The 288,358-nt window shown below is 35.9% G+C and overlaps 2 protein-coding genes across 3 annotated transcripts; one reads left to right on the forward strand and one right to left on the reverse strand.

The window, feature by feature from the left end:
• Positions 1–32,774: 32,774 nt before the first annotated feature.
• Positions 32,775–184,034, reverse strand: Sp1 (transcription factor Sp8). 2 transcript variants are annotated; one of them, XM_067785849.1, is made up of 4 exons: positions 183,843–184,034; positions 182,335–182,530; positions 36,579–36,889; positions 32,775–36,468 (listed from the first exon to the last, which is right to left on the reverse strand). In XM_067785849.1, exons 2-4 carry the CDS (start codon positions 182,446–182,448, stop codon positions 35,058–35,060), a joined length of 1,836 nt encoding a protein of 611 aa, XP_067641950.1. In that variant the 5' UTR covers positions 182,449–182,530; positions 183,843–184,034; the 3' UTR covers positions 32,775–35,057. The 2 variants fall into 2 exon arrangements, with proteins under 2 accessions (XP_067641950.1, XP_067641951.1); XM_067785850.1 differs by having other exon boundaries at positions 32,775–36,453; positions 182,335–184,034.
• A 45,231-nt stretch (positions 184,035–229,265) lies between these two features.
• On the forward strand, positions 229,266–260,031 carry kl-2 (dynein heavy chain 2, axonemal kl-2). Its single transcript, XM_067785846.1, has 16 exons — positions 229,266–229,329; positions 229,395–230,102; positions 231,481–232,240; positions 234,487–235,576; positions 236,904–237,074; positions 239,192–239,702; positions 240,150–240,534; positions 240,666–241,109; positions 243,940–247,119; positions 249,235–249,433; positions 249,502–252,023; positions 253,295–254,655; positions 254,725–254,829; positions 256,754–257,696; positions 257,761–258,251; positions 259,445–260,031. Exons 1-16 carry the CDS (start codon positions 229,266–229,268, stop codon positions 259,990–259,992), a joined length of 13,482 nt encoding a protein of 4,493 aa, XP_067641947.1. The 3' UTR covers positions 259,993–260,031.
• The last annotated feature ends 28,327 nt before the right edge of the window (positions 260,032–288,358 follow it).

A 288,358-nucleotide genomic window follows, 5' to 3' on the forward strand; every position in this document is an offset into this window, starting at 1 on the left:
TTCGAATCGAGCTCAAGGCCTAACAATAATTTTTTATCACTATTATTGTTATGATAAATTTTTTCTTAATTGAAAAATTGAAAATTTTTTTCTTTCTTCCATTCTAATTTAAAAATTTTTTCAATTAAGAAAAAATTTATCATAACAATAATAGTGATAAAAAATTATTGTTAGACCTTGAGCTCGATTCGAACCCGCGATCTTAAAATCAGTAGGCCGATATAACAACAAAAATTGTTATTTAAAGTTTCGTTAAAGCATTGTTTTTTATGATAACTGTTTTTGTTTGAAGCAGAGTAAAAACGACTGAGCCCATGCCCACTTTTATACCCAACCATCCGTCTGTTCTTCCGACTGTTCGGTCCTCCACAAACTTGTCCAAAAATTAAAATATCTTCAAAAAACTAAGTCAAGCGAGCTTATCTGAACTTACAGTAAATCGGTTTGAAAATAGGCGAAACCAGACTAAAACCACACCCAGTTTTTTGATATCTAAAATTTGAAAAAATAGGCAAAGGACGATAATTCAATATCAATTACTGATATAGTGATAAAACTTGGTAAGCGGATTAATTTAATCATGCAAAATAAAAGTTTTGTTAAATGTTGGAAAATAGGCGTGGTAGTTGTCCACATTTAGTATCGTCCTCGCCCGAACTTCAGACTTTCTTGCATGTATAATATCGTCCTAGATCATGATGCAATAAACCAGAAAAGTGAAGTCAATATTACAAAATGGACTCGCATTTGACAAAATGCGCCCTCATAAATTTAAATTTTGCTTCTTGACTTATCTGCAGCATTAGGGAGGGGTGCTATCACCTCTGCTGTGGACGCTGGACATCAACCAACTGCTCAGGCGATTTGATGAGAGACCCTTAAAACTTACGGCTTACGCGGATGACGTCGCAATTGTCATAAGTGGAAAGTGCCTTCCAACGATTAGCTCATTGATGGATCGGGCGCTTCGGGATATTCATACCTGGGCATCAAATGTCGTGTTGAAAGTCAACGCGGATAAGACGGATATGGTCATCAGGAGAAACTAGGAATCATCTTAGACAGTAAGCTGTCATGGAAGCTCAACGTGGAGGAGAGGGTGAAGAAGGCTTCAACGGCACTTTATGCATGTAAAAGAATGCTAGGGTGTACGTGGGGCTTATCGCCCTCTCTTTCTCATTGGGTTTTTACAGCGATTGTAAGCCCTATCCTATACTATGGAGTTCTTGTTTGGTGGAAAGCCACACAAAAAGCAACCTACCTCAAATTTTTAGAGGGAGTATGCTGACTATCAATGCTTAGCATTACGGAAGCTCTGAAAATAACCCCGACAGCTACACTGTATGCCATTCTGCACATTCCACCTGTAGACCTAGTAGCAACGAACATAGCGTTAACAACTGCATTCGGGGCAGCTTGAGCGCCGACCATAATGCTATAGTAGTATAGCGTCATCAATCCCAAGACAAACAGACTACCTGATTCCCTATCTGCGCTTCGAGGGCGATCTTAAGGCCACAATAGAGGTGGACGGTTGGCGCAAGGGTGCTCAAATGGCGGACGAGGCGATACATGTGTACACAGATAGTTCCAAAGAAGTGGAAGGAGTAGGGTCTGTGGTATATATGCTGATCCGGAAATAAACAGATCCTACAGGCTGCCGGATTACTGTAGCGTTTTCCAAGCGGAAATAGTAGCCGTAACCAAAGCAGTAGAAACCCTGGAAGAAAATAGCCGAAGCGGCAATCGTGTTAACTTTTATATTGACAGTAGAGCAGCAATTAAGGCAATAATCTCACATACCACATCATCAAAATGCGTGTTAGAGTGTAAGCAGCCCTTGGAGAGAATCGGGACAGGGAGAAGCACACATCTATATAGGATCAGAGGGCATATGGGAATAGATGGGAATGAAAAAGCGAATGAATTACCTAAAAAGTGCGCATCCCTTGAAGCTTGCTCCGTAGACGTCCCAATTAGACTGGGCCAAATTAAGCGAAGGCGAGAGGTGCACATGATCGACCAAGCAGGAAAGGCGTGGGTTCAAGCGCGGGGCTGTAAAATGTCGAAGATTATGTGCAGGTATTACAACCTTAGATTAACAAAGTTGCTTCTATCATGAAAAAGAGAGGACTGTAGACTCATGACGAGTATTCTGACTGGACACTGCCTTCTGGCGTCACATGCCTTTAAATTAGGCTTGGTCAGTGATAACAAATGTAGGAAGTGCGGGCTGAAGGAGGAAACGATCGAGCACGTTCTCTGCTCTTGCCCTTCGCTTGCCAGGCTAATACTCCAGCTATTAGGAATGATACAGCTGTCAGACCTAGAAGCAGCATGTGCCTTAAGTCCTAGGAAGCTTCTAGTATTTGCCAAGAGGACGGAGTTATTTTATAACATAGGTCCTGGTTTTTGATAGGGTTTTTTCAGTTTGGTCGTTAAAACAAACTTCTGGTAACACTACGGACTTATTCAGTCTATGTGAGGTCCTCATGGACCGGCCAGTTCAACCTAACCTAACCTACCTATCTACCTGCCTCTTCTCTGTCTAACCCACTTCCTCTCGGCTCAGCATTTCTTAGTTTACCTTAATCGGCTCATTCAATTTCCTTATCCCTTCCCTTCTTCCGTAAATCTTCCCGTTTTTCCTTTTACGATTATCCGAGTGTAACTCTCTTTATTAGACTTAATATTATCCGCATTATTAATCTTCCCGTTAACCTCTTTTTACTTCTTTGTCTCAAACCATCGCCCTTATTTTTACTTTTACCCTCACTCTCCATCTTCCTCTTGTTCTCTTTAGTTTTCCAACTTTCCTCCAACTGCCTTTACTTTTCTATCCATTTCCTTGGTTTTCTCTTCTCTTCTCTTTTCTTTCATTGCCACGTTTCCAATGTGGAGATTTATCGAGTTTGCAAAAACTTTCCCTCCCTACTTATGGGAGGGAATCAAATTTTTGTTGTTGTTCTATTGACTTCATCTGTCGGTTGCAATGCATTATGATGCTGGATGTATGCGTTCCGAGGAACTCGGTCAATGATATATGAAATTCCATTAATGAAATATTCCAAGTAAACAATCGTTTTGCCGTTGATACGTTGTCAAAATTGTTAAAAGTCGGTGGACGCCACGATTTTGTAGCAGAAAATTGAAGAATAACACCACAAACTGCGAAAAACCTTGAACTGCTACTTATCAGAGTAAACTTACCTCTCCCGACACTTCAATTATCAACCTAGTTGCTCATATTATCATCTAAATTAGTTGCTTAAAAATTGCAATGCGCCATTTACATCTTCTTTTTTGTCAAATCGAAAACTTGCTTAATTAAATCGAAATACGAAGCGGTAAAGATTTGACACTCACTAAATGCTTCAATAGCAACGCAAAAGTTTGACCGAAACCAAGTGTCAAATGAAGCTGGACACCCGTTGAGTGGACCCAAGTGTAAAGAAGAAATCATAAATGAGGACTCTCGTTCATACTTCGTACATAAATATGTATGTATGTATCTGTATATTAATTTACACCACGAGTGTGAGTGACATTGTACCCCGAGCTAAAGAATGCCGCCATATATGAATATGAGTACACCAGACTCCTGCTGTTCGGTGCGCTCTTACAAAGGGGAGAAATTTCAGTATGGATGGATGTGAATACGAGTATGCTACATAAGTATTCATATTTCAAAGAAGCTGTACGACTGCACTATTGACAACAATTTATCAGTCGTAGCAAGAATATTGACAACAAAACAAGTTGTAAATTAAAATAAAATAAATGTGAGTAGAGAAAGTGTCGAATCCACAGTGGCGGTTTATTTAATGGCTCTAACGAGCATACGCGTATAAACTTACGCATTCAATAGTATTTTTATATGGGGCGTTTCGCGCCGATTCGGTAGTTTGCCTCACGAATAAACCACTTTAAAGCCAATTTGCATAAAAGAAAGAGAATTGTGAGGCCGAAGGGGCCAAGAGAGATTATTACTGCATAAAGGTGAAACATGTAGTATCCATAGAACATTTTGCCTTTTCGAAACGTTGAATTGAGCCGAAAACCCGTTTCAAAGTGCTACTTTGATGAATCAATCCAAATATGCAAAAACGGTTTGAACCGCTGAAGCGAACATCACATTCAGTGCCGAAAAAATCAAAGAAAAAAAACACATTGATTACTCTTTTGAAAGTAAGTACATCCAAAACAAGACAATTTTTCCTCACAATCACACAACACGACTGCACGGGTTAGGGGGTCAGAATATACCCGCGGTAGGTATGCCTGTCCTAAGAGGCGGCTAAAATACCAGATTCAAGGGGCTGTGTAGCGCAACCCTGCAGGTTGCCAGCGCAATATATAGCTTCTCCAAACCCAATTGTCAACCTCACCTATCCGCGGCGAATACTGTTTCACTAACAGACGAGGCTCTGGCGACCCTAAGCTCCTCATGGAACTTGGGGTTGGGGAGGGAGGGGATGGCCTGAAGGTTTAATGTGGCCACATAAATCGTTCCCGAGATGGTCGGGCCAGCGGTTTTTCAGTAGTTGGTTAAGCTAAACCGCATCCGACCCCCCCGTGTCCATATTGCCCCGCAAGCGAACTAAGTTTTCTTAAACTCTACTGAGCAGTTTTTCAGTCACAGTTTAAGTGGTCGCATTGGCCTTTTTGTACGGCAACATTGGATTTTTATTATCTAGATAATTTGTAGATCCGGCAACAGCGGGATTTGGTTTACCCAACAAACATGGAACAAAAATTTCTCCAGCGAAATATATCTATACAGTTCCGCAGGTAACATCCAACATCATTATTTAATTATTCTCAAATCAGATAGCTCTCTAGTTGATATCCAACTGTCTAAGCTTTGGTGATTCGGCGGGCGAATAGTTTTTTTTTATAATTATATTATTTGTTATTATAGTATACTGTAAGTTATTTTATATGTTTATTTTATTTGTTTGTTCTTGTAGAAGAACAGAAATCGCTATGCACTTGTGACACCTTTGTATGTAGGGTATTAGCTGCGGATTGAGCCACCTTATTTTGCTTTGAAAACCCCCGCTTTGGGATAAAAATTTTAAGCTAGGCCCTTAGAATATTTCACTGACCCGTTGAGAATTACAAGCCCACTCAATGGCTTATAAAACAATCGTAAGGAAAATGGAAAATTTAAGTCACTTAAACACCAACTTCATTCTCCAATCACTGTCCAACCTTTGACCTTTGAGAAACTTTGTAAAATATATAGTTCTCGAATCGTCAACGTCGAAACCTTCCTTTAGATGACATTCTCAAATTAATTTCTCAAATGAATATTCAACACATTTCTCCAGTTGATATCCTACATTTGATACCGAGTTGAGATGGAGTTGAAAACAAATTCTCCAAGGAGGTGCCATCAAAACCAACAGCTGTTTATTGTGAGAAATAAACACCTGGTTGATAGCAGTAATGGAGCGTAATTATATATATTTTATTTTATTTTCGTGAAAATACTGTGCCATGAAATCTTAAATTCGAGTCCAGTTAGAGAACCACAAGTTGGGAATTAAATTTTTTCAACTTAGGTAATTAAGTATTTTTTGTTCTATAAAAAATTCCCTCTTTTGCTGAGTACGCTATGATTATCGAGTTGAGCCACTATTTCGTAACAACTCTTGAGACTTTAGAAGTAAGCCTAGTTATCAACATGAGCTCTAATGGTACTCAAGCCCAAATGCTTGTTGGGTATATTCGACGGCATTGCGAACGAACGTAACTAACTGATAGGGTAACTAGAGTTTAAATCTGCCCGATCGGCCACTTAAGCTCAAATTAAACTTAAGTTAAAGTAGACCGAAAAACTGCAGAATAAGGTTAAGCGTAGTTTAACTGACAAACTGAGTTGAACTTGTACTGAAAAACCGGGCTTTGGAGCAAAGCCGAATTGTTCTCTATTTTGTGGCGAATGCCCCATAAAAATACCCATATGTGTATGTATATGTGCATGGGAATTAATATATTTTAATTCTGATAAAAATATGAAGTTAAAGCGAGAAATCAAATTTCAAAAAGAATCGCGTACATATTTTACCATATGAATAAAACATATATACCAATATGAATGCTTGTAAGGAAATAAACTATGTACGTACATGTGTATGTTATGCACAGCAGGATAACACGACTTGCAGCGCGAGTGTCATCAGGATGTGGCAAGGACATGTTTTTGATTAATGAATGTAGCATCATTTAATTTTCATATTTTTTAACGATTAATAATTTACATATTTCTTCAATTTTCTTGTGCTTGAGCAGTTTTTTATCCAAAAAAAAAACAAAAAAACACCCAAAATTATCAACCTTCAATTACCAAATGACGACAGCCACGACTTTTACGCGGAGGCGGTTAAGCGCAAATGTTGGCGCCACAAATTAAATAATTAACAAACCATCGCGACAAGACAACTAATGAAGCTATCGGTGCTGAATATAACAGGCTAACAATTGAGGAATGAGCTAAATTGTCGGTGGAGCAGAGCAACAAAAGTGTCAACAGCAGTGTTTGTGTCTGAATATAAGGATGTCCTGAAAATGATTAAGTACTTTATGACTATGTCCGGACGAACTAAGCATCCCTTAGTATTTAAAATTAAACGAATTTTGTAAGTAGATTTATTCTGAACACATACATAGATATAGATGAATATGTATGTAAATATGTTTAGCTGCATCTTAATCTGTGCAATGATGTGCCTTGGTTTCGACTGGTCGCACTTCAACACTTTTGTGGAATTTTCGTTTTTGGAATTTTTTAATGGGGATTTGCTGGTATTTTCATGTTCACACATTGCTTTCATTAACAAAATCTTTTATAATTTCACATATGCATACTCACACAAGTACCTCGCAAAAAATTATGTTAGTAATTATATGAATTTCCAAATTAAGCTGGAGAAGGAACGTTGAGATGAAATCAAAGAAAGCAAAAGGGCTTTTGGGCGGAACTGGGGACTGACACCACATGCCAGTCATGGCATGTACAGCACAGTCATTCGACCTATACTAACATATGGAGCTCTGGTCTGGTGGAAGGCGCTAGACAAAAAGGGTAATCAACAGAGGATCGGGAAGGTACAAAGGCTAACATGCATGGGAATGTCAGGCATCGTCAGCAGCGTACCTCAGGAAGCGCTAAATGTAAACTTTCACTTGACGCCTCTACAAATCTTCGTGCAGTGATTAGCCGCTAGAGGAGCTCTAAGACTAAGAGAATCTAGCTCGAAAATGGAAAAGGGAACTGGAGTTGGGATGTACTCAACACATCTACAGTTAAGCCAATCATTCCGACTACCTGACGCATATAGTGTATTCCAAGCCGAGGTCTATGCCATAGACAGATGAGCAAAGCTGATTCAAGATTGTGCGGTCGCCGACACCGACGTAACAATCTTTGTTGACAGCCAAGCCGGGGAGAAAAGAGGAATATGAGAACAGGGCAACGGACTTGCTATCGACCAAATGGGTTGACTGCGAAGTCTGAAGTTCCTTATGGTCATGCATGAATAGGAAAGGCACCGGCTTAGTGCTCAAACTAAATAAATCTGCGGTGAGGATACTTAAGGGTGCCATCACAGGTCATTGTACTATAGCACCAATGCTCCGCCGGGGGCGAATACCAAGAAGATCCCTCTGCAAAAGCTGCCAGGACGAAGAGAAAGAGGAATCGATCAACCACTTCCTCTGCCGATGCCCGGCGCTTCAAAGAAGAAGGCTCAGATTTCCGGCCTCATGGTTCTTCGACAACCTGGCAGAGGTTGCGAAGGTGGACGTCTCGCTTCTTCTTGGACTCATCAGGGAAAGCAAGTGGGTCGTTGCGGACCACTAGGAGGTAATGGGGTTATACGAATGTGCCGCCACCCTGCACTTACTGAGGGCACTCACAATGGACAAAAATAATACCCACGCACGCCCTCTTAACCTAACCTAACCTAATTATATGAATTGGCCTAACCCGATAACAGACAAAGCTTAGAACATTCGAGTTGTGGTTCACTGTGTAGATTCTAATCACTACGAAGAAACAATACAGCCGTATTAAACATGAGTGCTAAAGGTGACGTCATACGCCCATCACTTAATTTCTACATATGAAAGCTTGCTTCTCCATCGGAAAGGCACATTTTACAAACAATAATAGCCCCTGCATCAAAAAACAGGTCTCACAATTAGATATCCACGTCAAAGGTACTACTGTACTATTTAAATACCATCCTGGATATTAATAATGACGTTGTGCTCATCTCCCCACCAAAGTACGAGGCCAAAAAATACTTAAGTAATTTACACGCAATACCAAATACAGTGGGAAAAGTTCCAGTGCCGCTAGACTTTTTCAAGCTAAAGGTTAGAAAGTTACAATTCAAGTTCAGAAAAATACAAACCGATTTCGAATCTCTAATTGAAACTGAGATTATTTCAATTCAAACTCACAAATCCCTACTTAACTTCAGAAAAATACAATCAAAGCACAAAACATTAAAATACTAATTTATAATCTCAAATTAATGTTCAGAAAATTGCGATTCCGGTTCAGATAATTACAACTCATGTTCAGGGAATTAAAATTCAAGTTCAAAAAAATTACAATTCATGTTCAAGACTTCCAATTTAAATTCCAAAAAAATGCAATTTTAATTCAGAAAATTATAATTCAAGTTCATAATATCGAATATAAGTTCAGAAAATCGAAACTGAAGCTCCGAAGTTGCAACTTAAATTCAGAAATATATAATAAGCGTTCAGAATTCACCATTTAAGCTCAGAAATTTGCAAAACTATATTTCAGAAAATCAAATCTTAAATTCGAAAAAGATACACTTCAAGTTCATAAAGTAACAATTCAAGGTCAAGTGTGGGAAGACTTGACTTCGTATGCAGTTGTTGGCGAGACTTGTTACGAGACGGACATAATAGCTCAGGGCCGCAAAATACATTCAGTAACTTACAGGAAAAGTCTTTAAAAAGAAGGGCAGCCTACAATCATAAAAAAAAAAACCATTGACAATTTTTCTTATAGCCCCAGAACACCAGCTTCATAGCATGGCTCAAATTAAAAAACACGTGTGATGCTGAACTGTTTCGGAGTTCTAAAATCTGGCTATCTGAGCGGAATGCGAAAATTTTGTTACACCTAAAAAATCGACGATGCATCTAAGCGTTTTCAGCGGGATTTCGTATAAGCAAATGAACTCGGTAAAGGAAGCCATCTTTCATATATTCGCTACCTAATGCTTATTTATCTCGTCAACTCCCATTCAACAAAGTTTTTGTTTTTATCCAGCACAAGTTTGATCTTAACTACTTATCTGTCAAGACAAGATCTCACTTATCAAGAGTAACCTCATGGGTACTGCTCCCTCACGATAAGAATCATTTCTTTACGGGTACCGTAAAACCAACACCTTCATTGATAACACTGCACGGCATCGTTTTTGGACGCAGTAATTCCAACTTTAAATGGATAGACCAAAACCCATATTGCTTAATTTCAAAATCTTTTCTATTAAGTATTGAACCAGATTTCATTTCTATGGGCACTTTAATTTTAAAACATTCTGCAAGGTTATCTATAGTGAAATTTTACCCGGAATCAATTTGTAGAATACTTAAAACCTATTACCTCTCTAACAGTCCTTTTTTGAAAAGTTCGTATAAAGCGGTATTTTTCAAAGTATCTCCAGCGTTAGAAAGTTTTAGTAAAATATTTTCCGGAAAATTTTACTAGGAGCTGTTTAGGAGAGAATTATATAAAGAAGATACAAGACCGCGGCTAATAAAAGAGGAAATTTGCCGTTTTGAAGTATGCAACAATTTTTCATGCTTTATTTAATTATGAATATGTTGCATAATTCAAGGCGCAAATAACGTTTTAATTATACTCAGTTGAGCAGAGCTCACAGAGTATATTAACTTTGATTGGGTAACGGTTGGTTGTACAGGTATAAAGGAATCGAAATAGATATAGACTTCAATATATCAAAATCATCAGGATCGAAAAAGAATTTGATTGAGCCATGTCCGTCCGTCAGTCCCTCTGTCCGTTAACACGATAACTTGAGTAAATTTTGAGGTATCTTGATGAAATTTGGTACGTAGGTTCCTGAGCACTCATCTCAGATCGCTATTTAAAATGAACGATATCGAACTATAACGACGCCCCCTTTTTCGATATCGAAAATTTCGAAAAATAGAAAAAGTGCGATAATTCATTACCAAAGATGGATAAAGCAATGAAACTTGGTAAGTGAGTTGAACTTATGACGCAGAATAGAAAATTAGAAAAAGTTTTTACAATGGGCGTGGCACCGCCCACATTTAAACGAAGGTAATTTAAAAATTTTGCAAGCTGTAATTTGGCAGTCGTTGAAGATATCATGATAAAATTTGGCAAGAACGTTACTCCTGTTACTATGTGTATGCTTAGTAAAAATTAGCAAAATCGGAGTACGACCACGCCCACTTTTAAACAAAATTTTTTCTAAAGTAAAATTTTAACAAAAAATGTAATATCTTTACAGCATGTAAGTAAATTATGTCAACATTCAACTCCAGTAATGATATGGTGCAACAAAATACACAAATAAAAGAAAATTTCAAAATGAGCGTTGCTCCGCCCTTTTTCATTTAATTTGTCTAGGATACTTTTAATGCCATAAGTCTAACAAAAATTTACCAATCCTTGTGAAATAGGTAGGTGCTTAGATTCTAGGACGATAACTTATTTCTGTGAAAAAGGGCGAAATCGGTTGAAGCCACGCCCAGTTTTTATACACAGTCGACCGACTGTCCTTCCGCTCGGCCGTTAACACGATAACTTGAGCAAAAATCGATATATCTTTACTAAACTCAGTTCACGTAATTACCCGACCTTACTTTGAATTGGTATAAAAAATGGCCGAAATCCGACTATGACAACGCATACTTTTTCGATATCGGAAATTACGAAAAATAAAAAAAAATTCCATAATTATATACCAAATACGAAAAAATGGATGAAACCTGGCAATTGGATTGGTTTATGACGCAAAATATAACTTTAGAAAAAAACTTTGTAAAATGGGTGTGACAGCTACCATATTAAGTAGAAGAAAATAAAGAATTTCTGCAGGGCGAAATAAAAACCGCTTGAAATCTTGGCAGGAATACTGTTCGTAGTATTATATATATAAATAAATTAGCGGTATCCAACAGATGGTATTCTGGGTCACCCTGGTCCACATTTTGGTCGATATCTGGAAAACGCCTTCACATATAAAACTACCACCACTCCCTTTTAAAACCCTCATTAATACCTTTCATTTGATACCCATATCGTACAAACAAATTCTAGAGTCAACCCTGAACCACCCTTATGGCGAGATCCCTAAATGGCGTCCACCTATAGAACTATGGCCCACTCCCTCATAAAATACTCTTTAATGCCTTTCATTTGAAACACATGTCATACAAACACATTCCGGGGTTACCCTCGGTTCATTTTCCTACATGGTTATTTTCCCTTATGTTTTCACCATGGCTCTCAACTGAGTATGTAATATTCGTTTACACCCGAACTTAACTTTCCTTACTTGTTTTCAATGCTTTTTCCTGTTCTTTGGACAAGGAATTCGTCCGAGCGAAATTTTCCAGTACATATTCTTGTAGAACATTTCAGTCAACTTTTCAGTGACTACTAGCCGCATGTAAATTGCACATTTTTTTGTTGGGCACTTTTAGGCATATGCGCGTATTTATGCGCCACTTAAGCCGTGAAATGGATTTGTTTGTCTCATATGGTTTGCATTGTTGTATATTTCGTCGATTTTATTTATCACTTGTTCTCACTTCTTTTTTTTATGACTTTAGAGTTTGTTTGACATGATTATTTATGTTTATCGCGCGTTAAATACACCATTATCGCCGTAATAATCGTAATTAAAAGCAACTAATTTATTGTCGTGATTTATGCACATATTTTCTTGTTTGTTGCCTACTCAGCGAATGCAATAATTAATTGTGAGAAATCAGAAGGAACATCAGTTTTTGAAACACACATACATACATATGCACCTACAAATATTTTTGAAGTAAAACATCAGAAAAATAAGAAGCAAAAATTAAAGTTGCATGCAATCCAAAAAAGAAAAGCTTATATGCAAATAAAATTATCTGAGATTCTTTGACATTCCATGCATTCATTGAACTGCAACCTCAACATTTATTAAATCATTTATGGACGGTAAACTACAAATAACCAAAAATCTGTCAATAGTTTTTATTAGATCATGCGTTGGAAACTACTCAGATCTTGGCAATTTTCATTAATAATCAATTATTAACTAACTAGCAAACACGGAAGACGAGGTCCTGCCCTTGGTTTTCTAGCACACTGAAGAACAATCTGGTAAAAGTAATTTACGGGTCAAATCAACCATAAGGACTGTCAATTTTTATCTGTCGCCCTTGAATCAACTTTGTACATCTTGTTGATTCTGAATTCACCGTTTCAAAAGTCAACTAAACAAAGCTCAATTAACTTAGCAATTATTACCGCTATCATCCAGGCTCGAGATCTCAAGTTTAAACTACAGCTGAAGTTGATTAGAGTTCAAAACCTTGCCACTTAAGCCGCCTGACCTAGCTTGAGCAGTGAAATTTGTCGATATCGACCGAATTGGCAAAGTTAAACTCTAGTCAATTTTATCTGAATTTTAAACTCGCATTGAAAATCCGAGCTTAAGAATATCAATTAAAACGGTTAAAATGACAAGATTTCTTCAACATCAAAGTAACCGTGAAGACTGTTCGTAAGACAGATATTTCTGCGGCAACATGTTTATAAGAACGAAGTAGTGGGCGACGTGAACGTAAGTTTCCTTTTAGAATGAGCTGAAGTATTGACAAAATATTAACAGTACTTCGATGTTGAAATCACTAATGAAATCAGTTCTTTTAACAGAAAATTTGTTAGATTGAGTGTGAATCTGTAATTTCTACAGAATGTTGTTAACTTTAGACCAAGAATATCTCATTGTTGAAATAACTAAACAAAATTTTTCTCGTGGCAAAAAACTCTATTGACTCAACCAAAATACATTCAATTTAACCCAGTTTTTGTTATTAAAAAAATAACAAACACGTTTTTAAGCTTACTAGCATAATTTTTTTAGTACATGTTCATATAGTTCTTCTATTGCATTTCCCAGCATCTGCCTTTCAACGGTTTATATCTCTCGATCGCCCTCTCCTTTTAAATAACATTTGCCTGAAATTATCGATCACTGATTTATTTCGGGGTCTGCACTCCATAGAAAAAGTATGCTCTCTTTGCATATACGAAATGTCATCCGCTTTCAATTAATGTAGACCAATATACTAACCTAGACTAGACAATGTTCTGGCCGAACCTCGATTCACTTACTTAATTTTAATATAATTTAGAAGCTTCAATCAAATTCCATGACTCTCACTCATTCAATTCTGAACTAACACTAAACTATAGCCGATTTCTTGAGGAGATGGCTCAGCAGAATCGTGTACACCTCACATCAGTCTCGGGGCGCAGGCACATTGAGGGAACTGTATTGTAGATAAACTTTCTAGGCAGAGCACGACCAAGCAGATTCTTCCGGACAAATAACGCTTAGGTATACCTTTGTCACATACAAGCTAATGCTTAAGAAGTACAGCTACCGGCAGATCGGAATGTCTGTGAGTTTTCTCTATTGATAATGTACCCTAGATCGTAGGGTATGACATCAAACAATTGGTAGTATTTATCAGATCTTCAAAATTATTCGTTGAGTAGAGGTAAGAGTATTTTAATGTGGTATCAATGTAGATGATTTATCAGTTTATGGTATTTTAACAAAAAATAATAATTGTGTAACGTTTATTTCTCAGTCTAATGGCCTAGCCACAATCAAGCTTTTCATATAGATGCGTTCAACGCAACCTTATGCATGGTGAGTAGATTGCATAAATTTTTTATGGAGAACGGCAGATCGAGCGACATCAGCACCATCTGATCAACGGATATTGGCCATCTTCAACTTTTGCCACATGTAAAGCATAAGAAGAAGAATTCGACATTCGTGCTTACACACTTTGCAAGTGAAATTATATTTCCCACTATTTAGTAATTTTCCAACGTTTTCCATAATTAAAAGCTGCATTTTAAATTTCGTCAATTAAATTCTTCTTTTTTATTACCGATATATTTTAAGCAAAAACTTATATAAATTTCTACCTCAAACCAATTTCATAAATGTGTTCGAAAACATTCGAAAATTCAAAAAAATTTTAAGATTTTTTACTCGGTTTTCTCTGAATTTTTTTCAGTTCCCAATTTTGTAGCTCAAGGTTGTCTAAAAAGGTACAAGTTGTAGTTATATCTCTCAAAACTCGCACCGCTTTTTGATTCGTTTTTCGAAGGAAGTTTTAGATTTTCCTCTATACAAAGTGTGAAATTTGTTTTTATACCGAAGAATATTTGAAACACCCTTCGAAAAGGATTTTTGAGTTTTGGGAGTTTGATGGGGCTACAAGACTGCATGCTCAAACAAATTCAGAAAACGAAAATTTCGAAAAGTTCATTAAATTTTCCCCCATTTTCGAATTTTTTCGAAAACGTTTGAGAGTAGTTTCCATAACTTCAGTTATAAAATTCATAAAATTTATGTAATTGACGAAATTCAAAAAAAAATTTCACTGCTTTTTTCTGTTCGATGCTGTATGTGTATTAGGCCGGGTCGATTTGTGGGGAGGCAAAAAAATCGCCCATTGCTCTCTGAAAATCAAATTCTAGGGATCAAAATAAGAAACTTTGCCGAAGGAACCATACCTCTAAAACGAATTCTGATGTCCTCCACCCCTTTGGGTCGTAGGGGCAAATTTTTAAAAATCCCACTTTGAAATGCCTATGTTTTTTCTTTTTGGAGTTTATTTTTCTCTTTAGAAATTTATTTATTCAGAACATATGTAAATGAAAAAATGAATTTAACTTAGTAATAGAAAAGAAATTAAAAAAAATTATTAGAAATTAGTGTTTTTACAACCCTTTTAAAACCAAGGCATCACTGTGATGCATTTGCATGTCGTAAACATAGTTGTGTGGGCTTTTTATTCAACCGTTTTAAAAAATGAAGGTATCACTGTGACACAATTGCAGATCGTAAAATTGCTTGTGTTGTTTTTTTTAAGCCACCACAAGACACAGCAGGTAGAATTGAAATTGCCCCTACCCAAAAGTTCGATCCAAAGGGGGGTGGGGGGGGGGGGGGGGGGGGGGGGGGGGGGGACATCAGGATTCGTTTTAGAGGTATGGTTCCTTCGGCAAAGTTTCTTATTTTGATCCCTAGAATATGATTTTCACAGAGAAATGAACGATTTTTAAATCGACCCGCCCTAATGTGTATATATAAATACGTACATTTCAGAAGCAAAAACAATTTTTTTTACACTCATTGCTTGCTGTTTAGTATACTCCCTGCTAAGCATGCTGTGCGCTATAATTTCGCGCTTTACTTCTGCATTTGCTTGGCATATTTTATTCGTAACAATTTCATTGACACCCCGTGGTGTCTTTTAATCTCATTAATCGTTTCACTGTCGTTATCAATTGTTTGTTTCTTTATTTTTATTGCAATTGTAAATTTATTTATTTAAGTATTATGCAGTTACCACAGTTATTGATACTTTTGCTAGTGCTTTTGGTAGTGTGAGTATCGTGCCAAAATTATCAACCATTTGTGCTTTTCTATACAAATAACTGTGTTTTTGACATATTAAAATGATCAGATTTCTATCAGGAACATATTCGTATTTTACAAGTTGAAAGGCTATAGAAGTTTTAATGTAGGCAGCATCAGTTGAAAATTTGAGCCTGAATTTTGGATCATTCCTCTCTTTAAACAAGGATTTAAAAATAGTTTACTCAGTTGGGAACCTTTCATTTCCTACTGAGTTTTTAAATTTTATTCGGTTTAAGAGCTTTGTAACGCGTATTTTCAATAGGGGGACTCATGCAACCATATAAATGCCTTATAAAGTGTGTAAACGTATAAATTTATCTAGTGCGTAAACGAGCTGTCAAATTTTGTATGAAAAATCATTTGCACAATTTGTATAAATTTACGCGCACATTTCATTGTGTAAACGCGGTAAACTCAAAGGAATGCAACCTTGCAGACATTACAGCAGGCATTTTCATTAGAAATCTCCAACATCAGCAAGTAAAGGTGTTTTAGTTTTGATTTTTCACTTAATCTTGGCATTTTTTAATTTGTATAACAATCAAAAAAATTTTGTTTGGCAATAATACATCTGATAAACAATCAAGTTTATCAAAGGTATTGCTAGGTGCGTTCATATAACAGCGTGTGTAAATGGATATAATTTTACACCTTATAAGTTTATATGCTTTCATGAGTCACCCCTAATATTTTCGACTGGGATAAATTATGAGAGATATTTCGAATTAAAAAATATTTTAATTTCTCTTAAAAATCTTAAAATATTAATTTATCCAAAAGTCTGCAGAATTTCATTGTAGTTTGAAATTGAGGCTGTGAGGCTAGAGGCTAAATAAATAATTAAACGCAATGAAATTTGCAAGTGAAGTTTAAACGCAACCACAATTATATGAGCATAATTCACGAAAATATGCAGATAAAGCCACTTTATGTAGATAACATTGCTTGTCTGTAGCCCGTGTTAAGCTGGAGACATTGGTGCTTTATCGGTAACCGTATCGGTAACCGTAACGGTAACCTTTTAACAGCTGATTCGACCAACCTTATGAGAATCAATGCAATCGATTATTGGTGCCGCTAAGGTCGTAACCGTATCGTAGCCAAACAATTGGGTTTTGGTTTACCGTCGTAACGATAAACAGCTGATTACGTTAGGGATACGGATACAGCGATACGACATACGGCACCAATGACTCCGGCTTTAAGCTGCAGATATTGGTGCTTTATCGGTAACCGTATCGGTAGCTGATTCGATCAACCTTATGGGAATCAATGCAATCGATTATTGGTGCCGCTAAGGTCGTAACCGTATCGTAGCCAACCAATTGGTTTTTGGTTTTCTGCCGTAACGATAAACAGCTGATTACGTTAGGGATACGACTACAGCGATACGACATACGGCACCAATGACTACAGCTTTAGCCAGCGCGAGTCAAGTGAATGTGCTGCTACAGCAACAACCACTAAGCCATTGCGTCAGCTATGCAATTCAAAATTTTAATTTGAGTTGCAAAGCATGCTGTGATAATTTATAGCGATATTCTAGTGAAATCTATTTTTTTGTTAAAGCTAAACCAATTCAAAGTGTAATTGCGGGTCGTAGAGAGTCATTGTGTTGCGATTTATTTGTACTGCGAAAATTAATTATTTAGGAACAATTCCTGTAAACAGAAGACACTGTAATGGTAAGTATAGCTTTTCGTATAAACAAAATTTTTTCGAATATTCGCCGATATCTAATTCTGTGAATTTTGGCAATTGATTAAAATAATACGTAATTGATACTTCCCATTTATGTTACTGAGGAAGTTTAACAATTTCCCTAGAGAAAATGAAAAGTGTTTAGTGCAAAAGCGCAGTTTGAACGGAAAGTGCTTCATAATTTTGAGAATATTTATTTTTCTTAAGAAAACTAAAATAGTTTAAACTTATGCCAGAGATTAGTTGGGCAAAGCAGCTGAAAAAAAACATAAACTTACAAGTTATAGTTTGAAATTCCATTTCCAAATGACATTCCCATTAAAATTTCCAATCATAAGAGCTTTATAAACCTATTTTTTTTTTTATGAATAAGGGGTTTAATCTGTGAAGAGGAGTAAGAATATTGTTAGTGCTTTGCCCACGCTTTGGCTGCAACAATTTATAAACTGTTCTTGAAAAGCTGTGGAATCCTCGAATGAAGTTCTTATTTAAGTATATACATTAGGGCGGGTCGATTTGTGGGGAGGTAAAAAAATCGCCCATTGCTCTGTGAAAATCATATTCTAGGGATCAAAATAAGAAACTTTGCCGAAGGAACCATACCTCTAAAACGAATTCTGATTCCCCCCCCCCCCCTTAATTTGGGTCGAACTTTTAGGTAGGGGCAAATTTTGAAAAATCCCACTTTGACCCATTTAGAGTGATCCAATCGAGTCCAAATGTATGACAGACCCCCACTAACCCCCTGGAACCCCCTGGGGGTTCACCATAAATGTTTGTATGGTTTGTAGAGGTACGGTTCCTTCGGCAACGTTTCTTATTTTGATCCCTAGAATACGGTTTTCACAGAGCAATGAGAGATTTTTAAATCGACCCGCCCTAATATACATGCTTTGCAGACAGACCGCCAGAAGTCCATTTTGTCGTACTTTCCAACTGCAAAAAAGAATAAGAAAGATGCCGATAACTCAAATGCTCAACCCGAATTGATGTCCCATGAGAAACCCGCAAGTTCTGTCACTGAAGCAGACAATTCTAGATGTGAAATGGAGAGTTCGCACGCTAGCATACCATCTACCTCAAAAGCTGCACAACTTCAGCAAATCCTTTATGATCCAGTAAAAGTTTCGAACGACGTAGGTGATTATATAAGACAAAGAATTGACGATTACACAAAGAAATCTTTGCTTGAAAATCTTTGGGTTCCTCCAGAAAATTATACTTTTTCATTGTCAACGATAATGGTTTCTGGTAAAGATATTAAAAATTATATCACCCATAAACATTTAAATGCTTACAAAGAATGGCTTGTAATATCCAATGTAAAAAAGGGCCTCTTCTGTAAATATTGCCCATGGTTCACGCCACTAGATGGTTGCAAAATTTCTTTGGGAGCTCTCGTAGCTAAATCATTAACAAATTTCAAGAACTTAGTTGGAACTAGAAGCGATTTAGAAGTACACGCACAAAATATTTACCACAAAAATGCAATGGCTGCGGGAAAGGACTTCTTGAGAAACCATCATAACCCTCAAAATGAAGAATCTCGACAATAATTATCTCAGAGCGAACAAAAGAATAGAGAAAAACGTGTAGGAATTACGAAGGCTATTATTTTTTTAGGAAGGCAGAACATTGCACTCCGTGGTCACAGAGATTATGGGCCATTGCTATTGGATCAAACTTATAAGCATAATTAGGGAAACTTTAGGGCAGTGCAGGTTGATGGTTGATTCAGGTGACAAACTTCCGGAATCTCATCTCAATAGCACGTCTTCGAGAGCAACATATATAAGCAAAGACACGCAAAATCCGCTAATTGAGTGTTGCAGGGCTGAAATATTACAGATAATTTTGATGAGAGTGACTTGAGCTGAATACAAATCGCTAGTTTTTGATGAATCTCCAGATCTTTCAGGAAAAGCTCAGGTAATACATATTTTGAAGTTATAATTAGAGAAAACCAGTGTCGTAATTTTGAAAAATAATTTGAGGGAATGTATTTTTTAAATGAGTAATCGTTTTGCATACATTGCGGTCTATTCAAAACGCTTTTCAAATCAATAAATTTACGTTTTCATTAATTCGTTTCATATAGAGTTATTAGGAAGAAATATCCATACCAATTTCACACTACATTTTCCGTGATAATTTGAATAGTAGCATGATTTGTTTCAGCTCAATTTTTGATATTCCGAGTGTCCAGTTTAATTTTCTTTTTGAATTTAAAAAAATACTTAATACTTATAATATAATTTTTTTGGTTTGAGTTGATACAGGTTAGTATAGTACTTCGATATGTTGATATTTCTGAAGAAGGACCCAGCATTAGAGAGGACTTCTGCACGTTTTTGGATGCTTTTGATCAGCTATCCAAGAATACTATTGCAGATGCTGATGACTCTGAAGTGGAAGATGAAAATTCATCGCCTACGGCTGCTAAAGAAGACAACTAAACTGAGAGAGAATTATCTTTAACGGGAGTCGGTATCGGGCAAATGGTTTTGAAGGAAATGAAGAAAATGGGACTTAACATTAAATTGTGTGCATCAATAGGAACCGTTGCGTGTGCCGTCTTGCTGTCAGATTGCGGAGCCGTCAATGAAATCCGAAAAGAAGCAGAAAATGCTGTAGTAAGTCCCTGTTTCTCTCATAAACTCAACAGCAGCACAACCAAATCTGTAAAAGTACGAGTAATCGAGATGGTTTGCAGTACCATACGAGAGGTCGAAAAGTTCTTTAAAAAGTCGTATCCTAAGCGTGCCACAGCGTTATATAATTTACTTGGGGAACAACTTCTTCAATTATGTGTATCACGATGGGTGCAACGTTATGATGCAGTCATTCAGTTTGCTACGAAAATGCCACTGATTGTGGATGCTTTGACAAAAATAAGTGAGTGGAGGAATATAAAAACAGCTGGTAAAGCAACGGTTCTTATTGCAGCTGTGTGCAAATTTGAATTCATTGTCGGGCTCTTCTGTCTGTGTGATGTATTGTCGCTCACTCATTCACTCAGCGTCATACTCCAAAAAGAGGATATCGATTTGGCTAAAGCATCGACGAAGATTGATATGCTGCTCGTGTCGTTTCAAAATCGTAGAAAGATAGCAGATCAAACCTTCAAGATTATTTATTCAAATGCAAAAAAATTGGCGGAAGAACTAGATGTCAACGAGGGAAACCCAAGAATATCTATGAGACAAACAGGACGCTACAATTACAGCATGCCAACTTTGGACGATTACTACAGGGTCTCCGTGTATATTCCTCTGTTGCACAGTATCAGTGAAGATCTGAAGATTCGTTTTTCAAAAGAAGTTTTGGATGGATTCCAGTTATGTTCGCTGCTTCCTGAGAAAGTGTGAAATTGAAAATCTGATCAGCTGCTTGATTACTAGATTCAACGGTCTTCTCAATTATGACAACGTCGTTCAACGTTTAAGGCTTAAGAGCGAGTTGAATCAGTGGCAAATTCATTGGCAGCTCCAGCAAAATTTGAAAACAAAAAACTTGCCGGCCTCTGCATTGGAAACGTTAAAGCAATGCGATGTCGACATATACCCAATAATTCACGATTTTCTTCGCATATTCTGCACATTTCCTGTGACAAACGCGAGCTCTGGACGCTCTTTTTCCACCATTCGCCGTTTGAAAACATGGCTCAGAACTAATATGCTACAAGAAAGATTGATCGGTTTGGCACTAATACATACGCATTTCGACACTGAAGTCACACTTGAGAATGTCATTGACAGATTTGCGAAAATAGGACCACATCGTCTTGTTTTATGATTTTATTTTTTTCAACAATTGTATCATGTACAGGGTAAATATTGACTGTAATGAAATATTGATCTACATAGTAGTTTCTTTTCACAAAACGGATTTTTACTAATTTCTAATTGTTCTTGCTTGGTCTACTATTTTACGTTATCACTATATATATTTAAAAAAAAAAATCCCCCTAGAAGTGCTTCTGGAACCGCGCCTGGTTTAACCTTGCCACTTTGTTCGATAACATAAAATTTTTCTACTTATCTCAGCTTAAGCGGCCGAAGTGGCGGGGTCAAACTCTAGTCAACTTTAACTGGAGTTTAAACTCGCATTGAAAACCCCAGCGTAAGTCATAGATTTCTAAACAGGCCCATCTCAGCATCTTTATAGAGCTTTCTATCCGGCCAGAATATGTAATAAATCAGGGAAGGTTTGACGGGCTTATACTGTAGTTATTAGAGTAACACATATAACTAAATATCAAGGACCTCTATATATTTCGTGGGATAAAGTCGGTAATTGTCCAAATATACGTATTCAATACTGAAGCCCGTTTAGGGCACAGACAGAATTATCTATTATGGAGCATAATTAGACAGGGTCTGGGTTATGTATAGATTGCCCCAGATTATTTCTAGCCGGTAAGTTATTCTGAAATAAACCCAAGTCGAAATATAGTTACATTTCAAAGTCAACTTATCTGAGGGCTTTGACGTTTGCCTGCAACATTTTCAAAGAATTAAGAGTCATCTTTTCCACCTTAGGGGTAACCCGAATTCAGATTCCCTGGAATGCCCTTTTCCATCAGAGAATTAATAGCAAGCAAGCTTTTATCACTTTAGATGACCGAAACGTCATCTGCATGTGCCATGAGTTTCACGGGGCCTGTATCGAACCGCCCAACATGTGGTTGATGACCAGCGTCTTGCAGGAATATTATTTCAAAATGTGGTCCATGTGAGGTAAGAACATGCTGCTGGGCACCATAAATAGGATTTTCGGGAATACGTCGGTTTCTTGACTACTTTCCGGAAAAAAGTTAACTATCTACCAAGTTTTAAGCAAATACATTATATTATATTTGTCGTTTTGCACATTTGTTAGTTCTTTGCGAGTGCAACAGAAAATGAATTCAGCTTTATGAAGCAAAGCAAAAGCCGAAAGTCAGCAGCCGATAAAAATTGACAAAAATTCACTTCTTACTCTGAATTCTTTTGGTTAGATGCTATCTAACAACGATCTCTTGAATGAAAATGGCCTAGTTAGCACATTGAGCATAAATAGCAGGAGATTAGGGAGCAATATGCCGTTTGTTTATTTTCTCTAAGAATAAACCCCTGCTTGATAAGCAATCTAGCAACGGGTGAAATTAAAGACAAATTAGTACTTTGATTATCCAGGGATGTTCTAAAATTTTTATATTGAAGTTGTTTATATTGTTGTCAATATGTTAGTGTAAATTTGAATCTCATACCTTGAAAATTTTAATATCGTGCCTTGCTTTTTCTTTGCACTTTGAATTCAGGCCTTTTCAGATATGAAATGCAGGCCTTTTCATATAAGTCGGGGCATATTGGCGTGCTAACAACATTTTTTTTTATGGCAAAAAAAAAAAAACAAAAGTGCTATAGGTGCTTAGAGGTTGAGCAGCTCTGAATATTTCATTCATTGTAAAACTAAAATAAGAAAAATCGGCCTTGTAGATCCACAGTTTTGCTCAAACAATTACAGATTCTTTTATTTACTTTCACTTGGCTGTTTTCTGTAATCAAATTTTGCAAGTTAAATTTGATACATTTCCCGGTGTCCGATTGAGCTGAAATTTCGCACACATGTATAACTCCGATGACAATGCAATACTACTTTGCGAGAATTCGATAAATTAATCGATAACAGAGTTATAGGTAAAGATTTGTGTTCACAAGGGAATAAAAGCCTAATTCCTCAAGTACGCAGGTAACTTCGCTATGTTTGTGTATGCAACAAACGTAGAAGTTAGGCTGTTATCGCTAAATGTTGCATACTTTCCTGCGCATTTGATTTTGTTTCACAGATTTTTGGCGATGGAACAGAGCAGAGATCTGCAATGAGTAGTTGTAAACTTAACGCGACATAGGCAAAGTCACAATAAAATATGATTTTAAGTTCGTTAACACGCGAATAGAAGAACTTGACTGTTCAAAGTTGACTTCGAAGAAACCTTGTAATGTTGATGCATTAACAGAAATGGATAGGATGAGAAACATTACAAATAACTATGTAAAGATTATATAACTAATTTAAACAATATTTTATCCCACTAAAACTTAAAGAAATTCATATTTAAATTAAATTTAAGTAAAAAGCTTTTCTAGGAACAAGCTTCTATTACTTATTAATAAAACGAACTAAAAAGTAAAATATAAAATTAAAGGAAAAAAACTTTTTTAAAAATAAGCTTTTATTATTGGTTAATAAAATTAACTAACAAGTAAAAAATTAAATGAACGGTAAAGAAATATAACACTTTATAAGTTCATTGTACCCTTTAACGATAATTAGGCTTTTTCGTCTGCGACAAAAAAATTGCATATTGTACATAATTATATATTTTTAACATTAAAACTTTACACCTAAATTATTAAATCTTACAGTTTATATCACAGTACTAATTGTTCTAATAAAAGCGTGGTAAATTTTTATGGTATAATTAAGAGCATTTAGGACTATATCTTTGATAATACAACTATATATTTTTTAAAATTTTATTTAATTTTTATTTTAAAATATTAATATTAACATTGAAACACTTACACTAAAATTTTCTTTTTGAAATGATATTCAAAAATAAAGTAATTCAAAAATAATTTACAAAAATAAAGTATATTTAAATAAAGTAGATAACTCCACAAGGACTTCCTTTTCTTGCTATCACAATGTAACACGCTTTTATTACAACAATTAGGACTGTGATATAAGCTGTAAGATTTAATAATTTAGGTGCAATGTTTTAATGTTAAAAATATATAATTATGTACAATAAAGTTTTTTTTTGTCGCAGACAAAAAAGCCTAATTATCGCTAAAGGTTACAATGAACTTATAAAGTATTATATTTCTTTACAGTCAATTTATTTTTTACTTTTTAGTAAATTTTATTAACCAATAATAAAAGCTAAATAAGGCGGCCACCGTGGTGTGATGGTAGCGTGCTCCGCCTATCACACCGTATGCCCTGGGTTCGCACCCCGGACAAAGCAACATCAAAATTTTAGAAATAAGATTTTTCAATTAGAAGAAAATTTTTCTAAGCGGGGTTGCCCCTCGGCAGTGTTTGGCAAGCGCTCCGGGTGTATTTCTGCCATGTAAAGCTCTCAGTGAAAACTCATCTGCCTTACAGATGCCGTTCGGAGTCGGCATAAAACATGTAGGTCCCGTCCGGCCAATTTGTAGGGGAAATCAAGAGGAGCACGACGCAAATTGGAAGAGAAGCTCGGCCTTAGATCTCTTCGGAGGTTATCGCGCCTTACATTTATTTTATTTTTTTTTTTTAAACAAAAGCTTTTTTAAAAAATTTGTTTTCTTTAATTTTATTACTTTTTATGTATTACAGATGTATCCCAGCCATCATTTTTTTTAAATTTTGATCAAAAATATTCAAATATCATACCCCAAGATGATTAAAAACTTTCAAATTTAAAAGCATTTTCTGTTCGAAAATTAACGTATCGTCGGGAGAAAAAGGTACCATAAATGTGATTATTCTTGATTTTATAATTCATATTTCGAAACGCTTTTTGAGCTTTAATTGTTTTAGAGTAATATTTGAATGATTTTCACAGTCATTTTCTAATCATATTCGTGAACATATTTCAATCGTTTTCGATGAGATTTTTGAATCATTTTTGAATGCGATTACGATGCATTTATTCTTCATATCTCATTCAAAATGAGATACTACATAATAATCTTATTTCATCAGGGGAAGAAAGGGTGCGGAAGTGAGCTATTTGAACCAAAAACTTGACCGATATACACCTCGACTACAACATCCAGCATCAACTATGATCGTCAACATCTTGAAATACGATATGGTACGGTATGTTGTAGCCATATCCAGGTACATACATATGTCAAGAGAGTTTCACTTACCTGGGGTTCACAACCTTTGTATTGTCTAATTTGTATTATCTGGGAAGCCGAAGATGGAGAAATGGTTGGGGACATCTTTTCTTAGGAGCAGCATTTACATTATTTCTTGTCTTGGAGAATAAAGTTTTAATATATTTTTTCTGAACTTCAATGAAAAGTAATTTTAGCAAGTATAAAATTGATTATTGAGTCAACCAAGATAGTCAGAAAAGATTCAGAAAGCTGAATGAAAAAGATTAAAAATTTTTTTATCACCTAAAGTAAATACGTTTGATTCAAATATGATTCCAAAATTTGATTGAAAGCTATATTGAGTTTTTGATCATCAAAAGTATTCATATTCGATTATTTCCTTTGTTCAATTGTATGATAACTCATTATTTAGTCAGAAAGAGTAATCAAATTCAAAACTTAATCACCTAAATGCTGAGTGTAATTCCACAAAATGCCTGTCATATATGTACACATCATTCGTTTCGCCACTAAACTCCAATGAATAAATATATTCTTTACCCAATTATCCATTCATCCATACAAGTGAAACATATTCAATTTTCAATCTGTTCAACATTTGCACTACAAATCCCCAATAAATGCACAACAAATACGTGTTAATAAAATTTAAATCACTTCCTCCCACAACCAGTAAAGCATTATCTAAAAAGCAACATCAGCATTCATCTATGAATCCTTGTTTATTACTGAACCAGCTTTATTAAAGCGGCTGAAAAAATCATTAAATAAACTGCCACAATCACCAAACAACAGCAATGCTCCCTCACTACCAAAAGCAATGTTAACAATTTGACTCATTTCGAATTCACCCTCAAATCTTAAACATCCTGCATGACAACAACCTTCCTATCCTTCTTGGTACTCCAGATAACACGAAACAGCAGTCAACATACAGCCGAATTGGGGAGAGAAAGTTTTTCAAAACGATTAGAGGTCGTTTAATGCGGCTTGAACCAAAACATATTTTATGGTTATGAACCGTTGTAATTCTGCAAAAGCAAAAAAACGCACTCCTAGCAAAATAACAAAGCACATCACTCGATTTGATGTTTTATTTCTCTGTGAAATTTCGATGGAGGCATACAATTTTCAAGTGCAATTTCAACGTTATCCTGGTTATCCTGTCATAGTCTAGCCATAACGTTTTGTTAATGCTGTTTTACTTGTTAGCTGTGTTTATATTTTGTTGGTTTTGTTTTTGTCAAATTTCATTTACCACCCATATTTCCAAATATTTAGACGTGATTTCTCGCGTAAGGGGATTTACGAATTTATATTTATTTGTCCTTTTTTATTTTATTGAGTAATAGTGGGTGGCAAATGGGTGGTTCGCTTAAGCTTTTGCAATGTTTGAATTTTCTTCATGCATCTTACGACTAAAATCTTCCCCCCACTTAAGTGTCTGTACATTTAAATGCCGTTAATGGCGGGCAAAACTGCCTTTTGGGTTGGACCAACATTTAAACGGCATTTATTGCTTTCGCTGAGGGTCAATTGCCACGAAGGGCAGAACATCATTGAGCAGTTATTGAAATTAATTGGAAATTATTATTTTTTTTTTTTTCAACTTTGTAATGAGTTCAAATCAATTAAAATAATTGCTTTTAGTTAAAACTATTAAATTGAAATTTACTCTTAAAAGATTTACGTGCAATTTTTTTTGTTTCGAAAACTTTTTGAAACTATATTTTGGGGTTATATAATCTACTATATATTTGTGAAAGTATGTCTGTATGTATGTTTGGACTTGCAGCCTAAACCGCAGAATAGAATCGAACGAAATTTTGCCGTGACATACCCTGAGTGCGTCAATCTATGGTAGGCTATATAAAAAAAAGTTTTCGACAAAGGGACATGGCACCCCCCATACAACTGGAATTCTTCGTAGTCAATATATCTGAAAGTATTAAGGATTGACGACTGAAATTAGGTGAGTGGTTATATGAGACCAACCCCTACCCCTCCAGAAAAACTGGGTATAACGAAAAAGGTGAAATTAGGTGAGGAAGTATATAAGACTAATCCCTACCCCCTCGGGAAAAATTTGGGATAGCGAAAAAGGGGCGCTGCATCTCCCATACAAATGGGGGTTGGAATTAGTCTAATATATTAGTCTATATAGTACTGCTTTTATTTATACCCGAACGACGTCGGGTACTCTGCTAGTAGTTCATAAAAGTAATATGATTTATTGTTGCTAATAGTAATTTATAACATAAATTTCATGTACAATTTACTGCTGAATTTAAACCTTCTACATTTAAACCTACCCAATCGATACGCGTTTTATAAAATAATCATCAAGACCTTCAGCTGTAGTTCCAGGGAACATGCTGTTTCCACAATGTATAATCAGAGTCAAGTCTATATTTGGATGAGTTAGTTTAACCGCATATATATTTAGAGCTAGCTCATGCTGTGCGGAGACGGGCCACATGCAGATAGTTGACATACGTTGAATATGTTCCCGAATTAGTCGAGATACTTGAGTGTGATGTATATTGAAACGATTTACAGCCATCCTTATCGTTCAAACGAAATGAGAACGAAAAATGACACTGAAGATGGCACAACGTCCGTACGAACGTTTCCGAACAAAATTAGCAAGGGACGAGAACTTTCAGTGATCAGCGGTATAACCTCAATGTTGTGATCATTGCACTTAGATGCCCTACACGAACTCTGACTGAGATATGCCTACTTACCCGTTATGAAGGACATGTTATCCAACAATGCTTTAATTCTGGAGCAGCAAAACAACAACAACTAAATTGTTTGCTTCGAAACGATAACATCAAGTCTCCTAAAAAAGAATTCTATATAAAAATTCTTTAAATTTGTGCAGCAGCCTGCTTATGATGCAGCCGACGTTAATAAGGACTCCTTCTATGAGAGTCGTGAAAAGGCATACCAAAACTGCCCTCGTCTTGGCATAAAAATCGTGCTTGGCAACTTAATATCAGGGTGGATCAATAAGGGGTTTTTGATTTTGGAGTCGGAAATGTCAGACTCCACAATATATCTAACATCACCCAATGGGTTGAGATTCATCTGCAGTACAAGGTTTCAGTATACAAATATACCCCAGGTTACTTGGCTGCCCCAATGTAGGAAACATGTACACATGCATCGAGGTCCATATATGAGTGGGACAGCTTATTTAGGGCGGACAAGATACGCAAACGCCTCTGTAAGGAGAAGGATGTACATACATGCAGGGACCAAAGGATAGTTTGCCATAACACTGTGCAACATCCGGCTGGGTATTGGACCAAACCCAATTTTTTGTAGAGATTGAGGCTTAAGTAGACAAGGTACTATCTCCGTTTTTCGAAGTTAGCCTCCAAAAAATAGATATCGGCGATCGAAGTTCGAAATTTTACATTTCGAAATTTTATTTATTTTTTTTTTTTGTTAACGCGTTCAACAAATTTAAAAAGTAAAAATTTGGTCATGGTGCGCTCTTTTCCCTTATTTGAAGCCCTGAATTCTTTTTTTGAGAAATTTAGTATAACAGCTGTTATACAAGGTGAAAAGTCAGATAGTCCCATGACAGTGGCTACTACTTTCATGTCTGCGCATACTCTCCACTGGAATTGCTCGTACGGTAATTTTTCAAAAAAAAAACAATTCAGCCATTCAAATAAAAGAAAAAGGCGGACCACGACTACATTTTTACATTTTTTAATTTGCTGAACGCGTTAACAAAAAAAATTAAATTTCGAAATGTAGAATTTCGAACTTCGAAAGTCGATATCTATTTTTTGGAGGCTAACTTCGAAAAACGGAGATAGTACCTTGTCTACGTAAGCCTCAATCTCTACAAAAAAGTGTGTTTGGTCCAATACCCAGAAAAAAAGTTGATTTTGTCGCATAGTGTAATTAAACAAGCTTTGGTGTACCACCTCTGTGGAGACTAAATGTTTCCAACGAGCTCGGAAAAGCAACTTTTACATCTAGGTTCACGCAGTATACGAGCAAAACAAAGCATCGTCCATAGAAGTATTATCGGGACGCGAAGAGGAACGCCTACTTTGAAGAAGGAAACGTGTGTTGGGTGGCCTGAGTACGAGGAGCTTCCTATTGTATACTGAGTTGAATAATGACCGAAAACTCAAATAGAAAATTCTGCTGACAGCGAAAAAAAGAGTCTAATTCCTTCAGGAAGAATAACGGTGACCGGTCACCGACGTAGAGGGTTTGCTTAAGTTATAGAGGAACCGTTTTTGCTCATTGCTTTCAGGAGGTGGCTAACGCGATATATGTACCTATCGCCGATGACGGAATGGTAATATCCCGCCTAAAGAATAAACGGTTAAAAGCATGCACTTACTCCCATGCAAAATATGATAGGATGACAGCATGCCGCCATACTGGAATTTAAATGTGCTTTGGTCAATCTACAAGAAAAACGTTGACGCCAATCAGGGAATAAGCCAACTTTATATCACATATAACATGCTGCCTATCGTATTGTGCTTAAGACTAAAGCCTAAAATCAAAGAACTGATTGGAACTATTTTCGACCGGCTGATTGTCGACTCCAAAGCAATTATTGACAGTGCAAAAAAAAGCTCCCTGCAAAACATATACTGTTACTGAATAAAGCTTAGCAACGCCATCAGCTCCGTCAAAAATTGAAGACCCATGAGCCATTCAAAACCAACCGACGAAGCAATTCTCTGGTCGATTTCTTTTACCAGAAGGCACAATTACTGGCGCATGCTGCTAATACTGATAACACATAATTGGCCTTAATGTATGCACCGTAAGTTCTGCCTTTTTCTGGCTTGGCGAAAGAGGTCAAAATAATGGGGAAAGAGGTCAAAATAATGGGATTTCAAGTGACTTGTACTTGCCTTCTTTGACTTGGGCGGAGAGACGAAAATAATGGGTTCTCTTTTCGACAGCCAAATTTGCTGACTGGACAAGAGATACTGAACTCCTTGTACGCGTATAGTGTTGCTGACCATGCTATCGTCTGGATGATTATATCGAAATGTCTGTGACCTTATTCACTGCCTTGAGTTTGTTACAAAGTAACTAAAAACACACAATCTACTTAAAATGTTGATTTACACATTTATTTATAATAATTATAATTATATTAATATTTTTATTTGCAATATTTAAAAGTAATTTACAAGTGTCCCAAATACTATGAAATGTGAAAAGCATTGAGCTTATGGTTATAAGGAAGGGGAAAGCCAAACACTATTTATTTTTTAAATTATGTAAATTATTGGAATTGTTATTAAGTGTAAAGCGACAAATAATTGGAGTATTCACGTGGTCCTGCTCTCAACTTATCAGCTGATGTGATTATATTTTTTACACAAATAATTTTTAAGCCGATAAGCTGATAACGAGCTGACGTGAATACTACAATTGTAACCATGCATTCCAACATTCTTGAACGGATATTTAAATTAAATAGTTTTTTTAAAGTAAATCAAATCTGATCCAAACGGCTTACTTATCAAGATTTACATTGTTCATGATAAATTTTTTATAAGAGCTCACGGTTTCTACTCGAACAGAAGCGAGAAATTCAAGACATGCGATTTCCATAAACATTTTCATTATGTAGCTTTACAAAGCTTTTCTATTGGCCAAAGATTGTATTTGTTTTTATTTTAAGGCATAACAGCAAATCTTCAAAATAGAGCTTGCGAGATCTTATCGAGCACTAGCGAGAATTTCGAGACTCGAGAACTCAGCTAACTTTTCTAATATTAAAGTACTCGAAGACCTCGCAACCTTCTCGATATTCAATTTAGGCGCTGCATTTGCAGTATCACAGGGCACTCCGTTGCTTTTTACATGTGGTTTTGTGGAGATTTCTACCTGTGTTCCTTAAAAAACCGTAAGATCCGTAATACCGCAAATGCTGCAATTGAATTGAATGTGGAGTAGCTCGCGTTCTCGCTCGAGATCCCCAGCAGCAAAAAATTGTCAATCAATTGTCGCAACTGATATTCTCAGACCTCTATTACATATGAATTTGACATTTCTGAAAATATTGCGGATTTTGTGGCTCTTTGAGATACAACGATTATTCATCGTAACGCTCAGTAGGATGGCTACAGCATGATGCATCCGTGAAACTTTAGAAAATCATAAACGATATTATCGTGAAACAGTACCTGCATATTGGATCAAACCAGATTTTTTAAATATTCATCAAAAATAAATACGTCTTTTGAGAGACCTAAAGCTCGAAGTTTGTTAGATTAAATTGATTAAGCTATGAAACTGCATACTCAAAAAAACTAAATTTCAAAACTCTGAATAAACAATTCGAAGTTTTCGTAAAATTTGAAAGAATTTTCGAATTTTTTCGAAAACAGGGCCCGTATCGAAATCAAGTTTTCTGTCAAGCATTAAATCAAAATAGCTCTTAAATCGTGAGTCTGAATAACGACATATGTGAACTAGAGACTTCGCATACTAGTCGGATTTATAATTAATCATAATTTGTATAAATAGTTTGGCAGTTCCATATTTATAAATTGAGTGAAAAATGGATTCCGATACGAATTGTAACACACGATACGGGTCCAGTTCATGCCCGCATGTTTACTTCTTCAGTGTTTTAAATACAATAATTAAAAAATAATAAAAAATACTTTGCTGAATAAAATTTGGAACTTCGAACGCTCAAACCCAAATTTGAAACGTGTTTTGACTATTGTACGCAATACATTTTTGGTATGCGAGCCTGCCGAACCCTTGCATAGCCTTTTGCATCTAGTATTTAGATCCGTTTTCGCCAGCTTTAGTTAACTTAGAATTTAAATTGAATATAACGATAACGATCCTTCTGATAGCTTCATTCGACTTCTCCGTTTTCACAATCAAATTGTGAATATTTTGTAGAACAAATCGCAAGAATCTATCGTGTATACACGAAAACCAACCAAACAGCTGATCGTTGTTTACAATTTACAATTTTGCCTTAACTGAGAGTTGATGCTTCATTTGGAGAAAATGAGAAATTCGCTAACTTATAAGTGACTAACTGAAGATGATGAATACGGCCTACCGTGAATTTTTTATAAAACCGTTAACCTCAAACTTCGCTTACTGCTTCTCAAATTACACAAATATTTTGACTTTATACATTATTCATATGTTTTGCTAAACACTTTATTAAAATTTTGCATTTCTTTTCTTGCAAATATTTAACGCATTAAAACTAAAATTAAATATTTTGGTTTTTAAAAACTAGGCAAGCTATAATATATATAATATATATTTCTGTTCATTTATTTGTTAAAACAAAAATTACATTTAGTATTTATTTACTTGATCATAGTACATTAAATATTCTTTTTTTTATTTTAAAAGTTACATAAATATTTGTTTAAATTTTCGTTTAGCTAAAAATCAACAACTTTTTTAATTTAGTTTTTAGTTTAATCAAAAAATAACTATTTATATACTAAAACTAATATATTTTTGTTTTGCGTTTTTGATTATCATATCAATAGTATCTGTTATATATAATTTACATTTGTAGATTAATTGTTTTTTTGTTTCATATTTTCAAATTTCTAAATTACTCATTAGTAAAAAATGGGTAGCACACACTAACAAAAAAGGTGGCAAGGCTTAAAGGCTTAAGAATTAGAAGCTTAGCATTTCCACAAGCGAATTTAAGCTGCTTTTAATAGTTGCTTATTTCTGCTTATTTTCTCTTTTTCATTTTCAATTAGACTAGAAATTTTATTTTTATTAATCGCTGCTATTTTATTATTTTCTTCGAAAATTAAAAATTTTTTTTTTAGAGAAATAGTTTTTAGTAATTATATTTTTATGGTTGATTTTCATTAAACACCATATTTTAAGAATTTGCTCCCACTTTAGTGTTTCATAGGATTTACATTTTCAGGAAATTTATTTTTGTTTCACAATTGAGTGCTTTCTTTAGTTTGTTTATTCTACTTTTTGCATAAAATCGGTTTATTTGTGTTGTATTTTACTGAAGCTCCTTGCGGCGCCTGAGTGGAATATCACAAAATCTCGACTGCCAGTTCTAAAAGTTCATATCTCAGAATTTGTTTTTAACGTAGCGTTACAACAGTGTTCCCCTCGACGTAACTTCACATACGCTTAAAAAATACTATAATTCAGCACCAAAAAAAAATTACGTTTCTCTATCGCATATTGACTTTATGATCATTCCGGAAGAGCAGGATGGCCATAATGCCAGTATTGTTGATATTGTGACCATTTGAAATTTGATGTTGTTACCATTTCATATGATTATAACTTCACTTGACTTTGTAACATTTGAAGTGATAATAAGTTCAATTGACGTTATGATCGTTGAACTTAAGTCACACCTGCGGCATTTCAGTACTCGCAAGTGCGGCAGCGTGAGGTAATAACATCAAAGCATAACACTTATCCTACTAGCTAAATGAGCGGGAGGGTTGTTTTTATGGTAGAGGTCAGTTTTCACCCGTCGCGCTAGTTAAAGGACAGAATGCTTGCTGGCTTGTGAATACAAAATATCTACGCCCAGCTAGAAGTGGGTCAAGGTGTAAACATGAGGAAACCACTGCGCCTATTGCATGAAAGCCCCTAAGCCCACTGACAAGTGTACGAAGAGGCATTCGTTACAACATTGCCTTAAATTTTGGTTCCATTTTTATAGTGTACAACTATAGTGTTAGTGGTTTTTAGGAGGTGAGCCAGTACCATCTTCAGCTCACAGGGCTGATGCATTCAATGCACAACACCCGCCACTTCGTCGTTCCGTTAAATAACGGGCTCATACGTCAGTATGACTACACGACCCTTCCCACCAGTTCTGTAGCCGACAGTTGACCGATGTGTGCCCCTAAAGCGCTACCGCCGTTCCTTTAGGGTGCATTTTCCCTCAGATCACACTACGAAGTTCTGTCACTTTTAAAACGATCCCCTAGCAAATGATCTACCCCTACTAAAACGTCCCGCTGGAACCCCTCCGTCATGACCAATGCTCCCATTAGTCCGACTCCGCTACAGGTATACGGTTGTCCCCTTGTTTTTCACCCCGCTACCCATTTGGTGTCACACGGTGCCATACCGCTGTCCAGCTGTTGCCTTCCGATACTCTTCGCTGCTCCGCCGTTCTTTGACCGTCCCCTATCAGTTGGGTGGCCGACCCAACTCCCACAGCTCACTCGCCGCCCACCCTCTTTCTATGGAAAACTGCTGCAATCCTAGTACTGCATGGGACCTATGTTTGACTCTGACAAAAATCACCTAATATGTTGCAAAAACAAAGGGCCTGAAACGAGTTGAATTCATGATGACATATGCCATTCATGAACTCAATTTCGAAATAGTGCAGTGTTCTATATAATTCTGGAATAAGTTATTTTTGAAAGAAAAGCTGAGATGGGCCGGTCTTCAAACAAGCTTTGAAATAGGAACAGAGGTTGACATTTCACTCATGCCATTCAGCTTTTTTGATTGCCTAACATTTACAACAACACATTGTTATTTACATACATTTTGTATATCAATATCTTTACATACAAACATCTCTTCAACTTCGTTCGCCATAATTTTTGACATTTTCTGACTTATTCAAGTATCCAAGTGTTTCGCCGTAGGACCCATTCTCGCTAGCACCTCAGTTGGTGAATAGAAAGGGTCCCAACGATCCTCAAACCATTGGTGGCTTAATATCTACTAACGCACTGTGATGATCTAAGCCTGGGCTAGGCGCCGAATTACCCACCAAATGATGGTGGTGATGATGATGTAAATGTGCATGCGCATGCGCTTGCTGTTGTTGTTGATGATGTTGCAGCTGCGCCTGCGCATGCGCTTGAGCCTGGGCGTGGGCTTGTGCTTGTGCTTGCGCCTGCGCTTGTTGCTGCTGCTGTTGCTGATGATGTTGTTGTTGGGCATGCAACATCACTGGTGAACCACCGGACATATTATGCGATGATGCGAGGTGCAATCCGCTGGACAAAAGTCCCCCTGTTGGTGTTGTATTACCACCACCACCGGATTGATGCGAATTAGGCGTACCTGGATGACTACCACTACCGCTTTGCTGTCCATTACCACTTGTAAGACCATTTGATTCACCAGACTGATTGCCAGGCTCTTCCGAATCGCTGCATGATTCTGACGAACCCTTCTTCATGCTACCACCCTGACCGGTGGCATTATGTGTTTTCACATGCTTGGCCAAATGATCGCTGCGCATGAAACGTTTATTGCAAATGGGGCACGCAAAACGCTTCTCTCCCGTATGTGTGCGTAGATGACGTTGCAGTTCATCGGAACGTGTAAACCGTTTGCCGCAGAAGAGCCAGTTGCATACAAATGGGCGCTCGCCTGTATGCCAACGTAAATGCGCCTTCAAATGTGACGTTTTACCGTACACTTTACCACAGCCAGGTATGTGACACGAGTGTATGTTCTTCTTGCGCAAATGCACGCCAGCAGGTCCGAGACGTTCAGCTTCTTGACAGTTGGGACAATCGCATGTAGCACGTCCGGCATAGCGGCGTTGTGAACGCGGCGAAGGAGTGGTTGGTGTAGATGCTTGTGGTGAGGCGCCAGTAGAACCAGCCGATGGTGAACTATGTGGTAGTGAAAAGCCACCCACACCCTGACCAGGTAACATACTCTTGTAGGTATCTTGTAATAAATGTTGACCCGATCCCAAGAGGTGTGCTGTATTTGAGAGGGAATGCGAAAGCGCCGATGAGTAATCAGAACCAGTGGCATAATTAGCCATGGTCGAATGCATGCCAGCGCCACCCATATCTAGCCAACTACCTGCGCTATGCATATCCCACCAACCTGAATTCACGCTTGCTGCCTCGGCGGCTTTATGTGTTACAGCATTGAACGGCCAATCGTACGGATGACGTGAATAAACTGAACCAAATGTAGCGCCCTCAACTTTGCCCAATAAACCTTGGTGCATATGATGATTGTCGGCGACCATGCTGCCGCTACCACTACCTGTATTCGGAAAATATAGATCACCACCATAAGCCGAAGGATTGCTTACTGCAGCGCAGGATGACGTAATCGGACGACTGTAAGGATAAATGCTGAAATTAATTACAGTTATAAGATTTGTTACACAATGAATAGGTGGGGTGTGTGCAATAAGGCTTAGAAGCAGTACGGAGTAAAAAAAATCATAAAAGAAATGGCTTACCTAGCAGTTATGTTGACCATTGTATTGATGCCGGATGAAGGCAGACTGCGCGAGGATGTAGCAGATGATGCACCGCCTAAGCCCAAACTGTTAGCTGACGAGCCCGAACCAGAAGATGACGAAGCGGAAGATATAGTGCATGGAGAGTGCTGACCACCGCCAGCGCTTGACGGTGATGTGGGACTTTTCTTCCAGGGATGAAATCCTTTGCCTACAGCGGCATCGGCCAGCGGAGGTGGAGATTTACTAGATAATTTGTTACATTGCGCTGCCAACATTGCAAGCGGAGTGCCACGCAGGCTGGGATGGTCCTGGAAAGAGAAGAGCAAACAGTTATTACTAAATTGAAAAACGCAAGATAATAAAAATAATTATGTGTTAAATATGTATATTATAGGAAGATTGAAAATAACTGTAATTGGTAAAAATTTAAACCTAACAAGTAAGGAAGGCTAAGTTCGGGTGTAACCGAACATTACATACTCAGCTGAGAGCATAGCCTCAAAATTATTCTAGAACAATTAAATTAAAAAGGACGGAGCCACGCCCATTTTAAAATTTTCTTTTATTTTTGTAGTTTGTTGCACCATATTATTACTGGAGTTGAATGTTGGCATAATTTACTTATATACTATAAAGATTTTAAATTTTTTGTTAAAATTTGACTTAAAAAAATTTTTTTTAAAAGTGGGCGTGTTCGTCATCCGATTTTCCTAATTTGTATTTAGCACACATATAGTAATAGGAGTAACGCGCGTGCCAAATTTCATCATCATATCTTCAACGACTGGCAAATTATAGCTTGCAAAACTTTTAAATTACTTTCTTTTAAAAGTGGGCGGTGCCACACCCATTGTCCAAATATTTACTAATTTTCTATTTTGCGTCATAAGGTCAACGCACCAACCAAGTTTCATCGCTTTATCCGTCTTTGGTAATGAATTATCGCACTTTTTCGGGTTTTCGAAATTTTCGATATCGAAAAAGTGGGCGTGGTTGTAGTCCGATTTCATTCATTTTAAATAGCGATCTGAGATGAGCGCCCAGGAACCTACATACCAAATTTCATCAAGATATCTCAAAATTTACTCAAGTTATCGTGTTAACGGACGGACGGACAGACGGACGGACGGACATGGCTAAATGAATTCTTTTTTCATCCAGATCATTTTGATATATAGAAGTCTATATCTATCTCGATTAGTTTATGCCGTTACGGATTACCGTTATGCGAACAAATTACCGTTATGTGACCTCTGCTCAGCTGAGTATAAAAACCATTATGACACCTACATAAAAAGTACACCCATACGTTCCGTACTTCCAGATTTGAGGGCTACTATAAAAACTATTATTATCTTCCAATTTTTTTTTTATTTCGCTCGGAAAATAACAGTTTTTGTTTGAATTTTTTATTTGACTCACCAAATAATAGTTACTTTTTGATCTTTATCTCAGAAAATTACAGTTATCTTTTCTTGTTTTATATTTTGCGCGAAGAGATATAGTCATTTTTAGATATTCTTATCTTGGATCAGATACTTTTTTTTTTTGGAAGTATCTTTATAGGTCTTAAACTTGTATATGGATATCCATTAGTTTATCTTATCAATTATCCTATTTGTGGAAGGATTTTGTTAAGGGAAATGGTGTGAGTAAAAGAGAAGATATAAAACTGAAGGGCAAGAGATAGACAATGAAGAGTAACTAGGAAGTGTAATAGGAACATAGAGAGAAAGAGAGAAATATGTAGAGAGAGTGCGGGAAAAATGAAAAAAGTCTTAAAAATACAGAGGCTGAGGTTGTGGACTAGAATGTGTAAGAAGAGACGAAGAGAACGAAAGGGAGAGAGAAGAAGAAAACTGAGCAATTGAGTCTTCTGGAAATTTATTCCAAAAACGCAGGTGCACGGTGGAAATTCACTCCAATATTTGTCGAGTAACTAAATGATGAAACAAATTCGATTAGCACGGAAGATCATCCAAGTAACACCTCGAGGATGGAGTTAAAGAAAGGACCTCAATAGAGCCGCAAGATAGAGGTTGGGAATGACCTAAAATAGAACAATAAGTCAATTTGAGGTATTCCTCAAAAAATGCCAAGCGCGTTTGTAATGTCGAATAACTTCTTAATATTTTTTGCATTGCAGAGTACAAGCAGTTCAGAAAATTAAAAGACTCTACGTCATCGCTTAAGCCTATACTGCAGCGACAACGATGCGGCCCCTCCAGACAGTGTGAAGCAATTGGTGGACTGTTGTAGAAGGTCTCAAGTAAGCTTAGTCATCGACTGTGATACCAATGCTCACGACGACCTATTTGATTGAACAGACACAAAAACAAAGGATAAAAGTCTCCATGTATTTATTTATTGTAACGACTTGAGTTTATACAGAATTGGAAGTTCACGCATCTTTACCACTTAACTCAGAGAGTAAGTCCTACATAACATTCTTGGTAGCAGTCTAGCTAAATACGTGGTCTCGCGATGAGAGGTCGCATTGGAATCGTCCTGTCAGACCATCTTATCAGCCAGTGTGTTCACGGATCTGTTTTAATAGAAGCACCCCTCATAGAGCACAAACTTTGGAATATTTGGGAACATAGTTAAGGAAAGGCTCACTGTCATGAGAGGACAGAGTTTAAAGGTTTAACCAACCAAGCTATTGGCACGCAACTGTAAGTAGTACGCGGCAAAAGTCGCGGAGCTTTAGTACATTTTTAGAGCACAGAAATAAATAGCAAACACAGAGCTTCCAACTTACTTCTCAAAGGAAATGTCAGGCATAAGGTATGTTGTGCCTATGGCAGTAAGACCGACATTCACAAAGTAGGACCTTATAAACGATAATCTCAATTGGCTAATTTGAGAGCTATAAATCTTCGAAAGTGACAGCAATAGTAAAAAAATAATAATTGCCTCGCGCTGGGCTATATTCTGATGGTTCTGAGAATATTAAATGGTGTTCATACCCATGGTGGAAAAGAGTCCTTCCGAACGAATAGATTACCATATTCTGCTCTAAAACCAATGGAGACAATCATAGACCACTAGATCAGATCTTATCTAGGTCAGCACGCGTATAGAATAAGCAGTTCGACAGGCACTATCCCATTTCAACTAGCCACAGAAATAAAAAGTTCGCTCGAGTGCGGAAAAATTAGAGGCTTATTTGAGAGCATCTTATGTGACATAGTGCAAATGGAATTTACGAGAGGATGGTACACAGAGCTAGAGTTTAGAAGAAGCGAATTTCCTGGTAGTCTCGTTTGATTTCATGGTGTTATGGTGAAGCATGTTGGAAACAACATATATAAAGCTACAAGGGTAAGAAAAGTGACCCATTGCAGCAACGTTCAGGGGATGTTGGATTCAGAGATCGGTTTAAATAGCATTGGTATACTACCAGAGTCAAAGAGCTCCACCAGGGCTACACACTCATATGTTGCTCGGACGTATCGAAGACACCAGAGGCTGTGGGGTCCTTGACCCAAGTTCACCATGACCATACTACTAGGCTACATCGCAATAATTTTTTAGGTAGAAACTTTTGCTATATGCCTGTGTGTAGATTTCAGCCTACAACAAGCCTATTCGAATAAGGGCTTCTTAACGCTTAGCGACAATAAGGCCTACACAAGGCCATACCTTCAGTAAAGAAATTTTCGTTTTCATATCACAGTAATGTAAAAACTACTTTAGCCGACTACTATCATATTCCATGTTGATACGAAAATATTTCAGAGGCCTTAAAGAAGACTGCTGGGTGGTAAAAGAACTTACACCGCTATCAAACACCAAAGAAGAGCAAAGCACTCATAAGACTATCACAATTGCCAAAAAAAAAATAAATATTCCCACAAAAACTAATCAAAACTTAAATAAATTTACTAGGAAAGCGTGAGAATATTCCACGAAATTAAAGGCAATTTAAAACTAATCTAAATACAAATTGGTTGCGCGTTCGAGAGAGAAAAAAATTGAAAATCTATGCACAAACTAAAATCGATCTCACACAGTGCTTTCTAACAAAAGTTCATTAAATAAACGCAAATAAATTTGATTTGTGTACAAAAACTCATTTGACCGCTCCTCTAACTCAATTTCCTCTCTGAAAGAGAAAAAGAAAAAAAAAAACTATAAACGCAGTAGTAACAACTCCTCACCACACATCTGCCCAACCAATTATCCATTCATACTTCAATCTAAGCCGAAATTTGATTTATCCTATTTCGAGTCGCCGTCGTATGTGCAACAACAACAAGTTCTGTGACTTTCTCACCAAGCAACTTCTCAATATTGCCTTGAGAGGAAGTCATTAAGATCCCAAATAGCGTTCAATTCAAAAACAAAAGAAGAAAGGCAAACGCCAAAAAGGAAATAAAAATTCTGAATTCTTTGCTTAGCCACACTTTGCGAAGCGTAACGAACGATCGTAAATCCTGACACTTGTTTCGGTTTCTTGGTAAAAATCATACTTAATTCATTCATTGGCGCCGAAATGTGTTGATTTATCTGCATCTGTTTTATATGCTATTCTTTACTTCTTCTACTAAAAAGTTAAAGATAAGAGATTTTAGAATAATTTAGGTCTATTAATTTGTAACTCAAATTTCTAATCTGACTTTCTTGTTTTTCTACATCTTTTCATTTCTCTATTTATGTAGATCAATAAGGCTGCTGATCAATGAAACCAAGAATATAATAATGACTTCAAAAATCTCGATGTCATAATGATCTTGAAGAACCAAATCAAACCACCAGGTTTTTGAGATCATTTAAAAAATTTTCATAAAATTTTTATATGTCATTTACCGAGATTTTATCATTAGATAACTAAGTTGGTATAATAAAATATAATTACAGACACAAAACCGTCAACATCTAAACGTAAACGGTACATTTTCGTAGTTTTTAAATATTACAAGAAAAAATATTCCATAATTGAAGCCATGAAGTTTACGTAAAGGAATTGAAAGTTGTTTAGCAGATGGATTCAATACATATTTCTGCATTTGTACGTTAAGGTGGATCGATAAGAAATGATAATTTTTTTTTTATAATAACAAACCTACGAAACGTTGCCTTCTATGAAATGTCAAAGAGCACCACATATCAGATAATAGGAGAAGGTTTTAAGGTCCCATGACTTTCTAAAAATGCCATAAGCATAGTAAAATTATGTTAATAGAATTAAGGATAGCACATAGAATTAAAATCTTTTAAATAAGCGTATTTGCGTGAGACAAAGAAATAACTTATTCCTTTGACTTTTTCAGAAAGGGTGCCCGGAATCGTCCACTTCTAAAAAAATTAGATTAGACTAGATTAGATTTTTTCATTTTCTTTCAAATCAAAATATTTTTTACATGTTTACATATATAAAATATCCATTTAAATTAATACATTGAAATTGAAAGAAAAGTAAGGCATTCTATAAAGTTATCTAAAACTTAATTTTAAATGCCATCTCATCCTGGCAATCAACATAAATTCTTAAAAATTTGAACTTTACATATGAAATAATCTTTCCACTTCATTGCTTTACAAGACAGCGGGTCAGAACCGGCCAGAAAAGGAGGTAAGAAAAAAAAGAGCCTAACGCCCCGAGCGTTACCGGTAAAATAGTACCCAGAAAATTATGTAACCGAATATCGTTACCAGTTCTTTTATCCGCGATTCTGGCGCAAGTGGTAACGCTGTCATCACCGAAAAACTCACCAGTGTCTGTGGAGAAATTGGAAAGGTAGTTTTCTTCGCTTTCACGGTTGCCACTTTGGTCCATCTGGACCAAAAATGGTCCCTTTCAACCCCATTTGGTCCGCTAGTCCCTTATCTTCAATTTTAGTCCGTTTTAGGCAGTAGCCACGATTGTTACTTTTCTTTCTTTTTCACTCAGGTAAAAATTCCCAATATTGCCCAAAAATTCGCCACACTTTCGTTAGCCCCCATATAACTTTGAATTTACTTCAATGGAACTCTCACCGTAAAAAATTGCTCAGTCAATAAAATGTGCCTGAACAATAAAATTTAACCTAGGATATAATTTATGGCAGGCATTAAAAAGAAAAGTGTTGGCAAACACATTGTCGTTAATTGGTGATGAAGTAACCGACTAATCAAAAAAAAAAAACTCTTGTTTTTAATAATATTAATAACGGCTAGATATTTCGATCCGTTATACAACACTATGTAAAATATATGAAAATAAAAATTACTTCTCGCCTAGCATAGCTTATAGCGAGCACTCTACCGTGAGCCTAACACTTTCAAAACTCATACAAAGAAATTCTATGCATTACTTCTCGTTTGGCACGTTGATATTTAAATCTTTCTCACCCAGCTCAATGAGTTTAAGGAATTCCAAGACTATTGTGGTGTTAAGCCACGCAAGATAATTGAAAACTAAGTATCTTGGAAGGAAGCAAATGCAAAAGAGATTTGATTTCGGAAGAAATGTTTTGTGTAAAATTATTCCCGTAGGTGCTAGCAGAACCCCTGAAGCCTGAGATCAAAACTTACACTTACTGAATCTAGGCTCTGATATGAAGTTTAAACGTTAAGGGAGAAAGTAAGCATCTATAAAAATATCACTAACAAAATTGCCTAGTTTCATTGATTTACTGAGTTTTCTACATACATAGTTCGGCAACACCAGAACGCAAACTTTGAACCGTTTCTTACTAAAACCTAACTGCATTATACATTTTATTTCATTGCAATGAACAACATAATGGTAGAACCAAGTGCTTTGTGACCAAAACTAGGTTCGCAACATTTGCTTGGTGAAAGACATAGACTTATCCTATGTCAAAATATAGTACCATTTTTGGTTGCATGCACATATATTTGTTTGTTCAGCTTGAATTAAAGGAAAGTCTTCACTATGTTAAGTAAAATTTTATATGGAAACATTCAAACATTTTTATTTTATACTAATAAAATAAAACAAAAATTTGGTCCTTTTTTTCGATGAATTTTGGTCCCAAATGAAAACATGGTGTGGCAACCGTGTTCGCTTTACCGAAAATGTCTCACTTGTAGATACGAGGTTAACGAATAAACGAGACGATGTGTATTTGCATATTATGCATGATAATTTTCTACATAGGTATATTGTAATATATATTGTGAAAGTACATGGAAACAAATAAGTATAGCAAGAGGCAACATTTTTTTACTATTATCTTTACTTATTTGCGCTTACAACTCTTAATTTTTCAGTTTTGCCTTTTTCCAAACAACAGCTGTTGTGTGGTTATTTCGATGTAACCACCTACTTTTGTGGGTAAAAAATTATCCGGCTACTTTCGCGGGTAGAATACCAAAAGGGTGTAAAAGTTGCCACATGATTTCGTTACCGTGGTGAAGAATATTGCTACCACACTAGAATCAGGGCGTTAGAGGGAAGTTTAACTGGCCGGTCAATAAAAACCAGCCTGATAAGAAAAGGAAGAAGGGGATGGAAAGGACGAAGGGAAGGTAGGTGTAGGGGAATGAAAATATATAAAAAGGGAAAGGGAAATAAGAATAAAGTTAGAAAAGGAAAGGAAAACCGAGAAAGTGAGGAGGGAAGAGGTAGTGGGAGAGGAAGAAAATTATTTTCAATCATGGTTGCAAATCCAAGTTAGAGCAATACATATAAATAGATTTTTTATGGTTTAAAATGAACTTTGGTTCGAGAGAGAGAGGGAGCTTACTAAAGTGTCAAATACAGTGTCGATGATTTAGTAAAGCGCGACCATAATATAGTGGAACAATAGCCGTCCTTGGTAGAACGAATAAGCTGCTTATATGACATAATGACTAAACTAACATATATGGCTACTTTACTGCAAAAGTAAAATAAATACGACGTATCAGATTTTTCCATCTCTGGAGATCACAGTATTAACCAAAACTTTCTATGGTGTTAATTTTTCTTAGAACTTAAATGCAGTTCTACGTATTGAACGAATAAACTTGAAAAAAAAATAAAAAATTATAAAAATACTTGGCGTGATTTATCTTCGGGGAACGATACCTACATGTCTCCGAACGGCAGCTGAAATGCAGATGAATTTTCACTGAGAAGATTTTCATGGCAGAAATACACACGCGACGTTTGCCAAACCACTCCCAAGAAGAGATCCCACTTAGAAAAACATTTTTAATTGCAAAAAAAAAAATGTTTTTATATTTCAACCCAGGACCTTCGGTGTGGTAGGCAGAGCACGCTAGCACCACACCGCGTACTTGAGGTGAAATAAAAATTCTAATACGACTATTTTGGTATGGTGTGCTCTGCCACTGGACAGTGTTGGAAACGCTAACCCCAGCAATCTAAACTCAACGATTGCCTTTTTATTTATACATATTTCATCAGCTTTATAGTAAGAAGAGAGGTTATTGACAATTTGACTATATTTTTTCCAACTCTGCAATATTCTAAATATTTTCAAAAACAAAGAAGAAAATTCAATACTATAATGCAGTGTAACAGAATGTTTAATATGCAACTAATTTTATATCGCTGTTTTACCAATCGAATCATGCCTTCAATCGACCGCAAATATTTAAAAAAAAATGTATTCGCATTACAAAAAATGTAAAATTATGTAAATAAAAATTTAGCTGCACCTTAGCATTTAGCAAGAGCGTTAAAGCAAATCCATTAAAATATGTAGATTATAAATGACAAAAATGTCTAAATAAATCAAAATCGTTGAAAAATGTGCGCAAGCAGTCATTCACTCGTTTAAATATTCAATTCGCTATTCATTCATTCATACCTACAAAATATACAAACATACGAACTATAAATTACAAATAACGACTAAATTACAATCTATCGTTGATTGCTGCCTTACATGCAACAAGGCAAAAACAACAACATTTAGTCGTTTTAAATGTACATGCGCTAACGGTCAACGGTGGCAGGCGCGAAATTGCAACTGTAATCGCATTTATTTTAATTCGGCAGCAGCAAACGGTTCAAGTTCAATTCAGTTGGAAAATTACTAACTACCGACTTTTAGCTGACTGGTCTTCTGCCGGGTGAACATTTGATTGTTGGGTAATTGCATTAATTGCAATCACTACCGCTACACCAACAAAAATACACACAAAATTGCAGCCACAGAAATACATACAGACAAGAAACAACTAAACTACAACAACAAAAGATCAGACATACAGTAGTCGCGCACTTTTCATTAGCCAAATGGTGGTTACCTTTGCCAATTGGCAATCTGGTTACCAAACTACAAACAACAAAACACGAAAAAACAGAAATCTATTTGGAAGACAGCCACATTTTCCGCTACTGCATTAAGCTCTCAAAGGTAAAAACAAAATATAAGGAAAGTATTAACTGCATTGAATTAGCTTTGAAAAGCAATTGCTCCTCATCCGCACCCACTCTTGAAGCATTTATGTGCCGAAGCTCAGCCATCTGCGGCAATTTTACATATTTATGTACTTGAAGCTATCAAATTGATTCAATAGAAGGTCGATCCCGCCATTTCGGGATATTTTTTTTATGAAAGTCTTTTATAAAAAAAATTGTATCGGCTTTTAGTGTATTTGGACAAGGAAACAGAAACAAATCTACAAAATAGGCACATACTAGAGCTCTTGATAATCAAATAATAATCGAATATTAGAATAATCGATTAGTCGATAAGAGAAAGATGTTTAGTAAAATAATCCCAACCAAATAGTTCAATTAATTCAATTAGTTGCAGGTTCGACTATTTGAATCGTTGTTATCTCTTGAGAATTGAATATTTGAACAATAATCGATATTCGAATAATCTATTGATCGATTAGATAAAGATGTTTAGTGAAATAATCGATGATCACTAACCGAGTAATTAAATACCTTCAATCAATTACAGATTCGACTATTTGAATCTTTTTTTCTCTTGATAATCGATAAGACAATATTCGAATAGTAATCGATAATCAACTATTTTAATAATCGATAAGCAAAATTTATTTAATAAACTAATCGATTATCTCTGCAAAAGTTGCTACTCGCATAACGGACTACTTAGTTCATTGCCCAAATAATCGATTGTTAACAGCAGCACTAGTGAATACATTCCAGATTTTAAAAATATTCGATTGGTAGAAAAGAGAGCAACGAAATATTTTGTGCATGTCATAATTTATAATTATACTAGGGGATCTTGCAGATGTAATTTCTACCATATCATTTGCAAACACTTAAGCTTTAACAGATGTTCTAGAAATCAGATATGTATATAAGTCATAGTTTGCCCATCTTCATCTCCACCCTCTCCATGTTTCCAATTACATTCCGTCGCTACGACTTGTCTAACCACATGTTCTTTTATAGTTCCACGCTGATAGGTTTAAAGCGGAACCTTAATCAACAGCTATCATGTGATACCCATTTCGCCAAAATGCAAATCTGCATTATATTCTTTATCTCCAAAACGGTTGGGGTATGAAAGTCTCTTTATACTAAAGCACCTTTTATCTCACAAATTTTGGATGTAATTGTGAATTCTCGCAAATAATTCATTTCAAACCATCTACCTATCTTAAAAACAAATCCCACATCTCTACCTTGAATACTTTAAGAGATATACAGCTTGAAAAATTCAGTTGATATAAGAAATGCCACGCCCCGCTCAATAACCTTAATATTTTCTAATGATCATGAAACTTATTTCATATATTGTGATGTATAACATAACGATCTTCAATAAGATATCCATCGCAGTTCAGGTCTAAGGTATGAAAAAGAGCAGTTCCTTTAAAATGAAGTTGTCATTGGCGGTAACCAAGTGTCACCGTATAGAGACTATGGGAGCGGACCTATGCGATGGGTTGGAAGAATAGATCCTTTAACAAAACCAAAGTATTAAGATTTGTAAATGGTTGAGTTCTAGATAACTACAAGAACTTATTTAGATATCTTCAAAACAATTTCAGGATCATTTCGGAATCATTTGGTTTTTTTGGTGCTTCATTTCATGGCTGTTATAAACCTATTTTATGGATTACTTATATCGTTTCAGAACAATTTTAGTACAATTTCACTATTGTTGCGGCATTTTATTTTAATAATTTCAAAACTGTTTCAAGATCAATTCGACACAATTCCGTGAACATTTTGGAATTATTTCTGGATAATTCCAGAACTATTTCGAGATCATTTCCAGATTATAATGTTGAACAATACCAGATTCCACGATAATTTCAAAATTATTTTCGAGATAATTTCCAGTAATTTCTGGACTGTTCGAGATGCAGTATCATTTCAGGACTACAGCAGAAATTTTTTTGGAACCATTTCAAAATTTGTGTGGATTATTGCGTTATTTTGCCTAGCTTCAACACCCGAGCAAAGCAACATCAAAAATTTAGAAACAAGTTTTTTCAATTAGAAGAAAGTTTTTCTAAGCGGGGTTAACCTTCGGCAGTGATTTGGCAAACACTCCCTAGTGTCATAAAAAGCTTCTCAGTTCAAACTCATCTGCCTTCTAACTGAAACTACGAAAACCAATCTCAAAAAGCTTTTTCGAAAATTACAGAAGTGCTACGAAAAGTTTCAAACTTCATTGAGAATTTTCAGAGTTTTTTTTTTGTTTTTGAGTATTCGGTGTTGTAGCCAATCCATATTGTTCTAACAAAGTAGAGGCTCTAACCCTCACAAAGTTAGCATTAGTTTTGAAATTTTTTTTCCCAAAGTCGTTTAAGATTTTCTTCCATATTAAAAAATAAAACGATGCACTTTTCGTATGGAGGAAAAGCAACCTCCACTCATGGCGCTGTCTTCATGGTACCAGCCCACGAACACTGCCAGCAACACCGAGCACCAGTTAGTTTCGTTTTTTGATCAACATAAATTCAGAGATTGAGAAATTTATGTCTTGGATACATTCGAATACAATCGAACCTATCAATGTCGGACGCAAGTCGTAATAGCGAATTAGAACTGCGACTGAATATTGAACCTCCCTATAAAAACCAAATAAAATCTTCATCCACAGTTGCAGCACTGTGTAACAAAATAGTTAAAAATTTCGGGACTCAATATCGCGTTAAGAAAACAAGAATTAAAAAAAAAAAAACAACAAATCAAACCTAATGAAATCGTAAAGTTTACGCGGAAGCCACTATTTTGATTTTAGATAATTGCAAATTGCCACAAACATAGCTACGTGAAATGCTTACAACTACAAAATTGCAAAACTGCGCGCCGCGTGCAGCTAGAAATTTCGATTTTTTTTTTACTTTCCTGAAAATTGTTGCCTTGTTTGGTCCACTTTTTCAATTTTTTTTATAGCTTCAGCTTTGACTCAAGTATAAAATTTGGCTGCTTTAACATTTGCTTTAATGTTTTTAAATTTTTTTTTTTTTTTGCATTGAACACAGCACCAAAACAAATGAAGAAAATCAGAGTTAAATTAAAAGAAATTACCCACGTTTAAACGCACAATCTTCAAGGTAATTTAACTTGTTTGGAGCTTTAACTCTTACGCTCATGCTCAGTGGGCGCAGTTACACGAGCGCACAGCACTGATTGTTAAATGCATATGTGCTGCATATGTATGTATATGTAAGTATGTTTGAATATCCATACGCGATGTTGCATTCAGCTACCCACCAGCTTAACAAACTATGTACTTGCGGATAAATCATAAAAAATTTGTACTGGCGAACAACCCAAGCACGTTACGGGCAAGGTGAACCAGAAAGGCTTGACTTGTATCGTTAACCCAGTATTCTCGCTTGAAAATTACAATGTAAGAAATTATGTGCTATAAAGTATAGAAACTGTAAGATATCGATATTTATAAGCAGCCTGAATCAGCATAATTTTAACTCTAATTGTGCGAGCAAAGCGCCCGAATAAATGAGCAAAGCAAACTGCCGATAGGCTGGATTATGTTAACTAGTCCATCAGTAAAGACCTTAAGCAGACAGAAAGTGTCCACAGAATATCTCTCTTGGAAGATACTAGAAGTTACGCAGGAGTTAGCTTATTTCCTGACTTCATATCTGATGACCCTAATAGTGGCCGGAGCTTACACTTCGAGAGCGCAGAAAACGAACAAGGCACTTGCTCAACCTGTTCCTCCTGCAGCACGCACTTCTTACATTTGCTATCACTGACGAGGCTTATTTATAAGCATGTGACGCCAGAAGACAAATCCCTGTTAGTGCGCCCAACATGAGCTTCAAGGTGATGAGCCCCTTTGGAGATGGGACCAAATTTGTTAGTCTCATATTGTCAGATAGTGATTTGGCAACCTTTTAGGATGAATCCAAGTATTTCCTGCTTTTTGATCACAGATTGAGACGTCTAGCGAATATGCATCGAGTAGTGCACCCTCCTTTGCAACCTCCTAGACATTTCCATAAAATACGAATCCGGGGAGGATAAATCCAAGTCCTTCCCTTCACATGAGAGTGATGGCTTTAATATTAGCGTCAAATTGAATGAACCATTTTTAAAATTCAGGAAAAGTTCGCTCGATGCCATTTTACTTTGTTGTAGCTTGTTGACTTCAGAAGCTCTGGGAACAATATATCTTTCATATCATTATAAATTGCTGAGCCTGCTTTTGATGCTGCAACAGGCTCAGCACGTCCTACTACTTCACCACATATGGGCGCCTTGCTTTTGAAAGTCTGGCACAACTTCCTTTAGATTTTTCATTGCGATGTGTTGGATAGTCCGGCATTTTATGACCATGACATCAATCACCTCCCATTCCACAGATATCTACCTTCCGCTAGACGTACACCTATAGGGATCTTTTAATGCCAATGCATAGGGCTGCTTTCAGCGCTAGCTTCCCTTAAAAAATCCCAGGGAGTCAGATTCTCTTTGTTATATCACTTTAACTTATAGCTCAGCAACCAATTCAAATGTTGTTAGAACACTGCAATAGCCATTCTCCTTTCGTTTACCGCTTTCGAGGTACCTAATTCCTCGCTATTACAAGTTCCTCCTTCTGTATACCTCGTACAGATTAAGAAATTATAGTGCTTTTCATAGCAACTATTTTGATACGCTACGCTGTAACTGCGCCGTTTCTCTTCTCTCGTCATCGCCTTGCCAGTAGCTTTGTCACAAAAGCCAATCGCTATTACTTATTCTCTTTGGGTGCTTTTTTCCCAGCAAACCGCTTGTGGAATCGAGAGCTTCTTTAACAAAGCTCTTTTCCTTGCGAAGCGCTCGATTTTGGGGTCGGTTGGGTCGACTACGCCTCTACGAGCTATAAAACCTTTAGCGCTGCCCAGTATTGTAAGACGGAGCCTCTTTCCTTCTCTATCTCCTTCTCTTCTCAACTCTATTCATATGTTCGCGCACGCCTACCACTCTCTTAAGAAACCCACTGACTCCAGGCTTCCCTTGCTGTCCGGAACCGAACCATCGCTTTCTTCTTTTCCACCTTATGATGTCATTCTCTCTATGCTTTCATATTTCTCGGCGTAGAAGGTTTTTGACTCAATCATTATTGTCGTATGACCACTAGCCCGACTAGGCAGGCTCAGTGGTTCATTATAAAATATGGTGTAAAATAACAGTTCATAAAAGCAGCGTTCCTTGCTGTGAGAATACTTCCATTATATTCCAAAACGGCGTGGTATCTGAAAGGCTCCATTCGAATGTAACCGAATATGCTCAGTAGCGAGAAATCAATCAATGGGCTGATTTGGGTGCGTTGGCAATTCTTGATCACTGATTTTCTGCCGTCACCCCTATAATTCGGAAGCCAACTGGCTGGAAACGCTATAAAAAATAAATGTGGGGATGTATTTATAAGGAATCCCAAAGTAAATTGCCGGAATGAACGAGTTTGAATCGGAGCTGGCACTTCTAACGCATAATACGTAACTACGATTTTACAAATGTAGTAGTGTAGTTTGTATATAGAGAGTGCAGATTTGAGTTTAACCTTCATCTGCTCTTAAAAAAAACTTACGTTTCTGACGTTCCTGCGTCGTTTTCGACGCATATGTAGTTATTCAAATTTTCTAACATATAAAATGAATTTAAGTACGCAATAATTTTGCAAAATTGTGATTTTTTTATTTATTTTACAAAAAGTAGTAATTTTTATTTTAAAGAATTATTAGGCAAGCTTATTTTCGATACATTTAATGCATATGTTCCTATTATGAACGGTCTTGCATGCCCCTTTTTTACAGAAGCAGCAAATGGTAGTCTGCATATTATTTTTGGAAGCTTCATTTTTTTCCCAGCACATCAAGCACCTTTGTCTGCCTTTTATTTGTTGTGGAACACTTTTTGCTCCAGTAGCTTGTTTAGATGTAACATGTTTAGATGAGGAAGCAATTTCAACTAAATTTGCTGCTGAACTGGTTCTCGGCTTTATAGTTCTATTTTCCATATATGGTGTGGCTAGCGATAATCCTAGTTCCTTTAGAAAATTCCTTCGAATAGTTGCTTTCTGGGTACGCTGCCAATCAGGATTAATTTCACTGAAAATTATGAATGCGTTCAAAGCAGATATGTCTATTATATTGGCAAACACAGCCATGGGCCATCGATTAGTTTTCCTCTTGTAACTATAGCACGAAAGCATTTTATCAACTGTATCGACTCCTCCTGTTTTAAAAGAAAAACAAACTTGAATCATCCAAAAAAAAAACATATAAATAAGTTTACCATACACGGACCTTTTGTTTTATTATAGTAGTTTATAATAGATGGTAGCCTTTTAGTCCCGTCTTGGACTTCGATAGAGTTGTGCAAAGTACTTTGTAAAATTGTACATTTATTTTTCCTCCCAATGTAAGAACCAAGTGCAGTATTATTTGTGAATGCGAATTTTGACTTGAACAATGGTAGGTTTTTGCATTTTAGGAGAATTGGAGGGATCCATGTCTTATATTTCTCATAGTTCCCACCATTGTAATACCTCTTGCTAATAATTCTTGGCCGAGGCCATATGAGGAAAAAAAATTATACATTGTCACGTTGTGACCTTTCAACCCAGAAACCATATCCAAAACAACTCGTTGACCCTGATTTTTTTTCGCATGTGCTCACACCGGCTGGTTTACCCAAATATGGCTGTATTTTTCTTACGTAGCAACTTTCAGAGCAGACACACAACCAAAACTTGATTCCATATTTTTCTGGTTTGGAAGGCATATACTGCCGAAACTTGCACCGGCCTCTGAAACCTAGTAGCTGCTCATCAACAGTTACACATTCGTCTGGGTTGTAATAGTCTGCTAATAGATCTGACCATTTTGCAAATACCTCTCTGGTGGGAGCAAACTTATCTGCAGACGCTTGCTGTCTGCGACTCATAGCATTATCAAAACGAAGTACTTGCGTTACATATTGGAATGTATTTTTTGACATTATAGCTCTAAAAATCGGCCGACCATACTGTGCATCGAATAAATCTACCAATGTTTCATTTTTAGATCTACAAATTGATTTGTAAATTTTGTTTATAACATTATTCAATAAAAAATTGTTAATACCTATACAAGCTAGCTAAAATCAAAATGCCAATATACGCTTGAAGTAAAGAAGAATCAATTTCCATGCAGTCTTCACCATGGTTAGCTCTAGCAAATGCATTTGTATGCTTTAGAATAATATTTTCAAGATGTGGTGGTAAAAAAAGGAGTAGCGAATCTTTTGTATTGCTAACACGAGCTTTAGCATATCGAGTAACTCCAGGTAACAGATTGATAATATTCTCATTTCTGAGTCTACCATTGTGCTGCTCTAAAGGTTCTGCCTGTCATATTGTTCCATATTTCGAAAGGTACAATGGATCACCGTTTGAAGCAGTACCAATACCATCACTTCTAGTAGATCGAGTATTATTATCTTTTTCGCATTCACTACCATCCAAATAAGTTTCACTTTCACTACCTCCTGACACATCAAGCATATAATCATCACTTATATCGGAGAGGCTGCAGCTATCTTCATCACTTTGATTGATAAGAGCTCCTATTTCCTCACTCGACAAATATTTCGGTTGACACATATTATTTATTTCGTGAGTTTCTTTTATTTTATATAAAATTTCACAAACTAATCACAAACACCTTCTTCATTTGAAAAAATGACATTTGAAACTAACTTTCCCGCCAAAAAACATATGTTTTCCCATATGCGTCGAAAACGACGCATGAGGGTTACCAACGTAACTTTTTGAATAAATCCCAAGAAAAACTAATTTTGTATCCAAAACCAATTTGAAATATGTAAAGAACTGTTATTTACAAAGTCAAGAAAAATAAATAATTTTGAGCCAATTTTTTTCACAAAAATGCAAAAAATATATTGCTTTTGCGTCGATTTCGACGAAAAGAGCAGATGAAGGTTAATTGAGATCATTGAAGTAAAGCTGTAATATGGCAAATAAAACTATAAAAGCTGGACTACATTTGTGCTTACATATGTACCTACATACACCACTACTTATACATATGCGTGAAGAGCTCGAGGTTATTGAAAAAATTACATTTCACTTCAATTGACTGTGATTCTATTTGATTAATCGATTAATTGACTTGCGGTTTGATGAACTACGTTTACATGCAAGTAGTCACATATATATATGTATATGTATGTGTGTATGAGGTAAGAGGATGTAGCGAATGTTAAGTTGCGCCATGTGCAATATGCTCACGATATATGTATGTATGTATAGCAGGTACTTGCTTATCATTACAATCGACATGATGTGCAGATATGTGCATATGGAGTTAACATCATCAACTCGCCAGGTTGCCATCAACAGGCAGTCAATTTAGATTCTTTTCGATATTATAAATAAATATGCTGCCAAGATAGAATATGAAAGAAAGCCGGGCAATGAGAAAGCAGTTTGTGGCGCTTAGCTGCGCTATTTTCTTTTTTTTTTTTAAGAATAATTCTTTATTTACATTCTTTTTGTAGGTAACATCATCTTTATACATATGAAACTTTGGCGCCACTCGGACGTTGCTAAATTGTCTACGCTACTAATTTCTTTCTATTTATTAACAACGAACCTATTGTCTAACAATTTGACACGGTTTAACTGCCTACCAAAATTATAGAAAAAAAAAATTCGATATTCCTACATAAAAACCAACATCAAATTATGCCTGAAAACAAGGTGAGCCTAACAAACCATACAAACGCATTACACTACTGTGCTGACCCTAAACGTATTGACCGCTTGCTGTGCGTTCTCGGCTCAATATACACTAACCGAACGTTTGAGTTTATCCGCCAGATTTACATCATCACACCCAAATCAAAGCGCATTAGATCAAAGATACGCTCCACACACTATGTTAACAACAACAACTAAATGCATATGTAGTACAACAACAAAAGCAGATTATCTAGCCATCATTAAAGATCTGATTGTTTGGTGCATTTTAAGTGCCACATTGAATTTAGATTTTTCACATTTTATTGCTCATTAAAATGTTCATCAACAACAATTACAACAAGTGAAGATCTTTAACTACCCTACCTGTACAACTTTCATACATATAGGCTCTCATAGCTGTCACTTTGACATTTGTTACTACACGTTTTTTGGTGCTTCGGTGTTGCTTTTGTTCATTGAACAATGCATTCTTGTTGTTGTTGTTGCGCTCTAAATCATTAGCTGTGGCACCTGCTGTGAAAATTATGACACCGCCTATTGATGTGCAACTTGTTGCCGCTATCTCTGTTGTAAGGTGGCGAACATGCCGTGCAACACTGCTAAGCATATCTGTATGTATGGCTGTATGTGTTATGTATGCATACATTTGATATACTACACATATTTTCCCTTTATTGCTTTTACAAAACAATTTCATATGCATTGGCTTTTTTTTACTGCTTTTTAAGCGTTTGTATTATGGCGTAAAGATTTGAGCTGATTATGTTTTACACTTAAATAACATAAAATATGGCCTTGTGAAGGACCACCATCAACAATTAATTCTATAAAAATACAATGGTGCTCTTTTAACTTCAAATTCGCAAATTGAATTTTCGCACATATTTTCAAGCTGCTTAAAAACGCTTTATTTTTGGTTATCCCTAAATGAGCTTAAAAAAGATTGACTAATAGATGATTTCTAATGGACTCATAAATGATGGAAGATAAGTGTTATTTAGTTTTCCTTTTCCATTAACCTATCCACTTTTGTACACACTTAAGTATTTTTATTGAGTGTTTGAAGTTATTGCTATTTCCGTTCGAAAAAAACTACCGCACGTTAATCTTTAAACTGTACAAGGCTTCATATTTGTTTGGAGCCGATATATCGCAACCCAGAATAAAAAATTCATTGCATTTGTAAGTAAAGTTGATATGGTTGCCTACCTTTATCGAATACCAACCGATCTGTATAACAAGTTCACGGGATTTTGGAGACTTCGGGACACTTATTTGAGTACGTTGACATAGAATTATCAACCGCGGAGAACTATGCAGAAGCATTATTACAAGAGATCCCGGGGTCCCGGTCCACTTTGCTGTGTAGGTACCGCTTAGTTTCGTTTTTAAGCTCATTTAATCGAAATATATTAATGGAAGTATATTTTATTTCTGTGGTAGCTGCTGTGCTCACCGTACCGAAATTCCTGGGTTCACGCCCCGGGCAAAGCAACATCAAAATTTTAGAAACAAGTTTTTTTCAATTTGAAGGAAATTTTTTCTAAGCGGAGTCGCCCCTCGGCAGTGATTTGGCTAGCGCTTCGAGCATATTTTTGCCATGAAAAACTTCACAGTGAAAACTCATCTGCCTTGCAGATGCCTTTCGGAGTCGGCATAAAACAAATAGGTCCCGTCAAGCCAATTTGTAGGAAAAATTAAAAGGAGCACGACCCAAATTGGAAGAGAAGCTTGGCCTAAAATCTGATTAATTTGAAACTTTGCATACGTATCAAGGACCGATGAAAATGTATTAATGTGATGGTGTGGTGACATAAGGTCAACGGCCATAAGGTCAATTGGCCTTATTACCACTTTGAACGGCCATAAGTTTGATTGAAATTTTGCACACGTATCACGGCTCGATGAAAATGTATTAATGTGATGGTGTGGTGACATAAGGTCAACGGCCATAAGGTCAATTGGCCTTATTACCACTTTGAACGGCCATAAGTTTGATTGAAATTTTGCACACGTATCACGGCTCGATGACAATGCATTAATGTGTTGGTGTGGTGACATAAGGTCAACGGCCATAAGGTGAATTGGCCTTATTACCACTTTGAATGGCCATAAGTTTGATTGAAACTTTGCACAATTATCAAGGCTCGATGGCAATGCATTAATGTGATGGTGTGGTGACATAAGGTCAATTGGCCTTATTACCACTTTGAATGGCCATAACATTGATTGAAACTTTGCACACGTATCAAGGCTCGATGACAATGCAATAATGTGATGGTGGGGTCACAAAAGGTTAACGGACATAAGGTCAATTGATCTTGTGACCACCCCAAATGGCCATAGATTTGAAACCTTGCACATAATACGAAAAACGCATTCCTTTATTAATGATAGAAGTGGATGCATGGCACATCTACGAAGGAGCATACTGGAGCCCTTTTTAACACGCTTTTCTTAGCTTGGCCTGTATCTATCTATGTACCTATGTAACCATGTATGTATATAACGGAATCTGGAGTGGAGCTGAGAGCCCCGGTAATGCAGAGCTCCGAACTCTGTTGCACCTTTTGAGCATTTTAAGATAGGTACTTTTAGCTAGTGCAGGCCACCAGAACAAGGCACCATAAAGAAGAATCGGGCGCACAATGGCTGTGTAAATACAGTAGGTCACCCTAGGGGAGAATCCCCAGGAGGTGCCAAATGCCCTCTTGCAGGTGAATAGCTCTGCTGCTGCCTTCTTGGATCGCTCCACTATATGGTCACTCCATAATAGCTTCCTATTCAGAATGACTCCCAAATACTTGACTTGATCGCTAAACGCTAAGAACGTACCCCCAGTTCTTGGCGGTGTAAGATTTGGTACTCGTGAAGAGAACAAGCTCGGTTTTATCCGGGTTGACTTCCAAACCTGTGGCGGGTTGTACTCCTGGAGCAGCTCCAGGATGTCAGCTGGGTCCGTTGGCGTCACTGGAACCCAGGCTCTAGCCCTTGGTCGTGAGGGGATATCACGCGCCTCCACTACCTTGAGGTGCGCGCCCGTATATACCACCCCAATCAGCGTGACGGCGGCCCTATATAGGTTGACCGACCTGGCGTCGTCACAGGCAATTAGCTTGACATTGCCGTGGAACCACCCTGCATCATTGTAAGATGGCGGTGGACCAGGGTTTAACCTTAATGGCCACCGTAGCGAGCGTGGCCTCGGTCCACTTCCACTGTTGTTTCGGGATCCTGCCATCTTCGTTGCGCTCGTCTATAATGCCAATGATCTTCCGACCCTTGGCAATTTCGGTGAATGACCGCGACCCACCCCCCCTGCGTCTTGGCCATTTTCGGTGCCGTGGGGCTGGCGTTTCGAGGTTTCATCACTCTCGACTAAAACTTTAAAATTACTTGAACTAAAAAATTAAAAATAATTTTCAATTAAAAAAGTTTATATAACAGTAGTAGAAGGTCAAACAATCGTTTATAGTTAATCACCTCAAAATCAAATTATAATAAAATTTAAGTTATTAACAGAATAATTTAATTAACAGTAAAAAGCGTGCGGTGCTTCATATTGAATGTTACAATCATTCTATTGGCAACTATCTGAGAGGAAAGATATGAAATGTAGTCAAATGCACCCCACGCTTTCTACTCTGAATTAAATTATTCTGTTAATAACTTAAATTTTATTATAATTTGATTATGAGGTGATTAACTATAAACGATTGTTTGACCTTCTACTACTGTTATATAAACTCTTTTTAATTGAAAATTATTTTCTATTTTTTAGTTCGGTTTGCTATTAAAGCGTGTTTTTTTAGTTTTTTTAGCTTTTTTAAACTATTATTTATTATATTTATAATAATATTTTTTATTATTTTCTCTTTTGCTACACAATAGTATATCAAATAGCACAGAATGTTCAGACGTTCGATTTCCCACTGTGCTATTTCAAAAGCAGAAGTTGGAAATATCATCAATTATACTCTTTGTGAACTCCCTAATTATTTTGCAGATTTTGTGTATATTATTCGAAATTAGCTATTTAGGCCCACTTGCCGAACGGCATGTTATTTTTTAGCTTTGAATCAATTACAAAACTTGTCAAAACTGTATGAGTTCAACCCCTCATGTCAAGTTAACACTGAGTTAAAAAAATAATTTGCCATTCTGCTAGTGGGCCTTAAATAAGTTCATTAAATATTTTTTCCTTTGGTAACTCTATAGTTTATATGGCTCTTTTATAATTTGTGACTTGTTAAATTACGTTGTTTCTCGAAACTTTGATACGTTTTATGCTTGATATGTTTATGCTGGAGTAAAAGCCTAACCAAAAGAAATTAAACTTCTCATTAAGCAAGAAATGTATACACTAAGGACATCACAGAGCTAATGATTTAGTTGATAATAACTTAGTTTTGTTAATTGAGCTGCCATTACTCAAATTTCAAGCGCAAAACTCCATAGCTGATGGAATATATGTATGTATGTACATTAGAGCGGGTCAAATTGTATGCATGGATTTTTTTCCATCAGGAGTCTCGCAAAAACGTAATCTACAGATGATTCTAAGAAAAATTGCTGAAGACACCATAGCTCTAAGTCCGATTTCGAGGTTCCCACTTTTGCAAAATAGATATTTTGCCTTTGAATGTAGGGTTTTGCCAAAAAGTCTTCATAGATTCTGATAGAATTGTAGGAAAAGTATCATACTGGGCTTAAAAATTTAAAAAAAAACCCATATTTTCAAGTAATAAGCAAAAATTCTTTTCTACTAAAATGAATTCGAAAAAAGAAAAACTGTCTGAATGAAAGTTGTTGGACATGTTCTGAACTTATTTTAGCTGTAAAGAAAAAAAAAATTCCATAACAAATTTGTTAAAAATTATAATATACATGCCAGTTCTGAAAAGTAAAAGGAGGCTGATTCCGAGTCAATTTATTTTTGGTGTTCTCAATTCCGATTAAGGCAAATCGATTCGAAGGCGATTTCGAATCGTTTTCATTTCGAGTCGATAATCAAGGGAAACAGCTGTTTTTATTTATTTTGGTTTTAAGATCGCGGATTCGAATCGAGCTCAAGGCCTAGCAATAATTATTTTATCATTATTATTTTTATGATCAATTTTTTCTTAATTGAAAAAATTATTAAATTAGAATAGAAGAAAGAAAAAATTTAGACAACTGCCAAAGCTCGTTGTATAGATCCATTTCGGGAACTGCTAAATTCCTTCATCGGCAGCGTTTAGGTGCCGCTGCTATAACCATTCAGCCATCACAGCGGTTTTTTGTTTGTCTTCATTAATCCTACTTCTATTCTGGTTCTTGCCAATTGATATTCACAACACTGCGACATCTGTTGCAGAATGAATGTGAAAATTGGACTTGTTTGTTGGCAATGCTGCCATAGTGTCATATTTTATTGACACTTTTTCCCCGTGCTCAGGAATGTATTAACAATTTTTGTTGTTATACCGGCCTAAACATTGCGGCGCCTAAACGTTGCAGATGAAGGAATTTAGCAGTTCCCGAAATGGATCTATACAACGAGCTTTGGCAGTTGTCTAATTTTTTCTTTCTTCTATTCTAATTTACAATTTTTTCAATTAAGAAAAAATTTATCATAACAATAATAATGATTAAATAATTATTGTTGGGCCTTGAGCTCGATTCGAACCCGCAATCTTACAACAACAAAAATTATTTTGGTTTTAGTTAAATTAAAATTGTGCAACAATTTGAACAAAATGCCACAACCATGGTTTTCGGAAATGCACAGGCAAGAAGACGTGCAATTGTGCATAAAAATCGCAAAAATCGATCGATCGAAATTGAGAACACATCCGTTTCCTTTCGACCAGAATCGCTTTATTTAGCTTGGAAAATTTTTGATAGGAATTTTCTAATTAAGATTTGTTATACTAAATATACAAATAGTCCAGCAAAAAATTGTTATAAATCTTCCAAATAAAATGAATAATTTAATAAAACTTATTTGTGGGAAAAATAATGTAATTATCTCTTCTTAATAGGCTAATTACTTTCGATTCAGATTGCTCAGAGACAAAACTTTAAAAATCGACCAATTCTGGTCGGAATCGATATTCAGAACACTAATCCATTTCGATTCCGAATAAATTGGTCGGAATCGAATAAATTGGTCGGAATCGCAATCCAGAACAGGCCCGATAGTATTTAAAAGTTCATTTTAGGCTAATTTCTCATAATTTAAGCCTGATATCTCTTCTAAAATTCAAAAATACTATAGATATTAATACAGATTCTGAAATGTACGTAAAATACCTTTAAACTAAGCCCAATATGGTATTTTTCCTATAATTCTATCAGAAGCTATGAAGATTTTTTGGCCAAACCCTACATTCATATGGCAAAATATCTATTTTGCAAAAATCGGTACCTAGAAATCGGAGAATTAGGGATATGGTGTATTCAGCAATTTTCCTTAAAATCATCTGTACGTTTTTGCTATACTCCTGATGGGGAAAAAATTTGACCCGCTCTAATATACATTTAAACTCATTAACATACCCTACAAAAAATCGTGCGATTAATCCCTAAAGAAAGTGGTCTGCGATTGATCTCCTTTGTCTACATTTTGGCAAAATTGATTACCTACAGTTGGGATTAGTCAATTTGAAGTTCAACTAGCCAGTTTTAAGAAACAATAATATACGAAATTGATAGAGTAAAAAAAATTAAATGGAATTGAAATGAATTATATGAGAAAAATTTTAAGCCCTATACCTTGTATACCTTGTATTACTTATATTTTCCTCCAATACAAATATGAAAAAAAATTGAAATAATTGTTTTAGAGTTTAAAAATAATATTAAAATCGGTAAGAAATCCCATATGGGTAGAAAGAGAATTTGTCTGACTGTAACTTAAGGCGAACAAAAAGGATATTAGCAGTAGAGATACATAGAGGATGTGTCGAACGGTACCCGTGAAGATATAGGGAAATCTTTACGGGTATAAGGAAATCTTACGGGTACCGGTGAATCTGTCCCACCGTACCCGTAGGGGATAAAGAGGGCCCGTTGCACTTACGTGTTTAGGCATAAAACGGGTTCAATCGATGTCTCCATAGGACATGCTCAAACAAAACAGATCACTTCAACTCATCTAAAGAGATAAAAACTGGATATAGGCACATATTCCTTTGCGACTCAACCCGGATTCATCCTAGACTAGCTGCATTTTTTGCAGGGTACTTACGTATATTAGAGGATGCGTTTTGGGTTATTTTTTTCAAAATATGCAGCATTGTAATACGACTAATATTATTGTTTTTGTTTGGGTTTTTGTATAAGAGGAAAACGAACCATCACACTTTTTTCGTGATTGGCCTATCACAGTTTTGCCATTAAAGCAACTCAAGTAATTAAACAGAAATATGTATTAAAATTAACAAATTTTGATTTAGTTTGATGGCGGCTTCTCAAAGCAAAAACAAACTTTAGTGCCTTAGTTGCACTATCCAAATATGGTTCACCCTAATATAAAGCTGAAGTCTTACGTGCCCTATGTATGTATTTACACATTTTGCAGTTTCATAAATTAAATACATTAACGTGGCACATAAAAGACACTTAAAACAGTCAGGCACTTGGTATCAAAGCTTATGAACTGAAAAACGATGCATAATTAACTGTTAACTTTGACGAAGATCAAATTCGCAAAACTAGTTGTTGTAAATATTTTACATTATACAATATGTATGTAATAAGTACATATGTATATGTACATACAATATAAATTTATGGACATAATCATCGCAATGGATGCCCGTCAAGAAATTGTTTAAATTAATGTGAAAATGTGTATGTCGAGATTCTGTCTTTGTAACCCTATCATGAAAGAACTGCTGAATGAATTGATTAGAAATCAGTGCACTGAGCCAACGGTACTTTGAAAAAGTAGGCAGTTTTTTGGATAATTACGTTCATATAGAAACCATTTACGGGTAATTGCGGAACTATCAACGGATTCTTTTGGATTAATTTGAAATTGTTTGCGTTACTTTGCGGTATTTTGGTATTTCTGGATAATTTTGGAGTTGTTTTCTGAACTTTTAGAGATCATATCGACGATGTGTCGGTATTATTCACCATCCTAGATTTTGTAATCATTACCACTCTAATAATTGGGTTCAGACGTTATTATACATACATGTAAATAACAACTAAAAGCGCAGAAGTTATTAATCACACATGCCTAGAAAACAAGCATGAATATGAGATACAGAAATGAGAAATAAATAAGCAACTATTCGAGAAGGCTGTTCGTGAAATATTTAGACCCTAGAAGAAATAAGCAAACGGCGCAACTGAGAGTATAAAAGCAGCGCAAGGTAAGGGATAGCTTTAGCCTATAAAAATAATTTTTAACAATGAATTTATAAGCGACTTCAGCATACCCAGAGACGCGAAGCAATTCCTAAACTTCTGATTGGGAAAAGACCCATGGAAAACAATCTGACATTTCCATATTTTTCCTACAGGCATGTGTTTTTTTTTTTTTTTTTTTTTTTTTTTTTTTTTTGTAAGTATGTTTATCACATACACACATTGTAAGTAAACTCAATAAAAGCGAATGAGGATAAACAAAAAATTAATGTTGTCCCGACGCGTAACGAATTAACGCAGAAACAACTCATATTACTCCAGTATATGTAGATAAAGCCAATTGAGGACGCAGTCAAAGCTTTCTACGAAGAACTTAACATTATGCTGCCTTCGAATTCATTAACTTCTGTTGCTTACTCAATTTTAAAATTTTTGTTGCTTAATTAAATTTTTTGCTCAGTTTTTGCCTCGGCTCAGTTCTACTTTCATATTTTGTTTTATGGTCAAAGCTGTTAAATGGCTTATACCAGCTACTGCAGTCATTGAAAACATACATATGTAAATATGTGTTTATGTATATCCTGGCCTTTTACTTTATCGATGTTGTTGCTATTTCGCGAATTTCAGGCGCACCACGCACAACTCAAGCTTAATGAGTTTATCGCATACGTCGCACCTCTCATGATCCTGAAAATCGTTCTATATCTTGTACGTGCGAACGTGTGTGTGTCCTATGTACATTTGTCAGTTAACAGCAAACACATTCACACGTTCAGCACTCAAAATTATTAAACTTAAATGCATTTTTCCAAGGAAGCCCCAAAAAAAGTAAAAAAAAAATCATAGATGTCCATGCGCTGAAACCTTCAAAATTAAAAAATCCAAAGTACCACGCATCTGTAAGGACGAGGGTCGGAAGACACTGCGCAAATACATTTCCACGTTACGTAAATGACCATTAGACCGTTTCGAAAAGGGAGGGATTTTTATTACAAAGAGTTAATTCTGCTAAACTAAAATAAACGAGAATAATATTAAAAAAATCAAGTAAAGACGGGACTGTCTTCGGCTGTGCCGAAGACTTCATACCTTTCATAAATGCGGCTGAACAATAATCTTATCTCGTTCGTAATCTCCAAGTAATGCGCTGTATAAGATAAGAAATATATAGTGAAAAGATGTACATACCTAAACGATTTTTAAGATAAATATAAAATAAAAATGGCAAAAACCCTCTTATCTGAACGATCGGTTGTATGGGATATATATTATATATAGCTCCGATCGAAATAAGTTTTACAGGAAATCTTCTATGTTATATTAGAATATATATCACCAAGTTTCACGTTTTTATATTGGAAACTAAGGGAGGAATGGCCAAAAATCTTTCTATCTGAACGATCGGTCGTATGGGATATATATTATATATAGCTCCGATCGTAATGATTTTTTCGTGAAATCTTCTATTATATATTAGAATAAATATCACCAAGTTTAACGTTTTTATATTGGAAATTGAGGGAGAAATGGCAAAAATCTTTCTATCTGAACGATCGGTTGTATGGGATATATATTATATATAGCTCCGATCAAAATGATTTTTTCAAGAAATCTTCTATTATATATTAGAATAAATATTACCAGGTTTGTCGTTTTTATATTCGAAATTGAGGGAGAAATGGCTAAAAATCTTTCTATCTGAAAGATCGGTTGTATGGGATATATACTATATAGCTCCGATCAATGTGATTTTTTCAGGATATCTTCTATGATATATTAGAATATATATCACCGAGTTTCACGGTAATACTTTCTAAATTGCGGCAGAAATCACCAAAATCGTCTTATCTGAATGATCGGTTGTATGGGAGATATATGTTATAGTGGTCCGATCCTACCGGATCCGACAAATGTTTAATATAATACCAAAATGCATCCTTGTGCCAAATTTCATTGAGATATCTCAAAATTTGAGGGACTAGTTTGCGTTCAAACAGACAGACAGACGGACGGACATACGGACATAGCTATATCAACTCAGTTCGTCGCCCTGATCAATTCAGTATACTTAGTGGTGAGTCTATCTTCTATATTTCTCAACGTTACAAACACCGGACCAAAGTTAATATACCATTTCATGTTCATGAAAGGTATAACAAATAAAATGTAATAAAGTAAAATAAAGTAAAATTAAATAAAATAATATAAAATAAAATAAACAAAAAAAAATTAAATAAAAAAGAAAACAAAATAAATAAAATAAAATAAATAACTAAAATATAATAAAATAAAGTAAAATAAAACAAAATTAATGTTTTGATACATTTAAAAAAGCAATACGGGCAATCCCCGATTAAATCATACAAACATACAAAATTGGTTAATTCGTTGTAGTTCTCTAAATAGAACAAAAAATAGCAACAAAACCAAAGTTTCTTTGAAAACCGCCGTACGAATTATGCAATGTGTAAGGGATTAAAATATGCAAAAAGAAGGCAATTGGAAAAAACTTTACAACAACTAAGGCATGACGTAGCTGAATGCGTTTATAACCATTTCAACTATCGTAGGAGTGGGGTCCGACTCCCACTCCCGGGAGAAAAAGCTTTGAAGAGATTTACAAGGTATAATCGAAACAGCTGTCGCCTTGTCCGTCCTGATGTCACGTTGCTTAAATTTTTCCCAAATTATTAAATAAATTATAAAATTAAAAAATTGCTTCAAATAAATGTTTTCATACATTAAAAAAAGCAATACGGGCAATCCCCGATTAAATCATACAAAACAAAATTAAATTAAATTGAAAAATTAAATTAAATAAAAGAAAAGAAGCGAAATCACAATAAAATTAAATTAATTAAAATGAATATAATGAAATAAACTAAAATAAAATAAAGTAAACTAAAATAAAATAAAATCAAATAAAATGAAATAAAATAAAATAAAATAAAACAAAAATAACATAAAATAAAATAAAATTAAATTAAACTAAACTAAATTAAATCGAATCAAACTTAATTAAATTAAATATTAGATAGTAAAATAAAACAAAATAAATGGCATGCAATAAGCTAAAATAGGATCAAATAAAACAAGATTATATTAAATTAAATTAAGTAAAATTAAACAAAACCAAATAAAATAAAACAAAGTAAAAAAGAAAGATATAATAAAATAAGGGAGAAAAATAGAATAATAAAAATAAAATAAAATAAAACTTAATTAAATTAAATAATATAAAATTATATAATGCAATAATAACCAAAATCATATGAAATAATTTATGGTAAAATAACTTAAAATAAAATAAAAATAAATTAAATTAAAATAAAATAGAAATAAAATTTGAGACAGAACCCGCAAGCATTGAAACGAGCATGTCTTTTATTTTTTCATTCAGGGATTTTCTGAAGTCAGATAATGGATTTTCACTTCATGTTTTCATAGAAACAAAATCGACCCTTAGATGATATATGGGCGCTGTAGAATAGCGACGCACGAAAACGGAACTGTAGAACCAAAATCGACCCTCAGATGAAATGCTCCTTTTCGTTCTCTCAAAAACCCGAAACCGGGTATTAGATTCGTTGGAACGCTTATGAAGTAAGTTCCTTTGCTGGATGGTGATACGGGCACAACCGATATATCGGGGGTTTTTGAATTAAAAGTACGGCTCTCCGACTTAATTTGATGGAGATAAAATATATTAAAATACTAAAATTGCTCAAGCAAACCACAAATTATTTCTTCTTTACGCGTACAGTTCCCAGCGGGTTTTGGGGTTAGAATATACCCGCGGTAGATATGTCTGTCGTAAGAGGCGACTAAAATTCCGGATTCAAGGGGTTGCGTAGCGCAACCCTTTCAGGTTGCCAGCGCAAAATATAGCTTCTCCAAACCCAGTTGTCAACCTCACCTATTCTTGGGGAATCCTGTTTCATTAACTGCCGAGTCTATGGCGACCCCGAACTCCTGATGGATGTAGGGGGTGGGAGGGCGGGATGATCTAGAAGGTGTAATGTGGTCGAACAAATCGTTCCCGAGATGAAACGTACCGGATCTGCATCGATAACACTTCCCAATGCCTTCGGGAAGTGTCCTTATCACTACAACAACAACAACAACGACTCGTAAAATTATTGTTGTGAATAAAGATTATGAAAATCGTCAACTTAAATTACATTTTTTAGTGCGGTCTCATTCGTCCGAAAAGTTCAAGGACTTTCAGATTTTATTTTATTTATTTTATCTGGTTTTGGATTATTCTTCAAAAGATTTTTCCAGGAGTCACACACAAACAAATGTCGATAACCAAACTGGAATCTTCACGATATATTGAGATTATCCAGATATGTGCAGGCTATTCGGTGCAACCTTTAGAAATATTTTCTCAAATTTCAATTTATCCAAAAAAGTAGTGTCAAATACTTTTGCCAAGAGACATAAAAAACTGCAACGGTCTAATATATACACTTCCACATATAGCTTTGCTTAAATGTATTTTAAATATTTTACTTTTATTTAGTTAGCATGATTTGCGAGATTATGTTGATGTTGTTGTTGTTGTTTTTATGTTGTACGAATATGCTTGTTCATATTCCATTTTTATATATTTTTAATAAACTTTCAAGTTCAAAGTGGCTCCGCGGTTGTACGTTCTGTCATGCGGCGTCTTGGCTGCATGAAAATGAATTTTTTGTTTGTAGTAAATTAAGTTTGTTCTGTCGTCATCAGCAATGGAAGCAATAACAACAGAAGGCTCTTATTGAAGCGCTGACCAGAAATATGTTGTGGCCTTAGCCACCATTGCCATCGTCATCATCAATAAATGGCGCAGATTGTTCCCACGCTTTGCTTAGTGACCAAAATGTTTTGTTGCTATACGCGTTTGTTATTATTGCATTGGCTAAATCTTTGCAACAACCGCAACTGCTCCCCAAAGTGTTAAAGCATTTGATATTTTTCAGTTTGCATCCATTAGTTTACACTTCACGTATGCTAACGTCCAACGAGTTACCGCAAAATTATTACAACTACAACAAAAATAATAAAACAACGCACAACGTAGCACTCAATGAATGGACTTGCAATGCAGGGTCGCCCCCTTACAACACTTCCACCAAATCAAAGGTTTAGTAGCTATGCCACTCAATTCCTGCGGCGAAACCCCACCATCGCTACTTCACCAGCAGCACAAAGCAGAACCCACGACTGTCTTTCAGCCTTTCAACAGTAGCCAAAGTGGCAGGAGCACTTTGCGGTTACGCTTGTGGGATTGGCTGGCATATTAAATGAACACAATAACCAATGAACTTTTTAATTGCCTTTGAATTTGCAAAGCGAACGGACAGACTAATAAACCAACCGTTTGAGGGCATATAATTGGAAGTTGGGCCAGATGCGACCTTGCGAAATTCAATGATATCCACGCATTTAAAGATAGTCTCTCCGTTTTGCAGTTTATTAGCTACTTTTTGTATACAAAAACTTTTGTATTCAAAACTTATAGCAGGATCTTTATTTGTTATTTGGCGCCATATTTTGAGGTAGGAAAATATGACCAGGAGACTAGTAGAAGCTGTCTATGCTCTACAGGCAAATGGTGGAGTTGCCCCAAAAGGAAATTTGAGCTGTTGAAGACGGACCCACTACTAGAATGGAGTTTTGTGATGCATAACTAAGAGTTGCCCCAGTAGTGGGGCGGTAGGGGTGAAATAGTTTCAAAAACAATCTATGCTGTCTCTAAATGCTTCTGAAAACAATGCCGAAACATTTCGAAACTATCACGAAAATGATTTTGAAATGATCCTAGAACCAACCCGAAACAGTATCCAAAGAAGATGTCGCAATGATTCCAAACTACTCTGAAACATTTCTGTAATTATCTTAAAAATAATCCCGAAATTATGCCGGAATAGTCCCGAAATGATCTTGAAATAGTCTCGAAACAAATTAAAATGATTCTTAAAATAGTCCCAAAACTATCCCAAATTTGTTTTTAAATAAAAGAAAATAACTCAGAGATGGTTTTGTCGGCTCGAGGTCAAATTTTGATTTTATAATAAAAACAAGTAAGGAAGGCTAAGTAAGGGTGTAACCGAACATTACATACTCAGTTGAGAGCTATGGAGACAAAATAAGGGAAAATCACCATGTAGGAAAATGAACCTAGGATAACCCTGGAATGTGTTTGTATGACATGCATATCAAATGGCAGGTATTAAAGAGTATTTTAAGAGGGAGTGGGCCATAGTTCTATAGGTGGACACCTTTTCGAGATATCGCCATAAAGGTGGACCAGGGCTGACTCTAGAATTTGTTTGTACGATATGGGTATCAAATGAAAGGTGTTAATGAGTATTTTAAAAGGGAGTGGGCCTTAGTTCTATAAGTGGAAGCCTTTTCGGGAAATCGTTATAAAGGTGGACCAGGGGTGACTCTAGAATGCGTTTGTACAATAAGGGTATCAAATGAAAGGTGTTAATAAGTGTTTTAAAAGGGAGTGGGCCTTAGTTCTATGGGTTGACGCCTTTTCGAGATATTGCCATAAAGGTGGACAAGGGATGACTCTAGAATTTGTTTGTACGATATGGGTATCAAATGAAAGGTGTTAATGAGTATTTTAAAAGGGAGTGGGCCTTAGTTCTATAGGTGGACGCCTTTTCGGGATATCGTTACAAAGGTGGACCAGGGGTGACTCTAGAATTAGTTTGTACGATATGGGTACCAAATAAAAGGTGTTAATGTGTATTTTAAAAGGGAGTGGGCCTTAGTTCTATGGGTGGACGCCTTTTCGAGATATCGCCATAAAGGTGGACCAGGGATGACTCTAGAATGCGTTTGTACAATATGGGTATCGAACGAAAGGTGTTAATGAGTATTTTAAAAGAGGGTGGGCCTTAGTTCTATAGGTGGAGGGCTTTTCGAGCTATCGCCATAAAGGTGGACCAGGGTTGATTCTAGAATGCGTTTGTACATTATGGGTATCAAACGAAAGGTGATAATGAGTATTTTAAAAGGGAGTAGGCCTTAGAGCTATAGGTGGACGCCTTTTCGATATATCGCCATAAAGGTGGATCAAGGGTGGCTCTCTAATATTTTGCGTCAATAAGCCAATCCAATTACCATGTTTCAACCCTTTTTTCGCATTTGGTATAGAATTATGGCACTTTTTTCATTTTTCGTAATTTTCGATATCGAAAAAGTGGGCGTGGTCAGAGTCAGATTTCGGCCATTTTTACACCAATACAAAGTGAGTTCAGATAATTATGTGAACTGAGTTTAGTAAAGATATATCGATTTTTGCTCAATTTAGCGTGTTAATGGCCGAGCGGAAGGACAGACGGTCGACTGTGTATAAAAACTGGGAGTGGCTTCAACCTATTTCGCCCTTTTTCACAGAAAACAGTTATCGTCTTAGAATCTAAGCCTCTACCAAATTTCAAAAGGATTGGTAATGTTTTGTTCGGCATATGGCATTAAATGTATCCTAGACAAATCAAATGAAAAAGGGCGGAGCCACGCCCATTTTGAAATTTTCTTTTATTTTTGTATTTTGTTGCACCATATCATTACTGGAGTTGAATGTTGACATAATTTACTTATATACTGTAAAGATATTAAATTTTTTGTAAAAATTTTCACTTAAAAAAATTTTTTTTTAAAAGTGGGCGTGGTCGTTCTCCGATTTTGCTAATTTTTATTAAGCATACATATAGTAATAGGAGTAACGTTCCTGCCAAATTTCATCATGATATCTTCAACGACTGCCAAATTACAGCTTGCAAAACTTCTAAATTACCTTCTTTTAAAAGTGGGCGGTGCCCCGCCCATTGTCCAAATTTTACTTATTTTCTATTCTGCGTCATAAGTTCAACCCACCTACTAAGTTTCATCGCTTTGTCCCTCTTTGGTAATGAATTATCGCAATTTTTCGATTTTTCGAAATTTTCGATATCGAAAAAGTGGGCGTGGTTATAGTCCGATATCGTTCATTTTAAATAGCGATCTGAGATGAGCGCCCAGGAATCTACATATCAAATTTCGTCATGATATCTCAAAATTTACTCAAATTATCGTGTTAACGGACAGACGGACGGACATGACTTAATCAAATTTTTTTTCGATATTGATGATTTTGATATATGGAAGTCAATATCTATCTCGATTCCTTTATACCTGTACAACCAACCGTTATCCAATCAAAGTTAATATACTCTGTGAGCTCTGCTCAACTTAGTATAACAACAAAGTTTTTAAGTATTTGGGTTACTCCGGTCAATTTGACCTATTGTGTGTTCCAGTAGGAAATAAAAAGATGGTGATTATTCCACTGTTGCGGCCCTACGTTTCGATAGCCGTCCTAGCTTCTTCAGGGGTGAAGTCTATTTATTTTCAACAATAAAATATAAGAAATAATTACATTTGTTTTGGTCACAATTTTTGAAATTTTTTACATCAACAACAATAAGGTGTCACAAAACAACAATTTTAGCTAAACTAATACTAATTAAGGTACAAAAAGGACGCACATACATATATACACGTAAACAAAAATTAACTCCACTCACACGATATTTTTTATTAACTCTAAAAATTTTTTGGTACCACTTGCAATGGGCATCATAGTCATACTAAACATAAAAATATTATAAACATAAAAGATAGCTTGCTGCAATCGCTTCTGTATGCTCCTTCTTGTTTATCGTGATTTCCCTTTTTTGCATTATTCGGAGGCTCTCTAACGTGTATCGGACTTTTCCTCTTTTGTTTTTGTCTATTATTGTGGTATTCGCGAGATCAGCTGTATGTCGCAGTGTTGTTCTTTTTCTTCTGTATGTCAGCTTCGTGTTCTCTTAGTCTTACGCTCAGATTTCGCTTTGTGGTCCCAATATATACCCGGTTGCAATTTTCGTTAACTTAGTAATAATTTTCGTTAACGGAATAATCACCATCTTTTTATTTCCTACTGGAACCCACAATAGGTCAAATAGCCTAAAAACAAAATATTAAAACAAGGTTTTTGTTTTGTGTTCCGATATATTTTCAACAACCTTCGGTAATCATCAGCAAGGGAACTATATCTATAAAAGGAAATAAGTCTTTATGGGAATAACTAGGTAAATACAAACTGCGCATAATTCAATTTTTTATATGGAAAAACACTTGGACACCCTATGGGAAAAAAATTTCAAAAACCAAAGCGAATGTTGATGAGTTTATAATAAGCACTTTCAAAGACTTAAACTGATTTGGCTACAAACTGCATGCTCACCACAGGGGTGTAGCCTGAAATTTTCCTTGGGGGGGTTCAAAAAAAATTTGTTTTTCAGTTAAATAAATAAAAAAAAATGTTGCCTTTAGCTTTAACATTAAAGTACGTGTATTTAGAATATGATATGGAAAAGGTTACATTAAAAATTCAAGCGCATGCGGCGGGTTTTCTTTGCCATTTCATCTAAAACTTCATCAACGCTAACAATTTGATCACGGTGGATTCTTAGTGATGCACAGCCATCCAATCGATTTTCTCTCATCGTGTTTCTCAAATAGTTTTTAATCAGCCTAAGAGTTGAGAAAGTTCTCTCGTTCGTTGCCCTTGTTACTGGAAGCATACACAAGATTTTCAACATGTCAACATTAGGAGAAGCCACAGAATCGCATGCCTGTAATATTAAAAAAAAAAAAATGTAAGGCGCGATAACCTCCGAAGAGATCTAAGGCCGAGCTTATCTTCCAATTTGCGTCGTGCTCCTCTTGATTTTCCCTACAAATTGGCCGGACGGGACCTACATGTTTTATGCCGACTCCGAACGGCATCTGCAAGGCAGATGAGTTTTCACTAAGAGCTTTTCATGGCAGAAATACACCCGGAGCGCTTGCTAAACACAGCCGAGGGGCGACCCCGTTTAGAAAAATGTTCTTCTAATTTAAAAACCTTATTTCTAAAATTTTTGATGTTGCTTTGCCCGTGGTGCGAACCGATGGCATAGGGTGTGGTAGGCGAAGCACGCTACCATCACACCACGGTGGTCATAGGTAAATTGATAAAAAAAAACCAAAGTACCTTCTTCAGGAATAAGTAGAATTCATGCTTTTTGAGCCTATGCATGGGATCTAACGTATACGTATATAAAATTCAAAAGAAAGAAACTGATCGAATAGAAAAAAATTTTATTTAAAAAAGTCATATCTACACCGAAAAAACACTAATGTGTTTTTTACATTTTGAAATGTGAAAAACACATTATTTTCTCATTTATTAAATAATTTGAATTTTATATTTTTGAAATGTGTTTTTGACATGAAAAAAATGTAGATATTACATTATGATAATGTGTTTTCCAGATGGAAAATAATATCAAATTTGCATTATATTTCAAAATAGGAAATGTGTACTTCAAAAAGATGCTGTAAATTTAACATTATTGAAATGTTAAAATATTTGCCTTTTCATTCCGACGAATGTAATCGCTGTTGAGGCAAACGAGGAAACGCCTGCATTGATTATATTCACGCATGCAATAAGTTGGTTGATTTTAAATCAATATCGATTATGTTCATTTAAGCAAGTTGGATCATTGAACACGATCATGTTGCCGAATGTAATCGAACGCTGTTGTGTTCGATTTTTTCTGTTCTCTGTTATGATATGGTCGTTAGGCAAATTTACAAGGAAACTTCTTTGTGAAATTATAGTAAAAGTTAACATGTACATTTGTATATTTAATAAATTGCAGAATTATTATGAAACAGAATATGATTAAAATATATAAGTGTTCACTTCGTACATACATATGCTAGCATATTAAAAATATAATATCACCAACAAAGTAAATACGTAGCAGAATTATAAAGAAATTTATTAACATAGACATAAACACATCAAATATTTGAATTGAATCAACCAAAAAAATCAAATGATCCTGTGGCAAGGCGGCGGGGGGGGGGGGGGGGGGGGGGGGGGGGGGGGGGCTTGTTTAAACCCCCCGTCGCTACGCCCCTGGCTCAAAACATTCTGACAACTCTAAATAAAAAGTTCGAAATCCTCTTAAAATTTTCTGTAATTTTTGAATATCTCGGAAACGTTTTTGAGCTTAGTATGCATAGTAACACTACTAAATTTATTGAAATTTTTTCTTAAACTGTCGAAAACAAAAAAGATTTAATCGAAGAAATTTGACACAAAATTGTGACTTTATTTAGTTGTTCGCTGCTGTTTATGTAACGCTCCGCGAGAAAAGGCCCCTATCTTGTAAACAAAAACATTTTTTTTAACATTTTATTACAAATTAAAGTTCGTTCTAGAAATTGGTAAAAATCAATATCTGATTTACTTTTATGCATGGCGTCGTGGTTTGGTTCTAGGTGTTAGTCCCGGGAAAAGCAATGTGAAAATACTTTAGAAATCTCCTTTCTATGCAAGGTCGTCCCACGGCAGTGGTTTGACAAACATTGCAATTGTATTTCTGTCATGAAATGCTTCTGAAATAAAATACATATGCTTTGCAGCTTTTTAAATAATACTAACTACCAACGGTTTTTACCCCCCAAAGCCCGCTAAACAGGTACGTGGGGCGCATTCGCATGATGCACGTATTTTTTAAGTTTGTTTACCGAGTCATTGATAGGCAGGGATTTGTCAAGCGTCGAGATCTAAAACTGTTTAGCTACAGAGAATTTTTAAACTCATCAGCTAAACTGTTTTTGGATTGATTCTGACCTATCTAAATGAACTGGAAATTCCAGATCCATCGATGCATTCTCTATTATCGGTATAACCAATATTGTAAAAAGGGTTCGTAACATTTCATGAAGGTTGAAGCCCCTAAGTCAAAAAACCCCATATAATTGATACAGGATATGCTTGTTAATCGAATAGGAGGCTGGCTGAATCCTTCCACGTGAAAAACACATGTATTTACATTTCTTTAATTCACATGATTTAAAAGGCTTCACTTCATCAGCATACATCAGAATGTTTGAGGACGCAATTGTTGTAGAGATATCATTAATGAATAGCAAGCATGGAATCGGGCCATGATGGCTACCTTGAGAAACCCTCAAAAAACCACTCTTTGGCTCCTGTTCAGAAGTTAAGAAGAGATCCAACGAGTGAGACTCGACTGAAATCCAAACTGATCAAGTTTATTTATACGAAAAATTTAAAATTAATGCAAATCTAAAGACAAGATCGTCTTAAATCTTTGCGGAGGTGATTATAATATTATTATCTTATTTTTGAATCGTGCAGCTAAAAACTTTCTGAGGCAAAGATTCGTGTTAGGATAAACTACGCCACTCAGATACTTTTAATTTAAGTAAATAATTAAATTTGTTGAACACAAACACTGTTGTACTCGTTTTAGGCTTCAATTATATGTTAAAGAAAAATAAATTGAATACAAATTTTAATGAAAATTGCCTATTCATGCTTAAAGCGCATGGAACGAAATTACTTGCAATTACCCTTTGGTTTAACAACCTTTGAAGCTATGTCGTATGAGCCACTACTACAAACCGTTTGCAGAAGTTCATAAAAAATGCTAACTAGAAATTGTATTTATTAACTACCGCTCATAAAACAATCATTCACAAAAAACTTTAACTGCAAGTCATTAAGTCGTAAAAATCTTGTTGGCACATTAGTGAAATGCAATATTTGCATTTGGAATATGGACACTGAGTGTATTTTAAACCACCAACTTAAACGTCGTATGTACACATACTTATATATTAAGTAAATGTACGTAGTATATATGTTTGAATGTTCAACGGATTATGCATTTACGTAAACACATCTTTATTTACATAAACTATAACGTCTGTAGTTACAGTAAGAAAGAGAAAGAAGGCACACGTAATGTATATGGAGTATTCCATCCCATTTCGACCAATTTTGAACACGAACCCTTAAGAACTGATTGGCTGAAAGTTTTTCTTCTTTTTCTAGCTTACGAAAGACGTTTCTCAGAATTTTTTCAAATTTTTTCATCCAACTCAAAAAAAGTTATGAATTTAAAAAAAAAACACCGTTTTTGTTTTCAAAATGCTATAACTTTTTCAAAAATTGACCGTTTGGGATCTTTTTTTTTAAATTTTTTTTTAAATGTACTTTTCGGAAAAAATACAAACAAATTTTTAAAGTTTTTTTTTTTAATTTTTCAGTTTTTCGAGATTTTTCGAATTTTGCCATTTTTTTCAATTCTGCAATCATCCCCACTAATCGCGGAGTGGGCCGATTTTTTTATATTATTTTTTATTTCATTGAAAAAAAAAATTTTCCTGGTTGTTTTAATCGTAAATTACCACAATATATAAAGAAAAGAATACTTAAAAATCATTTTCTTACATTTTTTTGTTATATAAATAAAATTGATAAAAACAAATTTTTATTTTTGAATTTTTTTTTTTTTATCAATTAAATAAAAAAAAGCTGTCCACTCCGGGATTAGTGAGGATGATTGCAGAATTGATTGAAGTTTTTTATGAAAAAAAATGGCGAAATTCGAAAAATCTCGAAAAATTGAAAAATTAAAAAAAAAAAATTTTTAATTTTTTTTTGTATTTTTTCCGAAAAGTACATTTAAAAACAAATTTAAAAAAAAAAGATCCCAAACGGTCAATTTTTGAAAAAGTTATAGCATTTTGAAAACAAAAACGGTGTTTTTTTTTAAATTCATAACTTTTTTTGAGTTGGATGAAATAATTTGAAAAAATTCTGAGAAACGTCTTTCGTAAGCTAGAAAAAGAAGAAAAACTTTCAGCCAATCAATTCTAAAGGGTTCGTGTTCAAAATTGGTCGAAATGGGATGGAATACCCCATATGTATGTACATAAGTAGCTGCCACGCCCAAAGACGTTGCCTATAACGAATAGAAGTGGCAAGTCATTAAAAAGAAATGCAAAATAAATATGGAAAATGAAATATATTTAAACAAAGAACTATCTTATAAAGGATATCTATTACTTAAATAAATGTTGTGAGTAAAGTAATAGATATGTATATACGGCACGGTATACCTCCAAAGGATACAGGTCGAGCTTCTCTTCTAATTTGCTCTGTGTTTCTTTTCATTTTTCATATAAATTGGCGGTACGTAAACTACTTGTTTCACGCCGACTCCGAGCGACATTTGCAAGGTAGATGAGTTTTCACTGAGCAGCTTCTTGATAGCAGAAATGCACTCGGAGTGTTTGCCAAATCACTGCCGAAGGGTGTCCCTGCTTAGAACAACTTTTTTCTAATTGAACAAAAAACTTGTTTCTAAAATTTTGATGTTGCTTTGTTCGAGACGTGATCTTCGGTGTGGTAGGCGAAGTACGCTACACCACACGATTTCACTCATTTATTCATTTCCTCAATATAGCTCAAATAAAAGATGTTGGTTTTGGAAGAACTTGAAGAAAAGCTGAACTTTGTCATATAGATTCATGACGTCGTCAACCATCGAGTGCTTTATCTGATGAAATATTAGAACCTTGAAAGCTGTTTTCCAAAAAAGAAAAACACTGTCACGAAAACTCATAACAAAGTAAAGGAAATCACACATAAACACACAAACCAATTCATATTGAGGGGTAAAACTCCTCAAGTATACCACCCATAATTGGGGATTGAAAATGTCTCTCCTATTGCTATAATAATCAATTTTTTTATTAAGTGATTTCCGTAGTTTGCAATGAATTTAGTGATCTTTGAAAAAGATATGTTTTTCCATCGAAAAACTTAAAATACTTTTTAAAAGTGTTTTTTTTTTAAAGAGACACCCCATTCCGTCTCTTTAAAAAAAAAAGAACTTTTAAAATTAAATTTTTTTTGATAATTATTCTAACTTTCCAATGATAAATATAACGGAAGCATTGGAAATTTGGTATACTAGTGAAACTTTACCCCATGGCCTATCTTCATCATGTTCTCAGACTAAACGTAGACACGTGAAGTTTCAAGTTTGTAGCTGTTAAGGTGAAGAAGAAATTGCGCAAATCTGAGCAATCCGTTTTATGGGATATATATTTTATGTATATTTGACGGATCTTGACGATTTTGTTATATAATCTTGTATGGTACATACATAAATATCTCAGGAACTTTCAGGTTGTAAGCTGTTAAAATGAGGAAGGAATCAGACGAAAACTTTTATCTGAACAATCGATTGTGATTCGTTGGGATCGGTCCCAACAAATGATAAATCGGACACCAAAACAACCCCACTCGCCAAATTTCATCAGGATATATCAAAAATGTAAGAACTTGTTTGCGCACAAAAGACGGTGAGACTGACGGATATTTTCTATATCAACAACAATAGTAAAAAACATTAATTAAAAAAAAAATTTATTTGATTCATGTTTTGAAGCCATCAACTTTCTCGTACAATGCTTACCTCATCTAGCAGATAACACCCAACAAAAAAGCATACTATCTAGTTTCCCTTTTCATCATCATATTTTTGAGAAAGCTGATTTCACACAGATTATTTCAGGTAAACTTACTTGTGGTGCAGCACATCCAAGTTCGTTTTCATCTACACTTAAAAATAAAGCGGTTATAAAGGTCTTAGGTCGGTTTGTATAAAAGAAATAAATACTGTACATTTACTACCTTTTGCCGGAGTTTAAGGGAGTTTGTTATAAGGTTTATCGGTTACGGGAGCAACAGGGCCGTCACCAAATTCCTCTTCTTCGTTTTAACTCTCACGCCATTTTTTTCTTTTTTTTTTTTGGTAGGTATTTATGAGTTTGCATTTTCTAACGGTAATAAGAATAATAATAACAGAAACTGTGCTATATAATGAATGTTTGCATTTTCTACATGTAAATCGTTATTTGCATATATCACACATATATATACATATATATATACATATACATACATATATACATAGATATGAATGCCTTAAGTAGATGTTACACGTTTTTATTGAGTACACGTTTTCTGCTGTAATGTTACTGTTTTATTTCAATATTGCATAACTTAATACATTTTGCCATAAATATGGCCATAAAATCAAGCCTAATAACAGTTTATTGTAATTGAATGCCCATAAACATACCTACAACCGTGAGTATTGTAATAAATATATATATAAATGTTTGCAATTATAGTTGTTATTATTATTGTTATTGACAAATGCATATTATGCAATTTAAAACCCGTATTTATAGCTTTTAAAACAAAAGAGACGATAATGTAGCATAAATGTGGAAACCATTACCATGAAATAAAAATTATCTCAAAAGTTGGGGAGGTCTTAGTTTTTAAAACAAATATATATATTTTTTTAGTATTAAATGACAAACTATGCTTTTACTCCGTACGAGACATCTAGGATTATCCAAGGTGATTTTTCTTTCTAAAACTTGAGAATTTAAAGCTTCTAGCTAATAAAATGAGGAAGAAATGACAAAATCCCTCTTATCCTAAGAATCGGTTGTATGGGAGATACATGCTTTAGTGGTCCGGCTTTGAAAATCGATTAATCGGTTACCCAAATATACCAGCTCACCGAAATTCATCGATATATCTTCAAAATTAAGGACCTAGTTTACGTTCATGGCTAAATCAACTCAGCTTATCATCCTGATCATTTCGGTATGCTTATAGGTGAGCCTATCTTTACAATTTTCAAGATTCGGACCAACCCTAATAGATGTACCATGAAATGGTATAAAAACTAAACAAAAAGGGTATAAAAACATTATGGCTATATTTGCAAGGATCAAAGAAATTTTTCCGAGACCTTTTGAGCATAAGCTTCAAACTAAGGGGCGATCTTTCCAATTTGCTTTTTCAATCAAGTTTAAAAAGCGCATATTTTTGTCGACAAGTAGACTTCCCTCACCGGGCTACCATAAAGCTGGCCTTTATAAGTATTTAAAGTTGGGGTATAATACAGAATACATAATAAATGCTTTTTTACTTTTTTTACTTTCTTTATATTAGGTCCGTTTCATGTTTGTTTGGGGAATCTTGCATTGGGTTTATAAGTAATTTACAGTAGGAATAAACTCTTTAAACTTGAAATTGACTTCAGAGCTCCATGACAATGCGATATGAGAAAAAGCTGTCGCGGATTTGTGGCGGGTTTTAAGTGATTTCCCGTAGGCTAGGGACTTAAGATTTTGTACATACCTTAAGATTACATTAGAATTAGATACTTAGTATAAGAAGTTCTTCTAGATCTTACGATCTTTGGAAAATCCCCTTTAAAGCATGTGGAATCTTGCGATCGATTTTTAAGAAACTTTTCACTACGCTAGAAACTTGGAACCTTAGAAAACTTAGATTTGTGCAACGTGGCAATGCAATAAAAGAACAAAATACGTTAGGTGGCGCACGGATCAAACTCATACGAGATAGGCACTTCGAAATCTGATTTTAATTAACTTCTCGGAGAGCCACACTTGGAACATCGGCCAAAATTCAATTCTTTTAACGTGCGTTACCAAGAATAAAAACCAGCACTAGATGGAGAATAAATTGAGACATTTAGAGATCTTTGAAAGTCCATTTAGACCGTTTGGAATCTTGCAATCGATTTTTAGCAACTTCACATTGATCCAAAAACTAGAAACCTTTCAGGTAGATCAGGGCACCGTGAGAAATATACAAGGGGAAAAAATTGCCCACGGTGCCGCACATGTCTAAATATTTAGGAAAATTGTACGAGCCTGTTGTAATCTTGTTATCGGTTTGCGACATATTTCCCATTGAGCAATAAAACATGAAAATGGACACAAATTTCAGAGGACTGAGAAATGCAACAAAGAGAAAAGATCTGGAAAATAAGGTCACTCAGCTGACGTACGGAATAACAAGAAAATTCATATTTTGGAATTTTGCGATCGATTTTTAAAGACTTCAAATTTTAAACATATTTCATAGGCCAAAGATAGTAGAATTAATGTCACAAAAAATTTCCTTTAAGAAGCGCACAGGTCGTTGTATTTAGAAAATTTATATGAGAGGATGAATCCTGCGATCAATATTCAAACTTGAAAGTTCAAACAAAAATAAATTAAAATATTACAATTTTTAACACTTCCTTCATATAAATGTACGAAAATTCATGGGAAATGTGTGCTTGCACAAGACATGGAGTTTATCAATTTTCATCTTGAAATCCATTCATATAAAGAAAGTTTTTAAAATTTTTTATCTTTTTTTTTATTTTAATGTAACATTAATAACTAAAAAACGATGTATATTTTTCTTTCATTGGGCCAGCTTTTTCGCTATAACGCCAATTTCAGAACAAATTTATAAATTTTGTTGTAGCATTTAATTGGTTGTAGAACTTCATCCACCGTTAAAGACTTTTATTGCTACAACGTCCATTAGCTTAATTGCTTTTGTGCAAGTAATAAGATTTTTAATTGAAATAGATACGACTATGTATGAATTATCATTTAAGTAGTTAAGTTTAAGTTAATCATGTAAGTACACAAATGTATGCGTGTGCCTATAAACTTATTATAAAATGCATTTCATCAAAATGTATTTGAAACTTAAACAGAGTAGACAGCCAACACTCAATTGCGGCCACACTTAAATAGAAACAAATAAAACCACATAAAAACAGCAAAGATATAACGCTTACAACATAGTATCTAAATATATAGATTAACACAGTGATGGGTATTATAATAGTACCGACTTATGTCGCCAGTTGTTCTTAGTGGACTGTGTAATATTTTATATGTTTACTAGAAGACCCGGCAGGCGTTGTACTGCCCTAAATTTGGCCTATCGGCATATATTTTAATAAGCTTTTTCCGTCTGACTCTGCCCTGCCCCCTCTTGACTTTTTCGTAATCCTTTTATTCACTCCTCCCTCCGCCTTGTTCGCTTAATCTATCTCCATCTTCGTCTCATTCTATCTCTTTCTCAATCTCTTTTTTCTCTTCCCTCAATTTCTTCTCATTCTTCTGCATCCCTTATTGCCTGTCCCAGTCACAGACAAACTCGACCGCCGCATCTCCTCAAACACCGGCGACCAACTAACACACATTTTAGCCTTTCTTTTTATATATATAGATTTTTATTTTTCACACATCACTATAATATTAAAACGAAATGCCGATTTTCGTTGCCTTTGAAATTCGGCTTAAAAATTGCGCATAGAACAATTAAAGATTCTCCTGAATTAAAAAAAATGTCATAGTACCTCTAAATCGCGGGCCGCTTCAAAAACCCCCCCCTCCCCCCCCCCCCTATCAGCGGGCCTGGTGATGTGCTATACTTCATATCATTCGCTATAATATTTTTTATTGATAAGCACGTTGCTTAATTAAACACCCACCAATTACACGGAAGAATATCCGCACCCCTGATTATGTGGGTGCCGGTGCTTATACGTAACATTTTATTATTACGTATAAACAAATAAAAAAATTTGCAATAGAATAATATTGCGACTATAAACTGAGACATAACCTATCCTATATTTCAAGTTAGATCAAACTACACACGGGGTGCAAAACAAAATCAAAATCGGTTAAGAAGTTTAGGAGTCCATTGGCGCCAAACATAGTGACACGTGATTTTTATATATTAAAATCTTATTTCTTTCTTCCTGTAGAAGAAAAGAGGTCGGAGTGCACCTGTTACACATTTGTATGTATTTATTGGGGGCGATCACTTGGGATCTAAGGTATTGGCTGCGTTTGGAGCCACCTTATTTTGCTATGGAAAACCCCCTTTGGGATAAAAATATTAAATTTAACCAGTTAAGAATTATAAGCACACTCAATGGCTAATGAACAAACGAATTAAAATATTCATAGTTTAAATCACTTAAGCACCAGTTATTCCTGGATCCTACATTGTGAAAAGTTATGTAGATCGGGCGAATGTAGGGCGATCCAGTGTCCGCCACCACAATAAATATTTTTGTTCCGTATCAATTTTAAATGCATTTGAGAACAACTTTAATTCTCAAATCCTATACATGAGCTCTCAAATAGTTATTGTGCGTTTAAATCAGGGCCATTCATTTCATAGCACAATTGTGCCCACTCAATTCACACGCATATGATTCGCTCTGTCGTCGTTGAGTTAGTCGTCGCTTGGCACTTGGCGTAGTAACATCGGTAATGGGTATCGGCAGATCGGTATCAAAATATGTATGAAAAATTATGCGCGATACATACAGTTTTTATTAGCTCGTTGCTTGCTAGTAAGCGACTAAATGAAAAATCAATTCACCAGCACGATCATCGCGACGATTGCGCTCTCACTAATACAGATGCACTTTCAGTTTTGAATGGCCCTGGTTTAAATTGAGAAATTTTATTTTCTCAAACATCACCGGAACGAAAAGGAATTGACAAAGAAATTACTGAATATGAGAACGTATTCAACGAACGAACTCAAATTTTTAAAATTGAAAATTAACGTTTGCGGAAAGTCTAACGAAAATTTTGTCTCAAATGATAAACAACGCCAAAAATTTAATTTTACATTAACATTTTCTCTAAACCAGTCCGCTGTTTTTGAAACTTCATTTCCCCAACCAAATGAAGGTCTTCCCTTTGCACTGTAACCGAATTTGGGTGTCGTTTGGAATTCTTTCCCGACCGGATAATTTTTTTTCCCCGGAGATATTAGCTTTGGAAACACAAAGAATATTTTTCCATTATCACAAAAAATTTGTGCAGTTTCCTGTTTGGTAAATACATCGTCCAAAGCTGGTATAACCTGTAAATAATTTATCAGCAATGTCAGTTTTTGTATGAGTGCAGTCACTACTGCCCTTTTTAACAATGCTACCTTTTATGAAGATATAAAAAAATGTGTAACAAATTTATAGTATAACATATATAAACAAGTAAGGAAGTCTAAGTTCGGGGTGAAACCGAATATTACATACCCAGCTGTACACTTGAAATACTGTTGTTGTTTGTTTTGTGTGCTTAATAGTGTTACAAGGCTGCGCAATAATATACATGTGGTTCTATTCTGAACTAATTTTTCTTCGAGTTATAGCTCCCGAAACATAGAAAATTGCTTAGTCATAAAAGGGGCGATGCCACGCCCATTTTTTTAAATTTGAAGTTTTCCCCATTTATTGTTATAAATCCACTTGGGAAATGAAATACCAATGATATAAAGCTCTTTTTTGCGAACATATAGCTTATTTTATTCGTCCACGACCCTTTTAAAAATCTTTTATATAAAAGTGGGCGTGATCCTTAATCGATTTCGTTAATTTTTCTTCAAAGCATTCCTTATAGTAAAGGCAAACTCTCTGCCAAATTTTCTTACGACAGGTTTAACGATTTTTGATTAATAATATTTGTAAAATTGATTTTATCACAAGTGGGTGGTGACACGCCCATTTTAAAAAAGGTTTCAAATTTTTATCAAGAGTCTCATTATCAGTCCACACGTCAAATTTCAACATTCTAGGTGTATTATTTACTAAATTATCAGGTTTATTGTGTTTTCCAAAATTTTATATATATAAAATATGGGCATGGTTATCATCCGATTTCCCTCATTTTCAATACCAATCTATTCTGGTTCCAGATAAAGTCGTGTACCAAATTTTGTGAAGATATCTCAATATTTACTCATCATATTAACGGACAGGCGGACGGGCGGACATGGCTCAATCAAATTTTTTTTTGATACTGATGACTTTGATATATGGATGATATATTCATGCAAAATCTGGAAGAAAAGTATATACAGGAGCTGAAGTCCAAATTAGGCGTGTCATTTTATGGTAGATACGTGGATGACATAATATGCGTTTTAACTACTAATAACGAAGAGCTTGTACTAGAGTATCTCAACAAGCAGCACGGAAATATAAAATTTACAATGGAAACCGAAAAAGACGGAGGAATCAACTATCTAGACCTCACGATAAATATTGATAAAGAAGCCAAAAGATTTAACTATGACATATATAGAAAGTCAACGGCCACCGACACAATAATACACAATACCTCAAATCACCCTCAACAGCATAAAAATGCAGCATTAAGGCACTTGGTACATAGACTTGAAAGAACACCTCTTACACAAGAGGCATATAAGAGAGAACTGGAGGTCATATATAATATCGCTGCAAACAACGGATATAAAAAAGCACTAGTAGATAAGCTCAGAGGGACAAATGGAGAACCAAAAAGAAATAATGGAAAGGAAAATAATAGCTGGACGACTATGACATATACTGGAAAAGCAACATATAAATTGGCAAACTTCTTTAAAAAATACAACATTAACACAGCATTCAAAACATCGAACAATCTAGGGCGAAAACTAAGAACTAACATTAACTCAGAGGATCCGTTTAGCAGCCACGGCGTATACAAGCTTACCTGCGGATGCCAGCATAGTTACATAGGACAAACGGGACGGCAAATAAGAACGAGGTTCAGAGAACATATTAGAGATTACAACAAAAAAATACGGAATCCAAACATTATACCCGAGTCTAACTTCGCGAATCACATGGTCGAGAATGAATGTTCCCCAGCAAACATCAATAAAACAGTTAGGGTTCTTCACATACAAGAAAAGGGCCGACGTCTCAATGTACTCGAAAACATGGAAATCTACAAACAGAAAACATTCGACGGTAGAATAATAAACGAACAGATAAACACAATTTCTGACACAATATTCGAGCCTTTAAAACTTGTTTACAGGAAACAACTTAATCACACAGGTACAACAGACAAACACACAACAACAAATAAACACAAAACAATTAACACACCAAAACAAAAAACCGACAAAGAAGGTCAAACGACTAAAATCACAGATTTCTACCTACGCCAGTAAAGCCACACAAATCGATTATTAAACCACCCTCGGTTCTGATGAACACACAGCACATACACATAACTAAATATACACAAGCATCAATTTGACAATACCTGCTCATATACCTACGAACTTTAAATACAGGACAAACGACAACAACAGATCAGAACGAAAATCGACACTGATGATGGCACAACGCCGAAACCGGTTTGCCTCAAAACCAAATTTGACAAGGGATAACGGAAAATCGTTCCAATATACATCATGTATGGAAGTCTATATCTATCTCGATTCCTTTATTCCTGTACAATCAACCGTTATCCAATCAAAATTATAATACCCTGTGTACAAATATAGCTGGGTTTAAAAACACTCCATATTAAGGTATATAAGTAATAGCGGAATTATAACAGTGAACAGCATTGTATGCGAATATTATTATATATAGGGAGAGAGTAGTATGACGAAGTAGTTATATTTGTATGCAGATCTTTTGTGTACGTGCAGAAAATACTGCAGCAATTTGCAAAACATTTAAATGTTGTGAGCTTACATGCGTCCATATGTAGAATTTTACATTGCTTTACACATATGTATGTATGTGCATACAAACACATGCTCGATCACATCAATGCATTTCCCGGTTATTAAGCACTCGTCAGTTTTAATTAAGCTCTAACCGCTTTTTGATAACAACATCAAACGTTCACGCGCTCAGGTATTTATTTAGATCCATTTGTACAACGACGCATTTAGATATTCCATCTATGTATACTAGACTGGGTCGATTTATTAACCGATATCGGCGCCATCGATTTTTCGATAGGATTTGGGCTTAGGAAAAAAAGTTCCACTATGCATACCCAAAAAAATAGTTTTCGAGCCTGCAAAAAAAAAATGGCGAAAGAGTACATTTTTCGACCAAAACACTCCTCAAAGCCCTAAAAATATTTCTTTTTTTTTTTTCAAAAAACTGTTATCGCCAACGTTTTTATAACAGTTTTTTGAAAAGAAAAAATATTTTTAGGGCTTTGAGGAGTGTTTTGGTCGAAAAATGTACTCTTTCGCCATTTTTTTTTTGCAGGCTCGAAAACTATTTTTTTGGGTATGCGTAGTGGAACTTTTTTTCCTAAGCCCAAATCTTATCGAAAAATTGATGGCGCGATATCGGTTAAATTTCGTTCATACAAATCGACCCAGGTTAATGTATACACTATATTATTTACATTAGACGTATTCTTTTGAGGCCGCGTTGCAAAAAGGTAAAAATTGTAAAGGTGGTATGAAAGGTATCAAGGAAGTAAAATCTCTTTTGGGTAATCGACCAAATATCATAAACAAATTTCTGCAACATTTGATAAATGTAGATTTCTAAGTGCAGGTAAAAAACCATTCTCCAATAATTTATAAACTTTGAAAAATATTTAGGTCTCATGTTGTTCCTCAACATTAATTGCCCCGCCCTTGCCGACGTTTTTAGAAATATATAGTTGTAAAACTGTATGCAAAATATTCTTCAAAACCAGGAGCAGAACTTTATATTTTTTTGGTATTGATACCAATACAGTTTGGCATCACGGCAAAAAAAAAAATAAGGCCAATGTCCCGGCTATATTTTACTTTTCAATATGATTGTCTCTAAAAAAGCACAGCAAGAGCATTGCCAGCGTTTTAATGCTTTTTCTTAATGACACGAGCTAGTGCAGTCTATCGCTCTACTCTCTTCTACGCTGACCCCAACCGAAAAAGTTTAGTTTGATCCTAAGTACGTCCATACGACCCTAGTTACAATTTGTAATCCAAACATATTGTAACGAATTTTAGGGGATTTCGATTATTTTGCACCTTCTGCTAACATTCGAATTGCTGAAGTGTCGAATAAATAACTCCAATATTCAGTATTGCAAAATGGTCTTTATTTAGACTACTTTGGGAGTAATACTTCACAAACACAATTATACTTCACTAATAGCGTGTTTAAATCAAACTGTTACTGATTCCTCAGCTTGCGCTGTTACTATACTCTCGGTTGCCTCATTCGCCCGTTTCTGTTAAGGTCTAGACGTTTCACGAACATGCCTTGTAGAACAATTGTATCTCATGCTTGGTTATTTAGCTGTATACATGTATATCTGCAGTTTATGTTTTTCTTCTAGCCATATGCGTGTGTATGTGTGAGTAATAACTTCTGCTCTTATCTGCCGACTACATATATGTAGGTATGTGAATAATCCCTCTGCTTCAAGCAGCTGGTTTTGTGTATGGAATATTCTTCGTTGCCTTGTACATAAGTGTGGCTGCTTGCTTTAATGTGCACATGTACATAAGAGTAGCTGCTTGCTATTTTCGTTGTTGTGACTATTTACTAACAGCATAGATGTTAAAATTCGCCACAATATATTGTCCGAACCATGTAATATCTACAATACTCGTGAGAAAACTGTACAGGTCCTTTTCAACACCTAGATAGAATATTATATCTTTTCAGAATATTGAATAATCTAGAAAACCCTAGACAGGTTTCCTACCGCACCTAAAGAAGACTTGCTTTCCGGCAATACTTAGAATAATGTAAATAGGTCCTCCACAAGATATAAGAGACATTGGCTTTCAATAGACATAACTCACGTTTTCTTTACTAGTGTCTCTCTAAGCCGCTGGTAGAGAATGTGTTGAAAGGCATCATACTTTTATGAAAATCGTTTTTTTCGCAACATCGCTACGAAAGATTACAGCTGGAATCAATATACTTACATAGGAATACATAAATACTTGGATTAGGGCGTGTAAAAAAAAAAATTTTTTTCCGAAAAAAAAAAAAATCAAATGCCTGTTGTTTCTCGCCTCCATAGAAATTGCCTTAATAAAAATGTTAAGGCTGTACACATTGCACTGGTCAATGTCCCACACACTTTTTAGGGAAATTTGATCGTATTTGTAATTTTTATTTTACTAGTAAAAATCTGTTGACGTACTTTCGTGGAGATTTCAACGCTTTGGAAAATAGTTTACTTATAATTTTATTTTGTGAAATTTTGTTTTGTTAGTTAGTTACTTATCTAAAAGTTATTGAAAATCTGAATTTTTCCATTGAAGCATCGAGTGTCTAATGAAAGTACAAGTTAGCTCTTTTTCTTGTTTTTATGTCTTCAGAATAGATTTGTGCGATGTGATCTACAAATTTTTACCGATAATCTATTAAACTAAAGGTTCTTGAAAACGAATATGTCATCTGATTACTATCCTGTAGTTAATTTCTCTCTTCCCTCGGAGTGACCAAATGGCGAAGAAGCGCCTGGCGCGCCTTGTTGGACGGCCATAACCGTTTAAACGGTTAAGCGCAAATTAAGTAAGTAAGTAACTTAAATTCTAACTTTACCAAATATTGCGTAATCTGCCTTTGGTGTTATGGGCTCACATTTTTGAGATATATTGGGGCATCCAAGCAAATGTTTTGAGCATGGTTCCGCGAAAATAAATTTAAATTTTTTTTTGAAACGCTCTAATGTGCACATAATCATACTTCCACATTGCACCGTGAATGTACTCACATGGGCGTTTATTACCAAGGTGCAGGTTAATTTGGCGCCACTACATAGCCTAATCAAATTGATGCATTGCCTTTCATTTTAATGATCCACACTTTCAATCAAAATTGTTATTTTCAAGTGTTAGTTTTGTTACAGTTTTATGTTGATGTTAAACATAAAAGTTTAGCCTACAGATAAAACACTTCAAAAGTTTTACAATTACTTACTTTGGGCTTTGGGCTTCGGCGTTTAGGTATAAAATTTCTAAAAATGTATTTAAGGCAAACGCCTGTGTAACCACTTATAAAGTTCACATATGCATTCGAACGCATATATATGTACATGTGTACTACATGTGTCTACCTAATACAACAATAACAACAATCTACATATGCAAACAAGGATATAAATGCATTTCTCAACTTTACGATCCTTCTGTTTAAATGGATAGATTGAGATAGGAAAGACAAATTCACCTCTTCCTATCAACCAATTTGTGTGTTTAGCGCCTAAACTTTACAGTGCTTTGTAATTTTCCACGCCACTTTGTCTTATTGTTTTTGTTATTGACTTTAAATATATGACAAGCGGACTTCATACGGTTCCTTTTATGTAACTTGAAGAGCAATTTTGCAATTGGAAGCAGTTCTGGCAAAAGTTTGGCTTTTGAAACTTGTCTATGCCTAGCGTAATTGGAAACTTTTTCTAAAGGTAACAAGAACTTTTCAATTGAAGTTAATATGATGACCACACTGTGCTTCTAATTTACTCTTCCAATCGTTATTCGGCCACCAATTGTATGCCTCGCAGATAATTCACGTTAAATTTTAAAAGAAATCAAATTAAAATCGACTTCTTTCATCGTAATTTCATCAAAATCTGATAAAAAGAGAAAGATGCAAACTTGCAGCAGCGAACAAAAAAATAACCGTCGTAACTTCAAATTTCTTCTATTAAACTCTAAAATACGTTTTAGAAAAATTCAGAAAATTTTAAGAAAATTTCGAACTTTTTATTTTGAATTATTTAGGATTTTCTTGAATATGCAGTTTTGTAGCCCAATAAATTTTCGTCTTACAAGGTGCAAGTTATGGATCTGTCAAATCCGTCTTGATTTTTGAGAATTATTTTCCAAGAAGTGTTTTCTTCCATAAAAAGAGAGCATAGCCTCAGGTTTCCTTCGGACAAAAAATTTCTCAAATCAATGAAAATTGTGAGAGGCCTACAAATTGTAAAATAAAAAAGCTAGATAAAAACTTTTATATTTTCGTAAAGTTTTCTCGAATTCCTCAACTTTTCTCGAAAATGTTTGAGATTTATTTGCATTAAGTAACAAACTTCAGTAAATTTTTTTCTTAAATTGTCGAAAATAAAAAAATCATCTATATATATAAAATTCAAATTATGTATGTATGTATGTATGTAGGTATAGATCGAGTTGCGTCCTAAACGGATCGACCCATCACAACCAAATTTTCACAACTCACTAGAAATCTTCCAGAAATGGTCATAGGCTAAAAATAATTTCGATATATAAAAGGGGCGTGGCATCTGCGATACAAATGGAATGTTTCATACAGCATAACTCTGGAAGTATTCATGCAAGAACAATGAAACAATTGAGAGGGATGAGTAAGAAGGGGCGTGGCCAAACAAAAAACTTACGTTATTTCAACACGTAAAGTTTGATTGCAGAGTTGGGTTTGGCTGTTATTCCTTTAGTATTCTTTTATGTTATCTTTAGGGTTGGTATTTTTGGATACGCCAAAAAGAGAAATAACTATGGCAGTTGTTTTCTTAGATATCGCGGATACCCTTTGTGTGGTGGACGTACACCTCCGCATTTAAATGACCACTGTCTGCAAACATCTGATACACCGATGTGCAACATAAGCAAACGGTCAGGCCAAAGTGAGGGTGTGCGTTGTGTGCACCATGACTCATAAACAGACGCTGCAAGTTTTAGACCAAACTCTTAAGAATTTAAGGTGTAATGACCATTCCAAAGGTGGTGCATTCATGTTGCTTGCTGGAACAGCCGGAGTTGAAGTAGATGCGTGCTTTTTCGTCTGTAGACGGCTTTACGCACAAAAATGTACGCTCCTTAGAAATATGAGAGGGCAATTTGGCGGAAACACTTCAGCAGCAGCTTTTGCTAAACAACTTATTGAAATTAATTATGGCCAAATTCCAATTTCTTTACTAACCAATTTGATTTCTTTTCCTGCAAGTTTTTGAGAAATTATGGCATCACCTGAAGCTTTAATAGCTATTGTTTCTTCCAAATATTGAATTTATCTTTACAAACTATAAATGGCTTTGAAAAAAGGCATTTAGGCACCTTAAAATGAGGATGTTAATTTCACTAGAACCAAGACAACTTATCACTCTATTAACACAGTCATGGAAGAGTCCCAAGCTGTGCATATCCGATTGAGTTTATTAACTCTTTTCAGCCATCAGAAATTTCTCCACATCCATTGATCCTTAGAAAATGGTCCATAATATCATAATATTTATGCTTCGTTATTTCGATTCTCCACGCTTATGTAGTGGGACAAGGCTTTTCATCACAAAACTTTTACGAATGTCATTGACGCAGCTCCTTTTATCGGAAAATTTCGAAAACAAAAAAGTTTAAAACCAAGGATTCCATTGATATCGATAGATTTGCCTTTTAAATTTTAAATTCCTCAAATTTCCTATCCCTATCAATCACGATCATTAGCCGCGATTCAAGGGATTTATCAGCGCAATACAAACCTTTATAGCTTTAGAGCTTCTGCAACCCAAGTGTCAACCTCACCTAGGCGAGGGGAATCCTGTTACAAATATAAATATATCATACAACAACAGTCATTAGCTGTAGCAGAAGTCAATCTTACCAACTCATGTTTTACCCATGGCCAGTTACGCATAGCCTGCATATTTTTATAGAAACGTGGGGTAAAACCCAGGGGCATAAGCTAGTAATTTATAAAATCTGCCAAAAATTATCACTGTTATTTTCATGTTCGCAAGTGTATATATCAATCAAATTGAATTATGTTGAAATGATATATCATTCGAAAACGCAAGTTTTTGCATTTTCGAATGCGAGTGCATTCCAAAATTATTCCAAATTTAGCCTTGCCAGAAACATCTGCATTAAAGGAAGATAATTTTTATTTTACCCGTTTGACTTGGAGTTTTTAGCGCGACCAAGAGCTCTCATTTCAGTGCAGTCCTGTTTAATTTATCTCACATTACTCAAAAAATTGCACCAATTCCTTTTTTCAGGCAACGAATTAAACTCAATCCTGGGCTTAGAGACTGGTACTAATGCTTCTACCAGATAAATATTTTCCTTCTAAGTGTACCTCTTGTGAGAGGTATTGTACTTTTATTCACCCATCACACCGTGTAGTATAATTCCTTTGTCCCCAAGTACCCTGCAACGGCAAGGTATAAGTACATTGACAGGCAAAGTCGACCTTCAAATAATAAATATCTTCCCTTCACCAGTTACCTGCCACTTATAATCTGAAGGAATGCTGCCTAATACTAGTCCATTAACCATAGGCAAAAACCGCACGAACTCGGATACCAGATGATATGTTGCCCAATAGCTGCGATACAATTAGAACGAGCATTTCAAGAGCTGTATACCTTTCAGTAATATTGACAAGCTCAAATCGACCTTGAAGTCCTTATTAAGGCATCAAAAGAGTGCACACAGGGCCGCGGAGAGGGGGGCAGCCAGGGCAATTGCCCTGGGGTCGGAAGGTTTTTGGGGGCCCGGCAAGGCAAAGCAGTATTGACAGTACTCTAACTAGGATTTCATAGATACATACATATTTTGTTGCTCTTCAAGTTATTCTGAAGAAAAAGGTTGGAAAAGGTTACACGACAAAATTCCTGAACATGAAAATGGTTAAAATCGTAAAACTTACTATATAGAGTGGCGCCAATATGAAATGAGAATTCGAAATGCAAGTTCAGTGGATTTCCTCTTAGCGGAAACCCTTAAAAATGAGGTAGATCGCTGGAGAGAGATAATTCGCAGAATACTTGATGTTGTTTTATTTCTTGGAGAAAGAGGATTGGCATTTAGAGAGGATAATTCATTGATCGGAAATCCAAAAAATGGAAACTTTCTTGGTATTTTGGAACTGAGCACCAATTATGACCCCCTATTGCATTAACATTTGTAGAAGGTGAGGGAATCTCAAACGAAAAAGAATCGTCTCCAAGCACATTATTTGTCTGATGAAATACAAAATGAGTTCATAGAAATCTGTGCAAGTCAAGTAATTAGAAAGGTAGAAAACGAGAGAAAGTCCGTCAAGTATTACACTGTAATAGTGGATGCAACCCCTGATTCGGCGCATATTGAGCAGAATGTTTTTATATTGCGTTATGTTTTATTAGACAGGGACTCCGGAAAATGGAAAATCAACGAACGCTTCTTAGAGATTGTCGATTGTAACACAAAAACAGGAGAAGCTATCACTGAGCTGATTCGCAGCACTCTAAAAAAGCACAATATTCCCCTGGATGACTGCCGTGGGGCAGGGTATGATAATGGCAGTCATATGAGCGGTCATTACAAATGAGCGCAGAGTCATATCCTGAGAGATAACTCCCTGGCCAAATTTGCACTTTGTGCTTGTCATAGTTTAAATTTATGTGGAGTGCAAGCTGCTGAATGTTGTGCAGAAGTCATCACATTTTTCGGTATTATGCAGATATTTTATAATATCTTTAGCGTAAGCGCTCAGAGATGGGAAATTCTCAAGGAAAAAACTAATTGCTCCTTGCACAGCATGTCACCAACAGGATGGTCTGCTCGTGTGGATAGTGTGAAACCTTTCGCAACTAACATTCCCCAAATATTGAAAGCTATTGATGAAATCAAGCTTTTGAAACTGAGTTCAGAAACAGTAGCGCATTTGAAAGGTATTGAAGCATATATGGGGAAATTTGAGTGTATCCTCTTAGCCTCCATTTGGCTGAAAGTGTTGACGGTAATCAACCATCAAAATCTGGTACTGCAAGCTCGAAATGCCACATTTGACGTGGAAACAGAAAATATACGTAGCCTGATTTATGAATTGAAGAAGTTCAGGGATCAATGGTCGATCATACTTCAAGAATGTAAGGTTCTGGCAGGGAGTATAGGAGTTGTGAATACCTTCGCAGAGAAAAGAAGGAAGATAAGGAAGCGCCCGTTCGATGAATTACCTGGTGAATCACCTGAGTGCATACAAGTAATACTCCTACATTGCTAATAGAAAATGCTCGCAATGTGTTTTGAATTCGAAATCAAAACAAGACAGCCTATAAAATATTTGTGATTGTAGCAGCATAAGTGTGACAAGAAAAAATTTAAATTTAGGTACATTCCATTATTGAATACAAAAACAAAAACGTATTAACAGCAATATATCGGCACTTTGATGTTTGGGAATGTACCTAGCCTTTTGTAGCAATATAGGAGTATTAGATATATGCCTGAGTGTGGTTCCGAAACTCAATTCAAACAGCAAGTTTTTTACGTTCTTTTGGACTGCTTGATTGGTAACCATGACAAGACGTTTCGAGGCCGTAAATGACGATTTACCATTGCGATTAAATTTGGTTTTTTGTGGAAGTATGAGGATCTGACCGAAGAAGAGCTCAGAGAAAAGGCAGCGGCATTCTGCACGATTTATGGTATCGATATTTCTACGGACCTAATAGAAAAATCATTCATCTCAAAGCCATCCAATCAGCAAATTTGGGATGTGATTCGCTGCTACCATATCAACTTCTGAACAAATTTCATGGCTTGAAGATGGAAGTATTATTTCCGAACATCTGCATAGCATTAAGAATATTTTGCACACTTCCAGTCAGTGTGGCTGAAGGGGAGCATTCTTTTAGTCTATTGTCCCGCGTGAAAAATTTTTTACATTCTACTATGAGCCAAAATCGCTTGACAAGCCTTGGAACATTGGCGTTAGGGTCCAGCCTTGCTTGCAGCATTAGTTTTGAATAGGTCGTTTTCATATTTGCAGACCAAAAAGCACGGAAGGTTTTCCTTGGCTAATGCAAGCTATTAAAATATACATATTTATAAAAAGTTAATGTAAGCAAAAGAAATCTAACATTTAATTTATGTAAAGTGCTCCAGTAAATCTTATTTATAAGACTCGTTGGTTGAGCGTAAGACTAATGTCTTTTAATGTCTTTTATGTTATATGAAATAAAACTGACAATGTGAATTGAAAAATTTATGTATGTTATGTTGTTTTTTTTATTGGGTTAAGTTTATTTTTTAGGGGGGGGGGGGGGGGGGGGGGGCGTAAACGCGAACTGTCCCACGGGCCCGGCTCGGCTCTCTACAGCCCTGGGTGCACAAGCATAAAAACATAGGTTGAGTAGGCGGAGCACGACACCACCACACTCCGGCGGCCGTCTGTGCCACTAAAAAACTAAAAATCGTAATCAACGAGGATTAGGCGGTGGATTCCGCAGAGTAATGTCCTATCTCCTCCTAATAATTAATTTAAAATTTAATTTTGTGCATATCCAAACTCCCTTCTCCATCAAAAGGTGTCAACCCCGTCATACTGAAATTACTTGAAATTATACCTAGAAAATATGTTCAAACTCAGCCAACGTAGTTGTTTGAAATACGCAAGTACGTTTGTTTTAAGGGGACATCCATGGCACTACTCCCAAAAAATTATATTAACAAAAAATACAGCTGCGTAAAAAAACATTTTTTGCTTCTTTAAAAGCATCATTGTTACATTTGCAAAAAAGAGCTTGCCGCCTTTTTGCTTCATCCTTCCCGCAGCGTTAATATGCCTCATTTAGTACCAACTTTGTACCGAGTACCCGATATTAATGGACTACGGAAGTGCGCCACAATCATTGCCGTTGGTTGTTGCTCTTGCCGCTCTTTCGAAACATTAATTTTGTTACAAATTCCTTTTTTTTTTTACTTTTTGTTCCAAGCATAATGCATTGTTGCATTTTAATAGCACAGTGGGGGAGGGGGTAAATAGGGTCAAAGTAGCAGAGTATGAATGAAGCTGAGCGGCGGTAACGGTGTTGGGATAAAAGCAAACAAAAAAAGAGCATTCACACTGCCACTGCTCATTTACCGCCTGCCAGGCTAGTAAACTATTAGCTTGTAGCTCTTAATGTACTTGTTATTGTAATGCATAATTTGTTATTTTGGTGTTTGATGATTTCTTTTGCTATACTTCGCTACTATAAACCAGCGCTGTGGTGTTTTTGGAGTGAATGAATAATGATGATTTGTTGATTTTTTTTTTTTTTTTTTTTTTTTTGTTACCCGCGTACCTTTGGGAGCCTATCCCATTTGGGTTTGCTTGGCAATCATTAGTATTTGTGAACCTTGATTTTTTGAAAATTGGCAGCAGCATCCCTTTGCTCTTTTAGCTAACATTCGGATTGTTGGCATTTGCGCTGCCGCTGTGATCCTTGCGGCATGCAACAATTTTTAGAGATGCATCAAACAAGTAAAATTTTGCACCAAAGCGAAAGTGTCGAGGAGCTAAAGTGAATGAGCAAATGCAGTAAAATATGTTCTGTGTTCCTAAATGAGCTGCTCATACAATTATCACTGCAGGATGCATTCACAAATTGTAAGTTTTTTTCTTAGTTCTTACTCTCTTATTTATATTCAAGTATTTAGCTCTGATTCTTCAAAAAACATCACAGCTTATCCTTTTTGTTTTATTTTAATCCGCTTATTGCTGATTTTATACATTTACAAATGCGTATTTGGCTAATTCGTGATGATAGTACATATTGACAAAATTGAACATGTGGCTTAATACGCATGCAAAGAACGTAATTATATGCACCAATGATAAAAGGGACCAACAACCAGTCACTAAAATGAGTTTTTTAAAATACCGGTGGTTTCCGGCTCAATGCCAAAATAATAATCTTTTGATAAAGACTTTGCACTAAAATACATAAAAATTGTTCCGAAGGGACTTCTCGGGACTCAAGAAATAGTCTCAGAAAACCCAGATATATGAATAAAAATTCTCCATTAACCCAAATCCAATACTTGGGTATCAGAGCTTATCTCGACGTTAACTTAGCCCCAAAAGTTCAAGACTTTCACGAATCTGAAAATATATAATTAAGGTTAGGTGGCCGGCCACAGTACTCAAAGCCATTTTTCTTAACTATATAATTACCTTTCATTTAGTATCCATTTTTGAAGTGGGTGGCAACCTTGCAAACACGAGTAAGAAAGCCAAAAACGTTGGGCGTTGCTTTTTTATTTCTTTCGAAATAGGGGTCAATTGAAGGGCAACCCAAGATGGCTTACTTAAACATATTTTCATTGAAATAAGGCGCAAATTGCCTTTCGTTTCATACGAATCATTTCCGAGATAGTAATCGATATACGGAGGAAGAATATACATATATAATAAGATAAGGTTTACATCCTACGTACCGACGATTTTGTTTGACATATTCTTCGAATGCTAATCCAATGGTCATCCGCTTAAGCTCTTCGTACGCACGGCTTTCTGCTCGCACAACTCTCGCTTCATTCCATGTTATCATTTAAGCATTGTTTTTCCTTAGGTTGCAGCTCAGCATGCTTCATAACATTACTGATCACCGAAGTGCTTTAGATCAGGGGTCTGCATTCCATAGCACAATTGTACTTCATTACGTATGCGAAAGGGCAGTCACTTTTAATTTTTGCAGACCCATGATTTAAATATATGATCTCACTGCTCATTTATACCTTCGTATTGACTTCCACTCTCAGACGGGTGTGAGAGCCGAGTGGCGAAGTCATTGGCTGGTTGATGTCAGTTAGCTTTATCCGAAGATAATGCAGAGATTATTTTCGTGACCATATTTCTCACTATTTTCTTTTGGTATCTGAATCGTATCACATCGAAACTATTTGTCGATAACTTGGAGACCATTTCGTGATTATCTGGTCATATTTTCGGGACTGTATCTGAATAATTTTGGGACAGCTTTCAGAATCGTTTTAAGACTACTCTGGAATCATTTTGGAACTATTTGCTAGATAATTTAGTGACCATAACAGGTGATTTCACGATTGTTTTCGACACCATTTTCGAGATCATTAAATACTATTTCATGACTGTTTTCTTACGGTATCGAACCTTTTGTGGAGCGGCAGGAGAAGTGGTCGGCATGATCTCGTATTGAACTGTTGCTAGTCACATTGGCTCGGACAGTTTTTGCCAATCTTGCTGTTCTGCACAATAACCAACAAAAGTTCCTATCATGCCTTATACAAAACCGTCAAAAGCGTAAAAAATGCAAAACTCCTAATCTATTTCAAATAAAATCCGATCTCACCGGACGCCACGTGCGAACAAATTAAACATTCAAAAGAGCTGTCATTAAAAAATTCAAGTTAAAAATAAATAGCAAACTAAACTGAAAGAAAACAAGTAAGGAAGGCTAAGTTCGGGTGTAACCGAACATAACATACTCAGTTGAGAGCTATGGAGACAAAATAAGGAAAATCAATCTGGGGTAACCCTGGAATGTGGTTGTATAACATGTGTATCAAATGAAAGGTATTAAAGAGTATTTTAAGAGAGAATAGGCCATAGTTCTATGGATGAACGCCATTTAGGGATATCGCCATAAAGGTAGACCAGGGCTGACTCTAGAATTTGTTTGTACGATATGGGTATCAAATGAAAGGTGTTACTGAGCATTTTAAGAGGGAGTGGGCCTTAGGTCTATCGGTGGACGCCTTTTCGAGATGTCCCCATTAAGGTGGACCAGGGGTGATTCTATAATGTGTTTGTACGATATGGGTATCAAATGAAAGCTGTTAATAAGTATTTTGAAAAGGAGTGATCCTTAGTTCCATAGGTGGACGCCGTTTCGAGATATCGCCATAAAGGTGGACCAGGGGTGTCTCTAGAATGTGTTTGTACGATATGGGAATCAAATGAAAGGTGTTACTGAGCATTTTAAGAGGGAGTGGGCATTAGGTCTATAGGTGGACGCCTTTTCGAGATATCGCCATTAGGGTGGGCCAGGGGTGACTCTAGAATGTTTGTACGGTATGGGTATCAAACGAAAGGTGTTACTGAGCATTTTAAGAGGGAGTGGGCATGAGGTCTATAGGTGGACGCCTTTTCGAGATATCGTCATTAGGGTGGGCCAGGGGTGACTCTAGAATGTGTTTGTACGAGATGTGCATCAAACGAAAGGTGTTACTGAGCATTTTAAGAGGGAGTGGGCATTAGGTCTATAGGTGGACGCCCTTTCGAGATATCGCCATTAGGGTGGGCCAGGGGTGACTCTAGAATGTTTGTACGATATGGGTATCAAACGAAAGGTGTTACTAAGCATTTTAAGAGGGAGTGGGCATTAGGTCTATAGGTGGACGCCTTTTCGAGATATCGCCATTAGGGTGGGCCAGGGTGACTCTAGAATGTGTTTGTACGATATGGGTATCAAATGAAAGGTGGTAATGAGTATTTTAAAAGGGAGTAATCCTTAGTTCTATAGGTGGACGCCTTTTCGTGATGTCGCCATAAAGCTGGACCAAGGGTGACTCTAGAATGTTTGTACGGTATGGGTATCAAACGAAAGGTGTTACTGAGCATTTTAAGAGGGAGTGGGCATTAGGTCTATAGGTGGACGCCTTTTCGAGATATCGCCATTAGGGTGGGCCAGGGTGACTCTAGAATGTGTTTGTACGATATGGGTATCAAATGAAAGGTGGTAATGAGTATTTTAAAAGGGATTAATCCTTAGTTCTATAGGTGGACGCCTTTTCGAGATGTCGCCATAAAGCTGGACCAAGGGTGACTCTAGAATGTTTGTACGGTATGGGTATCAAACGAAAGGTGTTACTGAGCATTTTAAGAGGGAGTGGGCATTAGGTCTATAGGTGGACGCCTTTTCGAGATATCGCCATTAGGGTGGGCCAGGGTGACTCTAGAATGTGTTTGTACGATATGGGTATCAAATGAAAGGTGGTAATGAGTATTTTAAAAGGGAGTAATCCTTAGTTCTATAGGTGGACGCCTTTTCGAGATGTCGCCATAAAGCTGGACCAAGGGTGACTCTAGAATGTTTGTACGGTATGGGTATCAAACGAAAGGTGTTACTGAGCATTTTAAGAGGGAGTGGGCATTAGGTCTATAGGTGGACGCCTTTTCGAGATATCGCCATTAGGGTGGGCCAGGGTGACTCTAGAATGTGTTTGTACGATATGGGTATCAAATGAAAGGTGGTAATGAGTATTTTAAAAGGGAGTAATCCTTAGTTCTATAGGTGGACGCCTTTTCGAGATATCGCCATTAGGGTGGGCCAGGTGTGACTCTAGAATGTTTGTACGATATGGGTATCAAACGAAAGGTGTTACTGAGCATTTTAAGAGGGAGTGGGCATTAGGTCTATAGGTGGACGCCTTTTCGAGATATCGCCATTAGGGTGGGACAGGGGTGACTCTAGAATGTTTGTACGATATGGGTATCAAACGAAAGGTGTTACTGAGCATTTTAAGAGGGAGTGTACATTAGGTCTATAGGTGGACGCCTTTTCGAGATATCGCCATTAGGGTGGGCCAGGGGTGACTCTAGAATGTTTGTACGATATGGGTATCAAACGAAAGGTGTTACTGAGCATTTTAAGAGGGAGTGGACATTAGGTCTATAGGTGGACGCCTTTTCGAGATATCGCCATTAGGGTGGGCCAGGGTGACTCTAGAATGTGTTTGTACGATATGGGTATCAAATGAAAGGTGGTAATGAGTATTTTAAAAGGGAGTAATCCTTAGTTCTATAGGTGGACGCCTTTTCGAAATATCGCCATTAGGGTGGGCCAGGTGTGACTCTAGAATGTTTGTACGATATGGGTATCAAACGAAAGCTGTTACTGAGCATTTTAAGAGGGAGTGGGCATTAGGTCTATAGGTGGACGCCTTTTCGAGATATTGCCATTAGGGTGGGCCAGGGGTGACTCTAGAATGTTTGTACGATATGGGTATCAAACGAAAGGTGTTACTGAGCATTTTAAGAGGGAGTGGACACTAGGTCTATAGGTGGACGCCTTTTCGAGATATCGCCATTAGGGTGGGCCAGGGGTTACTCTAGAATGTTTGTACGATATGGGTATCAAACGAAAGGTGTTACTAGCATTTTAAGAGAGAGGGGGCATTAGTTCTATAGGTGGACGCCTTTTCGAGATATCGCCATTAGGGTGGGACAGGGGTGACTCTGGTATGTTTTTGTACGATATGGATATCAAATTAAAGGTATTAATGAGGGTTTTAAAAGCGAGTGGCCCTTAGATGTATATGTGAAGGCGTTCTCGTGATATCCACCAAAATGTGGACCAGGTGATCCAGAAAATCATCTGTCGGGTACTGCTAATTTATTTATATATGCAATACCACTAACAGTATTCCTGCCAAGATTCCAAGGGCTGTTGATTTCGCCTTGTAGAACTTTTTCATTTTCTTCTACTTAATATGGTAGGTGTCACACCCATTTCACAAAGATTTTTCCAAAGTTATATTTTGCGTCAACAAACCAATCCAGTTACCATGTTTCATCCCTTTTTTCGTATTTGGTATAGAATTATGGCATTTTTTTCATTTTTCGTAATTTTCGATATCGATAAAGTGGGCGTGGTTATGGTCAGATTTCGCCCATTTTTTATACCAAGAAAAAGTGAGCTCAGGTAAGTACGTGGGCTAAGTTTAGTAAAGATATATCGGATTTTGCTCAAGTTATTGTGTTAATGGCCGAGCGGAAGGACAGACGGTGGACTGTGTATAAAAACTGGGCGTGGCTTCCACCGATTTCGCCCATTTTCACAGAGAACAGTTACCGTCATAGAGTCTATGCTCCTACCAAATTTGAGAAGGATTGGTAAATTTTTGTTCGACTTATGGCAATAAAAGTATTCTAGACAAACTAAATGAAAATGGGCGGAGCCACGCCCATTTTGAAATTTTCTTTTATTTTTGTATTTTGTTGCATCATATCATTACTGGAGTTGAATTTTGACTTAATTTACTTATATACAGTAAAGATATTAAATTTTTTGTTAAAATTTGAATTAAAAAAAATTTTTTTTTAAAAAGTGGGCGTGTTCTTAATCCAATTTTGCTAATTTTTATTTAGCACATATAGAGTAATAGTAGTAACGTTCCTGCCAAATTTCATCATTATATCTTCAACGACTGCCAAATTACAGCTTGCAAAACTTTTAAATTACCTTCTTGTAAAAGTGGGCGGGGCCACGCCCATTGTCCAAAATCTTACTAATTTTCTATTCTGCGTCATAACGTCAACCCATCTACCAAGTTTCGTCGCTTTATCTGTCTTTTGTAATGAGTTATCGCACTTTTTCGGTTTTTCGAAATTTTCGATATCGAAAAAGTGGGCGTGGTTATAGTCCGATATCGTTCATTTTAAATAGCGATCTGAGATGAGTGCTCAGGAACCTACGTACCAACTTTCATCAAGATACCTCAAAATTTACTCAAGTTATCGTGTTAACGGACGGACGGACGGACGGACGGACATGGCTCAATCAAATTTTTTTTCGATCCTGATTATTTTGATATATGGAAGTCTATATCTATCTCGATTCCTTTATATATGTACAACCAACCGTTATCCAATCAAACATAATATACTCTGTGAGCTCTGCTCAACTGAGTATAAAAATTAAATTTAAATGAAAACTGAAAATGATAAAAGATTACTGTTATTTAAATCAGAAGTGAAATATAGACCTAAACGAAACTGGTGATTCAAATTTTATTTCAAAAAGAAATTGAAATAAAGGCAAAGGAGCCCAGTATTTAAAACTAAGGACAACCGGAAGACTATACCACAAATGAAGTTTAATCATTTCAACAAAATTGAAATAACAAACTGGAATTAAAATCAAGTTTATATCAAAGCGGTTAGGCTGTTTCGAACATAGTATTGCATATAAAAGTATACAAGAATTGATTGTTTAAAGTAAAAGTCTCAGAAAATTTGGATATATGTATATGAATAAAAGCATTTCAAAAAAATTGGAGCCCAACAGAAGTTACGCAGTCTTTACATATTTGCCAACGTAAAAAAAAGAGAAGTGCTAACCGACTGAAGATGTGATCGCTTGGAACAAGCCTTGACAAAATCTGTTCTTTAAATTATCGAAATTTTACATCACTACTTATTCTCTTATTAATTCTCTATTTATTTTAAATTTTCCATACATTGCTACTTAGTTTCCTTGTGGCAGTAAACAAAAAAATGCTTAGCACTATTAGGATTTTCGATTATTTGTGTTATTTTTGTTATTCATCTACTGCTTTTGGCTTACAATGCCCATTAGTTTATAATGCCCATAAGCGTGCCAACAAAACAAGCTAAAACAATGGATGCTCTTCAGAAACTAGTGCAACCAATCACGGTATGTTTTCTAAATATCGTGTCATTACTAAGTAGCCAAGCAGTCTTGCTGTTTATATAAATACCCTAAACCTTTAAGTCTTTTTATAGTTAGTACTTTAGTATTTTGCATTTTCAAATTTTCAAATTTTCGCTGGTCATTATTGCATAGAACTTATCGTTCTTATACCCAATTCTTGTGTTCTCTAACCTCAAGTACCTTTTATGTTATCCTATTGTTTTTAGCGCTGAGTTATAATCTGTCATTCATGTATTTGTAGTATTATTTGTCATTGTTTTCTTTATTCTTTTTATTCCTCTTTGCATGACTTAGTGCCTTTCTAAAAGATTTTTTCGTATATATTTGTTGTTTCTTGTCTTCCAACTTTTTGTTTTATTATTTTCGTTTGTCATTTAAATTCTTTGAGCAAATACGTGTACTTGATTTTCTTTCGCTACTGCACTTCTTTCCATAGAAGGGCTCTCATCATTCTGTTGTTCTGTAGTGTAAGCAACTTCAGTCTACAGTTCTTATGGCGCTAAGTACTTGGAACTTAAGATAATGCAAAATGTATATAACATATATATTTGTTTTGTGACTACTTGTTGACTGACTTTGTTGAAAGTCGCGGGGTTGTTCTCAAGTAATACAAGAAAGAAAATAAAAAAGGCCTTAACTTATGTAGAAGGAAATGAAGTTTTCATCATATCTGAATACTCATACTGGCTTATACAAGTATATATATGTACAAGGCCTTGTGAGGGTGGTTCTTACCTTGTCACATAGTTTGTTTTGAACTTTGTAAAGCTCACTCCTCAATTTCAACATGTTCCTAGTATTTTTTTTTTTTTTTTGTCTTCTCTACTTTGTTCATTGTCATCGACATAACTCATTAGCAGATTAGTTGTCGAAACGAAGTAAAATAAATGTGTACATATATTAACGCAATTTATCTTATGGTGCATCGCCTATTATGTTCACAGTCAAAAACAACGGTACTATTTAACAGTAGCAGTATTTTAATTTTTTTGCAAAAAGTTTGCGTGACTTTTGACATATTCATTTTTTATTTAAATAACTGAAAATGGCGTTTGGATTTAACCGACAAAATAGTTTAGCAAATATAATGTTCACCAGAAAAAATTTAAAAAAGCAAGGAGGTAACATCATAATGAACAAAATGATCAACAACAATAATATTCAATTTGATTATTTCATATATACACCTCAAAATAAAATCAACAAATCAGGTTTGTTGGTTGGTTGGACTGGAGTTAATAGTTATTCAGTAAAAATGAACGCATCATGGTTAATTCAACGGAGTTAGCTGTCAAGAGGTCAAACTGATATACCATTTAAACAGAAGAAAATCTGTTTATCTGTTAACAATATTCTGTAAGAATTACAGACTTTCAGCCAATCTAACTGGTTTTTCTGTTTAAAGAAAAATAGCCGCAACATCCACTTTTGTTGTATGGTATCGTGCTATGCCTACCACACCGAAAATCTTGGCATCACTGTCGGAAAAAGCAACATCAAAATCTTAAGAAGAAAATTTTGTAAATGTATGTTTTCTAACAAAGCTGTGGCTTAAATTTGATAAACGTTTCTTTAAATCTATTTGACTGTTAAAACGGTTAATTCACTATCAACAATTTGTGCGTGGTTGATTCATTAGCTGTGTATATGCGATGGATACAAATTGACAGAAATATGGGTTGAATTGATCTGTGGTTCGAATGATTTTACCAGTTTTTTTTCTTTCAGTGTATGTACTTATCAATATATGTAAATACTGTTTATAATATAAAAAACTCCCTTGCACAATATCATGCGCCATCCTTTTGCGGTGACTGCATCATCATCATCACAATCATCAGTTTCCATGTCTACGTCAGCACACCATTTGCGTGTCAATAATTGCTGACTATTTGTTATTTTTATTTATTAATGGAACTCCAACAATAAAACAATTTTATTTACAAAAAAAAGTTTGGCATGAAAAATTTCAAAACATACTGAGTAATACATGATTTATATTAGGATGGTCCTTAAACATCAAATCGGGGAATTTTCACTATCACCCCTTCAAATAACGATACTGAACCATATGACTAAAAAGGCCATATAAAAACGCTCAAAAAATGGTCCAGAAAATTTTATTTCACCTCTCAAGACAACTCATAGGTTTTTGCTACCTTTTTCTTAAGAGTTTTAGTAAAAGTTAACAGGGGACCTCTTACCTCGTCAAGGAATATAAAAGCGTCTCATTTACCCTTCCGCAACAACCATGTAAGAACACAGTCGGTTAAATACTAGGAATATTTAAGAGTGATTGAATTTAAGAGGCTTGTGAATGGATTTTGCAATTCTATTGGAGACAATTCTATTGTTAGGTGTAATTTTTTTTATTTAAGCGCATTTGCAGTTTGAATGTGCTATTTTTGACAGATTTTTATTCTGACGAATTGCAGAGTCTGATTGTTGTGACTTGCAGGGAAGTGAAGCCGCTTCACAGAGAACAGAGAGGTAAAGGAAATACCAAGTTTTCCTGGCCACTGCTATTTGACGCAAAAAAAGAACACTAAATTTTTCTTCATCGTTTTCTTTAGATTTGGAATAATTTATATTTATATTTATTTATAATTATAATTAAGTTATTTATATTTTCTTAATCTTTCAAATTCGGTTCGTTTATGTTTGGGTTCTTTTCTATCTAATACCGAAAGCTAATAATACTTTCCAAGGTGTCATGCAAATTTTATTTCTTTATTTCTTTCTTTATTTCACTTAGTCAATGGACTTAAATCCTTACAGACTATGATACAAACTAAAATTAAGAGATAGTTATTTGAAAAATAATACATGGTACTTAGAAAGCAGATTTTAACATATTTAGCAGTTTCGCTTTTGGAGCAGAAAAGTCTAGATTTACAACAGTACTGATGGAGTTAAACTCACGGAGAGCACGAGCAATTGGAGCATTGCTGGAATAGTGGGTTTTAAAATTGTCACAATAAAATGTACAAAAACTGCGAAGACACCTCCGAGGAATATTAAATCGAATCCTATCCAATAAATATGGACAGTCAACGGACCCATTAATAATATCATACGTAAATGACAAGCAGATTATTGATCTGCGATTTTCTAAAGACTTAAGGCTTAAAAACATAAGTCGCGCAGAGTAGGCGGGTATAGGATCAGAGAAGTTTAATGGACGAAGGGCATATTTGAGAAAAATTTTTTGTATTCTTTCAATTCTGGTAATAGCAGTTTGACTACTTGGTCTCCAAATAAATACGCCATATTCCAGATTAGATCTAACAAAAGACGTGTAAAGTAGCTTAAACGTGTAGGGATCAGAGAATTTGGTAGCATTGCGCCTCACAAAGCCAAGCATAGAATATGATTTAGAGGTTATGAAATTTATGTGCTTACTAAAAGAAAACTTATTGTCAAAGACAACACCAAGGTCCTTAATCTCATTAACACATTGAAGCTCACAATTAGAGATACTATAATTTGTAGTTAGAAGATTAATTGACTTCGAGTAGGTCATTTGAAAGCATTTGGACGGATTCAAAGAGATACCGGAGTTCAGGCACCATTGGTGCAATTTATTAATATCATTCTGCAACATTAAGGCATCATCTGGCGGCTTAATGGCAGAAAATAGCTTTAAGTCATCGGCGTATAGCAAAACTTCGCGAATGAAAAACAACTACTTACGTCATTAATAAATAAGATAAATAAAATTGGACCTAATATACTCCCTTGGGGAACCCCAGAAATGGCTACAAACGGACTAGACGATTGTCCATCAATGGAAACAACACACTGTCTGTTACTCAAATAAGACTTTAACCATAAAAGAAACGAAGAGTGGAAACCAAGGCAACCTAATTTTTTAATTAAAACACTATGATGGATTTTGTCAAAAGCTTTTGAAAAGTCAGTATAAATGCAAACAACCTGATAACCTGCAGAAAAAGATTCAACGCAATATTCACTAAAAACAGCAAGATTTGAAACTGTTGATCTACCAGCGACAAAACCATGCTGGAAGGGAGATATTAAAGACTTAACCGCAAAACTCAACTTGGCATTAACAGCATGCTCGAAAATTTTGGAAATGTTAGAAAGCTTTGAAATAGGTCTGTAATTACGCACATCATTTTTGTTACCACTTTTAAAGACGGGGGTAATGGAGGTGAGCTTCCACTCGTCAGTGAACGTACCGCACGAAAGAGATTTATTAAAGATTATTCTTAAAGGAAGAACTAGAGTCGGGCAGTTTTTTAACAGGACTGAAGAGAACCCATCAACGTCTGTTTGAGACGAAGATTTAAGTTTGAGAATAGCATTACTAATATCATCAGAAGAGAGACAGAGGGCACCAAAGTTTGATCGCGATTGCAGAGAATTAAGGTGTGTTACCATAGGCTAGTCTGAATTTTAAATCCTATTCGAAACACATTGACCATGTTCAATCGAAACCAAAATGTGTACGTGTTATCTTCACATATAGTTCAATCGATTTAGAGTATTGAATACATAAAAAAAAAAAAAAAAATTAATATTTTTGGATGCCGGTAACGAAATCTAAATATTCTTTGCGACACGCGTTAACCGTCCTTAATCGAGACCATATCTTTGGTCATACTACTTGAGGAGGTGAGACTGCAAAATATCATTCAATTATTTAATGACCACCTGAAAGTGCATGAAATGGTATATAAGTACGGTATATTCCATCTCATGTGGTAAAGAGTATTTAGTGTTTGGCTTCAATAGCATTGTTGTAGACACCCCCAAGGGATTTGGATACACATTGCAATAATATATGAAATTGGCATTTTAAAAAAATTACTTTCGTAGTTTTTGCATAAAGCCTTTTCTCTCCTTTTATTATAGTAATTTCTTTTATTAAATTAGGAATTTTTTAGGGTAACTTACTGTAAAGCTGCGAATGTTATTTTAATTGCAGCGTAATTTATAGTTTTGAGAGAAAAGGGATTTTGTTTAATAACTTAACTGTATATAAATTTGTTATTTATCGCTTACGAGAGAAAGCGTGCTTCAAATACTTTTGGCATTGCCAGCGACGTTCGTCAGTCTGGAAATATCTTTCTCTTCTCTGTGGTTCATTGGCTTAGAAGTAGATTGCTTGGATTAGAAGTACCTACATTGCTTGAGGCTAGTTTAAAAGGACTGTTCCCGTGGAGTAGGGACTGTCTGACTGGCGGTAATGAATTTTACACTCAGCGGCGATACACAGTGCTCTAAAGCTATGCTCACATTGCTCATGCCTTTTGCCGGGTTAACTTAAGTTTTAGAGCCCACAAAAAGGTGGAGCATATCGTATATATTTTTAAGGGCTTTGGATGGAGAAGTAGTTTTTGAGGATGTTCTGCACATTTTGGCTACAGAAAATATTTTGCATTGTCCTCGTTCCAAGTCAGTTCAGTTGTTGTTGTAGCAGTGGTTCGCCCCATCCAATAGGTGCGACCGATCACAAATTGTCATTAATGTCTTCTAACGGGAGTCCAAGGAAACTTGCAGTTTCACCAGGGGTGGACCACAGTCAGAGGGGTGTTAGAGGCGTTGCTTCTACACTACAATTGAAGAGATGGTTGGTGTCATTTGGGGACATATTGCAAGCAGGATATACATTTTGTTTGTCAGGGTTGATTCTGGATAGGTAAGAGTTCAACCTGTTACAGTACCCAGATCGAAGTTGAGCTAGATTGACGCGCGTTTCCCCAGAGAGAGTGTGTTCCTCTTCTGTGAGTTCTGGATATTTTTCCTTAAGAACTTGATTCGCCGGACAATTCCTTTAATGTAGCCTCATTGAATTTGTCAGTTCAATTAGTTTCTACCTATATTAATACGACGCGGAAAACATTTAAAACAGTTCCGGGCAGGTTTTGAACTCAATACTGATCCAAGAACATACATCCGCTGTGTATGCCGGAGAAGGTTTAGTTTGATTGTTCGTACAGTGTTCAACATAAGAGTTGTTCCGGACTGGACACCACCGTAAACCGTCATCATAGTTTATTTTCCTCTATTGGCTCTCAAGCTTAGCCGAACTCCGTATCGCTCTACTATTGCATTGCAATGTATATGAACAGAGCCTTCCCCTGAGCTGCCTTGAGAAGTAACGGTGACCTTATGTGGTTGTTGTTGTAGTGATAAGGATACTCCCCGAAGACCTTGGGGAGTATTATCGATGTTGATGGTCCTTTGCCGGATGCAGATCTGGTACGTTCCGGTAACAAGCACCATGAAGGTACTAGCTCGACCATCTCGGGAACGATTTGGTGTAACCACATGCAACCTTCTAGGCCATACCGTCCTCCCACCCCCTAGACCCATAAGGAATTCGGGAATGAAACAGGATTCGCCACGGGTGGGCGTGGTTGACAATTGGGTTGGAGAAGCTATATATTGCGCTGGAAACCCCTTGAGAGAAGCAAACGCTGCGACTATGGTTGTTTACAGGGAGGAAAATGGAGCGGCGAAGTAGTTCGCGAATGCGTGACTTAACTTTCCAAGGTATTCCTAAGTGCAGATACCTATCGAAACTTTGAGATCTGAAGAAAGGAAGACGCTTAATGTCACCGTCAGAAAAATGCCGGTCGAACAAAATAAGTAGTTGCTTAACTCTTCGGTTCAAAAGGCACAGGAGTAACGTTGATAAGACTGAATAGTATTAACACCTTAAAAAGTCAAAAGAAGTGTTTCCGAAAGCAAGGTACGAATCCCGTGTGTGGTGAAGTCGTAGCACGCCGAGCCTGTTGCGTCATACGAACCTTAAGGTATGCATGTAACCGTTCTCCAAATAAGCGAGGAGGCGGTGTAATATTGCACCCAAATCAAAAAAAAGAAGTACTTGCAATGCCAGAAATGTTGGAGGTGCTAACAAACTGCTAAGCAAAGGCTTGAAGGGTGGTTTTTCACTTAAGAGGACAGAATTTCAGAAGCACCACTCTCCTTGAAGGAGTATAGACTTTTCGTTTTACTTTTTTGGTGCAGCATTAAAAATTATATTAAAATCAATTTAGAATTTTTTACAGCTCTCTAAATATATGTCTTTCAAATATTTGTGGTAGAAGAAAAATAACCCAAAAAAAATGTTTATGTAAAAAATATAATTTTTCTGAGGTGGCAATGCTTTTTCAGTATTTGACACTTTGTATCAATGACGGATAACACAGTTTATGTTGAAGTCTACCCTGTCACCCAGCGGGTTAGTGGGTTAAAATATACCCGCAGTAGGTATGCCTACGAGGCGACTAAGATACCAAATAGATTCAAGGGGTTGTGTAGCGTAACCTTTTCAGGATTCCAGCGCAATATATAGCTTCTCCAAACCCAATTGTCAAATTTACCTATCCGTGACGTATCCTGTTTCATTAACAGCCGAGGCTCTGGCGATTCCGGACTACAGATGGATGTAGGAGGTGGGAGGGCGGGATGGCCTGGAGTGGTCATAAAATAGCGTTCCCGAGATGGTCGGGCTTGGTACCGGAACGTACCGGATCTGCATCCGGCAAAGGGCCATCAACTCGATAACACTTCCCAAGGCCTTCGGGGAGTGCCCTTATCGCTACAACAACAACAAAAAGTCTACCCTGTATGACTCAAGAATCATCTGCATGTCGATTTCCATAAAAGTATTCCTGCAGAAGCATGAACAGACAGAGTCAGATCAAGTAAACCGAATTGGAAACTTTGTGGACTTACATGTTTCATGTGGGATATTAAAATCAAAAATGAAAGCACGCAGTGAAATTGGCTAGCTGTTTTAATCCACAACTATATATGGAAAGATTCCAATCTACTTTCCTTGATTGAAGTATAAACATATCATTAAAGTTCATCCAATATCTTTGCCTTTGCACAATTTATGGACACACTTTTCCTTTCTGCCGCACATTTAATTAAATATTATTCAATGGCTTGTAAGTCCATTCAATTTCATTGCAATCAGAATATTAAGAACAAGGGTAAATATAACAACATATTAAAGAGGTACGTACATAAATCGAAAATAATAAGAAACATGCCACTAGCCAAGCCTACAATCTTCCATTAACTAAAATACACACATCAAACAATTTTCGAGTCATTAATCAGCTTCAAGTAGCATAAAAATTGTAATACATATCAAAAGAGACGGTTAGACCGACATTGGTGCAGGCGAGTCAATAGAAAACAAACGAAAAGGAATAGCCTCGTAATAGACGCCAAGTAAACGCCACATCACAAACAATCCAATTGCACTGTAAAACAGTCAACCAAATGATTTGTTATTCAGTTAAATTTGACTTATGTAACTATGGCAGGATTCATTCAGTCAGACAATCAACTGGCCATTGAAAGCGTTTGACTCGTCATTCGTCATCCATTTTCTGTACGTCAGCTAACTACTTCACTTGTGTGTTCTAGCGTTTTGTAGTAAAAAAACAGCTGAGACGTAAAGTGCATGTATTTATGCGCGGTTAGCCACATTCCGTCATTTTCTAACTCTTTTCTACCGCCTACAAAAAAAAAAATAATAATCAAAAGACAAAATGCACAGCTGCAGCGAACCATCAACGGCCATCATATTTTTTATTTGATTTTTCAAATATCCAAAGCGCTCTATTGAACGTGTAATGATCCATCCACCATAATTTTCAGCTTTTTTTTTAGTCTTTTCATTTTATGACTTCGACTTTATACACGGATTATAGACACTTTACTTGTTCAATAAATGACTGATCCTCCTAACCTGCTGGCCAACCAGCAAACAACCAACAGCAAACCTAATTGTGCTTTAGGCGTCTATTCAATAATTTTAAGTTGTTACCCACTTTTCTAGGCGACGCGTTACTCATTTGGGCAACGAGCGTGCATTCCCACATTCATCACGAATATCTCTAGTCTTTAACTCGGCAATGTGATTGTGTAGTCACCTTCTACAACACCGCAATGACTTTGGCACTGACTGTGCATAGACGACGGACGGACAGCAAGCATCATGACACGCTCATTGCGATGTTCGTTTATGAAAAGTTGTTGACGAAAGATCACCGCGCAAAATGTTTCGAGTACTTGTTGTTAGGTGACCGCAGGCATTGTATGAGTTGCACGGGGTATAAAATCGAAAGAAAAAACAAGTAAGGAAGGTTAAGTTCGGGTGTAACCGAACATTACATACTCAGTTGAGAGCTATGGTGACAACATAAGGGAAAATAACCATGTAGGAAAATGAACCGAGGGAAACCCTGGAATGTGTTTGTATGACATGTGTATCAAATGAAAGTCATTAAAGAGTATTTTATGAGGGAGTGCGCCATAGTTCTATAGGTGGACGCCATTTAGGGATATAGCCATAAAGGTGGATCAGGGTTGACTCTAGAATGCGTTTGTACGATATGGGTATCAAATGAAAGGTATTAATGAGTATTTTAAAATGGCGTGGACCTAAGTTCTATAGATGGACGCCTTTTCGAGATATCGCCGTAAAGATGGACCAGGGGTGACTCTAGAATGCGTTTGCACAATATGGGCATCAAACGAAAGGTGTTAATGAGTATTTTAAAAGGGAGTGGGCCGTAGTTCTATAGGTGGACGCCGTTTCGAGATATCGTCATAAAGGTGGACCAGGGGTGACTCTAGAATGCGTTTGTATGATATGGGTATCAAATGAAAGGTGTTAATGAGTATTTTAAAAGGGAGTAATCCTTAGTTCCATAGGTGGACGCCGTTTCGAGATATCGCCATAAAGGTGGACCAGGGGTGACCCTAGAATTTGTTTGTACAATATGGGTATCAAAGGAAAGGTGTTAATGAGTATTTTAAAAGGGAGTGGGCCTTAGTTCTATAGGTGGATGCCGTTTCGAAATATCGCCATAAAAGTGGACCAGGGGTGACTCTAGAATGTGTTTGTACGATATGGATATCAAATTAAAGGTATTAATGAGGATTTTAAAAGGGAGTGGTGGTTGTTGTATAGGTGGTCGCCTTTTCGAAATATCGCCATAAAGGTGGACCAGGGGTGACTCTAGAATGCGTTTGTACGATATGGGTATCAAATTAAAGGTATTAATGAGGGTTTTTAAAGCGAGTGGTGGTTGTTGTATAGGTGGTCGCATTTTCGAGATATCGCCATAAAGGTGGACCAGGGGTGACCCTAGAATTTGTTTGTACAATATGGGCATCAAAAGAAAGGTGATAATGAGTATTTTAAAAGGGAGTATTCCTTAGTTCCATAGGTGGACGCCGTTTCGAGATATCGCCATAAAGGTGGACCAGGGGTGACCCTAGAATTTGTTTGTACAATATGGGTATCAAAAGAAAGGTGTTAATGAGTATTTTAAAAGGGTGTAGGGCATAGTTCTATAGGTGGACGCCTTTTCGAGATATCGCCATAAAGGTGGACCAGGGGTGACTCTAGAATGAGTTTGTACGATATGGGTATCAAATAAAGGTATTAATGAGAGTTTTAAAAGGGAGTGGTGGTAGTTGTATATGTGAAGGCGTTTTCCAGATATCGACCACAATGTGGACTAGGGTGACCCAGAACATTATCGGTTGGATACCGCTAATTTATTTATATATGTAATACCTGGCAAGATTTTAAGGGTGTTTTATTTCGCCCTGCAGAACTTTTTCATTTTCTTCTACTTAATATGGTAGGTGTCACAACCATTTTATAAAGTTTTTTCTAAAGTTATATTTCGCGTCAATAAAACAATCCAATTACCTTACCATGTTTCATCCCTTTTTTCGTATTTGGTATAGAATTATGGCATTTTTTTCATTTTTCGCAATTTTCGATATCGAAAAAGTGGGCGTGGTCATAGTCCGATATCGTTCATTTTTCATACCAAGGTAAAGTGGGTTCAGATAAGTACGTTAACTGAGTTTAGTAAAGATATATCGATTTTTGCTCAAGTTATCGTGTTAACGGCCATGCGGAAGGACAGACGGACGACTGTGTATAAAAACTGGGCGTGGCATCAACCGATTTGGCCCATTTTCACAGAAAACAGTTAAAGCCATAAAATCTATGCCCCTACCAAATTTCAAAAGGATTGGTTAATTTTTGTTAAAAGTATCCTAGACAAATTAAATGAAAAAGGGCGGAGCCACGCCCATTTTTAAATTTTCTTTTATTTTTGTATTTTGTTGCACCATATCATTACTGGAGTTGAATCTTGACATAATTTACTTATATACTGTAAAGATATTAAATTTTTTGTTAAAATTTTACTTTAAAAAAATTTTTTTTTTAAAAGTGGGCGTGGTCCTTCTCCGATTTTGCTAATTTTTATTAAGCGTACATACAGTAATAAGGGTAACGTTCCTGCCAAATTACATCATGATATCTTCAACGACTGCCAAATTACAGCTTGCAAATTTTTAAATTACCTTCTTTAAAAAGTGGGCGGTGCCACGCCCATTGTCCAAAATTTTACTAATTTTATATTTTGCGTTATAAGTTCAACTCATCTGCCAAGTTTCGTCGCTTTATCTGTCTTTTGTAATGAATTATCGCACTTTTTCGATTTTTCGAAATTTTCGATATCGAAAAAGTGGGCGTGGTTATAGTCCGATATCGTTCATTTTAAATAGCGATCTGAGATGAGTGCTCAGGAACCCACATACCAAATTTCATCAAGATACCTCAAAATTTACTCAAGTTATCGTGTTAACGGACGGACATGGCTCAATCAAATTTTTTTTTGATCCTGATTATTTTGATATATGGAAGTCTATATCTATCTCGATTCCTTTATATATGTACAACCAACCGTTATCCAATCAAACTTAATATACTCTGTGAGCTCTGCTCAACTGAGTATAAAAACCATACGAGCTATATTAGCATCGGTGAAAAACGTGCAAATCGATTTGAAGAATGTAAATAAAGTGCAAAAAATAAAAAAAAAAATGTTTGAACAATTTTCAAAGCCATTTAAAGATAGAAGTTAGCGCAAGTCATGCGCTGTCAATGTCGTTGCTGCTTTTCAATCAAACTTTATCTATGAGATTTACTTGAGACATTTACGTCGTCCAGACATGTCTACCGCAACCAATTTTGCTTCCTCAAAATATGTATGTCCGTATCCATATTTGGTCGATGCACTTGCAGTAAATACAATTTTCTAACTGGCTTGTATATTATAATTTTCTACTTTGCGCCTAATATGCTTTTTTGTATTGTTTACACGAATAGCAACAACAAAGCGTTCATTAAATGCCGTCCCAACTGATTGTCGATCGCACACCGTTGATCGGTAGATCACCACATCATTAGATTGCACGTATGTATGTGAATGCGTTGTCAATAATCACTTACTCGTACAATATTCTTTTTTTCTACATAGATATATATATTTTTTTTAAGTACTTGTGTATTTATAATATATATTTTATATATGTATATGCTTGTCGGTATTTTGAATGAAATAATTAGAAAAGTTAGCAGTTATTTATTGATATGTTGGTCTGTGAGAACAGTGCTATGCTGAAAAAATAGTCCTGAGATTTTATAATAGCTTAACTATAGTTACAAAACAGTTTAAGGATCCGGAACATTACCAAGATTCTGCCGAGTAGTGGTAGAAAGTACTGTAGATAATATTTACTTACTCTATTCTTTCTTCTCACTTTATAACCGTAAATAAATTCTACATTCGCTGTACTTTAGATACCACAAAGAAGTAATTATTTTGCCTAAATTCTCCCAATAAAGTAAGCTCTGGGTTGATATGTATATTAATATTTCAATGAAATCCTACAAAGCTTACAAGGGAACAGATATTGTTTCGCAAAAATTCCTCAAATTAAATGTTAGGTTTGAAAAACCTAATAATTAGAAACTCATTGCAATCGTAGTAGAGTTACTACGTTTCTCGAAACAAATTTGAAATCTACTACGTCGTCACATTTTATTTGGGATTTAGCATGACTTTTTAAGTAACAAAAACTTACTAAGTTGAGGTATTCTTGAAGGTATTACCAATATAAAGACAGGCTCTAGCATGGTTTGGTTTTCCCAGAATTGTCCGATGTGATTGATCCTCTTATAATCTCATTAAAATTGTTTTCAGTTGCACAAGATTATTTAGAAGAATACATCTTTACAATTTGTTTAAAAAAATGTGAAACTGCGTCGTGCTCCTTCTTTATTTTTCATAAAAATTGGTGGGACGTGGCCTACATATTTACATATGTTTTATAATACAATATAAAAACGTTTCTCAAAATTCTTCTTATGACATTTCTCGAACAAACTTCTCATTTGAAATAATCGATTTAACGTCAGATTGATGTCACAGTAATTTGAAATCCCAACCAAAAACTTTAAATTGTAAGATTTGGCATCATTATAAATCGGCTTGCAAAGTATTTGAAATTCATATTAGGGTAAGACCGAATGCGAGTTTTTGAACCGAATCCGTACCGACCGAACGTTCGATCAGATCAGATTTTCTTTGAATGAAAATATATTCCATAACAGGTCTCTCAAGCTTGAATAAAATTCCAGGTTTATTTTCATGTGTCGCCCTTTATCGTATCAGCGAGAAATATAATTACCATTTTAATCAGCTGATGAATGACAACAGCAAATGGCAATAAGAAATGCGTGTATATTTAGTATATTTTCATACAAAAACAAAAATTTTGTGCTACTTCAGGAAACCGTGAACAGTCAAAAAGACAATCATGATACATTTTGAAATGGATCATTCACAATCTATCGCTGCCTCAGTTCTAAATAAAATTGAACAAAACGCTCGACTTCGACCAAATCTTCTGTCGGTTTGGTGGGTAAATCCGATTATTTAGCCAATGAATGAAAATACTGCCAATACAACCGATTGTTGGGTCGGGCTCTAATTAGAACTTCCTTGTTGTATAGAACTTCGTGGTTTTATTATTTTTCGGCACTTACGAACAACCACAATGTTTTATGTAGAAGAAACAATTTCACTAAGAATATCTTTAAACTTGATCAGTTGACTTTACTTTTCACAATAAAAAGCCTAATATGATTTTTTAATTTAAAAAATCTGGTAAAGAATTTTGATTTTTTTTTTCTACCGGGAGAAAAGGCCGTGAAGAGATTTACAAGGTATAATCGAAACAGCTTGTCTGTCCTGTAGTGGAAATCACTAACTTTTTTAACCACATTTGCCATCGCTTTATTTGCGAATAGATAACTATAACGATTTCGTTATTCAGTAACCATTTTGTATCGATATTTGTTTATCGACTATCAGCTGTGTTGCTAAATAAACGGCAAATAAATTGGCTGCTTTAAAAATCACGAAATTTACATTTCAGACAATTTTTGTTAAAAAAGAAAATCGGAACTTTAAGTAAATACTTTGAAACACAAAAAGCTGTTTTATTTATAAATCAAATGGTATTTGATTATTTGGCGTACGTTTTAATACTAAGTCCATCGCCAGACACCTTCTTAGAGAAGTAGATAACTCATTCCACTTGAATGCAACGAAGTTTCGAAAGCTGTACCGACTAACCCCAGACTTGGGTCATGATATTATCAACTTCATGGTCAATTAAGGGGTACAAGAATAACTGCGATATCAACAGAGAAAAAAAGAAGTTAATACCGCATTTAGTTACCTTTTGTTAAAATAGTCAAAAACTTGCACAATAATGACTTTTAAAAGCAGTTAGTATACAGAATTCAGTTTTTTTTTTTTGCATTCCTTCTGTACTTTTCGCATTTTTTAGGTTTCGTTAAGCTGGCAACACAGCACTACTATTAAAACGAAATTTAAATGTCATTTTTTTCGAGTCGTTAAAACTAAGTTGGTGGATAGTACAATCGTTAATTAAAATCTCGACAAATCGCATCGTTATAAGTTAGTGAATTCCACTACTGATGTCGCGTTGTTCAAATTGTTCCCAAATTATTAAATAAATTAAAAATTTGCTTCAAACAAAGATTTAAAAGCAATGAGGGAGCTCCGCTTAATTTATACATTTTGACTTTTGTTGCGATTTATTGTGCTATTTCAGTTTTGCTCTAGGGTAGTTTTAAGCCTGATTAAAATACATTAGGGTTTAGATTCTAACCTGTAAGGTTAAATACTTTCTGAACCAATTTAGTTATTAGTTATGATATAAAAATATATAATGGGATAAGAAATATAAATCAAAATTATGACTCCTCCAAGGTTTTAGTGCCGGGATATTTAAAGGAGCCTCATTATATGGGGGACGTTAATTTTTGTAAAAAATAAGACTCATGCTGCATTAAGTTATTTTGTCATGTGCCTACTGTAGACCTTGTAGTGGTTAAGGGCGGGGCTATAAGATACTTCAATTGAAGTCCCACCCTTGTAGGCCTTATTATCCCGCCCAATCTTCACCATGTACTAACATATGACAAAATTTGTTTTATCTCTAACCAGAACCTAGCATTTTACAAACTGATATTGCGTTCAACTGTTCTCTAGGAAGAGTTACCTCACTACCAATATGTGCCTACATATCATTGATTAGATCTTGCAAAGCCACATAGCTTTTGGCGACAACTGGTTAACTGTACATAAACATACAAACTATCAGTCATATCATTAAATACTTACATATCACACAGATTACAGCAGCGAGTAATCAGCCAATCTATATCTTAATTTTCTCATTTTGACAACTTAAGCAACGATTTGATTTTAGCAGTTGAAAAAATTTAACAATTCCGATGTGTCAAAACCAAACATTAATCACGGGAAAAAGTTTTGAGGCATTTGCATATATTAAAGTTATTTATTTTACACAAAGATTTGCATCAAATTTTTCGAAAGGTAGGGAGCTCATTAGTTTTTGATTAAGTTAAGTTTTGTTTGAATATTGACATTTCAATTATCTTCAAATTAACAAGTTTTGCTTGGTTTACTTTTTCTTTGTTTGGACAAATGCAGTCATAGGGAAGAATTAAATGATTTTTCATAACTATAATTTTGTATGTAAATCGTGAATACAATATAATATTTACAGCATATATTATTTTACATCAATACTAGCGGACCTGGAAGACGTTGTTCTGCCCTAAATTTGGCCTATCTCCATACATTTTAATAAGCTTTTTCTGTCTAACTCTGCCCTACCCTTCTACACTTTTCCTAATCTTTTTATTCACCCCTCCCACCGTCTTTTTCGCTTCATCTCCTTCTTCATCTCATTCTATCTCTTTCTCAGATTTCTTCTCTCTTTTCTCTCCTCTCAAGTTTTTCTCCTTCTTCTTCATCTCTTATTTCCAGTCCCAGAGGGTGGTATGTATTTTGTTCCAGTCCCATTCCGAATCTCAGTCCCAGTCCCACTCCGAGTCTCAGTCTCAGTCCCAGTCCTAGTCCTAATACCAGTCCCAGTCCGTCTCTGGTATACATCCCGGAAAAAAGCATCGTAAATACTAATATAGGCAAATTAATATACGAAATTTCAGGCAAATCGAATAGGACGTATGTAAATAGGTATGTAGGTATTATTAATTCAATCTTTATTTCGGCTTCGCATTCATGTTTATCAGTTTTGCCAGGTTGATGCGACTAAATCGAATATCACAATGAAAATTACTTAAAAGCTCTCAGCAACAGCTTTCATTTGATATCCATAATACATACACATTCTAGTTGTATCCGGGTCCATGTTTTGGCCTATATCTCGAGACCGTAGTCACCCAGCGGTGTAAAACTGACTCTGTACTAAAGCATACATCAACAGCTTCAATTTGATTACCATAATATAAAAACACATTCCAGGTGAATGGGTCCACGTTTTGGACTATATCTCGAGATCCTAGCCTCCCAGTTGTATGGAAATTATCCTGTACTATAGCACTCATCAACAGCTTTCATTTGATATCCATATTGTATAAACACATTCTAGGGGTACCCGGGTCCACGTTTTGGGCTATATCTCGAGACCCTAGCCTCCCAGTTGTATGAAAATTATTCTGTACTATAGCACTCATCAACAGCTTTCATTTGATCTCCTTATTGTATAAACGCATTCTTGGGGTACACGGGTCCACGTTTTGGCCTATATCTCGAGACTCTAGTCACCCAGGGGTATGAAAACTATCCTGTACTATAGCACTCATCAACAGCTTTCGTTTGATATCCATATTGTATAAACACATTCTGGTGGTACCCGGGTCCACGTTTTTGGCTATATCTCGAGACCCTAGCCTCCCAGTTGTATGAAAATTTTCCTGTACTATAGCACTCATCAACAGCTTTCATTTGATATCCATATTGTATAAACACATTCTAGTGGTACCCGGGTCCACGTTTTGATCTCAAGACCTTAGGCACGTAGCGAAAAAAGGTAGACGTTGGCCGATTCTCAGACCTACCCAATATGCTCACAAAGTTTCATGAGAATCGGTTCAGCCGTTTCGGAGGAGTTAAGCCTCTAACACCGTGACAGAAGAGTTTTATATATTAGATAAAAGCCATCATCGAAGGTTTTTTGAAATAACCAAATGGTTTGAGTAAAAACAAGTTCATTGTACAATATTTTTATATAAATGATAAGTAACTGATTGGTTCTGAAGAAAGGGCATCAAAGTGGCGCCTAAAGCACTAACTGCGCCCAAACTTTCCCGCCGGGCAGCAAACAACCAATCATCGAACAGGGGTCGGATTATTAAAATATGCACAATCACTCAAACAAGCATAGATTCGGCCAAAAAGCCTTTTTCAAGGCGCTCTTTATTTAAAACCGATCGCAGCGCTAGTCGAAAAAATATAAAATTGTTGTTTAATTTCCAGTATAATTGCAAACTGTCTCCGATTGATACCAAAATTTAGAATAGCTCGCCCAGGAGTCGCCTATCGGAATGTTTCCCCTTATTTAAGGCGTTGTCAACGGGTTCTCAACAGTATATGCATAAGATATTTGTAGCTCAACTGGAAACAAATATATCATAAGATTCCTGCGATCTGTGTGATTTTCTGAAAGATCTTATACGTGCGATTGAAATAGCTGGTGAGTGAGGACCTCTCATCGAATGAATAAATGAATACTGTATCGCTGAGACACTTTACGAAATTTTTATCATACGTCACTAAACTCTAAACTTCGTTTTAAATTAACGCCACCGATAATTTAGCTCAGAATCCATTAAAAGATTCCTATTATACTATGAATTGTTTAATTATCTCGAACCGTGCGCCACGTCTTTTGCATTGTCAGGCCGTTTTGAAATATGTACGTGTAATATCCCATGTTCCTAGCTCAATGAGAAGCTGTTTAAAAATCTATTGCAAGATTCCACATACTCTGAATGAATTTCCTAAATATCTCGTTGCCTTCCTCATGTAGAAGAACTTTTTTCCTTAGTATTGTACTCTAATCGAACTTTAAGCTTTGTTCGAAGTCTCAGATTCCTATGCTATCGGGAAGTTACCTAAAATCGGTCCCAAGTTTTATAACCTTACACGAAATTTCTAATTATCTAGACTTTTGAGCCACCTAACGAAAAATATGTCTACTTTCGTTGCATTGTTACAATGCTCTAAACGAATAAATGTCTTCCCTCCCTCTACTTCCAAACTGAGGTATCGATTAAAATACTCTCTTGGCCGAAGCGTCTTTGTCGATCCACATAGCAGCCAGCGAAGACTTTGAGCTTTGAGTCACTGCTCTAGCTTCTGCGTAAAGTTCATATAACCTATCATTATATTTCCTTAGATATTCGCCATGCGCATGACGGATAGGACCGTAAATCTTTCGTAAAACTTTTCTCGCGAACACTCCAAGAGCCATCTCATATTCTCTCGACACCGTCCATGATTTCGAGCCAAACATCAGGATTGTTATGATGAACGACTTGTAGAGCGTGATTTATAGTTTCAGATCTCTAGGTTATCGTGTAGTTACTTAAAACTCGATAGCAAAATTAAAAGTATTCTCTGGAATTTTTAAATATCACGATCCTTGCCCCACCTAGCGAAGAATTTGTTCACCTCACGTAGCAATGTCATTGGACTCGGAAGTATTTTCCATGTTTCGATACTCTAGCCTCACGGCAAGAAGCAACAGCAAAATTATTAACATATTCTTCAGCACGAGGTGAAAAATATCAATAAAATTGCACAATCCCAATATTCACAATTTTTCCCTGACAGATGTCAGTGTACCGCGAAAAATTCACTGTCAAGAAATAGAAATGGTAAGACAAAAAAATCAGCGCTATGATAGCCGATTTGTTTTCAGTTTGATCAGTAAGCAAACTTCCGGTAATACTGCGAACTCACTCAATCTATGTGAGATCCTCTCGGACCGGCTAGTTCGATCCTACCTCATCTTAAACTCGATAAGAACCCACTTTCTTAAAAATTAGATATAAAATAAAAATTAAATATGAACCATTCAATTATTGTTTCAACTATTTTTCTTTTGTAAATGCTTACCCAACTCTTCGACAAAAAAGTTGCCACATAAACAAATTTGGTGTCCATAAACTTACCTAAAAATAGAAGAAAAAACACAGCAAACATTAGTAAAATATTACATTCCGGAATAAGCATCATTGAAAAATTTTCAAGCCAACTTAATATTGATTATAAAGAAAACTCAATTGACGGCTTTGGCTTCTGTTTATATGCATAGAAAGGATTAGCCAATTTGTAGGCGACGCCCACAATCATAAAGAAATCAATATGTCAAAGTACATTCCGCTGTGTCCAGCAACACGAAACCAAACATTCAGAGGAGTTAACGTTACAACCCACAACTGTATGGACAAAAACAAGCTGGAAGCGATGCGCCAACAAATTGGCAAAGCTTATATGTGCTCAACATGTTTATATAACAACAAATCTAGCAAGTTTTGAGAAAGAGTAGCAATATTTATTATTATTATATGAATTGGTACAGCCTTAACTGCCAAGCAATTGGCTACCGGTATTTCAAGCGTTGCTGACAAAACACATATAAAATACCACAAAAATTATTTGCAACAAAAACAAAATATGTACATATATACAAACAAAAGTGGACTAACAAAGGGGAGTTAAGGTATGTACATATATGTGACAGCAAAAGTCAAAACTGACACCAAGTGTGGCCGCCAGCAACCATAAGCTACATTTTGCTTATTTCAGATGCTTTTCGCTGACTTATCTCACTTGCTACTTATGAATTTGTGAAAGAGGGACATTGTAACGCAAAGCTGCAAAATCAAGCACAGCTAATAAACCCATATGCAAAATGAGCATTCATAACAATAATAATAGCAACAACAACACACAGAAGTAGCAATATAAATGTCTGTAGTTGACGCATTCAATGGAGCTATATAAGAGTAGTTGTATGGTCACAGCAGTGTGCACAGCTGGAGATCATTTTGGACGACAGGCCTGGACGTTGGCCAGAAAGTCAAGTCAGCATACAAAAGGCATAAAATCACATGTGTGAGCGCTTTCAACGTTGTTTAGCAAGTTTATTTGTGCTATTGCTTGTGTGTAGAATGCGCATGAATGAATGGTAAATACAAATCGAATATCACTAATTTAAATGAGCAACACTGATTGCTGTTGCCACTGTTTCTTGCTGCAGCAAGCAATGCGCCAATTGCTGGCGCTTCAGTTTTGTTGTTACAACAACAGTAACGCAGTAGTTGCGCTACCAAAGTCATAAGTCAAACGCGCAATGCAGTTCGCTTTAAACGCCGCCATTGCCCAGTTGCCGCCACCAAATGATGCGAACGAATGTGAGAAAGAATGCTCATATTGTGATTGTGATGCGCATGTGATTGGAGGATGCGTTATGTAAGCACACGTTTTTATGCGCCTGAGTACGCGCACAATTTATCATCGTACGCCACAATCGTTATTGCTGTTAAGGAGCGGTTAACTACTCAAAGGAAACGAGTCGTTGCATTGCACTACATCACCTCCGACGCATCATTGTGCAAATTGATTTGCATATCCAATTATAAGCACATACTTACACATACGTAGTAAACGCACAAGGGAGCGTGTAAGTCGAGTTCGTTGCTAAAGTCTTTCGAATCTGGTTCGTTCGAGTATACCATCAGTAAGAAAAAGGAGCCGCAAATGGTGGTTACAATTAATCTTGAAATTTTCTTATCCAAAAGTTTTTGCAAACTGAGTACTTAGAAATATATTCTCATAATTAATAATGGCCTCAATAATTAAGTATAGATAAAGTCTCCCATTAATAAAATAATTTGTGTGCTAAAACTTTCGCCAGATATTGGAACTAGTAACACGATATACATTTATGAGATATATCAACTTTGTACAGATATTATTAGACATATTACGAGATTAAATAAGAACTAATTATAAGTATTCTAATACTGAATATTGAAAACTAACCCAATTTGCAACATCGAAATATCTCCCCGACGCACAGTGTGACATATCATCAACCTAGCTGATATAAAGTCACGATTGGAATAAATAATTAATTTTTTTAGCTCTACTCACCAACTAACGCTTTTGCATAAAAATAAATATATTATTTGTAAACATTTATTATTATTTCATCACTTATTAAGTTTTTATTGAGCTAAATAAATTTAAATTAAGAAAGGTTATATCAAAGTTAAAAAAATTAATTAGAGAAAACGTATTATCGTGAAGAAAAGCATATTTTTGTATGTAGTAATAAGTAATTGAAATAAACTTAAATAAATGTAATCAAAATCAAAAAAATCTAAGTCGATAACGTTAAGTTAATCGCTGAAACTTGAGTCGAACTCTTCATCTAGGTCTGAGATGTCGGAACCTTGATCAAAATTTGCTTCTGGGTTTGAAAATAGCTTAAGTACTTCTTTGTCGAATGCCTCATTTGTCTTAAATTCATTCGAGTTCTTTTCTGAAATAGAGTATATTAGGGGTTCGCGACAAAAAACAAATACTGAATAAATCTGCCATTGTATATTTACAAGACATCTTTGTTCTAATGTTTTGCCTGTAGCTCTTAAAATCTTTATTTCTATTCTCCAGTGCTTCCTCTGAAAGCCTTCCTGTTGGAAGTAATGCTTTATTAATAATATCTGCCCCATGAATCAAAATTTTGTGAATGCTCGATGGCATGTAATACCATGGTTACAAATCTACAAAAAATTTGTTAGTCAAAATGGCATACTTTCGAAATGCTTCGAACTCAACGGCGAATCCACATGATATTGTTTGAAGTATGAAAGCAAATCGCTTAATTAGATTTTCTTCAACTCCTGTTATTTCCGCAGCATTTGAAGGGCATTGGAAAAACGTCTGGCTGTGTTGCCATCATTGGTCGTCCAAAAACCTTGTTTTGGTAGATCTACTAATAACCCCATGTCTTCTTTAAATCATTTTTTTCTCTCTTCAACAATCTTTGTTTCCGTTCCTTCAAGAGTTTTGTTCACCAACGCTTGCAGGTAGACTTCCGCTGACAGATCAGTTATAAGAATGGATTCTTTTGAAGGATAGCATGCAATTTTTTCTTTTCTAAGAAATTCATATACTGGGTAAATGTCAGCATAACTTTGTTTAGCTCCAGATCGTATTTCTGAATACGTTTTAAATGTAAACTTTCGATTTATTTATAGAGCTACTGCCTCTTCTGGAGTATATATAACTATTACTGAGGCTGGACGAGTAAGGGCATGTAATATTTTAGTTGCGTCTGCATTTTTGGTGATGGTAGACATTAATGCTGCATTCCGCTGACCTGATAACCTCAAGCTAGAAGCAGTTGTAAAAGCCAACTCTTTTTTTTAATTGTTTCTTATCAAATGTGATAACTTCTTTCTTTTGGACTGATGACTATTCTCCGAAAAAGATATCAGTGTTCATCCCTACATCCTTAAAATATTTCTGCAACTTTTCCACTCACAAATTTTGAAACGGCCTTTTTATTGGAATCAACTTTGAGCTGTCATTGCCATATTTCCTGAAAACAAAGTATTACATAAAAACCTGCACTTTCCATCAGCTAAAGTTGTACTATTTTAGTTATACGAATAGTAGCAAACGAGTTTAGATAAAAATTAAAGCGGACAAAGGCGGATAACGAGATTGCTGGTCTTATGCATTCAAAACATTTCAAAAATTTTACTTAATTTAACATTATCCCACTATAACATGAAAAACTAATGCCTGTTCAATTAAAATCATAAAAATTTAAATTTCTAAAATTAGCATACCTCAGAAAATAAAAACGATATAATATTTTGGCAATTGAAGTATAACCCAGAGCAGGCCAGCAATTTAAACTTTCACATTCAATGGCAAAAATTCGAGTTGAAACTTTTTCTCAATTGATATGCTTCCAAAAAAAGATCAGTTAGTCGATTCAACTTAGTTAAAATTTCCTAGTTTTTTATTTTTTCATTTAACTGCGCATTTTTAATAGAATTTCAGAAGAGTTTTTGAAATTCAATGATATACTTTTTTTAATTAATATTTTCCAGAACATGAAAATAATACACTGTACGACGCACGGTGGTGTATTTGACCAACCTAGCTGGCCAAAATTAAAACAACAGTTATTTCTGTTCAAAAAGTGGTTGTCTCAATTCATTGTTATGAAAGGAAATATTTTACTGTAAATTCACGGTGTTCCGCGTAGAATTACTATGGATCGGGCCCCCGGTAATTTTTTGGCATTACATGAGATAAGTCAATATGGGCATTTTTAAGAAAGATTGCCACTTAGGGTTGCCACCTTAGCTTCTTTTTTATATTTTTTTGTATATCCACTATCATCTCGGAAACGGCCTAACCGATTTGAATCAAATTTGGTGCATCGATATAGTATTACATTTTAAGACTTTTCGCCTAGGTGTTGCCACTGAGGATGTTTTCACAAGGTTTCCACTTTTTGCCAATAAGCGTATCAGTCTCTTACAAATTTAATCACCACTCAAAAAATCGCGGGTATGCGCAGCTGTTTTTTTATTAAACTTTGACACAAACAGAAGCTTATGTATTGCCAAAAAATTACTGAAATGATATGCTATGAAAAAAAAGATATACCTTTTTGTTTGCAAGGTTTTCAAAAAATTTAATATTGAAAAGCAGTAGTATTACAAGTAGAATAACTCAGTTAAAATATGCGGTATAAAAAATCTAACATATGAATTAAAAACACATTTAACTGTACAAACAGAAAATGTAACTTGATTTGATTAAGGCTGAACAAGTTAACAAGTATTTAGGTTAGAAGGGTATATTGTTTTTTAATACAAAAATACATCGAGCTGCACACAATATTTATACAACTTTAGATGTGCGCGGTTAGCTCCGTTGACATTGCAGATGGGTTTTGGGTTTGTATACTATTCAGTGAACATTTTGGAACGCTAGGGAGTATATTTAGAAAAATTGGAATATTTTAAAAAATCGACTTTTTGCCAGCTAGAGTGAACAAATACCCCACCGTGCGACGATCGAAAAAAGCTTTATTTCAAAATCTAGTTATAAACCGTTATAGCACCGCAAGAGGATTTCGGTGAAAGCTGTGGTAACACTCAGCCAAACCAGAGTTAAGTACAGGACCTAGTATTTTAACCTGTTAATGGTTATAATTTATTACGTTATATATATTGAGTTAAACACATAAAGCGATGGAGAGTTGTAACTACTCGGAACGATGGGGTGATAAGTAGTAGATAACGAAGTTGCCGGTTCAAGATAAGACATGAAGAAGGTAGATAACCTTGAAGTCGGTGAACCGCGTCAAAATTGCAGATAGAATCGAAGAAAGGTGAGACATTGAACAAACGGCTGCTGACATATTCAACTCGCTAAACAAGTTGACTATGATACTAAAACTAGAGTTGGAGTTAGCAGATGGTGAAACTTAGGATGGTGGAGAGCTGAATGAAGAACTATTAAGTGGTATGTGGTTAAAGATATATTATGGATAGTGTATTTTACCCTTATATGCAAAAGAGATTAACTTGTTAACGATGGAGTGGTGTATAGTTGATTATGATTGGTGAATGGTATAGGGAGGATTATATTACCCGTGGCTGATAAGCCGACGTCTCCAAATTCAGTGTATCTGTGACTGGCGAGTGTGGATTACCAAATATTGGTGAATCGCATAATATTGAAGAAGAAACCAAATTTGTGTGGAGACCTTTTACGTACAGTGACGGCGAACGCACCGCAGGTTGCATCCTCCGAACCACCGAAAATAGTTTGTAACCGTTTTCAAGAAAGCTAGGGCTCGTATAGGAATTGAATTTTAACTACAACCACGGTGACCTTACCTGAAACAAATAATTGATAACACTCCGATAAGAAATCGATGAAATCGATAGCTTATTGTTAATATTTCATAGCAAGTCGATAACTGTTCGAAAACAAACCTTTAACATTTTGATAACACATTGATAACCTTTCGTGGATTTATTATATAATTTTTCGAAAAAAAATCGATAATATTTTAATAATAAATCAGATACTTTTCCATAACAACCCCATAACCCTTCGATAAAAAATCTGTACCTTATTGATAATTTTTGTTTTGGATAAGAAATTAATAAGACTTCGGTAACAAATCGTTAACTTTTTCGTTATCTTTTTCGTTGATGAAAAATCTGTAACTAACTTTTGTCGATATCAAATTTAAAGCACTTCGTTGACAAATCGATAACTCGTGTATACTTCGTCGATAACGCTCACATAACTCGTTCATAAGAAATGAATAGCACGCTCATAACTCGTCGCTAACAAACAGAAAGCTCATCGATAACGAAATGTTAACACTTTCCCTTCCTCGTCTGTGTTTGCCTTAATTTGTTCTATAATTCCGTTACACCAAGTCTACCACCTACATTGTACCCACATAACGCTACAGTGTAGTGGCAACACTTACGCTTACACTCTTTCTTCCCCCATACAGCATACCACCTCCACTCACAACGCCTACACTTACATTCAAAAATCCCCCATATACCATACCACTTCAAAACTCTACGCTTACGCTTACACTTACATCATACATTCTGAATTTGCCCTCTACGTGAGCAACGATGTTTATAGCTCCGACACATAAGCAGTTTTTCATATAGATGAGTTTAACACAAGAGAGAGAACGGTAGAATGACTAACACTGGCGCCATCTGATATTGAAAAGTAGCCAACTCCCAAATTTTGTTCCAAGCAAATCATAAGAAGAAGAATTTGACATTTTCTTTGGCTAAGGGTGTTGGTATACCTTGCAAGTGAAATTATTTTTCCCACTGGTTGGTAAAATTTCTAACGACGCAAAATATGTTAGCAAGTATTTTTGTTGTATAGGGAGAATGTTTATAACAGTGCTTCGCGAAATTTTGTATGTGAATGGGCAAGGCGTAATAAACTTCAATTGCCAAGTCTGAAGTTCCTTCATATTTACAAAGGCAACATCTTGGTTGATTATGCCGATGTCACTGGAATGCATAAGCTTGTGTTAAACGTATCTATATGAAAAATGTCATTGTACCGCGGCCTTTACACATTAACGAATCGAGATGGAGGTATTTAGACCAAGTGGAGGTTTTCTGTTCACCCAGCAGTGGAGGTTTTCTGTTCACCCAATGAAATGCTTTCCAGTTCTCGCCTTCATCATGTCTCTGTCTTTAATTTTCTTGCTGATCACTTTTACGTGGGGAAAGGGGTGTGCGCAGTAGATGTGCTAATGTTTGTAATGTTGCTGAAACAGTCTAGCGGCTAGGAGTGCAATATTTAATTCGATATGAGCAGCTAAACAATATCAAAACCTGGAGCTATTGGTGTTGTTGTTTTCATTCTTAAATTTTTTTTTTTTTTTTTTGCAAGCTAACAAATCCTATTTAGTTAGCACTTTTCTATTAGTAATTTTTCGATTTTGCAAGTTATAACAAAGTCTATTATGTAATTTGATTGCTTTGCTTGTAAACGCTAATCCGCAAGGCAATATTTTACATACATTAGATACACAATTTCATCAGGTGGCCAAACAGCCATGCCATTTTGCATGCATAGATACATATTTTAATGTATACACCATTCATATACATATAAATCTTTATATTTACTAATGTTTATTGCACTCCAATATGCGCCTGCGCGCAATTATTGCTCGCCAGCAGCAATTGCCTGCCATTCAAATTGTCCCCCACTTAAATTGTGCAAGCAGGCAGTTTCGTATTGCGGTTTACCTCGCTTAGTCGCTGTATCGGCATAACTTTTACTTAGAATTTGAATACTCAATGAATCTCAGACTCAATAACGAAAGCAGTGGCGTAACTAAGATTTGACTACAAAAGTATTCGGATTATAATTTCATCATCTACTCTCAGAAACGGCAGACTTTGCTCTGCTCAAAAGCAGCATAATTTACAATTTGAAACTTTTCTCCCATATGTTTCTTTCTACACAGATAAGTGTCTTATCAACCCCAAGCCTTTTCCCCGTAGATGCGCTACTGCCTTTGAGTTACTAATCATTCAAGCTTGCTTCACTTTTGTTTTTCACACAAATTTTTACTCTCGGCCATTCGCTTTTGGCGCGCGCAACTAATTGCTTCAACTTTTTTTGCTTTATAATATACAAGTTTGATTATTTCTTATTGAAGCAGTTTGCAATTTTTTGCTCATTTCATAAAAAAATAGTAAGTAAAAAAATCGAGTGAAAATATAAAGTTAGTTATCATAACTGTAAGTATTAATTGACATAACATTGTTTTTTACGAGCAAGTTTAGTACTCAGTAGGGTGCCAATTTAAACGTACTTTTTTTATAACCGGAAACATTATTTCAATTATACTAGTTAATAGTTCAAATAACGGAAATATTAAGCATTATATGAAATTAAGCCATTAGTGAATATAAACCGTAAAATATTTAAATGTCATCACTATTAGCTTAAATTTATTTTATTAAATGCAATTTTGTATTTAATGGTTGGAATATTTGAATAAATTTCTATTGTAATGAATCGTTCCTCGTTGATTATTTCTAGGCTTTTCTATTTCCAGAATTTACTAGTTAGTTATCAGCTATAAAATTACTCAGCTGTAACTACAGATGCATGATTTTATAGCTTCTCTCAAACCCCATGCGCTTGTATGTGTGAGCGACACTTGCACAGGCATTGCATACATTCGGGAGTATCTCAGATATATGCATGTAGTTGTGCGTTGCTTCTCCGCTGCGTGTAAGTACATATGTGTAGACATAATGATTGAATTATTGATGTGCATACAAGTCACTGCTTAGCATCAGCTTAGAGATGATAGTATATCTTAGTGCTGCTAATATTCGTCACACTATGTTTACCATGAAGTGTTTATAAGGGCGGTTCCGAAAAGAAAGTGCACACATATTATAAGCTAGATATATATCCGTCGCTAAATTTATTATAATAAACACATATATGGCTGTGCAAAATGACGTTGAGCAACACTATAAGCTCAGTCAGAATTGGGCAGGAACTCTACGAGCCATTCGAAGCTAAACGAGATTTCCGACAGGGTGACCCCCTATCCGGCGATTCTTTAATTTTATGTTGAAGAAAAAAATACAAACTGCAGAACTTAACCGCTTTGGAAAAATATTCTATAAAATCGTGCAACTACTGGCGTATGCTGACGACATTGACTGACGACTAGAAAAAGAAACGAAAAAGATGGTTTTGATGGTGAATAAGAACTTAACGAAGTACCTGCTGTCATCAAGCAAAGAGTCGGCGCGTTTGCGCCTTGGCAACCACGCCACTATTGGCAGCCATAACTTCGAAATAGTAAAAGGCTTCGTTTATTTTGGAACCACAGACAACATCAGCTTTGAAATCCAGTGAAAAATCACTCTAATCAATAAATGCTGCTTTAAACTAGGTAGGCAATTGAAAGGTAAAGTCCTCTTTTGGCAAACAAAAGTCATGCTCTAAAAGTCACTTATCGCGACATGAACCGTAACAACATTAGCTACTCTGTGAGTGCTCCAGAGAAAAGATCTTCGAATTTACGGACCTGTACGCCTTGGCAACGGCGAGTACCAAAAATATTGAATAAAGTCACGATAACCCATCGAATTAAAACGCAGCAGCTACGCTAGCTAGGCTAGTTATGCGAATGAAAGGTGATGGTCAAGCTGAGAAAGAATTTTTTATCGGAGCCCGCCTTTGGAAGCAGAGGAAGAGGGCGTCCCCCACTCCGTTGGAAGGACCAGGTGGAAAACGATTTAAGTTCCCTTGGTATGACCAATTGGCACCAGTTAACCCAGCGAAGAAGCGAGTTGAACGGTTTAAGTTTTGTTTTCACCATATAATTTTTCAGTACAATTCATACTACAAAAAATCAAATGGATGGCTTAAAGTGCTTTAAACGATTTTATAGCGAATTGTTTGCTGGACTTTCGTCACTAAGTTTTGTACGGTACTTTTGGTGACTACCGTAGTCATATTAGGGATATATTATCGACTTATTATCGCAAAAGTCATCAAAATATTATCAAAGGACTTTGACGTTTTTGGCTTCCCATTTCTCGGACGTTATGGCAGCGCACTGTGGCCCGAGGAAACCAGGCTAATCCTGTTAAAATTTTTTAATACATAATTAATACATAATTTTAATAGATCAGATTCCAAATTATATATCCATATTCTAAAATCGGCCACACCAATTGTGTAAAAACGGGTTTCGTAAAGAAGGATCGCTAAAATCATGAAGTGCTAAAACTCCTCTCGCTTTATTGACCGTGGCATTAATATGAGTGTTGAAACTGAGTTTTCAAATCATTGTAACTCCCAAGTTTTAGCAACATTGTTTATTCCATATCGACAAGCTATCAATCGGTTTTCGGAAAGTTATCGAATTGTTATCAGAATATTACCAATTTGTTATCAAAGTGTTCTCGATTTGTTAACAACGACTTATCGCTTTGTCATGAACCAGATACCGATTAAACTTCAGTATAAAATTTAAACATCTATAACCCGTCGAAAAGAAGCCGAAAAACAACCATTAACAAGCCGATGATGACTCAGCGTAAACAAGCCGATAACAAACCGACATAGACAACAATAATTTGGAATCGATAATAAGACGATGAATCTCTTCTTGAGCGAGTAACTTACAGTACATCCTGTGGGTTGGCAGGCGGAAATTGTGGCCATGGCGAAAATAGCAGAAATTCTGGAGGAAACGTGCAGTCGCGCCAGTATACATATATCGGCAGTCAGGCGGCGATCAAGTCTATAATCTCAAACAGAACTTATTCAAAAAGTGTTCTGGGATTCAGCGAAGCATTTGAGAGACTTTGCTTAGGCCGGACCATACATCTATTCAGGATTTCCGGTACATCATAAAAGGATGCAAAATAACGAAAAGGCCGACGGGGGTGCAGCACGCAATGAATCGAGGGTTGACGTCGCAATCCGTTTGGGGCAAATCAAAAGGCGACAGTAGTTGCATATAATGCATCAAACAAGAAAAGCGTGGACAGAATCGAGGGACTGGACTGCCAGATGTCTAAGGCCAGTTGCTCTAAAAAGACAAGACTCGCGATGGGCGCACTACTCTGACGTCACACGCTTACAAGTTGGGCCTTGCCATTAACAGCAAATGTAGGAAGTGCGAGGAAGAAATGGTTGAGCACGTTCTGTGTTCTTGTCCTACGCTCGCGAGGTCATGGCTTCAGCTACTAGTGGCCGCAGAGTTGTCAGATCTCGAGTCAGCAATTAAGCTAGGTCCTAGAAAACTTCTAGTATTTGCCAATAGCATGGGGTTATTCTATAACATAAGACGTGGTACCTAATTGGGGACTTTCCCTTTGGTCGTCAAATCAAATTCTGACAACACTATGAACACAATCAGTATATATGGGGTCTTCATTCATCAGCCAGTTCAACCTTACCTAACCTAGAGTAATTTACGACATAATGCAGTGTGAACTGCCTTGGTTTGGGATAATTGGGTTGCAGAACTTTTTTTGAAATTGGATATATGTAGTTCGGCATGGCATTAGAAGCTGCATGCCGATATAGTGAATTACCATTTGAGAGGGGCCATTTCGACATAATCGCTCGTCAAGATGGCATTTTTTCTGATTTCCTTAGTTGTAGTAAAAAAGCTCTTAGTTTAGTAAGGTTAACACAATTTTTCAAATACTCCCGATAATGCTTCTCCTAGTTATAATTGGTTTCAAGGCTTTTCCTATCCTTGCATCCCATAATTGGCGCAAGATTGAGAAAACATTATTTGTAGCGTAATTTTTTATTCATTATTTGAGATTTTAAATTTACTATATAAAGTCCAAATCAAGGTATATTTTGTTCGCCATAGAATATTGAACAAAATTCTCGGCCAAGATGGAAAATTAAATCTCTTTGTACTTTAGCAACTTAAAATTTGCACTCCGCACCCAATTTAAGTTTGCATAAAATATTTCAATCGAATTTAAACTAAAAATGCAGACATTTCAATGCAACAACATTTTGGATTATGAGATGCAAAATTCATAAAGATGCCTCGAAAGCCTACACTGACATTGACCGATTATGCGCCGCATAATTATAATTACCAGCACCATCGTGGAGCAGTAAACATATAAATTGATGATCATAATTTCTTCAAAAGAAATTAAAAGGACTTAGCGGCAGGCGCCAAAATGCACGCCAACTCATTTAAAACTCATCAAGAAACAACAAAGGAGAAAGAAAATGAAACAAACCCTTTTTTCAACAAAATTTAGCATATTGCATGAGCTTACAATGTGTGAACGGTACATTAAATATAAAAAATACAAATAAAAATAATAAACCAAAAGCTTTAAAAAGGATTTTTTATGATTTTTTGAAAAATTACGCGGCTATAAAAATGGTCTTGAAAACTGGAAGATTTGATGAACGAAGAACGAGCGACAGGTCAACTGACCGGCCACATATCGGACATCTCGACCCAACGCTTGATGGATGTGTGTTTTTGGTGGTTGTCGTTAGCGGCTGCGGTGCCATAAAATGTGCTGATATATTTGGACGTTTTTATAACGCAACGTTGATGGAAGTGGGTGAGTTTTCGTTTGTGAACGTTAATGCGGTTTTGGTCTTAGTTGCGCCAATGTTGCATGTGGTGTTGAGTGAGGGCGTTAAAATGTATGCCAGTTGTAGTGCAAACACTGTTGCAGCGTATTTATGCAACATTGTAATAATATTCCTCGGCTAGCGCCAGCTTGTAAATTTAATAAATTTATGAGCAGTATATTTTTATTTCTTTTTACTTTGGAAATTTCTCTTACTCAGTCAAATAGAATTTTTTTAAGCTCTAAATTTACAACTTGTTGAAAACTCTTTTGTTGCCTTCAGCTTTTGCTATGAACAATGAGTTGTGAGGATTTACTGTTATATAAGTTCTTTCGAGAGTAAAACTAATTTGCGACTTCCTTTGTTTCTAAAACCAAATGGATACAGGGTGACTAAGTATGTTTTTGAATATTTATACATATACATATGTATGTATATATACATACCAAGCCATAACCGTCAAATGGGCTTAAACCGTAAAACTTTTCGATTTTTTTATTTTTTAATCACATCAGCTGATTAAAAGTGCTACAGTAAAAGAGAAAAAGGTACAGTAAAAACGGGACTTTTCGTTTTTTCAAATTCAAACGAGGGCACATGGATTCATACAACGAAACAGCGACTCATCGTTTTTTTTTTTTTTTTTTCAAAAGAAGAAGACAAACCAGATCGTTCAATTAAAGGTGGACACATCATGATATTCAATAATGGGCGGATAAGTGAACATATCAACTAATATGGAGCTGAGTGGCACCTTTGGAAATGCGTAACGGATTGGCGGACTATGAGCAAATTTTGAAGGGAATGGAATTGTATCGTGTATTCTTGAACATTTTAGGACAACTTCGGGACTGTTTCGTGAACATTTCGGTATGACTTCAGCAATACTTAAGGATTATTTTATGAACCATTTCGAAACAGTTTCGGTACAATCTTGGTTCAATTTCATGATCACTTCTTGAATATTGTTACGATTTTACTTGCAAATCCTCTTATTTGCTCTTTTGCTAAGTTCGTATCACTAAACTGTTGAATAAATAACTCCAATATTGAATAATGGAAAAATGGCCTTTATTAAAGTACTTCACAATAACACTTATACTTTGCAACTAGCTGGCTTAATAACCAAACTGATAGCTTAAATGAAACTGACTTTCAAAATAATACTGCTATGGCTCGCTAGATAGCGTCTTAATCGTAACTGCTTGATAGCTCAAATCAAACTGAATTTCAGCGCCTCTACATTTGCTGCCTTTTATACTCTCTGATTTCAACGTTCGCATCTTCTAGGCGCTTCCAGAATCTACTAGTTGCCATCAGCTCTCAAAATTCTCAGCTGTAACTACAATTGCACGATTTTATAGCTTCTCTCATTGCATACTTTCAGGAGTATCTCAGATATATGCATGTGTTTGTGCATTGACTCTCCGCTGCTCGTATACGTACATGGTACATATGTGTAGACGCAATTATTGTTTCGTTTTTGTAGATACATAATGATTGAATTATTGATGTGAATTCACGTCACTGCTTAGCATCGGCCTAGAGATAGCAGTACCCCTTAGTTTTGCTAATATTCGTAACAATATTATTGAAATAATTTCGAGACTATTTAAGGAAATATTTGGAACAATTTCAGTATCACTTCGGGACTATTTTAGGTATCACTTCGGACCAACTTCTGGTTCATTTCGAGAATATTTCGAAACCATTTTGGGGGAGTACCAGAAAACATTTCCAGATAATTTTTAGAATTATTTCGGAAACAATTTGAAACAATTTTATGATAACCCGGAATTATTTTAGATATCATTTTTGGACAACTTCTGAATCTTTTCAAGATTATTTCTGAAACATTTTAGGAGTTTAGATGATCTTTTTGGGGATCATTTTTGAAATTATGTAAAAGATATGCATTCTGTAAATACTCGAAGCAAAAATAACTTCAATCTGCCTGCTTATAAAACCGAAGCAGATAGGTTAGGTATACTTGTATTATAAGGGATTAAAATGCTATAACGAGTTACTTAATGATATCAAATCATGTAATGCCAATAGGTTCAAAAAAAAATTGTATATGCATTTTAAAACACTAGCAATTTAGTACTGTTTAGGCAGGCTTCCATAACATCAATACAAATGTATGGCTGCTAAATATTCTCATATGAAACGCCTTCCAAGCTCTCGTGCGCATACAATAAAAGTCGCCGAAGTACATACTGCAGCGCATCGCTCGATCATATCAGTACATCGCCGTTCGGATGTTGCCTTCGCGCTTTACGAACATGCGTAAAATTCGCCGAAGCACATACTGCAGCGCATCACTCAATCATATCAGTGCATCGCCGCTCGGATGTCGCCTTCGTGCTTATGCGTAATTGACCTTCATATCAGAGATGACTTGCATCTAAATATTGTTGGCATGATTCGGAGGTCTGCCACAGTTCAGCACTGTATGGTATTTCACAGATATAACTAGGTTAGAATATGTTAGTCTAGTTAAGATAATTATATATATATACATTGTAAATAGATATAAGCTAGGCTTAATAAAGCTGTAATAACCCTGCAAAAATCGCGAGTACTCCATGCATGCATGTATGGGGTACTCGCTATGGACCAACCGAGTGCTCCAAAATTAACCACAATTCATACAAAAAATATGGTCCAATTAACATTGCGATGTTCTAGGACTGGACCATATACTCCACCTCCGCATAACATCAGAGTAATCCATTGAGTACCCACAGTCCAATAAACATCGTGTAGTGATTACAATCGGTAAAAACGAGCAATGATCGGCTTACAACATGTTCGTGTAGAAACATGAGTAGGTCCATCGCTGCATTACAGTGGAGTAGAATGGTAAGTACTCCAGTGGACCACATGGTCCAACGATTTTTGCAGGGGTGTAGAAACATGAGTTGGTCCATTGCTGCATTACAGTGGAGTATAATGGTAAGTACTCCAGTGGACCACATGGTCCAACGATTTTTGCAGGGGTGTAGAAACATGAGTAGGTCCATCGCTGCATTACAGTGGAGTATAATGGTAAGTACTCCAGTGGACCACATGATCCAACGATTTTTGCAGGGGTGTAGAAACATGAGTTGGTCCATTGCTGCATTACAGTGGAGTATAATGGTAAGTACTCCAGTGGACCACATGATCCAACGATTTTTGCTGGGAAATAAATAATTATTTCGGAATAATTTTCGAATCATTTCGGAACCATTTAAGGTATCGTTTCGGGAAAACTTTATAATGATTTCCAGATTCGGAATATCCTTGAGATATTTTAGGCATAGTTTCATGACTATTTCGCAATATATTCGGGAAAAAAAATTTTAATTGTCTAAGATATCATTTCGTGAAACTTAGAGTAACCCCGAATCGATCGTGAAATTATTCCAAATCGGTCCCGCAAAAGTCTCGGAATGATTCCAAATAATCGTCCGAAATTCCCAAACCAATAAAAAAAGAGTGTCCAAATGATTATGATGATCTCCCGTAATGATACCAAAAATAATACTGATATAATCCCATTATTGATCGGATTTACACCTCACGTTCAAAGCCTCTTCGGGTTCATAGAACAAGTTAGAAGCACAGTTTTAAGACATTGCACATTTTATGGCTCCGGATATAATTCAATTAACAGGAAAGTTATCAGCTCGTTTTCACTTATTGGCTGAACGAGACTCAAATTTTTTTAATTTCACTTAAGCAATCAAAAATTCAGTAAATTCGTTAATTAAGCCACAGATAACTCAACTTGCACGTATAATTCAATGGGCATACAACTTTTACTTACATATATGTTATGCTTGGTCGTATAATTATATCAAACCCGCTACCAAACAAATTTGTCATGTCATTTGCACGTCAACAACTGACAGTTGATAAACAGCACACAGTTCAACGGTTCACCGAATGCCATAAGAAACAATTTTGCTACTGCGGATTTGGTGAATGAAATCGCTCATTGCTATTGAAATCAAGAGCATCCATTCATTGATTATAACGCTGTTGCAGTGGAATGTCATTGACTGGATGTAATTTATTTAACAATTTGAATCAGCAGTGTTGCATGGAAACAAGAAAATTTTTTGTAAGACAGTGTTGCCAATTAGCCATGTTTGCTGTAGAAATGTAAATACTCTAAAAAAATGCAAAGCTATGATCTTGTAAGCTTTTTATACCCAGCTGTACTTGTACACAGGGTATTATAACTTTGATTGGATAACGGTTGGTTGTACAGGTATAAAGGAATCGACTTCCATATATCAAAATCATCAGTATCGAAAAAAATTTCATTGAGCCCATGTCGGTCGGTCCGTCCGTCCGTCCGTCCGTCCGTCCGTCTGCCCTTTATCACGATAACTTGAGTAAATATTAAGATATCTTCACCAAATTTGGTACATGAGCTTATCTGGACCCAGAATATATTGGTATTGAAAATGAGCGAAACCGGATGATAACCACGCCCACTTTTTATATATGTATATAAACTTTTGAAAAACACAAAGAAAAATAACCAAGATTTAGTAAATAATACACCTAGAATGTTGAAATTTTACGTGTGGACTGATATTGAGACTCTTGATAAAAGTTTTAAAAAAGAAATTTTAAAGTGGGCGTAGCACCACCCACTTGCGATAAAATCAATTTTAAAATATTATTAATCGTAAATCACAAAAATCGTTAAACCTGTCGTAACAAAATTCGGCAGAGATTGCCTTTACTATAAGGAATGCTTTGAATAAAAACTAAAACTTTTATACAAAAGATGTTTAAAAGGATCGTGGACGAATAAAATAAGCTATATCTTTGCAAAAAATACCTTTATATCAATGGTATTTCATTTCCCAAGTGGATTTATAGCAGTAAATAGGAAAAAATTAAAATGTTTAAAAATGGGCGTGGCACCGCCCCTTTTATGACTAAGCAATTTTCTATATTTCGGGAGCCATAACTCGAAGAAAAATTAGTTCAGAATAGAACCATATGTATATGAATTATTGGGCAGCCTTGTAACACTATTAAGCAGAGAAAGGAAACAACGACAGCATTTCAAGTGTACAGCTGGGTATGTAATGTTCGGTTTCATCCGAACTTAGACTTCCTTACTTGTTTATTTTATTTTCTTGTTTGCTGCATGCTTGTGTAGCTTTAGCGCTTCTTTCGCCTCACAATTTTTACTTTGTTTGCTGCCACTGCAGCATTTTGGTATGTCAGCCAAGCGTCGCCGTGCGTGGCATTCTTTCATACGCCACATAGCGTTGCAAAGTGGGCGTGTTCCACATATACACATTTTGATTCGTTTCAATTGTAGCGAAAACTTTCTTGTGACTTCTGTTTGTTGGAATTTTCCCTTAGTCTTTTTTTTTGAGTATTTCACTTCAACCACTGTCTTGTCACAGCTTTGAGCGCTATACCAACTGGCGTGTCTGCTTACCCAAAAGAAAAATCGAGACCGTACTCTCAGAATAATCAGCAAAATAAAATTTTAATGTAAACATACAAACAAACGCACTTATTTATACGTTTTAACATATTTCCGTATGTGAAAATGGATCGATGCACAAAAAATATGTAAATTTCCTGGCTTTGAGTCAGCTTTTACTTATAATTTTATTTAAGCTTTTTGACCTTTGAATTTTTTTCCGAATTTCTAGTATATACAAGTAACCAGCAATGGTGGTTGTCATACATAACGCTGTAATTTGAAAGAAAAAACACTATTTCTTTCGGAATCAAATGCTGTTCGAAACTTCCCTTACATTTGCATATGTAAATATGCATTAGGGTTATGCAAAATGCGAAAACTAAATTTTATATTCTAGGTTAGGCTTATACCACTATAGGTATATATCTGTGAAAATTGGTTTGGCTTCTATGGCTCCAGAAAAGTTCACATCCCCTGCAAATTATTGTTTTAATGTACAGATCTCGGCGTGCTACAACTTTGGTCATAAGTATAACGTCGATTTTGAGCATATTTGCAGAGCAATCTTTATTTAGGAGGGGTGACATAAGGTCAACGGCCATAACATCAATTGACCTTATGACCGCTCCAACGATATTGACCCATCCTGTTTTGGAGGAATGGTCATAAAATCAACTTTATTTTTCTCAAGAAGCCACAAAATCGATTATTTTTATACCTTCACGTTTTTTTTAGACAAATGAAAAAATAAATGTTTAAATTTCAGACTTTCGGATACGGCGCTCCTTTTTCTAAACCTTTGTACCGTTCTAGTGTGACCTAACGAGGTTCTCTCTGAGATAAGGACTTATAGAACTAAAAGTTTAGAGAAAATTTGGAGCACAAAACAACGAAAATTTTTTTTCGACATTTTCCCATATGACGCTTTTTTCTACATTCCATTCCCATTTTAATGAAAAGTCAAATTCATTGCTGGTCCAGCTTGGATTTCTCTGAAAAAAAAAATAACTCATTTAAACGTGGTGCTGTTTGTCTCAATTTTTCGTCTGACTATAGTGTAAATTCGGGTTAAAATCCTGGCCGGTGAGGATTCCTTTAATGTAAGAAGAACATATTCAACCAAACGTCTAACCCATCCTACGGAAGCTCTTTGTTTTTATAATCATCTCAAATTGCTCTACATGATATTTTCCCGAAATGGTCAAACGGAAATTTTCTAAATGGCCATAAAGTCAAATCAAGAAATGTCAATTGACTTTGTGAACATTAGAGGTGGTTATGTTTATAAAATGCAAACATCTATATGTTATCAACTATTATTCCATAATCCTAAGCATATGCTCTATTAAAATGGCGACTTACTTTTACCACACACAGACACTCCTAGACCACTCTAGTTAAAATATCTAGGTATACCTCCTGCCGGATTTACTACTTTTAAGCTACTGCTCTCAACATTGCACATAGCGTCCTTTATAACTAGAAGCACAATAGACATATTCACTATTTCACTTTTTATATTTTTATACCTTTCATGTTCATGAAATGGTATATTAACTTTAGTCCGATGTTTGTAACGTTGAGAAATATAGATGATAGACTCACCATTGAGTATACCGAATTGATCAGGGCGACGAACTGAGTTGATATAGCAATGTCCGTCTGTCAGTCTGTCCGTCTGTCAGTCTGTCCGTCCGTGCGTCTGTCCGTCTGTCTGTTTGAACGCAAACTAGTCCCTCAAATTTTGAGATATCTCAATGAAATTTGGCACAAGGATGTATTTTTGCATTATATTAGACATTTGTCAGATCCGGTAGGATCGCACCACTACAACATATATCTCCCATACAACCGATCGTTCAGATAAGACGATTTTGGTCATTCCTGTCGCAATTAAGAAAGTATAAACGTGAAACTCGGTGATATATATTCTAATATATCATAGAAGATATCTTGAAAAAATCACTTTGATCGGAGCTATATATAGTTTATATCCCATAAAACCGATCTTCAGATAGAAAGATTTTTGGCAATTTCTCCCTTAATTTCCAATATAAAAACGTGAAGCTTGGTGATATATATTCTAATATATCATAGAAGATTTCCTATAAAAATCATTTCGATCGGAGCTATATATAATATATATCCCATACAACCGATCGTTCAGATAAGGGGGTTTTGTGCCATTTTTTATTTTATATTTATCTTAAAAATCGTTTAGGTATGTACATCTGTTCACTATATATTTATTATCTTATACATCCGATTATTTGGAGATTACGAACGGCATAAGATTATTGTTCAGCCCCATTCATGAAAGGTATGAAGTCTTCGGCACAGCCGAAGACAGTCCCATCCTTACTTGTTTCTTTTTTTTTTTTTTTTGGTCCGTAATAAAATATTTTTACGTTGACGCCCATTTTTATGTACTTTTCTCCTTCTGTCATTCAACTCTGAATGTGTGTATTCGCGACTGAATTTGCTACATTTGGATATGGGTGTGCTATAAAAGGACTTAAAAAAGAAAAACATATTCATACATATATATGTATGTATGGATGTTTGAACTAATGGATGGGTGGCGGTGGTGGTAGTGATGCCACTAAAAACCTGATATTTGAAATTTGTATATGAATACCATGCTTTATTTTGCATACTTTCGAAGTCTTAAAAATATTCATTATTTCATATTTAGAGATAATTTTTTCCACCACGTCATAAATCAAAAAACAAAAGGAAAAGTAAAGGATGATATATCAGTTAAAGGCAAAAAATTAAGAATGTCACTCTGACTGCTGCACGGTTAGAATTTTGAACCTAAACTTTATACTTCTATGTACTACTTCCTGTATGACCAAGCAAAATTCAGTTTAGAATACAAATTATAATGCTTTTTTGAAAATTACAGCAGCGAATTCGGTTGTACCCTAACACCTTTCGATTTGAAATTTAAACTAAAGTCTCTTCTGAATTTTAAACCAAATAAATCCGAAAAGTAAATCAAATTGTGTTGAAATTTAAACCGAATTGGTTTATAAACTTCTACTTCTTTTTATAATAATACTACAATATTAGGTTAGGTTGAAGTGGCCGGTCAATAAAAGCTTCATATAACCTGCATGTATCCTTTGTGATACCAGAATTTGTTTGAAGACCAAACAGAAACCCCCTAATCAGGTACAGGCTTTATGTTATAGAATAACTTCGTAATCTTAGCAAACACGATTTCCAGGATCCAGCTTAATGTCTGCCACGATATCCATCCTGAGCCTTGAGACTTGTCTCTTTAGATATATGAGCAATTAGTTTTGTGAGTCTAACGTCGTAGGATTTGCACATGATCTTAGAAATTTGCAGCCACGCGCTTCTTTCTGTCCACGCTTTTCTAGCTTCATGGATCATACGCAACTCCTGTCTCGTTTTGATTTCCCCCCATATTACAATATGAAAATTTTATATTTTTGGGACGCTTTCCTCTTCTTTTAATTTATTTAGTTGCGAACTTCAAAGCAAAGGGTACTATACAGCAAAAAGGTCTTATACTTCCCACGAAAAGCATATCACTACTCAATACAATGCACGTCGCAACGCACCCGAAAGTGCAAGAAGAAACCGAGACGTATTTCTGAAACAAATAAAGACGCACAATGCCGTGAGTGTGGCGGGCTTAAGCTATCAATAGCCAATAGGTGTTGTGACGCCATACTTAATGACATATCAGCCAAAACTTTATTTCACTCAGGTTTCCTTAAAAAAATAAACTGTTTGAAATAAATAAAAATGTTCTCTTACCAATCGGTTTTGAATGGTAATCGGTAACATGCCGATAATAAAATGCTAACACTCCGATAAAAAATCGATGACTCTTCCACCTATCATTAAAACATATCCAACCCTTTTCGATGCGTTTTTTTTTAACAAATCGATATCAAATTGGTAACAACCCACTATTAAATCGATAAAAATCGAGAATATGTCAAAAGCGCTTCGATATATTTATGAAAACAAAGTGGCAACACGCCGATAGAGGTGGTAATACTTTTTGCTAAAAGACTTATTTCTATTCAAAATGTAAGAAATTACGAGGCGAAAACCTTATAGACTTGTTTAAATATCCGCCGCATAAGAGCACAGCTAGTCTTACTAAACTTAACTTTAACACAACATTAGACTGATTGGATATATAGTACACATTTTCAAAGGCACATGAAACCTGTTTCAATCTCTACGCACTTTATATGCAACATTGTTCTGCTCTTGGCCTTATTTGTCGAAGCGGTGAAACACGACGGATCACCAGGTTAAATGTTGCGTTGAAAACATAAGACTATGGCAAATCAATCAATTTGTTGTGCCAAAGCTGCAGGATAAACAACGACAGTGTTCATAAACGTTAATAAAGCAACAACAAAAAAGTACTTGACGAAAGCAAAACAGATGAAGATCAGACAACATGCAACACAAACCCAACAAAGCGCAAGAAAGCAACAACGCAAATTTTAACAAAAAACGGTAGATCAAAGAAAATGATAGTAGATAACAAAAAGGCAAACAAAGAGTATCGTTAAAAGTTATGAAATCACACTATGTATATAAAAGATTATGCGATAGCACGAAGAAGCATACAAAAGAAAAAGAACCCAGACGAATTTAACGCCAACAATTTTCGCTCCGAACATCACCTACGCCATGTCATGTCAGAAACACGAAAATTCTTTGATAACTCCATACGAATTTCATATTGCGGCATATTATAAGACGAAAACTCCAAAACGAATCGCATTAGAATGTCAATCGGGCGATTTCGTAAAAGCAAGGCAGCACATCTTTTAAAGCGCCAGCAATAGTTAGGGATTCTCAACTTCAACAACTGACAAGATCAATTGTGCCTTATTGTAAGGCAAAAATTTACAACAAAAACTAAATACAAAAAAATGCAAACAAAAAATAACTTAAGTTCATGCAACACGATAATGCCACCAGCAAGCAGTTAAACGACCGGTGGAACGACTATCCATGCAAAATGTTTAAGTACACCATTACCGTCACAACCTCAGCAAAGATGATGGAGTTGGTGTGACGCGATGTAGTACGGCGTAATCGTTAATCTGTGTGAGCGTACGTTTAACATTTTGGCCGCCTTCCAGGCAATTTGATTCAACTTTCCGAGGCGTCCGCGATACAACATGCCGCACAGCTGTTGGTCGAGACGTTTGGGGGCATGCAACGTGATATGCGCGCCAATGTGTAGGCTTTGTTGTTCATTTGGCAATCTTTGCATATTTAAACAACTATTTTTTACTTTTTTTGTTATTTTATATTTTTTATATAATATTTTGATTTTTGTTATAATTTCATATTTATCAGTTTTTTATTTTACTTTTCTTGTATGTACATACCTTTGTACATTTGCAATTTACGCTCTGCGGAGTTGGCAGCAAAATTTATTCATGTAAAGCGACTAGCAACAATATTAGCATTTTTTTATATTCACATCGGCAAGAAATTGTGCAGCAATATATTACGGCGGCCACCGTGGTGTGATGGTAGCGTGCTCCGCCTACCACACCGTTTGCCCTGGGTTCACACCCCAGGCAAAGCAACATCAAAATTTTAGAAATAAGGTTTTTAAATTAGAAGACAATTTTTCTAAGCGGGGTCGCCCCTCGGCAGTGTTTGGCAAGCGCTCCGGGTGTATTTCTGTAATGAAAAGCTCTTAGTGAAAACTCATCTGCCTTGCAGATGCCGTTCGGAGTCGGCATAAAACATATAGGTCCCGCCCGGCCAATTTGTAGGGAAAATCAAGAGGAGCACGACGCAAATTGGAAGAGAAGCTCAGCTTAAAATCTCTTCGGAGGTTATCGCGCCTTACATTTTGTTTTTATATTACATTTATTTCAACTTAAGCATACAAAGTTTTGAATTAAGATATAAAGGTTTCAGGGTTTTATCTCCTCTGCTCTGGGTTGTGGTAGTCAACGAGCTTCTTCTGGAGCTGAAAGCCAATGGGTGTCGGCTTGTGGCCATAGCAGATGATCTGGTTATCCTAGTCAGGCACAAATTTCTGGGCAGCCTGCATGATATTTTGTAGAACTACCTGGACACTTTGTATAGTTGGGCTGAATCATATGGACTGGCGGTTAGCTCGGGAAAAACCGAACTGGTTCTTTTAACAAAGATATATAAAATGTCCGCTTTCAAAACTCCCCTCGATTGGGGGTGTGCCGTTGGTACTTTCTGATACGGTTAAATATTTAGGGATTATTTTGGGCAGAAACTGTGCTGGAGACCCAATATGGAAGATAGGGCCACGAAGGCCGCGGTTGCCTTGTACTGCTGCAAGGGAGCTATCGGCAAGAGATGGGGGCTTATGCCAAGAGTAGTAGGTACACTTGCTTTATGAGATGGTAGTCAAAACGATTCTACTCTATGGGGTGATGGTCTGGTGGAATACACTGGATACAGCGAGCACCAACAAATTATTAGTTTCAAAACAACGGACAGCGCTGGTTGCTAGCAGCGGCGCTTTTAGAACAACACCTACCTTGGCATTGAATTTCATGCTGAACATACATTCAGTAGATATTGCGGCACAAGCGGCCCGGTCGTTATTCAGGCTTCATGATATGAGCTTTGGGCTTTCTGACTTCAGTCACTCTAGCCTTTTTACCAGGTTCGACTTTATCCCTAACAGGACGGAGTATTGTGTTCCGATAGCTGCTCCCTGTGCAACCTTCACCCCAGTAATTCCCCGAAATTTTTGAAATTATTATTTTGTTCATTTGTCTCCAAAAAAAAAATGTACAAGGTATGAACGAAAATCGTTCCAAAATAATTAAAAAATGCGGGTTCACTTCTCAGCCTTTCTGTTTAGTCAAGCAGCATAAATCAAGCTTGCCAACATTCCAAATAAAAACAAATATTCCCGATTCATAAGATTGTGCTACGCAGCTTCTTTAAAATGATGGAGTTAAAAAGTGCAATTCAGATATATTTCATGTAAATTCTTGCATACTTACGTTAATATAACCTTAAAAATTCAAAGAAACATATGAAGGTATGCACATACATTAGGCCGGGCCGATTTGTGGGGAGGAAAAAAAATCGAACATTGCTCTATGAAAATCATATTCTAGTGATCAAAATAAGAAACTTTGCCGAAAGAACCATACCTCTAAAACGAATTCTGATGTCCCCCCCTTTGGGGCGTAGGGGCAAATTCAGAATTCGTTTGAGAGGTATGGTTCCTTCGGCAAAGTTTCTTATCTTGATCCCCAGAATACGATTTTCACATAGCAATGAGCGATTTTTAAATCGACCCGCCCTAACATACATACATATAAGCACACAAAGGTGATTACCTTCTACTTTAGCGCTTAAACTTCTCCTTCCTGAAAAAATAAACAACCTCTTGATTTTTATAATTCATGCAAAAATTAGACGGAACATAACAAAACAATGCTTTTTTCCAACAAAAACAGAATAACGCAGGTAAAAAAGGATAAGAGGATTTTGCACATTGTTAACATGAACTTAAAACAATTTTGTAGTGCAAATTACGTTTACAAAACAAAAGCAAAACAACAGAACAAAAACACTAAAGTAGTGTAAAAACAAAAATAAACCGAAACGCTAAGCTACACAACACAACACAACACAAATAATAATCTCAAGTGTTTGAAGCATTCATTGTCTATGAAACGTTGCCATTTTCAAAAGTGTTCCATTGTTTTTGGAATAGCCAGTCGTCAGCTGGGCTACGATGCACCACAAAACAAACAGCACTAAATCACAGATGAGCTGAATGACGTTGAAGCAGAATACAAAAATTGTAAAACTGCAGAAGGCCAACGATGAGTTAAGTGCTGTTGAGTAGAATTGCTAAGTCAACGTCTAGTAGAGCAACAAAACAACAGAAGTGACAACAAAAGATTCAATTACAATAGGTGTATACAAATAAATAGAGCCTGACAGAATGTAATATAGTTAACTGTACATTTTTTTTTTTGTTTTTTGTAGGACATTAAACGAGCTGACGCTCAAGCTGCAGAAAGGACAGTTTGGTAGCCTTTTGTTAGCAAATTCTACAAGCGACCGCATGCACTTTTTTTTGATATTCTTGGTGTTATTAGCATGGTTTCAGAGTTAATGCCTTTGCGTATGTGTATGATGAATACAAACACGGATGCCTAATATTTATAAACATAATATTTATGAATAGTTACTCCAAACGCGAACACAAGTCCTTTAGAGCACAGTGTACAATTTAAATAACAGATGCAGTTTCTATCAATTTAGGTGCCTACCTTGATTATCCGCAAGCTTCATTGCGCTTATTATTTGTATCCTAGAATCTCCTATATTTTCAGTTGGGGCAGTGATTAATAAATTTAGAGAATTTGAGTGATATTTGAAGCATTCTAACCTACATCTGATTAATTCATATACCCTACAACGCTCTAACGCTTTTTATTTCATTTCAATTTCAAGATTTTCTAATGGGAACTTTATATTAGCACAGCAAAAACCTACGCCCTTACCTTTATGCCTATCTTTAAAAAGTACAAACATGTTCCGGAAAATTTCCGAAATTTTTTCAAACCATTTACATAAATATAAAAATTCAATAATACGGCACATTAAATTTTCATTTAAAAAAATGCGATTCTTGGATTCTTTAAAAGTATTTCGAGTTTTTTTTTCCATATAAATATACATAAAAAAAACTGCTCTTGGCTTTTCATAGAAAATTATAGTCAGAAAAACCCATTCTAGTCGAATCCCTCTGCTTCTGACTGAGCGCAAGCCGCACAAGGTCCCAATCCGTTTGAGAGAAATCAAAAGGAGACAGAAGTGGCATATGATCCATCAATCAGGAAAAACGTGTACAGAACTGCGAGGCTGCAAAATTTCCATAATCATGTGCAAATCCTACGATATAAGAGTCACAAATTGGCGCATATCTCTGAAGAGAGAAGACTTAAAGCACTCAATGGGCATGATAACTGGACACTACCTTCTGGCATCACATGCTTATAAGTTAAGCCTCGTCCATAACAGCAGATGTAGGAAGTGCGAGCTGCAGGAAGAAAAGGTTGAGCACGTTCTGTGTTCATGCCCTGCGCTCGCCAGGTCACGGCTCCAGCTTTTAGGGGCGGTAGAGTTGCCAGGTCTCGAGGCAGCAATTAAGCTAGGTCCTAGACAACTTCTAGTATTTGCCAAGAGGAACGAGTTATTCTATAACCTAAGTGCTGGCACCTGATTGGGATTCTTACGTTTGATCGTCAAACAAATTCTGGTAACACTATGGACTCATTTAGTCTATGTGAGGTCTTTTTGATCGGTCAGTTCAACCTAAGCTAAGCCGCACTAGTTTCCATTCGTTCAAGCTATAAATTTTCTGCCAGGTAGTTATGCCTATAATTTCGTTACAGCTACGTAAGAACATGATGTGTGTGTGATTATTGCGGGGACTAACTTCTTATAGACCAAAAAAATTGTAGAATTTTAGTATGAAGATTAGATTTGTAAATTTAAACTCTTGTTTGTAGAACTGGCTGGCATAGAGGTAAATGAGTTTTCTTAAAGACTGATACATTTTTCTAAAAAAAATCGAACAATACGTAACAAATCTACTAAATTTTCTTTTAATAATAAGCGGGGGTAGTTCTTAATGGTATGCCAGAATGTAAATGGGCACTAAATTTTCGTGACGATTTATTTTGTGGTTGTCATATTTTGTATTGCATTTATTTTCAACTCAATTTTTATGACACCAACTCACATAAACATGAAATTTTTGTTGACAGCTAGCCTGTGTGTTAGAGGTCTAAGTGATCGTGTAGCTAAGAAGATATGCTGTCAGACCACACATTTTGTTAAAACTAAGCAGATAAAAGCAGCAAAAACAGATAGAGGTAGTATTATTAGGGTGAACAGTCACGATTTAGTTGTTTTGAATATAATAATAATTGTAGTTAACGTTTTTTTTTTTTTTTAAATTGCTGCAAATTGATCATACTAAGTAATCAATAAACAGAAGAAGTTCACTAGGAGTTGGAACGCACTACTGCTCTTCGTCATTCTTTATTATTGGGGTAAACCTTTTAAGCTTGCTGGTTTGAGTATTAAATGTGTCAATAATGCTGTCGAAATGAACCTGATCCCGTACAACTCAGTTCACCAATCAAGCAAGGAAGGTTTGAAGGAGCATTTAAAATCCGCGGGCTAGAAATATTGTTCTTAAAAGTTATTGTTCTTAATTATTAATAAAATTGGGACTCACTTTTAAATTAATATGGGCGAGTTAGAGTTAGCAAAAGGTATGCGATGCCTACTGAAATCCTGGCACAAACAACAGAAACTTTCAAAATTTGATTTGGGTCAATACGCAAAAAAAAAAACAAAAACAGGGATAAAAACTGAGATTGATGAGTGCATTTTTTCATTTACAACTTCTTAGCCGGATCCCTGTGATACGACATTAATCACGATTGCTCTGAGCTGAGATCGTTTTAATAGGGCCTACACACGATGATTCTGAGTCAAGTACCAGTTTCGATGAATTGGTGAAACAATATTTATATTGGTTACAACGACATTACTCTGGCTGACTCGTGGAAATGTGCTTGATTTTAACGGCGAGTCAACACATACACAGATGAATCGCGAGTCAGATGCACCGTGTGTGGGCCCTGTCACAAAATGTTTTTGTCGCATGGGAAACATTAACTTAAAAGGTTTCACAAACGGTGAGCGGATTGCACGGATTGTTAAGTAACAACAACAAAATACAGGCACATTTAATACAACAACAACAACAACAAAATACACGCAAAAAATTATATGCAATCCGTGCAATTTATAATATGCTTAAACCTATGCATATTTTCGAGTGGAAGGGATACAAATCAAACCTCAAGAGCATTCCTCTCAATCCTCTTATTTCGCTAACGTAAAGATTGAGGAAATGTTTTTATATGGGGTATTCCATCCCATTTCGACCAATTTTGAACCCGACCCCTTTTAGAATTCGCTGAAAGTTATTCTTCTTTTTCTAGCTTACGAAAGACGTTTTTCAGAATTTTTTCAAATTTTTTCATCCAACTCAAAAAAAAATTATGAATTTTTAAAAAAACACCGTTTTTGTTTTCAAAATGCTATAACTTTTTCAAAAATTGACCGTTTGGGATCTTTTTTTTTTAATTTGTTTTTAAATGTACTTTTCGGAAAAAATACAAAAGAAATTTTAAATTTTTTTTTTTTAATTTTTCCGTTTTTCGAGATTTTTCGAATTTCGCTATTTTTTTTTTTTTTCTCATAAAAAACTTCAATCAATTCTGCAATCATTCCCACTAATCCCGGAGTAGGCCGAGTTTTTGTTTATATATTTTTTTATTTAATTGAAAAAAAAAAATTTCAAAAATAAAATTTTTTTTTTTATCAATTTTATTTATATAACAAAAAAATGTAAGAAAATTATTTTTAAGTATTCTTTTCTTTATATATTATGGTAATCTACGCCTAATGCAGTTGCTGGACAGCGAAAGAGAGTCATTTTAATCGTAGATTACCATAATATATAAAGAAGAGAATACTTAAAAATCATTTTCTTACATTTTTTTGTTATATAAATAAAATTGATAAAAAAAAGTTTTTATTTTTGAAATTTTTTTTTTTCAATTAAATAAAAAAAAATCGACCCACTCCGGGATTAGTGGGGATGATTGCAGAATTGATTGAAGTTTTTTATGAGAAAAAAAAATGACGAAATTCGAAAAATCTCGAAAAACTGAAAAATTAAAAAAAAAACTTTAAATATTTTTTTGTATTTTCTCCGAAAAGTACATTTAAAAACAAATTTAAAAAAAAAAAGATGCCAAACGGTCCATTTTTGAAAAAGTTATAGCATTTTGAAAACAAAAACGGTGTTTTTTTTAAATTTATAACTTTTTTTGAGATGGATGAAAAAATTTGAAAAAATTCTGAAAAACGTCTTTCGTAAGCTAGAAAAAGATGAAAAACTTTCAGCCAATTCTAAATGGGTCGGGTTCAAAATTTGTCGAAATGGGATGGAATACCCCATATATTTTCGTCGTCTGTTAGTTTATGTGCTAATTTTTTGATGCTTCGTACTGACGCCTGCTATAAATTCGCAATGCAGTGCTCTCGTCTTGCATATTTTTTGTTAGGATATACATATACAATTCGTGCACCTTGCAAGACTAAGCGAATCCCCCTATTCTGTTATATTTCTCAAATTTGAGTTTTTTTTTTTTTTTTTTTTTTTGAAAAATCCTAGTTTGGCCTCGCCCTTATACATATGTATATTCGTTCAAATTTGCTATTTTGGGCAAAGGCAACGGAAACACTCCTAACGGGCTATAAAAACTCAGTTTAATAGTTTCCTTTACAGGTTGTTAAGTATTTGTGAAGCATTTTTTACGCATCTTTCTCAACAAATGTCCCAAGATTACCACCCGCATAGAAGAACAAAAAAACAAAGCATTAAATAAAATAGACAAGAGCGATGTTAATGATGTGCAACTGTCAACGTTTAGTTTATACGTTAATGTGTAAAATATAATGTTAACGAAAAAAAGTAGTAAATAATAACTAAACCAACAACACACAAAACTGTCAAACGAAAAATCACTTGCAAAATTTGTTGACGAGTTGTGCGCCTAAATTACCTTTACAACCAAAACAATTTTATTTCACTTGTTTTTATTGCATAATTTTTTCACATCTTATCTTTTTAATCCCGCCCATCGTCAGTATGGAAAAATCAGTTTCATAAATTTCCGCGAGCTGTGAAATGATTTACGTTTGCTCATTTACGCCATTTAGGCAGTGATTTATTTTCGCTTTGATACTGAAAACGTTACGCTTGCTTGAGTGCAATGCAAATGCAGCCAAGTTGGCGCGTTGCAGTGTTGAATTCCATTCACAACAACTATGTATATGCATATCAGTGGTAGCTGTCAACGCATCATTATATTATACGTAGCACTTGTCTCATTTTACTATTTTATTTATTATTTTTTCACTTGTATAGTTTTTATTTGTTTCCAACTACTTTTATTGCCCATTATAAACACAGTGTGGCGCATAAAGTGTTAAAGCAATAAATGAAGTCGTTGCAAGTGAGTTTAATGATGCGCTCGTTAATCGTTAATGCACAACATACTTACAACCTCACAATACATGCAGATGTGCCAGTGACAAGATGCGACTGTAGTATAATGTAGTATAATCATTCATGTGTGCGTACTTTATATAGCGGCTTCTTGCTTTTAATGTGCGCTCTTGTGAGAGATATGGCAATAGGATGTGCAATGCCATGCTTAATTGACAAATGCATGCAAAACGGTTCGTTTATTACGCACTCAAAACTCTTTTAGTCTATTTGCACAGCACTTTCCGACTCTGTCTTTGATGTTGGCAGATATTTGCGTCATATTGTAACGAATTAGTGAAATTCCGCTTATTTACTACCTTCTACTAACGTCCTTGGCCTTTATTAAAGTAGTTCACAATAACACTTCTACTTCTCAACAGATAGCGTGCTTTAATCAAACTGATCACTGATTCTCAGCGTTACCTTTTTTTATACCCTGTAATGTATCGTTCGCATACTTCTAGGCGTTTCTATTTCTACAATTTACTACTCGTTTACCAGCTATAAATTTCTCAGCTATAACTACAGATGCATGATTATTATAGCTTCTCGCATAGCCCATGCGCGTGTATATGTGAGTGATACATACACAGATGATTACCTACTTTTGGGAGTATCTCAGATATATGCATGTGTTTGTGCGTTGCTCTCCGCTGCTTGTTGATTGATTTGTTGATGTGCATACAAGTCACTGCTTAGTATTGGCTTAGAGTTGCTAATATTCGTCACAATATGTTAAGGATAGCTCAATTTCTTCTTTGCTTTACTTTGCACTAACTCTGCATAGCAAAACAGTTCATCTGACTTTGAAGTTGAGCCAAAGTGTCTAACTACCCGTGCCGATTGCTGAATGGTCAGAGTATGGCGTAGCTGATTAATTAGCTGATTTCAAACAGTATCTTTCGATACCCAAGTAAGGTCGGGATATAAAAAATAAATAAATGTAAGGCGCGATAACCTCCGAAGAGATTTTAGGCCGGGCTTCTCTTCCAATTCGCGTCGTGCTACCTTTAAGTTTTCCTACAAATTGGCGGGACGGGACCTACTTGTATTATGCCGAACGGCATCTGCAAGCAGATAAGCTTTCACTGAGATCTTTATGGCATAAATACACTCGGAGTGCTTGCCAAACACTGCCGAGGGGTGACCCCGATTAGAAAAAATTTCGGTCGGTTTATAAGCACCTTTCTACGTATGCCGAAACTTTTCCGAGCATACTCTTCCAACCAAACATTGATAAAACACAAAATAATAAAGCATATGCAAAGAATAAAAATACCTATGTAGCGAATGACAGGCAGAAGGGGGAAGACGACAAGTACAACAGCATAGAAGGAAATAAAGACAAAAGCTCATATGGAGGAGCCATTGATGTGGCCAAATGTACTCCATCACTTAAAAAACAGTTTGTTCAGTTTAACTAGATAGAATAGAAAAGAACGCCTATCGTAAGGATGCGCCTGACCGCCTTACTATTTGGACGAGTACAGGGCACGCTTCAACCCCATAGAGCGACCCGCTGCCTCTCTGAAAGACCACGCCTCACAGGCACCTCTAAGAGCAGCAAAACTTACATCGGGAAATCCGTAACATTAGCCGAGGCGCCAAGGGCCCAAATCCTTTGCGGAAGTGGATCAGGTAGCCGGCATGTTTATATGATTGATTCAACCATAAACATCGGCAGTCTCATCTTGGAAAAATGAGGGGGAGATAGAGAAAAGGCTATCTCAGATGGGCTTGGGCCATGTGATAGCCAACCCTGAGGGTAATCTCCTTCCAACGTCTCGATGGAGGTCCAAAAACTTATTGGTCGTGCGGCTCCAGGCGATGTCGTGGACGATCCTCTCAGGAGGAGAATTGGGAAGCGGATGATACCGCCACACCAACAGGCCCCTGGGGACGTACAGCTCGTCCTTTTAAAATTTGGACCTCCACAGACTTGGCGGGTCTAATCGTTGTTTACATTAACGTCCGCCACTCGCGACTGACCATGGCCAACTTTGCATTCGTCTTCCTACTGAAATATAACCTCGCCGTAGTCCATATTCATCAACTCTGGTTGTGTAGCACGTAGGACACCCAACTATGCGTTTTCATCAAACCTCGTTGTAATGCCTTAAAGTGCTTGGTTGCGTTGCCAATTCTAGGTAGTTCTCATGAGACAGTGAGCGAATTGTCGGGCATTTTGTTAACACGGATAAAAAAAACAAATAAAAACACGGATATAGAGTGTATAATCGGGGAAGCACACCCACTTTTATGTTTCTCAGACGATGGATTATGGACAGAGAGCTTTACAGAAATAGGGGGCCTGCTTGTAATATGCACTTTCTAGGCTGAAACTGTACGCAAATGGAACCAAGGTAGTATACTGTAGTATTAAAATGCCTTCGACTAACAAGGTATGACTTCTAAATCACACCAAAAGTGGACTACATATGTCCTATGACATTCTTCACAGTCGAAACTCAATGAAGATTCTTGAAAAATCTTTTTCCGGTAGCCTTCCTAACCTCAAGATATAAAATGGAGTTTGCAATACTCGTCAGCTTTCTTAGATTTTTTTTTGTTAATTTACGAACAGTGTGAGTGAAAGAGGACTAGCCACTGGCATATAGCCTTTATTGAGGGGAGGGTGGAGCGACTTTGGTCACAGCACATCGGTTCCATAATAATGACACAATTTCAGATATCGAATTCTCGTTCCAATAACGTGTTTTAAAGTAAAAAAAAACAATTAAAATAAATAACAGAAATGTTTATGAAAACCTGTGATCTAAAACAAACTAGCTTAAGTACTCAAAAAGCAAATTAGTCTAAGTATGTTGTACATACTTGTGATATGTAACACGTGTCAATACTCACTTACATACCTTCCTACACACATAGTTCGCCACACCCAATTGGCGTATGTCAGCGCTTGTCACCTTGTTCTTTGTATTTTGTTCTATGTCAAACAAACTTAGTACAAACACGTCAAATTAGTTGAAAAACAAATGAACGAAAATGATGAAATCCATCGGTGATCACACACACAAACATAACAAAATAACGCTAATTTTTCTTTAGGTATATAAACATACCTTCAAGAGTCGAAGGGCTCATTACGAACTTTGGCTCAATTGAGGGTTGACATGTGAAAAAAGTGCCTGACTAATGCGCCGATGCGGGTAGGATCTACAAACATACCCAAACCAGCTAATAGGTAATCGCAGAAGCATGATTAACTAAAAGAATCGGGAACTAGAGTGGTATGATGTCGAGAGTACAGTGTAAAAGTTGTACATGTGATGAAGTTCCATGCAACATATAAAAATAAGCTAAATAAAAAGAACAAAAAATACCTAATTTCAAAGTGTAATTACGCTCATTAGCGACCAAAAAGAAGGTCGAGTGAAATTTAATACATCGGCACAATCAGCCAGATGAATGACGTAGACGTAGACAGACGACCAAAGGTTGTGTGGAAATTAGCGACAAGGGAACTTGATTGCTAAAAATGTTGTTGGTATGAAGCTGCTAACTACAAATTGGTTTTGATAGGTTGGGCAAAGCAATGTGCCAAAAGTCGGTATATATTGACAAAAACATGCACAACAATAATATCACTTAAAGGAGGAAAAAATATTTGCCTTTTTCGAACCGAAAAGAACATAGGAAGTTAGTACGCTCAGTATCATGAAACGAACTAGCATATGCCCAAAGTGATATATAGTGCATACATTAAGGTGCAACAATTTGTATGGAGCGATTTTTTTTAAATAATTTTTCCTATCAGGGTTTTGAAAAAGATATTGAGCATAAAACAGCAGGGATCGTATAAGTTTAGAGTTTTTTTTTCTACATAAACCGCTTGTTCATAATTGTTTTTTGAGTTTTGTTTCGCGCCCGGAAAAAATGAATTATTTTAAAATTTTTTTATTTCGTCCAAAAAATATAATATATATATTTTTTTCAATTGTTTACATTTCTCTCGGAAATTAAATTAAACTGGTTTATTTATTTAAACAGTAGAGTGGTCTTGCTGGTCCCTATTGGAGACGCAGTAGCGGTTTTGCGCAAGGATCAAAGTTATATTTGGTCTATGGGGACTCGAAAAATTAAATTTCAATTTCTTCATATTTAATACCCAAAATCGATAGTACTAAGATAATATCGCATCAAGGGTAAGAGTGGAAAAAATCATTTATTTGATTTATAAGGACCACCATAATCTTCATATACTTATGAAAAAATTTAAAGCAATGAATATACATATCTACAAAACCACACCATCTCTATATTGAAGACATTTGCATATCGAAATAATTCGCAGCAAAAAAACTCAAAAGAGAATAATTACAGAGTGTGACACAAAGAATACCTGTAGGTGTCGTTGAGTGGACACGAATCGCGGTAAAAAAATTTCAAAAAAACTCCAAAGCTTGAGCTATGGGCGTTTTTCTAGAGACTAAATATGGAGCTTTCCAATCGTATGCGTGATAGTAAAGAAAACACTTTAACTGCGTGAGTAATTACTAAGCAAGTTCATACATTTTTAGTTTTTTACGGGGTTTTCCAACTTTGGCGCAGTATGGCAACATAATTTTACACAGGGCTCGTATTGTTCTTGAACAACCGAAAGCTACAGCAAATTTTCAAAAACATTCACGCTGTTCAGAAAAGTATTTCCCCCCTTCGCATCGAAAACACGAAAAACACAATTTAGGATGTTAAAAAGAAACGAGGCAGTTTGTGTTTTGTCAGGATTTTTTGTTCAGACATTCATAAAAAGGTGTTTTGTGAACCTGTTACATTATTGTTTGTGATGATATGGAAAATTTTTTCTTAGCCTTCAAACTACAAAATTGACCTCTTCAATAGTAGTGTTGTTGGCAAATGCAAAAGACATGCAATTTTAACATTTTCAGTTTTAAAGATCTATCGACGATGAAAATTCGGCTCGATACATTTTTTTCTTCGGAATTTATTGCAAATAATGTTAAAAACCTCAGTCCCCATGTTATTTAAATGCAGAACTTCAAGTTTCGTTGAGAACGTCTTAAACGTCTGGTACAATTTTTGTTTTGACATATTCGCTGATACTTTCGGGTGCGAGCGAAACAAAAACATTGACATTTTTTGGCACACTCTAATATGTATGTTGACATAACTTAATACAACTACTTAATTACAAAATACTTTGTAAAGTTTGCATAACTGCAATAAATATCATGTCAGAGTGTTGAAAGGTTGTCAATTTTAAATCATGTAAATGTTAATATTATAAATTTTAATAACTGAACAAGAATTGCTCATAAACAATTTCGCTTTTAATATAGCAAATTGAGCGCAATGCAAAGTGCGGTCATAAAACAAATAACAGTTAAATACTTCTGAACTAAGCGTATTAAAAAGTTAAGTAATACGAGTAAGAATGTTAAAATGGCAATAAAAATGTATTTTAAGTGGTTTTTTCAGAGCAAGTGCATTGTAGATAGAAATGGCCTTTCAGACAAGATTTTGACGGCGGCTTTGCTGTTGCTTTGTTGCTGTCCCCTCCCTACCTTGCTCACTCTTACTAATTTAATATTTATTTATTTATTTATTTATTTACATATTTATTTATTTATTTATTTATTTACAATCATTATTAGTACAATAAGACACCGAGTTTTTTTGGAAAATCTGAAACTGGTGGAGAACTATCTGATTTGAACAATCAGTTGAAATGTGAATAAACACAATCCAATCGGCTCCGGCAAATACACTAATAAGATATGAAACTAAATGCGGATCTGAAGACCTCATCGTGATATCTCAAAAGCATTTTTATCTCAAACTTGAGTTCTGATAATTTACGTATGTGGAGGCGATTCAAAAAGTTTTATCTACCCAGCTATAAACAAAAATTTGTTTTTTACACAAAAAAATTATATTACATTGTTGTATAAAATCGTTATATTTTAATAGCAAATATATTCTTGAAACACACGAAGCAAACGAACAGCTAAACATAAATAAATAAGAAAACGTGAATCGAGTTGCATTAAAGAAAAAAATAAAAGCCAATGTAAAAAGAATTAAAATTTAAAACAATTTAAAATAGCAACAACAAAACAACTGAACAATAAAATCTTTACCGAGTCTTGAGGGTAGATCTCAACCAAGTTATATCAAAGCATACAGAATAAGCTTTTAAAACGCATACAAAAATATCGATTGCAATTTCAGAAATTAAATTTCTTTGCACGTTGCGCGATCTTTTGGTATGATTATCACAATTATCTGTAATTCAGACGATAAATCATTTTTGCTGTATGCTGTTGAGTTTTTGCTGTTATTTTTTCATTTGTTGTCGTTGTTGTTCTGCAACTGTTTGTGTTGTTGTTATAATATGTTGGCTTAGTTTTACTGACTTGTTGTCTTTAAACAAAAATTCCGTTTATATCTTTATATATTTATATATGTACATACATATCTGTGCAGTCTATACAGTTGAAAAAATTTGGCGTGTGATTGTTCAAATCAAAATTGTGTGCAACATTATGTGAGGCCAGAAAAACCCCTGCCGTTATTATATTTTCCTTTAAGGCTTTTCGAGTAGAGCATGGGGTTAGAATCGTCCTAGAGACCACCAAAATCTTGAGCTACGCGTGAAACACCGGTTTTGATAATTGAAATTTATGTAACTTCCCGATAAGCTACAAGCTTGAAACTTGGAATATGGTTCAGAACCCGATGACAATGCAATAATAAATAAACAACTCCGATAGGTGGCGCATGGTTCGAAATATTTAAAAAAATCGTATTTGTGGTCCGATTTGGTCCATATTTGGAACACATAATACATACATGAATAGAAAGCGACCTATGATGTCCGATTTGGTTCATATTTGGAACAAATATTACATTAAGTCCGGTATAAGTGACATCACAATATTTTGAAGTTCGTGGAGGGACAAGCATACGCGGCGCTGAGTCGAGTAAAGTCTTTGGAAGGATTGTGTATTGAGGCCTTAGATTGTAACAAATTGTCAGGAAAGAGTCCATGTAATAATGAGTCACTAAATGAACTATATAGAATGAGAAATAATAGACTAAAAACTTGAAAATAAAATAATTAAAAAAGATGTTAAATTAAACGGTTTTGTTGAAAACAATACTTTCATGAAGTAATAATAATACTAAAAGCTAGAAAATAATTAGGTAGGTCCTAGGTACTAGTCATCATACTCCTCATCAATCTAGGGCGTTGATCAGACAATTAAATAAATAAATTTCTATTGATAGTCATATTTAAGACCAACTGAACCTTAATCAGATTATGCTACGCCTCACATTTTTAGAAATTTCACGCACCCAACGCTTTTATTTAATTGTCTGATCAACGCTCTAGATTGATGAGGAGTGTGATGACTAATACCTAGGACCTACCTAATTATTTTCTAGCTTTTAGTATTATTATTACTTCATGTAAGTATTGTTTTCAATAAAAGCGTTTAACTAAAACAATTTTTTTTAATTATTTTATTTTACGTGTGAACTAAAATTTCTATCATATAGATACTTAAGATCATTCAATCACTTCAGTGAGTGACAGTAAACCTGAACGATTTTATGAAAGTTTGCATAATGACGTTGAGAAACACCATCAGATAAGTCAGAATTGGGAAGGACCTCTCCGAGCGGTTCGAAACTAAACGAGGTTTTAGACAGTGTGACCACTAACATTCCATTTCTTTAATTTGATTCTGGCGAAAATTATACTAGCTGCAGAACTTAGCCGCTCTGGAAAATGTTCTATAAAAGTGTACAATTACTGGCATATGCGGATGACATTGGTATCATCGACCAGAACAACCGCGCCGTAAGTTCTGCTTACTCCAAACTGAAAAAAGAAGCAGAAAAGATGGGTTTGCTGATGAATGAGGACAAAACGAAGTACCTGCCGTTATCGAGCAAACGTTCAGCGTGTTTGCGCCTTGGCAACTACGCCACTGTTATCAGTCATAATTTCGAAATAGTAAAGGACTTCGTTTATTTGGGAACCAGCATTAACACAAACAACAATACCAGCTCTGAAATCTAACGAAGAATCACTCTTGCCAATAAATGCTACTTTGGAATAGGTGGGCAATTGAAAAGTAAAGTCCTCCGTCCTCCGTAACCGTCCTGATATATGGTGCAGAAGCATGTTATAATCAGATGAACTGGCTCTGGTAGTGTTCGAGAGAAAAGTTCTTCGAAAAATTTACGGACCTCAACGCATTGGGGATGGCGAGTACCGAAGAATATTAAATTATGAGCTGCACGAGCTTTGCGCAGACATCAACATTAGCCAGATAATTAAAACGCAACGGCTACGCTTCCAAGGCCATGTTAGGCGAATGCGCTCCGGCTAAGAAAGTATTTTTTATCGGAAACCGTCTATGAAAGCAGATTAAGAGGGCGACCCCCACTTCGCTGGAAGGACCAGGTGGAAAACAATTTAAACTCCCTTGGTGTGAGCGCCTGTTGGTAAAGCGAAGAAGCGACTGGCGCGCCTTGTTGGACGGCCCAAACCGTTGAAACAGTTAAGCACTAATTAAGTAAGTAAGTAAATAGTCCCGCAAATAAAAGCATGACTTGCCTTCTTTCAGACGTTTTTAGATCAATCAAAAGGCATCATTTATAAAGAGTTATCCGGTCATGGTTGCGCGAATCTGTGCCAGGCGCTAATGTACATGTAGAAAATACTTACGATCATTTACTTTGTCTCTGAAATAATTGAGATTATTCCGAAATATGAAAACTCATATCTCAACCAGCTATTGATTACATAGTTAGCATCCCGCAGCTTAATTATTAAATGAGTGTTCTCTTACCATTATACGATAGGTGTTCATTAGGGCGGGTCGATTTAAAAATCGCTCATTGCTCTGTGAAAATCGTATTCTAGGGATCAAGAATTCGTTTTAGAGGTATGGTTCCTTCGGCAAAAATTCTTATTTTGATCCCTAGAATATGATTTTCACAGAGCAATGGGCGATTTTTTTGCCTCCCCACAAATCGACCCGGCCTAGTATTCATGGATGAGAGCGTTTTGTGTATCTGTTCTCGGGTGACGGGATTAAAAAAATAAAAAAATAAATGTAAGGCGCGATAACCTCCGAAGAGATCTAAGGCCGAGCTTCTCTTCCAATTTGCATCGTGCTCTTATTTTTTTCCTACAAATTGGCGGGATGGGACCTACTTGTTTAATTCCGAATCCGAACGGCATCTACAAGGCAGATGAGTTTTCACTGAGAGCTTTTCATGGCAGAAATACACTCGGAGTGCTTGCCAAACACTGCCTAGGGGCGACCCCGCTTAGAAAAATGTTCTTCTAATTAAAAAAGCTTATTTCTAGAGTTTTTGATGTTGCTTTTTCCGGGGCGTGAACCCAGGGGCTTCGGTGTGGTAGGCGGAGCACGCTACCATCACACCACGGCGACCTCCAGATGACGGGATTATCTTCTGGAATATTTAATATCGTTATAACCCTTATAAAAAACAAGCATGTGAAAAAAACACATCTAACAGTGTGGATCTAATGCATTTGAATAGCATTTCATTGAACTGGACACTAAGTTCACCTCATTATTTTCGCCATGGTTTACGTTTCAAAAATTTCACCAGTTGCAATCTAGATAACACAATGAAGAGTAATGGATTATTTAACAGTTGTGAGGTTCTCAATGTGTAGAGAAATCAACAACCCACACAACAAATTAGTTCGTTAGTGGAATAAACGAACGTCAGTTGATTTGCGACTCACACAATCACACTTCTTCGCACTGAATTTGCTTTCGTGCGTAGCATTGCTGTGCGTAGTGTTAAAAATTTTTTTAAAATTTAGTTCTTATCCTGGTAAAACTAAATGTAAGAATTTTTTAATGAAAGTTGCAGCCTATACGTTTAGTAGTGTTCGTTATTCCAACATTTAAGAAATTGATCTATAGTGCTTATACATATGTATATGAAGAAAAGAGCTCCTTAAATTCTATGTTTTTGTGGTTCGTCTCCAAGACGAAGTATCAGGGGTAAAGTTAGACTTGATCACTGTCAAAATGTTCATAGCAACCAGCTTCAATAAAAGTATTCGGTGCAGCACCTTGTCGATTTATAATATTTTACATACATGAAGCAATAGAAAAGTGTACATATGTATCAAAAAATGACTTCCGTTAAAATTTATAATGCAATGTAACACAAACAGTGTATTGTATTCCTTATCATAGATCTTATCAAAAAACATTTTATACAAAGTGAAATCTCACTCTACTATAAGTCAAACTTCTTTATTTGCCACTTTAGTCCTCCCAAATGGAAGCGCTTAATGCCACTTGAGTGCCATAAAAAGTGTTAATATAAATAAAATACACAATAATCACGACAATCAGTAGCACGATTGTCGTAATTAAAGAATGACTAGCAAAAAAAAACGCACATAAGTCGAAAAAAGCAACAAAAAACCTAGAGACAGCGCCATGCAGAAAAACTCCAGTAAAAAAATCAAACAATAAAACGCATAATAACAACACCTCAATAACAATAATCATTCGTAATAATGACTATAATAAAATCAGCAACAACAACCACAAGTAAAAGAACTGAGACTATAATAGGAAAAAATTAAATAAATATGTATCTACGTTAGGCTTGCAAAAGTGGTAAGCGTCAAGCGGCAAAAAGGCAATTCCAAAGCGACTTTTTATAAATTTATATATGTATATAGGTAATATTGCGCGTAGACTTTTACGACTTTACTAATAGTTGATGTTTCGTCGAACGCTGCAGACAACATATTAACATCAAGCGAAATAAAATAATAAAAATTGCAAGTCAGCGGCGCGGCGCATTAAAAAAATGCGCATGCGCATGTGCGCGTCTGCATGGGTAACGTTCGCACAGTCGCCACGTTATGAGTGCTGATAGTAAAAATAGTTGGTGGATGAATGCGTAACAGAATGACAGACCGAAATAAAGTTGCCATATATATGTAGGTAAATACATGACTTACTGACTCACACTGCATGTTTGAAATGTTGCCTTTCGTCAGACACTACAATAAAAACTGACTTCAGACTATATATGGGAAGCAGTAATGTGGCGGCAAAGTGCGTACAACACATTTAACTTTGCATCGCAGCTCTTTTCAATTTTCAAATGCGGCAATTGCCCACTTTTTAGCCAAGTCATGACAACTAATTTCATTTTATATAATAGCGCTTATGTAGTATGTACAAAAAAAATTAACTTGCATTGGCTTACTCTTAAGTGAAAATCATTGAACGCGCCGCCATAAATGAGTGCTGCTGTGAACAGCCTGCCTACCCATCAGCCTCTAGTGCTACGGAAGCGCGCATGCTCTTTACATTGTAGTTTATTCAATATTTTCGGCGTTAACGCAATGCATTAAGCGCATAGGAATCTCATTAAAAGTTATTAAATAATAGTTTTATAACAAAGAGACCGCATACGCCCAGTCACCATTGAAGCGACGATTGCTGGCAGCGCCCAACAGCACCACCACCTGCAGTTAGCGCGCCACAGCGTCCACAATCAAAAGCGTGCGCCTAAGAATACGCGTAAGAGTGACTTGAGCAGCATCGCTCCGCGGCGCGTTTCTGGTGTTGTTTGTTACAATATCGTTTTATTTTTTTATTAAGTCGACCTTAATGGAGGCCGTCGCTGGCGCTAACCTCCACTTATACCCGAAACTTCTGCAGCGCGCACCTAAACACCTGACCACTATGCTGAGCGCTCTTTCTAGCTTTGTTGCGTAGTGCGCGCGTCGGTGGCACCCAATTTAGTGCACACATACAATTGTCGACTCGTCCTCTGTTTAATAACTTTTTTTTTTTTTATTTGTTTGGGTACTATTTACCTGATTTTTAATTTCATATTTATTTCATTAAATTCCATTTCTGTTACGTTAATCATAAAATTAATAAATGACGCGGTATATTTTACTTTATAGCAGCCGCCGACGCGACGGCGAGAAGGTAAGCACGTTTGTTGCACGTTCAGTAGTAGGCCTGCCTCAAATTTCGGCGCTTAACTCATCTTCAAGGTTTTCCACTATATCTTACACTTACATGCATAATTATGTATATTTTTTATTGTATTTCAGCTCTTAATTTCATTTGTTATGTTAATTGTGCCGAAGCCGAATGAGCATCGCAACTGGAAGTTTCTTGAGTTTATGTTCTTTCCAGTTCTTTTCAATTAAAATTTTTTTATTAAATAATTTTTTTACTTCAATGATGATCATGGGAAAATACTTCGGTATTGGTAAGTTCATTGGTATCTGCTGATGTTTCGTAAGCACTACGTACGGCGTAGCTGAGGTTGCGAACTTTCACCTGCTTCTAAGTATTATCTTGTTTTTGTACTTTTAACTTTTAATTTGAAATTTTGCTTGTTCCAAGCCGTGTACGCCTTTCTAAGGTTATATGTTTCGAATAGCAAATGCGGTTCTTCTGTGCAATCTAATGAGATTGCTGTCTGCCAAATACTTCTGTTATCATTTTAAACTCTCTTGGATTGTTTTTTGAATCTTAGAATTTCGAATAGCCTCAGACGAAGTTAGTACCACAAGGTGCTGGTTCCAGAGCGTATCAGATGTATACTTAACTGCCAAAGAACTGCCCACAACCGCAACACTCGCCTAAAATTTCGCGTAGTGTTTTTGTGGTTACAACAACATTAACAACAACTGTATACCAAACTTGCGGGAAGAATTTTAATGTGAAAGCAGAGAGTTTCAACTATGGGAAAGCACTGAATTGAAAGGTGAGGTAATGTGGTAGCTGGCAGGAGTTTCAGTGCAACCTAAGACCGTTGTGATACCAGATCATATAAAAGCGAGTAGATCCATAAAAGCCCGACCTCGACCTTCTATATGTCCTTCGCGGATGCTGGAAAGTCAGAGCCGAAGGACTTTTGCCTAGCTCTACAAAACTCTCGTCAATTATGCATAAACTTCATTAGTTGAATTGTGCTGCATGTGTTTCCATTAGAAAGCGTTCTTCAAAACATAAATCACCAGGGCTCAATGAGACCAATTTAACCCAATGAGCTCATCTGAGCGCCTGCTATCCACCTCTGTTCAAAAAAGAATGCAAGAAAATATCCGCCCAGTGTTCACTCAGCTTACTCGGAACTCATCTATTCGAGAGCAGACTACAAGTGGACAGAAGAACTACGAATTTGCTATAGATCGCCTTCAACAGTTGGCCTGGTGTCAGATGATACAAATCTTAAAATATTATAAGCGATCGAAAGCTAAGCCAAGCATGTCGCTGTTGAGCTTAAATCTTTAATTGTGCAGCAAGCATCCAACGCAGCTCTTATTGCGAGGCTTAGCGCGTGGAGGACACCACTGTAATGAGAACACTTTAATTACAGTTTACTTCAATTTACTTTCAGAAGATCTTTTGCCGTTTTCCCATTTCTTTTGCATCTAATTTGGATCCGTTCGAGGAAAATTATACCAACTTATTACCTTATATGAGCTTTTCACCAATGAATCTAGCAAAGGGAACAGCTATCCCTTGATTTACAGACGATTTAAAAATGAAAAATATAAATCAAGAAGGATTCAAAGGATGATCCCAGAGTTTGGTGTTCTATTTCCACTGCTCATATCCAAATTCGCCCCTCCATGAGATGGAACCCCTGCAGTTTCTTTATCACACGATTACACCGTAATGGGAATGAGTCCGGGCTCTAAAATAATCAATTATCATCCTTGTCTGCCCAGTTTTTTCAACTCGCGTGATTTGCACTGTCATCGACCAAATATGCGACCACAAGCTTACAGTGTGAGTGAGTCGTGTATCAATAAATAACTGAATACTCTTAGCTGTTCAGACTCACTCGGGATAAATGTGCTGTATGCTATGTTTCCCCACATAACACAAACAACCCATGCAAATGTAATGTGGAGCCAACGCCTCTAACAGCAACATTTTATTGGTACAACCCTGTTGAAACTGTTAGATTTCTTCGATAAAAATTGAGAACTATCTTTTTATCAATTCGGCATATAAAAAAATTATTTTTTTTGTTGAGACCGCTAAGATTTTCAAGTTGAGCCATTGTTAAGAAACAACGGTTGAGATTTGAGAAGTACCTATGCCAGTTGTCAACTTGAGCTCTAATGTGACTCAAGCCGAAATGTTTCTTGGGATATCGTTGCCTCAGGTGTTGGTTGTTGCGTACGATGACTCACTGTGGAATTGTATCAAAAGTTAAAATTGTATAATTTTTAAAAATGTAGAAATACATGACCAATTATTCGAAGTATTATAATGGAACGATTTTCCGTCATCTCTTGTCAATTTTGGTTTGGAGAGAAACGGATTTCGATATTGTACCATCTTTAGTATTCAATTTCGTTCAAGAAACTCTTATTTTGTTGTTGTTGTTGTAGCGATAAGGATACTCCCCGAAGATTTTTGGAGTGTTGCCGATTTTAGTAGTCCTTTATCGGATATAGATCTGGTACGTTCCGGTTGCAAGCACCATTAAAGTACTAGCCCGGCAATCGCGGGAACGATTTAATATGACCATATTTGTGACAGTACTCAACTCGCGTACTTGAGGTTGACAGTTGGGTTGCGGAAGCTTTGATTTGCGCTTAGGAACCCCTTGAACCACACTCTTATCCCGTCGGGAACCGACATATGACAAAAAATTATTCACTTGGGTAGGCTCCACTTCATCGTGCCAAACAGTTTCCAACGACAAAAGGACTTATAAAATTATTCCAATGCAACTTAAAAAAAATGTGCTGGGATTATTATTTTTTGTGAGGCATAGCTACTAAAATGTACGATAAATAGAATGGTCTGAAACCTCATAACGGTAAACTGTTACTATTTGCGCCGAGTTATTAATTACATTTTAAACGCGAAATGAAACCCTTTGAATACATTAAGCTTAGCTTAAGGTTTTTCATAAAGACTTTGTCCAATACTTGTCTGCATGCAACTTTTACAGTCTGAGTTTAGTCTCTGCTTACCTTAATAATGTGCCAATTTTCATACATTTTGTATGATGACCTTTTCATTTCGGCGAAAAGGAAAAATAATTATATATGCAGTCTGTTTCGATAATTTATCATTTCAGTACAGTTTTTATTATATTTATACCGCCAACTATAGTTTTTCATGAGTAATATGAGTCTATACACAAACCACACACGCAAGACAAATGATGAGAAAAAATTAAATCATCCAAACACGCCATCAACAAACAAACCCAACAACTAAATCTTCAATTTCGAAGTCGATTTCAGGCAGTCGCCATCGCTTAAGCACGCTTTGTTTTTGTTAATTGTAGCTTAAATACTATCCGAGCTACTTTGTTAGTTGGCGCATTTAAGCGCTTTAATTAAAACCAATGCGCATGTGTAACTTCTATAACTATACTTACATATATACCTACATACAAACATATAAGTTTAATTTTGGTGTCTTCGAGCCATATTCTAAATTTTTTTTTTGTTGTACGTTGTTGTCTTTGCTGCAGTGACTTGATTGAAGTCAAACGCTTGTGTTACTTTGAACTTGACCGCCTCGATTGCGAAATGATTAATGTTGTATTAATTTTAATATATAATATGCTCATACATACATATGTAAGTAACCAGTAAACGACCCACATCACTTACTTTGCCTGTTTCTAGCCTTCCTATGTGTGAATTTTCTTGAGCAGCCAGTAGGCCAGATATATTTACATACATGTAAAGTATTTTCATCATTTGTAACTTGGCTGAATACTTACAAGTCTTTTAGAAGCGCGTAATGAGGCTGCAGGCATTTTACACATGATCTGGTTCAGCTTCAGCCGACGCACAGTGGGGTCTTTCAAACAAATTTGTCTGAGAGGAATATGAGTAGTTTCTTATCTATCTAAAAGAATGAACGTCTTCCCATGTAAAGACTCCTTAACATGAGTTATTTTTCTAGTCAATTGTTTGACGTTCAATCATCGACAGTCACGGAAAGCATCAGTGTCACCCTACATGTTTAATGACTACCCCCGAACTGTTAATAATGGCATGCAGAGCGGGAAAGTTTGAACCCACACCTGTACCAACAGCGTTTTAGTCTGAGCTATATGAATTTAATTGTATTACTCAAATGTTGCGACTATTTCAGAATCACATACGACTGCACCAGTTAAGAATGCATTCAAAAGGTTTGCAAAAGAGGACAATTGTGATTTCGAAGGACATCGTCATGTTAAAGATTTCAGTTCAAAGCACAGAATTAAAACTAGTACTACGCGCTGGTTCGGAACTTTTGCAGTTCGCTGTAAGTTTGGCACAGTGGGATTATTCTTATCTGCCAACTACTTTCAAATCGCAAACCTAGATTAAAACAGCAAGCAACTGAAAACATGACAATGCTCAGGAGAAGCAATAAAATAAATGATTTCAAGAGCTGAGCCGTAAAGTGTCGAAGATTATGTGTAGGTCTTACAACCTTAGACTAACAAAGTTGCTTCTATCATTAAAAAGAGAGTACTGTAGACTCATGACGGGTATTCTGCCTGGACACTGCCTTCTGGCGTCACATGCCTTTAAAGTAGGCTCGGTCAGTGATAGCAGATGTAGGAAGTGCGGGTTGGAGGAGGAAACGATCGAACACGTTCTGTGCTCGGGCCCTGCGCTTGTCAGGCTAAGACTCCAGCTATTAGGAGTGATACAGCTGTCAGATCTAGAAGCAGCAAGCGGCTTAAGTCCTAGTAAGCATCTAGGATTTGCTAAGAGGACGGAGTTATTTTATAACATAAAAAATAAAAAAAAAATAAAATTTTATAACATAGGTCCTGGTTTTTGATAGGGTTTTTCACTTTGGTGGTTAAAACAAACTTCTGGTAACACTATGGGCTCATTCAATCTATGCGAGGTCCTCACGGACCGGCCAGTACAATCTAACCTAACCTAAGCTGAGTGATTAGTGCAACTAATACTTAATACGATATAGATCGATAGGTATTGAATTTGAGAACCCGATAGTATGCATTCTGTGCAACTTCAAAATCTGAGATGTTTGACTACTGTGCGATATTTCAAAACGATGTTGAGTACAAACGCTGTTGCAATAAGAAACATTTTATCAACTGCATCATACTTTCCTGAGTCGTATTGTATCGAAAAGAATAATTATATCGAAACCCCAACCCTGACAGAAATAATTATTCGCGCTCATTTCACACATATTATTTTTCCATTTCTATTAGAAATCGATGAATAAGCACTGTAGTAAAATCGAAAGAGGTTTTTATTTATTTGAACATTTTAAAAAGCATATTTTACAAAAACGTTCATGCTCAGAATGTTTTAATTGTTTAATTCCAGCAATACACGTTGTTTCAATTATTGTTTTAAACTCAAGTAATAAAATAATTGGCCCATTCACACGGTCTCCTATTTGCGGCATGTGCTTTGCTCAAATCAAATTTTTTATGGAAATCATATGGAAACAACTCGCATCTTAAAAGTTTACTTCAATAGGACACAATTGTGAATTGCCCAAATATTTGTATAGCATATTTACGCATTATTTTTTTAGCGTTAGCCAACGTGCGAGCATATGTCGTACCTCATTGCTCGTTAATCAACGACTAACCATCTACGATGATTTTACTTTTACCAACACAGTCGCAATTTCTAGTTTGGAGACTACTGGTCTAAAGTAAACAACATTCTTTAAAAATTACATATTCTTAATCAATCTAACTGATATTTTGTTTATTAATCATTGGGCATTTCAACAGAGAACAGCCCTCTCTATTATTCTATTATTTTAACAGTTTTTATTGGTTTTCGTATGGTGGCATTAATAATTGTTTAGCTTACAGACCTAAGGCTTTCGTATGATAACATTTTTTTTGTTGAATTGACTATTGAAATGGTCAATTCAGAATCAAAATTTTGTGCAAAGTTGATTCAACAGCTATTTGCGATGGATAAAAATTTACAGGAATATCGGTTGCATTTTTTTCTTTCAGTATAAAAAGGCGAGAAAACAATATATTCCGCGATGAAAGTAAACATCTTGAAGTATTTTTCTGGCTCTGCCGTGATAAAAATGCAGGTTTCCTCGACCGCCTGGTCAATTAAGACATGGAGAGGTGCACAAATCAGCTTGAAGCTAAAAGTTGGTAGGATTTATATATATTGGAGCGATTTTCCGTCATCTTTTGTCTGGAGCACGAAAAATGACACTGATGATGACGCAACGCCGAAACCGATTTGTCTCAAAACCAAATTTGACAAGGGAGGACGGAAAATCGTTCTAAAATACACAAAAAAATCAAAAAACTAACTATATCAGTTTAAGATACAATTTTAATAAAACCTCAAAACTCCTTGTTGTATTTGTAAAAAATCATAATCAAGGTTATATCCCTGTTTTTAAATTTTTAAATTTGCTAAGTCGACTTGTCAGGTTTTAGGTTAAAACACTGCTGTTTCCTTATTATTGTTACATTTATTATCAAACAAATTTAAAGGTATTTTTATACCTTTCATGAACATGAAATGGTATATTAACTTTGGTCAAATGTTTGTAACGTTGAGAAATATAGAAGATAGACTCATTTTCATATTTTTGCATTATATAAGACATTTGTCGGATCCGGTAGGATCGGACCACTACAATATATATCTCCCATACAACCGATCGTTCAGATAAGACGATTTTGGTCATTCCTGCCGCAATTAAGAAAGCATAAACTTGAAACTCGGTGATATATATTCTAATATATCATAGAAGGTATCTTGAAAAAATCACTTTTATCGGAGCTATATATAGTATATATCCCATACAACCGATCGTTCAGATAGAAAGATTTTTGGCAATTTCTCCCTTAATTTAGAAAGTATAAACGTGAAACTCGGTGATATATAATTTTAATATATCATAGAATATTTTCTGAAATAATCACTTTGATCGGAGCTATATACAGTTCAGATAAAAAGATTTTTGGCAATTTCTCCCTTAATTTCCAATATAAATACGTTAAACTTGGTGACATTTATTCTAATATATCATAGAAGATTTTGTTACAAAAATCATTTCGATCGGAGCTATATATAATATATATCCCATACAACTGATCGTTCAGATAGAAAGATTTTTAGCCATTTCTCCCTTAATTTCCGATATAAAACCGTTAAACTTGGTGATATTTATTCTAATATATCATAGAAGATTTCATGAAAAAATCACTTTGATCGGAGCTATATGTATATAGTATATATCTATCCCATACAACCGATCGTTAATATAGAAAGATTTTTGGCCATTTCTCCCTTAATTTCCAATATAAAAACGTGAAACTTGGTGATATATATTCTAGTATATCATAGAAGATTTCCCGTAAAAATCATTTCGATCGGAGCTATATATAATATATATCCCATACAACCGATCGTTCAGATAAGGGGGTTTTTTGCCATTTTTTTATATTTATCTTATAATCGGTTAGGTATGTACATCTTTTCACTATATATTTCTTATCTTATACAGCGCATTACTTGGAGATTACGAATGGTATAAGATTATTGTTCAGCCCAATTCATGAAAGGTATGAAGTCTTCGGCACAGCCGAAGACAGTCCCGTCCTTACTTGTTTCACTTTATTTTGTCACTCTCAACTCACTGTGCGACACTATAGTTGTAATCTAAAGGCTGATACCAAATGCATGTAAGCTGCCAACTAAACACTTGATGCTAATTTGCATAACCGCTACTTGCATAGTAGCATTAAAAGAGCTGACAGTATCGATATTTTCATATTTTCCAACTAAATATTTACCAATCGCTTGCTTCTTAAGCTCTTTTGCCGCTCCCTTCTTTCAATTCGTGTAAGAAATTGAATAATTTCTTTGCCAGTAATGGTATTCATATTAGATTTTTAGCTACTTTGCTCCACTGCATTGAATTTTAGTTGTCTATTAGTCGCCTGTAATTATGACTTATTGGTGCTATAGTTTATTTACCCGCTGCCCTGTCCTCTCCCTTGTTGTTTCGCAGCATTTTGATTGCGTAAGTATTTTCTTTATCATTAATTAGTTAGCCGTTAAACCATAATTAACGCCAATTCACATCAATATACTATATATTTTTCACACTAGCAATTTTTTAAATTTTTCTTTAACAACTCTTAAGCTAAAATTTTGCTAATTGATTTTTGTTTTAATATATGTTCAACACTTTAATTAAAACAATCCGCCAAATATAAGGTCTATATTTACCATTAAAATAATTTTCATCACTCATGCTTGAATGCTTTATATATATGTTTTTATTTTTTATATAATTAAATTATTGTAAATTTACCATCTTTGTGGGTAATGGTTGTTTTTAAGAAAATCAGAGCGTACCGCTTCGAGATCTAGGATTTGTGAAGCTTGTACGGCCTCGCTTCAAATGCTTAAAGCGGCTGAAACTTATTTACTCCTGTAGCTGGTGTGTGGCTTTATTTTTATAATATTTAGGTATGTAATTTGTAAATATTTGCGGAAACTTGTAAGGCGCAGATGAAATGATACATAATTAATATGGTCTCAAAATTTGGTTCAGTTCCGTCTAAGCATAGTTTGGTAAAAAACATTTTTATAAACAATGTGAAGAGTGTTTTTCAGTTAATAATGCTCTACATGGACATGTATTTTACTAACACATCTACGCTCTTAGTTGAGTCGTGTCGAGTGTTTTAATACAAGAAGTATGTGCTATGATTAAATTTTCTGAGCAACTAAAGGCTTGGTTCCCTCCAAAAGCGATGCCGTCATATTACGACCGCTAAAGATAGGGGGGTATACACACTAGAGGTTTACGCCGGTTACTTTATCGGCGGCGGCGGCGTGGGCGGCCGCGCCGGCGTACACCGGTGTTCTTACATTAAAAAACTTGACTTTTCTATTTAAAAAAATAATATTTAATGTTTTTAATTAGGCTTAAAAAACGCTTAATGAAATAATTAGTCAAGTTTTCTACATTATAGCCATGGTTCAACAATATGGTTGGCTCATCTGTACAATAACAGAGTATGTCTGTTCAAATTGTCAAAATCTGTGTATTGGTGTTGGTGCGAATGGTATGGAATGGAAACATAAATCTTAGCAGATTTTGTACGTGCAAGAAAATGTTGCCAATGTGTTGGTTTCATTTTGAGTTTGCCATCTCCTTTTGACAATCCCATCGACCATACAATGAAATAAATAAAATCAGCTGATGAGATGAGCCAATCATATAATTGAGCCATGATTAAAGCCCTAATCGAACTCAATCTTCCATACAAAATACAAGTTCTTAATTATATCATAATTGCTTTATTGAATGCCTAATCGAGTGAAAAATCCTGTCGGTTTTGCTTGGTGCTTCGAATTTTATTGTCAATGTAACAAATGACAATCAAAAATAAATTATTTTCCATTCAGCCATCACAGCGGTTTTTTGTTTGTCTTCATTAATCCTACTTCTATTCTGGTTCGTGCCAATTGATATTCACAACACTGCGACATCTGTTGAAGAATGGATGTGAAAATTGGACTTGTTTGATGACAATGCTGCCATAGTGTCATATTTTATTGACACTTTTTCCCGTGCTCTGGGATGTATTAACATTTTTTTGTTATATCGGCCTACTGATTTGTAAGATCGCGGGCTCGAATCGAGCTCAAGGCCTAACAATAATTTTTTATCATTATTATTGTTATGATACATTTTTTTCTTAATTGAAAAAATTTTTAAATTAGAATAGAAGAAAGAAACAAATTTTTTTTCATTTAAGAAAAAATTTATCATAACAATAATAATGATAAAAAATTATTGTTAGGCCTTGAGCTCGATTCGAACCCGCGATCAGGGAAACTTAATTATTTCATTAAATAAAATTGTGATTCGATTAAGTTTCTGTGTGAAAACGGTATAAGGAAATCAACGTTTTGGCTATTTCGGAAAGATCCGCGGTTTTTGCCTCAAAATCTCGCAGATCGTTCAAAAATTTTCAAGAGTAGGGATTGTCCCTCGTTCATTTACTCCAGAGAGGCTTCGAACCTAACCCCGGTCTTTGGAATTGGCACTCCTGCGTCTGCGGAAAAGAAATAGAGATATATAAAATGTTCACATCTTTGTCTGTATATCTCGTAAAATGCGTAGTTTCACCTGGGGTTAACTCCTAATAATCGTCGCGTACACAATTTCTTTAAATCATTTGTGGCTCCTTGGCCACACGCTCAAAGGCGACTTACGGTTGCTATTAATGTTCTATTAGTACTCATGACTCTCGTGGCACAGGGCGCCTCCAGTTTTTTCGGCTGTTTTTAAGAGCTACAATTCCCTATGTGCGAACAGTAGCAATCCTGACCGCGTCGACGTCACTTTCCTAGAAGCTCTGGGTGTAGCTCCGAAGACTTTCTAACGGATGCTTTTGTCGCGCTATGCTGCCGAGCTATACCAGAGAAACGCCATGAAACGTTAGGGAGTGACTATTCGGCCAAGAATGCCGCCTTCGAAATCATAAGCAGTCTAAGTGGATGTCATTGCGTAACTCATGGGTGAAAATCGTATAATCCTCGGCGCATCTACTTAATTAAAATTTTACCAGGACCCTGAATAAAATTTTTAAAATTTAGACCAAATTTTGCAGACATTTGTGTTCACAACATAGATTTCAATAGTCTTCGTTAAAAAAAAAAAAACGATATATTAGAATGAAAGTCGACAAATTTTAAGATGAAAGATGTTAACTGCTTTTTTCTGGCCTTATGATATAAGAGCTCATTTCATGGATGACCGCGAGCTTCAGTTTTCAGACTAGTTCGACTGTCTATGTTAGAGTAGTAGCACACACGGTTATTAGTTCGATTGTCTTAGGAGAACTTTTGCTTCACGAGTTTGAGTGTTCTTGTGAACGAAAAGCCTCTCCTGGTAAATATATGTGCCTACGTATTCAAATTTGTAAAAGGAACCGTAACGTGTAGATGATATTTAAACTCGGTTGATAGGCTATAATCAATGTAATTCACTTCAAGGGACTAGTTTCGGATAGGGTCACCAACTTTAGAAAATGTCAAACCGTGAGGCTTGGGTGTTGAAGGATGAAGTGTGAAAATCAAAATTTACATTCCAGACGCTATTGTATAGTTTCGCAAATGAACAACAGATGTTTGAATGTAAGCCCAAATGATTTTTCAAACCCTTTTCATATGTACATTGTACATATATCCTCAACTTAATTATGAGGCCTAGAACCCACTAAAGGATTTTGCATCACTGATTTTGCTTATTCTTTCATCCAATCGCAATATAAAATTCTTTAAAAAATCGGCACTTTTTTGGGTAATTTGCTTTTTTAACAACTTGAGGACAATTTGAAAACATGTTCGCCTTAGGTCCGTTGATACCACTTTCGACCATATCTGACCAATTTTCGACATGAACAATAAATGGCCTAAACAGTCTTAAACGAATAGAAAATATAGTAACGCGCCCGACGCCGCCGCCGCCGCGCCGATATTTTTGACATTCGGCGGCGGCGTGCAAAAAACGACAAAAATCGGCGGCGTTTATCGGCGGCGTATATCTCTAATACACACTGTTTTCAGCTGCATTGCTGTAAACTTCGAACACTTAAAGTAGACGAATCACAAGATTAAATTTTGAAAATTTTCATGTATTTAATTTCTTTGCTATTTTTTAAGAAAAACATATTTAAAAAAAAAATTTGTAATCAAAAATGTTGTTTATGTTATGCATAATTTTAAACATGAAAAAATGTTTACCGTTATATAACGGCCGCTATATAGCGGCACCGCTTTGGAGAAAACCAAGTCTTAACAAAAGCAAATAATTAAAATAAACTGAACAAAAGAACCGGCTTTGACCCAATACTGCGAGTCACATCAAAGTCTATACCAAATGTATTGAATTTAAGCATTTGAAACTGTCATTTTTCAGCGTCACTTAAAGCTTTAACATTAGACACATTTTTTGGGGGAAACGGTTGAAATATAGAAGCTATTGCAGCCACATTGCAATATTTTACAGAGCTGGCAGAAATTTCCCAAAGAAAAATTTAGAAATTTGACTTGTGCATTGATTTTAAGTTAAAGCGTAACCGACTAAATTCTGGCTCAACACTAAACTAAATACCCCAACATATCCCACGTGATTCCAGCAAGTGGCCACTTACTCACTTTCATGAGTTAAAACTGCTTTTATTTGTCAGCTTTTAAGAACAAACACATGCCCATTTCATTCGGGTCCAACCTGATCCATAATGCGTTGTTCGTGATCCTTGCATTAGATAAACTCGGTGACAAACCATAATTTAGGTGAGCTAATCCGTTTGGAAATTTAGTTAATTTTCTTTTTTAGAAATTACTTTGGTTCTTTCTCGATTGATGAATTTGGTCGATCCCGATAAGAAATAAAATTAAACAAGTAAAGGTGTCTAAGTTCGGGTGTAACCGAACATCATATACTCAGCGTGAGCTTCAATTATACATTCATTTCAATTACTTTTAAATACATAAATAAATTACTTTTCTACATAACACGTGGCACCGCCTGTTTAAAAAAAAATTTCTCCCCATTTCCTCTTATAATAAAAATTTCTAACTGAAATATCATTAATTCAAAACTATTTTTTGCTAAGCTATAGCTGTTTATTCTAGTCTACGACCCTTTAAAACTTGTTTTGTATCTAAGTTGCCGTGGTCTTTAACCGATCCCGCTCATTTTTACTAGAAATATTTTCTGCTATAAGGAAAATTTGTGTACCCAATTTTATTACGATCCGTTTTTTTTTTTCGAGTTATGGCTCCCGAAACATATAATGCCACGCCCATTTTTTTTCTTTTTTTTAATTAAAGTTTTTCCTATTTATTGTTATAAATACACTTGAGAAATGAAATGCCATTGTTATAAAGCTCTTCTTTGCAAAGATATAGCTTATTTTATTCGTCCACGGCCCTTTTAAAAATATTTTATATAAAAGTGGGCGTGGTCCTTAACCGATTTCGTTAATTTTTCTTCAAAGCATTCCTTATATAAGGGCAACCTCTCCACCGAATTTTGTTACGATTGGTTTAACGATTTTTGATTTATGATTAATAATATTTGAAAAAATGATTTTATCACAAGTGGGCGTTGACACATCTATTTTAAACAAATTTTCCAAATTTTGTCAAGAGTCTCAATATCAGTCTGGACGTCAAATTTCAGTATTCTGGATGTATTATTTACTAAATAATCAGGTTTTTGTGTTTTCCAAAATGTTATATATATAAAAAGTGGGCGTGATTATCATCCGATTTCGCTCATTTTCAATACCGATCTATTCTGGGTCCAAATAAGCGCGTGTACCAAATTTGGTGAAGATATCTCAATATTTACTCAAGTTATCGTGTTAACGGGCAAACGGACGGACGGACGGACGTGGCTCAATCAAATTTTTTTTTCGATACTGATGCTTTTGATATATGGAAGTCTATATCTATCTCGATTCCTTTATACCTGCACAACCAACCGTTATCCAATTAAAGTTAATATACTCTGTGTGCAAAGCGCTCTGAGTATAAAAATAGTGCTTCTTAATGTAAAGCCTATGTTAATAGGGTCTCGGGTTATTTTCATCTTTTTTGAACCTTGCAGATAAAACTGCAACAATTTGTTTATTGTAGCCTTTTTATATGATATACGGTTTTAGGAAAGTCTTATTTTGTTTTGTGAATTTTCCGAAAGGGGGTATAAATGATGTATATTGGAACGATTTTCCGTCATCCCCTGTCAAATTTGGTTTCGAGATAGAACGAAAATCGACACTGATGATGGCACAACGCCGAAACCGCTTGGTCTCGAAACCAAATTTGACAAGTGATAACGGAAAATCGTTCCAATATACATCAATTGAAAAGTCATTATTTTGGTATTGAAAAACTCTTAAATTTCGTACAATGTCTTTTTAAGATCTACACGATCGTTTTCGCATAGTAGCTTTTGCATAGAAGCTTCAAATAATGGGCTAGAGCTCGTTTATTAGAAAAAACTATATTAACACGACTTAAGAGCTTAAAAGGGTACTAGAAGAAGATAATACTGTTCTCAGGACTAAAAAAGTATATGTAATGATTGTAAATTGGATATGAAATAATCGAATTACAATTAAAACAAAAACAGCTTCGGCAGCATTTTCAAGGATAAAAATTTTTAAAATGGTATCGAAAACTGTTACTTAAGCTATAAATTGGAGCGAGGCTTTTGCAATTTTTTTCGCCGCAGTTTACGGTTATATCAAACTAAATTTAAAAAAAAAGGAATATAAATTATTTTTTATTTGAAAATCGGCACTGCACCTTCGGATCATTATAGCAAATGTAAAATATCTACAAAAAATGTTGACACCCTAATGTGTGCATACTAACTGCTGAGTAGAATATCACACTACCTCGGCAGCCAGTTCGAAAACGTCCTATCTCAGAATACTTTTCGAAACGTCCTATCTCAGCACTTGTTTCCAAAATGCCCTGTTTCAGAATTCATCTGGAGAACACCGTATATCTTATAAACTTCCTATCACAAGTAAAAATATAGGATTAACTATATGGCAAGACAAAGCATTTTCAAATGGAATACTGAATAGTAGGTAGGTAGGTAGGTGAAATGGCTGCGACCCTGGTCGCCCAAGTAGCTATTTAAAGCCATGTTGATGCCATGTAACTCGTCTAAAAACCTACGGAATGTTACGGTCAATGTATTACAACCAGCCAGAGTTGTTGATAAAATTAAGAATATTCGGATTGTTATCACAGATAACCCTCTGAGGTTTTCTAGAAATGTGGTTCCAAGGAACCTTAGCCGGGCTCTAACTAGAGCCGGGCATTAACACATAAAGTGTTTTACTGGCTCCCTGGCATTTGCATCTTTGCAGCTTCTGCAGTAGTCGTTATGCGGAATGCCCATCTTTTCCGCATGTATACCTACTGCCCAATGACCGCTGCAGACTGCTATCAGTTTGCGTGTGTTAGCCCTGGATTTGTTCAGAAGACTACTCGTCCTCTTTCCAACATAGTTTGGCCAAATGGATTTTGATATTGCACATGTGGTGATGTTATTCCACTTTGTTTGTGCTTTCTTCAAGTAAAAGCTTTTGATATTCCCCTTGGCTACTGCTAAGTGTATGCGTACTTCGACACTGGTTATTTCCTCGTTCATCTCCGATGAGCCCCTGCGTGCTAACTCGTCGGCCTTCTCGTTACCCACTATCCTCCTATGACCCGGGACCCAGATAAACGCGTAGTTCTAGATTGGTGGATAACAGGGATATGAGTCGCTTACAAGCCCACACTAATTTTGAGTGGCGAGGAAATCGCTGCTTGGCTACCCGACAGGATGCAAACTTTACCAGCTATATTCAAGCCCTCCAGTGATTTGCAGGCTTGCCAGATCGCGAGGAATTCTGCTTGAAACACGCTGCAGTGCGATGGGAGTCTGAATGATGCAGACAAAGCTAGGGACTCAGCGGAAAATCTGGCCCCCACTCCCGATTCCATCTTGGAGCCGTCAGTGTAGATTTGGATGTCGTCGACCCTTATGCCCGGGTTTCTCTTCCACTTGTTCCTGCTTGGAATGGCATGAATAGTACTTTAAACAAATTTTGAAATAAAGCATTTGGTCGGTTGAAATTCCGATAAACTAGCTCAAATAGGTAGTAGTCATTTTTTCTTTCATTTCTTCTTTTAACAAATGTGTAGTTCATATTTTCAGCCTCTCCATAACAAAACCTTATCGAAGTATTTAAAACTACTTACCGGATTAACTTGTGGCTTTTGTAGATGCGATGCGATATTGCCGATATTCATGCCCATGGCGGGAATTTGAGAGCCGTACAATTGTCCGGCCGTCGGTGTCATATCCGTTAACATTTTTGCGGTTGTCTGTTTTTTTTGTTTGTTTAATATTGTTTTTAGTTGCGTTTTGTTTTTGTTTTTTTTTTCTACTTCTTCCCTTGTAAAGTACAAAATTTAATTAAGATAAATTTGTTAGTTTTGCACTACAATTAAACAAAATTATGAGTGCTCTTAAAAGGGGCTTACAAATTCGTAAATATATACACAGTATAAGCAAAATTAAGGGTTTTTAAATATGTCATTTGTCGTAGCAGAAAAAAGTTGTCACAAGTCATGAGTGATTAAGGCATGTGCCGACGGCATAGCAATCAATCATGCACAACTATAAAAACACAGGCTTTATATATATATATGTATATATATATTTTTTTTTTTTTTTGCTAATAATCTCTAATATTCGCAAAAATTTTCACTTTAGCACTTTGTTACTGTGTTACGAAAGCGGTCCCAAGTGTGAGTTTTATTCAAATCTTTGTATATCTTATATTTTGAAGAGTTTTCGTAAACTATACCTGCATATGTTTGTTTGTGGTACATATGTATGTATTTGTTATTAATATTTTTCTTGCTTCATTTTTGTTTTACAACTTGCAAATTCTTTTTTATTTTCTTTAATTTTACTTTTAGTCAATTTTTTACAAAATCTTTTTTTCACTTTTGTTCTCTTTCTTGCAGTCCATACGCTTACTGCACACAAAAGCCGTCGCACAATTATACAGTACTAATTGAATCTCCTTTGTGGCAGATTTTGCAACAATGCACAAAAGGCAACGTAAATTTTCGTTCTCTTCTTTGCTGCTGCCAACTGGACCTTTGCCACTTTTGTAAATCGTAAAAAATTTTTTTTTCTTCACTTCCCAAAAAAGGAAAATCCTTATTGGCCTGCTGTGTGATCTTTCTCACTGCCTTTTAGGTAGTATGAGGACTTATTGTATTTCCTTTGCCCGTCTGTTAATCTGTCAAAAAAGTGCCAAAGCGCTGACAGGTAGTTAAATAGTGTGGCACAGCGTGGCGCCTGCTGCCACAAAAGCGGCTACGCTTATAGCGTGTGAACGTCTTTTGTGTTGGCGTATCGGTGCAGGATCTTCACAGACGATTTCCGATAGTGAGTCAAATGTATTGACGCAAAATTGCTAGAGACGCACGCGTACCTATAGATAAGCGCAGGTATCTTAAAGATAAATATAGGTAGATACTGTTTACACAAATTTTTGCCAATATTGTTTGTTGAATTTCAAAATCTTATTTTGAATTTTTGCACTATGAACTCCTTAACGCGTCGTTTGTTATCGATCACAATTTTTTTCGTTAAATTCGCACGCAGCACGCTCAGTCTGTTCAAGCCGTTCCCAAAAATGTCACTAGCACTGTTGTGGCTGACATCCAATGGCGTATACCAAGCTACTTACTCTGGCCGGCCCACAGTGGGCGCTAGCTTTGGCAGATTTTTTACGCCTTTTTTCGATTTTACATTTGCAACTATTTTCTTTTCTTCAATTCGTATTATTGTTATTGTTGTTTGCACGCCTTAATATCGAGTATTTTGTTGGAAAACCACTTGCGCGTTGCTAATTCGCAAAAAGAATCCGCGCAAATATGAACGGGCGTCGTTGCTGTACGTACAAATGCTGGTGACTGTTCTGCCGCTGCACTACAAACGAAAAAAAGCTCTTACATTCACAAACACCATTGCAATAAGAAAACAAAGAAAAAAACATAAACAATTCGGCAAATGTGCATGCAAACATCCATATATACTACACTCGTACTTTGTTGTTATAACAAGCCAAAGGCATACAGACTAGCACCCTAACGAATGAATGTTGCGCAAATGAAACAACAAATGCCGCTACGAACACCAACGTAACGTTAAAAAGCAGCAGCAACAGTGACGTGAAAAACAAAGGCAATATACAAACCGTAGTTACACATGTGTATGGGTTTTGTATTTGGCGTTTTAATTTTTTACTTTTTTTTTAACAACAAAAAGTCATTGCTGATGGTTACGCTTGTCACTCGCTCACTACACACACTCTGCGCGCTCTACAACAATGTGTACGAGTACTCGTACAATGTACAATGCGTATCGGATTTGAATACCTCGCGTGGCGCTACCATCTACATATTAAACCGGCGTGAGTTGTTGTGCTCTGGCAAACAACAACGACCGACGAATTCTACCAGTCAAGCAGGGTGCCTACACAGGAGATGGCTATTTACTCACGATTAGAGTAGTAGTGGTGGTGGCGTTTGTTGAAGTATGGCAGTCGACCGGCTGTTTGGCAAAAGTGGTTGGGTTGTTGTATGCAACCATTCATCAGCTCGCAGAGGCAAAACAGGCACGCACATACAAGCAAACATCAGTGGAAATGCATACATAAATATGTAGTGTGTACTCGTATATTTTCAACAATAAATACATACTAAAATTCTGTTTTTCGGTTGATGTGGCATGATGGTGGGTGCTAAGAGAGAGAGTAGAGCTCTCATATAGAGCACGAGGCAAACAATCAAAGACAAATAAATACTTCTAAAGTAAATTATTGTAAACTTATTCAAATTTAATTTGTTTATTAAAATATTAACATGCACCTAAGTATAATTCCGTTCTACAATTTTTTATCTCTAGAGAATATTATTCCTATAGAGTTAGATAGCCGAATGCAAGAGTGGACTTAGCAATCCAAATTGAATATCGTACGCAAAGACAAGATGGCGATCTCGTAAGTCAGTGCATACACCGCGAAAAGCTTGATCCAGCGCATAGCTTACAGCTGTGTTCGTAAAAACAGAAGTGTGTGTGGTTGGAGCGTACTCGCCTTCCACACCGAAAGTCCTGGCTTAAGGTCCTGGGAAAAGTAACATTAACATCTTTATAAAAGGTTTTTCCATTACAATATAGCTATGTAAGCAGGGCCGGTTTGACTAGCACTTCGAGTGTATTTCTGCCATGAAAAATTTTCTCAGCATAAGTTCGTCTGTTTGTGGATATCATTAAGAGTCAGCATAAAAGATGTGGAGCCCGACCCGCTAATTCGTAGGGAAAATTAAAAAGTAGCGCAACTCCAATTGGAAGAGAAGCTCGGCACAAATCTCCTCGCTCATTGTGCAATTGGCTGTCTAGACAAATAATATTCCGGTTGAGTGGTATAAATCAAAAGATAGCAATTTTAAAACTTGTGCCAACCCTTGTAAAATCTATATAAGTTTTCATTTATATAGTCATAGTAAAATTGATATACATACATGCTAAAGTTCTGTAGTTTTAATAAAGAATGTCGGTCTCTAGATTTTAACTGAAACTGAGAAATTTAACATAACGTGTTTCCATCTATAATTTTGAATATATACTGTTTTTTCTGTTGGAATTTTGAAATATAGACTAGTTTTGATGTGATACTTCTATTTATTCAGAAAAAAGTGTAAACTTTCTTGCCTAATGCGTGAAGTAGTAGATCCCGCTCACGCTTAGCGCAAAATTTAATACAAAACTCATTCAAGAGTAGTATCTACAATTTTGTAAATCGAATTTCTAGATAAACCCCTTTTTTAGGTGGAAAGTGGTCTTTAAAACCTTAGAATACTTTTGAAAGAGCAATCACCATCTGCGTGGATACATAGTTTTCGATTAAGAAACTAGCTTAAATATCACTTGATTTCCTATAAATATTGTAGATACTACGGTTATTTTGTAAATACCCGCAGTTTTCATTAAGATTTGTGGAAAATATGGTACGATACTGCAAAGTAATGAATTTAAACCCAATTAAACTTGATATCTTTTTGAAATTTTGAAAGTGGTTTTGCACGAATGAATGCGCATTTTCTAGACGAGTTCGCCAGTGTAGATATCTAATTTGCAAAAAAAAAAAAGAATATACCAAAATTCTTTATTAGGACGGCAGAGTTGGTTGCACCTTTTTTCAGAGATGCAGCAGCGAACACGAGAGTAGCAGCGTACATTTTTATAAAATTTTGTTACTTAAATTTAAATTTTTCTCTTTCAAGAACCTACGGATCTGAAACTATGTAAGCTATCTCAGAAACGTTCTGAAAACAATTCGAATACATTTTATGAAAATTTTAAATTTCTATTTTGCGTTCATGAATTTGCAGTTTTGTAGCCCAAACAATTTTATTCTAACAAAGCATAAGTTATAAGTCTCTAAAAATTCGAATTAAACTTTGATAATCTTATTTCCGAATGGTGTTTTATCTTTTCTTCCTTTTGTTATATAAAAGAAAATCTGAAATACGAATTTTAAGAGACTAATAACTTGTACTCTGTTCCAAAACTGCACACTCAAAAAAACTGAGAGAACTCTAAATAAAAAGTTCCATATATTCGTAAGAATTTTACGAATTTTGGAAATTTTTTCGAAAATATTTACTCATGTGTTTTGTTTATTTCTTACAAATTTTTGGAAACATAAATTTTGGATTAACTTAAAGTAACTTCCTTACCTAGTTAGTATGGATTCTTAGCTGTCTCGAGGGGGTTCAATTCTATTAACTTTGACTATGAACAACAGACTAGAAAGACCTTGGTTTATGGGTATTAATTTATTAAATTTGGCTATTCCATGCAGTTGTTGTACCAAACAAGCCTTCTATGCTCTTTTTTCTCCGAGCATTGGTAAGTGTCATTATATCCCTTATGTCAGAATTTCTGGTATAACTTCTATTTCGTATGATATCTCAGAAATTGCACTTAAAAAGTTAAAGGAATTTAAAAACTGGGTTGCTAATTTTGATTCCAAGCATAATTTCATTACTCACTTCAATTTTGTTATTTTTAAAGCGTCCGCTTTTATTTGTCGTAACTGCTCATCATTTTGTGATTTCTAGGTATACATTCAAACTAGTGTACTCGTTTAAAGTTCGGTTTAGGTTGGAGTATGCGGTATTTGTTTGGAGGCTTTTTCATGCAGTTCATGTTAAGAGGTTGGAGTCTGCTCAAAAGCGTTTGTGTTGTATAGCATCATGTTGATCTCGTTGTTTGCTAATAAATATTTTGTCATTGAACTCGAGGAAAATTCTTTCGTCGGTGTGGGTGGTATTTGATCATATTTCTGGCTCTGTTCGTACCTTCTCAGTAGAACTTATTTTAATTATCCTCTCCTGTTCTTCGCTGTACTGAGTTGTTTCATGTGAGTGTTTTTACAGCTATTATTGCCCTATATGGTCCTCAACGACAATATTTTCGCAATTTAAGGCATATTCCTATTTGTTTATGTTTTATTTTTGTTATGCTAAGTGTAGTTATAAGAGTCAACTAATCAGACTAACTTTAATTTTTATATTTATAAGATGAAGAGTATTTATTTTAAATAGTCTGTAAGTATATGGTTTGTTAATTAAAAAAAAAAAAAAAATAAATAAAATAAAAAATAAATAAATAAAACTCTTACTCAGAGGCAAAGGTCTTAGGATTTTCAAACAATGCACCAAGTGTCAAAATCGAAAATATTAAGACACTGATCATTGATGGTTTTAAAAATAAATACATAGGAACATAACTCATAAAAAATCCCTATTCCAAAAAATTATTTTTGTTAGTCATTTAGAATGGAAAATAAAACTAATTTCATTTTTGCATTGAACTCATTGCTTTTGTTTTGCTCAAAGCTGCATGTGTCTTACATTTGAAAAATTTAAACTTATGTGAATTGCATTTGTTGCTTTTGTTTTGCTCAAAACTGTGTGAGTCTCACTTCACTAAATGAAAACTTCATTTAAGGAACGCATAGATTTAATTTAATAACCAAATAACCTTTGCACATACATACATAAGTAGGAGAAACAAATTGTTGTTTTTCTCTCTATTACAATACCTACAATCATAACGAAAGAACGATACCCCCGAATTCAACCTGAGACCTTTGGTAGGGATAGCAAGCGCACAACCGATATACCACAATACCGATTGCCAGCGACCGCCATTAGCTATGTACAGTAGCAAATAATTACTGCGTATGTATCTAAATACATATATAAATAATTAAAAGCTTTAAACTAAATTATTAAACCTTAGGAAAATTAATTATCTCTCAGCGGGTTTCTGCAACATATTCTTCATTGTGACACAATATTTCTTAACATGTTATGCAACAACACTTAGCGATCTTGTTCAGTCAAGCCTTCATTCATAAATTTTACAAAAACTATCTCCATAATTTCCCCTTTAAACATAAAAATGTACACACATGTTTACGCTTAACTTAAGAATGTTTCATTGTGGTTGTGCGCACACACTCTTATAAAAACTATTATTTGTTTATAGCTAATAAGTCAACTAGCAACCAAAACAAGTTCTCCCAGTTATGCTCCTCACTAGCTACTTTGCTCATACCTATCGTAGTTCTTTCATACTTCATTCTATCTCTTTCATAAACGTAGATATTTAAAGCACTACTCAAATTGTGACGCCTCCGGTGCTTGCACGTTCCACCAATTGACTGCTTGTGTTATTCAAACAAACGGTAACCTATAATTAGTGCGATGGCCGCTGCGTAAAAGAGATAGCAGAAGAAAAGATGGGGCTGGTATTTCACTTTAACGCATGGCTGAAAAAATAAAGCAAGAATATAACGGTACGCGCTCATTTTCTATTTACAGTTTTTCTAGTAATGGCTCACAGGCGCTCTTTCTCTTTTTTTTCGTACTTACGTACGAACTATATTTTTACTTTTTTCGGTTTGGGGACGGTACAGAGTGCATTTTCGTATAAAACTAATTGAAATTTTTATTCTTTCTTATTATTGATTTGTACTTACTATAGTGTTTTGTTTAAGTTTATCTATTTTAGTTTTGATATTGTCGTTGATAATTTAGATACTTTCCATTAGTTATGTACATATTGGGTATGTGTGTGTTTAAATATAACTACAATCATGGGACTGAGTAGAATCAATAAAATTTTGTTTGAGTGAAGGATATGTAGGCTCCTTTTATGTATGTATGTATTGGTATGTATGTATTGGTATGTCGTAACGAATTATTTTTACAGGCAACACTTTTTATTTCAGCAGTTAATTTATAATGTGTCGACATAAATTGTCATATACTTAGAAATCCAAGGTCATTGCTGGTATAAATTATACATTTTGGAGTAATAAGCAGATTTTCGTAATACAAATTCGTTGGGATATCGCCAGCCAAATAAAATTGTGATGTGAAGTTCAAATGAAATATAGGGAAGAAAGCTGTGGTCGGTGAAAAGAATTTTTGGAAACCAAAACGGATTTAAGATCGCGGGTTCGAATCGAGCTCAAGGCCTAACAATAATTGTTTATAATTATTATTGTTATGATAAATTTTTTCTTAATTGAAAAAATTTTTAAATTAGAATAGAAGAAAGAAAAAATTTTAGACAACTGCCAAAGCTCGTTGTATAGATCCATTTCGGGAACTGCTAAATTCCTTCATCGGCAACGTTTAGGCGCCGCTGCTATAACCATTCAGCCATCACAGCGGTTTTACTTCATATTTCGTATAACAGATATGCAAGCTAATTATTGCTCGTCTCTGAAACATCACGGTATGCATGAACCAACTTCAAATACGAAGTTATAACATATCCAAATTTGAAATTTATTTGAATCAGTACATTTTTGTCAGCCAATTAAGATCTTCTAGGTTGCAGTATTGCTGGATTGACCATTTAAATTTACTATATAAATACATATCTTTATTAGCTGCGAGTGAGCCATTGAACCTTTATTTTGGTGGCCACTCCATTGAAAGAATGAGAACAATATTTTGGTGTATTTTTCGGATCGTTATTTTGTTCGTAAAAGAATTCACAACCAATAAAATGAATGCCAGGTGGTATTGCATGGCCTTGGAGTATACTGTGATAATGCTCTTTTTTAATAATTACTTCAACTTTTTTTAGTTGACTAACGCCAGCGTAGCTAAAACAGCCCCAAACCATCACTGAGTCATGTTTCACAGTTGGCACAATGCAATCTGCTTTGAATCTTTCATTGACGTTTCTGCGAACATATTGTTGCCTATGGCTACCGAAAAGTTCAAATTTTGATTCGTCTGACATTAAAACTGATTTCCACTAATCAATCGTCCAGTCAATATGTTCTTGAGCGAGCTTCAGTCTTTTCTGTTTATTTATTTACTGGCCGTAGAAGTTGCTTTCAGACAACAATGCGTGTAATCATACCTTTTTCTTTAAGCCGGCCTTTGACTGTCGTGAGCGATATTGGTGAATCCAAGTCTTTATTGATCTCAGCACGAATTTATGATGCAGATTTCCATCGATTGGCCTTACTTATTGCATATATTTTTTGTTGATTATTCGATTTGTCTTTCTTGTTCGACCAAATCATTTTCTGTTAGTATTTTGTCCAGTTTCGTGATATCTTCTAATGGCCGTATGAACTGTACACAGAGATATTTTCAGAAGTTTGGCAACTTCTGAATAGTTTTCCCTGTTTTTTGCAAAATTATGATTTGGGCTGGTATTTTGACGGATATTTCTTTCGCTTGACCATTTTCAATCTGGAAAAATACAATTCTAAAGCTATTTCAATATCAACATCTTTTTATACTATTTCATGTTCATGATATATTATTGTTCATGATATATATATTAACTTTGGTCCGATGTTTGTAACGTTGAGCAATATAGAAGATAGACTCACCATTAAGTATACCGAATTGATCAGGGCGACGAACTGAGTTGATATAGCCATGTACGTCTGTCTGATTGAACGCAAACTTGTCCCTCTAATTTTGAGATATTCCAATTAAATTTGGCACAAGGATGTATTTTTGTATTATATTAGACATTTGTCGGATACGGTAGGATCGGACCACTATTACATATATCTCCCATACAACCGATTGTTCAGATAAGCCGATTTTGGTCATTCCTGCCGCAAATTAGAAAGTCTAAACGTGAAACTCGGTGATATATATTATAATACATCATAGAAAGTATCCTGAAAAAATCACTTTGATCGGAGCTATATATAGTATATGTATATCCCATAAAACCGATCGTTCAGATAGAGAGATTTTTTGCCATTTCTCCCTTAATTTCCAATATAAAAACGTTAAACTTGGTGACATTTATTCTAATATATCATAGATTTCCTGAAAAAATCACTTTGATCGGAGCTATATGTATATAGTATATACCTATCCCATACAACCGATCCTTCAGATAGAAAGATTTTTGGCTATTTCTCCCTTAGTTTCCAATATAAAAACGTGACACTTGGTGATATATCATAGAAGATTTCCTGTAAAAATCATTTCGATCGGAGCTATATATAATATATATCCCATACACCGATCGTTCAGAAAAGGGGTTTTTTTGCCATTTTTTATTTTATATTTATCTCAAAAATCGTTTAGGTATGTACGTCTGTTCACTATATATTTCTTATCTTATACATGCGATTATTTGGAGATTACGAACGAGATAAGATTATTGTTCAGCCCCATTCATGAAAGGTATGAAGTCTTCGGCACAGCCGAAGACAGTCCCATCCTTACTTGTTTATCTTGTTCTAATAGTTTCCGACTGTACTGTATTTCCAATTTTTATAAATGTCTATTGTGCTAAAAAAGGATTTGATTTCTTATTGTACTTATTGTGAAAATCATAAAATGAAAGGGAAAATATACAGATTTTAAACAAAAAAATTTTTAAATTTTCGATTCTGTTTTTTTTTTTCAATTGCTGTGGAATAAAAGGAAAATATCATATGAAGCGGATGTAAAATCCACCAATAAAACTACCGCTGTAGTTTGCTCCAAGCGGAATCTCTCGCGATGTTGGAATAATGCAAATCACTCGAGATTCGTAACATACGTAACTGGCAAGGTATCTCTGACAGCCAAGCAGCAATATACATAAACCACAGATTGTGCCATATCAAGAGCCACATGGCCCATTTACAATGAGAAAAAGCTCATTCTGCTGAGTATACAAGAGCCGACACTCATAAACTTATTACGGTCTGCACGTTTCATTCGACTGTAGGCACGCATTTGGATAAAATCTGTATACCGCATAATGCAACTCATTACCCTTAAAAGTAAGCTCATCAGCCATTTCATTTCCGTCAATTTTACTATAACCCTGAAAGCAGATAGCAGAAGCTCCTAGAGTTTTAAGTCACTTGCATTCCCCTAATAGCTCTGACCTAAAGTATGTCATAGCTGGTGCTTATACTGATGCTTGGCTGTCATAAAAGATAGATACCTTGTCAGTTATGGATGTTGCGAGTCTCGAGTGATTTGCAGGCATGTCACATCGCGAGAACTTCTGAACACTTGTAGAAATCACATTTTAAACTAAATCATTAGAGATAACTTTTGTCTATTATGCGGGTTAGCATGAGTTTTTTCAATCGTACTCAAATATTCAGCCCTATTCTGCATTTCGACTTGGATTGGAATTTTTTCGATTTGGCAATATTGGTATTCTGTGTTCCAATCTCTTTCGATCCAACTTCGAATCGTTCGATTTTGTGTATTCTGCATTTCGATCGTAGTTCCGTTTTCCTAAGTTTCAAATTTGTTGGCGGAAAAATATTTTCTTTTTATTTTTTTATTAATTTATAATAGAATTTTAGTAAAAATGTAAGTAAAACTTGTTGAGAAACGTAAAAGATTTGATGATGATTGTTTTTTTATATGTTTCCAGGTCAAAAACAACATGTCCATGTCGAAGTCCTTGGACGTATTTGCCCCGCCAAAGTATCTAACACATACTTGAAAGCATCCTTGTTAAGTCGAAAGTTTTTTTTGAACCTAAATAAGAAAATAAGTCATTAAACTTTACCACTTTTAAGTTCAATTTCTTACAATTCGTCACTCATCTCAAATGGATTACACAAATCTTGCAATATTTGCCTTTCCATTCTCGCCTGGCAATTTTCGTATGCGTTGTTTCCAACTCCATAAATAATGCCGCGGCTATTGATTCCATTATAATAGACAGCTATAATTTGTGTCTGTTCGTTGGATCCAGTTATATGCCAAAGCAAGCTGCCGGCGTAGAGGAAGGTGAAGCGAAAACGTAAACAATCCTTGCGGAAAAAATAAATAAACCTTTATAAAGTCCAGTGCAATCAAATTAGCATCCTTAAAATTCAGAAAATGTTGTATATATTCGTGCAGGAATCCGTTTTAACAACACATGGTGGCCACGGCAGGGAATTGGCCAAAAGAACGACAAAAACACACTTACAATTATGAAAGCACTTCACTCATAAAATATAACACTGCGGCAATATATTCTATTGCTTTTTTTTGTACAAAATGGCGTCGATAATAAAATATAAACGTTTTTCAGTGTTTTTTACAAATTTTCTTTAATTTATTTTGTCCCAATGTTCACACATTCCGTACCAACAGCTGATTTCGAAAAATCATTTGCTCTTCCTCTTCTCTTTACGATTCCGTCGTAATGCAGAATACCAAACTTCGATTGAAGCGGAGCTTAGAACGGGAACGTAATCGAATGCAGAATAGGGGTGATTATGTCCTTTGATAATGTTTTTTATTTTTTATATTTTTTTTTTCAGGATCTCTAATGCTCCAATAAAGTAAGGCAATAATTCAGTAAACATGTACATTGGGTCGGTTCGATTTGTATGGACGAACGTTAACCGATATCGCGCCATCGAAAAAAAAGTTCCACAACGCATACCCAAAAAAATAATTTTCGAGCCTGCCAAAAAAAAATGCCGAAAGGGTAAATTTTTCGACGAAAGCACTGCTCAAAACACAAAAAATATTTTTTTTTTTTTCAAAAAACTGTTGTAAAAACGTTGGCGATAACAGTTTTTTCAAAAAAAAAAACATTTTTTGGGTTTTGGGGAGTGTTTTGTTCGAAAAATTTACCCTTTCGCCATTTTTTTTTTGGCAGGCTCGAAAATTATTTTTTTGGATATGCGTAGTGGACCTTTTTTTTTCTGAGCACAAATCCTATCGAAAAATCGATGGCGCGATATCGGTTAATAAATCGATTCATTCTGGTGTACATGCTTTTATGTTTTTCGACCCAACAAGAGCAACAACAAGATTGTAATAGAATTCTTTTTTTTCGTTTCCGCAATTGCATTTTGGATTTCATCTTACAAAAGTTTCAACTGACGATGTGAAACAATTAGCCACTAGATAAACTGGCCCAACGTTAGCTTCGCAAATTATGTCTGCCTAGAAATTTCACGAAGCATCACTCTTGCTAACATCTGATACCTTGCGTTGAGTAGGTACCTAATCGAAAAGTAAAGTCCACGATGAACTAGAACTATGCTCTATAAATCTTGCACAAAATTCGTTCTGATGTAATTGTTAAGGTCAATATCAAATGCGGTGGATTTTTGAGTATAAAGGATAAGTATTCTTCAGATAATTCATTTATAGTAATGTATGCACTGCCGACGGTGATTCTCAAAACAGATTGTGAGTCGTGTATTTTGAAAGTGGTTAAGTCCACTTAAAAAAAAGGAGTTAATGATAGCAATAATCCCAATCCTATATAAACTTTTTTTATAAAAAATTTAAGTCTAATATCATTAAAAGCGCTATGATTTTGGGGACTTGAAAATTAGTTAGCTAACAAAATCCAAAAAAAATTATTTTGAAACCGGTTTTTAGTCCACTCAAATAAAATTTGTTATTTAATATTTATTTAAAATTTATTATATGAAACGTGAAGATTTTTTTTTCTACGAAACCTTTGGAAGAAGCAATTCATAAAAGTTAAAAAAATACTAGTGGCGAACCTGTAAATTGGCTAAGGATATGTGGGATGCGATTTTTGGAAAGTGAACCCTATAAAAAGTTTTATAAAGAATCTATTGAAGTGTTTTAAGAGTTCAAAATATCTGATTTATTACCTTGTCGGGAAAGACCAAGGAACTTCAACATAATAAAATTAACACCATATATATAAATATGTACGTCCCATTTCAACTCCTAAGTATAAGGATATGATAGAGTTACTAAGGTATATACCACCTATGCACCATGAAAATCTTAACAACCTCACACATAATCTAAACGAGGAGAAATAATATGGCAAAATCTATAATATTATCCTTAATAAATAATTAATTGTTTAATAAATGAATTAATATTTATTTTTAAAAACATTTTCTTAATTACATAAATAAAAATCTGTCTCTAAATTGAAGATTCGCTATTTATTTTAAAGCTATTACATTCATCTACATCAAACATAAAATATTTACAATTTATTTTATTTAATTTCTTAAAAATAGGTGGACTTATTCCTTTTCACAAACAAAAAACTCATTTTATTAATTTTGAAAGTCGTTTATGTCCATTTTAAGTTCTGAAACACAGCTTATTTTTCTAGTAAAGTTTACAAAACGTATTACGTTATATATTCCAACATGTTTAAGGTCACAAAGCCATAAAAAAAATTAATACCACTTAACAATATTTTTGAAACAAATCAAACACAAACCCTTAAATACCTCAATATAAGAAAAAATGGACTTAAACCACTTTCAAAATAAACGACTTATATAACAGTTCAGCAAAATTATAATTTTTTGGGTATTTTTCAGCAAACGAACTTCGTAATCATCGGTGAGAAGAGCAAGCAGGAGGGTATCTACGGGAGGTGGGGGTCTTCCCCAAAAGGTCGATAAATCCAGCAAAAGACAGCCGAAAATTCTCAAACAACTTCTGGTATACCAACTAACGCGGTGGAAACTTTGGAATTTTGTGAAAAAGATGTACACCCAACCATCCATGCTTTGCTCAAAATTTTATCTACGATGTGTATCACGAATGCATGCGCCGAAAGGTCTTTTTCAACATTAGCCGTGTTTTTTAACACGCGTATATCCGTTTACGCTTAAACTTTATATTGACTGCTAAGAGACAAACTATAAATACACCTCTGAAATTGCTGCGCATAAATTTTGTCCTACTAAATTTCAATACGCATTATACTCAGATGTAACTGAAATATGTGTCTTTGTTTCACCCTGTACACTAATTCTATGTATTATATGTGTGTCCACAATTCATCGCAACTGATTCAGCTATATGTTATACCCTATGGCCATCAGAGCGTTGCGTCTCCGCTTTTCGGTACACCCTGTTGCTGTAGCTAGTTGTTTTACCACAGCCGCTAGATGGGTCTCCTAAGCATTATCTAAGCGAAGATAGGCGTTTTTTAACACGCGCAAACGAAACGTATACGCGCGTGTTAAAAAACACGGCTATTATGTCGGTTGAAAACGTAGCTCAGAACGACTATGCTTCAGCAAAGATTGGTCGGTCTGGCATTGCTGAATATACATTCTGACATTGAAGTGAAACCAAAAGATATCGTCGAACGATTCGCGAATCAGGGAGGACATAGGATGGTTTTATAGTGCGTGTTTCATTTTGAGTTAAAATTTCTAAAACGGATCACTTAAAAACGTGATAATTGAGCAACAGAAATATTATTTGATAGCTGTCGACAATACAAAAAATGCTTATCTTCGATTTATCCAAAAAAAATTGTGTCCTTAATAATTGCCATTTGAGTTTTTTGTCCTCTTTCTTTTGAAGTTGAGTAGCATCCTATAGGCTTCACCGATTTTAAAAATTCAAACACCAATTTGCTTGTAATTAAAAACTCTTTAAAAACACATTTTTTATTTCTGTGAAATAAATTTCTATTTTTAATATTGTTGCAAAAACCGTGCAAAAAAATTGTTCTGGAGCACATTTTTGCACGCAAAGAAACCCCATCTGCAAAATTTCACTCTCTATGATGCTACGTTGAGAGAAAAAATGGCCCGCATTATTGATGCTAGATATTTTCATTTGCACACCTTGGACTTTAAGATTCTCCATACAAAATTTTATTTCATTTTTCAAATACTTTACAGAACAAAAATGAAATATCCAAAGAAAACAAATATTAAAATGTTCAATACTTAAAGTATTTGAAAAATAAAATTTTGTATGGAAAATCTTCAAGTCCCGTTTTTCGGTGATCACTTTCAGAAATTTTCACTCTGTGCTTGATAACATTACAAAATTGCCTGATGGTATTTGCCGGTTTTCGAAATGGTTCCATCGCAATATGCCAGTAAATGTTTCTTTCTTTTCAGTTTCTCTTAGAAAACATAATAATTGAAATTCAATTATTATAAGCCGGTGTTAAGCTCATGAATTCTTAAATATAAGAAAATATCTAGCATAAATACTGTGGGCCATTTTTTTTTATAAACGGAATATCATAGAGAGTAAAATTTTGCGTACGTGGTTTTCCTTGCGTGCAAAAATGTGCTCCAGAAAAATTTTTTTGCTGCAACAATTTTCAAAATAGAAAGAGTGCAAGCACTTGAGGATGAAATCAAAGAAAAATCACCCGAATCACAGAAAACTCGCGTCAGAACACTTTGCCTCCCTCGATGGGTTGAAAAACATGATAGTGTGGAAACCGTTAGTGAGTTTCTCCCACATGGCTACTGATGCCCTGAAAATCATTAAATCAGCACACTCTTCTTCATTTTTTCCAAACGTGACGACACTTTTGCAAATATTTGCGACTATCCCCGTGACATCAGCGACCGCAGAGCGTTCTTTTTCTGTTCTAAAGCGCTTGAAGACCTATTTGAGAGTCAACAAGTCTGAAAATCGACTGACTGGTCTGGCAAATTGCTGCAGCCCAATTCTAAATAAAAAATCCTTGTGAGTTTTTTCACTTCTCCCTTTCCTCTTATTCTGAACAATGTTCGAAAAAGCGGAAACCGGTTATGGGAGAAAAGTAAGTATTATGAATGTGAGTGAGAGGGAGATTTCTCTGCCGTTACTTAGGAGTTTTTTCACTTGCTAAATTAAAGGGAATGCATCAAAATAGTTAAAGGAGTTTCGTTCTTTTAAGAAAGAACATTTATTTGTACAAATTTGTGCTAAAATATGTACATTCTACCACAATATTCTTTATTTTAAGTCGAAAAGTATATCATAAGCAACGGAAGAGCTCTTTGTATATTTGATGCAGCCATCCAGAAATTGCGCAAGGATTTTTTAAGAAGGCTTAAATATATTTTGGCATATGGCGAAAGGGGAATTCAACTCGGCTTGACCGCCAGAAAATTGCTTTGCTGAATGGAAGCAGGCAACTCTGGCGGATTTGTGTTATCCCGCCGTCTTCTTCTTCTTATGCTCCTCTGTTGAGGTTGCTACGGCACCAATTCATTACTCATTTCAGTAAATACCACATGAAATGTAATAATGTGCATTGTTTATAATTTATTTCTTAATTTCAAACAAATTCGCAACAATAATTGAACTTTTCTATTTTTTAAACAAAATAAGAAATGCGCAACGAAACTTCAATTGACAAAACAGCTGACTTCGAAAATTCGAAATTCCTATTCCCAAATTATTGTTCTCCCTAGGAGAAAAGAATTGGAGGAATACTTCCGCAGGAATAAAAAAATTCGTGAGAACAAAATTCCGAGGGAATATTTAGAATTGGGCTGTATAGCTTTTCGTTGTAGGTAGTTAAAGAAAATGTTTTAACTTCCTTATTGCCCTACACCTAAAATGGTCTAAAGCTTGTATTTTTAACAGAATCCCAGCGTTATTCGGCAGCAAGTTATTCTGAGCTTGAAAATAGATTTTTGGAAAGTTGTCATTATTGTATTCATACGTAAATTTTCATAAAAAAATTCCGATCGTATAGCTATTTTCTTATGCGTCCGGAATATCTGTTATCTTTTCTTTCAGTGTTCTTTGCTTTTCTTACGTTTTTGTTGTTGTTCTTATTACGTTATTGTTACTGGGTATTCTGTTGGCATTGCTTTTGTGGCGAATAATTTAACGATAAACCTGCCGGACAAATAGCCACTTGATTTTTGAAATATAACTGTACTTTATACTATAGAAAGGCAATGCGTAGAGGCGTGATAGGTCTAAAGAATTCCAATTATTGATATTTGTGGGGTTGCCAATATTTTTTTTTTTTATTAAATTTCGCCAGTTACTCTTTTCATGTCAATTATTTCAATAATTTGCAAAATAGGCGGCATGTCGACAATACTGGCAGCCTTGGTCATTTCACCTCTTCAGGGAAAAAGTGTTACGAGCATTTATCCATCGTGGAAACTGGCATTCTTGGCTATATTTTTCAAATACACCAACAGTTTTTAGCTGTTTTAGTCAAATGTCCATAATATATCCGACTTTGGGTATTTACCTATTATCCGGAATCCACTTATCCGGCAATATAGGTGTCCAGCGCTCCGCTAGTCTTCAATATATTCAAAATGTTTTAAACTTAATCTAGAACTTGCCAACTTGCTAATCTTCACACACCACACAACTTACGAATTATCGATTTGTCAATTTTACAAAACATGATTCGCTAATTGAGCATAAATTTAAAATTCAATGAATCTAGTGTTAAAAAGAAATGCACATAAGAACAAACGAAAGTGTTTTCAGGGCAAATCACGATCAATCAATCCAATCCAATGAACCATTATAAAACGTTCAAAGTAGCAGCTCATTTGATGCCAATGGATATAACAAAACCGCATCATAATACTTGACAGCTGTGAGGAACTCATTCACTCCCCACACACTTAGAACGCACGACAGCGCCCAAAGCATGAATAGAGCTCGAACGCACGAACAAAAGTTTTGGCGTGTAGCGCCAGCATAGCACCCCCAAACCAACACATCTACGCCCAGCTGCCACTCCTTGCCTCCACCTTCCAACAACAACACTGCTATCAACATAGTCATAGCAACAGCCAAAACTATTGTCATCAACATCACCATCTCTATCGCTGCTACCAACGCCTGACTGCTCAGACGAATTGAATGGGCTGCTGAGCAGGGGCGAAAATGCCAGGCAAGGCCACAGCCGCCCCCAGAGCGAAAATTTCTTGCGCTTAAATGTACCTACCTATGTACATATACTATAAATAAATGTATACGGGTATGTATTATGTACTTACATATATATCTACATATACAACTCGCCTATTTGTACGCGTTTGCTCCCACAGTACCTACAGGTTGAGGTTGGCCGAATGGGCGTAGTTTGCGTGCCCGCTAATATTCCCCGCTGGGACTGTTATTTGCCAAAGCTACATTTACCATACATACCTACTGTTTTGTTATTATTGTTCCTCACAAATGCCGTCGTAGCTAATGTACTGTTTTGTAATGCACGCTCGAATTTGGCATGTGGCATGCCACGGGTGAAAATATTCAAATAGAGGAGACAAGAAAAAAATCTCTGCTGGAACTTTTGTGCAACGCTGACTGATGAGGTGGCTGGAAAAGAATCAGCATGGAAACTAATAAGAGAAGAAGGGTACATATTGAGTTGGGTCCATTTGTATGCACGAAAGTTAACCTATATCGCGCCATCGATTTTTCGATAGGATTTGGGCTCAGGAAAAAAAAGTTCCACTACGCATACCAAAAAAAATAATTTTCGAGCCTGCGAAAAAAAATCGATTTTTCGACCAAAATTCTTCTAAATCTCCATAAAAGACATTTTTTTTTTTTTTTCAAAAAACTGCATTTACCAATTTTGCATTTGCCAATTGACACGAAAAAAAATACATAAAAAATGATTTGGAGCCTTGAAAATGACAAAAAAATAAATGCATAAAAAATCGAAAAAATCGATGAAAATTCGAAGGCTCGAAAATTACTTAAATCGTCCCAGTCTAGTACATATATGTACATATACATATATACAAGGGCTTGTCCAGCCTTTGACAAGGGGGGTCGCAATTTTTTTTTATTTCAGAGTCATATATAGCGTATTTGTAAGTATAAAGAGTAATGACGTCTAGCTAAAAGTGAAGCCTGCTTTATATTTTATTTATTTATTTTTATTATTTATTCATCAGGAGCTCCCTAAAATATCTACCATGTCTAGGATTTGGTAATTCAAAATTCTGTTGAATTAGATAGATTAATTTAATAGTCAGTATAAGGTATAATTACTTTAGAGATGTGATCAAGTGAGTTTCAGATTCCACAAAATTGTATTTTTCCACATACTTTATTTAGTTACAGAGATGTATTTTAAATTGCATTACTCATTCTCTGAGTATTAGAAAACCTGCAAAGAAAGTATAATTCTTCGAGGATTTATTGTAAATTCATCTAAAATTAGATCTTTTAACTCCGTATCATTTTCCGCTACCAATTTTCTGTGAGCACTCAGCATACATAAACCTTTGAAAAAAAAATGCAATAAATATATTAAAAAAAGAACTTTACTTACCATTAAGGCGAGATTCTGCCATTGTTGTTCTCAATCACGTCTTAGCCTCCTTAGAGTGCTGAAGGAGCGTTCCACAGTTGCGGTTGTGCAGGGCATTGCAAGCAGAATGTCTGGTGCGTTTATACACCTTATCACCCTTATTGTTATTCAAAGTTATTTATCATTTTAGTTACTTTATTAGTAAGGATAGGTAAGTATTAAGTATGTATGTGTATGTAGTTATTAATAAATTTTTGTAAATAAATATTATTAAGCACATAATTTAAAAAAAAGGTGAGGTACTAAACCCCTTTTATGTTGTTGATGTTTAAGTTTCAGTTTTGTGTTCTTAGTTCGCGAAGGGGGTGGCAACGGCCCCCCTTCCGCCCCCTTCATACGCCCATACATATATATATTTATATATACTAGGCCGGGTCGATTTGTGGGGAGGCAAAAAAATCGCCCATTGCTCTGTGAAAATCATATTCTAGGGATCAAAATAAGAAACTTTGCCGAAGGAACTATACCTCTTAAACGAATTCTGATGTCCCCCCTTTGGGTCGTAGGGGCAAATTTTGAAAAATCCCACTTTGAAATGTCTATGTTTTTTCTTTTTGGAGTTTATTTTTCTCTTTAGAAATTTATTTAGTCAGAACATATGTAAATGAAAAAATGTATTTAACTTAGTAATAGAAAAGAAATTAAAAAAAATTATTAGAAATTAGCGTTTTCGCAACCCCCTTTTAAAACCAAGGCATCACTGTGATGCATTTGCATGTCGTAAACATAGGTGTGTGGGTTTTTTATTCAACCGTTTTAAAAAATGAAGGTATCACTGTGACACAATTGCAGATCGTAAAATTGCTTGTTTTGTTTTTTTTTAAGCCATCACAAGACACAGCAGGTAGAATTGAAATTGCCCCTACCCAAAAGATCGACCCAAAGGGGAGGGGGGGCATCAGAATTCGTTTTAGAGGTATGGTTCCTTCGGCAAAGTTTCTTATTTTGATCCCTAGAATACGATTTACACAGAGCAATGAGCGATTTTTAAATCGATTCGCCCTAATATATACGTACATATGTACTAGGCTAGGAATTTATGGATGCTGAGCTTTCTTTTTAAGCGTGTAAGAAGCACCTCCGAATTTCATATGAAAATTCATGTTATGTAAAAGATAAAGAAATGTATAAGTATGTAAAAATGTATGCTCCCAAACGGTGAGTCTTAAATTAAATGTACGTATAATAATTAAAAAAGTTTAATAAAGTAAATAAAATTATTTAAAAAAGTTCTAAGCTAATAAAAAAATATTAACATATTTGGGGCACCCTAATAAGTGGACTTAGGTGAATGTCAGGAAGTTGCGCATGAAGTCGCAGTGGGAGGAAGCCTGAGTTTGATTACACGGGTCAACACAAAATTTGAATTTGACTTCAAAGTATTAAATTTCAATTCTTTAGGTCGTAATTTGATGAAAAAACATATATGGCAGGAAAATGTTTGCTTTCCTATTTAGGAAACCGTTTGAACGAAATTTTTCAAAATCTGCCGTTTTAATTTTTACTTGAAAATGAAACAATTCAAATAAATATTTTTATTAAGTGATAATATCGAAATAACTTACAAAAAAATGGAAAATGATTTAAAAGTGTACACTTTTACTTTTTCTTTTATGTTCATAGGTACTATCCCTCAATAAACCCCAAATAAAGTCTCACATAATGTTTCCATAATATTGGCCTTGACAGGCTCGACGAGAGGGGGGGGGGGGGGGGGGCGAGGGGGTCATTTACCCGGGCCTGAGCTTTGGAGGGGCCCGGGAATCTCAAAATGCTTTCCAAGCTTTTTGCTTACAGAAAATAAATAAATTATAAGTTGAGGCAGTTAAGCCTTTTTCAAATTCCTAGCCAAGGATTGAAACAGGCACTAAACGAGTTACTTGGGCTAAATTTGATAGCGGAAACAGATGGTGATGTTCATGGCGTTATTCAATACATCAGAAAGTTTAAATGTATTTTGTTTTCCTCCATTTTGCTCAAGATTTTGACAGTTATTAATGAAAGAAACATTATTCTGCAAACCAGGGATACTAGGATAAATATCGAAGTTATAAACTTAGAAAGTTTGATCTCTGATTTAAATCTGATCAGAAATCAATGGGAATACATTTTATGCGAATGCAAAACAGACGCCACTGTATTGGGAATCTCACCAAAGTTTCCTGACGAAAAAGAAATAGTAAAATACATTTTTATGAATATGAAGAGAACGAGACAATCAACGACGATCACGAGACTGATTCCAAAAACAAAACCTTTTTGGTGATAGTTGATTCGGTTATTGCAGGTATTACCGAACGATTTGCTGTCATGAAAAATTTGAAGAACACTTTTTCTTTTTTGTGGCAATTTGGATACATGGATGAGGTTTCAATACGAGAAATGCCGTTCAATTTGTCAGCAAATACAATTCAGACCTTTCCGAGAGTTTAGGAGATGAAATGATCCACTTGAGGCACATTTACTCAGCAAATTTTAACGAAAATCTGTCACCAATGAATTGAAATCTAGCTACAATTTTTCCTAACATTTGTGTTGCTCTACGTATTTTTTGCACGATACGTGTTACGGTAGCTAGTGCTGAACGCTCCTTCAGTGTTCTTGTAAGGATAAAGAACTTCCATTGATCGTGTTTAACTCAAGAACGCCTTAGAGGACTTGTCATGCTCTGTATTGAAACACCAACAGCGAGACAGCATATAAATATGTAAAACACGGTAATTTTGATTTTGAGAATTTGTTCGTTTTAGTATAGGGACCTGTATTTTTTTTGCCCCCGTGCCCGGATTTTCTCTCGGCGGCCCTGGGCCTTGATAACGTTGTTCGAAGAAGAGCCTAAAAGCTCTGCTTTACTTTTTGGTAAATTTAAATCTAATTAAACAATCAAATTATTAAAATCTTCAGTAGTGATGAAATGATGTTTTGGTTGTTCTGGTGTCGGTAAAAACTCTTTATCGGCATTGCTTTTATAAGAACTAAGAGATGATCCACTTCTCTACGATAATTTTTCGGTGGCTCTGGTACTGGTCGTGTCAGATCGTGTGCGACTGGAGCAGAAGCAGCTCCAAGTTCCGGATATTAGATAGGTTTTGCATTTTTACCTATACGTCTTTTACTGGGATTCACAATGCAAATGTAGCAGTCTTTAACGTGGGCCAGATTCTTGATGTTGCAAATTTCATAGATCTTTTCTAACCTCGATACCAACCTAAAATATAGAAAGAGAAATGAATATTTCTACTTTGTTTAATTTACTATTTAAATAAAATTTGCTTACCTTCAAAAAATCGTTTACAATAACTACAAGCAACATGTGGGGCCTATGTCTTGTATTGATTCCAAACAGGACAGCCAAAATATGCTTCGTAGGCTTCGCAAAGGATGAGAGATGTCTTTAATTCATATTTTATATCTCAAACTTTAATAAATTGCCCACATATATAAAAAAAAGGCATCAGCTTCATATTTACACTTTCGCGACGACATTTTAGGTTATTCTAGATTTGTACAAAACACCTCTAGCGCCATGAGTATTGTTACTATACCTATTACCAAAGCAAACTTTATACCGAAAAAAGGTACTTTCTTTTCGTTTTTGTTTATAATAAAACAGAAAATCATGAAATAAACTTTAGGACAAAGAACAAAATTTTTTTTGTAGAGTCGTATTATGCATTATTTCCTAAGCCGCCGTGGTGTGGTGGTAGCGTTCTACGCTTACCATAAGGAAGACCCGGGTTCAAGTCCCGGGCAAAGCACCACCATAAATTTAGAAAAAAATTTTTCTGAAGGGGGTCGCCCATCGCCTGTGCTTTGACAAACACTCTGAGTATATTTGTGCCATGAAAAGTTTCTCAGTGAAAATTCATCTGCCTTGCACTTGCCGTTCAGAGTCATAAAACATGTGGGTGCCTCTCCACAAATTGGAAATGAAACTCGGCCTAAATCTCCACGGAGATAAATCGCGCAATGTATTTATTTTTATTTTTAATGTAATTGAAGCAATTATTATTTCAAAATAACTGTCACATATTTAGTTACTTTCGGATGACTTGAGTTTTGTTAAAATCGTTGCAATTGCTTTTCCTAAACAGCAGTTCTGAACTTAAGGCCTCTTGTTTTAGGAGTTTTAAGTGCGGTATCCAGATTACAAGAAAAGGCTCAACTTTTTTCCAATTTTTCTCTTGTAAGCCAAACCTGAAAACATTTCATTAAAAACCATGTATTTTCAAGCTAAGGAAACACTAAGCTGAACTACACTATGCTCCAAAATATTATCTGCATGTATTCCTATGAACCTATTCATACCTAGCGGCAGCAGCGAAAATGTTGATAAAATAGACAACAAAGTGACGCGCCGCTGCCGCTGCATGACACGTCACTACCTAGTGTGCATGAACTTTAATGCTTGAGGCTTTAAACCGCTAAAGCCCCCTCAAGCGCATGACCCATGTACTTACATATATATATGCGTGTACACTAAGCAAATGTGGCTCGCGTTTTAACCATTATTGTTATTGTTTTAGTGGGAGTGAACAAGCTCTTATACCATTTTCTTTTATGCATGTTTGTATATATGTATATTAGGGCTATCACAGAAAAGCTAAACGTGCGTTAAAGCCCCGCCACATAAGCAGTTTTTCATATAGATTGCACGAATTTTTATGGAGAACGGCAAATTGAGCGACACTAACGCCATCTGACATGAAAAAATAGCCAGCTTCCAACTTTTATTACAAGCAAAGCATATGAAAAAGAATTTGATATTTGATTTGGCTAATTTTTCCCACTTGTTGGTACTTTTCTAAAAATTTTTACAATTAAAAATTATAATTAAAAAATGAATAGAACACAAAATATGTTAGCAAGTATTTTTCTTGAATAGTGAGAATATTTATAACAGAGCTTCGCGAAATTTTGTATGTGAATGGGCAAGGCGAAATTAACTTAAATTGCCAAGTCTGAAGTTCCTTTATATTTACAAACGCAACATCTCGGTTGATTGTGGCCTTGTTACTGGAATACATAAGATTGCGTTGAACGCGTCTATATGAAAATCTTTATTATAGCTCGGCCATTACTTTTGTTTTAAAAGCTGGTAAATTTTGTATGCGTTAACAGCTTTAACGGCAACCAGTTTAACGGATAGAGTACCTACCCAAATCAAAATATCCATAGATACTTATATCAACATTTTATGGCGGACACCGTGGTGTGATGTTAGTGTGCTTCGCCTACTACACCGAATGCCCTGGGTTCACACCCCGGGCAAAGCAACATCAAAATTTTAGAAATAAGGTTTTTCAATTAGAAGAAAATTTTTCTAAGCGGGGTCGCCCCTCGGCAGTGTTTGGCAAACACTCCGAGTGTATTTCTGCCATGAGAAGCTCTCGGTGAAAACTCACTTGCTTCGCAGATGTCGTTCGGAGTCGGCATAAAACAAGTAGGTCCCGTCCCGCCAATTTGTAGGAAAAATTAAAAAGGAGCACGACGCAAATTGGAAGAGAAGCTCGGCCTAAAATCGCTTCGGATGTTATCGCACCTTACATTTATTTTTATTTATATAGTTTTTATGCAATATTTAACACATCCACGGATACTAAACTTTTCAGAAGTTTTCTAGAGACCGAATAACGCTAAAGCGTGAAGACATTGCTTTTATTCTGGCTTGGGCGCTTGCTTCATAATGTCAGTGCACAAAAATTTCAGCTAATAACTAGTTCTAATATATTTAAAATATACTCTATTTGTTTACGTGTATTAAAATACGGTTTAATGTGCATACAAGTGTGCAACTAAAATCAAACCAAATTAGCTGGTCATGCAACGAAATGGGCAACACATCGACCTCTTTTCACACAATGAGTACGAGTATATGAGCTATAAAAATGTACTATGCCACTACATACATATATTCGAGTTTATATGCTTGATTTAATTTCTTCCACTTCATATATTTCATTATTTTATTAATTCCATGCACGCACTTTTCTCTAAGTACTCCAACTTCCAATAGCGTAGTCGATTTTTTGTTCGCCATTCACAATAGCTAATATTTGTCCACCACTCCAATGGGCGCCAACACATTCATTCGATTAGCCTGCTAAATGGGTGGTACCAATGGGTGTGATACAATATTGTGGTCGCATTAACCCATGTACTATTTATGTATATATGTAAGTATGTATATGAACGTGTATGTACTATGTAGAGAACTGAAGTAAATGCATATACAAATGTATGTATAGTTGAGATCAAAATCTTAGTAATGGATTAAAAAAGGACTCGCTTTTATAAAAAAACTAAACTTTTCCCTTTTATAGCATAAATATCCAACAAATCAAATCAAAAAACAATTTTAACCTCTATCTTATTTTAATAAGGTAAACAAATATTTAGAAAAACTGCAGTGAGTTTTCCGCGATCAAAAACTTAGTCCAAAACGATACTTTTCTTGAACTGGGCGCCCAGGCCATGTTGTACGCACTTTTAAGGCATCTTTGATCTCAGTAGCAGCCGCAAAATGAAACTGCTTTGAGTATCTGACGACGACCTTAACTTCTTTTACCGACATTGCTGGCTTTCTTCGACGCTTTTTGCCACTTGGTTGGTACTTGATGAGACATTGCGTACCATTGTTGGTAGCAGTGGCGTAACTATACAATCTGGGGCCCGTGGCACATTCTTTTGTTGGGCCCCTATCAATAAAAATCGTCACGTTGTACTCAGTTTCATTTTAACAAATTTCAAGATTTTCAGCATACTCAATTACATGTTGTATATGCCCCACTAATGGCCATAGACCTCCTTTCTAAGGCAAGAGAGAATTTTCGAGATTTCTGTTTCGTGAAAGTCTCTATAACATCTTCAAAGTTTAAAGATCGGGCTATAGAAATTTCAATAGGCAGAATAGCCAAGTTACATAACCTGTCTTGTCTCATAGTGTTTCTTAAGTAGGTTTTTATCAGTATTAATTTTGAAAATGATCGTTAAGCACTAGTTGTAGTCCTAGGAATTGTAAGAAATAACAGTTATTGCAGTACATAATCCAGGAAAGCTGCAAGACATAAAATGTTTTTTTTTTTATTATTAGTAAATCGGCGAGGTCTCTAAAACATGACGATTTTTCTATTTCGTCTCTTAAAGTGGGTCGAAAACTGAAAACTTCTCTGGCAAATGATTCAGACAAGTCTTTTTTTATAAATATCAACAAATTATAGAGCTTTTTTTAAAAGATCAGTTTTATTTAAAACTTTTAAAGTGGAAGGCTGCAAAACACTGACATTTGAAATAATTTCATTCATTGAAATAAAACGCGATTTCGGGTGGTTTTTAATGTTGTCCAATACTCGATAAAATATGTTCACTTTGAACAAACTTTCCGGACCTTGGTGACGCTCATCTTCGCAAAGCTCATCAAGGTGTCGTTTTACCATCCTCTAGCGAATTTTAGAAAATTCAGGAATATTGAAAAATTTTGCTGCTACAGTAAAAATCGATCTTTAAATTTTTAAATTTTCAAATTCATGTCGATACCTTTCCAATTCTTCTAAACATTTGCATAAGGCATTTGAGTGATTGAGTCGCTTTAGACTGAAGTGCTTTAGAGGCTGCATTGATAGTAAGTAGAATCTTGCAATGGAAAACCAATAACATAACAAAATTGTAGTTTTCTATCTTCTTTTTGAGTAAAACAGCTTTATTTCTTTCATCTGATTTGCGGTTTAACAGAATATTGTCGTTAGCGATTTTGGGATCTCAACAAAACGAACTTTTAAAACGAAAGCGACATCATAATGTCCTTCCCATCTGGTAGGGTTTAATGTTATTGAAGTTGAAGACTCACTTTCTTTATTAGATATCAAACTTGACAAAATATTCCATCTTTCTATACTATGCCCAAAAAAATTATAAATTTGTTAAAATGGTTAAAATAATTTTTGCATATTAATAACCTCTCTCTTTTTGTTTAGTTTGGTTGAAATGTTTAACGATTAACTTGAAATTGTATTATGGTCTTTAGTTGTCTTACTTTGGATTTTTAGCAGAACTTATAAAAATATAATTTTCAAATAAAATAAAATACTTAGGTACATTGTAAAAAAATATTTTTGAGCTCGCGGCCTCTTGGCACGGGGCCCTCTTGGGTCGGGGCCCATGGAATTTTGCCAGCCCTTCAACCCTATTGTTACGCCACTGGTTGGTGAGCAACCATTAATATTCCGCATATTTGCAATCTTCTGCTAACGTTCGAATCACTAAACTGTTGAATAAATAACTCCAATATTCGATAATGCAAAATGGTCTTTAGCCGTGTTTTTTAACACGCGTATATCCGTTTACGCTTAAACTTTATATTGACTGCTAAGCGACAAACTATAAATACACCTCTGAAATAGCTGCGCATAAATTTTGTCCTACTAAATTTCAATATGCATTATACTCAGATGTAACTGAAATATGTGTCTTTGTTTCACCCTCTACACTAATTCTATGTTTTCTATGTGTGTCCACAATTCATCGCAACTGATTCAGCTATATGTTATACGCTATGGCCATCAGAGCGTTGCGTCTCCGCTTTTCGGTACACCCTGTTGCTGTAGCTAGTTGTTTAACCACAGCCGCTAGGTGGGTCTCCTAAGCATTATCTAAGCGAGGATAGGCGTGAAACGTATATGCGCGTGTTAAAAAACACGGCTTTTGTTAGACTACTTTCAAAATAACACTTCTATTGCTCGCCAGATAGCATCTTAAATCAAACTGATTGTCGTGCCTCTACTGTTGCTGCCTTTTATACTCTGTGATTTCTCGTTCGCATACTTCTAGGCGCTTCCATTTCTAGAATTTACTAGTTAGTTATCAGCTATAAAATTACTACGTTTATAGCTTCTCATATGTGCGTGTAGATGTGACTGATGCTCGCACAATTATAATTGCCTACGTTTGGGAGCATCTTAGATAAGATATATGCATGTGTTTGTGCGTCTCTTCTCCGTTGCGTGTACGTAAATATATGTAGACATAATGATTGATTTATTGATGTGCATACAAGTCACTGCTAGGCATCGGCTTAGAGATGATAGTATCCCTTAGTGTTGCTAATATTCGTCACAATATGTTGTACTTTCACGTAAGTGTGGCCATCAGCAATCATTTTTTTTATAAGAGCGCGCTGCTCAGGTGTGCAATCCTTCTCTCCCGACACTACTATATAAGGAGTACGAAAAACCTGCTAAGCTATAGGATATCAAGTAAAAAACAAATCCCTACGTTCATTTTAAATTTTCGCAAAGATAGTCGCGACAATATTTATTTTTTATACACCTTTTCACGGACAACTTTCATACAAATTTAACAAAGCCAACTGGTTAAGCCTAACAAATGATTGTATGTTTTAAAGCCGACTTCTTAGTATAGCGGAATGAACCATAAGCACTACTACGATTTTGAGCGCAACTGTATGTACATACATCTAAGAAGAGATTATATGTTATTAAAAAAAAAATTCCTTTAATTTTTCGATTTATTGATTAAAGTCGGGGGAATTCACGTCATAGGATTTTTTTAGATTATATATTTTTATTGCTCTTTTTGTAGTTAGATATGAAAAATAGAGTTTTAAATTTGTTATTTTATTGAATAAGGAAAGCATGAGGTCTCATACTATTATTGTGGAGGCTCAAAATTAAGTCCGACTTGCGAGCAAATATTCGCATATATGTATGTACCCTTTTTCAAAATTTACTATTTCTAATAAGAGCAGCCTTGAATGGATCTATCTTAGAGATCATTTATAAAAAGTACGAGATGTGCTAGTCTTAAATCCAATAATGCTGGTTTTCCATTTAAGAATTTGCGATTTGTCAGTCTTATTAGGTTGTGCTAGTCTTCCAGAAATTAAAAAAAAAAAAAACAAAAGTGGTACCTGCACTTAAGGACATATGTAAAACTTTTTTCTTAATTTCGCGTTAGTTTTTCTATTTATTTGTTGGAAGTGAAAGTCGGTACATAAGGCGTTGCTGGCTGGGTCATTGTTGTCTTGTAAGTGGCCTTTTGCTTGCCAATATGCACACGCCCATCATTCGATTGCACTTTTCTCTTTGAACGCATTGCATAAAATTAAGGATTGTCCTCTCACTCCAGCCCCACCCACCTCAGCGTTAACTGGGGATGGTATACTAAATGATGTCCCCGTGTTTGTTACATGTGCTTAAGTTTACTTTGGGTTAATTGAGGCATTTAATTTGAATGCATAGAAGAAGCATATCAACAAATCTATAAAATTGTGCACATTTATGTATGTGCATATATACAGCAGCGAACAGTAAAATAGCAGTGGCAATTTTAGTCCAATTTTGAGAGGTAAACAATTTTTTTTGTTCGATATTTTAAGAAAACCCTTCCATACATTTTTATACTCAGCTGAGCAGAGCTCATAGAGTTAATTAAGTTTGTTCGCGTAACGGTACCCCGTAACGGCATAAACTAATCGAGATAAATATAGACTTCTATATATCAAAATGATCTGGGCGAAAAAAGAAATTCATTTAGCCATGTCCGTCTGTCCGTGCACACGATAACTTGAGTAAATTTGAGGTATGTTAATGAAATTTGGTGTATAATTTCCTGAGCACTCACCTCAGATCGCTATTTAAAATGAATGAAATTGAACTATAACCACTCCCAATTTTTCGCTATCGAAAATTACGAAAAACGGAAAAAGCGCGATAATTCATTACCAAAGACGGATAAAGCGAAGAAACTTGGTAGGTGGGTTGCCCTTATCACTCAGAATAGAAAATTTGTAAAATGTTGGACAACGGGCGTGGCACCGCCTACTTTTAAAAGAAGGTAATTTAAAAGTTTTGCAAGCTGTAATTTGGCAGCTGTAATGTTCGGTTACACCCGAACTTAGCCTTCCTTACTTGTTTAACTAAAAATCTTAAACACCCTTCGAAAAAAAATTGTCAAAAATCAATGCGAATTTTGAGATACCTTTTACTTGTACTGTACCTTGTTGGACTAAAAATGGTTAAGCTACAAAACTGCATATTAAAAACAATTCAGAGAACTCCAAAAAATAATTTCGAAATTTTCGTTGAATTTTTTCGAATTTTTCAAATTTGTTTTTGAGTTTGGTGTGCATAGTTTCAGTTCCAAATTTATAAAGTTTTTTCTTTAAATATCAAAAACAAATAAACGAAAAATTTCTTTGGCGAAGTTTGATTAAAAAACTCACTGCTATTTTTCTATTCGTTGTTGTATGTATGCTGGGCTAGGTTTAGTTATGGTAGCTGCCATACGGAAAAGCAGAGGGGGCACCATCATTATATACCAATTGGACAGGGACCTGTTAACATCCCAATCAATGAATCTAAGAAGAGACGATTACGATTAACAAGAAACTTAATATGGTTCTGATTTACAAAGGTCCACGCCTGTCTGAAAAACTCACACATAGGTTCCAAATCACAACGGGCATAAGCTTCCTTTGGTTGGTTGCAGTGCTCCCCAGACACGAAAGATCCAAGCCCAAGTAGCGCACGGGGCTCCATCTTGATGAAAATTTCTACTGCAATCAATTGCTGCTGTTTTGGTATAGCTAGTCGGTACACCGTTCGAATCATTTGGTGCCGACAATGAACATCTATTACAGAGCATTTAGACACTTTAGGTCCCGACAGTGTGTAACTGCCCATATTTAGAAAGCTAGTATATGCTAGAGTTAGCAATCAGACTGCTGACGGCAGCTCCTGCAAATGCAGCTTCAAGGTACACCATTATGAGCTACGACGGGCCAGTTCGCGGAATTTTTAAATGATAGCCATTAAACGGTGTAATGTGTTGCTGTTATTCCCCTCTTGGATACACCCCGTTAACGTCTCGGTAAGAACCATTAGCCTTTGCAACAAATTTTGTATCGAATACTCTTAGCGCATCTTCTCTTGACACCGTTCAATTCCGATCCAATCATCGTGACAGAAATAAAGTGAAATTGAAAATCCGTGCTTTTTATCCATCGGAGCGGTATTTACTTTTCTTTTGCCTACTTAGTCTAAATTAACACTTGACGGCTATAGCAAATCCCTGTTGAATTGTTATCCTGATATTGTTTTCGCTGTTACCGCTATTTTCCTGAGAGTTGTCATCCTGCCTCAGTGGCGGGGCTGACAAGTGGAAGTGCCGAAGCTTACCTTGATGTCTGCAAGCACATGGTCTTATCTTCGTTCGCTCTAAGAACTGTACTGTCTCTTTATCATACGCAGTTGATGAACTTACTCAGTAATTTCGCATGTAGCCAGCCTTTTGACCAGTTGTTAGAAGCTAATCCGAAGTCGACGAATACATACAGTCTGCTGAGTCTTTATTACGGACTTCTCCATGATTTACGTATCGAATACGACAGTTTTGTCAGCCGCCCATTGGCCATTGTATTTGATGACTAGTATTATGACCCCAGCCCTCCTTATAACTTTCCTCCAGAAGTTCTTCATTATCTTTTATATCTCTCATGTTTTCTTCCTATTCTCGTCTTTTCCAAATTCTCTTATCTCTCCCTCTTTATCCGACTACGAACTCTCACTCCTTCTCCCATCTCCACCTTCCCACCACCCCTCCTTATCTCTCTCTTCGCATTTCTGATCATTTCTATCTTAAATGTTACATGGAATTTTCTCTTCCTCCCCATCCTAACACCAACTCTCATTCGCACTCTCACTACCTAACTCCCACACCCAGTCCTACTTTTCCTTCCACTCCTACTCCCACACCCATTTCCTCTATAAATCCCTGTATTAACTCTCACTCCCACTCCCTCTTACACTCGGTCGAACGGACTAGACAGATTACGAAATTTTATAAAAAATATAACTGACTTTATCCAATTAATCCATTTCAATTGAGCCACTTGAGTTCTTACAAATTGCTGCTCATACGATATGCTGGTGTCTTTCTCACCTCATAGTACATTTTAATTGCTAAAAGGCGCAACTTTATCACATTGAAAACTAACTCTTAAAAAGTTCTATAAGCAAATTGCCTCCCCACCCACCAGTGTTGCCAGGTGATGCAAAAAAAAAGAAGCTAGATTGGCAAAAAAAAAGGTTAGAAAAGGCTAAATTTAGTAAAAAAAGAAGCTAAAAAGGCCAGAAATTTTTTGGTTAATTCATTAAATTTTTTTTTTATATTTTAGTTTTCACATTTGTAATTAAAAACTTATAAACATAACTTAAGCATAACTTCCTGTTTCAAAACATATCAGGCACATTTTCCTTGACTAGCACATGGAATTACTTTAAATGATTGCATATGTGTATATACATAAAAAAAATATTACAAACTAATTATTTATATAAAATATTCCCCGTCTGAAGAATCAGAAGAGCTTAAGTCTGGGTATAAAGTTTGGCTATTTACCATAGATATGAGATCATCGGTAATTTCAAAGTCATTACAACATTTAGATAAGCGTTTTTACGAGCATCTAATATTAAGCAGCGCATTAAGCATTTTAATTTTTAGTTTGTTTCTTAATTTTGTTTTCAGAACTTTCATGCCACTAAAAATTCTTTCAAATTCCGCGTTACTGAGTGGTAATACTAAAAGACTAAATATTAATTCGACAAGTTCTAAAAAAGGAGGTTCGTTTAATACATTTTTATGTTCTCGGACTTCCGACCAAAATTCCATGGTGGAGTGTACATTTTTCAATTGTATAGTTATAAGTTTTCGCCACTGCAGCTCTATTAATGCTATTTGACTTGAATAATAACTATACTTCTCTTTTTCAAAGTAAGAAAATACATGTGGCTTTGAAATTTTCAACGAATTTTCAGCAGAAAAAGAATTAATCTTTTGTAGAGAACTCATGTTATTAGGTATTAGGTGTTCACAGGAACTATTGAAATTATTTTATTTTAGAAATTTTTAAAAATACATTCGGAGTAAAAAAGGCTAGAAAAAAGTCACGAAGCTAAACCCAAAATTTCGAGGCTAAAGGCAAAAAAAAAAGGCTAAATCTAGCCTCGAAAAGGCTATCCTGGCAACACTGCCACCCACCATAAAGCGCTGCTCAACTACCACTTGTCGCAGTCACTCATTGTTCTCTGCTCATCACAATCAACTCTCAATTCCCAAATGGCGCGCAGCTCGTGTTTATTGCCAACAATTGTGAATGTTTTAATTGCAAAAAAAAGGAAGTTGCAACACTGTCATTTGTCTAGTGAAATAAGCTACGTGCCTTTTACCAACAACATTACAGTCTTCCAGCGCATTTCGCCATTACCAACGCTCAACTCATACACAACCTTTTCACAGAGTTTTCCGTCATTATGATAAAGACAATAATTATTATAGCCATTTTACTAACTTCATTGAAGTGTACAACGGCATAACGTAAACAAATGAAGTTAAATTTAATTAAGTAAAAATTTCCAACTGAATTTATTTTATTGCTCCTTTTAATTAAATCGTTGAAAGTTTTGTTGCAGAAAAACAAAACAAAAACAATCCAAACGGTAAATGGAAAATTAATTGAATTTGGAATTATGTAGATACGATTGTGGCAATTGTGGGGCTGCAAACACGGCGCCAATGTTCCAGTGGTGGTAGTAGGCGTGGCAGCTCTTCAAAATGGCTTCATTATTCCGTGCAGTCATTCAAACGGGCTGTTGATTTTCTGTTTAATGACTCCATAAATGCGTCTAATTGAAAGGCTTTTCGCGACAACCAGCCACTTTTGCAAATAAAATCATTATAATTAATTGTATATGCAATTAGGTTGATGAAAAAGTTTTTTGTTGAGGTGCAAAAATATATGATTGTAATGTCGCTTATTAAAGACTGAGAAATGTTTGACATACTACTTGGAGAATGGGACGGAACTTTTCTTTTCAACTTAAGCTATGAGGAAAATTATTTCCAACGTTTTCCATATGCCCGATTCACAGCAGTTCTTAATCGAAAACTCGATTATGGTGTTTTCTCAGGTTACTACTGAGTGATTTCTAGGTTCCTTGATTCTAAAAGGTAGCTTAGGTTAATAAGCTATCAATACTTATCGGGACGAGGTTTCTACAATCAAACCTGTCAATAATAAATGTATTTGCCCGTGTCCTTAAATTCCGCAACCGATCTTAATGCAATTATCGGGGTACGTTCACGTAGACATTAGGCAAAACATATCTTATATAAATTTTTGGAGGGAATGGGCTGTGGCAAGTCTCCAGGCAAATGGAATGGAAGAAGAAAAAACAAAAATAAATAACTTAATACAATACAGATTTTGATGTTGGTTTTCCCTGGCATTTAAGCCAAGATTCTCAGTGTTGTGGGCGACAGCTTCCAGAAAGAGCATAAAAGGGAATAGGAATATGAATAAAAACATTAATAGGAGTAGCAATGGATATGGAAATAATAATTTGAATAAGAATAAGAAATACGAACAGGAATGATTGTTAAAATAGGAATAGGAGTGGGTGATAGAAAAGGAATCGGAACAGGAATATGAATAGGAATGGGAATGGAACTGGGAAAATTAATAGGAATGGTAGTGGGAATAGAATAAGACAGGGATAGGAATATCAGTCAAAACAGGAATAAAAATATTAATAGTAGTAGTAATTTGAAAAGGAATAAGAATAGGGATAGAAATAGGTATAGGAATAGGTATAGAAATAGGAATATAAATAAGAATAGAAATATGAATGGTAATAGAAAAAGGAATGGGAAGGAGAATAGAAACGGGAAAGGAGTAGGAAAGGGAATTGGCATATTAGGAGGTAGAGGAATAAGTTTAAAAACAGAAATAGGAGGAGAAAATTGAAGGGAAAAAGGGGAGAGAGGAAAGAAACACGAATAGGCAGCGGTAGGGAAAAAGGAATAATATTGTTACGAATATTAGTAAAACTAAGGGGTGCTGCTATCTCTAAGCCGTTGCTAAGCAGCGCCTTGCATGCACATCCCTAGATCAGTCATTATGTATCTACATAAACGAATCAATCATTATGTCTACACATATGTAGGTACACGCAGCTGAGAGCAACGCACAAGTACATGCAGATATCTTATCTGAAATGCTCCTAAATGTATGCAATTGTGATTGTGGAAGTGTCGCTCACACATACAAGCGCGAGAGAAGCTATAAAAATTATACATCTGTAGTTGTAGCTCAGAAATTTATAACTAACTAAGTAAAATTCTGGAAGCGCCTAGAAGATGCCACGAGGAAATCACAGAGTATAAAAGCATCAGCGGTAGAGGCGCTATGGGCAGTTTCAGTTAAGCACGCTATCTGTCGGGCAATAGATCGGTTTCATTTAATCTATCAGTCAGTTTGGTTATTAAGCCAGCTAGTTGCAAATTATTCGTGTTATTGTGAAGTACTTTAATAAAGGCCATTTTTCCATTATTCAATATTGGAGTTATTTATTCAACAGTTTAGCGATTCGAACTTAGTAGAAGATTGTAAATAAGAGGATTTGCAAGTAAATTCGTTACAATATGATAAATATCTAGGGAAAGTGAGAGAAAATGGATGATAGGGAGGCAAAGTAAGTGTAGAGGAAGATAAAACCGTACGTAGGAAGATAAAACGTAGGATAGAGGTAATTGAGATGGAGATTAATATGAAGGGGATGAGAGACAAAGAAAAAAATAGAGAGTGGAGGAAATGTTTTAAAAGCAAGCACAACAAATCTGTGGCAGAATAATGTCAATATATAACATAGCGATCCCATGAAACTTGGGAGAACATAATGGTAAGCTTGAATTTGAATGTTATTTTCAGTAAACAGTATATCCTTAAAGAATTAAACACATTTCATGAAGACAAAGGGCGCCGAAGGATTTGCACATATACAACAGCAACAAGGCGTCTGGACCAACGCACTTCAACGTCTTCCAAGTGGGTTTCTGTAATATGGACGATATTTTTACAGGATAGTAACTTTCCAGAAATCTACATATTGGTCTTTGCTGGCAGTCAATTGACTTTATAATAAAAATATATTAAATCAGAGATAGCGTAAAAGTACTAAGTTTGTTGGCATTTTAAAGCATTTAAATACTTGAATCTATTGAATGGCGAGGTGGCCAGAAAGGGTCCGCAAATTTGTATCAGCTAGAATAGTAACTCAGTGTGGCAATATGTATCCAACAAAGGAGAACAACGCATAAGTACCTAAAAAAATTATAAATTCCCATATAAATGCACAGCCGTACATATGTATACATGGACATAGTTTAGGGTGGTCAAATCGAGTTCTACTTAAAACTAAATGAAAAACTAAATTCCCAGCTTATGCCCTTGTGAAATAGGGTTAATACCGGGATCCTTAAAATAGTTAGTCGATATCTCAAAAATATATTGAAGTGTGTAAAGTATGGTTTAATGAAAGTTACGATCACTATCGCAGCTGAAGATGCACTGGTACTAAGTTTACCTGTTTCCCATTGATTTAAATAAATTAATTATAAATTTATTAAACTATTTTATGAGCTCGAAGCCTTATCCCAACAAAAAATGCAGTATAAATATTTTATATTTGTATTTTTATTTTATATTCGATATTTCGACTTCAGTCTGAAGTCATCATCAGGAACAATTGAGTATGTTATACATATAATTATAAATTAATTAATTCGTAATATTTTGTTGATTTTCCGACATAGTGGATAATTGATGTATATTGGAACGATTTTTCGTCATCAAGTTTGGTTTAGAGATAAACCGGTTTCGGCGTTGCGCAATCATCAGTGTCAATTTTTGTTCTAAAGTTTTGTTCAAAAATAACACGAGCGATGGCGCAAAGCCGAAACCGGTTTGTCTCCAAACCAAATTTGACTAGGGATAACGTAAAATCGTTCCAATATTCATACATAAATTGGTTAACTCCACTTAGTAGTTCGATTCACGAAAGCTTCTACAGCAAGGGTTAGAGGCCGAGAGCTTCGTTATGGATCTATCCGTGGCAAAAGTGTTGGGCTGTAAAAAGTCATTTTTCTGTTCAGCGCTAAAGTTTACTCACCCTAATGTAGGCATATACCATTATTACTTTGACACCCGCTCATCCTCGAGAATATACGTATGACCTAAAATTTATATTGCGAAGTGTGCGAATGAATATTATGGCGCATAAAGTACTGCTCAATAAAAACGAAAGTGTACAATAACAACAATAGTCCAGAAGAAATGTCTAAAGATGTTGCTTAAATAGTTTACAGCATCAGTGAAAATACAATAAAACCAGTAAATAGATATATCGATATAATTCGCCAAACAATGTCAGTTAGCGGGAGAAAGGAGGGTGTGTGTGAAAAGAGCCCCTGTGGACAAGGCAAGACAACCGCAACTAAACAATAAAAACCACAAAGACTACCGAAATACTTGAGGCTATTTTACGGATATCAAAATACAATGAAATACAAAGCAAAACAAAATTCAACTATCAGCATACATATGTACATACATACAAACTGTTAACAAATACGGGCTGGGCGCCAACAGCCAAGTCCATAGACTACCAGATAAGCTTGGCCGCCCAGTCGACCAGTTATTGCCAGAGCCAGGAAGGTACTACAAAAAAATATTCCAACAACAATGTAAAGTTTACTATCACCATGACCAACTTTGCACCCTCGAACTCCTTATGAATTTCATTTCGCATGCCTTAAGCGCCAAATACACGACACGAACATTTCCGCGAACATTCCCGTTATGTCATGTTTCTGCGACCTTTTCTGTCGTGTATGGTGGTGTTTGCCAGTTCGCGCATATGTTCGCCAAAAATCTAAATATTTTAATTTTTGGCGAACATTTGCGCGAACTGTTCGTGGGTGTATGGCGAAATAGCTCATAATCGTAGTCATTTCTGAACGGAACAGACGTGCGCGGAAAAGTAAAATAAAATAAAAAATTTCTGAGTGAATTTATTGAAATGTATAAATCTTTGCCATCATTGTGGCATGTAAAAAGCAAAGATTATTGTAATAGAATTAAAAAGAATAATGATTATGTGACTTTAATCGAAAAATTAAAAGAAGTAGATCCTGATGCCACAGAGGATACAGTTATAAAAAAAATAAGTAGTTTGGGGCGCAATTGCTGTCAAAAATTTTAAGTCTTCAAAGCTATTGCCACTAGCTAGAAAGCGCAAAGTTAAAGAAATGCGGTGATGAGGGGGAATCGCTTCTCTCATTATTGTATCCCGTTTCGTTATGAGTGGCAAAATTTTTTGTAAAAGTTGGTCATACGAACGTAATTTTTAAAATCATTTTGTGACGTGAATTCCAGTTCTTTAATAAGCTCACTTTGTCCAAGAACTGCTCGTTTTTTAAACCATTCTTTGCACCAAATTCTTTTTTTGTGATCTTCTCTCTTTTTTCTACGCTTAATTGCCACAACGAGCAATATTGCTGCAGCACAATTGTTGTCCGTATTCATCGCTGTCTGAAAGAGAACTAATGTTCGGCGGCCAAAAGTTCGTATGGTGTATGGCCAAAGCTGCGAACAAGATTGCGGAATGTTCGCGGAAATGTTCGTGTCGTGTATTTGGCGCTTTACTGTGCATATTTCTACGGTTTTTGTAATTTGTATGTACGTTGTACACATGTGGGTATGGAAGGTAAGGAGTGGAAATGAAAGTGGGTACAAATGCTAGACATTCCTGACAACAAAAATAAGATAAAGTTGATGTGCTGCTTGTATTGTTTTTGTTATTGTTGTGCATAAAGTTAAACTACAAGTTGCGACTTCAAGTACTTCGCACTTGTTTATGTATAGGTAACACATACATACTTACATACAAATGAATATCCCATATAAATATAAATATATAAACCGAAAACATTGTCTTGCATGTAATATCTTAATATGTTGGTATGTCTCTATGCTAAATAAAGTCTTATATATGATTTTAGTCAAAATGGTGGGCATGGTGCTGAGTTGGAGTATGCAATGTTTATAGTGGGGGGCGAGTGCAATTGTTAGGTATAGGCGTGTCCACGAATCGTAAATCAAATTGAAGTGGGTCGCAGTCAGGCGGCCAGCAAACGCACATTGACACCGATCACAACAACAATAGTGTCGGCCAGAGCAACAACAATAGTTATATAGACAACAACCTAATATAGCAAGAAGCTCATATACAAGAAAATGCAAACTAACAAGACAAAACAACAACATTTGTAGATTTCTACAAAAAAACTTACTTGCATATTTAACAAGAATGGAATTTAAGTTAAAAGTCTTTAAAAGTTTGAATTCATAAATCAGTAATAAAACAACTATTTCTCTGTCTTTTATAATACTTTTCAAGATAGTACTTTGTTATCGCCTAAACAACTTTGGCAGCTGCATATCATCTCTGCTTGGCCACTCACTAATTGAAAGCGCCAAGAGAAGATCAAGTATTGTCCCAAGTACAGGTCATTCCCAACCAAATGGATGTCTTAAGCTTTCTCTGCCTTTGGTGTCAGAGGCGGGTTCATTAATCTTCCGTGGAACTTTTCTTTCGAGCACTCCAAACTCCATCCCTTGACGGTATGATGAGGGACTTATAGAGTGCTCCTTTTAATTGGCTCTTCAGTGTAAAGAAGCAGTTGATGGCAAGAGTTTCTCTCCATTTGGTTTTTGCCCTGACAAGGATATCGCTATTAATACTGGTTTCCATATGAGCGAGTCTTTCGCACAAGTAATTTGTCCTGCCTTTGTCTGTCAACACAAGACCATTTTTTTCAACTGCCTTTGGATATCTTCCTGTGTAGACAGAACATCATTTATACAGTGGAGCAGAAATATTCTCCTGAATAAGAGAAACGAAATGCTGAAGAAACAGTTTCTGCTAAATATTCAGAAACCTGGGCGATGTAACCGACATCTGATTGAAGTGACGTCGCTTTCCAGCACTATGAATAAAATTTACAGACAAAAATTCTGCCGTTTGGACAAGGTTTGCATAAACAGCGTTTTAGCCTCATCCACGAATACTGGATAAAGTTTAATGCCGGCAAATGCCTCACGATCCTCGTTCTCAGTGTCCATTAGCAGAAATTCGTAGTTGAGGAAAGCAATAGGATAAACTCTTACTTATCTGGAACCAACCCGGACATATGCAATGTGAAACCAACGCCTCTGACACCAATATCTCTTTGGTCTAATGTTATTGAAACTGCAAGTTTACTTGGACTCCTGTTAGAGCACACGAATGACAATTTGACAATTTGTGAGTGATCGCACCTATTTGATTGTGTGAATCACTGCTACAAGAACAGGATAAAGACGCATAGGGGACTCAAATAAAGGCATAGTAACTCCTTTTTGCTCTGCTAGGAGCTGCTTTGATGTCAAATTAGTGCGTGTTTACGTTACTTCATAATCGATGTTGTTGTTGTTGTGGCGAAGGTTTTGAAGAGTGTTATCTATATTGATGGTCGTTTTCCGGATATAGATCCGGTACGTTTCGGTAAGAAGCACCATTATGATATAAGCCCGAACATCTCGGGAACGATTTAGTATGAACACATTGAACCTTTAAGGTCATCCCGCCCCCACCCCGTTCGTTCTGTTCGCCAGAACCTCGACTGCGGAAATATTCTAAGCCCCCTAACCTATTGGGGGTTAGAGTGGTGTTGGAACATACTGAGGGTGTCGGAGTTGTCATCTTTCTAGCTATCTGTCAATGAAGAGAAGTGTTCTCTTCAAAGCCTAACTAACAAAAACCGTAACAGGTCTCCATTACCATTTCTGCAGGAATTTGGTCTATTACTGAAACCTGCCATCAGCTGCATTCCTAACCCTGTAGGGCGCGCTCTTTTTCCCGAGGCAGCGCAAGATATCTCATCGAACCTGTTAATTCACAATGCTCGCTGGAGCCCCCACTGCTTGAATGCATCTTCAGGTTAGTTAGTGTTAGAGCCGAGTGCAGTATTCGGCAGTTGTCTACTTTGTGAGATCAAGCTCGATGGCTCTCTTTGAACTCGCACGGTGATGGGGCGAGTCTATATTTGGATTTATTTAAATGCATAGAAAAATTAGATACACATTTTCAAAAATATAAATTTTAATGAATATTCGTATAGCTGAAGAAGTTCCATATATACCGGATACGACCGGACAGCATTAGTCATTACCTCGGCGAAATTTCTACACATAGTACCTTAAGAGGTTCATCGATACAAATGGATAAGGGATATTTTTAGAGAGATTCTCAGTACAGCAGTGAACACGAAAAAATCAGTGGCAATTCATATAAAATTTCGTTGTTCTTTTTTTTTCTTTATTTAACAAAAAAGTTCTACGAATTTGCAACTCAATTTAGACAAGCCTATATCAGAACGTTTTCGAAAAAAAATTTTAAAATTCGAGAAAATTTTAAGAAAATGTCTAACTTTTTTTTTAATGCATTCTGAATATTTTCGGAGAAGTAATAGGTCCTTCAAAATTCGTAACGATATTTGGAAATTGTTTTTTCGAAATGTGTGTATGGAAAAAATTGAAACACAGTGCGAAAAAAATTTTCACATTTCAATGCTCACTTTGAAAGACCTATAACTTGTACTTAAATTGATTGTGCTATAAAACTGCATACTCAAACAAGTTTATGCTATGTTCAAACAGAAAAATAAATTGAGGCAATTTAGATTTAAATTGAGTGGTGCTCATACAACTCAATTTAGCATACACAATAGTAATTTGATAGTTGGTTGGCTCATCTCTACAGCAACATCGTACTTTTGTTTAGACTGTCAAAATGCGCTTGTTGGTATTAGGCGAATGGAATGGAATGAAAACATAAAACTTTGAAATTTTTGTGTGTTGTAAGAAAATGTGTTCATTGCTTTAGTTTCATTTTGAGTTTGCCATCTTCTTTTGACAATCCGTACTCCAGTGAAATGAAAAAAAATGAAATCAGCTGATGAGATGAGCCAACCATAAAGTTGAGCCATGCGTAACTGGTGTTTAAATCTACTCAATATACACACTTGACAAGGTTGCATTTGCAGTTTGAAACAATTTATTACGAAATTGTTTTTAAATTGGCAATATATTATTACAATTTATTATATGATAAGTTGCGTAATAAATTGCCCAAATGATATAAATTGACAATTTGGTGCGTGTTTGTACATAGTATTAGAAAACTCTAAAGTAAAAAATTCGAAATTTTTAAAAAATTTTCTCGAATAGATATGCCAATATTTTGGAAAACGTTTTTGAAATTATTTGAAGAAATTTGATGAAAACTGCCACTGCCATTTTCGTTACCGCTGCTGTAGCTATACAAACAAACTCACACAAGGCGTTTTTATTTACATTCAAGTCTTTACATTTTCCCACAATTAAATCGATTCTCATATGCAAATTATTACAAAAACATGTATGATATTCTTAACCATCCCCATCCAAAGCGAGGGCTGTTCCAAAATCTAATTATGCTCGTCACCTTTAATCGATGTTTATTAAATGATGCCACAATGTAAACATATCGAAAAAGCTCACCATCTCAACTTCAACAGCCGACACCATTTATACTTCGTCGCACTACTTCGTCTAGCCATGGATTGATAACGTACTACTACGAACTGAATGCATATCTTCTCGGTTGTTGCAGCAACAATACATACATACATATAAAGCATTGCAGTGGCAACATGCCAACAAGTTAATTACAATAATTTTATACTTTTCGCCTGCAGTAGCAATCGATCAATGGCAAATCCCTCAATTGTGCTTTCTTAATTTGCGAAAATTTTCGACATTTCATCACCAGACTTTGAGGCAACCAACCAAACAGTAGACAAACAGGACAACCATCACATGAATTGAGTTTACGTACAGAGCAACTACAAAAGGAATTACATTAAATAATAAATTACAATAATTAAGCACAATATACCGATGCAAAAGGGTGTAATTCACACACGGCTCACTCGAGTGTTGGCACCCTCTTAAATTTAAACATAGGTTTTGCAACAGCTCAACAACATTTCGTCTCCTGAGAGCACTTATTTACGTAGAAGAGAGAGAAAGAACAGTTGATGAATAAAAGTAAAGAAAACACAGCAGCAGTTAAGAAGAATTGCTGAAAATGTTGTTGACTCAGTTCACTGTGTTTTTGTTGCAATGTTTGATGACTTTGTGTTATTGCTCTTTCCGCTGTGGCTGCCTGTCACACCCTCGAATGATGTCTGCAAGGAGTTGCTGCTGAGGTTACCACCAGCGCTTGTTGTCGGCAAACATAGCATCATCATTGGCGTTTGGTAGTGATGAGGTTAAGCGGCATCAATGTTTGTTAGAGGCGCGGCACAGACATGTAGATGCATACATACGTATTTATGTCCATATCTAGACACATACAGGTAGGCAAGCTGATAGTTCTGCAAAATGTGTATAAACATATGTGAGTACATATTAAATGCGGGATATCCTTGAAAAAAGAATAAACAACTAAAAAGGGAATATTCTTTGGATTGAAGATTACGCCAAACTGTTCACTGGTTAGTCTTTGATTCAGCTGAATGTATGGATCATTAAACAACAACTTTCGAAAAGTTTGAAACCTTGAAAAGGTCAAATAAAGTTTGATGAAAAGAGCTGCCACCTCACTTAAATGAGAGCTAGCAAAGCTTTTGCTCATATGACAGGAGTTCTTATGAATTTTCTTTACGCCAAGGTACCAAGAGAAAGTTTGATAACCAGAGGGAGCAGGACATGAATACGAGCGAAGTAGTGCGTACGAAAAGATTGGGAGTAAACGGTTGCCACATGCTCAAAAAAGGACTATCTAAAATTCTAAAAACAAAACCATGAGTACCAAGTACTCGTGTAGTTCGATGTGTAAACATACAGGAGTATGCTTAGAAAATTTATGTTTTTAAATTAACTAGAGCTCGCCCAGGGGATGAAGCTAGACCACAGCAGATTTAGGTTTACCATAAACATATAATTTCGGGCTCTTTGAAAAGAACTTCGTCGGTGTTTTATCAGTTACACTAGATAGCGACAAGTTATTGTTTTACTATCGGCATGTTATCGTCGAGTTATCGGTTTTTTTAAAGGCTTCTTATTTGATGTTATCGGCTTGTTTTTCGATGTGTTAAAAATGTATTATCAGTTTTAAATATTAAAATATTTCGGTACCTGTTTCAAAATAAGCCGATGAGTTCTCTAGAAACAAAAAAAATATGCCGATAAAAAATTCGATGGTTTCTCGATAACTTTTTTATAGTCAATCTTTGGCTTTTCGAGACGAAATCTATAAAATAGCGACAATAAATCGTTAACTTAAAAACAACAATCGACAACTTTTGGGTAAAAAATCGATACAATTTCAATAAACCGACAACTTTTCCATGATAAATCGTTATATTTTCAATCACAAAGAGAATACTCGTCAGCAAAAATCGACAAAGCAATGATAACTTTTGTTATCGATAGTGGGTTTATAAAACTTTGATAAATAATCGATAACTCGACTTAGCCTCGTCGATAACAAACCGATAACGCGTCCACTATAAATGGATATGGACACCTAATTTTATTTCTCTAAAACTTGTTCATAATTACCGATTATCGAAGAGAAAAATTTATGTGGGAGATCTAGTTATACAATTAACGGTTTGAAGCTAAGTACGAAAATGAAAATAATCTTGTTATATGTGAACTAGGTGTTAGCTAATTTCTATCAACTGATTTGCTGTCTGATTTTGCTCATACAATACCTCGCACATCGATTCAGCACACCACGAATCGGTGGAGAAGCACGACCTTAATCTCCATGGAGGTAAATTGCGAGGAACTTGAAATTTTTGTTACAGCTTTGAACTTTGGGTACAATTGCGGACAAAATGCAGGACATAATCGAGCGTCGCACCTAATATTTTTGGTTGCGGGACAGTGTCAGTCATATTGCAAAGTTAGGCTAAGTGAAAAAAATGGAAATACTAGTTGGTAGCATGGCTCACAAGCGGAAGCGCCAGAGACTGTCGTCGTTATCATGCATTCATCTGCGTAGGAAACAATCGTAAATCCTTCTGGTGGGGATTGGAAATGGCAAAAAATTTAACATAGTTGTGGATAGAACAACACCCTCGAGTACGCCTTGTTTAATTCTTCTAAATTTAGATGTTGCCTTCCCGAATTGGAACAATGACTGCCAACCACTCACATTTTGAGACCAGGTGGATGAGTAAACCCATCTAAGGCTTGCAGTAACGTGCTGTGTTTCACTATGTCAAAGGAGTTTGATAACTCAAGCGCTGCGAATATTATTTGGTTCAATCAGCAATTTATGTATATCAGTTTTAACGGCATTTGGCGTTGTGGCGGAGCTATGTTGTTTTCGGAAGCGGTGAAATAATTGAACAGGTAGGCTTCAAATTTAGTGGCTACTGAGGACAGGAGCGGTATCAGATGGTACTAGCCCCCTTTTTTAGTTGGTTTCCCAGGCATTAATAGCGGTACCCCATCAACATTTTTCATTTTTCCGGCAGAGAAATGTAAGGTGAAGACAAAAGCCAGGTATCGGAAGCCCTTATTGCAGCTGTGCCGAATTGGGTAGCGAGTAGTACTGACTGTCGACAAATATTAAGCTCAATGCTGGTTCAAAGCTAGTTAAATTCTCTGCAGGATAGTAGTAAAACCGCTATAAATGTGGTTTTTCTATTGTGTTAATGTTTATGAGTATTTGGAAACAAAGCAACTCCAGAAAGTAGTCAATAGAAATTGAAATTTCATATACATATTTATTTACGAACTCAAAACCAAAAAAAAAAATATCAAATATTATATTTACGAATTTAAATATAAAATAAATTCTCTTATCAGCTGATTTCAGTATCTATAGAAACGAAGTTTCAAAATTTTTGTTTAGAAATTGAATAAAAACATTTCAATATCAGCTTGTTTCGTCGCTATTGGAAACATGATAATGCTACTCATTTATTTATTTACAATTTTTTGTTTACAAACAATATGCGGCCGCTGCAGCTCATTCATGGTTCAATTATATACAGGTTGGCTCATCTGTAAAGCAACAAAATATGTCTGTTCAAATTGTCAAAATCTGTGTATTGGTGTTGTTGCGAATGGTATGGAATGGAAACATAAAACTTAGCAGTTTTTGTATGTGTAAGTAAAATGTTGCCAATGGGGTGGTTTCTTTTTGAGTTTGCCATCTCCTTTTGACAATCCCTTCGACCATGCAATGACATAAATAAAATCAGCTGATGAGATGAGCCAACCTGTACATAATTGAACCATGAGCTCATTTACAAAAAAATTGTTTACAAACAAATTTCTTTCGAAATTTTCGTTACTCAGCAACATAAATAAACAAACTGCTTTCAAATGTGACTTCACTTTGCTTTAACACAAAAATCTCGGCCAGCTCCAAATTGTTGCATATCTGACAAAGAATTTTCACAAATTTCTTATTTCAGAAACATTTTTCAACGCAAATAGACGTCTGCTTCCAGGAAGCATAACAGCATGTCCTTCAAGAGTAAACCAGCCACGCCGGCTATGGACTCAGGCGCTGCTGGTGACATGCTTAGCACGTCTAGTGATTCCTCAATGGATGGAAAAGGTTAAACAGCAATTTGGATAAATTTTTAGACATATGAAATTATTTTCTTACATATACAAATACAGAAACAACAGATAAAAAGAAGGATCAGCAACCAACTGCACCTGTCATACCAGTGCCAGATTACAGCGAAGAGGATTTAGATAAGCTTACAATGTATGTACAACGTATGACTATGTTGTTTGCTTTGGATCACCGTGATTGGTGTGAGGATACAATTAATACCATTAAACGTTGGTTTATGGAGGTTAATCATCCGCTGATGACAATCTTCTATGATCGTAATATACTAAGCGCTTGTTTGAGCTTTCCATTGGCGCCGGTCGCCGACATTTCTTATTTTGCACGCAAACCAAACCAAATTTTTACTGTTGATCGATTTCATGATGAGATCTACTTTGGCACTATACAAGAGGATGTCGATGGCACCTTGCTGAAGATAATGCAATATGTTTATCAACCGATATTTCGCAATTATACAGATTGGAATGACAATATTCGTATACGTTTTTGTAGAGCGATGGATAAATTTCTTTGTTATTTGACGAGTTTGCATTATAAAATGGCTGGGTTGACTGTGTTGTATGTGCCTTATGTGGTGAAACAGTTGGCGCGTCCAAATGTGCAACACGACAGTGAGTTTGTGAAAAATCTAGAATCGATCGTTGTTTATTGGACCACACAAATACGCACGCTATTAAATGATAAGACACTAACGGCTGACCATGATTTCGTAGTTCCAACGGAAGAATACGAGTTCTGGCTATATAGATGTAAGTTTTTATGAGAGTTCTTGTGAAAATATTAGTTTCCCTTCGATTCTACTATTAATTTTTGACTTATAAACATTTTTGCTCACGGTATGTGGGAATCCAGAATGTAAGCGTAAAAGTATTCTTTAGAAGTGGTATGTTAGGTGAGAAATATAGAATGTATGTCGAAGTTAAATCCGAAGACGGAACCACAACCAGACGTCGTGTTATCAATTGGTTATCGAAGTATAAACTGTTTGTTATCGAGTTATTTTACGTAGGTGTGTTATCGGCGAGATTATCTGTTATTGATATGTTATCGATAACTTAACGAAAAAATAATTATCTATCGGCAAGTTATCGATATGATATTAAAAAGTTATCGCTATATAAATATCTATATATTACTTAAAAGTTACCGAAAATTGATTAATTTTATGGATTGTTTATCAAAAAGTTATCGATAAATTGTCAAAATGCGCTATTTGATTTGCCGTCGATAAAAAATGGACCAATGAGCTACTGGTTTTTCTATCGACGAGTTATCGGTTTATTGTCGATAACTATACGAAAAAGTATTGATAATCTATCGATATGGTATGAAAATATCGATAACTTAACGAAAAAGTATTGATTATCTATCGACAAGTTATCGATATGGTATCGAAAAGTTTTATGGATTGTTTATCGATAAGTTGTCAAAATGCTATCGATTTCTGATTGAAAATCCCTTGAATTGTTATCTGCCCGAAACCGATTTGTTGTCGAAAAGTTATCGATTTGTATGAAAAGATTATCGAAATGCTACTTCGCGTTATTAATTTGTTATCAAAGAAGATTCATCGGTTTTTTGTGAAAAAGATACTAATGAGGCATCACTATAAGCTCGATGACCCGGCTATAACATGCCGATATAAAATCACTAACAAGCCGATGGCTGCAATTATAAGTCGATATAAAACCGATGATTTGTCATATCGATTGTGGTTGTTACAGGTAAGAACCCAAGGAAGGTTTTCTTAAATAGCCCTAAATTATTGTTATCTGGTAAAGTTGCCCCTGTTGTGTTTAACTTCAACTCCTGATGAGTTCTAGTTAACTTCAATACATTAGTTTCCTTGATGAGCAACTGCTTGTTTACCAAACGAACTTTACGAGTACTTGGTACTCATGGCTTTTTAACAGGCTTATATTAGCTTCACTTGTATTTATGCTTGTTTGTGACTCTCTAGGCTAGGCGCGTTAGGGAGAGTTAGACCCATCTAGCGGCAATTACTGAAGACTCGTGGCAGTGGTTAAATATCTCGCTAGAAAATGAGTTGTGCTTAATAGCGGATACACGAACCTCTATGCTACGGCGTGTTTTTTAGCTTTTTAAACTATATTTTTTGTTTTTCAGTTGAAGTACTTCAAGGCTTGGATACTCAGCTACAACACGAGGATGTACAACAAATTATTCAAGTTCTACGCACTTCTCATTCGGTTTATATCAAACAAGTCGATGAGCTGATCAAAGAGTGTCATAATGAAATGGAAGAGGCCAAATCAAATATAAAATATTTATTTTTACTAATCGATCCTTGCACACTGCTCGATAAAGCCGAATCACCTGCTGCAGTACCCGCACTCATACCGCGTATTATACATTTCATACGTTATATTTGGTTGAATTCTGAGTATTATAAAAGACGCGAACTTATTACCGGCCTATTTCGCGATCTAAGCAATCAAATTATCAAATTTTGTTTAGATCAAGTAAATGTTGATAAAGTTTTACAAGGCAATTCACGTTTTGGTATACGCATGGCAAATATGGCTATCGATTGTTGTCTCTCATATAAAGCCATCTATGATTTAATGTCTAAGGAGCATGCGTCGCGTGAACCACAAATTGGTTGGGATTTAGAGAATGCAATGATATTTAATCATGTGGATGCATTTATAGAACGTCTTAACGATTTGATTGATATTTGTGAATCGATGATTGTGTTTGGTCGTTTGGATGAAACTACAGCAATACCAAAGCCCACGTTTGGTGGCACTAACGGTGAGGAGTTTGAGCGCACGGCCGAAGGTGTTGAGAAACAGTTTATGGTGCTGTTGGATGCATTGGCGCATGATTCGAAAGAGATGATATTAAATGTGAACAAGAATGAATGGTGAGTTAAAGTACTTATAAATGTATCTATGCGTCACCAGGTTTTTTTTAATTTGGTTTCACATTCGAAAACTAAATCCAAGATCATAGATTTGACTTTTTTTGGAATCGTATTATATCGAGGTAAGGAAATATGATAGGTTAGTGTGTACAAACATGTCTGTATGTTTTGTCAGATTTTCAATGTGTTACAGTTTTCGTGCATGTATCTGATGGTGCAAATAACAATAATAATCACATACAAAACACAAAGGATTATTTGTACATTACACCAAGTCCATCTTTCGACATGCTGACCCCGTTTTGCTTATACACCCGTAACAGTTCGAGTAAAATATGTTTGTTGTTGTAGCGATAAGCACACTCCCCAAAGGCCTTGGGGAGCGTTATCGATGTTGATGGTCCTTTGCTGGATGCAGATTCGGTACGTTCCGGTAACAAGCACCATTAAGGCGCCAGCCGACTATCTCGAGAACGATTTAGTATGACCACATGAAACCTTCAAGGCTATCCCCCTCCCCAGGATTCGCCACGGGTAGGTGAGGTTGACAGTTGGGCTTGAGAAGCTATAAATTACGCTCACAACCCTTGAAAGGGTTGCGCTACACAACGTCTTAAATCAGTTTGGTATTTAAGTCGCCTCTTACGGCAGGCTGTTTTTTTATAAAATTTATCGGCTGGGCTTTTCTGTTTTCAATCGTTGAGTTACAGGTTCGTCGAGTTAAAGGTTTATTGTGATTTTGTTATCGATAAAAACAGTTACCAATGACTTGTCGATTTTTTATCGGTTCGCTGTCGTTCATGTTTACAATACCGTCTACAACCGATAACCTCGACATCAAGACGTTGTTACCGATAACAAACAGATGGAGCTCTTTTCAAAAAAGTAACGAAATTATACGGAAATGGCCCTAGAGTATTCCCGACATGGATCCGAAAAAGTCCGAAAGCAATTTCGAAATATCGAAATAATTTTGAAAAGGCACCGGAATAGTCCCGACAAGGTCCCGAAGTAGACTTACCATATTACGAAAGTATTCGAATTTATTACATAATGGTGCCAGTTATATTCCCAAAATGTTCTAAAGTAATCCCATAAGGCACACTTGTCACACGACAAGTTATCTTTTAACTCAGAGTTAGCTTCTCATGAGGGGTTTAACTCATACAATTTTGATAAACCTTTAAAACTTACACTAAGTTAAGTAGATAATTTTCCGTCTGAAATTATACCGAATTGCTTCGAAACTGATCCAATAATAATAGGAAATGACCCCGAAGTTGTATCTCCCACATTACAAAAAAGAATAATACCAATGTCGTTTTCAAAAGGTCCCAAACAAATCGTTTGGTAGAATGAAATTATTTCGAAAAGATCCCCAACTGATAGCTTAGGGGTGCTAATGTCATTCTGAAAATATCCTTAACGAACCCCGAAAAAGGTCAGTAAATAATGCCGAAAACCTTAGAAAATAGCCACAAAATCGTTAAGTAATCTCTCAATTTTCCAAAAATAATATTAGAGTTAAATTAACCTACTGCAGAAGTAATACTGTTCTGACTGCCTGAACAACGAACGACGTGCAAAACACGATCGTAACGTTTCATGAATAAGCGATTTTTTACTCTCCCTTACTTTTAATTGCCTATTACGGATATTCCACTGCAAAATTCAAGTTATGTACCGTTTTGTTGGGTTCTTACAAGGCTGCCCCTATTTTTCCGGGAATTTTCTTTGTATAAAAATTCAAACGATTGGTTTTTTCGTATTCTTTCGAGGTTTTCATTGTTCGATAACTTTTTTATTTCTGGCGTTTATATAGGCGAAATTTCCGGAGAACTATTCAAATCCGTCGTACAATGAACTAAACAGTACACAAAACAATACCAGCCACACCAAAGTATTTTATTATTTTGTACTGGGTTTTGTAGCGTAGATGAGTACTAAATGAACACTATAGTTGGAGGTTTCGCTGTTCTAACAGCAACAAACAACCAAACAACAAAGGACATACTAATACAGGGCTAAGACATTCTAAAACCTATATGACTATCTCCGTAAATGACCTCAAACCCGGCTGTAGAGTGAAGAAAATCGGGATAAAATGCATTTTCTCCAGTAAAAATTGGATCGTTATCCCAAGCTAATGACATAAATTAAGACCTTCATACTATGAACGTTTGATTAGGAAGCCTAGCTTTACCAAATATGTAAAAACGGATGCCATATTTTTCAATCTTTTTCAGGTACGAAGAAGTTCTTAAATACCGACGCACAGTTTTAAGCCTCGAAGAGACTATACAACGTTTGATGTCAAATGTTTTCCAACGTATTTGCAATATCGAGGAAGGTCTTGAGGTACTCAATGTAACACTCTTCTACTCTTATCGTGCGAGCATACGTAAAACGTATCTGCGTCAAGTCTGCGATGTTTGGTTAATGTTCGACAAAGAAATGTCAGAAACATCAAAAATGTTATTGGAACGTTTAAAATTACACGAATCTTGGATGCCTTACTATGTTTCGCGCGCCATTGGATATCGCATCAATCTTGAACGTCTACAATGGCTACGTGATCGTCTAAACACATCCGACTGGTTGCCTGTAGTACCTGAATCTAAAAATGTGTTGGAAAAATTTGAAAATCTTAAAAAAGACTTTACGAAAGAAATTAAGAATGCGTTTGACGAATGGGTGAAAAATTGTAGCAGCAGTAATTTAGAGAGCCGTTTAGAGCGTACTTTACTCACGCGTAGCAAAATCAAACGTGGCCTTATCGAATGTAATATGGATCGTACAATATTGAGTATATGCGAACAGGCGCGACACTTTGATCATATGGGCTTTCAAATACCACCGCTAATACGAAAAGTTTACGATCGTTATAATACGTTACAATTTGTTTACTATAGCGTTGTTACGGTGTGCTTGGACTATAATCGTATACTTGCCGCTCTATCGGAACGTGAACGTACATTGTTTCGTGCTCTAATACATGCTTGCGATCGTAAAATAGCACCGGGTCTATTTAAGCTCACCTGGAGCGGTGAATTGAGCGATGCTTATATAGCTGACTGCGCCAAGCACACCAAAAAATTGCAGGACTCCTTAGATATTTATAAGCGCGCTAATCGACAGATTGCTAAAACTTGTGAGAAAATCTGTGACACAGCATTAATTAAGGTGGCTGTAAGTGGTGCAGTAGAATTACCAGTATTCGAGTTGACACTTCAGTCAGCTACGCGCAAGGCAACGAATGTTATTATGGGCTATTATGAAACTATTGTGGACTTGCTATTTGCTGTATTCACGGAGTTTCAGCCTGTTTTGGAAGAGGTGAGTGTAATTAATGAATATAAAAAATATTTTTCCATTTATTTACGAGGAAAACTGGCCAGTTGTGTCATATTTTCTTAAATGAAGAATTTCCATCCGAACTCACTAGATTGTGAGCACTTCATATAGTCATAAGGCCAATTGGCCGATCGAAGAAGATGGGGCATAATATTTTGGTCAGATATAAGTGAGCATCTCCATGTGATAGCCACAAACAAGGGTCCCGTTCAGGAATAAGTTTTCTGATCTACTTTCCTGCGCCGATGTCGTAATTGAATATTTTTTCTTCCGCTAAAGCGCTTCGCAGCGCCCGTCTGCGTTTGAAAAAAGCGAAAAAGGGTCAGTTCTTCCGGTGCTTCATAGCATCAGTATAAATTTCTTCAACGTATCGTATTACAGACTCCACAGCTGCTGTGAACAGGCTCCTTGTCCATGGCTTTGGACTGTATGTTTGCCAATAATCAACTCAGATTCGCTATAGTTTGCATAGCTCACTTACTCGAATGCGCTTCCAGAAATTAGACTTGCTGTTTGAACATATCCCAATATATTCAATGCGTATGCCGTGCATAATGTGGTGTTATTATACCGCACCACCTTACAATTGCTGCTGTTATGAAATTGACAACATGGCCTGTGGAGGCGACGAGAAAAGTGCGTTTAGTTATGACTAAGCGAAGAAGACAGTTTTAGTTAATATTCAAGATAAGAGTTCCCCGATATCAAGAGTGTTCCTCTCATTATCTTCACCCTTCGTTTGTGGCTCGTTCCGTATGTTAGATACCGGTCCCAAAGGTAGTTACCCAAGATATCTAGAAGATTTGGTGGTACCTTTGCATCAAATTTTCGTATTTAAAGCATGTCATCCCACCTACAGTGTGACTAATTATAATTACTATGATCTGTATTCTTTGGAAAACTTACCGGCTTTCCCCATCCGCTATTGCTACCGTGAGCATTCGCCGTGGGCGAAAACATGAAATATACATAATTGAGCTTTACTTATCCTTCGCAAGGACAACTAACTGCCTTTCTTCTGATCTTTCTTCCTGCTCGCAGCAATGTTCATCAAAAGTTCAGTAGCCTTCGCGGATGTTGCGCTTCATGCTCCGCAAGGCCGTTTTAATCTGTTCTTTGTGAAATGGTACAAAATTTCTCTTCTTTAAGGTAACGTGCTTATTCTACATCTACTTGTGATTTGATGGTTTACTTTTGTCCACCACACATTTGTATACGATGCGTCAGCCCTTTTATGCGCTGCGTTCTTTGGAATTAATTTTGGTTTGTCGTTTAACTACTCAAAATTTATTATATATTTCTCTTTCAGATGGAAAACGAATGGTATGACTATATTATACAATTTGATGTTATGCTAAATGCTGCACTCATGACTAGCGCACGTAACTCCTTGGTGAACATTTACAATCTTGTGCGATCTGAAGGTGATATTCTGCCATCACCATTACTCATTCTTGAAGCTGACATTGTAGATGGAAAAGTAAGACAAAACATAGATACGCACCTTACTCTTTTAATAATTTTATATAACAAGTTTTATCATTCTTTTTTATACCTTTCATGAAAATGATATGGTATATTAATTTCGTCACGAAACCGAAAATTGTAAGTCCTTAAAGGAAAATAAATAGACCCACCATTAAGTATACCGAAATAATCAGGTTGAAGAGCTGAGTTGATTTAGCCATGTCCGTCTGTCCGTCTGTCCGTCTGTCTGTTTGTATGCAAACTAGTCCCTGAAGTTTTGAGATATCTTGATAAAATTTGGTGATCGGGTGTATTTGGGTGTCCGATTAGACATTTGTCGGAACCGGCCAGATCGGACTACTATAGCATATATCCTCCATACAACCGATTTTTCAGAAAAAGAGGATTTTTGTAATATCTTACTCAATTTAACAGACTGAAGCTTCAAACTTCAGCATATAATTTCGTATATTGCACATATTGTTGCCTAAAAAAATTGATGAGGTCGGTCGTATATATAGTATATATCCCCCACAACCGATTGTTCAGATAAGAAACTTTTCGTAATTGCTGCCCTATTTTAAGAGCTAGAGGCTTCAAATTTCAACGAATGCTTACGTATATAGCATAAATTGTTGTCTGAAAAAATCATACAGATCGGTGGTATATATAGTATATATATGGTGGTATATATAGTATATATATATAGTATATATATATATATTCGCAATTTTAGCCCCATTTAAACAGCTAAAAGCTTCACATTTCACCGATTGCTTACGTATATAGTATATATCGTTGTGTCAAAAAATCATAGAGATCGGTGATATATATATGATGGTATATATAGTATATATATATATTTTTTTTTTGCGATTTCGGCCCCATTTTATCAGCTAGAAGCTTCAAATTTCACCAAATGCTTACGTATATAGCATATATTTTTGTCTGAAAAAATCATAGAGATCGGTGGTATATATAGTATATATCTCATACAACCGATTGTTCAGATAAGAAACGTTGCGCAATTTCTGTCCCATTTTAACAGCTAGAAGCTTCAAATTTCACCAAATGCTTACGTATATATAGCATATATTTTTGTCTGAAAAAATCAAAGAGATCGATTGTATATATATTATATACTTCATATAAACTGTCATTTTTGCCCCTTTTTTACGGCTAGAAGCTTCAAAATTCATCAAATTTTATCAAATAGTTACGTTTACGTCATATATTTATGAAATACGTGATTTGTAGTCACAGTTTTTACATTCAGACCACAAAAAACGTGAAGCTTTGCATCCTCACACAAAGTACCTACCTATTTTTTATTTTATATTTATCTTAAAAATCGTTTATATATGTTCAAATTCCACCAAATGTTTACGTGTATAGCATATATTGTTGTCTGAAAAAATCATAGGGCCCGGTGGTGTATATAATCTCATACAACCGATTGTTCAGATAAGAAACTTTGCGCAATTTCTTCACCATTTTAACAGCTAGAAGCTTCAAATTTCACCAAATGCTTACGCGTATAGTATATATTGTTGCCTGAGAAAATCATTGAGATCGGTGGTATATATAGTATATATCTCATACAATCGATTCTTCAGATAAGAAACTTTGCGAAATTTCTGCCCCATTTTAAAAGCTAGAAGCTTCAAATTTCACCAAATGCTTACGTATATAGCATATATTTTTGTCTGAAAAAATCATAGAGATCGGTGGTATATATATTATATACTTCATATAAACTCTCATTTTTGCCCCTTTTTTACGGCTAGAAGCTTCAAAATTCATCAAATTTCATCAAATAGTTACGTTTACGTCATATATTGTTGAAATACGTGATTCGTAGTCATAGTTTTTACACGCAGACCACAAAAAACCTGAAACTTTGCATCCTCACACAAAGTACCTACCTATTTTTTATTTTATATTTATCTTAGAAATCGTTTAGGTATGTAGATCTGTTCACTATATATTTCTTATCTTATACATCCGATTATTCGGAGATTACGAATGGGATAAGATTATTGTTCAGCCCCATTCATGAAAGGTATGAAGTCTTCGGCACAGCCGAAGACAGTCCCGTCCTTACTTGTTTTTTTCTTTATATGTGCATAGATAAAACTTACGCCATCTATGAATGAAGTTATACAACTTTTCGATAGTATATTTGAACGCGTAAGCACAGCTTTAGCCGCTTTTCCTAGACTTACAGCCAAACTTAAATTACCAAAAAAATATCAACAGCCATTATTTTCAACATTTTTTATAAATGATGCTGAAGCTAAAGAAATACAATCATCCTTGGAATATGAAGTAAAATATAACGATGAAGAAATCGAAACGTTTATTATGGGTTGGCGTTATTATCATGACATTTGGGAGAAAACGGAAGTAGAATTCACCAGAGCTATATTATCTACAGATCAAAAAGCGACTGTATTCGAACAAAGCATTGAATTTTATAGTGCATTAGCTGATGAAATCGGCTTAAAGGACTCGATTGTGAATGTTTATTTTATTTTGGTAAATCAGAACCTTTTGAAGAATACGATTATGGATTACATAGAGAAATGGCAAATGTTAAATATAAAATTGTTGTTAAGACGTGCAACGACTAAAATAAATGGTGAGTATTGGGAAGAAATGTCGTGGTTAAGGCTGTGTAACTGATGTATATTGGAACGAAAATCGACACTGATGATGGCACAACGCCGAAACCGGTTTGTCTCGAAACCAAATTTTACAAGGTATGACGGAAAATCGTTTCAATATACATCATTTATCCACCCTGTCGGAAAATCAACAAAACAAAATAAGGCTGTGTAACTCAGAGTTTTTTTTTTTTTTTTTCAAAAACATCCTAGCTCAGTTAAAATTGAGTATATCTTGAATTGATATTGGGCGGGTATGAAACAAAAGTGAGATAGGGTTTTCTTGGAACGAAATTCTGGGACAAAGTATTCTTGAAACAGTGTGTTTTCGAACTAGCAAGCTTCGATTTGATATAAGACAAAATTTCTTAAAGTTCCAAACTTGTCGAACTAAACATTCCACATTTTTACTATCTTTCTAGGTGTTTACCGTTATATGCGTAAAAATGGCGAACGCATACAAATTGTGCCACGAAATCTAAAAGAAGCTCGTGAAGCTACAGAGCTATACGAGTTTCTATTCAATGATGCGCCGCGCAAGCAAAAGGAATTTCCGGCAATGCTTGATCTATTCAGACTACTCGATCATTATTTGGTTGAAATACCCGAAGCAACACGTCATCTCGTTAGTGATTTGGACAAAGAATGGGAGGCATATTTGAAAATTTTACTAAATTCGAGCGACATGTTGGATATAACTCGTGAAGAATTTAAAAAAACTTTGCTGCGACAAGCTGAAAAATTCAAGACCGTTATGAAGGAGTTTCTCACAGACTTTTTACTCAAACTACCAACTTCGGCACACACGTAAATTTTTTTTTTTTTCATCTTTAAATGCCTACTTAAGTATAATTGTGAATTTTAATTACTACACTTTGCCATTTCCTTAATCTAATCCCTTTCCTTCTTTCCTTCAACGCCCTTTCGTTCCCAAATAGCAAACCAAAAATCGCACTCAAATATTTAAAAATTATTGAAAATAAAGTACAAGATTGTTTCAAATTTGAAAGAGCCTTAACTACCGATTTAGATATGTTTCACATCAATCAACCAGAAAATCAAGAATTGAAAAAATTAGAGAATGAATTATCAATTGTTAAAGGTATTTGGGAGCTTATACTCCAATGGCAAACTGCCTGGGATGAATGGCGTAGAGGTAACTTTTGGCTAATGAATATTGACGTCATGGAAGATACCGCAGTTAGTATGTATAAAGAGTTTAATACGTTGAATAAACGTTATATGGAACGTGATTGGGAGATGTTGCAAGTAACAACGAAAAACGTGGATAGTTTTCGCCGTACAATGCCGTTAATTACGGCGCTCAAGAATCCATCCATGAGAAAACGGCATTGGGACGCTGTGCGTTCAACTGTTGGCGTGTAAATATATTTGAATATTTTATAGATCGTATTGAAGGAATCTGCTGAGCGTTGAATACCACCCCATCACGCCCGACGTTTCGAAAAAGTACACCAAGCTGTACATAGCAAAACGCCCTACATCAGAATTTGTTTGAGGCGCCCATCTCTGAGTTTCAAAAAAAAATTACCATATACTACAAATTGTTTGAAAAGGAGCGCTTATGAAAAAAAATCGGATATAGGGCGTTCTTCAATCGAATTCTAAGATAAACCTTGTTTAAAAGAAATTCTGTAAATCTAGCACTTTCTTCGAAACAAATCTTGAGTTATGGCGTTTTCACGAACTATCGCTTTTGAACTTGAAATTTCATACTTGTACACTCTGAGAATTTCCATAATGTAAACAAAAGCTAGCCTTATACGCTGCTCAATGAGAGACAAGTCTTTGCAAACATGCGCACGTTATCTGTTCTCTCGATAATTGTCTTGTCTGGTAAAACGTATTTTAGCTCAGGTACAAAGTGCCGTTGAGAAAACCATTTAACTGGAAAGGAAGTCAGTCGAATTTGCTCATGGTTTGATCTGTCACCCCTTTTTTATCTGAGTTTTGAGCTCTCTTCGGAGCCTTAAATTTACTCGCCCAGAGGGTACAGCCGCATCAACGAAAAATCTGCTTTGCAACACATATATATAAGCCAGGAAATGCCTATTTGCAAAAAACTTTTTTAAAAAGGGTCGGGTTTCACGGCCAATTTTTTACATAGATGGAAGTGTTAACACTTTTGAAAAAGTGAGCAGTGGCACCCTCACCTTGGCAATCATTTCAAGATTTCTTCCTAAATATTTGCACTATTTCTAGACTATTTCGCGATAAATTAGGTACTATTTTCGAATTTTTCCAGTCTTTTCGGGATAATTTCACGATCATCTGAATGAATACTTGCCGAATTGTTATCGATTTCATTTTATATTGAGCTAGACAATGTTTAATACATCATTTCGAGCCCGTTTGCGTTAATTATTACATCGAGACTATTTGTATTGTGTTCGTGATGATTGACTGAATTTTTAGGGGAGTTTCGAAATCACTTCGCGAATATTTTGGAATTGTATAACGTTCATTTCGTTACAATTTCGAGATAATCTCAGAATTGTTTTCAGGATCGTGCGTGAGGCTATTTCGGGATCATATCTGGACTAATTCGGTCTTATTTTTGGATAAGTCGTGACAGTTTTGGCGATCATTTCTCGAGCATTTCTAGGCCATTTCTGGACTCGCTAAACTGTCAAATATATAACTTCAATATTAAGTATTGCAAAGTGGTATTTATTTAGATTACTTTGGAAATACTTCACAATTATACTTCTCTTCACAACTAATAGCGTGTTTAAATCAAACTGATTCGGTATTCCTCAGCTTGCGCTGCTTTTATACCAGACATCGGCAAATAGTGGCACAATTGTGCACACTCAATTCACACGTATTCATATTCTCTTTAGCTTAGTTGTCGCTGAGCATTTGGCGCAGTAACATCGATTGTGTTCGTCGCTCGCAATGTTGACGGATGTTATTAACAAGCAAAGATCGTTTTTTAGTTTTTTTCAATGCGCACAAGCGAAAAATATTTAATGTTGACCAACCCTTTTGGGCAAATACAATGTATTTAATTGTATAAGCAATTTGTTGCTTGCTAATAAGCGAACGAACTACGCGAACCGATGCATGTGCGCGATTAACGCGCTCTCACTAACACATCTGCATTTCCAATTTGCCGATGCCTGTTTTATACTCTCTGTTGTTTCGTTCGCATATTTCTCTTAAGGTCTAGGTATCGCATACTTGGTTATTTAGATATATGCGTGTGTATGTGTGAGTAAAAACGTCTGCTCTTAGCCAAGGCGAGTTCTGTAGAGGTGGTGTTATCCCAACAGCTGAATGCTTTCTCTTGATAATTTTCCATACAAAGCCTTGTACAACAATATGGAAGTTCATCGAAATCAAAGAAATTTTTCTTTTGACTTGACATTCTTCTGCACGGCGAATTGGTTGAATTCGCTTTGCCACCACCTGGTATGGATTCGCCTTGGCTCTTAGCTGATGACTACATGTGTGTGTGTGTGATACCTCTTCACTTCGAGCTGCTGGTTATGTGTGTGCATGTACATAAGTTTGGCTGCTTGCTGTATTTGTTGTTGTGATTATTTACTAACAGCATAGTGATGCTAATATTCGTCACAATATATACATTTTTTTTGTAAAAATTTCGAGATCATTTCACAACTATATTCGAATCATTTATGCATTGATTTCAAGACCATTTCAAGAATATCTTGGTCTTGTTCAAACATTACTTTCAGCATTATTTCTGGGGAGTCATTTTATAAGCTTCGTGGAACTATTTCTGGATAACTCAATAAATACCTTTCTCCCTTTCATAAAACGATATTTAGTAGGTGAGTCAGATAGATATTTTATGTTTTATTTTCTTGTGCGGACAGACCCACGGGCAATGAATAGTTACAAATAATGGTAATATAATAACGCTAGTTCGAGGACTTAATTTATCTGACGTTCGGACAGCTTTCCTCTGCAATATTAACCTGCTCTTAATAAGTTAATGCAGTCTTTACTACCTTATATAGTTTTGATTAAAGGAATTCCCTATCCAGCAGCCTGCAATACATTTTAAGGCAGGTTAAAAAATTCTGCAGGGAGCTGTTATCCCTAAAATAGCTGTTGTGCAAGTTTCAGGGTCTGCATGATCACTTCAATACGTTTCAAGGTTATAGCTTTCTTTTTCGAGTTATCTTTTATAATAAATTTCCTTTTACCCATCCCTCAAATTAGTGATTTCGACGAGAACTCAAAAACTTTCACCCTAGAACTTATCATTAATTTGGACTTTCAAGCTTACTCTGAAGAAATACAGGACATATCAAATGCCGCCACCATGGAATTGCAAATCGAAAATGGCATTAAAAATATTGCAAGCATTTGGCGTAAACAAACTTTTGAAATGGCATTCTACAGAGATGGCATATATCGTATTAAAAATATAGATGACTGCATGCAATTACTCGAAGAACATATGGTGCAAATATCAGCAATGAAAGCTACACGTTTTGTGGAACCATTTATCGTTGTGGTCGACTTTTGGGAGAAGACGCTCTCATATATAATGGAAACATTGGAAATGGCATTGAATGTACAACGTCAATGGCTATATTTGGAAAATATTTTCACTGGTGAAGATATACGCAAGCAATTGCCGAACGAGGCGAAACGTTTTGTTGTACTCACTGATGAATTTCGTATGATTACGGCCAAAATGTTTGATGCCAAGACGGCAGTGCGCGCAACACATTTACGTAAGCCACCATTCTTACTTGAACGTTTTAATAAAATGGACGAACGTTTGGAGCTGATACAGCGCGCATTGGAAATCTATTTGGAGAGCAAGCGACAATTATTTCCACGTTTCTATTTCATATCTAACGATGATCTATTAGAAATTTTAGGTAATGCTAAACGTCCTGACTTGGTGCAACCGCATCTCAAAAAGCTATTCGATAATTTGTACAAGTTGGAATTGAAGCGCGTTGGCAAAACAATGAGCCGTTTCCAGGCAATGGGCATGTATGCGGACGATGGTGAATATGTGGAATTTCTTAATGTGCTCTATATTGAAGGACCCTCTGAGAAATGGTTGAATGTGGTTGAAGATTTTATGTTAGCCGTTATGAAAGAGAAATTGAAACAAACTCGCGCCTCACTCAAGAAACTTATTGGCAATCGCGAGCAATGGATATCGATATGGCCGGGACAAATGCTGCTTACCACATGTCAAATACTATGGACAACCGAATGCACACGCAGTTTGATACACTGCAAAATGGTAGATCAGAAGAAACCTTTGCGTAAATTGAAACGCAAGCAGAATAAAGTATTGGCTAAGCTCTCAGAGTTGAGCCGTAAGGAACTGACGAAAATTATGCGCCTCAAAGTGAATACATTGATAACGATTGAGATACATGGACGCGATGTTATTGAGCGCATGTACAAGGCCAACTGCAAAGATGTGGGACACTTTGAGTGGTTCTCACAGTTACGCTTCTATTGGCATCGCGAATCCGAGCTCTGTGTAATACGCCAAACGAATACTGAGCATTGGTATGCGTATGAGTATACAGGTAATTCGGGACGTCTCGTAATAACGCCACTAACTGATCGTTGTTATATAACATTGACAACCGCGCTACATTTACATCGTGGCGGCAGTCCAAAGGGTCCCGCTGGTACTGGAAAAACAGAAACTGTTAAAGATTTGGGTAAAGCTTTGGGTATGTGGGTAATTGTTACCAATTGTTCTGAAGGCTTAGACTATAAAAGTATTGGCAAGAATTTTTCGGGCTTAGCGCAAACTGGCGCTTGGGGTTGTTTCGACGAATTCAATCGCATCAATATTGAGGTGCTCTCTGTTGTGGCGCAACAAATTCTCTCAATTATGTCAGCGCTCGCAGCTAAATTGACAGAATTCAATTTCGAGGGTTCTGTTATAAAACTTAGGCATACTGTCGGACTCTTCATTACCATGAATCCTGGTTATGCCGGACGCACTGAATTACCCGATAATCTGAAATCAATGTTTAGACCAATAGCGATGATGGTGCCTGATAATGCGATAATAGCCGAAAATTTACTGTTTTCTGATGGTTTTACGAATACGCGCAGTTTAGCGCGTAAGGTTTTTACGCTCTACGAGCTAGCAAAACAACAACTCTCAAAACAATATCACTACGATTTTGGTTTACGTTCGATGGTGGCGCTTTTGCGTTATGCTGGCCGAAAGCGACGCCAATTGCCCAACACAAATGAGGAAGAAATTGTTTATTTGGCTATGCGTGATATGAATGTTGCACGTTTGACCGCTAACGATTTGCCGCTCTTCAATGGTATAATGTCCGATATCTTTCCGGGCGTCACCTTACCCGTTATTGATTATAGTGATTTTAAAGTCGCAATTGAGGAAGAGTTACGCAGTAATGGCCTACAACTCATACCAATTGCTATAAAGAAGATTATAGAATTGTATGAAACGAAAAATTCACGTCATTCCACAATGATCATTGGTGATACGGGCACTGCAAAATCGGTCACTTGGAAATGCTTGCAAGGCGCATTTGGGCGCATGAATGCTAGTAAACATCCAAGCTGGGAGGCGGTCATTGTACACCCTGTCAATCCGAAAGCTCTCAATTTAGCCGAACTATATGGTGAATATAATTTAGCCACAGGCGAATGGTTGGATGGTGTTCTCAGCTCAATTATGCGTGTAATATGCGCCGATGAAGATCTTACACAGAAATGGTTGCTATTTGATGGACCCGTCGATGCAGTTTGGATAGAGAATATGAATTCGGTTATGGATGATAATAAAATTTTAACTTTAGTCAATAGTGAGCGTATTACAATGCCAGCACAAGTTTCATTGCTATTTGAAGTAGCCGATTTGGCTGTGGCCTCCCCAGCTACCGTTTCGCGTTGTGGCATGGTTTATAATGATTACAACGATTGGGGTTGGCGCCCCTATGTAGCTTCTTGGTTGGCACGTCAAAAACTGCCAGAATATGTGAAGTTGGTGCGCGAATATTTCGATTATTATTTAGATAAGATATTAGATTTCAAGAGACACCGTTGTAAGGAAATCGTTAAGACAAATCAACTGAATGTGGTAATGTCAATGTGTAAACTGCTTGAGGCTTTTGCTACCAAACAGAATGGCATTGTACCAGGAAACGTTGAACAATTGGAGACAATGAGCAAATTGTGGTTTCTATTCGCACTTGTTTGGTCTGTGTGTGCAACGGTGGATGAAGATAGCCGCATTAGAGTGGATACTTTTATACGTGAAATCGACAGTTCATTTCCCATCAAGGATACCGTATACGATTATTATGTGGATCCAGGTCAGAGAACGTTAATGCCTTGGGAGAGTATGCTATCAGACTCATGGAAGTATGATGAAAAGTAAGTCCAAGTTATTCTTTATTTTTTTATTTTAATGTTGGTGCCAGACTGGAACAATACCCACAATAAAAAGCCGCCTGATGACATAGATTTTGGCGGTGCTTAGAAAGAAGACGTTGACCCATAAATCTACCGTAATAATAATGAGGCCCAACAGAGGCATTTTAGCCTCGCTCGTCTCCGATTGCCCTTCTTTCTGTCCAACCATCTTACCGCGTGTCTGCTTAAACGCAAACTAGTCTCCCAAATTTTAGATTATCCCTAGGGGTGCAATTTCATGTTCTCTAAATTATTTGCCAAAGCCGGTAGGACTATAAATAAAATATTTCCTGTAATTTTTCCCGTATTTTAAGTTTTAACGTTTTCTTGCACCTGTTGCCATCCTTATCTTTATTCGGGGAAGAACGTACTGCCCTCTGTGCGGGCTTAAATACTTTATTTTCCCCAAGAGGGGAATGGAGTGAGGGATACAAATGGAGCGGTGGTTAAAGGATTTGTTGAAATTGGAAGGGAAGTTGGAAGGAAAGTTGTTGTCTGGTGAACATTAACATCTGCCAGAGTATCCAGGCGGAAATCAAAGTTATGATGAGGACTGTGTTTCAGTCTAGTGCAATATGGGAGTCTATGAGCTTGCTAGCGAATAATTTTGAGATTCGGAACATCTGCGTTCCTGGGAAGAATAATATCCCAAGCAACTTTTGCCCGGCTTACTTAGCTTGAAGGAGACAACTGAATCGGTCGTGAAAGGTTGAAGGGAATTCGGACATCCGTTGTATGTTATTGTATAGAAGTGTGTCGAGCCAACTTAATAAACGCTGGGCACACACTTCCTCTTCTTAGGTGGTGAGACCGTTCTTGCCAGAAGTAAATTGATTATCTTCCTAAGAAGTTTACTACTAAGGCTCAATTATCCTTTGTGCTTGTGATTCTGACAGGCCACCGAACAATTGAAGTCCATGTGGTACATCTCAACATTTTGGGAAACTCTTTATGCTTTAGTTGTTCGGAGGATGATGAGGTAAGAAAACAAAATCGATTTTCATGTAGTCAATGGTAGTAGTAGTAGTAGCTGGCGGACCCCGCAGACTATGTTCTGGTTTTGCCTTTTACATGCTCGAGTTAACAAACTCTCCTTACATTCTATTGTCACTCTTCCTACCCCACTCTTCCCTCCTCTCATTCTCATTTCCGCCCTCTCTCCCCATTTTCCTTTAACACTCCCTATTGCTTAAATACTTCTAGGGATAAGCAGTATGAACGTTTCATTTAGTTAAGAAAAAAAAGATGATAATTTGTAGTTATCTCAATTAGCACGCCACCTAGCGGAACTTTGTTTTCTATAAATTGTATTGTCACTGGGTCTCGAACTATGTATGTGCTATGTTGCAAGTCTCTAGGTAACCGGGAAGTTAGTTCAAAAAGGATTGAAAGATTCCCAAATTAAAATTTATTTTCCTATTATCTCGATCCATGCGCCACCTAGCGGAATTTTTTGGATAAAATATTGCATTGTCATCGGGTTCTGACTTTCGGCTCAAGTTTCATATCTCCAGCTCACCGGGAAGTTACTCAAAAATCGATTGCAAGATTCCCTGCGTTTTTTCAGGGATTTTCAGGGATTTTCGTTTATCTCAATCCGTACGCCACCTAGCGGATTTTTTTTTTACTTGTATTGTAACGTCTCTCAGATCTGAACTATGTTCTAAGTAACAAGTGTCTAGCTCAACGGGAAGTTACCGAAAAAGACTTTTCCGTGGGTCAAAAATTCGTATGGAAATGAGGGGACAAACATGAAAGAGACTTAATATAAAGGTAAAAAACTATGAGCTGAAGTCTCAACATATTCTGGAAGATGAACTATACAGAACGGTGTCACGATGGCAGTCTTCTGGCGTTGCGTTATAATTAGCATGACTTGTTCTCAAATATCAGAAACTACTATTTTTAAGTCTTGTGACCTTGAAACAAATAATAGACATTTCTCGTATAGATTAACCTGTCCTAGGTAGCTTACTTCTTAAAAGTGCAATCAAATTATAGTTCAGTTCGGCACAGCCAAAGAGGGTCATAATTTTTTAGCAAAATATTTCATTCGTTCAATTCCTTTTTTCATAGCCTTCCATTCTACAAAATCATTGTACCCACAGTGGATACTGTGCGTTACGAATATCTTGTGTCCAAACTGTTACAGGAGGAACATCCTGTTATGTTAGTGGGAAATGTGGGCACAGGTAAGACCTCGACAGCAGTAAGTGTGATGGATGCCTGCGACAAAACTAAATATACAGTGCTTTCCATTAATATATCAGCACAGGTAGGCGAATATATTATTTTAACGGCACCTGCTCACACTAATATAAAAATTAATTTTACAAATTATAGACCACTGCCGCCGGCTTACAGGAGTCCATTGAGAATCGCACCGAAAAACGTACCAAAACTTACTTTGTACCAATTGGTGGCAAACGCATGATTTGTTTTATGGACGATTTTAATATGCCAGCCAAGGATACGTACGGATCACAACCACCGCTAGAACTTATACGCCAATGGATTGATTACAAATATTGGTTTAATCGACGTAATCAACAAAAGATTTACGTACAAAATACGCTTCTCATGGCAGCTATGGGACCACCTGGTGGTGGACGTCAAGTGATATCACCACGCACGCAAAGTCGCTTCGTTGTCATCAATATGACATTCCCTACCGAGGCAACGATAATGCGTATTTTCGGAACAATGCTACAACAAAAATTAATACCATTTTCGAATGATATACGTGAAGTGGCTCTAAAAATTACGAGCAGCAGTATAGATTTGTACAGTGCTGTCGTCGCACGTATGTTGCCCACGCCAGCAAAATCACATTACCTCTTCAATTTGCGTGATATATCGAAAATATTTCAAGGACTCTTGCGCGGACATCATGAAGCACAAACTAAACGCGCCAGCTTTCTGCGTTTATGGGTACACGAAGCATTTCGTGTATTTAGCGATCGTTTAGTAGATGATCTCGATCAGGGTTGGTTTATGAATGAGGTAAATTCGATATTAGGGAAATATTTGGAAATCACCTTTCATAGTTTATGCCCAAATAAAATTGTGCCAATATTTGGTGATTTTATGAGCAATCTGGGTTACTATGAAGATTTGCCTTTCGAAGAGCTGCGCAAATATATAAATCGTATGATGGAAGAGTATAATAATTTTCCGGGTATGGCGCGTATGAATTTGGTATTCTTCAAGGAAGCAATCGAACATGTCACACGTGCTGTGCGCGTGATATCACAACCACGTGGACACACGCTAAACATTGGTATTGGTGGTTCGGGACGACAGGCGCTCGTGCGTTTGGCTGCTTTCATTTGCGAATTTGGCACATTTTCAATTGAAGTCACCAAAAAGTATAAAACGAATGAGTTCAAAGAGGATTTGAAAAATTTATATAAGATAACTGGCATTAAGCAGCGTGGCACGGTGTTCCTTTTCAGTAACGAACAAGTGGCCGAGAGTACTTTTCTTGAAATACTCAACAATATGCTAAGCACAGGCGAGGCGAATCTTTTTAAGGCCGATGAGTTTGAAGAGTTGAAGCCAGAATTGGAACGTCCTGCTAAAAAGGCGGGCGTACAATTCACCACAGAGTCTTTGTACAATTTCTTTATGCAAAATATTCGCGAGAATATGCACATCTCACTGGCGATGAGTCCAATTGGTGAAGATTTCCGCAGTTACATAAGACAATATCCAGCCTTAATCAACAACACTAGCCCGAATTGGTTTCGCCTGTGGCCGCAAGAGGCACTGTTAGAGGTTGCACAAAAATTCTTAATGGGCTTTCAAATAAACGCCGTTGTACCGGGCAAGGAGGACGAGAAACACAGAGATAGCTTAGTCATAACCACAGAAGATAGATTACAAAAAGCAGTAGCTTATGTTTTCTCAGTCATACACTCGAGTGTTGCGGAGATATCATTACAAATGCTAGCCGAAGTGAAACGTCATAATTATGTGACATCACCCAATTATTTGGAATTGGTAAGCGGTTTCAAATTACTTCTTGAAAGCAAACGCTTTGAAGTATCATCGAGCGCAAACAAGTTGCGTAATGGACTCTCAAAAATTCAAGAAACACAAGAAAAAGTTTCCGTGATGTCTGACGAATTGAAAATAAGCTCAGAACAAGTAAAAATTTTAGCTAAAGAATGTGAAGAATTTATTGCAATTATTGAGATACAAAAGGCCGAGGCTACAGAGCAAAAAGAAAAAGTCGACGCTGAAGCTATAATCATAAGACAAGATGAAATTGTTTGTTTAGAATTAGCCGCAACAGCGCAAGCTGATTTAGATATTGTCATGCCTATGATTGATGCAGCCATTAAAGCTTTGGATGCTTTGAGCAAGAAAGATGTGGCTGAGGTGAAGTCGTATGGACGTCCACCAATGAAAATCGAGAAAGTCATGGAAGCAGTGCTTATACTATTGGGCAAGGAGCCAACGTGGGAAAATGCCAAAAAAGTGTTGGGTGATGTTAATTTTTTGAATGATTTGAAAGGTTTTGATCGTGATCATGTCACCGATAAAACTCTCAAGCGTATTGGCTTGTATACGAAAAATCCCGAATTAGAACCCGACAAAGTTGCAATTGTTTCGGTTGCATGCAAATCATTGATGCTTTGGATTATGGCTATTGAGAATTATGCTAAGGTATATCGGATTGTGGCACCAAAGCAAGAGAAGCTAGACAATGCCATGCGCTCGTTGGCCGAGAAGCAAGCAATGTTGGCCGCAGCTATGAAAAAATTAGAGGAACTCAATGCTGCTATAGCGGAATTGTATCGCCAATTGAACGAAAAGACAGAACAGCTGAATGAATTGCGCATAAAGGAGGAGAAGTTGAGGTAAATTTCGTTGTTGTGATTATCTAAAAACTTATTGCTTATTGTACCAGTTGGAAGGGGTGCCAAAAGCTTGTTACAACATGGAATGTAAGCCCTGGTCAAATAGTCAGACTAGAAAATCTATCGTAAGCAGGATTCTTACCGTAGTTTGAAATAAGTAGTAGGCTCCAAAAAGGTAGTGGGCTTCACAAAAGTAACCGGTTCCAAAAAGGTAACCGTTTCCAATAAAGTAAGTGGTTCAAAATAAAGTTACCAATGCCAAAAATCTAATTGGTTTCAAAATGGTAACCGGCTCCAAGAAAAATAACAGGTTACAAAAAAGTAACCGGTTCCAGAAAAGTAAGCGGTTCGAACATGTAAAAGGTACCAATCAGGCAACCCGCTCCAAAAAGGTAACCACTTCCAAAAATGTAACCGGTTTGTAAAAAGTTACCAGTTCCAAAACAGTGACCGATTTCAAAAAATTAACTAGTTACAAAAAGTCGGGGTATTCCAAAAGGCTACCGGTTCCGAAAAATAGCCGGATTCAAGCTAGGCGGTCTTAAAGAAGCAACCGGGTCTAAAAAGTAACCAGTCACAGATAGGTAAACGGCTCCTGAAAATAAGCCGGTTCTATAAAAGAAACCTTATCCAAAAAGAGGAACCGGTTCCGAAGAAGTAAACATTTGAGGACTTTCAAAAAGTAATCGCGCAAAGTTCCCTTCTTTAGAATAGTAACCGATTTCTGAATCCAAAAAAATTATCTGTTCAACAAAGTTGTAGCTTTCAAAAAATTCACCGGTTCTAAAAACGAAAGTTCCTACAAAGCGAACGGTTACAAAAACCTTAAACTCCCGAAAAGATTCCAAAAAACAACCCCCCCCCCCCCCCCCCCCCCCCCAAAAAAAGCAACCAATTCTAAACATGTGACTGTCACCAAAAATTAAACTTTCCGAAATGGTTGACTGCAACGGAAACCCGGAAACTGGTTTCAAAAAAAACAACCGTTTCCAAAAAGCTATGGTTTCTTAAACTTAACCGGCTCTAAAAAGTAAAAGACTAAAAAAGAGAAGCCGACTTTAATAAAGTTACCGGTTCCAAATCAGTAAAAGCAGCTGGTTTCAAAACATACAAATATGAATATAGAAAAAATAACCGGCTCAAAAAAGTAACCGATTCTTAAAAAACGGGTTTCAAAAAAGTAAACGCAGTTATCTTTCGATAGACATAGATTGAAGTTTCGTATGGAATATTAGCAAAGCCTCATTCGCATCTGTTTCGTTTCTTTTCAGAAAACAACTGGAACGCGCCATCATTTTGGTTGAGTCTTTGTCAGGCGAACGTGAACGTTGGATTGAGACTGTGGCCTCCTTGGATTTAGCATTCGAGAAGTTGCCTGGCGACTGCCTGCTAGCTACAGCCTTCACTTCTTACTTAGGACCCTTTGACACTAAATATCGTGACATTCTTTCCGAGAACTGGGTCGGACTGATTGCATCCAATCAAATTCCGAACACTGATGAATTGAAAATAACTCACTTCCTCAGCGACGCTGTTACCATACGCGAATGGAATATACAAGGTCTGCCTGCGGATGATTTCAGCACTGAAAATGGTGTTATTGTTATGCGCGGTCAACGTTGGCCGCTCATTATTGATCCACAAACACAAGCAAATACTTGGATTAAAAACTATGAGGCCAATAATGATTTGAAAATTATTGATTTTACACAAAGTGATTACCTACGCTCACTCGAACGCGCTATGTCAGCTGGTAATCCGGTGTTATTGCAAAATGTTGGCGAATACTTGGATCAGGCGATAAATCCAATTTTGCGTAAAGCTTTTACAATGCAAGGTGGTCAAAAGCTGATCAAATTCAATGATAAATATATAACCTACAATGATAACTTCAAATTGTACATAACCACAAAAATAACGAATCCACATTATCCTCCTGAGATTTCATCGAAAACAACAATCGTAAATTTCGCTGTCAAACAAGATGGTTTGCAGGCTCAACTTTTAGGTATTATTGTGCGCAAAGAGAAGCCTGCTCTTGAGGAGCAAAAAGATGAGTTGGTGCTCACAATTGCACGCAATAAGCGTACATTAATCGATTTGGATAATGAAATTTTGCGTTTGCTCAACGAGTCGCGTGGTTCTTTGCTAGAAGATGATGAACTTTTTGCTACACTACAAAAGTCGCGTCAAACTTCAGTGTTGGTCAAGGAATCACTAGCCACCGCTGAGATCACAGAAATAGAAATTGATGCGGCACGTCAAGAATATCAACCAGCAGCCGAACGTGCTGCTATACTATTTTTTGTGCTCATGGATATGTCGAAAATAGATCCGATGTACGAGTTTTCATTAGCTGCATATATTTTACTCTTCATACAATCTATTGAACGTAGTCCGAAGCATTTGATCGTATTCGAGCGCATACAGAACATAAATGAATATCATACGTATTCGGTATATAAGAATACTTGTCGTGGTCTATTCGAAATACACAAACTGCTCTTCTCCATACATATGACAGCGAAGATTTTACAATGTGCCGGTAAGCTGGTGGAAGCGGAATATGACTTTATACTCAAAGGTGGCATTGTGCTGGACAAACAGAATCAGGCACCCAATCCGAGTCCAGGTAAGTATATAACATCGGAGATTGATATGGACTGGTAAATACTATAACTTTATTATATTTTTAACATAGTCTGGATAAGTGAACAAGCTTGGGATAATATAACGGAGTTGGATAAGGTTCCAGGTTTTCATGGCATTATAGATTCTTTCGAACAGAATTCGAAGTTATGGCAGAGTAAGTACTTTCAAATTGCTTCTTAATGCGCGAGTCAAAGTTGACATAGTCACAATGCTATAGTCATAACCATATTTTTACTTATCCATATCAAATTGGCATCAGTTATTTGTGCCTTAACCTAAAAATCGTGAAAATTTCATAAAAATTGAGAGAACGCAAAAAAATTACAAACATATATGTATGTACCACGAAAAATAAGTCTCTTAGTCAAAACGTATCCAAAACAATAAATAAAGTCTACAAAAAGTTAATAAATTCTTCAATTCAAATATTTTTAGGTTATGGATATGGCGGACAACCAAAAACCAATTGGTTGGCTATGGTATGGTTATGGCTTTAGGGTTATAGTATTGCACCATTAATCGGTTACATTGATTTCCATAAGGTTGATTCGATCAGCTGTTTTATCTGGTTATGGTTAAGTCACCATTAACTGGCCCTTAAAAATCATACCCCAGATATATGACATAACTTCATGACAGAGTGAAAAATAAATCTATATCGGCAGGCGACTCGAATTCTCACTATCTGAGTGTTTTACGGAAAGCACCCCATTTAAATATTTTCTAAAGAACACACCAACCCGGATTATGGGATTCAACCGAATCCTGGGATGCAGCGTTCTTAAATCAAATTCGTCGTTTAAATTATTTCAATAACCTTCTAAGATAAGCCGTTGTTATAAGACACGGTTTGAGTGGGGCTTCATCAAGCAACATTTTTAAATGTATCATCCTTCGGCTGATTGCTTAGGGCGTTTACTAACGGGAATCCAAAGATTATGTATGACGCCGTGAAACTTTGCGTTGCAGTCATTCACATTCACAGTCACCATTATATTATACCAAAAATTTCTTAAAGGCACTCACTGAAGTAAATAAATGTTCTTATATTATATAAATTTTTGTTCAAACGAGAAAAAATTACTCATCGCGTTATACATAATTTGCCCCTAAGAGTTTCCTCTTAAAATATTTACTAGCCTTTCACTCAACGCTCCGTCCGCACAAACAAAATAATATATTATATGCACCATACAATGCTAAAAGCAGTCCCGAAATAATCCAAAAAACAATACCCAATCAACTTTTAATCAATCCCGAAATAGTCTCAAAATGACAACGCAATATACATAAACCCGAAAGGATATATAAATGGTCCTGAAATCTCGAAATAGCCGAATATTATGCCGAAAAACTTAAATTAGTCCAGAGATAGTCCTGAAAGCATCCCAATGTGATTCTTAAATGGCACGAAATGATCTAAAATCTAGTCCAAGTCCCAAAGTAGCTTCGAAATTATCGCGAACTAATGCCGACAAAGTCCAGAAAACAATACCCGCAAGAAGGGAAGATAGTTTTGAAACTAACCCCAAAAATTTCACAAGGGCTATCCCGCAATATTTACAAAGAGTCCCGAAATTCTCACGAAATAGTGTCGAAGTAATTTCGAAATAATCTTGAAATAGTGCAGAAAGTATCCCCTAAATAGTCGAAGATTCCAGAAACCAGTCCAAAACTTTCACAAATTAGTCTAAACTGAAATAATTTCAAACTTATCCTGAAAACAGTCTCAAGCGATATTTACTCTCTTACTACCTTTGAAATTAAAAAAAAAAGATCTTTCTAGAGTATTGTCTACCTGTTTCTCAAATTTCATCCAAATCTGTTCAGCCAGCCAGGCAAGCTCCGCGGGTTAAGGGGTTTAGAATACAAACGCTGTAAGGCATGACTGCCATAAGTGGATCCTAAAAACTAAAAACCCGAAAGTAGGAGGGGTGAAACAAATCGCTCCCGCGGCAGTCGTGCCTTCGGGTTACCAACAAAACAACCCGTTCTGGTGTGAATTCATCACAAATACAAAAATAAATTTATAATACTAGATAGTTAGAATAAGATACAGCCCTTTTTAACCTTTACAGTGTGGTATGCTACCACAACACCCGAAACGGAAGATCTTGTTGGCGAATGGAATGACAAATTGACTGACTTCGAAAAAATTTGTGTCGTGCGCTGTTTACGTCCCGATCGCGTCTCATTCTGTCTTACACAATTCATTATAAATACACTCGGGCCACGTTTCGTTGAACCACCTGTACTGGATCTTAAGGCTGCTTTCGATGAATCCATCTCCCAAACACCACTGATATTTGTGCTATCGCCTGGTGTGGATCCAACACAATCTCTACTCACGCTAGCCGAACAATGTAAAATGTCTTCACGCATGTTTTCGCTTAGTTTGGGACAGGGACAAGCGCCAGTTGCTACAAAAATGATTATGGACGGTGTACGCGATGGTAATTGGGTATTTTTAGCTAATTGTCATCTTTCGTTAAGTTGGATGCCGACATTGGATAAAATTATTGCCACCATGCAAACAATGAAATTGCACAAACGTTTTCGTTTATGGTTGAGTTCGAGTCCACATCCTGAATTTCCAATTTCAATATTACAATCAAGCATCAAAATGACTACAGAACCGCCACGTGGCATCAAAGCGAATATGCGTCGCCTCTACAACAATATTAATGAACAAACTTTCGAAACTGTGGATGAAACTGGAAAATATAAGAAGCTTTTATTTGCCTTATGCTTCTTTCATACCGTCTTGTTGGAACGCAAGAAATTTTTACAACTTGGGTGGAATGTTGTCTACAGTTTTAATGATTCTGACTTTGAGGTCTCCGATGTTTTGCTGGCTTTATATTTGAATGAATATGAAGAGACACCTTGGGGTGCATTAAAGTATCTAATTGCTGGCATTAATTATGGTGGACATGTGACCGATGATTGGGATCGACGTTTATTAACCACATATATAAACCAATTTTATTGTGATGCTGCGTTAACGTCACACAAATTTAAGTAAGTACAGGTGAAGTTAGCTCTTATGTGATCGGAGATCTAATCTTAACTTTTTTCCATACAGACTCTCTTCGCTATCAAATTATTTTATACCCAGTGATGGTGATTTGCAGTCGTATGTTGATCAAATACAACAATTTCCCAATTTTGATAAACCCGAAGCTTTTGGTCAACATCCAAATGCGGATATTGCTTCTTTGATCGGCGAGACGCGCCTACTTTTTGAAACTCTCATGTCGATGCAAGTACAAACCACTACATCAGTGGGTGAGAGTATGGAAACTAAAGTGTTGCGTTTAGCCAAAGATATATATGCCAGTACACCTGATGAGATCAGTTATGAACAAACAGCCAAACTAATTGGATTTAATCGTTCGCCACTTGAGGTGGTGTTGTTGCAAGAAATCGAACGTTATAATTTTCTATTGAGCCGCATGAAGGTGCATATGAGGGATTTGCAACGTGGCATAAAGGGTCTTGTGGTGATGAGCACCGAATTGGAGGATATTTATCAATCTGTTTATGAAGGTCGTGTACCTACAGTATGGCTCAAATGTGAGTACCATTGGATATATGTTTGTATAGAAAATATGTTGTCACGATGTGCGTGCGCGATATACTCCGTAACAAATCAAGAGATTTTGATCAAATTTGAGAGGTGCCAATATTTTGAGCCAACCAATAAGATGGAATACTTCCTATATCAAATATGAACCAAAGTGGGCAGTGGAGAAAAGTTCTATGCAGAAGTGGATGGAGACGGGACCGAAGAGGGGAGGGAATAGAACAAGCAAAAAAAAAAAAGAAGTGAAAAGGGAGAAAAAATTAGAAAGAAATAATAGGAAAAGGGTGGTTTGTGGAGAGACTGGGAGAAAGTTCGGGGAAGGGAGAAATGGGGAGGGAGAGGGAAAACAGGAATTAGAATAAATAAAGAAGAAGGCGGACAGTAAGATTGAGAATAAGAGTGTCAGAATAAGGTTAGGGTAAGGGTTTGTGTAAGGGAAGTAGGAAGTGTAAAAGTAAGATAAGACTAAAAGTAGGAATAAGGGTAAAGGTATAGGTAAGAGAAAGAATAATAGAAAGAGTAAGAGTGAGAACAAGAGCAAAAGTAGTACTTAGATAAAAAAAGCAATAAATAAATACTTGGCGTTTTTCAAAATATTCCATATTGCTTTGACTTAAACACAGGACCTTCGGTGTTCTAGGCGGGAGCCAGATTTAAGATCAGGAGGAGGAATAAAAGTAGGAGCACCTGTGAGAGTAAGAGTAAGAACAAGAGCAGAAGTAGGAGTAAGATTAAAAGTTAAAGTAAGAGTAAGACTAAGACTAGTAGTGAGAATAATAGTAAGAGAGTAGGAGTAAAAGTAAGAGTAAGAGCAAGAGAAAAGGTAGGAGTAAGAGGGAGATAAAAGTAAGTGTACGAGTGAGAGTAAGATTCAGGGGAAAGGAAACAATAATATTAAGGGTAAGAGTAAAACGAGGAGTAAGACAAAAAAGTAAGATTAGGAGGAATATAAAGAGGAAGATGAAACAGAAAGGGAAGCAGGGATATAAGGATAAGTTGAGAGAAAAAACAAAGTGATAAAAAGCGGTAGTTGGTGAGGATATGAAAGAGGGAAGAAAGTGATAGGGGAGAGTGAAGTGCAGAACAACATCTACCGGGCTTGCTCGTACAATTATATAGAACAATGCCTGCATCCACTTTTCAATTATATTTATAACAAACAACTAAACTTTCTCAATTTCAGCTTATCCCTCGCTAAAACCGCTCGCCGCTTGGTCGCGCGATCTCATACTACGAATCGAACATTTCGCACAGTGGGCCAAAACGCTTAAACAGCCCTCACTCTTCTGGTTGGCGGCATACACTTTTCCCACTGGTTTTCTTACTGCCGTCCTACAAACATCGGCACGCGCCACACGTACACCCATTGACGAATTATCGTGGGAGTTTTATGTATTCATCGAAGAAGATGCAGCTGCAGCACGTATTATACGTGAAGGAGGCGGCGTTTATATACGTAATCTATTTTTAGAGGGTGGCGGTTGGTTGCGTAAACTCCAATGCTTGCAGGATCCTCTACCAATGGAGCTGATTTGTCCAATGCCTGTCATACATTTTAAGCCGGTGGAGAATCTAAAAAAGAAAACTCGTGGCGTTTATCAGTGCCCGGTGTATTATTATCCGGAGCGTGCTGGCTCCTTTGTTATCGCTGTCGAATTGAAGTCGGGCAATGAAAAAGCTGACTATTGGATTAAGCGTGGCACAGCATTGTTACTTAGTCTGAGCGTATAAAAACGTATGACATTGTTTTATTGTTGTTGCTTCTGTTGTGTGCTGCTATTTATTGATATGTTGTTGTAATTTCTTTTTACTGATTTTTTATTTTAAATTATTTAATTGAAGTTTTTATTGCAAATAAATGAAACGTTTTTCGTACTTTAAATTTAATATCCTACCTTTTGAGTTTAAATGCGCTAAGCGGCTAATAACTGTCGCTCATAGCTGGACAAAGCGCAGCCGCATTACAACGCCAATTGTAATTATGTAATTATCTACATTTAATTGGGAGTAATTTTCGAGCACACGAACCACAGCACGACAGTAATTAATTGAATTAAGCGGCGTTGGCAATGCATCTTTTGGCAAATTTAAATTTGAGTTTTGGATTTCGACAATAATGTGAATAGTTAGTAGAGGAAGCTTAAACCCCCATCGTGGGCACTTTTGAAAAGCCAGATGTAACTTTGTAACTTACATCCTGGAGTATAAACGCTATATCCAATGGCTAATTTGCGGTCCATTACAAGAAGAGAAAAAGGACGCTTCATCCACGTTTAGCCCATTCAAAATCGGTTCCAGTCTATCCTTGCCTCTTCCTACAGGAAATAAACTATCCTGTCAAATTTATTAGAACACCGCTGATATATGTACATATGCGCATTCCTAATAGGAAGACATATTCATTGCAAAGCCAGGAAATTTTGAGCATCTGTAGAGATGGGAAAGGGGTAAATACCCAAATGGTAAATACCCGGTAAATTGGTTATATATGGTAAAAATGGGTAAATACCCAAATATTTACCCAAAAGAAGGGTAAAAATATTCTTTTGGAAAATATGGGAAACAAACACACAAATTGAATCCAAAATGTACCCAATTTGTCCTATATTGGTGGGTAGTTATCCATTCCGTTATCGATTGAACTAGTTTTAATCTGCAATCTAGCGTTTTTCAAAAATATTTGGCCTATAATACATGCCCTTGCAAAAACTTAAGTTTACCCAGTAAACATTTTAAGTAAAAAAAAAAAAAAACAAAAACCTAAATTTGGGCGTTTACAGTCGATATAAGCTCATATGGCCGAAGCCAATGTATTTCCCTTCTTGCAATGGTCGTCCTATATGAGCCTCTTAACGTATGTCATTTGACCCTAAATAAGAGTCCGACATGTGCCTTAAAAGGCTTTTAAACAGCTCATATTATACTCTACTGGAACTCTCCGGCGTCATTTTTAACTCTAATATACTCTGATTATCTGACACCTATATGGGCTATTTATTAGGCATCGTCAGCGCTTATTGGGTGCATATATAGTTCGACACACCAGGACAGATCGTGGCAGCTTTGCGGTTACATTAAAAATGTCGAGAAGCGTCCATGAGGAAGAACGTCGATGCGTACACAAAAAAATGAAGGAAGGGTAACAATAATGTACAAATGCAATTAATTTTGTATTAAAATGAAAAATTGTAACCAAGTATCAATATTTGGTCCAAACTCGCTTTGAGGAACATAAATATTTGATAAATGATAATTTTTGCATGCTAGGTTAGAAACTTTTGTGCCGTTAAATAAAAGGCAAAAATTAAATTTTCTTTACCCTCCTACGCGTTTCGGCGCTTTTCTGATTCCTACATTGCCAACTTATTTTGGGCTCGTTTCGGATTCTTAAATTATGAGCATCGTTAGGATGTTTGAGGGGTAGATTTGTTTGTGTAAATATGTGTACCCTAAAAAACATTCTCGAAGCACTTACAGTTCTGGAGTTCAATATGGGTCCGAAATACGTGAAAAATATTAGCCTCAAAAATACTACCACCTAAGAGTCTTTTATTACTCCAGTTTGATCAAATTATGAAAAACGAAAAATACAAAAAAGGTAAACTAGGCAGCTCCGGAATAAAAACTCAGAAATTTTTGTGCGACAATTTATTCTAAATAAATAATAAATTCAACTAATACTTATTTCATTTATCTTGTCCTCATGGGAGTCTTATCACAATAATTTTCTCCCCTATGTTTTTCGCATCTGATATGTGTCAAAAATTCTTCCTAAAAGCCCTTAAGTAGAGTGACTAAAACTCAAAATTAGTAGTATTTGAGGCCAATAAGGCTCATATATGATATCGGAAGGTGGCCTGTATAAGACTTATGTTAGAGGCAATATATGAACGTGCTAGAAGTCATACAGCATTCCCTTCAGGCTCCTAAATGAGTTTATAACGAGTGCAAACGATCCAAAGTTTGGACTCCTTTCAGACTAATTGTTGACACCGAGTATTTGCTGGGTTGTTTGTTTAAAATCAAAACGATAATTTTTCTTTTTGAAATGACGTATAAATTTAATTGCTGAATTGTATTTCCAAGCAGCCTCGATTCAAATGATTTTTAAATACCCAAAAAAAGATACAAAAAAGGAATATTCCGGGTATTTTCCTGGTATTTACCCATAAAAATGGTAAATACCCGGTAAAATCCCAACTCTAAGCATCTGCTCTCATCGTATCAACCAATTACACGCAGTTTTTTTTTAATAATCATTACCCATTTCGACATAATTTTCGCCAATCGGAAGCACATAAGGATATCAAGCCACGTCAACCAGCCTCGTTTAACTCATGAAAATCTCACACTTCTACTGCTTCCAAATGAGAGTATCAAGACGAAAACTTTCAAAAAGCAAATGTCTTCATCCATTCGCATAACATGACCAAGCCAGCGAAAATTTTGGGGTTTTTTTCTCAGCGCCAAGTTCGTACCTGCAGAGAAAATGTGAGACAGGCACACAAAGCAACAGTTTTGTACTACAGATTTAATGACTACCTCCGAACTGGCGCTAATCGAATGCAGAGCGGGACAACCACATTTGCGCAAATAGCGCTGAGGTTTGAGCTCAAAGGCTGCGAGTTTTTCAGTACTACCTACGACTGAACTTGTCGAGAACGCGCTCAGAAGTTCTGCAAAAAAGTTGGCATAAAAATTGTAAAAGTGGTTGTTGAAAGCACTGCCAGTCGCTAGAACTAGAACTAGTGCCATCCCTTTTTGCCTTAGTTCTCCGCATTAAGAGACTACAACTCGTTTAGCATATAGAGCAGTCAGTAGCAATTGTTTTTTAGGCACAGACTAGTGTCCATGTTAGAAGCATCCCTGGGCTAAGCTGAAATTCGGTATTCAGTGAAAAACGAGCACGACACAAATTGGAAGAGAAGCTTGGCTTAAACCTCCTCAGAAGATTATTATTATTTTTTTTTTTTTGTTTGTTGTTTTCTTTTGAGGATTTAGTGGGGCACTGGAAAACACCGAAACCATATATGAACAAGGGTGGATGAAAACAGTATCGGGCAAAGCATCATGAAAAATTTTAGAAAAAGTGTTTCTAAACGAAGTCGCCCATCTGTAGTCGTTGGCAAACACTCCACTTTTATTTCATGTAAAGCTTTACAGTGAAAATTCATCTGCCTTGCAGTTTCCGGTCCAGCCAATTTGTGGGAAAAATAAGATAGTAGCACGACAGAAATTGGAGAGAAGCTTGGCCTAAGTCTTCTCGGAGGTAAATAGCGCGAAGTATTTTAGATTTTTTGTTTAGCCTTCAATCTTTGTATGCAAGAAAACAGCGAGCAGCCTTCGTCCGAGCGTGTCTTAATGTATGATTTTATTCTCGAATCCCACTCCCTATTTAACAAAAGTGTTCGTTTGTACATTCCTGCTATATATGTATATACATATATACTAGGGCGGGTCGATTTAAAAATCGCTCATTGCTCTGTGAAAATCATATTATAGGGATCAAAATAAGAAACTTTGCCGAAAGAACCATACCTCTAAAACGAACTCTGATGTCCCCACCTTTGGGTCGAACTTTTGGGTAGGGGCAATTTCAATTCTACCTGCTGTGTCTTGTGGTGGCTTAAAAAAAACAACACAAGCAATTCTACGATCTGCAATTGTGTCACAGCGATACCTTCATTTTTTAAAACGGTTGAATAAAAAACCCACACAACTATGTTTACGACATGCAAATGCATCACAGTGATGCCTTGGTTTTAAAAGGGGGTTGTAAAAACGCTAATTTCTAATAATTTTTTTTAATTTATTTTCTATTACTAAGTTAAATTCATTTTTTCATTTACATATGTTCTGACTAAATAAATTTCTAAAGAGAAAAATTAACTCCAAAAAGAAAAAAACATAGGCATTTCAAAATGGGATTTTTCAAAATTTGCCCCTACGACTCAAAGGGGGGGGGGGGGGGGGGGGACATCAGAATTCGTTTTAGAGGTATGATTCCTTCGGCAAAGTTTCTTATTTTGATCCCTAGAATATGATTTTCACAGAGCAATGGGCGATATTTTTGCCTCCCCACAAATCGACCCGGCCTAATATATACATATATTTATTCCCAAATAGTCACATCGATCTGTTGTCGAGAGCGCAAAACGGCAAACGGCAGGTACAATTAATAATTGCACTCCTGAATGTGGCAAATGATTGAGCCAAATTAACCGAATGTCTGAGTTGTTCGAGTATTCGTGCATGAAACCCGTAATTATCCTTCGATATCAAATCGAAAGACACAAAATTTATTATTGCGAATTAATAAATTTCTTATAAAATATATTGCATTGCCACTGTTGCCATAAATATAATTTCTTTTTTATTTGTATATGTGTGTGAAGATACCCCCAAAAAAATGTACACGCCATATTTCATTTATATTAAAAAGCTTTGATGTTTGTGCACAAATTTCAGTACGAAATTAAGGAATTTTGCAATCGATTTTTGGGTAGCTAGAATATTGAAACCACGTTTAAGCGCCAATTAAGTAAGTAAGTAAGAACACTGAAACTTGTAACATACTTCAGAACCCGATGATAATGCAGCGTGAAAGGAAACTTGCCCGTGCGCGACCTAGGTCAGACTTTGAACATTTTTCGCTCCAGTTTTATTTACATTTCGTAGATAGATACCTAAAACTTCGAACATAGCTTAAATCTCTATTAAAAGGAAATACTTAGGATACAAAATTCTTCAGGATGGAGCAGAAATCGAGATATTTGGAGAACATGCGAAAAAATTTTCACCAGGTGCCGCACGCTCTTATTACTTCGAAAATTCATCCGAAATGCGGTGGATAAATTTTGAATCAAGATAATGTTTACAATTATTTTTCATCTATTTTACTATAGTAAAAACATCATAAAAAGAGACCTAACAATTTATAAGAAATTCAGTTGTATGCCACATTCCTAGAATTTCTCCCTTATTTGTCATCATACATAAGGTTAGTTTTTATATACGATTTTTATATACAATTCATAGACAATAACAATATTTTATTGTTTATTTTTCATTCCACCCCACACTGCAATGCCGCTATATTCCATATATCTTACAATCGCTTACATGATTTTTTGCAGTGTGTTTATGAAACACACACACACAAACTCATGTCTCATTCCTATTTTGCAGTAACAAAATGAATCGTTGGTAGAAAATGTTGCACGTTGTCGTTGTTATACATTTGTTTCTTCTTGTATGCATATGCATTAGTCTGGTTCAGAAAAAAATTGAAAGACTGCTCTCTTAAATTTATAAATAATGTTTGCGAAAATATCAGAACAAACAAATTTATTTATCCTTCCAAAAACCGTCAAAATTTAGCATACTTTGTTTTGCATTTGCTTTTACTGGTTGAGGACCCAGGAGTACTGAATGGAACCCACGTCTCAGTCTCAGGGACTCCTGTATGGCAAGTAAGCAGACTATAAGAGACGCGTTGTCTTTGCCTACATTACTTATCGCAACTTACATTTCCGCACCAGATGTGACGTAGTTAGATGCCAGCCAACACCTGTAGAACAGCTTGGCTGTCACTGTAACCGAGTATACTCCGCCACTACATCTATTTTCCGTTACATTCTCCATGGCCTTGAGATATGCGAACACCTCCTCTAAGAGGACTGAAGCATACTTCTCAACAGATAGCAAAGTTCCTCATAATTGTCTTCAAAAAACACCCATCCGCGTGGTCGAATGATGGTTTTTGGAATGTCAGTAAAAATTCTGGAATGCGTGTGTACTCAACTTTAAAAAATCTCTGAAAGTAATGGTGGCATTAAATGCTATGCATTGAAAAGACACAAGTGTCTATATGACAGCCCCTGCAATATCCATCTCGCTCCACTCTCGCTCCAATAGCAGTCCTTCCGCTTAAGCCTGCAGTTGGCCTTAACGGCCTGTCTACCTATAAATACCGAACGAGGCGGTGAGTACAGAAGTGCACTCTGAGTTTCAAGAGGCACGCAGCACACAAAAGGCGTTCTTTGAAGAGTGGCAAGCTGATTGTAGATTTAGGAGTCCTCTACAGATACATATGTGATAAGTCCTCTGATCATAGAGTTCAAGGTTCACCAGCACATTGTGTACACTGTGCTTAAGAACAGAACTGCAAATTGTATTGAAAGTGGGCCAAACGCACGGTCTCTGCCTACAAAGATATCAAAGTTGAATGCCTTCCTTGTGGTGTCCTCACCTGTACAATCAAACACATTCTACAGAGCCGTCTGATAAAACCATAAAAATTTTTTTTTTGGCTCACCCTAATGTATATCCCCACAATTTCGCATAAATTTGTTGCAGCTTTTCTACTTTTCGCGATAACATCATTCGCGTTTTATTTTTATAGTTATTATTATTATTATTTATTTTTGAGTTATATGTACGTTTGCTAAAGAAAAGAATAATGTGGCAACAATTCTACAGTGGCACGTTTGCCAAGATGGATGCCATGAAATGAAGAATGCGCTTTGTGGCATGATCGCATAAATATTTCAAACTACTTTTGCTGTTGTTGTGTAGCTTGTGTTGTTGCTGTATATTGTCTTCAACGACGATTAATGCCAGCAAACCCAAAGGTGGAAGATTAAGTTATAGGGTTTTAATATATTTCGCCACAACTAAGTTGCTGAATGCAATGAGTCACTGATAACAGTGGATTAGTCAGCTCTAAATTGTGGCTTTGCCTGACTTTTTTTAACTTCACTTCGTTTTAGTTAGAATGAATACTTTGTTGCGCATACCATAAATACATTCATACATTCATATTTATGCACATTTGAATGTGTTGCGCGTTGTCATTTTGCAGGAGTCCACGGCGGTCTCGAATTTTTGCGCATTATTCGTATCATTCAACGTCTAGACTCTAGAGCTCTTCGCACTCACGAACGTCTGCTCACGTTTCTCTCTTCCAAGTGAGTGGCTCTCTTCTTGGCAGTTGTTTTTTAAGGAATGTGATCTCGCTTCCTGTGAGTAGATGTGTGAGCCGATTGGATGAATCATCAGCTGCTTGTTTCGTCAGCAACTTCGCGACGGACAACTTTCTTTGGGTCGTTTCGTGCGCTTTCTTCGCTGCCCAGTGGTCAACACAGTGACTAAGAGTTGTGCTTCCTCCTCAACGCGACTGCGGTAGAAGTCGCAAGGTGCTGTTGTCTATCTGCCTTTCCACGTCCATCATCATGCCTTCACGTGGCTATTAAGTTACCGGGCATGTGTTCGCTCATGCCTTCTTCAACCGTCCGATCAGTCCAAGTATGTGCCCAAAAATCATAATCCTTAAGACGCTCGTCATGGTCATCACCAGAAAAAGTAGCTCTCAATCGAGTCTTGTTACCGGCTATGGGATTTCAATTTTAGTTGCGCCTTTCGAAAGACATACCCAACCCATACGGGTATATTCTAACCGCCCTAACCCGATGGCTCAGTCCCTGAGACAGTAATGGAAATGGGAAATGACGAACTACTCGATGATCGTTCAAACACGAGGACGAAAAGTTAATAGAGACCATGCGTAAACTTCTATGTAAAATATGAACTGATGAGACCATTGCTCCATGTACTTGAGTATAAATGGGCTGTGTCCTATGCACAAGAGAGACTATCCCGTGGGATCTGCTGATACACTGCTATGTTTAAATTTGATGTCCCTGCCAAGCTTATGAGGCTTCGGACATCTAACGCTAGAGAAGGTAAATCTGCCAATAAATAAAAGCAGCGCACAACTCATATCCAAAAATTATCGGCTTGTTATCTAATAGTTATCGATATATTATCGGGGTGTTACTAATTTTTTCGACGTCTTATCCCTTTATTATCGAACATTTATCGCAAAGTTATCTATTGTATTGCGAAAAAGTTATCTTTTTCTATCGGATCCACTCCGCTGGAAGGACCGGGTGGAAAACGATTTAAATTCCCCTGATGCGACCAATTGGCGCCAGTTGGCAGAGCGAAGAAGCGACTGGCGCGCCTTGTTGGACGGCCATAACCGTTTAAACGGTTACGAGCCAATTAAGTAAGTAAGTCTCGGAGTGTTACCAAATTTGTATCGTCGTGTTATCGATTTTTATCAAAATTTATGGAAAAGTTGTCGGTTCGTTATCGATTTGTTATCAAAAAGTTACACATGTGATACTGCAAAGTTATCAATTTCTTATCCGCGTGTTACCAATTTTTCATTGGCGTTTTATCGATTTGTATAGACGACTCATCGGTTTTTTATGATACAGATACCGATAAAACTTCAATATCAAATTGTTGACATATCTGTAACCCATCGATAAAAAGCCGATAAGAAATTAATATGAAGCCGACGACTCTGCGACTACAAGCCGATGACAAACCGATAACTCGAAGGTAATAATTCGCTATCGATAAAAGACAGTGACTTGTCGGTATCGATTATTACCGATAAAAAGCCGATGTAGCTTTTTTCAAAAAGCCCGAAACTGTTTCTTCCTCTTCTTAATTGGCGCTTAACTGTTTAAAAGGTTATGGCCGTCCATTAAATTGCTTCTGTTAGAATAACTTTCGTTGTGATTTAACTTCAATAACAGGTCGAGCTCTAGTTAACTTAAAAAATTAGTTTTCCAGACGTACATTTATACGGTTACACATTGAGCTCCACGTATGTATAGGTGGTACTTACGCCTTTTTTTTTTTGGTTCAAGAAACCAATAATTTTTTTATGTATTTCTCTAATATTAAGTACTTGCAGAAACCAATTTAAATTATTTTTACAGAAATTTAATATAATGCCCTCACAAATTATCAAACCACCACGTAACTAAGTGACATTTTTATTGCCCACATAACTTAAGCAAATATAAATTAGCATATCAAAAGTGCGTTCTAGTGACAAACCCTTCTACGATTTTATGGAAAGAATGAGTGAATTTGTTTTTACATTCTTTCTACCTTCACTTTAATTTTCCCTTATCCTTCTGGTACTGGATGGCCTGTGGAAGTGATGATTTTGCTTCACTTCGCTGACAGCGCAATAAAACTTGACAACATAACTGCAATCAAAACAACAGCCAACGCACCAGCAACAAATGAAACCCGGATTTTGTGTGCAACATCGACAAACAATGTCGTCGTCAACATGTGGCATATGGCATGACAAGGATGGGATGGCGCGGATGTGATACGCAATACCAAAGAGTGGAGTATGTGAGTGTATAATTTAGTAATGTTGTTGTTTGAAATATTGTTGTTTACTGTTGCATAATTTTATTGCCGCTGTCACAATGCTGTTGTGTGTATAAAATTCAATCTCACTTCAACGCAATTTCATCCATCCAGTTGGGTGGCAACACCCGCACATTGCAAATATTGCGTTAGTGGCGAGTTGTATCGCTGCACCACCAACAAAATCATCTTTGTCGTTTTCGATGTTGCGTCGTCACCGTCGTCGCCGTGAACCACGCCTTTTTTGCGTTAAAGCGCTGATGAAATTGTTGAGCCATTCTGTTGTTGTTACGCAGCAAGGCCACAATGCTTGCCATTTGTTGATTTTGGTAGTTGGAAGATTTTTTTTGGAATTTGTATCGTGATTTTTTTTGAACAAGTTTAGCAATGAACGGGGTAGTTTTGTACATAAATTTTCTTTCGTATTTCGCAAAGGACTATTTTGCTCAAACGAAATAGTTTTAGGTACATCAATAAATAAATATTGTAACGAATTAATGCAATTCCGCTTATTTGCAACATTCTACTAACGTTTGTATCGCTCAACTGTTGAATAAATAACTCCAATATTTAATAATGCAAAATGGTCTTTATTAGACTACTTTAATAACACTTATACTTCGCAACTGATAGCGTGCTTAAATCAAACTGATTGATTTTTACTCAGCTTTCGCTCCTTTTATAGTCTCTGCTGTCTCGTTCGCATACTTCTAGGCGTTTCTTCTTCTAGAATTTACTACTTGTTTACCAGCTATAAACTACAGATGCACGATTATAGCTTCTCGCGTTAGCCATATGCGCGTGTATATGTGAGTGATACTTCCACCGATGATTGCCTACTTTTGGGAGTATCTCAGATATATGCATGTGTTTGTGCGTTTCTCTCCGCTGCTTGTATGGACATATGTGTAGACATAATGATTGATTTGTTTATGTGCATACGAGTCGCTGCTCAGTATCGGCTTAGAGATGATAGTATCCCTTAGTGTTGCCAATATTCTTCACAATATGTTAACCTATTTATTCGTAATTGTTACTCTTTTATTTCCTTAAGATCATGCCAAGTTATCCCTTTTTCGCGACAACTGATGTTATATTAATTCATAAAGAGGGATCGAGACTTCTTCATCTGTCTCTGCCAACTCACTGAAGATCTCCCTCTAGCTCTGCTTTGAAATGCAGCTGTTGAAAGGAGTAACTTTTGAACTGAAGCGTATTCATACGTTCGAATAACATAACATATCCAGGGACTGAATGCTTCTGGATTTTTTTTTTATTCATACCCCTCCCCGTATATCTACTCATCGGTCATCGATCCATTGTTTATTTGACCATCGACTCACAGATACCAATACGACTCCACAGATAATATTGGCTCCAATCAATCACTAGCTGTCTCACCGACCGGACCTCTTTCAATCACTTTCCATTGTCAACCAATCATCGGCAAAAGTCGGTCACGAGTTCCATTCGCCATCTCACTGGCCCTATATCCTCCATTTACCTTCCATCGTCCACAAGTCATCAGCAAACATCGTTAACAAGTTGCTCTGTTCCACTTCTACTGGTTACTTTGGGAGCATTCGCCATTGATCATTAACCACCCACAGGCTCATAGATGAGAAATTCCGTCGCTCCATATCTTCCGGTGACTTTGGCAACGATTCACCTTCATTGTTGCACCAGCCACCGGCCGACCATCCAGTAGGCACACCAGCCACCAATGAGTCAATGGTTGGGATTCAAGACGTTGACAAGCGCAATTCACAACTTTTGCAACCCAATTGTCAACCTCACCTACGCAAAGCGAATCCTTATACAAATCAACCATATTAGTTAATTGTACACATATAAGTGAATATGCCCCTTACAACCATCTTAATAACTTCCTACATCACCGCATAAGAAGCCCACCGTTCCTTGGACCGCTAGCTTCGACAAATCCGATTTTCTTACTTTTGCTCCAATAAATTCCAAACTACCTACCCTTTATTTATCTTCCACCCTGCTACAAATCAAATGACCATCAACATCGATAACACTCCTCAAAACCTTAGGGGAGTGCCTTTATCGCTACAACAACAACATCAGTCAATGGTTCAGCATACATATATTGTCCCCTATCTTAATATTCACCATCACCTAATTCTATCCATATTTCTGTATATCAACCAGCCTGCTCACCGATTCTTCGGTAACTTTGGACATTTAACCCATAATACCATTTTTTTTTTTTTTTGTATCAGCCATCTGTTCACCTCTTAACTGTTTTCCAATCCATGCACCAACTCAATCATTTAACCCTTAAACTGGTTTGGGATCAGCGATCCATTCTCCGTTTCTTCTGACAACTTTGGCATCACCCACCGGCTTCACCGTTACCTTGAACCGACGACTTAATCACTACCCGCTCATCTCGCTATGATCCCGAATAGTTGCAAATATCTGCCACAGTGTGTTTGTATGTGTATGTGTGTCAAAGGTAGAGAAATCTCTGCTCGATTTTGGACTTGCTGAGTGCCGCGACGAAACCCACCTTAATCTATTATCAAAGCAAAGAATTTGCAATAAACCCACTTCAGCAGTTTTCAAAGTTAAAAAAAAGGATATCAATTCAAAAGGGCCCACTTTTCTTTTCTTCTATCTCGACCAAAAGCGTCAAAAGTAAGCAACAAATCGCTCCAACTCATGCCTGATTAGTTCATGAGCTGAAAATCTGGCAGACGGCTTAAGGTAAAAGGAACGGGGCATTTCCTGCAGTCACAATATTGGCGACCTGTTAACTGACGTACAAAAGGAGCTAAAGTGTTGTTTTCTTCAATGCTAGATAGAGAGGGAGATGGTGGGGACTAAGCGACGTGAGAATGGCAATATACAGCCTAAAAATAGCCAAGCATCGTGAAGAGTGGGGCTGTCAGCCGAGCTGTTAAGCTTTGCTTATAGCTGATAGAAATTAAAAAAAATCTAGAAATAATAGATCAATAAATTAATTTCTTTGTATGGTATATTACTTAAGTTCTTGAGTATCTTCGTTTCCGTCTTTATCTCTCCCTATCATACTTGTAAACAATCATTTATGTTGTCTTTATTGTTACGCATCGCAGAGCATTCTTTATATCCCATAGATAGTGATGGTCCTAGACTATAGGTTGTCTAGTTCCAAAGACTGCTTACATACACTGTTGCGCGTATTCAGCAAACTCAAAGTCATCCATCTCAATGCGCAAAGCCTATATAGAAAGCTGGATGAATTGAGATTCATATCTGAGGGTTCTGATATAGATGTTATATGTATTTCCGAAACCTGGTTTTCTTCATGTCACCAAAATGATTTGGTGCAACTAAATGGATATCAACTTTTCAGGGCTGATAGATGTGGTCATGGTGGTGGTGTTGCTATATATGTTAAAAGTAGTTTATCCTGTAAACTTTGCTGCAGTGCTAGTCCAAGTGATTCTGTCGAATATGTGTTCGTAGACGTGTTCTCTGTAAATAATGAAAGGCTTCTTATCGGCTGTGCATACAGACCTAATCGTGGAGTTGGCTTCTCTGGCTTTATTGAATTTCTCGAGCCTCTACTTATAAGTTATGATAATATAATCATCGCTGTGGATTTCAACTCCAACCTTCTCGTCGACTCAACTCTAAAGCTAAGTATGGAGTCTCTTGGACTTTTTCCCACCAATTTAACTTCACCTGCACACTTTACTGACTCAAATTCTTCTTTGCTGGATTTATTTTTTGTGAATGATCCCCTGAAATTGCTCCCCTATGATCAATTGTCGGCATCTTGCTTTTCAAAACACGATCTGATATTTCTTAGTTACAACTTTCAAGCGTCACACATCCAATGTTCCTTTACGTATCGTGATTTTAGAAGCATAGATTACAGTTCCCTTAATGCAGAGGTGGAGTCGGTCGAATGGAGCTTGATTCGTACGCTGACATCGGTCGATGATCAGGCATCATTCCTACAGAACCATATTATTAGGCTTTTTGACAACCATGAGCCAGTGAAACTCAAAGCTGCTACACACAATAATACCCCTTGATTTAGTGCCAATATAAAACACTTAATTCACCAGCGTAACCTTGCTTACTCTCGATGGAAAAGATACAAAACCCTGGAGGCACACAACTGCTTCAAAGCAGCTAGGATCGCTGCAAACAAAGCCATTAAGTCAGCTAAGCAGAAATTTTATAGTAACAAGTTTAGTGCTGCTTTGAGTTCGAAGGAAACCTGGAAGTCGATTAAACAAATTGGTATCGGAAAATCTAAATGCGATATTTCTGTTCTCCCTGATGTAGACATTAACAAGATAAATATAAATTTTGTAAATCTGCCAATCTCAACTGACAATATATGTGCTGACAATTATTGTATTCTCGCTAAAATCCTTCCTCACTTAACCTACTTGGTTAACTCTGTGCTGACGTCCTGTGTATTTCCCAAATGTTGGAAAGTTGCTAAGTTAATCCCAATGCCCAAGCAAAACAAGGAGTATAGACCTATAGCTATTCTGCTTTTCCTTTCCAAGGTCGTCGAACGAATTTTGCACTGTCAGATAAATACTTATGTGCAGGATAATAACCCTCTCACAGATTCCCAGTGTGGATTCAGGTCAAATCGTAGCTGTAAAACGGCGCTCCTATCGGTGATAGAGGATATTTGAGAACAAGTTGACACAAATTTTACTGCTTTCCTGACTCTTCTCGACCATTCAAAAGCGTTTGACTCGGTCGACCACACCGTTCTCTTCAAGAAGCCGGACATCCTATTTAATTTCTCCAACTGTGCAACAGCCCTAATCAGATCGTATTTGGCCGACCGAAGTCAGGCAGTAAGTGTTGGTACCAGAAAGTCTGACTTCGTCAGTGTTTTAAGAGGCGTCCCACAAGGCTCAATCCTTGATTCCCTGTTATTTGTTTTGTATATAAACGATTTGCCTGGTGTTCTCAAGTATTGTAATATTCACATTTATGCTGACGACGTACAATTGTATATGTGCTAAATTTTCTCCAGTCGTCTAGATCTGTTCTCCTTACCCACTTCAGACATCGTATGCTAATATCTGATCGCCAGTTCTTCATTACTTCCATACGTCTTTGGAACTCGCTTCCTTCTAGACTTAGGCTTATAAGCAATGCTCTGCTCTTCAATAAAGAATTAACAAGTTTCTATAATAACCTAGACAATTAAAATACTGATTTCTTCTAAGCAAATGTACTCTATCATTCGTTAATTTATTTATTTACTATTTATTAAATATATTATTTATTGTAACCTTTTCTTAGCCATAGTCATTAGTTTTAAGTTTCAAGTTTAAATTGTTCCTATTTTATGCCTTTTACCTACTAGCACTATAAAATAATGTTTGCCAAATTGTTGTGCTGGGATGAATTGCTTAATAAATACAAATACAAATACAAAAATTGTCCCTCAACTTACATTTGCAGATAATGAGTTTGTGGTCTCTCCTGTTGAACTTTTGTATCAGCGTTGACGCGCTTTAAAACTGCGGTATTTAGCTCCACCATATAATGTCATTTAACACTTATCCTGTATTCATGGATCAAAATTGCCCAGACAACATTTACCATCAAATATATTTGCATAGCCTTCGTTTTAACTGACGAAACCTTTTTACTTTAATTATTAAGAAAACTCAAGTCCAAAAACATTAATTTTGCTATTTTCTACTTCATGGGATACGCTAGACAAAAACAGTTACATATACTGTAATTGTGGGTCAAAATTGCCCAATATGATAAAGAGCATGTGTTCGCATTTCTGGATAGAATAAGTCATGTTTTTTCTTTTTTTTTTTTGTTTGCGGTGTGATACCTTAACATTTTTTGTACGTAATTATCTGGAACTGTCAATCTTTTACTAACTCTTAAAATTATTTTGAGCTGTGCAGTTGTGGATTTTGTACTAAGATAAGAGATAATAAATAGAAGAAGTTTTCGATAACTTAGGTTTATAATACAAGTATTTGAGAGTTTGTCAAACAATGTTTTATAGTGCGGTTGCATTTTCTTATGGCCAACATGAACAGGGAAGAAACTGAAAACACTGATTTGGATGACGACATACCAGAGAGGATGAAGAAGATGAAATATCGGAAGTGGGATCCTTTTGTGACCCAAACTTATCTGAGGGAACAGCCGGAGAAGGCAACATTTCTGACAGTCAGCAAGAGTAGGACTCTTTCTATCAAATAATGGTAAATATATGTGGCCTAATAGTTCAGTTGTAAGCGGATTTGGCAGATATTCTAAAGAAAATGTTATGGTAAAAAATATACAAGGCTACAGTGTTACGTGCGACAACTTTTTACGTCGCATTTAAAATGTGCATAATTTCGTACCATACGAAAACTAACACTTTTTAATGATAAAAGAGATTAGTCTTCATTCGCTCACATATGGGTACAAAGGGGATTGGTTCTATTGCTCCCGGTTGGGTATTGATGGGTACAATTAGTATCTTCATCCTCAAACAAAAGGGCACAGTTCAACACACCCAAACAGATCAAAACTGGCATTATTCGCATACTCCTTTGCGACTGATCCCGGGGTCATCCTAGACTAATCGCATTTTTTGCAGGGTATTTATACATCTTCGCTCACAATTGCGACTTCATACATACCTAAGTTAAATATCTACACAAAAAAATCAATCTATGTATGTACTTGCATACATTTTTAACACGCTTTTATTAGCTTGGCTTGTATGTAGCGGAATCTTTGAGCTTAATTTTCACCAGTTTCGAGAAGTCTGATTAATTTGAAACTTTGCATACGTATCAAGGATCGATGACAATGCATTAATATGATGGTGTGTTGACATAAGGTCAACGGCCATAAGGTCAATTGGCCTTATTACTACTTTGAATGGCCATAAGTTAGATTGAAACTTTGCACACATATCAAGGCTCGATGGCAATGCATTAATATGATGGTGTGTTGACATAAGATCAACGGCCATAAGGTCAATTGGCCTTATTACCACTTTGAATGGCCATAAGTTTGATTGAAACTTTGCACACATATCAAGGCTCGATGACAATGCATTAATATGATGGTGTGTTGACATAAGGTCAACGGCCATAAGGTCAATTGGCCTTATTACTACTTTGAATGGCCATAAGTTAGATTGAAACTTTGCACACATATCAAGGCTCGATGGCAATGCATTAATATGATGGTGTGTTGACATAAGATCAACGGCCATAAGGTCAATTGGCCTTATTACCACTTTGAATGGCCATAAGTTTGATTGAAACTTTGCACACATATCAAGGCTCGATGACAATGCATTAATATGATGGTGTGTTGACATAAGGTCAACGGCCATAAGGTCAATTGGCCTTATTACTACTTTGAATGGCCATAAGTTAGATTGAAACTTTGCACACATATCAAGGCTCGATGGCAATGCATTAATATGATGGTGTGTTGACATAAGATCAACGGCCATAAGGTCAATTGGCCTTATTACCACTTTGAATGGCCATAAGTTTGATTGAAACTTTGCACACATATCAAGGCTCGATGACAATGCATTAATATGATGGTGCGGTGACATAAGGTCAACGGCCATAAGGTCAATTGGCCTTATTACTACTTTGAATGGCCATAAGTTAGATTGAAACTTTGCACACATATCAAGGCTCGATGGCAATGCATTAATATGATGGTGTGTTGACATAAGATCAACGGCCATAAGGTCAATTGGCCTTATTACCACTTTGAATGGCCATAAGTTTGATTGAAACTTTGCACACATATCAAGGCTCGATGACAATGCATTAATATGATGGTGTGTTGACATAAGGTCAACGGCCATAAGGTCAATTGGCCTTATTACTACTTTGAATGGCCATAAGTTAGATTGAAACTTTGCACACATATCAAGGCTCGATGGCAATGCATTAATATGATGGTGTGTTGACATAAGATCAACGGCCATAAGGTCAATTGGCCTTATTACCACTTTGAATGGCCATAAGTTTGATTGAAACTTTGCACACATATCAAGGCTCGATGACAATGCATTAATATGATGGTGTGTTGACATAAGGTCAACGGCCATAAGGTCAATTGGCCTTATTACCACTTTGAGTGGCCATAGGTTTGATCTGCCGGCCCTTGGCAATTTCGGCGAAAGACCGCGTCCAGCCTCCCTGGGTCTTGGCCCTTTTCGGTGCCGTGGGGTTGGATTCATCCATGGACCGTGGCGTTTCGAGGTTTCATCACTCTCGACTAAAACTTTTAAAATTATTTGAACTAAAAAATTAAAAACAAATAATAGTAAAAAAAAAAAACTAAAAAAACACGCTTTTATAGCAAACCGAACTAAAAAATAGAAAATAAATTTCAATTAAAAAGAGTTTATATAACAGTAGTAGAAGGTCAAACAATCGTTTATAGTTAATCACCTCAAAATAAAATTATAATAAAATTTAAGTTATTAACAGAATAATTTAATTCAGAGTAAAAAGCGTGGGGTGCATTTGACTACATTTCATATCTTTCCTCTCAGATAGTTGCCAATAGAATGATTGTAACATTCAATATGAAGCACCGCACGCTTTTTACTGTGAATTAAATTATTCTGTTAATAACTTTAATTTTATTATAATTTTATTTTGAGGTGATTAACTATAAACGATTGTTTGACCTTCTACTACTGTTATATAAACTCTTTTTAATTGAAATTTATTTTCTATTTTTTAGTTCGGTTTGCTATAAAAGCGTGTTTTTTTTTAGTCTTTTTAAACTATTATTTATTTTGAAATATGACCTCATAGTTGGACACTTGAGCTAGCCATGCCACACCCTGGCATTTTAAATCACGCCTTTTAACGCGATGATAGATTGACAATATTAATTGTTGGTTGCTAATCTAATTAGGCAAGTTGGTATTTATGGTTTTATGCAAATTTTTTTCGTTCATATGACGTTCTAAATTGTTTGTTTTTGCGGGTAAATAATACCAAAGATAAATTTTAAACTTCTAAAGTACTTGCAATTTGTATTCATGCTTCAACAGGCCAGAGGTCAAGTGGCATGCATGATAAGAATGCCTAGATAGCAGTTCAAGGAAATGGAGCGTCTTCGTTACAATTTTCTTCCGAGAGGTTTTTCATATTTTCTTCCACATAATTGTATGGAGGAAAACTAAAACACCCTCCGGGAAAAAAGTTCTTAAACATTTTATTTATTCTTTGTTAAACAACATTTTATTGAGCTACAAAATTGCAGTGCCCAGATAATTCAGTGAAACCTAAACAAAAAGTTGGAAATTTATTTTTATTTAAATTTTCTCAAGTTTTCAAATTTTTTCGAAAACATTTTTGAGATTAATTTCCATAGTTACAGTTACAAAATTCAAAGAAGTTTCTAAAGTATCGATAATCAAAAAAGAATATTTAAAATAACGAATTTTGATCAACAAATTCCCACTGCTAATTTTCTGTTCGCTACTGTATATTTAAGAATGGGATTATGAATGTTTGTAAATATTTTATACATAAATTCAAGGATTTATAAATTTTCACTTACCCATGATTGCGAAGTATTACTGCGCCATTTTTTTCGCCCACGACATTCACTCGTGCAATTTATCTATGCGCTGAATCGACAACTTAACTAACAATTTAATTAATTTCAAATTAATATTCATTAAAAAGTGTATACATATTTACATGGTATATATGGACAAAGCACATCGTTCCCTTAATAAATGGCTTATCTCACGGCTTGGCTAATCAAATGCATGTAAATTTTGCAAATGTTCACTAATTTAACTTTTTATGATTTTCTTTTCAACTTTATCTTTGAGTCAGTTCTTGCCGCCTTGGTTAGAGTGGCTCGTATACAAAACTATGAATGTCATTATATTATAGCTAGATTGATTTTAAGGTAATGGAGATTTTCCGCTGTATAGGCAACAAATAAGTTAAGGACGAATTTTGTTTTGCTAGAAGTATGAGGGAAAGTGTGTTGGTCTGTTTTGCAATATAGCCTGTTTAATACTGTATGATATGCGTGATAATGTAGCATAATACGACTTAAATCTAATTCATGTCGTTTGATGAAAACAAAAGATTAAAACAAAATTGTGCAGAGAAATATTTATAAATATGTATACATAAGTATGTATAAAGGTTTCCACTAAAAAGCAAATTTAAAAATCACTTAGCTACAAAGGAGTAAAGGAGCTTAAAAAGTATTGAAATTCCTGCACATAAAAAAATCTACATATTTAACTATGTGCATAAATTTAGTATCTACTTTTACATACTAAATAAAATAATTAAAAAAAAACATTTTAAGTTAAACGGTTTATTGAAAACAATACTTACATGAAGTTATAATAATACGAAAAGTAGAAAATAATTAGTTAGGTCCTAGGTACTAGTCATCACACTCCTTCTCAATCTAGGGCATTGATCAGACAATTAAATAAAAGCGTGTCGCGCGTGAAATTTCTAAAAATGTGAGGCGTAGCATAACCTGATTAAGGTTCAGTTGGTTTTACTTTAATTTAATTTTCTGATCAACGCCCTAGATTGATAAGGAGTGTGATGACTAGTACCTAGCACCTACCTAATTATATATCTTAGCGAAAAATAGTTTTGTATCAATGATGTTTCACTTACTAAGTTTTATTGGCAGAGAAAATTTAAAGACAGTTTTTTTAAATGGGTGGTGCCATGCCCCTATTTCGATCACAACATTTCTAGAGCCTCAAAAAAAAAATAAATCCCTCTTAACAAAATTCGAAAAAGTAATTCATCTGAAATGACCTGTACAATTCAAGCTCACGCTGAGTATAAAATGTTTGGTTACACCCGAATGTAGATAACCTCGCTTGTTATTTTTCAATCGGGGTGATATAAAAAAAAAATTTGAACGAATAGAATTTGTTGCCATATCATTCTACAAATCAGTGAAAATTGTTTTATTCTTTTTACTCGACTACATGATCTCCGATTTATGAAATTTATATGCCCCTATTTTGATTCTTTTCTTCTAATTAATATCATTTTGATCTCTGAAGTGGTTTGCAAATTGTAATTTTTTCTTGGCTTGATAAAACAAAAATCATATTCTATGGAGGTATAACTCGCTTAGCTGAATCAATAAGAAGGGCTTTAGAACTCAAAAGGGTATATATGGGGTATTCCATCCCATTTCGACCAATTTTGAACCCGACCCCTTTAGAATTGGCTGAAAGTTTTTCTTCTTTTTCTAGCTTACCAAAGACGTTTTTCAGAAGATTTTCAAATTTTTTCATCCAACACAAAAAAAGTTATGAATTTTTAAAAAAACACCGTTTTTGTTTTCAAAATGCTATAACTTTTTCAAACATTGATCGTTTGGGATCATTTTTTTTTTTTTGTTTAGATTTGTTTTTAAATGTACTTTTCGGAAAAAATTCAAAAAAATGTTTAAAGTTTTTTTTTGTAATTTTTCAGTTTTTCGAAATTTTTTGAATTTCGGCCTTTTTTTTCATAAAGAACTTCAATCAATTTTGCAATCATCCGCACTAATCCCGGAGTGGGCCGAGATTTTTTTTTTTTTATTTAATTATATAATATTTTTTCAAAATATTTAAAACTTATTTTTAGTTGGAAAACGGTGTTTTTTCAAAATGCTATAACTTTTTCAAAAATTGACCGTTTGGGATCATTTTTTTTTTAAATATGTTTTTAAATGTACTTTTCGGAAAAAATACAAAAAAAATTTTAAAGTTTTCACTCCGGGATTAGTGGGGAGGATTGCAGAATTGAATGAAGTTTTTTATGAGAAAAAAAAGGGAAAATCATGAAAAATATCAAACTCTAAAAATATGGCTGTTTTATGCAAAGTGTCTACATTTCGCTGCATAATAACTAAGCCCACAAATCTCTGAAGACGGATCATGTGGGCTGCGGCTTTAGAATATCAAGCTGACTGTGTGCGGTTCTATTTAGCTAAAGCCCAGCTAAACAAAAAATTAAAACTCTGTGCAGTCGAGATACAATAAAAGATAAGAAGATACAAGTATGTCGTTTTTCAAGCAGTGGACTTCATTGATGCTTAATGCAAATTTCACATATGTTGCTGTTGTTGTCGTAGCGATAAGGACACTGCCTGAAGGCCTTGGGGAGTGTTATCGATGTTGATGGTCCTTTACCGGATGCAGATCCGCTACGTTCCGGTAACAAGCACCATAAAGGTACAAGCACGAACATCTCGATAACGATTTGGTATGACCACATAAAACCTTCTAGGTCATACCGCCCTCCCAGCCCCTAGATCGATCAGGAGTTCGGGGTAACCCTTGAATCAATTTGGTATTTTAGTCGGTTCTTACGACAGGCATACCTACCGCGGGTATATTCTTAGCCCCTAACCGGTGCAGGCTTATAATACGTGCCGATGGATGATCTGATCAAATAAACAAACCACTTTTAATTTTACTGTGTCAGTGTTATACGAAATGATCTGTTTTAGTATTTCAATGTTGTTATAAATTTTCTACTTTAGACTGCTTATAAAATTGCTTTGCCCCACTTAATCTCTTGACAAAGGCACTTTGTGATCTTAAACGTACATATAAGCGAAAGTAGATTTTTGTTAGATGAACTTTAAAAAATGTCTCTATCTTTGCTTGCAAATTATAGCATACATAACTTGGCTTTGGAACTCGCTTTTTTTGCATTTACCAAATTGCAAATTGCATTCATGTGCTAAACCGAATGCAAATGGCAATGAAAGCGTAGTAGATTAGGTACGCAGTACGTGAGAAAATGGGATTTTATTAAAATCCAACCAAGTGCGTAAATGCAAAATTTCTTTTAAATTATTTAAAAAGTGTTTCAAAACGGTGTCGCCGCTCGGCAATGTTTGTGCAAACATCCAGATTTAGTGACGGATCCAGAATTTTAGGAAGGGAGTCCAACTTTTTTTTTTTTTAATTTCGAGAACATATTTTGTCCACAGTTCCTTGAAACGTCTTATTTTTAAAAATAGGTAATCTTTTTTGCTTGTTTTTCAAATAAGTATTTATTGATTTTGGCATTATCAAGTTCAAGGTATCATGAATGCAAATCGTTAAAAAAATTATCAAATGTATATTTCGTATACCCCATAACGTCTCGCCTTGTAACGAATTTAATAAACAAAGAAAAGACTCGTGCTTTCTTTCCATCTTTGAGAAGGTTGTTGAAACGCATTCCAAGTATGACATTGAAATCAAAAAGCCGCGTTTATGCAATCGTCAAAAGAACTGCTCCAATACTTCGAGGAATTCCGAGTTATTTCCCAAGCAAGAGTTCGATGAAGGGAAATACACAGAACTCTATCACTTTTAAAAGAGTTAATGGATTGTTCCGAAAGTGATTTCGTCTCTGCAGTCGAAATGTGGGGGAAACGAATTTGCGATCGAAGCGTATTTTTCGAATCGGTAATCTTCCCTGTAGCGAACAAGGAAGACAGTCACGCAAAGCAACAGTTTCGCACCAGAGGTTTTATAAATTTACTGTGTGGTACTAAAACAAATCAAAACCAAATTAATTGTTAATTCTCCCACGAGCTGCTTCGGAGTACATAACATCACCAAAGGTGAAAAAAAACCGAAAACTTGTGGGTGTCTTGAGATGAACGCAGTTCACCATGCATTGTGAACAAATCGTTGCGCTTCGCCGCTGTAATGGGTCGCCAGACCAATATGACTAAGACTTGCTACGTCTTAGAATGCATTGAGTTGGGGCGGAGCACTTGTGGCTCTAAGATACTTACTATGGGCTGCTTATTTTTCTGTAAGAACCTGCGAATTGCATACACATGCAAAGAAAGAAACAAAAGTAAAATCTTTGACAACTAAAGGGCTAATTAAACTTTCTTAACCCTAAAGCTATAGTCTAAACCATACCAATATCCATAACCATCTCCAATGTAATCGATTAATACTGCCTTAACTTAAAAATCGTGAAAATTTCATAAAAATGAAGAAAACGCAAAAAATTACAAACATATTCTACAAAAAATAAGTCTCTTAGTCATAACGTATCCAAAACAATGAATAAAATCTACAAAAAGTTATTAAATTCACCAACTCAAATATTTTTAGGTTATGGATATGGCGAGAAACCAAAAACCAATTAGTTGGCTATGGTATGGTTATGGCGTTAGCGTTATGGTGTGACACCATTAATAGATTACATTGCTGCAGCACAGCTGTTTTATCTGGTTATGGTTTTATGGTTATAAGTCACCATTAAGCGCCCTATAAAGCTTTCATTACTAAAACAAGTCTACGCTACATAAGACTAACGGGCGATTAATTCATTTAAACAGTCATTTCATCGTTTAGTCCTGACCCAGCATCCAATGATTCGCTTTTATTCGCACACATCGAAAAATAGATTGCATTCTAAACGTTTTTTTAATTACGAAAGAATTGTTGATGCATTCAAAACCCCAGCTGAGGGGTGGTTCGATCTCCGGGAATAAGTGCTTCGAAAATTATTTTACCAGAATGGAAGTGTGTAAAAATGTTCATTTCATTGTGAAATAAGTAAACCATGTCATTCTCATGAAGGGAAAGAACATTTGTGAGTTTTGACCAAAGTCGAAACAAAGGCTACACACCGGTTCGACCCATTTAAGTAAGCTGAGGATACAAGAACTCCAAAAATTTGTTCTTTTAAAATTGTGGTAATTTCACTATGCTATACATGTTCATGACACATTCAGTCTATTTGAGGTCTTTATTAACCGGCCAGTTCAACATAACCTAACCTGTTCATGAAGAATGAGAATTCAGCACCATACTTAATACCACATACACCGTTCATCTTTGCTAATCTGCATTTAAGAACAAGTTACTAATGAATGAATAACATTAAAAATACATACCTACGCACATTTATGCACAAAGAATCAACATGAATTCTTCATTTAGCATTGCTTAAAACGAAAAAAAATATTTAACACTTGCCATTATAATTTCTCAACTTACTTTGAAATACTCAAAAATTAGCATTTGTAATTTCCAAAAAAGGAAAAATACTTTTTCTCTGTCGTAATTTATTTTTTGCAAACCAAAAATCCATCAATTATTCTTTTATTCATTACAGTAGTTAGGTGCAACATCAGTGTTTTACAACGCCTCACATGCTGCAAGTCTTAAAACATTCATTTATCACTTTTGCCATAATTTTCGGCATCTTTTGGAAATTTGTTTAAATTTGTTACAAACACATTTCTGTTCTCTTTGTACACTTGTCTTTGCACAATTTGACAAATTGTACATTTTGTCAGACAGTAATTTGCCTGTTGCAACTGGTTTTTGTGCGTACATTGTAAGTATTGGATGCAAAATATCGATGCACTGCTGGACTCACTATTTATTTGTTACAAAAAATTTGCCTCTATGAGCTACCCGCCGTCTTAGGGATCGGTCAATTCCTGTTTCTCTTTTCTAATGAAATTAATTGATGTAGCTAACTCGGAACTTTGCATCCATCGATTGATGATTGTTTGTATGTAGCTACGTATGTGTGAGTATTAGTACAAAGGCTACTGTGCTCCAGTTTTCTAAATACATATATTTGTGACTACATACATTTGTACTCACATTTTATAACTTGCTTCATACGCTCACCTCATCGTACACTGAACTCATGGGCATTTAACAACCTTTTCTGTGCAATTAAATGGTCAGAATCAGCACTGCCCACAAATGTAAAAATGAACAGCAAACATATGAACTGGAATGAAATAAAATGAAATTCTATAAAAAATAGAGTGCACTTTCTAAGCACCAAAACTATTACGTACGTACACTGCAAAAATGTTGAGTACTCTACAACCGTACATAATATATACGCCGTAGGGATAAGAGTGTATCGAAATTCATATATACAAGCAAGGCAGTCTAAGTTCGGGCGAAACCGAACATTATGTTCCCAGCTGAGTGATAGAAGAGAAATCTCACGAACAATATATGATATTAAAGCTGAAATATATTCCGTAAGAAGCTATAAAACAGTTACTGTCATAGAAACAATGTTCTTACCAAATCTCGTTAAAATTGGTCGCTTTTTGGTCGACTTTGATATTAAAAGATTTCGAAGAGCTTAATTAAACGCACCGGACCAGGGTCATTTACAATTGTAATGGCAATAAAGTTAGGTGCGATAAATGATGCTAAATCTTTAAGCAATTTCTCGCCAAACCAACATGGCTTTATCTCAAACCGATCTACAGTTTCGAATCTTGCTTTATTCAGCGAGTATTGTATTACATCTTTCATTGCGGGGTTTCAAGTCCACTGCATCTACACTGATTTCTTAAAAGCTTTCAATTCTTTACAGATTTACAAGCTAACTCATTTAGTGTTTCATTCGGTTGTTTTAAAATCTATTCAGTCATATCTAAGTAACAGAAACTGTGTTGGAACTTTTGATAGTACCTCTTCTAAACCATTCTTCGCTGGTTCTGTAGTGCACCTAGGGGAGTATACTGGGCACGTAGTTCTTCTTTTAATGATATAAGTAGTTGCTTTAACTTTGCAAAGTTCTTGCTCTATGCCGATGATTTAAAGGTATTTTCTAAAATTGCGAAACCTGATGATGATTATAAGCTTCAGAATGACATTGACAGATTAGAAGATTGGTGCATTAATTCTAGGCTTTCTTTAAATATCAAAAAGTGTTTTAAATTAACGCGTGCGAAAACTCATAACAGCTTATCATATTTCTCATTTCCTATTACAAAGTTTGGACGAAATTAAAGATCTTGGTGTATTTTTTTGGAGAAACTTTTCTTTCAGTATGCATTTTGCCAAATTATTTCGAAGGCTTACTCGGAATTTAGATTTGTAAGAAGGAACCAATTGGCGCCGGTTGGCGGAACGAAAGAGCGACTGGCGCGCCTTGTTGGACGGCCATAACCGTTTAGACGGTTAAGCGCAAATTAAGTAAGTAAGTAAGTATACTCTCAAGTTATTATTTACGACTTTTGTTCGTTCTAATTTGGGATACGCTGCTTTCATATGGAGGCCAAGTTTTCCCACATTGCCATTTTTCGAAATTTTCGATATTGAAAATATTTAAAATGTAGGTGTGGCTATTATTTGATTTCGACCATGCTCAAAGCAAACATAACTTCATCTCAGATAAGCTCGCTTCTAAGTCTGGTAAAGTTAATTAAGCTTTTAATAAAGCTATTTTGTAAGCCAACGAACCGAAGGTGGATATAAAAAGTGGATGTGTTTTCCAACCGATGTGATTCCATTTCAGGAAGAAGCAGATTTTATCAAAAAAGCAATGCTCTAAATTTCTTTAGTATTTGTAGATTTTTGTTCGATTTATGGCAATAGTATTGACAAAAAAAGAGGCGGGGAAATGCCCATTTTCAAAACATATTTTAAGTACCGTACTTTACTCCATCAAATCACTTCTAAGATGAAATATTAGTACAAAGATATTGATTTTTCAGTTCTAATTTGACTTTGAAAACACAAACTTTTTTAAAAATGGGCGTGATCGACCATCGCTTTCATTAATTTCTGCAAAGTCTACGTTTTATTGCAAAGAGAACCTCCGTGCCAAATTGAAATATGATATCTTTGACGGTTTGCAAAACTTTCAATTACTTTTTTTTAAATGTGGCCGATTCCACGCCCATTTCCCAAGGTTTTACTAAATTTAAACTTTTCGTCATAAGTCATATCAAGTTTCATCCCTTTATCAGTCAGTCTTTGGTAGTAAACTATCGCATTTTTTGCATTTTTCGGAATATCTATCTACATATGTATCAATCTTTCCCTGTAGAATTTGAAAATAATATTTTCAACGAAAATCGATATACAACATGCAAAACTTTTAAAATTTCTTCTTTTAAATGTGGGCGCTGCCCGACCATTTTCTTAAATTTTACCATATTTTTAATTTACCTCATAAATTCAAGTCACTTATCAAGTTTCATCAATGAATTATTGCTATTCTGGCATCTTTCGAAATTTTCGATATCGATTTAGTTATCGTTCCATTTTGCTCAGCTTCAATACCAATCTAACCTGGGTCCAGATAATCTTGTATAACAAATTTCGTAAAAATATCTAAATTTCTACTCTAATTATCACATTAACGGACAGACGGACAAAGCCCAAACAAAAACTTTTATTTGAAATAACGCCAAAAAGGAACTTCGAAAAACCATTGCAAAATAATTCAAATAATAATCCTTTAATGAGGACCAATACCTCCTTGTAGGTTGTGGGGTCTAGAAATACGCCCTTCTTATTTTCATTCGTCAGGACCATGGCAAATCTTTTGTATACAGTTCGAACGGCTCTCTACTTCCAGGCGCTTTCGTCCAAGTATCTTTTGATAGTCATCAATATCTGTATAGTTCAGATAGTGCGATAACCTTCTTATGATGAGGAACATGTCCTACACATGGAAGACAAAAATTTGGAATATCCCGAAGAAGGCCTCTCTCCAGCTGGTTGATGTCATCATAAATTTGTGTCGCCTACCAACTGATGCAATAAATGCTACACAATAAGGCAAAGCTTTCACCAATTCATTAATCTGCGGCGTCTCGATAATGGGCGATGCCACCACTAAGATGTAAAATTCGAATAGTGCTCTGTCTACTACACCGAAAGTCTTGGGTTCAAGACCCGGGCAAATAAATATCGAAAATTTAGGAAAAAAATGTTTTTCAAATATAAAAATGTTTATCGCCAGTTGTTTGGCAAACACTTCGAGTGTATTTCTGCCATAAAAAGCTTCTCAGTGAAAATTCATATTGCAAATGCCGTTCGGAGTCAGCTTAAAAGGTG

This window comes from Eurosta solidaginis, chromosome 4, assembly GCF_040869045.1.
Source record: "Eurosta solidaginis isolate ZX-2024a chromosome 4, ASM4086904v1, whole genome shotgun sequence".
In the NCBI taxonomy this organism is placed as follows: Eukaryota; Metazoa; Arthropoda; class Insecta; order Diptera; family Tephritidae; genus Eurosta; species Eurosta solidaginis.

Excerpts from the sequence above, each read along its gene's own strand:
- Sp1 (XM_067785849.1), bottom strand. The coding sequence starts at position 182,448 with ATGTTAACGGATATGACACCGACGGCCGGACAATTGTACGGCTCTCAA. Across the intron at positions 36,890-182,334 it reads AAAAGCCACAAGTTAATCCG|GACCATCCCAGCCTGCGTGG; the intron begins GTAAGTAGTTTT and ends TTCTCTTTCCAG. Across the intron at positions 36,469-36,578 it reads ATGGTCAACATAACTGCTAG|CATTTATCCTTACAGTCGTC; the intron begins GTAAGCCATTTC and ends AATTAATTTCAG.
- kl-2 (XM_067785846.1), top strand. The coding sequence starts at position 229,266 with ATGGACTCAGGCGCTGCTGGTGACATGCTTAGCACGTCTAGTGATTCC. Across the intron at positions 240,535-240,665 it reads CTACCAACTTCGGCACACAC|CAAACCAAAAATCGCACTCA; the intron begins GTAAATTTTTTT and ends GTTCCCAAATAG. Across the intron at positions 252,024-253,294 it reads ATAAAGGAGGAGAAGTTGAG|AAAACAACTGGAACGCGCCA; the intron begins GTAAATTTCGTT and ends GTTTCTTTTCAG.